This window comes from Pseudophryne corroboree, chromosome 8 (assembly GCF_028390025.1).
Source record: "Pseudophryne corroboree isolate aPseCor3 chromosome 8, aPseCor3.hap2, whole genome shotgun sequence".
NCBI classification, from domain to species: domain Eukaryota; kingdom Metazoa; phylum Chordata; class Amphibia; order Anura; family Myobatrachidae; genus Pseudophryne; species Pseudophryne corroboree.
Window position 1 is genome coordinate 264,005,232 of NC_086451.1, and position 279,254 is coordinate 264,284,485.

The 279,254-nt window shown below is 46.9% G+C and overlaps 1 protein-coding gene, 1 long non-coding RNA gene and 1 pseudogene across 3 annotated transcripts in view; 2 read left to right on the forward strand and 1 right to left on the reverse strand.

The window, feature by feature from the left end:
• Window positions 1-49,266: 49,266 nt before the first annotated feature.
• Window positions 49,267-230,018, forward strand: C8H8orf48 (chromosome 8 C8orf48 homolog). 2 transcript variants are annotated; one of them, XM_063937218.1, is made up of 7 exons: window positions 49,267-49,521; window positions 139,118-139,140; window positions 171,279-171,667; window positions 193,904-193,990; window positions 213,834-214,054; window positions 228,699-228,851; window positions 229,295-230,018. In XM_063937218.1, exons 3-7 carry the CDS (start codon window positions 171,286-171,288, stop codon window positions 229,397-229,399), a joined length of 948 nt encoding a protein of 315 aa, XP_063793288.1. In that variant the 5' UTR covers window positions 49,267-49,521; window positions 139,118-139,140; window positions 171,279-171,285; the 3' UTR covers window positions 229,400-230,018. The 2 variants fall into 2 exon arrangements, with proteins under 2 accessions (XP_063793288.1, XP_063793287.1); XM_063937217.1 differs by lacking the exon at window positions 139,118-139,140 and having other exon boundaries at window positions 49,268-49,521.
• On the forward strand, window positions 168,986-169,104 carry LOC134950156 (5S ribosomal RNA; annotated as a pseudogene).
• Window positions 230,019-257,014: 26,996 nt separating the features above from the next.
• LOC134948933 (uncharacterized) overlaps window positions 257,015-279,254 on the reverse strand; it is a 59,416-nt gene continuing 37,176 nt past the window's right edge. Inside the window, exon 2 of the long non-coding RNA XR_010183063.1 lies at window positions 257,015-259,180. This is a non-coding gene — a long non-coding RNA (uncharacterized LOC134948933). The remainder of the gene's footprint in view (window positions 259,181-279,254) is intronic.

A 279,254-nucleotide genomic window follows, 5' to 3' on the forward strand; every position in this document is an offset into this window, starting at 1 on the left:
TTGTCTGTCCCCGAGCGCCGGAGTCAGGATTGCTCACGGACGTGAGAATCCCTTTCATCACACTACGTGCGAGAGCGCGAGTGTGTGAAAGCTGGGTGGCTGAGGCTTTGTGCCAGTGATGACCTTTCACCCAACCGGTGAAGGTCGCGGTCACCCCTGGGGTATCCCCTGTTCCAGTGGAAGAAGGGTCGATACCCGCCTTAAGGTAAACCATTCTCTCCTCAGCTCGCTCGTCGGTCAGCTCCGAGAGGGAATCGCCGTGTCCGGATCCGACTGAAGATTTCCAGGTCCGTTGGAGGTTCCGGTACCTGAAGGAGAGAGAGAGCGGCGCCTGGTGAGTACCGAGTCTACACCTGCACGGCAGCAGGCACCACCACACAGCAGCCGCACCTCTCACACTTTGGCGTAGTCGGCAGGATCGAGAGACCGGATCACGGACACGATGTGGAACGCCACCAAGAAGACCTCCCTGCGGACGGCTCCGGAGAAGACTCACCCCCGGACGTGTGCGGACCAGAGCGACTGGGTGACGGTGTCTGGGGCAGACATCCTGCAGATGGTGCAGCGGTCGGTCCAGCGTAAAAAAGAAGAGCGCCGGGAGAAGGGGCGCAAGAAGGCCGCTGTGACGCCCTGCAAGAAATGTCGGCAAACAGGGCACTTTGCCAGCGAGTGTACTTGGCGAGAGACGTCCCTAAAGAAGGTGGTCCAGGAAGCGGACCGAAGACGTCAGCAGGGCCAAGCGAAGAAGGAGTCCTGGTGTTTGCTCTGCGGAAACTACGGGCATGAGCACAACAGCTGTCCTTGGGACGAAGAGTTGAGCGAAGACTAGGTTGATTCCCGGTGTGAAAGCTGTGGAGATCCCCGACATCGGCTCCTGGAATGTCCATGGACGGAAGACAGGACGGACTACGAGGCCACGGTGAAGCAGATGACGGAGTCTCGTCAGCAGCTTTGGGACCGGGTGGCTGCAGAGCCTGTGTGTGCGCTCTGCGAGGCGAGAGGACATGCACTTCCCGATTGTCCGTGGGATGAAGACTGGATGATTGCGGATGGTCGCGCCCAGAGATGGGAGGAGGAAACCAGGGAAATGGAGCGGAAGGCCTTGCTTGAAGTTAGTTCGCAGGTGCCCATTTCCTCTGAGCCGGAACCAACGGGTGAAGATTCCCCAGTGAAGGAGGTGGACCAGGAACCCGTCTTGGAGAAGGTGGCAGTGGCCCTCCCTTGTTGGAAGTGTCGGCGACCAGGACATGCGGCCAGTGAGTGCCCCTGGGAAGATGCCGCGGACCTACTCTGTCCCAAGGAAGTGACCCCGGTAAGGCAGAGTCCTTTCCCGCATAAGGCGGAGGTGGACGACTGGGAGGTGAAGAGACCATGCTGCGAAGAAAAGCGTGAAGACCCAGTGACTGAGATGTCCGGAATCTCCCCGCGATGGAACCGTCCACAACCAGGACGTGCGGAACAGGAGTGTCCTGGGTACCAAGAGATGCCAGCGGAAACGAAGGAGTACGCTGAGGAAGTAAAGAATCCAGCGGAAGCGAAGGAGTACGCTGAGGAAACAGAGGTGCCAGCGGAAAGGACTAAGTACGCTGAGGAGGAAAATAGTCCCCTAGTCCAGGTATCGGTGGAGGAGGACTCGGACTACGGTGAGCTGTCCGCCGACGAATCCCTCCCAGAACAGATGGAGGACGACTCTGGCATAGGAAGCGCCGACGAGAGTGACTGGCAGGATCGGGTGGAGTCATGCTCCCAGTTGAATGCCCTCCGTGAAGAGGAGGAGATAGTCCTGGAGCAAGAGTACCTGCCGGGAGTGCCGAAATGGACGTACGTACGGGGACAGGATCGTGATGCCGTGGGAGGACCCGTTCCAGAGGAAGACACAGGACCTTTGGAGATGCCCCACGAGGAAATTCGACATATGATGGCTGTTGCCCGGGAGGAAATGGATGCCCCGGAGGATTCCGCTGTTGGGTGGTGGTCGGTACCACGCCCTGAAGACAGGGACGATGTCCCAGACGATCTGGAAGGCCAAGAGTGGGGGACTGCTGTCCCCGTGGAGGAAGATTCCCCTTGGTGGCCCACGTTGAGCGACCGTGGGGAGATGCCACTTCCCCAGAGGATCCACCGATGGAGGTCAGGAGGAACGAAGAAGAGGAACCCGGAGCTGGAGGTGGAAGGATGTGGGGTCACAGCCTGTCCGGGCTGGACCCTTGAACACAACCTCGCCGGAGGGACCTCGGAATTCCCTGACCCGCGGACAATGGACGTCGTGGAGAACTTTGTAGGGTCTACAAAGGAAAATGGGGGGGGAAATGTGGAGATGTGTCCGGTCCCCCGAGACACATCCCTTCAGCAGCACGCAGGGGATCTGTGTCCCCTGCGGAAGTGTGTGCGGGGCAGCGCTGGGGCAGTTGGTCTGCCCCTAGCGTTTGTCCGTGGGCAGGAGCGGTGGGTGTCCGGTGCAGGGATTACCCTTTTCCCTCAACCAACAAACAAAATACAGGTACCCCCTCTCTTGCGCCCCTGTAATTAATGAGTAATGTAAATATGTCAACTCTACTTATCTTAAAGCAGGGGATTTCTTCGTATCCCGCTATCTCCTGGATTTAATTTGTACTTCAAATAATGGTCAAATATATCTCCAGTGGCGTTTACATGCAAAGAAAGAATCAAAACACCATCTAGTGTAATAAATTCATAACACTTTTTTTAAAAATTCTACAGTAAAAAAAGGATAATTTTTCACTTTAAATATAATGAATGTCAGTCCAATGAATGGATAAAAAGTCTTTTTTTTAATATTAAAAATTGCAATCCAGTTCCAACAATCTTCATCACAAGAAGAAAAGATATAAAATCATTTCACATCTCAGATTTATGAGGGTGGCCTCCTACCAGATTTTGGGATTTCAAAGTGCACGTATGGAAGCTGTGTAGATGTTATATATCCCCAAGGATGCTGGCTCCAATCATGGATACTTTGTCCTCTCCTCGTCTGGTCAGTCTGCCACCGATCTCCTCTGTTATCCAACGCGTTTCGATCAGATGATCTTTCTCAATGCCTTGAGAAAGATCATCTGATCGAAACGCGTTGGATAACAGAGGAGATCGGTGGCAGACTGACCAGACGAGGAGAGGACAAAGTATCCACGATTGGAGCCAGCATCCTTGGGGATATATAACATCTACACAGCTTCCATACGTGCACTTTGAAATCCCAAAATCAGGTAGGAGGCCACCCTCATAAATCTGAGATGTGAAATGATTTTATATCTTTTCTTCTTGTGATGAAGATTGTTGGAACTGGATTGCAATTTTTAATATTAAAAAAGAGACTTTTTATCCATTCATTGGACTGACATTCATTATATTTAAAGTGAAAAATTATCCTTTTTTTACTGTAGAATTTTTAAAAAAAGTGTTATGAATTTATTACACTAGATGGTGTTTTGATTCTTTCTTTGCATGTAAACGCCACTGGAGATATATTTGACCATTATTTGAAGTACAAATTAAATCCAGGAGATAGCGGGATACGAAGAAATCCCCTGCTTTAAGATAAGTAGAGTTGACATATTTACATTACTCATTAATTACAGGGGCGCAAGAGAGGGGGTACCTGTATTTTGTTTGTTGGTTGCGAGTGTTTATTGGGGTGAAGGTAACACCCTTTTCGGGTTCCCATTCTTCTGCTGCCCATATGCGCATTTTCATGCAGGTGTAGAAATTGTTGTTTTTTCTTATTACCCTTTTCCCTGCACCGGACCGGAGGCTGCGTGAGGATTCAAATGTTGGCGCCCTCCGGGAGCCAATCGCGGCTCCCGGAGCGGCAGCCAGTCAGAGAGGGACGCGGCGAGCCAATCGGCGCTCGCCGCATCATAGGCCCCGCCCCCGGCGTCTGACGTCAGACGCCGGGCGGGAGCCGAAGAGACCGCGCGCGCGGAAGAGCGCGGGGAAGAGAGAAGAAGACGGGCGGGAATAGCGAGGACGGTCGTCGGCGCGCCGGAGCGCAGAAGATCCCGGCGGCGCGAGGAAGAAGACGGAGCTCGGGTGGCCGCGGAAGAGGCCTGAAGACTCCAGCCCTGGGAAAGAAGATGTTCAGCGGCGGCTGGACGCGGCGATGCGACGGCGGCGCCGCTGGCCAGGACGGGCCAGCGGCCGAAGAGGGCACCGAAGATCCCTGGAGCAGGTGAGGCCTCAGTGAGGCAACTTCACCCCCTCCCTTTTCCTCCCTCGACCACCAGGGACGGGCATTAGGCCCGAGGGCACAAGCCAGGCACTAGGCCTGTGGCACAGGTAGGAGAGTGGGGGCCATTTTCTGATTAGGTGGTTTGGGCATTAGGCCCAAGCCACCCTCTCCCGTTGGCACCAGTTAGGCGGGCACTAGGCCCGGGGGCATATGAGGCACTAGGCCAGGGGGCATTAGAGGGCGCTAGGCCCTAGTGTATTTTGGCCAAGTAGGTACAGATAAGGTGACCCTGGGCACAAGGCCCAGGTCACCCAACGGGCAGCAAGTTAGGCGGGCGCTAGGCCCGTGGGCGAAGTCAGGCCTTCGGCCTGTGTGCAGTTAGGGGGGCGCTAGGCCCAGCGAATCAGTGTTTCCCCGAGGTGAGTACAGGTGGCCCTGGGCGCTAGGCCCAGGCCACCCTGAGGTATTTAGGTGGGTAGGCCGTGCGGCGCCCACCCCCTTCCAGCAGCAGGTAGGGATTTAAAGGGACAACACCGTGTGATCTTGTATTCCGATATTGTGATGTATGTTGTTACCGTGCAGGACAAAGTGTCTGTGTTTAAGTTTGTGCATAGTTTTGTTGCACCACACCCACAGAGCTAGTTTGAGGGCTCTGCCGTTGTAGTTAGTATAGGGTGTGACACTAGGTTAGAGTTAGGCCCTGCACGGCTGTTTCTCTTTGCCTCCTTACAGGGACCTGTAAGTGGAGAAGATCGGAGTGCAAGACTTGTGACGGTGAGTAGCATCCGTGTACGTTTGTCCCTTGTCTGTCCCCGAGCGCCGGAGTCAGGATTGCTCACGGACGTGAGAATCCCTTTCATCACACTACGTGCGAGAGCGCGAGTGTGTGAAAGCTGGGTGGCTGAGGCTTTGTGCCAGTGATGACCTTTCACCCAACCGGTGAAGGTCGCGGTCACCCCTGGGGTATCCCCTGTTCCAGTGGAAGAAGGGTCGATACCCCCCTTAAGGTAAACCATTCTCTCCTCAGCTCACTCGTCGGTCAGCTCCGAGAGGGAATCGCCGTGTCCGGATCCGACTGAAGATTTCCAGGTCCGTTGGAGGTTCCGGTACCTGAAGGAGAGAGAGAGCGGCGCCTGGTGAGTACCGAGTCTACACCTGCACGGCAGCAGGCACCACCACACAGCAGCCGCACCTCTCACATAAGCAACAACTATATACAAGTCTTGCAGAGTTTCCGCACTGGGACGGGCGCCCAGCATCCTCTACGGACTAAGAGAAATAGATTTACCGGCAGGTTTAAAATCTTATTTTCTCTTATGTCCTAGAGGATGCTGGGGACTCCGTAAGGACCATGGGGTTTATACCAAAGCATCCAATCGGGCGGGAGAGTGCGTATGACTCTGCAGCACCGACTGAGCAAACGCTAGGTCCTCATCAGCCAGGGTATCAAACTTGTAGAATTTAGCAAAAGTGTTTGACCCCGACCAAGTCGCCGCTCGGCAAAGTTGTAAAGCCGAGACGCCTCGGGCAGCCGCCCAAGAAGAGCCCACCTTCCTAGTGGAATGGGCCTTAACCGAATTTGGTACCGGCAATCCAGCCGTAGAGTGAGCCTGCTGAATCGTATTACAGATCCAGCGAGCAATAGTCTGCTTTGCAGCAGGAGCGCCAATCTTATTGGCCCCATACAGGACAAACAGAGCCTCTGTTTTCCTAATTCTAGCCGTCCTGGCTACATAAATTTTGAAGGCCCTGACTACGTCCAGGGATCTGGAATCCTCCAGGTCACTTGTAGCCACAGGCACCACAATAGGTTGATTCATATGGAACGAAGAAACCACTTTAGGTAAAAATTGCGGACGTGTCCTCAATTCAGCTCGATCCACATGAAAAATCAAGTAGGGGCTCTTGTGTGACAAAGCCGCCAATTCTGACACTCGCCTTGCTGATGCTAAGGCCAACAACATGACCACCGTCCAGGTAAGAAATTTCAACTCAACCTTGTTAAACGGTTCAAACCAGTGTGATTTTAGGAACTGCAACACCACGTTCAGGTCCCATGGTGCCACTGGAGGCACAAAAGGGGGCTGGATGTGCAGCACTCCCTTTACAAACGTCTGGACTTCTGGAAGAGAAGCCAATTCCTTCTGAAAGAAAATCGAGAGGGCCGAAATCTGTACCTTAACAGAGCCTAATTTCAGGCCCATATCCACTCCTGTCTGTAGGAAGTGGAGAAGACGACCCAGATGAAAATCTTCCGTAGGTGCATTCTTGGTCTCACACCAAGACACATACTTTCGCCAGATACGGTGATAATGTTTTATCGTCACCTCCTTCCTAGCCTTTATTAACGTAGGGATGACCTCTTCCGGAATCCCCTTTTTCGCTAGGATTCGGCGTTCAACCGCCATGCCGTCAAACGTAACCGCGGTAAGCCTTGAAATACACAGGGCCCCTGTTGCAACAGGTCTTCCCTCAGAGGAAGAGGCCAGGGATCTCCTGTGAGCATCTCTTGTAGATCCGAGTACCAGGCCCTTCGAGGCCAGTCTGGAACAACGAGTATCGTTGGTACTCTTCTTCGTCTTATGATCCTCAACACTTTTGTGATGAGAGGAAGAGGAGGAAACACATAGACCGATTTGAACACCCACGGTGTTACCAGAGCGTCCACTGCTATTGCCTGAGGGTCCCGAGACCTGGCGCAGTACCTCTGAAGTTTTTTTGTTGAGGCGTGACGCCATCATGTCTATTTGAGGAGTTCCCCAAAGACATGTTACGTCTGCAAAGACTTCTTGATGAAGTCCCCACTCTCCTGGATGGAGATCGTGTCTGCTGAGGAAGCCTGCTTCCCAGTTGTCCACTCCCAGAATGAAGACAGCTGACAGAGCGCTTACATGATTTTCCGCCCAGCGAAGGATCCTTGTGGCTTCCGCCATCGCGACTCTGCTTTTTGTCCCGCCTTGGCGGTTAACATGAGCCACTGCTGTGACATTGTCTGATTGAATCAGAACCTGTAGGTTTCGAAGAAAACTCTCCGCTTGTCGAAGGCCGTTGTAAATGGCCCTGAGTTCCAACACATTGATGTGTAGACAGGACTCCTGGTCTGACCAAAGACCCTGAAAATGTTTTCCCTGTGTGACCGCTCCCCATCCTCGGAGGCTCGCATCCATGGTAACCAGGATCCAATCCTGAATCCTGAACCTGCGACCCTCCAGGAGGTGAGCACTTTGCAACCACCACAGAAGGGACACTCTGGTCCCTGGGGACAGAGTTATTTTCCGATGTAAGTGCAGATGGGACCCGGACCACTTGTCCAGAAGGTCCCATTGAAAAGTCCTTGCATGGAACCTGCCGAAGGGAATGGCCTCGTAGGCCGCCACCATCTTCCCCAGAACTCGAGTGCATTGATGAACTGACACCCTTTTCAGTTTTAGCAGGTCTCTGACCATGTTCTGGATGTCCTGGGCTTTCTCTATTGGGAGGAAGACCTTCATTTGTTCCGTATCCAGTATCATACCTAGGAACGGTAGTCGAGTTGTCGGAATCAACTGTGACTTCGGTAGATTTAGAATCCAACCGCGTTGCTTGAGCACTCTCAACGAGAGCGCCACACTGTTCAGCTATTTCTCCCTTGATCTCGCTTTTATCAGGAGATCGTCCAAGTATGGGATAATTGTGACTCCATGCTTGCGCAGGACCACCATCATTTCCGCCATTATCTTGTTGAAAATCCTCGGGGCCGTGGAGAGTCCAAACGGCAACGTCTGAAATTGGTAATGACAATCCTGTACAGCGAATCTCAGGTATTCCTGATGGGGGGCATATATGGGGACATGAAGGTACGCATCCTTTATGTCCAGAGACACCATAAACTCCCCCTCCTCCATGTTGGCTATTATCGCTCTGAGAGATTCCATTTTGAATTTGAATCTTCTTATGTACAGGTTTAGGGATTTCAGATTCAAATAGGTCTGACCGAACCGTCCGGTTTCGGGACCACAAATAGGGTTGAATAGTAACCTCTTCCCTGCTGGTGCAGGGGAACCTTGATAATCACTTGCTGTATACACAGCGTTTGAATTGCAGCTAACACTACATCCCTTTCCGATGTGGAAGCTGGTAGGGCCGATTTGAAAAATCGGCGCGGGGGCACCTCCTCGAATTCCAATTTGTAACCCTGGGAAACTATTTCTAACACCCAGGGATTCAGGTCCGAACTGACCCAGGCCTGACTGAAACGCCGAAGACGTGCCCCCACCGGTGCGGACTCCCTCAGGGGAGCCCCAGCGTCATGCTGTGGGTTTTGGAGCAGCCGGGGAGGACTTTGGTTCCTGGGCACCTGCCGAAGCAGGTGCTCTCTTGCCTCTGCCCTTACCTCTGGCGAGGAAAGAGGATCCCCGACCTCTTTTGGACTTGTGCGACCGAAAGGACTGCATCTGATAGGGTGTTACTTTCTTTTGCTGTTGGGGAATATATGGTAAAAAAATTGATTTACCTGCTGTGGCTGTGGAAACCAGGTCTGTCAGCCCATCCCCAAACAATACATCATCCTTGTAGGGTAGTACTTCCATATGTTTCTTGGAATCCGCATCACCCGTCCATTGGCGAGTCCATAAGGATCTTCTCGCTGAGACAGACATGGCATTGGCCCTAGAAGCTAGCAATCCAATGTCCCTTTGAGCATCCCTCATAAATAAGACTGCGTTTTTAATATGGGCTAGAGTTAGGAATATAGTATCCTTATCCATATTATCAAATTGATCTGTCAGCTCATCTGTCCAAGCTGCAATTGCGCTACACACCCATGCCGACGCAATTGTCGGTCTTAGCACAGCACCCGTATGAGAATAAATACACTTTAAGGTAGTTTCTTGCCTGCGATCTGCAGGGTCCTTAAGGGCTGCTGTGTCAGGAGACGGTAGCGCCACTTTCTTGGACAAGCGCGTCAGGGCTTTGTCCACAGTGGGGGGTGATTCCCAAATCTCCCTGTCCTGCTTAGGGAAAGGGTATGCCATATAAATTCTTTTGGGGATCTGCGGTCTCTTATCCGGAGTCTCCCAAGCTTTTCCAAAGAATTCATTTAATTCATGAGATGTGGGAAAGTTAATAATCTGTTTCTTTTCCTTAAACATGTGTACCCTTGTGTCGGGGACATAGGGTTCATCCACAATATGCAACACATCCCTTATTGCCACAATCATACACTGAATGGTTTTAGTCACCCTAGGGTGCAATTTTACTTCGTCATAGTCGACACTGGAATCAGAATCCGTGTCGGTAGTAGTGTCTTGTGTTAAGGGACGCTTTTGAGACCCCGACGGGCCCTGTGAGTCGGTCCAATCTGAGGATTGACCCCCTGATGTCCCCCCTAAATCAGCCTTATCAAGCCTTTTATGTAAAGATGCCACACTTGCATTCAACATATGCCACATGTCCATCCAATCTGGAGTCGGCACAACCGACGGGGACACACCACTCATTTGCTCCACCCACTCCTTGGAGAAGCCTTCCGCCTCAGACAAGTCGACACACACGTACCGACACCCCACACACACAGGGATTAACCTATAAGGGGACAAAACCCCAACCAGGTCCTAAGGAGAGACAGAGAAAGAGTATGCCAGCACACACCAGCGCTTAAAAACACTGGAAAAAATATGTCCAGATAGCGCTTTTTTATATATAATATGCTAATTTCCACTCACTGCGTCGCTAATGTGCCCCCCTCCTCTTTTTTCCAGCCTGTGAGTTCAGCAGGGAAGAGACCAGGGAGCCAGCGTTTTCCTCATGCAGCTTCTGTGGAGAAAATTTGCGCTGGTTAGTGCTGAGGATCAAGCCCCGCCCACCCGACGGCGGGCTTCGGTCTCAGTGATTTTTTCATAAAATGGCGGGGGATCATAGATTTACTGCCTAAGCAGTCTAATCCAAGTGTATTTGTGCCAAAATGTGAGGTTTATTGCTGCCCAGGGCGCCCCCCTGCGCCCTGCACCCTACAGTGCTGCTCTGTGTGTGTGTGACTGGGAGCAATGGCGCGCAGCTTACCGCTGCGCGCCTTACCTCATGAAGATCTGATGTCTTCTGCCGCCTAAGATGTCTTCTGCCTTCTCTATCCGGCTTCTATCTTCGGCATCTGTGAGGAGGACGGCAGCGCGGCTGCGGGACGAACCCCAGGTGAGACCTGTGTTCCGACTCCCTCTGGAGCTAATGGTGTCCAGTAGCCTTAGAAGCAGTGCCCAACTTGACAAGCCAGCTCTGCTTCTCTCTCCTCGGTCCCACGATGCAGGGAGCCTGTTGCCAATAGGACTCCCTGAAAATAAAAAACCTAACAAAATTATTTTTCCACAGAAAACTCTGGAGAGCTCTCTGCAGTACACCCATTCTCCTCTGGGCACAAGATCTAACTGAGGTCTGGAGGAGGGGCATAGAGGGAGGAGCCAGTGCACACCCATAGTCAAAGTTCTTTTTAGGTGCCCTATCTCCTGCGGAGCCCGTCTATACCCCATGGTCCTTACGGAGTCCCCAGCATCCTCTAGGACGTAAGAGAAAAAGAGGTAAGTAGTTACAGAGGGGGAGAATGAGGGGTGCAGAGTAGACAGTGAGCTTATGGAGGTACTGCTGGGCAGCCGGGGAGCACAGCAGGTTCTCTGCAGCAGAGCCAGCCATAGGCATAGGCAAACTAGGCAATTGCCTAGGGCATTTGATATGCCTGGGGGCATCAGCAGCTTCTGCTGATTAAAATGATATGCGGCATGCCTATATTCTGTTTGTAGCATTTCATATGCAGATACAGCCACAGTCTCACACAGTATATAGGCATGTTGCATATCATTTTAATCAGCAGGAGCTGCTTGTGCATCCTAGCCACATAGCAATGCAAATAAGCTGCATTTTCATAAAAAAAGGTGCCAGACATTAGCATTGAGGCAAGATTTATGAGGACACATCTGTATCCAAGCAGAGGCAGAGGTCACAGTATTAGTGGCAGTGTGAGTGCTGTGTGCATGTGAGTGGGTTGGTTGTGCAGTAGTGTTCGGAATATGTGTAAGGAGCATTATGTGTGTCATGTAAAAATGATTTAATAATATGCAACATATGTGTAAAGGGCCACAATGTGTATCATTATGTGTATAAGGGCATTAATAATGTGCGGCATATGTGTAACAGGGTACTACTGTATGTGTGTCATTATGTGTATAGGGGCACTAATAATTTTCAGAAAATGTGTAGGGGGCACTATGTGTGTCTGTGTATAAGGGCATTAATAATGTGCGGCATATGTGTAAGGGGCACTATGTGTGTCATTATGTGTATAAGGGCATTAAGAATGTTAATACTACTGTGGGATGTAATGTGAATTATGGACACTATCGCATGATCAAATGTGAATAAAGTTGCAGTACTGTGTGGCGTAATTGGAATTGGGGTTACTATTGTGTGGCCATGCCCCTTGTCAGCAAAAACACACCCCTGTTTGGGCTGTGCGCCAAATAAGCGAACTGTTCCTATTTAAAATATAGGGGGTACAAACACCAAAATAAGGACTGTTATGGGTGAGGGGTGATGGTGCTGGGAAAGAGGTGCAGGGTCAGAGGTGGAACTAGCGGCGGTGCTAGGGGGCACCAGCCAAAATCTTGCCTAGGGCATCATATTGGTTAGGGCCGGCTCTGCTCTGCAGACCTACTGCAGGCATGTAAGGGGCTTTAACAACTGCAAAAGCTGCATCCTGGCGATGACCAAGCTGGGGAGGTGATTTGCCGGGACAAAGCTATCGCAAGCTCTGTCCCAGCAACAGTAGCAACTTAATTTTAGTACATTTATGCAATATTTCTAAATATTGCATAGAGATTATTGGCAAACCGCATTTCATATACAAATTGTGATAAATGAGCCCCTATTACCCCTTTTACATCGCCAAAATAACCCCGCTTTTTCCCCGGTTGCTGCTGAGTCGACCCGGGTAGAGGTGCGGTGTGAATGCGCCAGGTTGAATATCCTGGGTCGTCCAACCCTGTATTTGTTCCCAGATTAAAAGAAGGGTTGTACACGTGTCGAACCCGGGTTAGTTTGCTCTTAAAAGGTACAGTCCCGGGATATTCGACCCGGCTCTGAAGCAATAGCGCTGATTGGTTGTTTGTAGTCAGCTGTTTGTAGTCAGCTGAGGTTTGTTTACAGTACTGCACTGTGAGCACACGTGTCTGCACAGCTCTGCACTCCTTAGGACCAGTTCAGCTTAATTTGGACCAGTTCAGCACTTCTTTGGAGCTCATTAACCATGACAAACTGGGGTGATGATGAAGTCAGGGAGCTGCTGCAGATCAGGGGTGAGGAGGAAATACGTCGGCAGATAACGGGCACAGTCAGGGATGCGATAACATATTGCAACATCGCTAAAATGCTTGCGGCATCAGGCTTTATTAGGTCCAAACAGCAGGTGGTCAATAAATTGAAGGCACTCAAGAAGCATTTCCACAAGGTTAACGACCACAACAGGAACCGCAGTGGTGCTGCCCGCATGGATTGTCAGTATTTTGAGTTGTGTGCCCATGCATTTGGCCATACTGCCTTAAGCAACCCTGTGACATTGTCATCCAGTCTGGCTGCCGCAGAAACTAGCCATGCCTGTGCTGCAGAACCCCTCAGTCCTGTAGTGACCCCAGAAGCACAGTCATCTCCGCCACCGCCACCGTCACCTGCATTGCTTGTGGATGAGCCAACACCCATGGCGGAAGACTCACTACTGATGGGAGAAGCCGATGTGTTGCCTACAACACAGGTGGCTGATGAGAGCCAACCTGGACCTAGTGTGGCCGCAACAACCCCAACTTCAACAACCCCAATGCAGCCTTTACGAGGACCATGTAAGTTAATGATTATATATTTGCACCAAAATCTGAACATACACAGGTGGCTACTTGACACCCGTTTCTGATGTATAGGCCAGAGAAAACGTGTAGTAAGAGGCCAAAAAAAAAAAAAGTAATAGGAGATGAATTACAACTAAAATTTTGTTAAAAATGATAAATGTTGCAGTGTATGCAGTCTGTAGGTGGGAGGAGACCACAGACGCGCTTGCTATCATCACTGCAGTTTTCTATAGCCACACTGCAAGTCACATTTGTTAAGAAATTTTTGATCTCTTGCGCCGACAGTATTTACTGTATCGCCACGCAGGAGGAGGCCTAACAAGACAGAACAGGCAGCCAAAGCCATGACGACTGTTCTGGTGGATAAACTGGAGCAAGGCAGGCCAGGGAAAATGTTTGCATGGACCGTTTCCTGGCAGCGGAACAAACCATGCAGAACAATTTTATGGCTCATTTTACAAATCATACACGTGAGCTACTGAGGGAGAACCATGAGTTTCTCACATCCCTGGTAGCCCAAATCAACGCTTAGGGCACCCACATAATATGCTTCCCCAATACAGTCACTCATACCCCCATTTCAATCCTGCACCGTACCCAGCACCATATGAGTATAGTCAGCCACAACCGCCCCCCACACAGTGGCCGGTAGATCCTAATGCATCGGTGTACCAAGCACCGTATGAGTATACTCAACCCCAACAACCCCCCCCCCCCCCCCCCCCACAGAGGCCGGTGGACCCTAATGCTCCGGTGTATGAAAATGTACCATAATCTCCTTGCCTTTAAATTTAACCAGAGTATTTGTAGACTTGTTGTTGCTGTTGTATTTCTGTTTTTGTTTTTTTATTAACATAGTATTGTTATTTTGTTTGTACAGTTTGTACAGTTCTTGTTTTGGATAAAGTAAAAAGGTGTCACACCTGTTTTGAAAACTCTACTGAAATGTCATTTTTCAACCAAAACAAAGGGGTATATTCAATACCTGCCAGAAAGACGGCAGTTTCCGACAGGTTTAGGTTGGAAGGGGTTCTGACCTAATCAATGCGGCCTCGTTTTTTCCGACAAGTCGGGAAATCCAACTTGTCGGAAAGCTGTCGGAATGCACGTGGATAGGCAGAATAGCTGATCCGCGTTCTTCTGTCGGAAAGGGGACCAAATCTGACAGTCGGATTAGGCTCAAATCCGACAGTCGGATTTGGCCACTCTTTGAATAGGGGTTGTCGGATCCATTCCGACAAATGCATGTTGGAATGGATCCGACTCTATACCCCAAAGTGTAAATACACAATAAAGTTGAACATGGGCACAGAAGTTGATTGGTTACCAGTTTTCCCAATCAAGTCCTTTAAAAATGACATCACACTGGTTTTAACATGGGTGACCCAGGTTGAGCAAAAAGGCACAAACACTGCAATAACCTGGGAATAACCCAGGTCAGTATGGCGATGTGAACGTCTCTTACCCGGGTCGGAGCCGGGTTGGAGCGTGTTCAAATCCTAGATCAGAGCCGGGTTTGTGATGTGAAAGGGGTATATGGGTGATCAAATCAGGCACATACAACTACATGTATTGTTACATGTAGTCTCATGTCTGCTATTACAGATTAACAATGAAGCACACAGATCCCTTAGCCTAAAAATTAGCCTACATTAAGTGACCACTGAACATGGTCCAATCCAGTTTGGTTACATACTATATACAGCCATTGGGTATTGCACCTACCCAACATGGGCCAATATTTACTAAAAAATCGAGTTTGTCCGATTTGTGTTTTTTTTTCTAAGTCCCAACACGGGAATTCACTAAGCACAAATCTCGGCAGTGTTTGGACTATTCGTAATGGTTTGAATGACAAAGTTTAGAAATACGAATGAATAGACCATCAGTCAAACGCGGCTGTTATTTCATACAACACGGGTATTCACTATTCATTCGTATTTGGGTGTTAGTCTCTGAGTGCTCAACTGCGGGTGCATTTTTTTGCGATTCGTTAAAAAAAGCAGCAAAAAAATAGACCTGCTTTTTCCAGGCGAGTTTGGATAATCATGCACGGATCAGTGAGATCTGTGCATGGTTATCTATGGGAAAGGGTCTGTTTACTGTAAAAACTTGAAAAAAAAATTGCGTGGGGTCCCCCCTCCTAAGCCAAACCAGCCTCGGACTCTTTGAGCCGGTCCTGGTTGAAAAATTATGGGGGAAAAATTGACCAGGGTTCCCCCATATTTGATCAACCAGCACCGGGCTCTGCGCCTGGTCCTGGTGCAAAAAATACGGGGGACAAAAAGCGTAGGGGTCCCCCGTATTTTTTGAACCAGCACCGGGCTCCACTAGTCAGAGAGATAATGCCACAGCCGGGGGACACTTTCATATATGTCCCTGCGGCCCTGGCATTAAATCACTAACTAGTCACCCCTGGCCGGGGTACCCTGGAGGAGTGGGGACCCCTTAATTCAAGGGGTCCCCCCCTCCAGCCACCCAAGGGCCAGGGGTGAAGCCCGAGGCTGTCCCCCCCATCCAAGGGCGGCGGATGGGGGGCTGATAGCCAAGTGTAAAAATAAGAATATTGTTTTTTGTAGCAGTACTATAAGTCCCAGCAAGCCTCCCCCGAAAGCTGGTACTTGGAGAACCACAAGTACCAGCATGCGGTGGAAAAACAGGCCAGCTGGTACCTGTAGTACTACTGCAAAAAAAAAAAAATACCCAACAAAAAACAGTTAGGAAAATTACCAGGTCGGCGCTTAATACCAATTGGTGAACACAATGATAAAAATTAAACCAATTTATTGACAACAAATCACAAAAAACACATAAAAATAAATAAAATTATACATAAACAGGACCACAATATAATAATATAAAACTGAGGTTCCAGGAACCTCTAAATTAAGCAGTAAATTGAACCTTAATTGGGTATACTCAGAGGGCCGTCACAGTACCTATGTTAAAGGATAATTCTTTTTTAGCTGTTTAGCTACATGAAGTTTTCTTGCCAAGATGTAAAAAGGCACGACAGTACTTAGCACAATTGTGCATATAGGTGTCCTCACTTTATAATTTATTTTCCAATTGGGAAAAGTTCATCACTTGCCAATTTTAGTGTGGACTGTGCAGAGGTAAGCAGTAAAGGGATACTGTCCTGAATCACTATTCCCCCTCCCTTATCTGCTGGCTTAATTGTTATAGAGGTATCATTTGCTAGCTGTCTGAGGGCTTTTTGTTCTTCATTGGTTAAATTAAACAAGCAAGGATGTACCTTGCTATCACAAAGTGTCCGAAAATCGTTTAAAGATTTAGTATAGAAAGTTTCTATTGCACTAGTTCTGTGTTGTAGAGGATAAAATTGAGATTTATTTTTAAATAGAACTTGATTAGTATTATTAATGTCAAAAATTGGAGTTCCTACTAGATTTTGGGTGTCTTCTTTTGCACTTTCTAAAAGTAACTCGTTCAGTATATTTAGACCTGATTGATCATCTTGATCCAATACAGTAAGTGTGACAGGTCCTGGATCTTTTGTAGTACATGCAAAAAATCTTTTCCTGCATAAACTCCTAACATATCTATTGAGTTCGATAAAGAGTTCAAAAAAATTTGGTTTGGAGGTAGGGGCAAAGTTCATACCTTTAGCTAGTACCCTGCTTTCTAAATTGGTAAGGGGTTTGGAGGAGAGATTAAAAACAGCATCCGCGCCTAGTATAGGCGCTGGTTCTTTCTTTCTCCTCCTCTGTCCCCCTCGTCGCCCTCTTCTGGTTCTCTTGCTCTTTTTGGAGTCTCTGATATCAATTCGTACCTGTTTCGATGTTGGAAGTGGGGAGAGGGGGCATAGTTCCTTGATCTCTTGTTGTAATCTAAAAAAGGCCCCTTTGCTTCTTGGCTATGGCTAGTGTTGTTATGATTAGAGTAACGTTTATTATCCCACCTTTTATGGCGGACTTCCCTCCATCCAGGTGACGGTGATTGGTGTGAATAGAATTTTCTCGTGGGATTTCTCCCACGATTTGGATAATACTCAACTAGTCTTGGGGAATAGTACTTTTCTCTATCTCCATTCTCTGTCCTCACCCTATCCTGGGACTTCCCTTGTTTGGGTTTAGCAGAGGGATTATGGTTGCGAGTTTTGGAGAAACTTCTCACACAATCAGATTGATAGTCGAGTAGATCTCTGGAAAACTTTTTTTCTTTTCGATCAATTGTTTCTCTCTCAAATTCCTCTACTCTCCTATTAATCACTGATTCCCTTTCTTTATAATAGGATTCCTCTTTATGTTTCCCTATTTGTTCCTGTACACTCTTAATCTCCTTCTCGATTTCTATAAGTTTGGATTCCCTATAGTCAATCAAAAGCTGCATTAATGCAAAAGAACATTTATCTAAAACATTATCCCATTTTGTCCTTAGATCAGGATTATCCTGAAAAGAGAGATTCTTAAAGATTCGTAGACCACGAGGAATTTTATTATTCTCTATATATTTGGTGAGTGATGTCTTATCCCACCAATGTCTACATTCTGCTTTAAGTAGTTCCTCGAGTCTATTAGAATCCTGAAGAAACTCATCATATAAAGAGTTCTCTTTTTTCTTATAGACATTTTCATGTGTATATTTTTTCAATATTTCATGTCTACGTTGAATTCTGTCCGCATAGGCGCTACATTGTATCCAATGGTGGGAACTTTGCGGTCAGCGGTTGACTGCGAGTAACCTCAACCGCTGACCGCAAAGTTCCCACCATTGGATACAATGTAGCTCCTATGCGCTACATTGTATCTTCAGTGCGCAGCCTGACTGTCAGCTCAGGAGCGCACAGCCAATCAGGAGAGTGCCATGACGTGGCGCTCCCTGATTGGCTGAAGGGACCCTCTTTGACAGGAGTCACGGGGGGTCCCGCCAGTCGGGGAAAGGGGTCCCATGTGTAAACATGGGACCCCTTTCAGTGCGTGGATCGGGTTTTTCGGTTTGTTTTTTTGCCAAGTACGTGGATTACAAACAGGACACAAGCTACACTGGATTATGTGAGTATAATTTTATTCACAGGTACCCCGAGGATTCTACATGGAGAAGTGGAGCGAGCCTCGTGTGAACATAGGTAAATATGTGTGTATGTAGGTGTGCATGTATGTAATAAAGTTTTACTGTCACGGTGTGTGTTCTGTTTTTTGTTGGGTATTTTTTTTGCAGTAGTACTACAGGTACCAGCGGGCCTGTTTTTCCACCGCATGCTGGTACTTGTGGTTCTCCAAGTACCAGCTTGTGGTGGAGTCTTGCTGGGACTCTTAGTACTGCTACAAAAAACAATATTCTTATTTTTACACTTGGCTATCAACCCCCCATCCGCTGCCCTTGGATGGGGAGGACAGCCTCGGGCTTCACCCCTGGCCCTTGGGTGGCTGGAGGGGGGGGACCCCTTGATTTAAGGGGTCCCCACTCCTCCAGGGTACCCCGGCCAGGGGTGACGAGTTAGTGATTTAATGCCAGGGCCGCAGGGACATATATAAAAGTGTCCCCCGGCTGTGGCATTATCTCTCTAAGTAGTGGAGCCCGGTGCTGGTTCAAAAAATACGGGGGACCCCTACGCTTTTTGTCCCCCGTATTTTTTGCACCAGGACCAGGCGCAGAGCCCGGTGCTGGTTGATCAAATATGGGGGAACCCCGGTCAATTTTCCCCCCATATTGTTTCAACCAGGACCGGGTCAAAGAGCCCGAGGCTGGTTTGGCTTAGGAGGGGGGATCCCACGCAATTTTTTTCATAATTTGTAACACTTTAAACACCTTTTAAAGGTACACAATGAAGCCCTGCACGGATCTCACAGATCCGGCCGGGATTCCTTGTGTTTTGTCAGGCAGTGTTTTACTCATCACTCCCGTAAAACACTGCCTGACATTACGAATCACATCGACATCGGAAAAAACGAATGTGGAAAACTCGGCAGCTTAGTAAATGACCGTATCAGGATTCAAAAAGTTGCAGTAAAATGCACCCGATACCATTCGAGATCAAACACCCTTAAAAACGGCTAAAACATGAATATTAGTAAATATACCCCCTGATGTGACCACTGGACATGATGATGATGATAATAATAATAATAATAATAATAATCTATGGAGACACAGGACAGTAAATATGCTAAACATGATCTGACCACTGCATACTGTATGATCCTATAACAATTCAGTTATACTCTATGCAGACACAGGATACTACACCTATAGTATTGGCCATGAACTTTTACCTGGTCGTGATACTAAATATTTTAATTACACTGCATGCAGACACATGTCCAACATGACCGGACCACTGGACATGATCCTAATACAATTCCATTAGGGATGTAGTTATGTGACCGGCGGTCAGGAGACTGATGGTCACAGTACTGACCGCTACATCCCAAACCCTGAAAATCCCGACAGTCGGCATGCTGACTGACAGGGACTATTCACACTCATGGGTGTCCATGACACCCATAAAGTGGGAATAGAAACTGTGGAGAGTGCAGCTCGCCAACGAGGCCACAAGGATCTTCGCTGCACTCATGTTATGTACACCAGTGCCTGCAGGAAAGTACTGGTGTCAGAACTGTTATGCACAACAAATGGACTCACAGACAGACTGGGGAACATGACATAACGTACACAGAAGGTGATAGGGTAACAAAATACACACAAAGTGAACAGAGAAGCCCAGAGGCTAAGGAACTGGGTATCTCCCCTGTATTAGAAATGCTCAGATGGGAAAAGCAAGATGTCGTGTTTTAATACATAGAGAACCCGAAATGCCGTTGCCAAGGGCAACAGCAAAACCCCAAAGGGTTACCAACGGGTGTGGCAGTAAACTCCTTGGTCCGAGATGGAATGATAGACACAAGGAGAGTCTCCACAATCCTAATTCTCACTTGCAGTGCACAGGTTCAGTTTACTGCCACTAAACTGACCCCTGACACCTAGCACAGTGAGACAGGATTAGACAGGCAAGTCTTAGAATACAGCCGCAAACTTGCTAAGTTCACAGAGTAGCAACAGAACCCCAGCAAGCCAAACGACTGACTCCAGTCTTACTGCTAGGTCTGGACTGGCAGAGTGTAATACCAAATCCCCAGGCCTATTTGCAGCAAGCAACAAACAAATACAAAGCTACACAGTACTGGCTAACTTTCAGGAACTGACTAACCAACAAAGATTCAGCAGCATCTGCTTAACCTGGAAAGAGGCCTTATAAAGCAGGTGCTGTCCACGCCCCACTCAGACCTCACAGACTGTGAGCACAAAAACCAGCACCGGATCCCCTGCCGTGCACAGAGCCTATAACCACTGCACAGCAAAAGACCCGAACCGGAGTATCAGCTGCGCTCAGGTTACTCCGCTAGTACTTGTCTCCCGGTTGCCATGACGACGTGGCAGCACAGGGCAGGAGACCCTAACAGTACCCCCCCTCTGACGAGGGGTCAAAGAACCCCTACCACCAGGTTTATCGGGGAACTGCGAGAAGAAAGAGCGTATCAGTCTGGGGGCATGAAGATCACAACTGCGCACCCACGACCGCTCCTCCGGGCCATACCCCTTCCAGTGCACCAAAAATGACAGCCAACCCCGAACCACCTTGGAGTCAAGAATCCTTTCAACAACAAACTCCCTCTGGCCACGTATCAGAAGAGGGGAAGGTCTTCCACTGGAAGAAGGATTCCTAATCGCCCGTTTTAAAAGGGAACAATGAAATGTTTTATTGATACCCAAAGAACGGGGCAGATCTAACTGAAATGCCACCGGATTGATAACCCTGGTGATCTTATAAGGGCCGATGAACCGGGGGCCTAACTTATGAGATGGCTGTCTCAACTTCAAATTCTTGGTAGACAACCAGACGAAGTCTCCTAATTTGAAGCTGCAGGGTCTTTTCCGCTTATCAAAAACCCTTTTGGTCACCAATGACACAGACACAAGGGCTTTCTTCACTTTCCGCCAAATACCTCTAAGGACCGAAACCACAGAGGAACCACCAGGCGTGGAGTCCAGGGGGTCAAAAGAATTGGCCTTAGGATGATGCCCATACACACAAAGGAAGGGAGAGATCCCTGTAGCAGAGTGAGCCGCGTTGTTATAGGCAAACTCCGCCATGGACAGATGAGCAACCCAGTCAGTCTGACACTTGGAGACATAACACCTGAGGAACTGCTCCAAGGACTGGTTCACCCTTTCAGTCTGCCCATTAGACTGCGGATGGTAGCCTGACGACAAGCTGACAGAAATCTGGAGATCGGAACAAAATGCCCTCCAGAATTTGGCCACAAACTGGGATCCGCGGTCAGAGACCACATCAAGTGGCAACCCGTGGAGACGCACAACATGCAGCATAAATAATTCAGACAGGCGTCTGGCCGATGGCAGCCCAACCAGTGGAACGAAGTGCGCCATCTTCGAAAACCTGTCAACGACAACCCAGATGGCTGTCATCCCCGAGGATTTGGGCAAGTCCACCACAAAATCCATTGAAATGTGGGTCCATGGCTTAGATGGGATAGAGAGTGGATGTAATGGGCCAACAGGAACCCCTCTAGGAGTCTTATTTCGGGCACAGATGTCACATGCCCGAACCCACTGATCCACATCCTTAGCCACCGAGGGCCACCACACCACCCTAGATAGCAACTCCCGAGTTCTGGCAATACCCGGGTGACCTGCCGACTTCTTGGCATGGAATTCCAGGAACACTCGCTGTCTTAACCTAGGAGGCACAAACAAAAGACCTACCGGAAGGTCTGGAGGAGCCTGCTCCTGTGCTCTAAGGACTAATGATAAGAGGTCCTGGGTAATGCCCACTTTAATACATGATGGGGAAACAATGGGCAACGGCTCCTCGGTGGTCTCCTGGATTGGAGCAAAACTCCGCGAGAGCGCATCAGCCTTGATGTTTTTTGACCCAGGGCGATATGTTATCAAAAAATTAAAGCGAGCAAAAAACAAAGCCCATCGTGCCTGCCTGGCATTGAGACGCTTCGCTGACTCTAAATATGCCAGATTCTTATGGTCAGTGAGAATTGAGACCACAAACTTAGCCCCCTCGAGCCAGTGTCTCTACTCCTCGAGTGCATCCTTAATAGCCAACAATTCCCGGTTACCCACGTCATAATTCATCTCGGCAGGCGAAAATTTACGGGAAAAGTAAGCACAGGGATGAAGGCGATTATCAGACACTCCCATCTGAGAAAGCACTGCCCCAATACCCATCTCAGAGGCATCCACCTCCACCACAAAAGGACGCTCTGGATCTGGGTGTCGCAGCACCTTGGCCGAAACAAATGCCCTTTTGAGACGGGCAAAAGCCGCTTTAGCCTCACAAGACCAGTGAGCAACATCCGCCCCTTTCTTAGTGAGTGCCACCAAGGGCGCCACTATAGACGAAAATCCAGCGATAAATCGTCTATAAAAATTTGCAAAGCCCAGGAAACGCTGAAGCGCCTTCAAACTAGTGGGTTGCACCCAATCCAGGACTGCCTGTACCTTGGAACCCTCCATTTGGAAACCTTCTGGGGAGATAATATATCCTAGAAATGCGATTTGCTGAACTTCAAATTCGCACTTCTCCAGCTTCGCCCCAAGCCGGTGGTCTCTGAGTTTCTGGAGGACTAAGCGTACATGCTTCCGATGTTCCTCCAGGGAATGGGAGAAGATTAGGATGTCATCTAAGTATACAACTAAGAATCTATCCAAATATTCCCTGTGCACATCATTCATGAAATCCTGGAAGACTGCCGGGGCATTACAGAGCCCAAAAGGCATCACCAAATATTCATAATGCCCTGAGTGGGTATTAAAGGCAGTCTTCCATTCATCCCCCTCTCTTATTCGGATTAGATTGTACGCACCGCGTAGGTCAATCTTAGAAAAAATGGTGGCAGTACGAAGCTGGTCAAACAAGACCGAAATGAGAGGCAGTGGGTATGAGTTTTTAATCGTGATACGGTTCAATTCCCTGAAGTCGATGCAGGGTCGCAACGAACCGTCCTTTTTACCCACGAAGAAGAACCCCGACCCAACTGGAGACTGTGAAGGTCTGATAAATCCCTTAGCCAAGTTCTCCTGAATGTACTCTGCCATAGCCTGAGTCTCAGGACGTGACAGGGAGTACAACCTGCTCTTGGGAAGCTTAGCATTTGGCAACAAATCAATGGCACAGTCATAGGGGCGATGGGGAGGTAGTACCTCTGCAACTTTTTTGGAGAACACGTCCGCAAAATCTGCATAACACCCTGGCAATCCTGGCAAACTTAGCTGCGAGAGCCTGACTGGAAGGCTCAAGCAACTCCTGAAACAATCAGTACCCCAACTAAGAATCTCCCCAGAGACCCAGTCAAATTGAGGATTGTGGGCCCTTAACCAGGGTAACCCCAACACCAATGGGGCAAAAGTACAGACAGTCACATAAAAGGACAATTTTTCAGAGTGTGTGGCTCCAATAAACAAAGAAATCTGGCTAGTGCAAGAGGTAATTTTACCTTGGGATAATGGTTCCCCGTTTAACCCACAAATCTCAATTTCCGATGCCAAGGGTACTAAGGGAACAGAGTGTTTCAGGGCGAATTGGCGGTCCATAAAAACCCCGTCGGCCCCACTGTCCACAAAGGCCTCAGTCTTGACAGTTTGACCGAGGATCTTCAAGGTCACCGGAATGATAAAAGTCTTCTTGGGAAATTCTGACTCCTGGCCTGACAGGATATTTCCCATCACCCTCAGGCCCTGAAGTTTTCCGGCTTTTCTGGGCATGATACTACCACATGACCTTTATTCCCACAGTACAAACACAACCCCTGCTGTCTCCTCCGCGTCTTCTCACGCGAGGAGAGGCGGGTAGCCCCAATCTGCATAGGCTCCTCGGAAAATTCCTCAGAGTCTGAGGTTCCCTTGGGAAGGAAGGAAATCTCAGTCTCCCTTTCAAGCCTACGCTCTCTCAGCCGTCTATCCACCCGGATGGATAACTGCATGAGCTGATCCAAGCTATCAGGCAAGGGATATTGTACCAGTTGGTCCTTTATCTGGTTAGAAAGACCTCTTCGGTACTGGTGTCTCAGGGCTGGGTCATTCCACTGGGTATCATGGGCCAACCTCCGAAACTCCGTACAGTAAACCTCAACTGGCCTTCGCCCTTGCTTAAGGATCGAAATCTGAGCCTCGGCTGAGGCCGTCTTGTCAGGGTCATCATACAACATGCCCAGTGCCGTAAAAAAAGCATCAACACTTTTAAGCGACGGACAGTCAGGCTGCAACCCATATGCCCAGACCTGTGGGTCTCCTTGTAGCAAGGAAATCACTATGCCCACCCGCTGAATCTCCGACCCAGAAGACTGAGGCCTAAGCCGGAAGTATAGCTTGCAGCTCTCCTTGAAACAAAAGAACTGCGAGCAATCTCCAGAAAAACGATCCGGGAGATTTACTTTCGGCTCCTTAACCCCTGCAGGTGCTGCTGCTGCGGGAGCTCCGCCAGCAGCCTGGGAGGTGTGCATTTTAATGGACAGATCATTAAATTGTCGAGTCAGGACCTGCACCTGATCGACCACCTGTTGCAACGTATTTTGAGGGGTATGCTCCATATTCCCACAAAATTTCAACAGGAGTATTAGGCTGCTGAATATGTTATGTACACCAGTGCCTGCAGGAAAGTACTGGTGTCAGAACTGTTATGCACAACAAATGGACTCACAGACAGACTGGGGAACATGACATAACGTACACAGAAGGTGATAGGGTAACAAAATACACACAAAGTGAACAGAGAAGCCCAGAGGCTAAGGAACTGGGTATCTCCCCTGTATTAGAAATGCTCAGATGGGAAAAGCAAGATGTCGTGTTTTAATACATAGAGAACCCGAAATGCCGTTGCCAAGGGCAACAGCAAAACCCCAAAGGGTTACCAACGGATGTGGCAGTAAACTCCTTGGTCAGAGATGGAATGATAGACACAAGGAGAGTCTCCACAATCCTAATTCTCACTTGCAGTGCACAGGTTCAGTTTACTGCCACTAAACTGACCCCTGACACCTAGCACAGTGAGACAGGATTAGACAGGCAAGTCTTAGAATACAGCCGCAAACTTGCTAAGTTCACAGAGTAGCAACAGAACCCCAGCAAGCCAAACGACTGACTCCAGTCTTACTGCTAGGTCTGGACTGGCAGAGTGTAATACCAAATCCCCAGGCCTATTTGCAGCAAGCAACAAACAAATACAAAGCTACACAGTACTGGCTAACTTTCAGGAACTGACTAACCAACAAAGATTCAGCAGCATCTGCTTAACCTGGAAAGAGGCCTTATAAAGCAGGTGTGTCCACGCCCCACTCAGACCTCACAGACTGTGAGCACAAAAACCAGCACCGGATCCCCTGCCTTGCACAGAGCCTATAACCACTGCACAGCAAAAGACCCGAACCGGAGTATCAGCTGCGCTCAGGTTACTCCGCTAGTACTTGTCTCCCGGTTGCCATGACGACGTGGCAGCACAGGGCAGGAGACCCTAACAACTCACCCCCACAGCCGGCATTGTGCGGCCAGGATCCCGGCATTGGGATGCTGACCGCCTGGATCCCGGAAGCCCGTAACATGGCCCCAACCCTTCCGTTACACTCTATGCAGACACAGGACATTACACTTAAGCTAGCCATACATCAGACCAACTTTTCTCCAACACTCCAATCTTCCAACCATGCAACTTGTCTGTTCAACTAAAACAGTGCCCCACACATCTCACCAACTTTTTATCAGTGCTCCACACATCTAACCAACTTTTCATCAGACCAACCAACCTTCCAACTTCTGTCCAACTTGTGATGTCACCGAAGTAGGCGGACAGTGCCTGCCTACAGTTCTTCAGTTTTGTTTTGTTTTTTCATTTCAAAACATGCAGAAGTGACTTTTTTTCAGTGAAACTGGGCTTTTCTTTCACCACCATACATTTATTAGATTTACTTATTTTTATACTGAACTATGGATACCAGCATGGTTGGGCTGCCAAGGCAATATATATATATATATATATATATATATATATATATATACCAGATGTAGATATTCGGCACTCCCAATGTAGTAAAATGTAGAGCTTGCCTGGTGCCCTCCTGAGCTTCAAAAAGCAAACATATCACAATCGATAGGCGGCACTCTAGGACTTTTCAAAAATCAAGAACATACGTGACCCTGTTCTGACAGCTTAACGTTTCGGTTTAATGTAACCGTCGTTTTTTGGTAATAGCATATCTATTTATATTAGAAGGGATTAGGTACTTGGTTTGTCTTTTTTGGAGGCACAAGTATTATTTATATATTTTTAAAAAGATTATTATTATTATTATTTTTTTAAATGGAATGGGAAAAACCCGAAAAAAATTGCGTGGGGTCCCCCCTCCAAAGCATAACCAGCCTCGGGCTCTTCGAGCCGGTCCTGGTTCTAAAAATCCGGGGAAAAAACGGACAGGGGATCCCCCGTATTTTTAAAACCAGCACCGGGCTCTGCGCCTGGTGCTGGTACAAAAAATACGGGGGACAAAAAGAGTAGGGGTCCCCCGTATTTTTTACACCAGCATCGGGCTCCACTAGCTGGACAGATAATGCCACAGCCGGGGGTCACTTTTATACAGTGCCCTGCGGCCGTGGCATTAAATATCCAACTAGTCACCCCTGGCCGGGGTACCCTGGGGGAGTGGGGACCCCTTCAATCAAGGGGTCCCCCCCCCAGCCACCCAAGGGCCAGGGGTGAAGCCCGAGGCTGTCCCCCCCATCCAAAGGCTGCGGATGGGGGGCTGATAGCCTTGAGAAAATTTTAAGAATATTGTTTTTTCCAGTAGTACTACAAGTCCCAGCAAGCCTCCCCCGCAAGCTGGTACTTGGAGAACCACAAGTACCAGCATGCGGGAGAAAAAGGGCTCGCTGGTACCTGTAGTTCTAATGGAAAAAAAATACCCAAATAAAAACAGGAGACACACACCGTGACAGTAAAACTTTATTTCACACATGTCGACACAAACATACTTACCTATGTTGACACGAAGCAGTCGGTCCTCTTCTCCAAGTAGAATCCACGGGTACCTGAAAATAATAAGAATTTACTTACCGATAATTCTATTTCTCATAGTCCGTAGTGGATGCTGGGGACTCCGTAAGGACCATGGGGAATAGCGGCTCCGCAGGAGACTGGGCACATCTAAAGAAAGCTTTAGGACTATCTGGTGTGCACTGGCTCCTCCCCCTATGACCCTCCTCCAAGCCTCAGTTAGGATACTGTGCCCGGACGAGCGTACACAATAAGGAAGGATTTTGAATCCCGGGTAAGACTCATACCAGCCACACCAATCACACCGTATAACCTGTGATCTGAACCCAGTTAACAGCATGATAACAGAGGAGCCTCTGAAAGATGGCTCACAACAATAATAACCCGATTTTTGTAACAATAACTATGTACAAGTATTGCAGACAATCCGCACTTGGGATGGGCGCCCAGCATCCACTACGGACTATGAGAAATAGAATTATCGGTAAGTAAATTCTTATTTTCTCTAACGTCCTAAGTGGATGCTGGGGACTCTGTAAGGACCATGGGGATTATACCAAAGCTCCCAAACGGGCGGGAGAGTGCGGATGACTCTGCAGCACCAAATGAGAGAACTCCAGGTCCTCCTCAGCCAGGATATCAATTTTGTAGAATTTTACAAACGTATTTGCTCCTGACCAAGTAGCTGCTCGGCAAAGTTGTAAAGCCGAGACCCCTCGGGCAGCCGCCCAAGATGAGCCCACCTTCCTTGTGGAGTGGGCATTTACAGATTTTTGGCTGTGGCAGGCCTGCCACAGAATGTGCAAGCTGAATTGTACTACAAATCCAACGAGCAATAGTCTGCTTAGAAGCAGGAGCACCCAGCTTGTTGGGTGCATACAGGATAAACAGCGAGTCAGATTTCCTGACTCCAGCCCTCCTGGAAACATATATTTTCAGGGCCCTGACAACGTCTAGCAACTTGGAGTCCTCCAAGTCCCTAGTAGCCGCAGGCACCACAAATAGGTTGGTTCAGGTGAAACGCTGAAACCACCTTAGGGAGAAACTGAGGACGAGTCCTCAATTCCGCCCTGTCCGAATGGAACATCAGATAAGGGCTTTTTCAGGATAAAGCCGCCAATTTTGACACGCGCCTGGCCCAGGCCAGGGCCAACAGCATGACCACTTTCCATGTGAGATATTTTAACTCCACAGATTTAAGTGGTTCAAACCAATGTGACTTTTGGAACCCAAAACTACATTGAGATCCCAAAGTGCCACTGGAGGCACAAAAGGAGGCTGTATATGCAGTACCCCTTTTACAAACGTCTGAACTTCAGGGACTGAAGCTAGTTCTTTTTGGAAGAAAATTGACAGGGCCGAAATTTGAACCTTAATGGACCCCAATTTCAGGCCCATAGACACTCCTGTTTGCAGGAAATGTAGGAATCGACCCAGTTGAATTTCCACCGTCGGGCCTTACTGGCCTCGCACCACGCAACATATTTTCGCCAATTGCGGTGATAATGTTTTTGCGGTTACATCCTTCCTGGCTTTGATCAGGATAGGGATGACTTCATCCGGAATGCCTTTTTTCCTTCAGGATCCGGCGTTCAACCGCCATGCCGTCAAACGCAGCCGCGGTAAGTCTTGGAACAGACAGGGTCCTTGCTGGAGCAGGTCCCTTCTTAGAGGTAGAGGCCACGGATCCTCCGTGAGCATCTCTTGAAGTTCCGGTTACCAAGTCCTTCTTGGCCAATCCGGAGCCACGAATATAGTGCTTACTCCTCTCCATCTTATCAATCTCAGTACCTTGGGTATGAGAGGCAGAGGAGGGAACACATACCCTGACTGGTACACCCACGGTGTTACCAGAGCATCTACAGCTATTGCCTGAGGGTCCCTGGACCTGGCGCAATACCTGTCGAGTTTTTCCCAACGGTTTATAATCATGTGGAAGACTTCTGGGTGAAGTCCCCACTCTCCCGGGTGGAGTTCGTGCTGAGGAAGTCTGCTTCCCAGTTGTCCACTCCCGGAATGAATACTGCTGACAGTGCTATCACAGGATTTTCCGCCCAGCGAAGAATCCTTGCAGCTTCTGCCATTGCCCTCCTGCTTCTTGTGCCACCCTGTCTGTTTACGTGGGTGACTGCCGTGATGTTGTCCGACTGGATCAACACCAGCTGACCTTGAAGCAGAGGTCTTGCTAAGCTTAGAGCATTGTCAATGTCCCTTAGCTTCAGGATATTTATTTGAAGTGATGTCTCCAGGCTTGACCATAAGTCCTGGATAGTCCTTCCCTGTGTGACTGCTCCCCAGCCTCGCAGGCTGGCATCCGTGGTTACCAGGACCCAGTCCTGAATGCCGAATCTGCGGCCCTCTAGAAGATGAGCACTCTGCAACCACCACAGGAGGGACCCCTTGTCCTTGGTGACAGGGTTATCCGCTGATGCATCTGAAGATGCGACCCGGACCATTTGTCCAGCAGGTCCCACTGGAAAGTTCTTGCGTGGAATCTGCCGAATGGGATTGCTTCGTAGGAAGCCACCATTTTACCCAGAACCCTTGTGCATTGATGCACTGAGACTTGGCTCGGTTTTAGGAGGTTCCTGACTAGTTCGGATAACTCCCTGGCTTTCTCCTCCGGGAGAAACACCTTTTTCTGGACTGTGTCCAGGATCATCCCTAGGAACAGAAGACAAGTCGTCGGAACCAGCTGCGATTTTGGAATATTTAGAATCCAACCGTGCTGCAGCAACACTACCTGAGATAGTGCTACACCGACCTCCAACTGTTCCCTGGATCTTACCCTTATCAGGGAATTGTCCAAGTAAGGGATAACTAAAATTCCCTTCCTTTGAAGGAATATCATCATTTCGGCCATTACCTTGGTAAAGACCCGGGGTGCCGTGGACCATCCATACGGCAGCGTCTGAACTGATAGTGACAGTTCTGTACCATAAACCTGAGGTACCCTTGGTGAGAAGGGTAAATTTTGACATGAAGGTAAGCATCCTTGATGTCCCGAGACATCATGTAGTCCCCTTCTTCCAGGTTCGCAATCACTGCTCTGAGTGACTCAATCTTGAATTTGAACCTCTGTATGTAAGTGTTCAAAGATTTTAGATTTAGAATCGGTCTCACCGAGCCGTCCGGCTTCGGTACCACAACAGTGTGGAATAATACCCCGTTCCCTGTTGCAGGAGGGGTATCTTGATTATCACCTGCTGGGAATACAGCTTGTGAATGGCTTCCAAAACTGTCTCCCTGTCAGAAGGAGACATCGGTAAAGCCGATTTTAGGAAACGGCGAGGGGGAGACGTCTCGAATTCTAATTTGTACCCCTGAGATATCACCTGAAGGATCCAGGGGTCTACTTGCGAGTGAGCCCACTGCGCGCTGAAATTCATTGAGACGGGCCCCCCACCGTGCCTGATTCTGCTTGTAAAGCCCCAGCGTATACTGAGGGCTTGGCAGAGGCGGGAGAGGGTTTCTGTTCCTGGGAACTGGCTGATTTCTGCAGCCTTTTTCCTCTCCCTCTGTCACGGGGCAGAAATGAGGAACCTTTTGCCCGCTTATCCACGAAAAGACTGCGCCTGATAATACGGCGTCTTCTCATGTTGAGAGGCGACCTGGGGTACAAACGTGGATTTCCCAGCTGTTGCCGTGGCCACCAGGTCTGAAAGACCGACCCCAAATAACTCCTCCTCTAATAAGGCAATACTTCCAAATGCCGTTTGGAATACGCATCACCTGACCACTGACGTGTCCATAACCCTCTACTGGTAGAAATGGACAACGCACTTAGACTTGATGCCAGTCGGCAAATATTCCGCTGTGCATCACGCATATATAGAAATGCATCTTTCAAATGCTCTATAGGCAAAAATATACTGTCCCTATCTAGGGTATCAATATTTTCAGTCAGGGAATCCGACCACGCCAACCCAGCACTGCACATCCAGGCTGAGGCGATTGCTGGTCGCAGTATAACACCAGTATGTGTGTAAATACATTTTAGGATACCCTCCTGCTTTCTATCAGCAGGATCCTTAAGGGCGGCCATCTCAGGAGAGGATAGAGCCCTTACAAGCGTGTGAGCGCTTTATCCACCCTAGGGGGTGTTTCCCAACGCACCCTAACCTCTGGCGGGAAAGGATATAATGCCAATAACATTTTAGAAATTATCAGTTGTTATCGGGGGAAACCCACGCATCATCACACACCTCATTTAATTTCTCAGATTCAGGAAAACTACAGGTAGTTTTTCCTCACCGAACATAATACCCCTTTTTGGTGGTACTCGTATTATCAGAAATGTGTAAAACATTTTTCATTGCCTCAATCATGTAACGTGTGGCCCTACTGGAAGTCACATTTGTCTCTTCACCGTCGACACTGGAGTCAGTATCCGTGTCGGCGTCTATATCTGCCATCTGAGGTAACGGGCGCTTTAGAGCCCCTGACGGCCTATGAGACGTCTGGACAGGCACAAGCTGAGTAGCCGGCTGTCTCATGTCAACCACTGTCTTTTATACAGAGCTGACACTGTCACGTAATTTCTTCCAACAGTTCATCCACTCAGGTGTCGACCCCTTAGGGGGTGACATCACTATTACAGGCAATCTGCTCCGTCTCCACATCATTTTTCTCCTCATACATGTCGACACAAAAGTACCGACATACAGCACACACACAGGGAATGCTCTGATAGAGGACAGGACCCCACTAGCCCTTTGGGGAGACAGAGGGAGAGTTTGCCAGCACACACCAGAGCGCTATATATATATACAGGGATAACCTTATATAAGTGTTTTTCCCCTTATAGCTGCTGTATAGTTAATACTGCGCCTAATTTGTGCCCCCCTCTCTTTTTTAACCCTTTCTGTAGTGTAGTGACTGCAGGGGAGAGCCAGGGAGCTTCCCTCCAACGGAGCTGTGAGGGAAAATGGCGCCAGTGTGCTGAGGAGATAGGCTCCGCCCCCTTATCGGCGGCCTTATCTCCCGTTTTTTTATGTATTTTGGCAGGGGTTAAATGCATCCATATAGCCCAGGAGCTTTATGTGATGCATTTTTTGCCATCCAAGGTGTTTATTATTGCGTCTCAGGGCGCCCCCCCCAGCGCCCTGCACCCTCAGTGACCGGAGTGTGAAGTGTGCTGAGAGCAATGGCGCACAGCTGCAGTGCTGTGCGCTACCTTGTTGAAGACAGGACGTCTTCTGCCGCCGATTTTCCGGACCTCTTCTGCCTTCTGGCTCTGTAAGGGGGCCGGCGGCGCGGCTCTGGGACCCATCCAAGCTGGGCCTGTGATCGTCCCTCTGGAGCTAATGTCCAGTAGCCTAAGAAGCCCAATCCACTCTGCACGCAGGTGAGTTCGCTTCTTCTCCACTTAGTCCCTCGATGCAGTGAGCCTGTTGCCAGCAGGTCTCACTGAAAATAAAAAACCTAAACTAAAACTTTCACTAAGAAGCTCAGGAGAGCCCCTAGTGTGCACCCTTCTCGTTCGGGCACAGAGATCTAACTGAGGCTTGGAGGAGGGTCATAGGGGGAGGAGCCAGTGCACACCAGATAGTCCTAAAGCTTTCTTTAGATGTGCCCAGTCTCCAGCGGAGCCGCTATTCCCCATGGTCCTTACGGAGTCCCCAGCATCCACTTAGGACGTTAGAGAAAAAAGATAATTATACTCACCTGATCCAGTGTCCAGATTATAATCCACGTACTTGGCAAAACAACAAACCGAACACCCGGACCAAACGGACTGAAAGGGGTCCCATGTTTACACATGGGACCTCTTCCCACGAATGCAAAGACACCCCCGTGACAGCTGTCACAGAAGTGTCTCTTCAGCCAATCAGGAAGCGCCACTCCGTGGCACTCACCTGATTGGCTCTGTGCGCGTCTGAAGTGACAGAAGCGCATCGCACAGCTCCCTCCATTAGTTTCAATGGTGGGAACTTTCCGGTCAGCGGTGGGGTTACCCGCGGTCAGCCGCTGACCGTGGGTGACCTCACCGCTGACCGGACAGTTCCCACCATTGAATATGTGTGTGTGTGTGTGTGTGTCAGTGTATGTGGGTGTGACAGTATGTGTGTATACCAGTGTATATGAGTGTGTCACAGTGTACATACATGTGTATCAAAGTGTATATGTGTGTGTATCACAGTTTACATATGTGTGTATCAGTTATATATGTGTGTGACAGTATACGTGAGTGTGTCAGTGTATATAGGTGTGTCTCAGTGTGTGTGTGTGTGTGTGTGTGTGTGACAGTGTGTATATATGTATATGTCAGTATGTGTGTGTATCTCACAGTGTATGAGTGTGTCACAGTGTCTATACAGTACGTGTCTATATGTGTGTCTATCACACTGTATATATGTGTGTATCAGTGTACATATGTGTCAGTGTATATATATATATATATATATATATGTGTGTGTGTATATCAGTGTACATATATGTGTCAGTGTGTGTATATATATATGTGTGTGTCAGTGTATATATGTGTGTCAGTGTGTATGCGTGTCACAGTGTATACATGTGCGTGTCACAGTGTGTATTCATGTGCGTGTCACAGTATGTATACATGTGCGTGTCACAGTGTGTGTTTGCATCAGTGTGCATGTGTGTGTGCGTGCGAGTCACAGTGTGTATGTGTACGTGCGTGTCACAGTGTGTGTGTGTGTGTGCATGTCACAGTGTGTGTGCGTGTCACAGTGTGTGTGCGTGCGTGTCACAGTAGGGGTGTGCACGTGCGTGTCAGTGTGTGCGTGCGTGTCACAGTGTGTGTGTGCTTGTCACAGTGTGCGTGCATGTCACAGTGTGCGTGCGTGTCACAGTATGTGTGTGCACGTGCGTGTCAGTGTGTGCGTGCATGTCACAGTGTGTGTGCGTGCGTGTCACAGTGTGTGTGCGTGTCACAGTGTGTGTGCGTGCATGTCAGTGTGTCTGTGCGTGCATGCCAGTGTGTGTGCATGTCACAGTGTGTGTCTATCACCATGTGTATATATGTGTCTATCACAGTGTATGTTTGTATCACAGTGTACATGTGTGTCATATATGTGTGTGTCAGTATATGTGTGTATATCACAGTGTATATGTGTGTCATATATGTGTGTGTCAGTATGTGTGTATATCACAGTGTATATGTATGTGACAGTATATACGTGTGTGTCAGTGTATATATGTGTGTGTATCAGTGTATGTGTGTGTGTGTGCATATCACAGGAGGATGGAGGCTGTGCCCTCTCTGCAGCCGATGGAGGCTGGAGGCTGGCAGCGCTGTAGCTGGAGCCGGTCCCAGCAACTGAACGCAGCGGCGGGATGGATGATGCGGCGGAGAGGAGATCCCGAAGCAGGACAGAGGCTGGTGACCGGAGGGGGGAAAATGAACTGTGCGGGAGGCTGGAGGGATAGAGGCTGGCGGACGGTGCGTTGAGGGAGGCTGGAGGGATGGAGCTTGGCAGCGGAACGCGATGGACGAGGCGGCGGTGACGGCTGTGAGACAGAGGCGGCGGTGACACAGAGGCTGGCGGCCGGAGGAGGATTGAGTCTGGCGGCCAGTGCAGACACGGACGGACGGTGCGGTGGGGCTGGCGGCTGGGCAGTGGCGGGTCACTGTGGCTGAGGCGGGTAAGGTGGCCGGAGAGGTATGGAGCAGAGAGGGTCCTCTGCAGTCCAGAGACAGAAGTAGGCGGACACTAGCAGGCAGTGTCCGCCTACTTATCGTTCAGTTGTGGGGACAGTTCTCCCTACACCTGAACGATTAGTTGGGAAAATCAAACAGGTTTGATTTTCCCAACTAGTTGGACAGACCGTTTCTGGCCGTTTCTAAGCGTGTGAGAGCAAACGGCTGATAATCGTTTGCTCCCACACACTGCCAGATTATCTTTCCAACCAGCCAAAAAGTTGGCTGGTTGGAAAGATATCGTCCTGGTGTATGGCTACCATTACAGTATAGGCCATGATCTTTTTCCTGGTCATGATACTTTGGGGTCTATTTACTAAGCCTTGGATGGAGATAAAGTACCAGCCAATCGGCTCCTAACTGCTATGCCACAGGCTGTGTTTGAAAAATGATAGTTAGGTGCTGATTGGCTGGTACTTTATCTCCAGCGACCTTATCTCCATCCAAGGCTTAGTAAATAGACCCCTAAGGCACAGATTTATCAAGCCTTGGAGAGTGATAAATTGCACAGTGATAAAGTACCAACCAACCAGCTCCTAAATATAATATTTCAAACACAGCCTGTAACATGACAGTTAGGAGATGATTGGTTAGTACTTTACCACCGTGCAATTTATCACTCTCCAAGGCTTGATAAAGCTGGGCCTACAGTAAGTACATTAATTACACTCCATGCAAACATGTGCCCTAACCAATCTATTAACTTACTTCAACTCATCCTACATCCAGACTGATCTTCTGCTTTCCACCACTCTATCTGTCTACTTTTAGAACTGGTCACATTTTGATATAGCACAACAATGTTTCAGTAGAAAATTTCTATTTATCAGTAAATGTAATTGTTAATAAAAAAATATACTGGAAAGGTTGACAACTCTTCTCCACATACAAAGCTCTACACTTGCCCAGTATTATATGACCATGAGGTATGCTTATACAATAGTTCTGTAGCATTTTATATAATCAGATGGTTTGTGCACAATCTGGCACATAGCACCAATGTTTAAAATAGGGGCAATTACATTTGGAGAAATGTTGGGTCACTGTGTGTGACTGCACACATTACCAATATTTATGATAAGCCATCAATTTACTAATCACCCATATTCCGAGCATTCCTCCTACTCCATTCTGATGGCACATAGCTCAAAATGTATTGCCCACAAAGACTGTAAATAACACTGGGGGACAAAAATAATGTTTTCACGTGATGCCTTGAATTTTAGACCTGATTCTGTGTATTTGTGTACCGCTGATTCAGAAAATACCATCCATTTCGTTCTAGGAGCTCTAGTTTTTGAGATATTGCTGACGTCATTACCTACTGTTCTTATGATTACTTTATATATACTTATGATTTTGCTGATGTTCTGTTAATGCATACATGCCGACATCCTGGCTGCTCTCTCCGGGAGAGAGCAGCCAGGTCGGCTCAGCAAGGGAGCGGGGCAGGGCTATGACGTGCATAGGGGGCGGAGGTGGAACAGGGGTGGGGTTATCAAGGCACATAATTTAAGCCATGCCCCCTGCTCTGTAATGCCGTGATTGCCAGCATTATACAGCAGGGGGCGTGGCTATGATGTGCGATTAAGCAAGAATCGCGTCATTGACTGTCCGGACCGCCCACTTTACTCACTAAGTGGGCGGCCAGGCAGGGGGGACTTGAAAAATTGGGAGACTTGCCTGCTTTTCTGGGGGGCCGGGAGTGTCACTCGATTTTCGGGAGCCTCCTGCCCATTCCAGGAGAGTAGGTAAGTATGTGTTAATGTTTGCATGTGTACTTTACATGGTCAGACTTTTCTTGGGAACTATAAGGCCGCTGAACTTGTGGAGAATATGCTCTCTTCTTTCCATATAGTTGGTTGTAACATGAGCATCAAAGTGCATTACCTCCACAGTCATTTGGATTAAGTTCCACATTGTCTTGTTGATGTAAGCGACGAACAGGGTGACCGATTTCACCAGGAAATAAGGACTATGGAAGAACGGTAACGTGGATGATGGGATACGCATATGATAGCGGATTACTGTTGGAGCATCCACCACAAATATCCAGGAATATCTCTGCAGAAGATCACAGGTTTCAGCGACATGGCTTAATGAAGCAACTTTCGTTTTGTCGTTCATGTTCTAAGAATCTTGGGATTGCTCTTCATATCTTCATTTGATTAGCATTCATTACATGTATGTGTTATACATGTGTATGAATGTATAATTTTGTGCGGATATATGTCATTTCTTAATAAGCAGACCTGATGGACAAAAACTGTCATTTCCAGAATCTACGACACCAAAAAGCATCTAACATCTCCGTCACCAAAAGTTGTGTTCCCCAGTGTAATCATTCAGTAAACAAAGCAAGGACGTAGCCCTGAGAAATCCATAACATTGCTTGGCCCAAACATTTCCCGGAACATATCAGAGATATACGTTGAAAGTTACCACAGGCCAAAATCTGTGCTTTTTTGATGCATTATGAACTAATTTTTATGGCATTTATTAAATGTGAAAGTTTGAAATAATAATTTTATGATATTTTTCAGCCGGTGTTCTGTACAGTAGCATAGTGGCCCTTGAAATGGTACTTATATTGCATCTTTGCTAGTACTATTTCTCTAATTTTCTTATTATGCTTCGATAATAGGATTTTAATTACCTACCGGTAAATCCTTTTCTCATAGTCCGTAGAAGATACTGGGAATCCATTTAGTACCATGGGGTATAGACGGGTCCACTAGGAGCCTTGGGCACTTTAAGAATTTGATAGTGTGCGCTGGCTCCTCTCTCTATGCCCCTCCTACCAGTCTTAGTCTAGGAAATGGTGAGATTACGAACCAGAACACACAGAACAATAGGAAAGCCATGCTAACCAAACTTGAAACTTGAACAGCAACGGCTGAACAAACCAGAGTACTTAACCAAGTAACAGTGCAAAAACGAAGCATCGGGCGGGTGCCCAGTATCCCCTACGGACTACGAGAAAAGGATTTACCGGTAGGTAATTTAAATCCTATTTTCTCTTACGTTCTAGAGGATACTGGGAATCCATTTAGTACTATGAGGAAGAACCAAAGCTCCCAAACCGGGTGGGAGAGTGCTTAGGTTCCTGCAGAACTGATTGACCAAACTGAAGGTCCTCAGAGGCCAAAGTATCGAACTTGTAGAACTTTGCAAACGTGTTCCAACCTGACTATGTAGCTGCTCGGCAGAGCTGTAAAGCAGAGCTACCCCGGGCATCCGCCCAAGATGAACCCACCGACCTAGTCGAGTGGGCCTGTACAGATTTTGGAACTGGCAATCCTGCCGTGGAATAAGCATGCTGGATCTTGAGCTTGATCCAGCGTGCAATAGACTGCTTTGAAGCAGGACACCCAATTTTATTGGGATCATAGAGAACAAATAGCGAGTCGGATTTTCTGTGACGAGCTGTTCTCTTTACATACCCCATTCAAAGCACTCACAACATCCAAAGACTTTGAAGTAGCAGAGGTGTCCGTCACAGCCGGAACCACAATAGGTTGGTTGATGTGAATAGCGGACACCACCTTAGGAAGAAATTGCTGATGAGTTCTGAGTTCAGCTCAGTCCTCATGGAAAATTAAGTAGGGACTCTTGTGAGACAGCGCCCCTAGTTCCGACACACGTCTTGCCAAGGCCAATAGTGTGATGGTCTTCCACGTAAGGTACTTTACATCAACCTCCTGTAACGGTTCAAACCAGTCCAATTGGAGGAACTGCAGCACCAAATTGAGATCCCAAGGTGCCGCGGAAGGCACAAAGGGAGGTTGGATGTGCAGAACACCTTTCAAGAACGTTTGGACTTCAGGGAGAGAAGCCAATTGTTTCTGAAAGAATATAGACAAAGCCGAAATCTGGACTTTAATGGAACCTAGGCATAGGCTCACATCCACTCCAACTGCGGAAAAAGCAGGAGACGACCCAGATGAAATTCCACCGCAGAATATTGTCTGTTCTCACACCAAGAGACATACTTCTTCCATATACGGTGGTAATGTTTAGACATTACCCCTTTCCTGGCTTGGATCATAGTTGGGATAACTTTGTCAGGAATCCCTCTCCTGGCTAGGATCAGCCATTCAACCTCCATACCGTTAAACATAGCCACGGTAAGTCTTGATAGATGAACGGGCCCTGTTGCAGAAGATCCTCACGAAGAGGCAGTGGCCACGGATCTTCGAAGAGCATCTTCAAAAGATCCACATACCAGGCCCTTCTTGGCCAGTCCGGAGCAGTGAGTAATGCTTGAACCTTTTCCCTTCTTATTCTTTTTAGAATTCTTGTGATTAGAGGAATTGGAGGAAACACGTACACCATCTGGTAGACCCACGGAGTAGTCAGAGCATCTACCGTCACTGCTTTTGGGTCCCTCGACCTGGAACAATACCGCTTGGGATCTTGTTGAGTCAAGAGCCCGTCATGTCGATCTGTGGATATCCCCACCGATGTGTCAACCACTGGAACACCTCTGGGTGGAGGCCCCGCTCCCCCGGGTGCAGGTCGTGTCTGCTGAGGAAGTCTGCTTCCCAGTTGTCCACTCCCGGAATGAAGACCGCCGACAACGCCTCGGCGTATTTTTCCACCCAAAGGAGAATTCTTGACACCTCTGACATTGCTGCTCTGCTTTTCGTTCTGCCCTGTTGGTTTATGTATGTTACTGCCGTTACATTGTCCGACTGGACTTGAATGGCCTGATTCCGAAGTAGGGATGAGGCCTGCAGAAGGGCATTGTAGATAGCCCTGAGTTCCAGGATGCTTACTGGAAGGACGACTTCCTGACTTGACCATTTTCCTTGAAACTGCACCCCCTAGGTGACTGCTCCCCAACCTCCTGAGGCTTGCATCCGTGGTTAGCAGAATCCAATTCTGAATCCCGAACCTCCGATCCTCGACGAGGTGAGAAGTCTGTAGCCACCACAGAAGGGAGATCCTGGCTCTTGGCGACAGACGGATCCTCTGGTGCATGTAAAGATGTGATCTGGCCCATGTGTCCAATAAATCCAGCTGGAAGGGCCTTGCATAAAATCTTCCGTACTGAAGCGCCTCGTAAGAGGCCACAATTTCCCCCAAAAGGCAAATGACAGATGCACCGAGATCTGAGTTGGCTTCAGGACAGACTGAACCATCGACTGGATTTCCATAGCCTTCTCCACAGGAAGGAACACTCTTTGAGATTCCGTGTCCAGTATCATTCCCAGAAAGGAAAGTCTCTGCGTCGGTTCCAGGTGAGATTTTGGTAAGTTCAGAATCCACCCGTGATCCCGGAGTAGTGTGGTTGAGAGGCGAATACTGTCCATCAACCGCTCTCTGGATGGTGCCTTTATCAGAAGATCATCCAGGTATGGAATTATGTTCACTCCATCTTTGCAGAGTAGAAACGTCATCTCTGGTGAACACTCTCTGTGCCCTGGAGAGACCAAATGGCAGGGCCTGGAACTGGTAGTGGCAGTCCTGCAGTGCAAACCGTAGATAAGCCTGATGAGGCGGCCAGATCGGAATGTGAAGGTACGCATCCTTGATATCCAGAGACACAATGAATTCCCCCTACTCCAGACCTGAGATCACAGCTCTCAGAGACTCCATCTTAAATTTGAACACTCGTAAGTATGGGTTCAACGTCTTGAGTTTCAAAATCGGCCTTATCGAACTGTCTGGTTAGGTACTACAAACAAGTCGGAATAATATCCCCTGTTTTGCAGATGAGGCGGAACTGGAACAATGACCTGAGTCTGTACCAGTTTTTGAATGGTGTCCTGTAAGGTTATACTTGCTTCCTGTTAAACTGGTAAGCCTGATTTGAAGAATCTGTGAGGTGGGAGCTCCTGAAACTCCAGTCTGTAGCCCTGGGAAATAAGATCATAGACCCAAGGATCCTGGCATGATGTTGTCCAGATGTGACTGATAAATTTTAGTCGGGCTCCCACCTGTCTTCCAGGCATTGCGGTCCACAGTCATGCTGAAGGCTTTGAGGAAGCAGAACTTGAGCTCTGTTCCTGTGAACCTGCAGTTGCTGGTTTTCTGTGTCTTACCTCTAGTGTCTCTGGTGGCTGTAGAAGAACCTCTGATTTTGCCCTTGAACTTGGCAGTCTGAACGGACTGTAAATTAGGTCCTGAGTAAGCCTTCCTGGCTGGGGTAGCTGCAGAAGGAAGATACAAGGACTTACCCGCAGTAGCTTTGGAGATCCATTTGTCTAGTTCATCTCCAAATAAGGCATCTCCTGTGAAGGGTAGGCCTTCCATGCCCTTCCTGGAGTCCACGTCGGCAGTCCACTGGCATAGCCATAAGCCCCTGCGTGCTGACACTGCCATAGCAGTGGTGCATGCATTAAGCAAGCCTATTTCTTTTATGGTTTCCACCATAAAATCTGCAGAGTGCTGTTGTAGGAGTAAAATAATCTGCCCTTTAAGTAAGGTACCTAACCCCTCAATTAGGTTACTCGACCATTTTGCGATGGCCTTAGTAATCCACCAACATGCTATAGTGGATCTCTGTGCCACCCCAGCAGCTGTATACAAAGATTTGAGTGTATTCTCAATTCTATGATCAGCCGTGTCTTTTAGGGAGGCTGCACCAGGGACAGGCAATACAATTTTCCGTGACATCCTGGATACTGATGCATCCATCTGTGGATTTTACCATTTTTTTTTCTATCCTCAGAAGGAAAGGGAAAAGATGATATCAACTTTTTAGGGAGTTGAAATTTCCTATCAAGATTAACCCACGGTTCTTCAAACAGGGTATTTAGTTCCTTTGACACAGGAAAAGTGGCTAAGGATTTCTTTTTTACATTAAAATCAGATTCCTCAGTCTCCTCTGTTACCTTATCAGGGATATGCAGAACCTCTCTAATAGCTTCTATGAGAGCCTCTATTCCCTGTGACAGAGTAGCCTCCCCCACCTCTACATCCACCTCCTCCTCCTCCATGTCTGACCCCTCATCATCAGAGTCAGACTGCAGGATATGGGCCAAAGGACATTTTGCGAACAAATGGCAGGGGATTGAGATGCTGGTTTGGGTACTGAGTCTCTGTTCATAAATTCAGTCATCGATTGTCTTAAGTATTGCGTCTCTTTCTCATTGCGGGACAATTTAGTGGAAATATTGGAGATCATTCCCCTAATGCAATCCAGCCGAGCTGGTTCTGCTCCGCTAGCTTGGGAGGGTGCACTACATTGAGTACACTGTAGTGAGCTCCCTGGAGAAGAGGAACGCTGTGCCTTATAAGAAACACACTCTTTGTCTGACATACTATGACAGTGACAGCACACACACACAGGAACAGGTTAAAAACGAGTTTTATGGTAAGAACTTACCTTTGTTAAAACTCTTTCTGCGAGGTACACTGGGCTCCACAAGGAATGGACAATGGGGTGTAGAATAGGATCTTGAGCCGAGGCACCAACAGGCTCAAAGCTTTGACTGTTCCCAGAATGTATAGCGCCGCCTCCTATATCACCCCGCCTCCCAGCACAGGAGCTTAGTTTTTAGTTAACCAGCCCAATGCAGTAACAGGAAAAGAGACGACAACGGTTAGTAGCCACAACACCGCATTCTCACGACAGGAGAAGTGTCAGCGGCTAATGCCATACCAACCCAAAGAAGCTAAGTGCGTCAGGGTGGGCGCCTTGTGGAGCCCAGTGTACCTCGCAGAAAGAGTTTTAACAAAGGTAACTTCTTACCATAAAACTCGTTTTCTGCTGCGGGGTACACTGGGCTCCATAAGGAATGGACAATGGGGATGTCCTAAAGCAGTTCCTTATGGGAGGGGACGCACTGTAGCGGGCACAAGAACCCGGCGTCCAAAGGAAGCATCCTGGGAAGCGGCAGTATTGAAGGCATAGAACCTTATGAACGTGTTCCCTGAGGACCACGTAGCCGCGTTGCACAATTGGTCATGGGTCGCACCACGTTGGGCTGCCCAAGAAGGTCCAACAGACCGAGTAGAATGGGCCTTAATGTGATCAGGAGCAGAGAGACCAGCCTTCACATAAGCATGCACAATCACCATTCTAATCCATCTGGCCAGAGTTTGCTTGTGAGCAGGCCAGCCACGTTTGTGAAATCCAAACAAAACAAAGAGAGAATCAGATTTTCTAATAGAAGCAGTTCTCTTCACATAGATATGGAGAGCCCGTACCACATCCAAAGACCACTCTTTGGGAGACAAATCAGGAGAGACAAAGGCCGGAACCACAATATCCTGATTAAGGTGTAATGAAGAAACCACCTTAGGTAAATATCCGGGACGAGTCCTAACAACCACCCGGTCACAGTGAAAAATCTGATATGGGGAACTACAAGACAAGGCACCCAGATCCGACACTCTTCTAGCAGAGGCAATAGCCAGCAAGAACACCACCTTAAGGGAAAGCCACTTAAGGTCAGCTGAACCAAGAGGTTCAAATGGAGGCTCCTGCAACGCCTCCAAAACCACCGACAAGTCCCAAGGAGCCACAGGCGGGACAAAGGGAGGTTGGATACGCAACACACCCTGAGTGAAAGTATGAACATCAGGTAAAGTCGCAATTTTTCTCTGAAACCACACCGACAAGGCAGATATATGAACCTTAAGGGAGGCCAGACGCAGGCCTAAATCAAGGCCTTGCTGCAGAAAAGCCAAAAGTTTGGCTGTACTAAACTTGGAAGCGTCATAATTGTTAGATGTGCACCAAAGTAGGAATGCCAGACCCTATGATAAATCCGAGCAGAAGCCGTTTTCCGGGCCCGCAACATAGTTTTAATGACCCCTTCAGAAAACCCCTTAGCCCTCAAGACGGAAGCTTCAAGAGCCACGCCGTCAAAGATAGCCGGGCTAGGTCCTGGTAGACACAAGGGCCCTGAACAAGGAGGTCTGGGCGTTGTGGAAGTAGACTTGGACGCTCTGACGATAGGCCCTGCAGGTCTGAGAACCAGTGCCGTCTGGGCCACGCTGGAGCTATGAGAAGCAGATTTCCTTTTTCTTGCTTGAACTTCTGAATTACCCTGGGCAGGAGTGACACCGAAGGGAACACATACGGCAGCCGAAACCTCCACGGCACCGCCAGCGCATCCACGAATGCTGCTTGTGGATCCCTTGTCCCTGCTCCGAAGACCGGAACCTTGTGATTGTGTCGAGACGCCATCAAATCCACGTCTGGAAGGCCCCACTTTTCCACGAGGAGTTGAAACTTCTGGATGGAGGCTCCACTCGCCGGCATTCACGTCCTGACGACTGAGAAAGTCCGCTTCCCAATTCAGGACTCCCGGAATAAATATTGCCGATATGGCCGGTAGATGGCGTTCCGCCCAACGTAGAATCCGTGAGACTTCCTTCATTGCCAAACGGCTTCGAGTGCCGACTTGATGATTTATGTAAGCCACTGTGGTGGCATTGTCCGACTGTACTTGAACAGGACGGTTCTGAATTAAATGCTGGGCCAGGTTTAATGCATTGAAGACCGCCCGCAATTCCAAAATGTTGATCGAGAGGAGAGATTCCTCCTTGGTTCACCGACCCTGAAGGGAGTGTTGCTCCAGCACCGTGCCCCAACCTCTTAGACTGGCATCTGTCGTCAACAGGACCCAGTTGGTTATCCAGAAGGAACGACCCCTGCACAATTGTTGGTCCCAGAGCCACCAGTGTAGCGACAGACGGACCTCCGGAGTCAATGAGATCATGTGAGACCTGATCCAGTGAGGCAGGCCGTCCCACTTGGCTAGAATCAGCCTCTGGAGGGGGCGAGAATGGAATTGAGCATACTCCACCAAGTTGAATGCTGATACCATGAGGCCCAGCACCTGCATTGCCGAATGTATCGACACTTGCGGACGAGAAAGGAAGCAACGAATCCTGTCCTGAATCTTCAGGACTTTCTCCTGAGACAAGAACAACCTCTGGTTGCTCCCAGGTGCACCATGCTCTGAGCAGGGACCAGGGAGGATTTCTTCCAGTTGATGAGCCACCCGTGGGCTTGTAGGAAATGGACCGTCATATCCAGATGACACAGGAGAAGATCTGGGGAAATTGCCAGGATTAACAAGTCATCCAGATACGGCAGTATCCTGACCCCTTGACGGCGGAGTACCACCGTCATCACCGCCATAACTTTGGTGAAGACTCGCGGAGCCGTTGTTAAACCAAAGGGTAACGCCCAAAACTGGTAATGTAGGTTGCCAATAGCGAACCTCAGGTATTGTTGATGTGACACTGCTATAGGAATATGCAGGTAAGCATCCTGTAAGTCCAGGGAGACCATGTAGTCCCCAGGTTCCAAGGCCAGAACTATAGAGCGAAGGGTTTCCATACGGAACTTGGAGACCATCACAAACCTGTTCAATGCCTTGAGGTTGAGAATGGGCCGGGAGGACCCATTCGGTTTCGGGACTAGAAACAGCGGAGAATAGTACCCCCGGCCTCTCTGAGCAAGAGGCACCTGTACTACGACTCCTGTATCCAGGAGGGTCTGTACCACCGAGTGTAGAGTTTTTGCCTTTGTCTGGTCCAAAGGGACGTCTGTCCGGCAAAATTGATGAGGGGGTCGGTGTTTGAAGGCTATGGCGTAACCTCGAGTGACGACTTCCCATACCAAGGCATCTGAAGTGGTCTTCAACCATTCCTGGGTATACCCTAGAAGCCGGCCCCCCACCCTGGGATCCCCAAGGGGGAGGCCCGCCCTGTCATGTAGCAGGCTTATCGGTCTTGGCAGCTGGCTGACAGGCAGCCCAGGCTCTTTTGGGCTTCGGCTTACCAGATGTGGAAGTGCGGGCCTGCTTATGGTACGCCTGACCTTTTGCTTTACCTGAAGGACGAAAGGGGCGAAAGGACGTACCTTTAACCTTCGACTCAGAAGGAGCGGTATTAGGCAGACAGGCAGTTTTGGCAGTAGCCAAGTCAGCCACAATCTTATTTAAGTCCTCCCCAAACAGAATATCTCCCTTGAAAGGGAGTACCTCCAGGGTGTTTCTAGAGTCCAGATCCACAGACCAGGATCTCAGCCACAATATCCGGCGAGCCAGGACTGATGTAGTAGAGGCCTTGGCTGCTAGGATACCGGCATCAGAAGCCGCCTCTTTAATATATCGAGAAGCTGTGACAATATATGACAAGCATTGTCTAGCATGGTCAGAAGAGATTTCTAACTCCAAGGCCCATGCTTCAATAGCCTCTGCAGCCCATGTAGCTGCAATAGTGGACCTTTATGCAGCACCCGTGAGGGTGTAAATCGCTTTCAGACAACCCTCCACACGTTTATCGGTAAGCTCTTTTAGAGACGTGACGGTAGTGACAGGCAGAGCTGAGGAAACCACCATCCTAGCCCCATGTGAGTCTACGGGAGGAGGCGTTTCCCAATTTTTAGACCGCTCTGGCACAAGGGGACAGCGAGCCAGCATCTTCTTTTGAGGCACAAATTTCGTACCCGGGTTTTCCCAGGGTTCCTGACGTATATCCACTAGGTGGTCAGAGTGAGGTAAAACTTGCTTAACCACCTTCTGACGCTTGAACCTATCTGGTTTCTTAGGAGGGACGGATGGCTCGGGATCATCCGTAATCTGCAGAACTAACTTAATAGCCTCCAAAAGATCAGGAACATCCACATGTGAACTACCCTCCCCATCAGCCGTATCTGAGTCAGAACCTGAGGGGTCAGTAAATGTGCCGTCTTCATCAGACGAGGTGTCAGTGACAGCAGTGGATTGTGAGGAGATAAGCGCTCGGTTAGAGGACCTCTTGGACTTAGGCGAGCGTAGGTCAGACTTTTTAGTAGTCAAGGACTGGTTCAACTTCTTTAATTGAGCAGATAAATCGTCCGCCCACGGCGGGTTAGCTGCAGGGACCACATACGGTTGTACCGGCATTGGGGGTCCCATAGGGGGAGTTAGTTTATGAACTAGCGTATGCAGAAGCGTGGAAAAAGCGGCTCACGGTGGGTCAGTATGTGTCTCCGTTGCCACAGTCCCACTGGGTGGCAAGGAGCCCCCAGAACCAGAGCCCACAGCTGCTATATTCTCCTCATATGGCCCCGTGGCGTCAGCAACACCGGCAGTGTGTTCAGCCCCAGAACCGTTACCCTCAGAAGCAGACATAATAGAACTTGCAGTATGAGGTTAACACAGTACAATTATTAGCAGCACTATATCTCTGAACCCAAACCCCTGCGCAGTGTAGTCAGCACTAGCAGAGATAAAGGAGAGATATGGTGACTAAATCACAGAGAAAAATACGTAATACAGTATATCTTTGTGAAAATCCTATAGTAGATAACACCTGATGCACCAAGCCCCCTCAGGTTATGGAATATAGGGATAGCAGGTTGAGTGAAAGACACGAAATGGACACCACTCAGCTATCAAATGCACACACAGAAAGTCACAGTTTGTACAATGAAGAGGTTATTACTGACAATAGTACTGCACTGGACTAGCTTACACAGCTATATAACAATAGATATAACAGTACACAGTAAGAACTGGATGTATATCACAGGGTAATTGTATTATAAAACCCTGACTAAGTGCACTCTTTCTTAACTATAACTGTCTAAAAAGGCCGGTAGAATACTTAAGTGTCATGTAAAGGTACAGCGCTGACAACCAGGCGGCTTTACATAGGAGGATTTGCCCAAGCAGTCCCAGGAACAGTGAGCTGCCCCTCTGTTCAGTGCCTGCTTACTGCAGCACCAACTTACAAAACTGAGCTCCTGTGCTGGGAGGCGGGGTTATAGAGGAGGCGGGGTGCATTCTGGGAACAGTCAAAGCTTTGAGCCTGTTGGTGCCTCGGATCAAGATCCTATTCTACACCCCATTGTCCATTCCTTGTGGAGCCCCGTGTACCCCGCAGCAGAAAGCACAATTAACCCACAAAGAGCCCATCAAGAGAGACACAGAGATAGCGTGGAGCCAGCACACAGCGCCCTTACTGCTAATGCCAAGCTTAGCCGGGTCGCAGACTAAGTACCCAGATTGGGGACTTAGGTGGTCATTCCGAGTTGATCGCAGCCAGCAACATTTTGCTGCTGCTGCGATCAACTAGTCCACGCCTATCGGGGAGTGTATTTTAGCTTAGCAGGGCTGCGATCGCTTGTGCAGCCCTGCTAAGCTAAAAAAATTTAAAGCAAAACAAGACTAGCCCTGGACATACTTATCCTGTGCGACGATCTCTGCGATGCTGGAGCCGGCTTTGACGTCAGACATCTGCCCTCCGTTCTCCAGAACACGCCTGCGTTTTATTCTCCAACCCCAGAAAACGGCAGGCAACGGTCCGGAGACGCCCAGGAACGCCTTATTTCTGTCAATCTTCTTGCAGTCGGCTCTGCGACCGCTTTCTTTGTTCAGTGCGACGTAACCCAGGCAACGACGTGCGTGCGCAGTGCAGCCGCCGTGCATGCGCATTCAAGATTCGTTTGCACCGCTGCGTGCTAACGGGTCGGAATGCCCCCCTTAGTACAATAGTAAGCGCTCCCCCCCCTGCTATGACCCCCTGGTACCGCTGAGGTAATCTGGAGTCTCTCCGGAGGAGCTGTGCATCCCTGTCAGTCAGCGCCTGTGTCCACTGAAGAGGGAAAATGGCGCTGGTGAGCTGCTGGATCCGCTCATCGTGAAGCCCCTCCCCTTCAATGGCAAGCAGTCTTCCCGCTTTTTTATACTGGCTGAGGTCATTTTTAATGCTTAAAATGGAGTCAGTTGCCTTTTAAGTCTGTAATGCCAGTCTGGGTACTGTGTACACCCGTAGTGTACTTAGACTCAGTTCGCTCCCTCAGAAACGGTGCGTCTGCACTGTGTACTGAGTCCAGAGACTCTGCCGCCCTCTAAGTCCCACGAAGCAGGCAGGCTGGTGCCATCCAGTCCTGCCTGAAAATAACAAACAGAGAAAATAAATGCAGAAAACTCTTCAGGAAGTTCCAGCGACGTGACGGCTCCTTCGGGAATAATTTCTAAACTGAGTCTGGTAGGAGGGGCATAGAGGGAGGATCCAGCGCACACTATCAAATTCTTAAAGTGCCCAAGGCTCCTATTGGACCCGTCTATACCCCATGGTACTAAATGGATTCCCAGTACCCTCTAGGACAGGGATGGGGAACCTTCGGCCCTCCAGCTGTTGTTGAACTACACATACCAGCATGCCTTGCTACATTTTTGCTATTTGGCCATGCTAAAACTGTTGCAGGGCATGCTGGGATGCGTGGTTCAACAACAGCTGGAGGGCCGAAGGTTCCCCATCCCTGCTCTAGGACGTAAAATAAATTACTTTTCAACTCGTATGGACAGAACAATAATACAGTGAACAAACTTCACTCCTCTATCTGAGCTAAGACTGAGGTAAATGGGATATCTTGCAATCTCAATTAGAATGGGTCAGAAAAAACAATGGTCAGACTATACAAAGACAAATGGAAAGAATATATGACCAACAACAACAACAACGATTGTAAGATTTTAATTAGAACAGGTCAGAAATGCCAATGACCAGACCACCGACACTCATAAGCAGCTGCTGCCATGTTTCTGGGGAACTAACTTTCTCAGCAGGAACTAAAGTTTCGTTATCCTTTGTACTTCGGACCTTATTCTGTGCTGCACAATGTGACTAGTTACCAGGGATACGGTGTTAGGTCACGGTGTGTGTGGATGGCTAGTCGGTGCTTTGCATGTATAATGTTGGTCTGGGTCAGTGACTTCAGAGCTGCTCTCAGGGTGGTCGCTGCTTACCTGCCTCCGGTATACTCCTGCTGCACTGTACAGTCGCCAGAAGGTTCTCATTCCAGTTACATCACGTGAGTTGTATGCATAGTGTCGGGTTATCTGTGTGTGCAGCACTATAGCTGTTACACTGGTTGTCTCTAGGTATAAGTTATGTCAGCATCACCTCTGAGGGACTAATGTGAGATGTTTAGTCTGGCAAAATGTGCGTTAGAAATGCCTTTCTCTGACGTCCTAGTGGATGCTGGGACTCCGTCAGGACCATGGGGATTAGCGGCTCCGCAGGAGACAGGGCACAAAAATAAAGCTTTAGGATCAGGTGGTGTGCACTGGCTCCTCCCCCTATGACCCTCCTCCAAGCCTCAGTTAGGTTTTTGTGCCCGTCCGAGCAGGGTGCAATCTAGGTGGCTCTCCTAAAGAGCTGCTTAGAAAAAGTTTTTAGGTTTTTTATTTTCAGTGAGTCCTGCTGGCAACAGGCTCACTGCATCGAGGGACTTAGGGGAGAGAAGTGAACTCACCTGCGTGCAGGATGTATTGGCTTCTTAGGCTACTGGACACCATTAGCTCCAGAGGGAGTCGGAACACAGGTCTCACCCTGGGGTTCGTCCCGGAGCCGCGCCGCCGACCCCCCTTGCAGATGCCGAAGATGGAAGAAGGTCCAGAAGCAGGCGGCAGAAGACTTTTCAGTCTTCCTGAGGTAGCGCACAGCACTGCAGCTGTGCGCCATTGTTGTCAGCACACTTCACACAGCGGTCACGGAGGGTGCAGGGCGCTGGGGGGGCGCCCTGGGCAGCAATGTATAATACCTTTTTATGGCTAAAAATACATCACATATAGCCCTTGAGGCTATATGGATGTATTTAACCCCTGCCAGATCTCACAAACTCCGGAGAAGAGCCCGCCGAAATAGGGGGCGGGGCTTATTCTCCTCAGCACACAGCGCCATTTTCCTGCTCAGCTCCGCTGTGAGGAAGGCTCCTAGGACTCTCCCCTGCACTGCACTACAGAAACAGGGTAAAACAGAGAGGGGGGGCACTTTTTTTGGCGATATTACTATATTTAAGCTGCTATAAGGATACAACACTTATATAGGGTTGTTCCCATATATATTATAGCGCTTGGGTGTGTGCTGGCAAACTCTCCCTCTGTCTCCCCAAAGGGCTAGTGGGGTCCTGGCTTCAATAGAGCATTCCCTGTGTGTCTGCTGTGTGTCGGTACGTGTGTGTCGACATGTATGAGGACGATGTTGGTGTGGAGGCAGAGCAATTGCCGGTAATGGTGATGTCACCCCCCAGGGAGTCGACACCGGAATGGATGGCTTTGTTTATGGAATTACGTGATAATGTCAGCACATTACAAAAATCAGTTGACGACATGAGACGGCCGTCAAACCAGTTAGTACCTGCCCAGGCGTCTCAGACACCGTCAGGGGCTGTAAAACGCCCTTTACCTCAGTCGGTCGACACAGACCCAGACACGGACACTGAATCTAGTGTCGACGGTGAAGAAACAAACGTATTTTCCAGTAGGGCCACACGTTATATGATCACGGCAATGAAGGAGGCTTTGCATATCTCTGATACTACAAGTACCACAAAAAGGGGTATTATGTGGGGGGTAAAAAAACTACCTGTAGTTTTTCCTGAATCAGAGGAATTGAATGATGTATGTGATGAAGCGTGGGTTAACCCAGATAGAAAAGTGCTAATTTCAAAAAAGTTATTGGCATTATACCCTTTCCCGCCAGAGGTTAGGGCGCGCTGGGAAACACCCCCTAAGGTGGATAAGGCGCTCACACGCTTATCAAAACAAGTGGCGTTACCGTCTCCTGATACGGCCGCCCTCAAGGATCCAGCTGATAGGAGGCTGGAAACTACCCTAAAAAGTATATACACACATACTGGTGTTATACTGCGACCAGCCATCGCCTCAGCCTGGATGTGCAGTGCTGGGGTGGTCTGGTCGGATTCCCTGACTGAAAATATTGATACCCTGGATAGGGACAGTATTTTACAGACTTTAGAGCAATTAAAGGATGCTTTTCTTTATATGCGAGATGCTCAGAGGGATATTTGCACTCTGGCATCGAGAGTAAGTGCGATGTCCATATCTGCCAGAAGAAGTTTATGGACACGACAGTGGTCAGGTGATGCGGATTCCAAACGGCATATGGAAGTATTGCCGTATAAAGGGGAGGAATTATTTGGCGTCGGTCTATCGGATCTGGTGGCCACGGCAACTGCCGGGAAATCCACCTTTTTACCTCAGACCCCCTCCCAACAGAAAAAGACACCGTCTTTTCAGCCGCAGTCCTTTCGGTCCTATAAGAACAAGCGGGCAAAAGGACAGTCATATCTGCCCCGAGGCAGAGGAAAGGGTAAGAGAGGGCAGCAAGCAGCTCCTTCCCAGGAACAGAAGCCCTCCGCGGGTTCTGCAAAGCCCTCAGCATGACGCTGGGGCTTTACAAGCGGACTCAGGAACGGTGGGGGGTCGACTCAAGAATTTCAGCGCGCAGTGGGCTTGCTCACAGGTGGACCCCTGGATCCTGCAGGTAGTATCTCGGGGTTACAGGTTGGAATTCGAGAAGTCTCCCCCTCGCCGGTTCCTAAAGTCTGCTTTGCCAACGTCTTCCTCAGACAGGGCGACGGTATTGGAAGCCATTCACAAGCTGTTTTCTCAGCAGGTAATAGTCAAGGTACCCCTCCTACAACAGGGAAAGGGGTATTACTCCACGCTATTTGTGGTACCGAAGCCGGACGGCTCGGTAAGACCTATTCTAAATCTGAAATCTTTGAACCTGTACATACAAAAATTCAAGTTCAAGATGGAATAACTCAGAGCAGTGATAGCGAATCTGGAAGAAGGGGACTTTATGGTGTCCCTGGACATAAAAGATGCTTACCTGCATGTCCCAATTTGCCCTTCACATCAAGGATACCTCAGGTTCGTGGTGCAAAACTGTCATTATCAGTTTCAGACGCTGCCATTTGGATTGTCCACGGCACCTCGGGTCTTTACCAAGGTAATGGCCGAAATGATGATTCTTCTGCGAAGAAGAGGCGTATTAATTATCCCTTACTTGGACGATCTCCTGATAAGGGCAAGGTCCAGAGAACAGCTGGAGGACGGAGTAGCACTAACCCAAGTAGTGCTGCAACAACACGGGTGGATTCTGCATTTTCCAAAATCTCAGTTGACCCCGACAACACGTCTGCTGTTCCTGGGAATGATTCTGGACACGGTTCAGAAAAAGGTGTTTCTTCCGGAGGAGAAAGCCAAGGAGTTATCCGAACTTGTCAGGAACCTCCTAAAACCAGGAAAAGTGTCTGTGCATCAATGCACAAGAGTCCTGGGAAAGATGGTGGCTTCTTACGAAGCAATCCCATTCAGCAGATTCCACGCACGAACTTTTCAGTGGGATCTGCTGGACAAATGGTCCGGATCGCATCTGCAGATGCATCAGCGGATAACCTTATCGCCACGGACAAGGGTGTCTCTTCTGTGGTGGTTGCAGAGTGCTCATCTGTTAGAAGGCCGCAGATTCGGCATACAGGACTAGGTCCTGGTGACCACGGATGCCAGTCTGAGAGGCTGGGGAGCGGTCACACAGGGAAGAAACTTCCAGGGAGTATGGTCAAGCCTGGAGATGTCTCTTCACATAAATATACTGGAGCTAAGAGCGATTTACAATGCTCTAAGCCTGGCAAAACCCCTGCTTCAGGGTCAGCCGGTGTTGATCCAGTCGGACAACATCACGGCAGTCGCCCACGTAAACAGACAGGGCGGCACAAGAAGCAGGAGAGCAATGGCAGAAGCTGCAAGGATTCTTCGCTGGGCGGAAGATCATGTGATAGCACTGTCAGCAGTGTTCATTCCGGGAGTGGACAACTGGGAAGCAGACTTCCTCAGCAGACACGATCTACACCCGGGAGAGTGGGGACTTCATCCAGAAGTTTTCCACATGATTGTGAACCGTTGGGAAAAACCAAAGGTGGATATGATGGCGCCTCGCCTCAACAAAAAACTGGACAGGTATTGCGCCAGGTCAAGAGACCCTCAGGCAATAGCTGTGGACGCTCTGGTAACACCGTGGGTGTTCCAGTCAGTGTATGTGTTTCCTCCTCTGCCTCTCATACCCAAAGTACTGAGAATTATACGGCAAAGGGGAGTAAGAACGATACTCGTGGCTCCGGATTGGCCAAGAAGAACTTGGTACCCGGAACTTCAGGAGTTGCTCACGGAAAATCCGTGGCCTCTACCTCTAAGACGGGACCTGATTCAGCAGGGACCGTGTCTATTCCAAGACTTACCGCGGCTGCGTTTGACGGCGTGGCGGTTGAACGCCGAATTCTAAGGGAAAAAGGCATTCCGGAAGAGGTCATTCCTACACTGGTTAAAGCCAGGAAGGAGGTGACTGCACAACATTATCACCGCATTTGGAGAAAATATGTTGCGTGGTGTGAGGCCAGGAAGGCCCCCGCGGAGGAATTTCAACTGGGTCGATTCCTACATTTCCTGCAAACAGGATTGTCTATGGGCCTCAAATTGGGGTCCATTAAGGTTCAAATTTCGGCCCTGTCGATTTTCTTCCAGAAAGAATTGGCTTCAGTTCCTGAAGTCCAGACTTTTGTTAAAGGAGTACTACATATACAGCCCCCGGTTGTGCCCCCTGTGGCTCCGTGGGACCTTAATGTAGTTTTGGATTTTCTCAAATCCCATTGGTTTGAGCCACTCAAATCGGTGGATTTGAAATATCTTACGTGGAAAGTAACCATGCTACTGGCCCTGGCTTCAGCCAGGAGAGTATCAGAATTGGCGGCTTTATCGTATAAAAGCCCATATCTGATTTTCCATTCGGACAGGGCAGAACTGCGGACGCGTCCTCATTTTCTGCCTAAGGTAGTGTCAGCGTTTCACCTGAACCAGCCTATTGTGGTGCCTGCGGCTACTAGCGATTTGGAGGATTCCAAGTTGCTGGACGTTGTCCGGGCATTGAGAATATATATTTCAAGGACGGCGGGAGTCAGAAAATCTGACTCGCTGTTTATACTGTATGCACCCAACAAGCTGGGTGCTCCTGCTTCTAAGCAGACGATTGCTCGTTGGATTTGTAGCACAATTCAACTTGCACATTCTGTGGCAGGCCTGCCACAGCCTAAATCTGTCAAGGCCCATTCCACAAGGAAGGTGGGCTCATCCTGGGCGGCTGCCCGAGGGGTCTCGGCATTACAACTCTGCCGAGCAGCTACGTGGTCGGGGGAGAACACGTTTGTAAACTTCTACAAATTTGATACCCTGGCTAAAGAGGACCTGGAGTTCTCTCATTCGGTGCTGCAGAGTCATCCGCACTCTCCCGCCCGTTTGGGAGCTTTGGTATAATCCCCATGGTCCTGACGGAGTCCCAGCATCCACTAGGACGTCAGAGAAAATAAGATTTTACTTACCGATAAATCTATTTCTCGTAGTCCGTAGTGGATGCTGGGCGCCCATCCCAAGTGCGGATTGTCTGCAATACTTGTACATAGTTATTGTTACAAAAAATTCGGGTTGTTATTGTTGTGAGCCGTCTGTTCAGAGGCTCCTACGTTTATCATACTGTTAACTGGGTTCAGATCACAAGTTGTACGGTGTGATTCGTGTGGCTGGTATGAGTCTTACCCGGGATTCAAAATCCTTCCTTATTGTGTACGCTCGTCCGGGCACAGTATCCTAACTGAGGCTTGGAGGAGGGTCATAGGGGGAGGAGCCAGTGCACACCACCTGATCCTAAAGCTTTATTTTTGTGCCCTGTCTCCTGCGGAGCCGCTAATCCCCATGGTCCTGACGGAGGCCCAGCATCCACTACGGACTACGAGAAATAGATTTATCGGTAAGTAAAATCTTATTTTTCATGCCCTGGTATCATAAGTAGCCTAACCAGACCAGTTGTCCTATATCTTGTAATGCTTTAACTATCCTAGGAGCATTTGATTATTTTATACATAGGACATTCATGTTTTAGCATAATGGAAAAAATATTAATGACTGCTCTGTTTTGCCTGGAGAAACAGGCAATGAAATAAGTGGTCATGTTAGCAAATTCACAGGGCAGAACTTATGTAGTAATGTGAGCAGTTACATTTTGTGTGTTACCATGATCTTCCAGTATGCTAATGACACAGATACCTCATCATGTGTTCTGTGTACAGCACAGTTTAAATGTGAATAGCAGCGGTAAAGAGACTGGTTTGTTTTATTTATTTATTTATTTACGTTCTTCATACCACCAAAGCATAAGTATTCAGTCATTTTGTATATAGAGGTATGCAAAAGTTTATGCACAATATAATAATTTAAACTTTTAAATGTTTATGTGCTCTAAGGGCTGTAACACACGTGCTGGTTTTCCATGGATGGCAAAAAGCTGGACAAACTCTGTCCAGCTTTTTGCCATCCGGCAGAGGGGGTAATTCCAAGTTGATTGCAGCAGAAATTTTGTTAGCAGTTGGGCAAAACCATGTGCACTGCAGGGGGGACAGATATAACATGTGCAGAGAGAGTTAGATTTGGGTGTGGTGTGTTCAATCTGCAATCTAATTTGCAGTGTAAATTAAAGCAGCCAGTATTTACCCTGCACAGAAACAAAATAACCCACTCAAATCTAACTCTTTCTGCACATGTTATAACTGCCTCCCCTGCAGTGCACAGCACATGGTTTTGCCCAACTGCTAACAAAATTCCTGCTGCGATCAACTTGGAATTACCCCCAGAGTCTTTCACACACAACGGCTTTGAGCCGAGTGTAATGCTGTGCGTATGCGCAGCAGCAGACACGGATTGAAAAAAAAAAAACATGTGTGAAAGCTCCCCTTCACACACACGGTTCTCTGCCTTCAAAGACGGCATGGCCCCGGCCCGGCAGCCGGACCTTCCAGTGGATATTTCCGGCTGCAACCCGGCAGCCGAGCTGGGGCCGTGCAGTGTGAAAGGCCCCTACCCCTCACACTGTTAACTACAATGCCGGATGGCTGTTTCCCGGCCGGCAAAAGCCGGCGTGTCTGTTTCAGCCCTTAGGAAGCCTGCTCTTTCTTTTTACCAAGTCATTGGGCTTTGTTTATGAAGCTGCCACCACTTCCTGACTTGTATGAGGTGAAAATATAAAACTGCACTCAGTCAGTGTAAAGCTTTACACTGTACCGGTTTAAATTTTCCCCTCCAACTCACCAGTAAGCAAGCTACTGCTTCATAAATAAAGACCTATTTGTTCCTCCGGGTGAGGATTGGGGTGTCGATGGTCAGAATACTGACCGCAGCATCCCGATATTGAAAATCCCGACAATGGCTCCCTAGCCCTACCTTCCAGCCCACACACCTTACCCCTCCCCACAGCCTAACCCTACCCCTCCCCAGTGGTGCATAAACCTACCTCCGCGCGCAGCCTAACCCTAATCCTCCCTAGAGGTGTTTAAACCTAACCCCCGCTGCCTATCCACCCTAGCCTTCCGCCCTCGCAGCTTAAACCTAACCTCCCCCGTCCTGCCCATCCCACAACTTACCTTGCAGACACTTGTTTGGTATTCCCGCACCGGACTTTTGACCCTATTTGGGATGCCGGTGTCAGCATTCCAAGTAAGGTCGGGATTCTACCAAGTAATGGCACCCCTATCACAGCTAGACCTATTTTCACTGCATTAACAGATCACCAGACAAATGATAATGTCAACTTTATAGCATGTACTGTTAAAATGAGCAATCCTAATGCTGAACCACAGTGGTGTCCTAAATATCAAATATAGATTTGTGGTTTAGTCATTCTCAACCTTAAGCTGCTTTAGGCACACCCAGATGGGTGTAGTATGGTTTGCCGGCGGGCAGCACACCGGCGCCAGGATCCCGACCGCCGGCATGCCGACAGCGGGGAGAGCTCAAATGAGCCCCTTGCGGGTACGGTGGTGCGCTACGCGCGCCACACTATTTATTCTTTCTCCAGGGGGGTCGTGGACCCCAAGAGGGAGAAAAGGTGTCAGTATGCCCGGTGTCGGGATTCCGGCGCTGGTATACTGAGCGCCGGGATCCCAACAGCCGGCAAACTGAATACCACACCACTCAGATGTAGGACACACGTAAAAGAGTGGAGCTCTTGATGAATTTTGCTTAACTTGCAGAGCTATGCAGGTTTCATATCCAGCTCAGCAAGGGCAGCCTATAGTCCTGCTTTATTCCTGGAGATGTGGCGTCACAGCGATGACAGTAAATTCTAAAATTACTGTACATATACATAATATAGTAGTGTTCATTCTAGCACCCTGCACCTGTCACAAACTATGCAGTTCCTCTTTCCTGCCTGGTGTGTTGCTTGCTGCTCTGGTGCTTCTAGCACACTCTAGTCTGTATCTCAGCACTAAGATACAGACCGGAGTGTGCTAGAAGTACCAGAGCAGAGATGATACAGTACATGTCTGGACAGTAATATTAATAAATAATACAGTTTCTCATACGTCCTAGAGGATGCTGGGGACTCCAAAAGGACCATGGGGTATAGACGGGATCCGCAGGAGACATGGGCACACTATAAGACTTTGAATGGGTGTGAACTGGCTCCTCCCTCTATGCCCCTCCTCCAGACCTCTGTTATATTCTTTGCCCAGAGAGACTGGACACACACTAGGGGAGCTCTCCTGAGTTTCTTTGAAAAGACTTTATGTTAGGGTTATTATTTTCAGGGAGACCTGCTGGCTACAGGCTCCCTGCTTCGTGGGAGTGAGGGGAGAGAAGCAGACCTACTTCTTCTGAGTTCAAGGGCTTTGCTTTTTAGGTTACTGGACACCATTAGCTCCAGAGGGTTCGATCACTTAGTGCTCCTAGCTGCTTGTTCCCGGAGCCGCGCCGTCAACCCCCTCACAGAGCCAGAAGAAAGAAGCTGGGTGAGTAAAGGAAGAACAGAAGACTTCAGTGACGGCAGAAGACTTCAGAGTCTGAGGTACCGTGCAGCGGTCGCGCTGCACGCCATTGCTCCCTCACAAAAACGGCACTACAAGGGTGCAGGGCGCAGGGGGGGCGCCCTGTGCAGCAATATACCTTTATGTTATGGACTGGCAACGTGGTATACAATGCTTAGGCACTGTATACAGACCCCCGCCAGTATAATAATGTAAATAACTAGCGTGACTGAAGCGTGCTGATAAGGGGGCGTGGCTTAGCCCTCACCACTCTATCCAGCGCCATTTTCTCCTCAGAGATGCTGGCCCCGTCAAAACACGGTTGCACAGCTCCCTGTGTAAAACAGGGGTGGGGGGGCACAGTTGTTTAGTGCAAAAATAAAGCTATATATATATATATATATATATTATATATATATATATATATATATATATATATATATATATATATATATATAAATATATATATATATATATATATACACAAACAAATCTAGACAACCACAGCACTCGCTGGTGAGTGCAGATATTGCACCCCGCTTCTGGGGTGGCGAGTTCTGTGGTTTTCTAGATTTGTTTGTATATTGCGGGGTTAGTAAGCTGCTCCTTAGTAATTTATCAGCCAGTGTCAGGTGACTAGTGTACCTTTAAAAGCCATAAGATGCATGGCAGATACACATTAAACCTAGTGGGCATGTGTGCAGTTATATTATGTGTGATACAGTTGCCAGGTTTTAATTTTTGAGACTTTGTGATAGTGTAGGACCTGCATGAAGGTGGGGTACCTTGGCGAGCGGTATGCAGGCTTCCGTGCATTGGCCAATTCACTAACTAAACCCCCATCATTTATTTATTGATGTTGTGAGGATAAGTGAGCTTGCTATGGTAAGTGCTGAACTTTCTGTTTGTATATATACATACATACATACATACATACAATGAGCGTGTGGTAGATGAGTTGGTAAACGTTTTATGTGTTTTCCCTGTCAGATACTGTGATCTACCCATTATGGCCAGTGTAAGGTCGATGGTGTTTAGTACACGTGTGTCGGCATGTGTGAGTGCTCTGCCACAAACGGCTATGGGAATCCCTCTGTCGGCACCGCCGACTCCTGATGGTACTTGGTTCATGAGATTAAGTGTCGGCATGTCAGCAGTTGTATGCTTTTCCAAAAGAAAACACTATATGGGAGACACAGACGTATGTGGGTGACCCTGTCGGCACCAACTAATATGACTGGGTATAAATTAACATGATGATGTGATGCATTTCAAAAAAAGCTATACCTGATGTGTATGTGTGTGTGTGTGTGTGTGTGTGTATGTATATATATATATATATATAAAAAAAAAATGAAGTATAAAAAGCGCCTAATAGTGTTGGTGAATCACTCTTCGTGAAAAATTGTGATAATAAAACAGACAAAGTATAAAAACTTAGCTGCGGATATTTCTGGTAGATGACTCTTAGAAACCTCTCCTGTGTTCATATTAAAGATTGCGCCGTCTCTTCCGTCCTCTATGACTTGAACCGAACATTACCGCTAACGGAAATGACGCGATGCGTTCCACGGCGAGAACCGGAAGTGACGTTTTTGCGTTCCAACACATCGCTCAATACTGTCTTAACACTTGTTTTCTCCACTATAAATATATATATATGTTCCATTTATATAATCCTCGCTATCTATAGATTAAAAACGATATATATTTAAATTCTTATACTCCACTAAAATCCGGAAGGATACACAGGAAGTGAGGTCACTTCCTTACATGTGACCACATGTTTTAGTATAAAAATCCCAGGACTCCCACAGTATGTCATCCCCTTGAAGAAGTCCTCACACTAGGACGAAACGCGTTGGGACAGGGACTGGATGCTCATCCCTTTGACCTCCCATTCGTGGACAGATAAGCCATGTTTTTACCTTTTATCTTGTACGTTTGATACTTGCATTTACGGATGAAATTTAATCCAAAAACTATATATGTGGACAGATAAGCCTGCTATACTTCTGAATATTGTACGATTAATACCTGCATTTTAGAATTGAAATCAGCTGCTATATATGTCCTTAAAACTTTTGTGCTGTTTTATCTATGTTTGTTAACCTGCATGTATGGCAGGAGTGTGTTTATTAAACTATTGTTTTTAACTAACATAGTTTTATACTATAAATTTGGAACCTGCACAGTTCCTATAAACTGCTTTTTAAACACCTGTGGAAATTTAAAAACAGTACACACTATGTCAATTTTATCTCTCCTTTACATGTCCGGTTTCTAAGAGTCATCTACCAGAAATATCCGCAGCTAAGTTTTTATACTTTGTCTGTTTTATTATCACAATTTTTCACGAAGAGTGATTCACCAACACTATTAGGCGCTTTTTATACTTCATTTTTTTATATTTATCTTTATATTGTTTAAAAGCTGCCACTTACGTACCTGTGAGGAGTGTTAGGTCTGACTATATAGTCATTATATTCCTCTGCTTTAGGGGGTCTTACTGAATTTACCTAGGCGCTATCCTCTATTGTTCTATATATATATATATATATATATATATATATATATATCTCCTCCTGTGTAAAGCACACAGTTTAAAGCAGCCTGACCACATAGAGACCAGCACACCATTTTAAATGCAAAAATACTTTTAGTGAAAAAATTCAAGCAGTACATCAATAGGATTCCATATAGCAGCAGCTGGTGAAAAATATTGTCGATAAATACATGAGAACAGCTTCAAACCAAAGAACTTATCTGGTCAGCTAGTGGATGCATTGTCCTGTAGTGATAAGCCCGACAGCTGTTTCGGTGTATAACCACCTTCCTCAAGGGCTCCACAACAACTAGCCCCATGGTTGCTGCTTAAATAGCCAGGGTGCCCATCATCAGTGTACTGACACCTCACACATGTGACGACTCTCTCACCCGTCCACCAGTGCCTCACCAACATCTCTCTCCATAGCGCCGCCGTGAACCGCACGCCATCCGGCTTTGGAACGCACTTCCGGTTCCGGTCTGTGCGCTCACAACATTATCCGTGCAGGGATACCGCCGCCTGCATCGCATGGTCCGTGCCACTACTGTAACACGCCAGCAAATGCTGCATAGCAGATCTCATTGCACGGAAGCTTGTCAGTGACTGGACTCAAATGCATTTACATCATTCACACCGGGGGAATGGTTCCAAATTAAGGTTCCATTACATTTTCCCCTGAACAACTGCTGACATTAACTTATATATCCAGACAATATAATAGAAGAGGATTCAGGTTAGCAACCAGGGTTTTCGGATTCCTGAGCCATCACACAATTACGGATGTCAGCAAAGCCTGACAGGCACCACATGGCTATTATATAAATAGAAATCACTTTGATAAGCAACCATCGAAGAAAATATTGTAATATGACAGGGTAGTGTAATCACAAGGAAAAACTATCATTGTTACTTTATTAAAGTACTATGAATAAACGTTTGTAGACGTTAATATAATGTTAACAGCTAAAGTACACATAAGGACAATCTAGTAGACATACACATCTAATAAAATCTAAAGCAAAAAAGATTATCCAAAGGATAAATATATAAATAAATCAATCAATCACGGCCCCCTGTGCAAGCAGTCCTCTCCTAAACCTTACAGAAAAACATTCAGATTTAATTCTTCATTAAGGCCTCCCGGGTAAACTGTATCAAATTTGTATATCAGTTCACACTCCCGTTGGAGTAAAAGTTTATTGCGGTCTCCTCCCCTCTTTAGCGGTCTTATTTGATCCAAGGGCATGAATTTAAAGTCCTTTAGTGTATGGCCAGATTCCAAAAAATGTTTGGCCACTGGTGGTGTACTCTGGTCAATTTTGGACATGGTTTTTTTGATGGAAGAGCGATGCATTCCGATCCTTTCCTTTAACATCCGGATGGTTTTACCAATGCATATTAATTGGCAAGGACAAATTATTAAATAGATCACATATTTACTATCACAGGTCATGTGTTGCCGTAAGAGATGTCTAACTCCAGTCTTCGGATGAATAAAGAAATCTCCTGTTAGTAAGTGTCTACAATTGACACATCTCCCACATTGATATGAGCCAGTCTTGAGGGATAGCCAATTCTGTTTAGCTGCTGTCGGATTTATATCAGAGGATGTTAATTGATCTTTTAAATTCCTGCTGCGTTTGTATGCAAACAATGGTCTATTTTTGCAAAAGTCTCTCATGATGGGATCAGACTCTAATATGTGCCAATGCTTCAATATAGAGTCTCTCAGATGTCGAGAAGCTATTGAAAATGTACTAGGAAAAATCAATCTGTTGATTTGCTTATCCTTGTTCCCACCAGCCAACAGCGTTTCCCTATCCAGGGTCAAACACTTTTGTATCGCATCGTCCACATCACTTTTATTGTAGCCCCGTTGGATAAAGTCAGACCCCATTTTATGAAGAGCTTCATCCAAAAGAGTAGGATTAGATGTTATCCTGACTATTCGTGAAAGTTGTGCAAAGGGTAGGCCCATTTTTAATGGTTTGGGGTGAAAGCTTTCTGCTAATAGTACCGTGTTTTTATCAGTACTTTTCTTAAAAATAGGCGTCTCAAATGCTCCTTCCTTAATAAAAATCACTACATCAAGGAAATCTATATTAGAGGGACTGCTTGCACAGGTAAGCCTACCATTTCGCGGTAAGAGCACATTTGATCCTCCATGCACCAATCCGTCAATTAACACCTTTATGAGATTAGTCAAACAAGATACCATCCCGTTTATCAAAAAGCAAAAACGCTCTTATAATAATATCTCCAAGGAGGAACAACAAGCCATTTTGAGTCTCAGAGGTAATGACTCGATTATTATTCGAGCCGCGGATAAGGGTGGAGGGGTGGTGGTCCTTAATCGTGTTGATTATTTAGCAGAGGTGAATAGACAACTGGAGGATCCTGTCTGTTACTAAAAGTTAACATATGATCCTACTTTTGGATATAAAAAGGAGATAGATGCGGTTATTGCCTTAGGATTGGGTAATGGTTGGATTGATGAGAATACATCTAGTTTTTTGACACAAGATAACCCTATTACCCCTTTACTATATATCTTGCCCAAGATTCATAAATCTTTGAAAAAACCCCCAGGGAGGCCCATTATTTCTTCAAGAGGCTCCCTTTGTCAAAGTTTATCACAGTATGTTGACTTTTTTCTCCAAGCTCTAGTTCTTAACACCCCCACTGTCTTGAAAGATACAACAGACTTATTGATTAAATTGAGATCTTTTGGCAATCCTCCACCAGGATGTCTTCTTGTCACGTGTGACATTGTTAGCTTGTACACAAATATAGGACATACAGAGGGAATAGAGGCTATAAAGAAATCCATTGTTTCCAGTCCCTACTATAAAGGTCCCGCAATTGAATTTTTTTTTACTGTTAATTGACATAATTTTACATAAAAATAATTTTTTGTTTGAGAATACGTTCTACTTACAATTGCGTGGAACAGCGATGGGGTTTAATATGGCCCCAGCATACGCTAATTTATTCATGCATGAATATGAAAAGATTAATTTCTTTAATAACACCAAATTTTCTTCATACATAGCGTTTTTCGCTCGTTTTATCGATGATATCTTTATGGTATGGACTGGGGATTTAATAAGCCTCAATGAGTTAATTTCACATCTCAATAGTCTTACAGGCACCATTAGGCTTACCTGTGCAAGCAGTCCCTCTAATATAGATTTTCTTGATGTAGCGATTTCTATTAAGGAAGGAGCATTTGAGACGTCTATTTTTAAGAAAAGTACTGATAAAAACACGGTACTATTAGCAGAAAGCTTTCACCCCAAACCATTAAAAATGGGCCTACCCTTTGCACAACTTTCACGAATAGTCAGGATAACATCTAATCCTGCTCTTTTGGATGAAGCTCTTCATAAAATGGGGTCTGACTGGGAAACGCTGTTGGCTGGTGGGAACAAGGATAAGCAAATCAACAGATTGATTTTTCCTAGAACATTTTCAATAGCTTCTTGACATCTGAGAGACTCTATATTGAAGCATTGGCACATATTAGAGTCTGATCCCATCATGAGAGACTTTTGCAAAAATAGACCATTGTTTGCATACAAACGCAGCAGGAATTTAAAAGATCAATTAACATCCTCTGATATAAGTCCGACAGCAGCTAAACAGAATTGGCTATCCCTCAAGACTGGCTCATATCAATGTGGGAGATGTGTCAATTGTAGACACTTACTAACAGGAGATTTCTTTATTCATCCGAAGACTGGAGTTAGACATCTCTTACGGCAACACATGACCTGTGATAGTAAATATGTGATCTATTTAATAATTTGTCCTTGCCAATTAATATACATTGGTAAAACCATCCGGATGTTAAAGGAAAGGATCGGAATGCATCGCTCTTCCATCAAAAAAGCCATGTCCAAAATTGACCAGAGTACACCACCAGTGGCCAAACATTTTTTTGAATCTGGCCATACACTAAAGGACTTTAAATTCATGCCCTTGTATCAAATAAGACCGCTAAAGAGGGGAGGAGACCGCAATAAACTTTTACTCCAACGGGAGTGTGAACTGATATACAAATTTGATACAGTTTACCCGGGAGGCCTTAATGAAGAATTAAATCTGAATGTTTTTCTGTAAGGTTTAGGAGAGGACTGCTTGCACAAGGGGGCCGTGATTGATTGATTTATTTATATATTTATCCTTTGGATAATCTTTTTTGCTTTAGATTTTATTAGATGTGTATGTCTACTAGATTGTCCTTATGTGTACTTTAGGTGTTAACATTATATTAACGTCTACAAACGTTTATTCATAGTACTTTAATAATGTAACAATGATAGTTTTTCCTTGTGATTACACTACCCTGTCATATTACAATATTTTCTTCGATGGTTGCTTATCAAAGTGATTTCTATTTATATAATAGCCATGTGGTGCCTGTCAGGCTTTGCTGACATCCGTAATTGTGTGATGGCTCAGGAATCCGAAAACCCTGGTTGCTAACCTGAATCCTCTTCTATTATATTGTCTGGATATATAAGTTAATGTCAGCAGTTGTTCATGGGAAAATGTAATGGAACCTTAATTTGGAACCATTCCCCCGGTGTGAATGATGTAAATGCATTTGAGTCCAGTCACTGACAAGCTTCCGTGCAATGAGATCTGCTATGCAGCATTTGCTGGCGTGTTACAGTAGTGGCACGGACCATGCGATGCAGGCGGCGGTATCCCTGCACGGATAATGTTGTGAGCGCACAGACCGGAACCGGAAGTGCGTTCCAAAGCCGGATGGCGTGCGGTTCACGGCGGCGCTATGGAGAGAGATGTTGGTGAGGCACTGGTGGACGGGTGAGAGAGTCGTCACATGTGTGAGGTGTCCGTACACTGATGATGGGCACCCTGGCTATTTAAGCAGCAACCATGGGGCTAGTTGTTGTGGAGCCCTTGAGGAAGGTGGTTATACACCGAAACAGCTGTCGGGCTTATCACTACAGGACAATGCATCCACTAGCTGACCAGATAAGTTCTTTGGTTTGAAGCTGTTCTCATGTATTTATCGACAATATTTTTCACCAGCTGCTGCTATATGGAATCCTATTGATGTACTGCTTGAATTTTTTCACTAAAGTATTTTTGCATTTAAAATGGTGTGCTGGTCTCTATGTGGTCAGGCTGCTTTAAACGGTGTGGTTTACACAGGAGGACTTATGATTGTAATATGAGATTGCAGCACCCGACTTTGACAAGGAAATGAGTGCGGTTTCTTCCACTGACTTATATATATATATATATATATATATATATATATATATATATATATATATATATATATATATATATATAGTACGGTTGCATTGATCCGTAGCTCGAGCACAGACGTAGTAATATTTGTGGGGGCGTAATATTAAAAATATGTATATATTTCCCTCAGACCCCTCGGGGTCGCATACATGTTATTTTGCCCAGTTACTACTCCCGGCTGTCGACATGAATACTATATCTTATGTCGACCATAATGTTTCCTGATTAGATCCACAACATCGGCATTCAGTACATGTTCATACACATTAAGAACGCATTAATGTCACTAGGGACCCTGCTGTTCCGGACAAAAAATAAATAAATATATATATAATGAATGCTGAAGTAAACTTTTCCTTCTCATGTGTTGGTCGCTCTGTTGAATAACTCTAGGTCAGCCGTGACAAGATGGTTTCAAATCATCACGAGGAGTCCAAGTGTTTATTCTTTTCCCGCCATGGATAGAATAAAGTGAGAGTCAACCCCTGTTCTGCAGGGGGCCCTGTCACAAAGGATCGTTTACAGGAAGCTAAGTGATATTTTAATTATATGCTTTGATTATACTTGCATTGCATGCGCAGGGGGGAGTGCTTGTATTCAGAAATGGTCAGTTACTTTGTCATCCGATATAATTACCCTGAGGAGAGATGTGATACTCCTTAAGTTTGGTTATGTCTAGAACATTGCAACATACTGCCGTGCGACTGCAAGGGATGGGACTCTTGGGTGCGCGGGCCACTTCAATGGCGGTCTCGGCTAGGAGGGCGTTGTGGATTCACAAATGCTGACTCCGAAAAGAAGTGGAGTCTCTCCCCCATGAAGGTGATGCCTGGCTTGGTGATGGCCTTGTTAATATGCTTTCGGCAGGTGCCACGGGTAAGTCTACCGTCTTGCCCTATGTTTCCTCACAACGGTTGGTGACGCATTGTTGTAGGATGCAGTCATTTCGACCGAATGGATAAAGATTCCCCTTTCTTTGCAGGTAAGGGAAGGTAAAAAAAAAAAAAGTGAGAGGTCAGCTGCCTTTTCAGGTTCACAGGAGCAGAAATCATCCGTTCTTTCTCTAACGTCCTAGTGGATGCTGGGGACTCCATAAGGACCATGGGGAATAGACGGGCTCCGCAGGAGACATGGCACTTTAAGAAAGAATTAGGATACTGGTGTGCACTGGCTCCTCCCTCTATGTCCCTCCTCCAGACCTCAGTTTGAATCTGTGCCCGGACGAGCTGGGTGCACCTTAGTGAGCTCTCCTGAGCTTGCTAGGAAAGAAAGTATTTTGTTAGGATTTTTCATTTTCAGAGAGATCTGCTGGCAACAGACTCTCTGCTACGTGGGACTGAGGGGAGAGAAGCAGCCCTACTCACTAGCAGATAGGTCCTGCTTCTTAGGCTACTGGACACCATTAGCTCCAGAGGGATCGTACACAGGAACGCACCCTTGGTCGTCCGATCCCGGAGCCGCGCCGCCGTCCCCCTCGCAGAGCCAGAAGACAGAAGCCGGCGTCAGAAGCAAGAAGACTTCGAAATCGGCGGCAGAAGACTCCACTCTTCATATGAGGTAGCGCACAGCACTGCAGCTGTGCGCCATTGCTCCCACACTAAACCCACACACTCCGGTCACTGTATGGTGCAGGGGGGGGGGGGGGCGCCCTGGGCAGCAATTAGGTACCTCTTGGCAAAAGCAGCATATATACAGTTGGGCACTGTATATATGCATGAGCCCCCGCCATTATTTTTACACAAAACGCGGGACAGAAGCCCGCTGCTGAGGGGGCGGGGCTTCTTCCTCAGCACTCACCAGCGCCATTTTCTCTCCACAGCTCCGCTGAGAGGAAGCTCCCCAGGCTCTCCCCTGCAGAATCACGGTAGAAAGAGGGTAAAAAGAGATGGGGGGCACATAAATTTGGCCCAAAAACAGTATATACAGCAGCTACTGGGTTAACACTAAGTTACTGTGTGACTCCTGGGTTATATAGCGCTGGGGTGTGTGCTGGCATACTCTCTCTCTGTCTCTCCAAAAGGCCTTGTGGGGGAACTGTCTTCAAATAGAGCATCCCCTGTGTGTGTGGTGTGTCGGTACGCTTGTGTCGGCATGTTTGACGAGGAAGGCTATGTGGAAACAGAGCGGGTACAAATGAATGTGGGGTCGCCGCCGACACCCGATTGGATGGATATGTGGAAGGTTTTAAATGATAATGTTAATTCCTTGCATAAAAGGTTGGATAAAGCTGAAGCCTTGGGACGGACAGTCAGGGTCTCAACCCATGCCTGATCCTACAGCGCAGAGGCCGTCGGGGTCTCAGAAGCGCCCACTATCCCAAGTTGTTGACACAGATATCGACACGGATTCCGACTCCAGTGTCGATGGCGATGATGCAAAGTTGCAGCCTAAAATGGCTAAAGCCATCCGCTACATGATTATAGCAATGAAAGATGTGTTACACATCACAGAGGAAACCCCAGTCCCTGACAAGAGGGTTTATATGTATGGGGGAAAAAGGCAAGAGGTAACCTTTCCCCCTTCACATGAGTTAAATGAGTTATGTGAAAAGGCTTGGGAATCTCCAGATAGAAAACTGCAGATTTCCAAACGGATGCTTATGGCGTATCCTTTCCCGCCAACGGACAGGTTACGCTGGGAATCCTCCCCTAGGGCAGACAAAGCTTTAACACGCTTATCCAAGAGGGTAGCCCTGCCGTCACAGGATACGGCCACCCTAAAAGATGCTGCGGATAGAAAGCAGGAGGGTATCCTGAAGTCCATTTATACACATTCAGGTACCCTACTAAGGCCGGCAATTGCGTCGGCCTGGATGTGTAGTGCTGTAGCAGCATGGACAGATACCTTATCTGAGGAACTTGATACCTTGGACAAGGATACTATAGTACTGACCCTGGGGCATATAAAAGACGCTGTCCTATATATGAGAGATGCCCAAAGAGACATTAGCCTACTGGGCTCTAGAATAAATGCAATGTCGATTTCCGCCAGAAGGGTCCTGTGGACTCGGCAATGGACAGGCGATGCCGACTCAAAAAGGCACATGGAGGTTTTACCTTACAGGGGTGAGGAATTGTTTGGGGACGGTCTCTCGGACCTGGTCTCCACAGCTACGGCTGGAAAGTAAAATTTTTTGCCATATATTCCCTCACAACCTAAGAAAGCACCGTATTATCAAATGCAGTCCTTTCGATCACATAGAGGCAAGAAAGTCCGATGTGCGTCCTTTCTTGCGAGAGGCAGGGGTAGAGGAAAGAAGCTGCACAATACAGCTAGTTCCCAGGAACAGAAGTCCTCCCCGGCTTCCTCTAAATCCGCCGCATGACGCTGGGGCTCCACAGGCGGCGTCAGGCCCGGTGGGGGCGCGTCTCCGAAATTTCAGCCACAAGTGGGTTCACTCACAGGTGGATCCCTGGGCTATAGAGATTGTGTCTCAGGGATTCAAGCTGGAATTCGAAGTGATGCCCCCTCACCGTTACCTCAAATCGGCCCTGCCAGCTTCCCCCATAGAGAGGGAAATAGTGTTAGCAGCAATTCACAAATTGTATCTCCAGCAGGTGGTGGTAAAGGTTCAACAGGGAAGGGGTTACTATTCGACAGTGTTTGTGGTACCGAAACCGGACGGTTCGGTCAGACCCATATTAAATTTAAAATCCCTGAACATATACCTGAAAAGGTTCTAGTTCGGGATAGAATCGCTCAGAGCGGTTTATCGCAAGTCTGGAGGAAGGGGATTTTGTGGTGTCTCTGGACATAAAGGATGCTTACCTTCATGTCCCCATTTGTCCACCTCATCAGGAGTACCTCAGATTTGTGGTACAGGATTGTCATTACCAATTCCAGACGTTGCCGTTTGGTCTGTCCACGGCACCGAGAATATTTACCAAGGTAATGGCGGAAGTGATGGTGCTCCTGCGAAGGCAGGGAGTCGCAGTTGTCCCATACTTGGACGATCTCCTCATAAGGGCGAGGTCCAGAGAGCAGTTGCTGATCAGCGTAGCACGCTCTCGGGAAGTGTAGCGGCAGCACGGCTGGATTCTAAATGTTCCAAGGTTGCAGCTGATTCCTGCGACGCGACTGCCCTTCCTGGGCATGATTCTGGACACAGACCAGGGGAAGGTTTTTCTCCCGACGGAGAGGGCTCGGGAACTCATGACACTGGTCAGAGACCTCTTTAAACCAAAACAGGTGTCTGTGCATCACTGCACGCGAGTCCTGGGAAAGATGGTGGCGTCATACGAGGCCATTCCCTTCGGCAGGTTCCATGCGAGGACCTTTCAATGGGATCTGTTGGACAAGTGGTCCGGATCGCATCTACAGATGCATCGGCTGATCGCCCAGGGTGTCTCTTCTGTGGTGGCTGCAGAGTGCTCACCTTCTCGAGGGCCGCGGATTCGGCATTCAGGACTGGGTCCTGGTGACCACGGATGCAAGCCTCCGAGGGTGGGGGGCAGTCACACAGGGAGGAAATTTCCAGGGTCTGTGGTCAAGTCGGGAGACTTGCCTTCGCATCAATATCCTGGAACTAAGGGCCATATACAACGCCCTAAGTCAAGCGGAGACCCTGCTTCGCGACCAATCGGTGCTGATTCAGTCGGACAACATCACCGCAGTGGCTCATGTGGACCGCCAAGGCGGCACAGGGAGCAGGGTGGCGATGGCGGAAGCCACCAGAGTTCTTCGATGGGCGGAGAATCACGTACGAGCACCGTCAGCAGTATTCATTCCGGGAGTGGACAACTGGGAAGCAGACTTCCTCAGCGGACGCGACCTCCACCCGGGAGAGTGGGGACTTCATCAAGAAGTCTTCACGCAGATTGCAAGGCGATGGGAACTGCCACAGGTGGACATGATGGCATCCCGCCTCAACAAAAAGCTACAGAGGTATTGCGCCAGGTCAAGAGACCCTCAGGCGATAGCTGTAGACGCACTAGTGACACCGTGGGTGTTCCAGTCGGTTTATGTGTTTCCTCCTCTTCCTCTCATACCCAAGGTACTGAGAATCATAAGAAAAAGAGGAGTGAGAACAATACTCATTGTTCCGCATTGGCCAAGAAGGACTTGGTATCCAGAGCTGCGGGAGGTGCTCACAGAGGACCCATGGCCTCTGCCTCTAAGACAGGATCTGTTGCAACAGGGGCCCTGTCTGTTCCAAGACTTACCGCGGCTGCGTTTGACGGCATGGCGGTTGAACGCCGGATCCTAGCAGAAAAAGGCATTCCGGATGAGGTCATTACTACGCTGATAAAGGCTAGGAAGGACGTGACGGCTAAACATTATCACCGTATATGGCGAAAATATGTTGCTTGGTGTGAGGCCAGGAATGCCCCTACAGAGGAATTCCAGCTGGGCCGTTTCCTTCACTTCCTACAGTCGGGAGTGACTTTGGGCCTAAAATTGGGGTCCATTAAGGTCCAGATTTCGGCCCTATCCATTTTCTTTCAAAAAGAACTGGCTTCTCTTCCTGAAGTTCAGACGTTTGTAAAGGGAGTGCTGCATATTCAGCCCCCGTTTGTGCCTCCAGTGGCACCTTGGGATCTTAACGTGGTGTTGAGTTTCCTGAAATCACACTGGTTTGAGCCACTGAAAACCGTGGAGTTAAAATATCTCACGTGGAAGGTGGTCATGCTATTAGCCTTGGCTTCGGCTAGGCGTGTGTCAGAATTAGCGGCTTTGTCACATAAAAGCCCCTATCTGGTTTTCCATATGGACAGGGCAGAATTGCGGACTCGTCCGCAATTTCTGCCAAAAGTGGTGTCATCTTTTCATATGAACCAACCTATTGTGGTGCCTGTGGCTACTCGTGACTTGGAGGATTCCGAGTTACTAGATGTAGTCAGGGTTTTGAAGGTTTATGTAGCCAGAACGGCTAGAGTCAGGAAAATTGAGTCGCTGTTTATCCTGTATGCATCCAACAAGCTGGGTGCTCCTGCTTCAAAGCAAACTATTGCTCGCTGGATCTATAACACGATTCAGCAGGCTCATTCTGCGGCTGGATTGCCGCTTCCAAAATCAGTAAAAGCCCACTCCACAAGGAAGGTGGGCTCTTCTTGGGCGGCTGCCCGAGGGGTCTCGGCATTACAGCTTTGCCGAGCGGCTACTTGGTCAGGTTCAAACACTTTTGCAAAGTTCTACAAGTTTGTTACCCTGGCTGAGGAGGACCTTGTATTTGCTCATTCGGTGCTGCAGAGTCATCCGCACTCTCCCGCCCGTTTGGGAGCTTTGGTTTAATCCCCATGGTCCTTACGGAGTCCCCAGCATCCACTAGGACGTTAGAGAAAATAAGATTTTACTTACCGGTAAATCTATTTCTCGTAGTCCGTAGTGGATGCTGGGCGCCCGTCCCAAGTGCGGACTTCTTCTGCAATACTTGTATATAGTTATTGCTTAAATAAGGGTTATGTTATGGTTGCATCAGGGTTATCTGATGCTCTGTTGTTGTTCATACTGTTAACTGGGTAAGTTTATCACGAGTTATACGGTGTGATTGGTGTGGCTGGTATGAGTCTTACCCTGGATTCCAAAATCCTTTCCTCGTACTGTCAGCTCTTCCGGGCACAGTTTCCTTAACTGAGGTCTGGAGGAGGGACATAGAGGGAGGAGCCAGTGCACACCAGTATCCTAATTCTTTCTTAAAGTGCCCTGTCTCCTGCGGAGCCCGTCTATTCCCCATGGTCCTTACGGAGTCCCCAGCATCCACTACGGACTACGAGAAATAGATTTACCGGTAAGTAAAATCTTATTTTCTGCCACGTCCACCGTGGGACGCTGGTTCTATCTTGCGGGGGCCCACACAGGTGGGACCTCGTCTAAAACTCTTCAGTCAGTCCTGGAAAGGACATGGACCAGTGAGTTAGGGATAGAGTCCCTAGGGGGACATAAGGGAGTTACAGACGTCCCCCTCACTGATTTTTTCAAATCAACCTTACCGAGCCTCCTCATGATAGGGAGGTAGTATGTGACGCAATACAAGAGTTGTGTCAGGATCAGGTCATTGTCCTGATGTTCCGGTCATAAAAAAATAAATAAAAAAAAATGCTGTTGTTCAAGTTTTTTCGTGCTCCCGAGACTGGACGACTCTGTCAGACAAATCCCAATTTTCCTACTTAAACTCCATGAGGGAATCTCTCATGGCAGGGTTCTCCACTCTGAAAGTGGAGTTAGGAGGTGTAATTATGGTTTCTTCCGCATTAGGCTTGCCTGAGGTTTGCGATTCAGGATTATTGTTACCATTTCGCCAGGGTGATGGCAGTATGATGGGTTTCCTTCGATAGTAAGGAGTCCTATTTATTCTGTACTGGATCGCTGTCCGTATTACGGAGAGATCAATAAGCTACATGGTGCAAAACATTGTTTTCTCCTTGACAGTTCTTCAACAACAGGACTTGCCAGTATCCCTGGTCCCAACGATGCAGAGATCGGCTTGGGCAATATTTTTAGAGGCAGTACTGAGAAGAGTTGCTGAAAAAGTTGGTTGGAGCCTACGAGGCCATTCAGTGGACAGGTTGCTGGCCTGAGTGTTTAGCGGGACCTGTGGGACAAGTGGTCCGGTTCCCACCTGGGATAATCATGGTTTCAAGACCAGTATCTCGCTCCTGTGGTAGCGGTGCAATTCTTACTGAGGACAAGTGTCATGTTAGGATACTTGTCGCCCCATTAACGGTCTAGAGTTAAGGGCCGTTTATAACGATTTTCTACAGACAATAACCGGAGACGAAATGGCAGAAGCCAGAAAGATTTTCCGCTGGGCGACGAAAACATTTACGCGCTCTATCAGCAATGTTCGTTCCAGGAGTGGAAAACTGGGAAGCAGACTTCCTCGGCGGACACGTTCTCCGTTCAGGAGGGTTGAGTCTTCATCAATAAGTCTTTGGAGAATTCCGCAAATAGTCAAGATGGCGTCTCGCCTCGACAAGAAACTTCAGAAATTTTGTTACGGGTCGAGGGTCCCTCAAGCGATAGCGGCGGATGCCCTAGTGACACCGTGGGTGTTTCGGTCGGCCTATGTGTTCCCTTCACTTCCACTCTTTCCAAAAAACAAAAGTTCAGATGATCCTCCTTGCTCCAGATTGGTCAAGGAGGGCTGGTATCCGGATCTTCAGTGATTACTCATAGGAGATCCCTGACCTCTTCATCTGTGAGAGGATCTGTTATCGCGTGTATTCCTGACTTACCGCGGTTTTCATTGACGACTTGGAGATTGAACGTCGGATCCCAGCCCGGAAGGGTATTCCCAGTGAAGTCTTCCCTACTCTTCTTCAGTCAGAATAGGAGTAACGTCAAATCATTACCACCATATTTGGGGGAAATCTTGTGTCTTGGTATGAATCCAAGAAAGTTCCTACGGAAGAATTCCAGTTGGATCGTTGTCTCCCTTCTTTTCTTACAAGATCGTGTGGAGGCGATCTTAGGTTGGGCTCGATTAAGGTTCAGATTTCAGCCTTATTGGTGTTATTCCAAAAATAACAATGGGCCTCCTTTCCAGAGTTTTATACTTTCGTAAAAGGAGTCTTACACATCCATCCTCCCTCTGTACCTCTGAGACACCATGGGATCTTTACGTGGTGTTGCGGTTAATGCAATTTCTTAGATTGAACTTTTCAGTATGGTTAAGTTGAAATTCCTCACTTGGAAAGTGGTCATGTGGTTGACCTTTGCATCCACAAGGCGGGTGTCTGAGTTGCCGGTTTGGTCTCACAAGAGCCCTGTTTAATCTTCCATGACGATAGAGAGGAGTTGAGAACTCGGCAGCAGTTTCTGCCAAAAGTTGTGTCATCGGTTTCAATTGAATCACCCTATTGTGGTTCCGGTGGCTACTGACGCCTGGGCGACATCGGAGTATCTCGATGTGGTTGGAATTTTGAACATTTGTGTTGCCAATTTGGCTCAGTTCAGGAAAACGGAGGTACTGTTTATCCTATGTACTCCCAACAAGATTGGGGTTCCTGCTTCCAAGAAGGCTATTGCACGCTGGATCTGTAATACGATTGAGCTTGCTCGTTTTACGGCTAGATTGCCGTTACTGAAATCGGTGAAGGCCCATTCTACCAAGTAGGTGGGCTCATGATGGGCGGCTGCCCGAGGTGTCTCGGGTTTATAGCCTTGCAGAGCAGCTGCTTCGTTGGGTTCAAACGATTTTGCAAATATTTTACAAGTTTGATACCCTGGCTGTTGAGGCCCTCTTGTTTGGGCAAATTCGGTGCTGCAGAGTCATCCGCACTCTCCCGCCCGTTCTAGAGCTTTGGTATAGACCCCATGGTCCTTTTTGGAGTCCCCAGCATCTTCTAGGACGTATGAGAAAATAGGATTTTAATACCTAACGGGAAAATCCTTTTCTGACCGAAATTGTAACACAACCTGTGTGTAAACACGACCAATAATAACAAACCGCATGCCATGGCATGATAACGTCAGCAACAGACTGACTGAAAAGCAACCCAACATATGTACCATAACCAATAACTGCAGTTACAGTACGCACTGGGACGGGCGCCCAGCATCCTCTACGGACTAAGAGAAAAGGATTTACCGGTAGGTATTAAAATCCTATTTTCTGCTGCGGGGTACACTGGGCTCCACAAGGATTGCACAATGGGGTGTAGAGTAGGATCTTGATCCGAGGCACCAACAGGCTCAAAGCTTTGACCTTCTTCCCAAGATGCATAGCGCCGCCTCCTATATCACCCCGCCTCCCAGCACAGGAGCTCAGTTTTGTAGGTTGGTGCTGCAGTAAGCAGGCACTTAACAGAGGGGCTGCTCCAAGCAGCCCTAAGAAAAGTGGGTCCCGGCGCGGTCAGTGGGAGGCGGGCCGCGCGCGCTGGCGGTGGACACTGTGGCAGTACAGGCGATCCCACTAGATCACCAGGGCATGGGCGCAGGTCAGGTTTTCTCTCTAAACCAATTCTTATATCGCCCACAGTACCCGGTGGTTTTGCCAGCAGAGGAGATAAGGCTTAGACCTGAATCCCCTCCCCAGCCCCAGGGCGCCATTTCTAGCAATTCCATTCTCGCCCCCTCCACAGGCTGATTCTAGCCAAGTGGGACGGCCTGTCTCACCGGATCAGATCTCAAATGATCTTTTTGACTCAGGAGGTCCGTCTGTCGCTACACTGGTGGCTCCGGGACCAACAATTGTGCAGGGGTCGTCCCTTCTGGATATCCAACTGGGTCCCTTTGACGACAGATGCCAGTCTAAGAGGTTGGCGTGCGGTGCTGGAGCAACACTCCCTTCAGGGTCGGTGGACCGAGGAGGAATCTCTCCTCTCGATCAACATTCTGGAATTGCGGGCGGTCTTCAATGCGTTGAACCTGGCCCAGCATTTAATTCAGAACCGTCCTGTTCAAGTAAAGTCGGACAACGCCACCACAGTGGCTTGCATAAATCATCAAGGCGGCACTCGAAGCCGTTTGGCAATGAAGGAAGTCTCACGGATTCTTCGTTGGGCGGAACGCCATCTACCGGCCATATCGGCAATATTCATTCCGGGAGCCCTGAATTGGGAAGCGGACTTTCTCAGTTATCAGGACGTGCATGCCGGCGAGTGGGGCCTCCATCCAGAAGTGTTTCAACTCCTCGTGGAAAAGTGGGGTCTTCCAGACGTGGATCTGATGGCGTCTCGACACAATCACAAGGTTCCGGTCTTCGGAGCAAGGACAAGGGATCCTCAAGCAGCATTCGTGGATGCGCTGGCGGTGCCGTGGAGGTTTCGGCTGCCGTATGTGTTCCCTCCGGTGTCACTCCTGCCCAGGGTAATTCGGAAGTTCAAGCAAGAAAAAGGAAATCTGCTTCTTATAGCTCCAGCGTGGCCCAGACGGCACTGGTTCTCAGACCTGCAGGGCCTATCGTCAGAGCGTCCAATTCTACTTCCACAACGCCCAGACCTCCTCGTTCAGGGCCCCTGTGTCTACCAGGACCTAGCCCTGCTATCTTTGACTGCGTGGCTCTTGAAGCTTCCGTCTTGAGGGCTAAGGGGTTTTCTGAAGGGGTCATTAAAACTATGTTGCGGGCCCGGAAACCGGCTTCTGCTCGGATTTATCATAGGGTATGGCATTCCTACTTTGTTTGGTGCACATCTAACAATTATGACGCTTCCAAGTTTAGTACAGCCAAACTTTTGGCTTTTCTGCAGCAAGGCCTAGATTTAGGCCTGCGTCTGGCCTACCTCAAGGTTCATATTTCTGCCTTGTTGGTGTGGTTTCAGAGAAATTGCGACTTTACCTGATGTTCATACTTTCACTCAGGGAGTGTTGCGTATCCAACCTCCCTATGTCCCGCCTGTGGCTCCTTGGGACTTGTCGGTGGTTTTGGAGGCATTGCAGGAGCCTCCATTTGAACCTCTTGGTTCAGCTGACCTTAAGTGGCTTTCCCTTAAGGGGTGTTCTTGCTGGCTATTGCCTCTGCTAGAAGAGTGTCGGATCTGGGTGCCTTGTCTTGTAGTTCCCCATATCTGATTTTTCACCGTCACCGGGCGGTTCTTAGGACTCGTCCTGGATATTTACCTAAGGTGGTTTCTAATACCCCTTTCAGACATATGACCCGGGAATTACCCTGCTCAAGTCCCGGTATTTTCTCTCCAGCAAAAACCCGGGTTTTTCTTCAGACCCCCTTTCATACTACACCGCAGAGACGGGAAATTCCTGGGTTGGCCCCTTTCAGACATAAGCTAGATTTTTCAGTTTTTAAGGCAGTGTCATCATTTTAAGGGGACGGTTTGCAGGCATATAATAATGAGGTCATGCAAAGGGGAGGGCAGGCTATTAAATTACATGTTAGGAATACAGTAATCTCATATTTATATACCAATAAATAGAACACCAGTTTTTCTTTTCCAAAAATGTTTATTTTAGAAAGAATAAAAGTTTTTTTTCAACTTGTAAAACGTGTGTGCACATCTTTTGCATCTTTAATGAGATCCTCCCAATTATGAGGACATATATGGTATAGTACAAAAACTTTTTAGGAATGACAGGCGCATTACACCCACTTTAGCCATAACATAAAAGTGCTGCTGTATTGCAGTGCAAAAAAGTAGTTTTGCCGAAGGGCATGGTGTATCACAAGGGTCTTAAACCTTTGCCCTGCAGCTGTTATGGAACTTCAGTTCCCAGCATGCCCATCCACATTTTAGATTTTAGCCCATGCTAAACTGTGGCAGAAAATGCTGGGAAGTGTAGTTCCATAACTGCTGCAGGGCAATGGTTGAAGACCCCTGTTCTACATAAAAAAAAAAGTGCTGCGGTATTGCAGTGAAAAATACAATCGAGATAATCATAAGACCAAGGTGTATGATGTACTCATAATTATGAGCATATGCGCAATACCTGAATTTTTTAAGACAAACATACGCATTTTAAACATACGTATTTCACAAACAAAACATTAAACAAAAATAAAGTTATGGGCACAATACCCAACCAATAAACATAGAACAAACATTTACTGTATGTGCACAGTATACATTAGAGAATTTGGTACTGTGGTTTATTGCTGGGAGTAGATTCCTCTGGAGTTGTACTAGATAATGAATCTCCAAATTCTGGACCTCTCGGTCTATTCTTCAATGTATTCGAGGTCGAATTAAAGGATGTTGGAGACTGGGCTTGCTGCGCAAACTGGTGAGTATCCCCAAAAGTGGTGGGAGACTGGGCTTGCTGCGCAAACTGGTGAGTATCCCCAAAAGAGGTGGGAGACTGGGCTTGCTCCATATACTGGTATCTAGGCCCAAAATATGGTGGAGACTGGGCTTGTTGCATATACTGGGATATAGGCCCAAAAGATGGGGGAGACTGGCCTTGCTGGGCATACCGTGTTTTTGGACCAAATGTGGTGTGAGATTGCGATTGTAGGTCAGAATGAGTGTTTGTAAATTGTGGTGTAGAGGTAATTTTGGAAAAAAGCTGACCTAGGAATTCACGGTTCTCGCTGCTGATCTTATCCTGCATAGCTACCATTTGCGTTAGCAAATTCCTCTGCACTTCACGTTCATTGTCCATAAATTTTTGCAAACTTGCATCCTCTTAACTCTGCCAATCTGAATCCATCTCGCGTAGTTGGTCGCACAGGATATTTGTCATGGCTTTTGTAGCTACCTCTATTTTGGTCTTCTTTTTCCTACGAGGCGGGACTGTGTAAACTAAAAAACAAAACAGAATTTTTTTTGACCATCTCAAAGGTAACAATGGGATATGGCACAGAAGTGTAAGTTGGACAAATAGATTTATAAAATATATGAATACATCTGTGCTTGCGGTTACCATACGCTAGAACAATATGAACGCAGCAACAGGTACAGTTTAATAATAACACCCTATTACGTCACAATATCATAGTCATTACTGTTAGTATACTACATAAAAGTATTGTCATATACTATATGTTAAATATGTCTCTGACAATGATAATGCCAGAAACTTACTGTTTGAGCGTAGGGTAGGCTTGTCTCCCTGGGTCTGTGGTAGGGAATCGTCCCCCGTGCTCTGCGACAATGCTGTTACATCTGTGGCCTTGTTTGGATCGATGATGATGGTGACATCCGAATCAACATCTGGATCATCATCAAATAGGCTCTGCGATGATGCCGGGCTCTGCTGGCTGCACTCTGGAGACGATGTAGCCGCAGCTGATGGTATAGCAGACAGCGTGCCAGCATCACTAGATGAGGATAGAGCAACGGATTGCTAAGTGCTGTATGGCCAAACACGTTGCTGCACAGCTCATATAAGTGCCACTCCATCCTTCCCATACCACTGCGATTTCGATTGTGGTCATGGACCTTGGTATATTGTTTCTTAAGGGACTTTAGTTTGTTAAGAACTTGCTGTTGTGTCTTCACAATACCTCTGCTGGACAGGATCTTTGCAATGTTGCCATAGATCATGGCATCCTTAACAGTCCCTGTTATTTGTGATTTAATTTCCTCCTCACCCCTCACATGTAGTATCTCCTGGACCTCCTCCTCCTTCCAGTGAGCTATTATGAACAAAATGGCAGTCTCTTCACTGGCACCCTCTGGCACACTTCTCTGCACACTTCTGCAGACTTCTCTGCACAGCTCTGTGTTACTCTGGCACTCTCTGGCACTGGCACACATACATGCACAGCTCTGTGTACCTTCTGCACTCTGGCACTGCCACACTTCACAGCAAAGCTCTCTGCTTCCTCCCATGCTGCTGTGGCGTCTGTTCCCCTCCGTCTGCCGCTGATGAGGTCATCAGCAGGCATCAGGCGGCCCTTTCTGACCAATGGAAACCTTTTTCATGCAGCCAGATAGCAAATTCCCGGGTCGCGCCTTTCAGACTTAACCCGGGAAGCCAACCAGGGAAGAAAAACCCGGGAAAAACCCAGGTCAATTGCAGGGTTGGCGACCCGGATCACATTCCCGGGTCGGTGCCTTTCAGACATACCAAATTCCCGGGTTGATGCGCGTTCATGTGTAAAAACCCGGGAATTTAGAGCATGTCTGAAAGGGGTATTAGTTCCACCTTAATCAGGATATTGTGGTTCTGGCCTTTGTCTCTCCTGATTTGTCTCCCAAAGAGCGGTCTTTGGATGTGGTACGGGCTCTCCGTATCTATGTGAAGAGAACTGCTTCTATTCGAAAATCTGATTCTCTATTTGTTTTGTTTGGATTTTACAAACGTGGCTGGCCTGCTCACAAGCAAACTCTGGCCAGGTGGATTAGAATGGTGATTGCACATGCTTATGTGAAGGCTGGTCTCTCTGCTCCTGATCACATTAAGGCCCATTCTACTCGGTCTGTTGGACCTTCTTGGGCGGCCCAACGTGGTGCGACCCTTGATCAATTGTGCAAGGCGGCTACGTTGTCCTCAGGGAACACCTTCATTAGGTTCTATGCCTTTGATACTGCCGCTTCCCAGGATGCTTCCTTTGGACGCCGGGTTCTTGTGCCCGCTACAGTGCGTCCCCTCCCATAAGGAACTGCTTTAGGACATCCCCATTGTCCAATCCTTGTGGAGCCCAGTGTACCCCGCAGCAGAAAACGGGTTTTATGGTAAGAAGTTACCTTTGTTAAAACTCTTTCTGCGAGGTACACTGGGCTCCACAAGGCGCCCACCCTGACGCACTTAGCTTCTTTGGGTTGGTATGGCATTAGCCGCTGACACTTCTCCTGTCGTGAGAGTGTGGTGTATGTGGCTACTAACCGTTGTCGTCTCTTTCTCTGACGTCCTAAGTGGATGCTGGGACTCCGTAAGGACCATGGGGAATAGCGGCTCCGCAGGAGACTGGGCACAACTAAAAGAAAGCTTTAGACTACTGGTGTGCACTGGCTCCTCCCCACTATGACCCTCCTCCAGACTTCAGTTAGAATCTTGTGCCCGGCTGAGCTGGATGCACACTAGGGGTTCTCCTGAGCTCCTAGAAAGAAAGTATATTTAGGTTTTTTATTTTACAGTGAGATCTGCTGGCAACAGACTCACTGCAGCGAGGGACTAAGGGGAGAATAAGCGAACCTACCCGACTGGAGGTAACTTGGGCTTCTTAGGCTACTGGACACCATTAGCTCCAGAGGGATCGAACACAGGACCCGACCTCGATCGTTCGGTCCTTGAGCCGCGCCGCCGGCCCCCTTACAGAGCCAGAAGCAAGAAGTGTTCCGGAAAATCGGCGGCAGAAGACTTCTGTCTTCAACAAGGTAGCGCACAGCACTGCAGCTGTGTGCCATTGCTCCTCATGCACACCTCACACTCCGGTCACTGATGGGTGCAGGGCGCTGGGGGGGGGGCGCCCTGAGGGCAATATAATACACCTTGGCTGGCAAATCTACACCATATAGAGTCAGGAAGGCTATATAGGTGTAAAAATACCCCTGCCAGAATTCCAGAAAAAGCGGGAGAAGTCCGCCGGAAAAGGGGCGGGGCTATCTCCTTCAGCACACTGGCGCCATTTTTCCCTCACAGCTCCGCTGGAAGGACGCTCCCTGGCTCTCCCCTGCAGTGTCAAGCTACATAAGGGTAAAAAAGAGAGGGGGGGCACTAAATTTAGGCGCAGTATATATAATATAAGCAGCTATAATGGAAAAAACACTCATTTATAGTGGGATCTCTGTGTTATATAGCGCTCTGGTGTGTGCTGGCATACTCTCTCTCTGTCTCCCCAAAGGGCTTTGTGGGGTCCTGTCCTCTGTCAGAGCATTCCCTGTGTGTATGCGGTGTGTCGGTACGGCTGTGTCGACATGTTTGATGAGGAGGCTTATGTGGAGGCGGAGCAGATGCCTATAAATGTGATGTCACCCCCTGCGGGGCCGACACCTGAGTGGATGGTTATGTGGAAGGAACTACGTGACAGTGTCGACTCCTTACATAAAAGGTTTGACAACATACCAAATATGGGACAGCCGGCTTCTCAGCCTGTGCCTGCCCAAGCGTCTCAAAAGCCATCAGGGGCTCTAAAACGCCCACTACCTCAGATGGCAGACACATATGTCGACACGGATACTGACTCCAGTGTCGACGACGATGAGACTAATGTAACTTCCAATAGGGCCACACGTTACATGATTGAGGCAATGAAAAATGTGTTGCACATTTCTGATGTTACCCCCGGTACCACAAAAAAGGGTATTCTGTTTGGAGAGAAAAAACTACCAGTAGTTTTTCCTCCATCTGAGGAATTAAATGAAGTGTGTGAAGAAGCGTGGGCTTCCCCCGATAAGAAACTGGTAATTTTCTAAAAGGTTTCTAATGACGTACCCTTTCCCGCCAGAGGATAGGTCACGTTGGGAAACATCCCCTAGGGTGGATAAAGCGCTCACACGCTTGTCAAAGAAGGTGGCACTACCGTCTCCGGATACGGCCGCCCTAAAGGAACCTGCTGATAGAAAGCAGGAGGCTATCCTGAAGTCTGTATATACACACACAGGTATTATACTGAGACCAGCTATTGCTTCAGCATGGATGTGCAGTGCTGCAGCTGCGTGGTCAGATTCCCTGTCGGAAAATATTGATACCCTAGACAGGTACACTATATTGCTAACCATAGAGCATATTAAAGACGCAGTCTTATACATGAGAGATGCACAGAGGGATATTTGCCGGCTGGCATCTAAAATAAGTGCAATGTCCATTTCTGCCAGGAGAGGGTTATGGACTCGGCAGTGGACAGGTGATGTAGATTCAAAAAGGCACATGGAAGTTTTGCCTTATAAAGGTGAGGAGTTGTTCGGGGATGGTCTCTCGGACCTCGTTTCCACAGCAACTGCTGGGAAGTCTGCATTTTTACCCCATGTTCCCTCACAGCCAAAGAAAGCACCGTATTATCAGGTACAGTCCTTTCGGCTCCATAAGGGCAAGCGGGTTAAAGGCGCGTCCTTTCTGCCCAGAGGCAGAGGTAGAGGGAAAAAGCTGCAGCATACAGCCAGTTCCCAGGAGCAAAAGTCCTCCCCCGCTTCCTCTAAGTCCACCGCATGACGCTGGGGCTCCACAGGCGGAGCCAGGTACGGTGGGGGCCCGTCTCAAAAATTACAGCGATCAGTGGGCTCGCTCACGGGTGGATCCCTGGATCTTTCAAGTAGTATCTCAGGGGTACAAGCTGGAATTCGAGACGTCTCCCCCCCCCCCCCCCCCGCCGTTTCCTCAAATCTGCCTTGCCAACAACTCCCTCAGGCAGGGAGGCAGTGATAGAGGCAATTCACAAGCTGTATTCCCAGCAGATGATAGTAAAGGTGCCCCTACTTCAACAAGGACGGGGTTACTATTCCACAATGTTTGTGGTACCGAAACCAGACGGTTCGGTGAGACCCATTTTAAATTTGAAATCCTTGAACACATATATAAAAAAATTCAAGTTCAAGATGGAATCGCTCAGGGCGGTTATTGCAAGCCTGGACGAGGGGGATTACATGGTATCACTGGACATCAAGGATGCTTACCTGCATGTCCCCATTTACCATCCTCACCAGGAGTACCTCAGATTTGTGGTACAGGATTGTCATTACCAATTCCAGACGTTGCCGTTCGGTCTATCCACGGCTCCGAGGGTCTTTACCAAGGTAATGGCCGAAATGATGATACTCCTTCGAAAGAAGGGAGTTTTAATTATCCCGTACTTGGACGATCTCCTGATAAAGGCGAGGTCCAGGGAGCAGTTGTTGGTCGGGGTAGCACTATCTCGGGAAGTGCTACAACAGCACGGCTGGATTCTAAATATTCCAAAGTCACAGCTGGTCCCTACGACACGTCTACTGTTCCTGGGGATGGTTCTGGACACAGAACAGAAAAAAGTGTTTCTCCCGGAGAAGAAGGCCAAGGAGCTGTCATCTCTAGTCAGAGGCCTCCTAAAACCAAAACAGGTGTCGGTGCATCACTGCACGCGGATCCTGGGAAAGATGGTAGCTTCCTACGAAGCAATTCCATTCGGCAGGTTCCATGCAAGAACCTTTCAGTGGGACCTGTTGGACAAGTGGTCCGGATCGCATCTTCAGATGCATCGGCTGATAACCCTGTCTCCAATGACCAGGGTGTCTCTGCTGTGGTGGCTGCAGAGTGCTCATCTTCAAGAGGGCCGCAGGTTCGGCATACAGGACTGGGTCCTGGTGACCACGGATGCCAGCCTTCGAGGCTGGGGGGCAGTCACACAGGGAAGAAACTTCCAAGGACTATGGTCAAGTCAGGAGACTTCCCTACACATAAATATTCTGGAACTGAGGGCCATTTACAATGCCCTAAGTCAGGCAAAACCCCTGCTTCAAAACCAGCCGGTACTGATCCAGTCAGACAACATCACGGCGGTCGCCCATGTAAACCGACAGGGCGGCACGAGAAGCAGGACGGCGATGGCAGAAGCCACAAGGATTCTCCGATGGGCGGAAAATCACGTGTTAGCACTGTCAGCAGTGTTCATTCCGGGAGTGGACAACTGGGAAGCAGACTTCCTCAGCAGGCACGACCTCCACCCGGGAGAGTGGGGACTTCATCCAGAAGTCTTCCAACTGATTGTAAACCGTTGGGAAAGGCCACAGGTGGACATGATGGCGTCCCGCCTAAACAAAAAGCTAGACAGATATTGCGCCAGGTCATGGGACCCGCAGGCGATAGCTGTGGACGCTCTAGTGACACCGTGGGTGTACCGGTCGGTTTATGTGTTCCCTCCTCTTCCTCTCATACCAAAGGTACTGAGGATAATAAGGAGAAGAGGAGTAAGAACTATACTCATTGTTCCGGATTGGCCAAGAAGAGCTTGGTACCCGGAACTTCAAGAAATGATCTCAGAGGACCCATGGCCTCTGCCGCTCAGACAGGACCTGCTGCAGCAGGGGCCCTGTCTGTTCCAAGACTTACCGCGGCTGCGTTTGACGGCATGGCGGTTGAACACCGGATCCTGAAGGACAAGGGCATTCCGGAGGAAGTCATTCCTACGCTGATTAAAGGTAGGAAAGAAGTAACCGCAAACCATTATCACCGCATATGGCGAAAATATGTTGCGTGGTGTGAGGCCAGGAAGGCCCCAACGGAGGAATTTCAGCTGGGCCGTTTCCTGCACTTCCTACAGTCAGGGGTGACTATGGGCCTAAAATTGGGTTCCATTAAGGTCCAGATTTCGGCTCTATCGATTTTCTTCCAGAGAGAACTGGCTTCACTACCTGAAGTTCAAACTTTTGTTAAGGGAGTGCTGCATATTCAGCCCCCTTTTGTGCCTCCAGTGGCACCTTGGGATCTCAACGTGGTGTTGGATTTCCTAAAGTCACATTGGTTTGAGCCACTTAAAACCGTGGAATTGAAGTATCTCACGTGGAAAGTGGTCATGTTGTTGGCCTTGGCTTCGGCCAGGCGTGTATCAGAATTGGCGGCTTTGTCATGTAAAAGCCCTTATCTGATTTTCCATATGGATAGGGCAGAATTGAGGACTCGTCCCCAATTTCTCCCTAAGGTGGTATCAGCCTTTCATCTGAACCAACCTATCGTGGTGCCTGCGGCTACTAAAGACTTGGAGGCTTCCAAGTTGTTGGACGTAGTCAGGGCCCTGAAAATTTATGTTTCCAGGACAGCTGGAGTCAGAAAGACTGACTCGCTATTTATCCTGTATGCGCCAAACAAGTTGGGGGCACCTGCTTCAAAGCAGACTATTGCTCGCTGGATCTGTAGTACGATTCAGCTTGCACATTCTGCGGCTGGACTGCCGCATCCTAAATCAGTGAAAGCCCATTCCACGAGGAAGGTGGGCTCTTCTTGGGCGGCTGCCCGAGGGGTCTCGGCTCTACAACTTTGCCGAGCAGCTACTTGGTCGGGGTCAAACACATTTGCTAAATTCTACAAGTTTGACACCCTGGCTGAGGAGGACCTAGAGTTTGCCCATTCGGTGCTGCAGAGTCATCCGCACTCTCCCGCCCAGTTGGGAGCTTTGGTATAATCCCCATGGTCCTTACGGAGTTCCCAGCATCCACTTAGGACGTCAGAGAAAATAAGAATTTACTCACCGGTAATTCTATTTCTCGTAGTCCGTAGTGGATGCTGGGCGCCCATCCCAAGTGCGGATTGTCTGCAATGGGTGGTCTTCTGTATGCCGGCGGTCGGGCTCCCGGCGCTCAGTATACCGGCGCCAGGAGCCCGACAGCCGGCATACCGACACTTATTTTCCCTCGTGGGGGTCCACGACCCCCATAGAGGGAGACTAAAATAGTGTGGCGCGCGTAGCGAGCGCGCAAGGGGCTCATTTGCGCTCGCCACGCTGTCGGTAAGCCGGCGGTCGGGCTCCCGGCGCCGGGATGCTGGTCGCCGGGAGCCCGACCGCCGGCCAGCCGTAGTGAACCCGTCTGCAATACTTGTATATAGTTATTGTTTAACTAAAGGGTTATTGTTGAGCCATCTGTTTAGAGGCTCAGTTGTTATCATACTGTTAACTGGGTATTGTATCACGAGTTATACGGTGTGATTGGTGTGGCTGGTATGAGTCTTACCCGGGATTTAAAATCCTTCCTTATTGTGTCAGCTCTTCCGGGCACAGTATCCTAACTGAAGTCTGGAGGAGGGTCATAGTGGGAGGAGCCAGTGCACACCAGTAGTCTAAAGCTTTCTTTTAGTTGTGCCCAGTCTCCTGCGGAGCCGCTATTCCCCATGGTCCTTACGGAGTCCCAGCATCCACTACGGACTACGAGAAATAGAATTACCGGTGAGTAAATTCTTATTTTTCCTGCTACTGCATTGGGCTGGTTAACTGAAAACTGAGCTCCTGTGCTGGGAGGCGGGGTGATATAGGAGGCGGCGCTATGCATCTTGGGAAGAAGGTAAAAGCTTTGAGCCTGTTGGTGCCTCGGATCAAGATCCTACTCTACACCCCATTGTCCAATCCTTGTGGAGCCCAGTGTACCTCGCAGAAAGAGTTTTAACAAAGGTAAGTTCTTACCATAAAACTCGTTTTTACTTACCCACTAAACGGAAATAGAATATGAAGCATAGACTAAATGAAAGTAAAATCAACTTCATATCATTACACACATTATATTCAGCTTTACGAGGGGTGTGCAGTAAGTCTCCGGAAGCACAGAAAGTATTATATTTATAAACAAAGTTAAGTTTGAATTCTTTCAAAGTATTTGCCAGAAGAGTCTATGCAAAGCTGGAAGCGCTCAAAACACTTGGTGAAGCAGTTGGACCAGTCCAAAGCAGGTGTGACTTCTACATGCTGGATGAAGGTCTCCACTGCAGCTTCTGGTGATTAAAAATGAATCCCACTCATCTTGCACTTGATTTGTGGGAACACAAAGAGGTCTCAGGGGGCCTGGCCTGGATTGTACGAAGGATGAATAAGCTCCTGGATGCATTCATGGGCCAGAAACTCCACCACTTTCCTGGACTTGTGGGTAGGTGCATTGTCGTGATAGAGAATGGCACCTTGAGTGTAAGTTCTTGGATGGTGCATTGCAATGGCTTCCAGCAGGCATTGGTTGGCATGCCAGTCCCCAGTGACTGTGTGCTGCTGCACAAGTACATGACCAGTCTTGGCCACAAAAACATCATCATCTGCCACTGATAATCTCCCAGACAGAGTTTGACTTTGAGAGCTCGTACATACTCCTTTAACACAGGGAATTGTAACTGCAGAATGTGTCTCCATCATTATGGGACCTGATACGTATGCCTTTGCTGCACCTGCCCATTTGAAAAAGAGGAGCAAAGTAAGTCTACATGAGCCCCTATGCAGGCAGCACCTCACGCCACAATGTGAACAAAACTGTAGTTTTGGCTAGCTCTTTGGTAATAAAGTCATTGAACATTATCTGTTATAATGCAGGGCTTGACAATTTTTCTTGGCCTCACAACCAAGGAGATACCCCTTTCATACCAGGCCTCCGCTTCCACACTGCAGTGCAGCTACACCCCCAGGCAAGCAACACCCCCCCCCCTTCAAACGCGGTCACATTAATGAGCAACTAACCCCCACGGGCTACCAACCCCCATAGTAGATAAAGACAACCTTTCTGTCAAAGTGACATGTGACAACACCCCCTTTCTCCAGTGGCACGCCTCCTTTGATATTAAATGATAGTGTTTGATATCGCTTTTATATAAAATGTATAGAGTTCGATATTAAACTGTATTAAAAGATAATAGCTTTGAAAAGAATGTCACATATGACACTCATAAAAAAAAAAGATATATTTTGAAGTAACACAAAATGTTCTTACATTCCAGCAGCTGAAACTTCATGCCATGTCACATATGGTACTATTTAAAAATCATACTATGTCACACATGGCACTGGTTTAAAAAGCATACTGATTTTAATGACCGTGTCCATTTTCTTAGATGCACGGAAGCATCACACCTGGTACGGATTTAAAAAGCGTATTGATTTTAATGGCCATGCATGATTAATGATGACAGCACAAATTTCAAAATGACATTCTCACACGTTATTTTTTGCAAACATATGTAGAAACAGCGTATTTGGTTTTAAATTGAATAATATTTAAAAAGCTTAACTGTATATTACAACATATGTTGCATACATGACATATGTTACTGTGTGTTAAATAGCACTAAAAAGTTTATCTTTATTATGGCCGATCGCTGAACTTTGATTGCAAGCAGACATGACCAGACTTGTCGGTATTACAGCGTGACATGTCCAGACCTGTATATTAACGATAAAAGATTTACACCAAATACCACATATTACTGTGTATTAAACCGTTTATATTGATGCATACAGACCACATATTACAGTGTATTACAGAGTGTATAGCACCGTATACAGACCACATATTACAGTGTATTACAACGTGTATAACGCTGCAAGCATACCACATATTACTGTGTATTAAACCGTTTATATCGCTGCATACAAGCCATATGTTACAGTGTATTAAACAGTGTATATATCGCTGCATACATGCCATATATTACTGTGTATTACAGAGTGTATAGCACTGTATACAGACCACATATTACTGGGTATTACAACGTGTATAATGCTGCAAGCATACCACATATTACTGTGTATTAAACCGTTTATATCGCTGCATACAAGCCATATGTTACAGTGTATTAAACAGTGTTTCTCTAACGTCCTAAGTGGATGCTGGGGACTCCGTAAGGACCATGGGGAATAGCGGCTCCGCAGGAGACTGGGCACATCTAAAGAAAGCTTTAGGACTATCTGGTGTGCACTGGCTCCTCCCCCTATGACCCTCCTCCAAGCCTCAGTTAGTTCTTTGTGCCCGAACGAGAAGGGTGCACACTAGGGGCTCTCCTGAGCTTCTTAGTGAAAGTTTTAGTTTAGGTTTTTTATTTTCAGTGAGACCTGCTGGCAACAGGCTCTCTGCATCGAGGGACTAAGGGGAGAAGAAGCGAACTCACCTGCGTGCAGAGTGGATTGGGCTTCTTAGGCTACTGGACATTAGCTCCAGAGGGACGATCACAGGCCCAGCCATGGATGGGTCCCAGAGCCGCGCCGCCGGCCCCCTTACAGAGCCAGAAGGCAGAAGAGGTCCGGAAAATCGGCGGCAGAAGACGTCCTGTCTTCAACAAGGTAGCGCACAGCACTGCAGCTGTGCGCCATTGCTCCTCAGCACACTTCACACTTCGGTCACTGAGGGTGCAGGGCACTAGGGGGGGCGCCCTGAGCAGCAATAAAAACACCTTGGCTGGCGAAAATACATCACATATAGCCCCCAGGGCTATATGGATGAATTTTAACCCCTGCCAGAATCCATAAAAAAGCAAGAGAAAAGTCAGCGAAAAAGGGGCGGAGCCTATCTCCTCAGCACACTGGCGCCATTTTCCCTCACAGCTCCGTTGGAGGGAAGCTCCCCTGGCTCTCCCCTGCAGTCACTACACTACAGAAAGGGTTAAAAAAGAGAGGGGGGGCACTAATTACGCGCAGTATTAAAGATACAGCAGCTATAAGGGCAAAAACACTTATATAAGGTTATCCCTGTATATATATAGCGCCCTGGTGTGTGCTGGCAAACTCTCCCTCTGTCTCCCCAAAGGGCTAGTGGGGTCCTGTCCTCTATCAGAGCATTCCCTGTGTGTGTGCTGTATGTCGGTACGTTTGTGTCGACATGTATGAGGAGAAAAATGATGTGGAGACGGAGCAGATTGCCTGTAATAGTGATGTCACCCCCTAGGGGGTCGACACCTGAGTGGATGAACTGTTGGAAGGAATTACGTGACAGTGTCAGCTCTGTATAAAAGACAGTGGTTGACATGAGACAGCCGGCTACTCAGCTTGTGCCTGTCCAGACGTCTCATAGGCCGTCAGGGGCTCTAAAGCGCCCGTTACCTCAGATGGCAGATATAGACGCCGACACGGATACTGACTCCAGTGTCGACGGTGAAGAGACAAATGTGACTTCCAGTAGGGCCACACGTTACATGATTGAGGCAATGAAAAATGTTTTACACATTTCTGATAATACGAGTACCACCAAAAAGGGGTATTATGTTCGGTGAGGAAAAACTACCTGTAGTTTTCCTGAATCTGAGAAATTAAATGAGGTGTGTGATGATGCGTGGTTTTCCCCCGATAACAACTGATAATTTCTAAAATGTTATTGGCATTATATCCTTTCCCGCCAGAGGTTAGGGTGCGTTGGGAAACACCCCCTAGGGTGGATAAAGCGCTCACACGCTTGTAAGGGCTCTACCCTCTCCTGAGATGGCCGCCCTTAAGGATCCTGCTGATAGAAAGCAGGAGGGTATCCTAAAATGTATTTACACACATACTGGTGTTATACTGCGACCAGCAATCGCCTCAGCCTGGATGTGCAGTGCTGGGTTGGCGTGGTCGGATTCCCTGACTGAAAATATTGATACCCTAGATAGGGACAGTATATTTTTGCCTATAGAGCATTTAAAAGATGCATTTCTATATATGCGTGATGCACAGCGGAATATTTGCCGACTGGCATCAAGTCTAAGTGCGTTGTCCATTTCTACCAGTAGAGGGTTATGGACACGTCAGTGGTCAGGTGATGCGTATTCCAAGCGGCATTTGGAAGTATTGCCTTAGTAAGGGGAGGAGTTATTTGGGGTCGGTCTTTCAGACCTGGTGGCCACGGCAACAGCTGGGAAATCCACGTTTGTACCCCAGGTCGCCTCTCAACATGAGAAGACGCCGTATTATCAGGCGCAGTCTTTTCGTGGACAAGCGGGCAAAAGGTTCCTCATTTCTGCCCCGTGACAGAGGGAGAGGAAAAAGGCTGCAGAAATCAGCCAGTTCCCAGGAACAGAAACCCTCTCCCGCCTCTGCCAAGCCCTCAGTATGACGCTGGGGCTTTACAAGCAGAATCAGGCACGGTGGGGGGCCCGTCTCAATGAATTTCAGCGTGCAGTGGGCTCACTCGCAAGTAGACCCCTGGATCCTTCAGGTGATATCTCAGGGGTACAAATTAGAATTCGAGACGTCTCCCCCTCGGCGTTTCCTAAAGTCGGCTTTACCGATGTCTTCTTCTGACAGGGAGACAGTTTTGGAAGCCATTCACAAGCTGTATTCCCAGCAGGTGATAATCAAGGTACCCCTCCTGCAACAGGGAACGGGGTATTATTCCACACTGTTGTGGTACCGAAGCCGGACGGCTCGGTGAGACCGATTCTAAATCTAAAATCTCTGAACACTTACATACAGAGGTTCAAATTCAAGATTGAGTCACTCAGAGCAGTGATTGCGAACCTGGAAGAAGGGGACTACATGATGTCTCGGGACATCAAGGATGCTTACCTTCATGTCAAAATTTACCCTTCTCACCAAGGGTACCTCAGGTTTATGGTACAGAACTGTCACTATCAGTTCAGACGCTGCCGTATGGATGGTCCACGGCACCCCGGGTCTTTACCAAGGTAATGGCCGAAATGATGATATTCCTTCGAAGGAAGGGAATTTTAGTTATCCCTTACTTGGACGATTCCCTGTTAAGGGTAAGATCCAGGGAACAGTTGGAGGTCGGTGTAGCACTATCTCAGGTAGTGTTGCGGCAGCACGATTGGATTCTCAATATTCCAAAATCGCAGCTGGTTCCGACGACTTGTCTTCTGTTCCTAGGGATGATCCTGGACACAGTCCAGAAAAAGGTGTTTCTCCCGGAGGAGAAAGCCAGGGAGTTATCCGAGCTAGTCAGGAACCTCCTAAAACCGAGCCAAGTCTCAGTGCATCAATGCACAAGGGTTCTGGGTAAAATGGTGGCTTCCTACGAAGCAATCCCATTCGGCAGATTCCACGCAAGAACTTTCCAGTGGGACCTGCTGGACAAATGGTCCGGGTCGCATCTTCAGATGCATCAGCGGATAACCCTGTCACCAAGGACAAGGGTGTCCCTCCTGTGGTGGTTGCAGAGTGCTCATCTTCTAGAGGGCCGCAGATTCGGCATTCAGGACTGGGTCCTGGTGACCACGAATGCCAGCCTGCGAGGCTGGGGAGCAGTCACACAGGGAAGAAATATCCAGGGCTTATGGTCAAGCCTGGAGACATCACTTCACATAAATATCCTGAAGCTAAGGGCCATTTACAATGCTCTAAGCTAAGCAAGACCTCTGCTTCAAGGTCAGCTGGTGTTGATCCAGTCGGACAACATCACGGCAGTCACCCACGTAAACAGACAGGGTGGCACAAGAAGCAGGAGGGCAATGGCAGAAGCTGCAAGGATTCTTCGCTGGGCGGAAAATCATGTGATAGCACTGTCAGCAGTATTCATTCCGGGAGTGGACAACTGGGAAGCAGACTTCCTCAGCACGACCTCCACCCGGGAGAGTGGGGACTTCACCCAGAAGTCTTCCACATGATTATAAACCGTTGGGAAAAACTCGACAGGTATTGCGCCAGGTCAAGGGACCCTCAGGCAATAGCTGTAGACGCTCTGGTAACACCGTGGGTGTACCAGTCAGTGTATGTGTTCCCTCCTCTGCCTCTCATACCCAAGGTACTGAGATTGATAAGATGGAGAGGAGTAAGCACTATATTCGTGGCTCCGGATTGGCCAAGAAGGACTTGGTAACCGGAACTTCAAGAGATGCTCACGGAGGATCCGTGGCCTCTACCTCTAAGAAGGGACCTGCTCCAGCAAGGACCCTGTCTGTTCCAAGACTTACCGCGGCTGCGTTTGATGGCATGGCGGTTGAACGCCGGATCCTGAAGGAAAAAAGGCATTCCGGATGAAGTCATCCCTATCCTGATCAAAGCCAGGAAGGATGTAACCGCAAAACATTATCACCGCATTTGGCGAAAATATGTTGCGTGGTGCGAGGCCAGTAAGGCCCGACGGAGGAAATTCAACTGGGTCGATTCCTACATTTCCTGCAAACAGGAGTGTCTATGGGCCTGAAATTGGGGTCCATTAAGGTTCAAATTTCGGCCCTGTCAATTTTCTTCCAAAAAGAACTAGCTTCAGTCCCTGAAGTTCAGACGTTTGTAAAAGGGGTACTGCATATACAGCCTCCTTTTGTGCCTCCAGTGGCACTTTGGGATCTCAATGTAGTTTTTGGGTTCCAAAAGTCACATTGGTTTGAACCACTTAAATCTGTGGAGTTAAAATATCTCACATGGAAAGTGGTCATGCTGTTGGCCCTGGCCTGGGTCAGGCGCGTGTCAGAATTGGCGGCTTTATCCTGTAAAAGTAGAGATGAGCGCCGGAAATTTTTCGGGTTTTGTGTTTTGGTTTTGGGTTCGGTTCCGCGGCCGTGTTTTGGGTTCGACCGCGTTTTGGCAAAACCTCACCGAATTTTTTTTGTCGGATTCGGGTGTGTTTTGGATTCGGGTGTTTTTTTCAAAAAACCCTAAAAAACAGCTTAAATCATAGAATTTGGGGGTCATTTTGATCCCAAAGTATTATTAACCTCAAAAACCATAATTTACACTCATTTTCAGTCTATTCTGAATACCTCACACCTCACAATATTATTTTAAGTCCTAAAATTTGCACCGAGGTCGCTGTGTGAGTAAGATAAGCGACCCTAGTGGCCGACACAAACACCGGGCCCATCTAGGAGTGGCACTGCAGTGTCACGCAGGATGTCCCTTCCAAAAAACCCTCCCCAAACAGCACATGACGCAAAGAAAAAAAGAGGCGCAATGAGGTAGCTGACTGTGTGAGTAAGATAAGCGACCCTAGTGGCCGACACAAACACCGGGCCCATCTAGGAGTGGCACTGCAGTGTCACGCAGGATGTCCCTTCCAAAAAACCCTCCCCAAACAGCACATGACGCAAAGAAAAAAAGAGGCGCAATGAGGTAGCTGACTGTGTGAGTAAGATAAGCGACCCTAGTGGCCGACACAAACACCAGGCCCATCTAGGAGTGGCACTGCAGTGTCACGCAGGATGTCCCTTCCAAAAAACCCTCCCCAAACAGCACATGACGCAAAGAAAAAAAGAGGCGCAATGAGGTAGCTGACTGTGTGAGTAAGATAAGCGACCCTAGTGGCCGACACAAACACCGGGCCCATCTAGGAGTGGCACTGCAGTGTCACGCAGGATGTCCCTTCCAAAAAACCCTCCCCAAACAGCACATGACGCAAAGAAAAAAAGAGGCGCAATGAGGTAGCTGACTGTGTGAGTAAGATAAGCGACCCTAGTGGCCGACACAAACACCGGGCCCATCTAGGAGTGGCACTGCAGTGTCACGCAGGATGTCCCTTCCAAAAAACCCTCCCCAAACAGCACATGACGCAAAGAAAAAAAGAGGCGCAATGAGGTAGCTGACTGTGTGAGTAAGATAAGCGACCCTAGTGGCCGACACAAACACCGGGCCCATCTAGGAGTGGCACTGCAGTGTCACGCAGGATGTCCCTTCCAAAAAACCCTCCCCAAACAGCACATGACGCAAAGAAAAAAAGAGGCGCAATGAGGTAGCTGACTGTGTGAGTAAGGTAAGCGACCCTAGTGGCCGACACAAACACCGGGCCCATCTAGGAGTGTCACTGCAGTGTCACGCAGGATGGCCCTTCCAAAAAACCCTCCCCAAACAGCACATGACGCAAAGAAAAATAAAAGAAAAAAGAGGTGCAAGATGGAATTGTCCTTGGGCCCTCCCACCCACCCTTATGTTGTATAAACAGGACATGCACACTTTAACCAACCCATCATTTCAGTGACAGGGTCTGCCACACGACTGTGACTGATATGACGGGTTGGTTTGGACCCCCCCCAAAAAAGAAGCAATTAATCTCTCCTTGCACAAACTGGCTCTACAGAGGCAAGATGTCCACCTCATCATCACCCTCCGATATATCACCGTGTACATCCCCCTCCTCACAGATTATCAATTCGTCCCCACTGGAATCCACCATCTCAGCTCCCTGTGTACTTTGTGGAGGCAATTGCTGCTGGTCAATGTCTCCGCGGAGGAATTGATTATAATTCATTTTAATGAACATCATCTTCTCCACATTTTCTGGATGTAACCTCGTACGCCGATTGCTGACAAGGTGAGCGGCGGCACTAAACACTCTTTCGGAGTACACACTTGTGGGAGGGCAACTTAGGTAGAATAAAGCCAGTTTGTGCAAGGGCCTCCAAATTGCCTCTTTTTCCTGCCAGTATAAGTACGGACTGTGTGACGTGCCTACTTGGATGCGGTCACTCATATAATCCTCCACCATTCTTTCAATGTTGAGAGAATCATATGCAGTGACAGTAGACGACATGTCCGTAATCGTTGTCAGGTCCTTCAGTCCGGACCAGATGTCAGCATCAGCAGTCGCTCCAGACTGCCCTGCATCACCGCCAGCGGGTGGGCTCGGAATTCTGAGCCTTTTCCTCGCACCCCCAGTTGCGGGAGAATGTGAAGGAGGAGATGTTGACAGGTCGCGTTCCGCTTGACTTGACAATTTTCTCACCAGCAGGTCTTTCAACCCCAGCAGACTTGTGTCTGCCGGAAAGAGAGATCCAAGGTAGGTTTTAAATCTAGGATCGAGCACGGTGGCCAAAATGTAGTGCTCTGATTTCAACAGATTGACCACCCGTGAATCCTTGTTAAGCGAATTAAGGGCTCCATCCACAAGTCCCACATGCCTAGCGGAATCGCTCCGTGTTAGCTCCTCCTTCAATGTCTCCAGCTTCTTCTGCAAAAGCCTGATGAGGGGAATGACCTGACTCAGGCTGGCAGTGTCTGAACTGACTTCACGTGTGGCAAGTTCAAAGGGCATCAGAACCTTGCACAACGTTGAAATCATTCTCCACTGCACTTGAGACAGGTGCATTCCACCTCCTATATCGTGCTCAATTGTATAGGCTTGAATGGCCTTTTGCTGCTCCTCCAACCTCTGAAGCATATAGAGGGTTGAATTCCACCTCGTTACCACTTCTTGCTTCAGATGATGGTTCAGTAGTTTTTGGTGGTGCTCCAGTCTTCTGTACGTGGTGCCTGTACGCCGAAAGTGTCCCGCAATTCTTCTGGCCACCGACAGCATCTCTTGCATGCCCCTGTCGTTTTTTAAATAATTCTGCACCACCAAATTCAAGGTATGTGCAAAACATGGGACGTGCTGGAATTTGCCCATATTTAATGCACACACAATATTGCTGGCATTGTCCGATGCCACAAATCCACAGGAGAGTCCAATTGGGGTAAGCCATTCCGCGATGATCTTCCTCAGTTGCCGTAAGAGGTTTTCAGCTGTGTGCATATTCTGGAAAGCGGTGATACAAAGCGTAGCCTGCCTAGGAAAGAGTTGGCGTTTGCGAGATGCTGCTACTGGTGCCGCCGCTGCTGTTCTTGCGGCGGGAGTCCATACATCTACCCAGTGGGCTGTCACAGTCATATAGTCCTGACCCTGCCCTGCTCCACTTGTCCACATGTCCGTGGTTAAGTGGACATTGGGTACAACTGCATTTTTTAGGACAGTGGTGAGTCTTTTTCTGACGTCCGTGTACATTCTCGGTATCGCCTGCCTAGAGAAGTGGAACCTAGATGGTATTTGGTAACGGGGGCACACTGCCTCAATAAATTGTCTAGTTCCCTGTGAACTAACGGCGGATACCGGACGCACGTCTAACACCAACATAGTTGTCAAGGCCTCAGTTATCCGCTTTGCAGCAGGATGACTGCTGTGATATTTCATCTTCCTCGCAAAGGACTGTTGGACAGTCAATTGCTTACTGGAAGTAGTACAAGTGGGCTTACGACTTCCCCTCTGGGATGACCATCGACTCCCAGCAGCAACAACAGCAGCGCCAGCAGCAGTAGGCGTTACACGCAAGGATGCATCGGAGGAATCCCAGGCAGGAGAGGACTCGTCAGAATTGCCAGTGACATGGCCTGCAGGACTATTGGCATTCCTGGGGAAGGAGGAAATTGACTCTGAGGGAGTTGGTGGGGTGGTTTGCGTGAGCTTGGTTACAAGAGGAAGGGATTTACTGGTCAGTGGACTGCTTCCGCTGTCGGCCAAAGTTTTTGAACTTGTCACTGACTTATTATGAATGCGCTGCAGGTGACGTATAAGGGAGGATGTTCCGAGGTGGTTAACGTCCTTACCCCTACTTATTACAGCTTGACAAAGGGAACACACGGCTTGACAAATGTTGTCCGCATTTCTGGTGAAATACTTCCACACCGAAGAGCTGATTTTTTGGGTATTTTCACCAGGCATGTCAACGGCCATATTCCTCCCACGGACAACAGGTGTCTCCCCGGGTGCCTGACTTAAACAAACCACCTCACCATCAGAATCCTCCTGGTCAATTTCCTCCCCAGCGCCAGCAACACCCATATCCTCCTCATCCTGGTGTACTTCAACACTGACATCTTCAATCTGACTATCAGGAACTGGACTGCGGGTGCTCCTTCCAGCACTTGCAGGGGGCGTGCAAATGGTGGAAGGCGCATGCTCTTCACGTCCAGTGTTGGGTCAGGCATCGCAACCGACACAATTGGACTCTCCTTGTGGATTTGGGATTTCGAAGAACGCACAGTTCTTTGCGGTGCTTTTGCCAGCTTGAGTCTTTTCAGTTTTCTAGCGAGAGGCTGAGTGCTTCCGTCCTCATGTGAAGCTGAACCACTAGCCATGAACATAGGCCAGGGCCTCAGCCGTTCCTTGCCACTCCGTGTGGTAAATGGCATATTGGCAAGTTTACGCTTCTCCTCCGACAATTTTATTTTAGGTTTTGGAGTCCTTTTTTTACTGATATTTGGTGTTTTGGATTTGACATGCTCTGTACTATGCCATTGGGCATCGGCCTTGGCAGACGACGTTGCTGGCATTTCATCGTCTCGGCCATGACTAGTGGCAGCAGCTTCAGCACGAGGTGGAAGTGGATCTTGATCTTTCCCTAATTTTGGAACCTCAACATTTTTGTTCTCCATATTTTAATAGGCACAACTAAAAGGCACCTCAGGTAAACAATGGAGATGGATGGATACTAGTATACAATTATGGATGGACTGCCGAGTGCCGACACAGAGGTAGCTACAGCCGTGGACTATTGTACTGTACTGTGTCTGCTGCTAATATAGACTGGATGATAATGAGATGTAGTATGTATGTATAAAGAAGAAAGAAAAAAAAACCACGGGTAGGTGGTATACAATTATGGACGGACTGCCGAGTGCCGACACAGAGGTAGCTACAGCCGTGGACTACCGTACTGTGTCTGCTGCTAATATAGACTGGTTGATAAAGAGATGTAGTATGTTTGTATAAAGAAGAAAGAAAAAAAAACCACGGGTAGGTGGTATACAATTATGGACGGACTGCCGAGTGCCGACACAGAGGTAGCTACAGCCGTGGACTACCGTACTGTGTCTGCTGCTAATATAGACTGGTTGATAAAGAGATGTAGTATGTATGTATAAAGAAGAAAGAAAAAAAAACCACGGGTAGGTGGTATACAATTATGGATGGACTGCCGAGTGCCGACACAGAGGTAGCTACAGCCGTGGACTACCGTACTATACTGTGTCTGCTGCTAATATAGACTGGATGATAATGAGATGTAGTATGTATAAAGAAGAAAGAAAAAAAAAACCACGGGTAGGTGGTATACAATTATGGATGGACTGCCGAGTGCCGACACAGAGGTAGCTACAGCCGTGGACTACCGTACTGTGTCTGCTGCTAATATAGACTGGTTGATAAAGAGATGTAGTATGTATGTATAAAGAAGAAAGAAAAAAAAACCACGGGTAGGTGGTATACAATTATGGACGGACTGCCGAGTGCCGACACAGAGGTAGCTACAGCCGTGGACTACCGTACTGTGTCTGCTGCTAATATAGACTGGTTGATAAAGAGATGTAGTATGTATGTATAAAGAAGAAAGAAAAAAAAACCACGGGTAGGTGGTATACAATTATGGATGGACTGCCGAGTGCCGACACAGAGGTAGCTACAGCCGTGGACTACCGTACTGTGTCTGCTGCTAATATAGACTGGTTGATAATGAGATGTAGTATGTATAAAGAAGAAAGAAAAAAAAACCACGGGTAGGTGGTATACAATTATGGACGGACTGCCGAGTGCCGACACAGAGGTAGCTACAGCCGTGGACTACCGTACTGTACTGTGTCTGCTGCTAATATAGACTGGATGATAATGAGATGTAGTATGTATAAAGAAGAAAGAAAAAAAAAACCACGGGTAGGTGGTATACAATTATGGATGGACTGCCGAGTGCCGACACAGAGGTAGCTACAGCCGTGAACTACCGTACTGTGTCTGCTGCGACTGGATGATAAATAATGATATAAAAAATATATATATATCACTACTGCAGCCGGACAGGTATATATTATATAATGACGGACCTGCTGGACACTGTCTGTCAGCAGAATGAGTTTTTTATTTTATAGAATACAAAAACACCACACAAGTCACACGACGTGTGTTTAACTTTTACAGGCAGACATTCACAATACAATATAGTATACTATATACTGGTGGTCAGGTCACTGGTCAGTCACACTGGCAGTGGCACTCCTGCAGAAAAAAAGTGCACTGTTTAATTTTAATATGTACTCCTGGCTCCTGCTATAACCTAACTGCTCCCCAGTCTCCCCCACAATTAAGCTGTGTGAGCACAGTCAGATATTATACATAGATGATGCAGCAGCACACTGGGCTGAGCACAGATATGGTATGTGACTGAGTCACTGTGTATCGTTTTTTCAGGCAGAGAACGGATTATATTAAATAATATAAAACTGCACTGGTGGTCACTGGTCAGTCACTAGTATAACTAACTAATACTATCAGCAAAATTCTGCACTCTCTGTCTGAGTACTCCTCCTAAGCTCCAGTAAATGAAGTGTCACTGTCTCACTCTGTCACTAGTATAACTAACTAATACTATCAGCAAAATTCTGCACTCTCTGTCTGAGTACTCCTCCTAAGCTCCAGTAAATGAAGTGTCACTGTCTCACTCTCACTCTCCTATCTATTTCTTCTCTAAACGGAGAGGACGCCAGCCACGTCCTCTCACTATCAATCTCAATGCACGTGTAAAATGGCGGCGACGCGCGGCTTCTTATATAGAATCCGAGTCTCGCGAGAATCCGACAGCGTCATGATGACGTTCGGGCGCGCTCGGGTTAACCGAGCAAGGTGGGAAGATCCGAGTCGCTCGGATCCGTGTAAAAAAAGCTGAAGTTCGGGCGGGTTCGGATTCCGAGGAACCGAACCCGCTCATCTCTATGTAAAAGCCCTTATCTGATTTTCCATTCGAACAGGGCGGAATTGAGGACTCGTCCTCAGTTTCTCCCTAAGGTGGTTTCAGCGTTTCACCTGAACCAACCTATTGTGGTGCCTGCGGCTACTAGGGACTTGGAGGACTCCAAGTTGCTAGACGTTGTCAGGGCCCTGAAAATATATGTTTCCAGGACGGCTGGAGTCAGGAAATCTGACTCGCTGTTTATCCTGTATGCACCCAACAAGCTGGGTGCTCCTGCTTCTAAGCAGACTATTGCTCGTTGGATTTGTAGTACAATTCAGCTTGCACATTCTGTGGCAGGCCTGCCACAGCCAAAAATCTGTAAATGCCCACTCCACAAGGAAGGTGGGCTCATCTTGGGCGGCTGCCCGAGGGGTCTCGGCTTTACAACTTTGCCGAGCAGCTACTTGGTCAGGAGCAAATACGTTTGTAAAATTCTACAAAATTGATACCCTGGCTGAGGAGGACCTGGAGTTCTCTCATTTGGTGCTGCAGAGTCATCCGCACTCTCCCGCCCGTTTGGGAGCTTTGGTATAATCCCCATGGTCCTTACGGAGTCCCCAGCATCCACTTAGGACGTTAGAGAAAATAAGAATTTACTTACCGATAATTCTATTTCTCGTAGTCCGTAGTGGATGCTGGGCGCCCATCCCAAGTGCGGATTGTCTGCAATACTGGTACATAGTTATTGTTACCAAAAAAAAAAAAAAATAATCGGGTTATTGCTGTAGTGAGCCATCTTTTCTAGAGGCTCCTCTGTTATCATGCTGTTAACTGGGTTCAGATCACAAGTTGTACGGTGTGATTGGTGTGGCTGGTATGAGTCTTACCCGGGATTCAAAATCCTTCCTTATTGTGTACGCTCGTCCGGGCACAGTATCCTAACTGAGGCTTGGAGGAGGGTCATAGGGGGAGGAGCCAGTGCACACCAGATAGTCCTAAAGCTTTCTTTAGATGTGCCCAGTCTCCTGCGGAGCCGCTATTCCCCATGGTCCTTACGGAGTCCCCAGCATCCACTACGGACTACGAGAAATAGAATTATCGGTAAGTAAATTCTTATTTTATATCGCTGCATACATGCCATATATTACTGTGTATTACAGAGTGTATAGCACTGTATACAGACCACATATTACTGGGTATTACAACGTGTATAATGCTGCAAGCATACCACATATTACTGTGTATTAAACCGTTTATATCGCTGCATACAAGCCATATGTTACAGTGTATTAAACAGTGTTTATATCGCTGCATACATGCCATATATTACTGTGTATTACAGAGTGTATAGCACTGTATACAGGCCACATATTACTGGGTATTACAACGTGTATAACGCTGCAAGCATACCACATATTACTGTGTATTAAACCGTTTATATAGCTGAGCACCATATATTACTGTATATTACATGTGACATGTCCAGACCTCATACAGCTCGAGGACTGAGGGCTCACCTCCCCATGTTTTAACGATGATCTAAGAACTAATGACCACAATGAGCCATGAGGTACTACATGCCTCTGTGGCATAACTAGTTAAAAAATTGATGGGCAAAATCATTCATTTTTGGTCGATGCGGGCTGCGTTTGTTCGGGTTGATACAGCCGTGATGTATCCACATAGCCAACGGACTAGCATTCTTCTTTAGGCTGTTATGTCCGATAGAGGGCGTTGCAAATTGTTCGTTCGCCGCTTCAGCGACGGTTGTGCGAATTGTTGTTTTGCCCAATTATGCTAGGACAGTGCATTAGCGCATCTGTAGCATTGCAACTTGGTAAACTAATAGGATTGATATATATGAATGGTATTGAATGTGAATTAAAAAAACAAAACAAATCAACTCTAGGTAACAGACTATAATAGGTAGCATGTATCACCATCCCAAGTTTGTGATAAACCCCAGGGCAATTCCACTGGATATTTATCCTATAATTTTGGTATAATTTTTAAACAAATAATACTATGTGATCATGGGCAATCTTGCTATCTACACCAGTATTATGTGTTCCAGAATCATAATATATTTGATAAATGTATATCGTTTAAATAAGACACAGATGCATTAAATTGAATAGTAACAACACTCGTATGTTATGTTGGTAATAATGTAACGGGCTATTTTAACATAACAGATCCTATTTAGGAAAATGATGACATGATATGCCTAGTGACCCAAGTTATTAAAACTTTTTACTGTAAATATAATGTTTGTGCACGCATACACCATGAGATATGTACTTCTATTAAGCACAAACAAGCATATTGGCATTCTACTCTAACATGTAGGGTAAAAGATTAGAATGGATCAAGGTAACATAGCTTAAGGACAGATATAGGTTCAGCGGCCTCTTTGACAATCCATGTTATGGATATGAAGTAAACCCACCATTAATAAACATTAAAAAGGATACCATCCTATAACTTTGGTATAATTTTTAAACAAATACTACTATGTGATCATGTGCAATCTGACTATCTGCACCAGTATTATGTGTTCCAGAATCATAATATATATGATAAATATATAGCGTTTAAATAAGATACCGTATTCTCACACTGACATACATATGAAAACCGATAATAAGCAGTTCCGGCTACTGTAATCCTTTACATGATGATTTTGGTATATACACATATACTACAGGTCACTAAGAAGATATGAATCATGATATATAAGATCGCTAAACAAAACAAGAGATCTGTAATGATTTCTGACTAACTAGTTAACTCAGTATACAGTAATCATATAGGTCCCTGTGTCGTATAGATATGTGCTTGGCATAAATATTTCCAAACGGTCCTAAATCTAAGATGTTTCATGCATGTTGTAACACTAAATATTGTAAATAGAATATCAACATGACAGATGATATAACTGAATTTTTCATGATGAATCTTATATGTTCCTATATTTTGCTAATGTAATACCCTTATGGGGGTATGAATTTTAAACAAATAATACTATGTGATCATGGGCAATCTTCCTATCTACACCAGTATTACGTGTTCCAGAATCATAATATATTTGATAAATATATATTGTTTAAATAAGACACAGATGCATTAAATTGAATAGTAACAATACTCGTATGTTATGTTGGTAATAATGTAACGGGCTATTTTAACATAACAGATCCTATTTAGGAAAATGATGACATGATATGCCTAGTGACCCAAGTTATTAAAACTTTTTACTGTAAATATAATGTTTGTGCACGCATACACCATGAGATATGTACTTCTATTAAGCACAAACAAGCATATTGGCATTCTACTCTAACATTTAGGGTAAAAGATTAGAATGGATCAAGGTAACATAGCGTAAGGACAGATATAGGTTCAGCGGCCTCTTTGACAATCCATGTTATGGATATGAAGTAAACCCACCATTAATAAGCATTAAAAAGGATACCATCCTATAACTTTGGTATAATTTTTAAACAAATAATACTATGTGATCATGTGCAATCTGACTATCTGCACCAGTATTATGTGTTCCAGAATCATAATATATATGATAAATATATAGCGTTTAAATAAGATACCGTATCCTCACACTGACATACATATGAATACCGATAATAAATTGCCCAATTATGCTAGGACAGTGCATTAGCGCATCTGTAACATTGCAACTTGGTAAACTAATGGGATTGATATATATGAATGGTATTGAATGTGAATTAAAAACAAAACAAAACAAATCAACTCTAGGTAACAGACTATAATAGGTAGCATGTATCACCATCCCAAGTTTGTGATAAACCCCAGGGCAATTCCACTGGATATTTATCCTATAATTTTGGTATAATTTTTAAACAAATAATACTATGTGATCATGGGCAATCTTCCTATCTACACCAGTATTACGTGTTCCAGAATCATAATATATTTGATAAATGTATATCGTTTAAATAAGACACAGATGCATTAAATTGAATAGTAACAATACTCTTATGTTATGTTGGTAATAATGTAACGGGCTATTTTAACATAACATCCTATTTAGGAAAATGATGACATGATATGCCTAGTGACCCAAGTTATTAAAACTTTTTACTGTAAATATAATGTTTGTGCATGCATACACCATGAGATATGTACTTCTATTAAGCACAAACAAGCATATTGGCATTCTACTCTAACATTTAGGGTAAAAGATTAGAATGGATCAAGGTAGCATAGCGTAAGGACAGATATAGGTTCAGCGGCCTCTTTGACAATCCATGTTATGGATATGAAGTAAACCCACCATTAATAAGCATTAAAAAGGATACCAAGAATATGATTTTGACATATGGCCCCAGATTTTCAAATAAAGGATGTGCAGCGTATCTCCTTATTTAATCCTAATGAAGTCATAGTATTCAACAGGCATATGTATCTAGATTTTTCTTTAGTGACTACTTAGTAATGTTACAACCACTTATACCTAGCTCAAACTGTTCTAGATCATAAATTTTCACCTTTTTGTGATTACTAGTGTGGAATCGTAGAAAGTGTCATGCCAAAACTTGTAATTTTCTTCATGTTGCTTATATCTCTTTGTGTATTTTTAATGATATACACATGATCCAATATTCGTTTTTAAAAAGCATCTTAGTCGTGCCGATATATTTATAAATGAATGGGCCTATTAAGCAGTAAATTACACCAAATGTGTGGAGCAGTTAATGATTCTTTTTTATTTCTGTTTTATTGTTATTTCTGTCAGAGAACTTCTGAGTGATATGAATATATTGGCATGCTTGACATGGTCCACAGGGATAACAGACAGATAATGATGGATTTTTCCTCTGATGCTTGGAAAAGTGACTTCTAAACAAATTATCCCGTAAATTTGTTGATATCTTCCAGATGATCTGTATGGTCTTATCAAATTCTTTCTTCAGATCATAAACAGTGGTGAGTATATATCGATATTTGTGTAATGACGCATTGATGTGTATCCACTCTTTACAGTATGTAACGATGTATCTTATTTGGCACAAGGTGCGTTCTCTTGTCTTGGATATAAGTAAGGATATACTTGAAGTTTTATTGTTGGCATTATAAGATTTCTGCAGGTTCTGTTTTTCATAGACCATCATAGTGTATATCTTTAACTAATCTTGCTCTTTTTCTATCAATTTCAACATCCGATCAATTTCTTCTGGTTCGGATATACTCTCCTTTTGGAATTGATCTCGGAGTGACGGGATAATGGGAACTGATGTGGTGTAAAATGCTGTTAGCGGACGTGGTCTTACGGAAAACAGCGGCGATGATTTCTTCAACGGCTGTTTTGGAAATCTACAAGTCATGAATAGTATTATTATTGTGACTTATATCCGATGTAAGTTTAAATACTAAGTCGCTATTATTAAGAAGTTTAATCATTTTTCTAGACGGGTTGATATTAACACTCTACGGGGGCGGACAGAGGAAGGTGAGGAATCCACCTCAGATGTTATAGATTACGCGAGATCAATCCTACGGAAAAAAAAAAACTGAAGGAGACATACAGTCAACTAGCTGACACTACTACGTACCAGAGACTCTGATTTAATTCTACGTCCAATTTACTCATATTCTATGAAAAGCTCATTAAGTGAGGTTTTAATGGTGGAACTATAACCAAGTCTGATTTTAATTTCCTCAAAGTAATTGATCCTAATGTTTCTACGCTGTGCTTATTGCCGAAAGTACATTAGTACTGTACATGTACAATCCGGTAGCCCCTTTTGTCTCTGGTATTGAAAATATAACGGAAAAACCCAGCATTTTTGTGGGTAAACACTTATGAAGATTTGGATTAGATAATCCATCGTATGTGCACGATATCATGGACATACTGAATAAAATGTATGGGATTACACTATCAACCATAATTTGCTATGGTACCCTTTGTGTCTTTTTTGCACTCTGTGTAGATTAAATATCATATTAATTATTGCGCTGGTTGGAGAATAGTTCAGTGAATAGCTGTACTTGGGTACATATTTGAGTGCTAGGGACATTTTTTTTTTCCGTAGGATTGATCTCGTGTAATCTATAACATCTGAGGTGGATTCCTCACCTTCCTCTGTCCGCCCCCGTAGAGTGTTAATATCAACCCGTCTAGAAAAATGATTAAACTTCTTAATAATAGCGACTTAGTATTTAAACTTACATCGGATATAAGTCACAATAATAATACTATTCATGACTTGTAGATTTCCAAAACAGCCGTTGGAGAAATCATCGCCGCTGTTTTCCGTAAGATCACGTCCGCCAACAGCATTTTACACCACATCAGTTCCCATTATCCCGTCACTCTGAGATCAATTCCAAAAGGAGAGTATATCCGAACCAGAAGAAATTGATCGGATGTTGAAATTTATAGAAAAAGAGCAAGATTAGTTAAAGATATACACTATGATGGTCTATGAAAAACAGAACCTGCAGAAATCTTATAATGCCAACAATAAAACTTCAAGTATATCCTTACTTATATCCAAGACAAGAGAACGCACCTTGTACCAAATAAGATACATCGTTACATACTGTAAAGAGTGGATACACATCAATGTGTCATTACACAAATATCGATATATACTCACCACTGTTTATGATCTGAAGAAAGAATTTGATAAGACCATACAGATCATCTGGAAGATATCAACAAATTTACGGGATAATTTGTTTAGAAGTCACTTTTCCAAGCATCAGAGGAAAAATCCATCATTATCTGTCTGTTATCCCTGTGGACCATGTCAAGCATGCCAATATATTCATATCACTCAGAAGTTCTCTGACAGAAATAACAATAAAACAGAAATAAAAAAGAATCATTAACTGCTCCACACATTTGGTGTAATTTACTGCTTAATAGGCCCATTCATTTATAAATATATCGGCACGACTAAGATGCTTTTTAAAAACGAATATTGGATCATGTGTATATCATTAAAAATACACAAAGAGATATAAGCAACATGAAGAAAATTACAAGTTTTGGCATGACACTTTCTACGATTCCACACTAGTAATCACAAAAAGGTGAAAATTTATGATCTAGAACAGTTTGAGCTAGGTATAAGTGGTTGTAACATTACTAAGTAGTCACTAAAGAAAAATCTAGATACATATGCCTGTTGAATACTATGACTTCATTAGGATTAAATAAGGAGATACGCTGCACATCCTTTATTTGAAAATCTGGGGCCATATGTCAAAATCATATTCTTGGTATCCTTTTTAATGCTTATTAATGGTGGGTTTACTTCATATCCATAACATGGATTGTCAAAGAGGCCGCTGAACCTATATCTGTCCTTACGCTATGCTACCTTGATCCATTCTAATCTTTTACCCTAAATGTTAGAGTAGAATGCCAATATGCTTGTTTGTGCTTAATAGAAGTACATATCTCATGGTGTATGCATGCACAAACATATTTACAGTAAAAAGTTTTAATAACTTGGGTCACTAGGCATATCATGTCATCATTTTCCTAAATAGGATCTGTTATGTTAAAATAGCCCGTTACATTATTACCAACATAACATACGAGTATTGTTACTATTCAATTAATGCATCTGTGTCTTATTTAAACGATATACATTTATCAAATATATTATGATTCTGGAACACGTAATACTGGTGTAGATAGGAAGATTGCCCATGATCACATAGTATTATTTGTTTAAAAATTATACCAAAATTATAGGATAAATATCCAGTGGAATTGCCCTGGGGTTTATCACAAACTTGGGATGGTGATACATGCTACCTATTATAGTCTGTTACCTAGAGTTGATTTGTTTTGTTTTTTTTAATTCACATTCAATACCATTCATATATATCAATCCCATTAGTTTACCAAGTTGCAATGTTACAGATGCGCTAATGCACTGTCCTAGCATAATTGGGCAATTTATTATCGGTATTCATATGTATGTCAGTGTGAGAATACGGTATCTTATTTAAACGCTATATATTTATCATATATATTATGATTCTGGAACACATAATACTGGTGCAGATAGTCAGATTGCACATGATCACATAGTAGTATTTGTTTAAAAATTATACCAAAGTTATAGGATGGTATCCTTTTTAATGCTTATTAATGGTGGGTTTACTTCATATCCATAACATGGATTGTCAAAGAGGCCGCTGAACCTATATCTGTCCTTACGCTATGTTACCTTGATCCATTCTAATCTTTTACCCTACATGTTAGAGTAGAATGCCAATATGCTTGTTTGTGCTTAATAGAAGTACATATCTCATGGTGTATGCGTGCACAAACATTATATTTACAGTAAAAAGTTTTAATAACTTGGGTCACTAGGCATATCATGTCATCATTTTCCTAAATAGGATCTGTTATGGTAAAATAGCCCGTTACATTATTACCAACATAACATACGAGTGTTGTTACTATTCAATTTAATGCATCTGTGTCTTATTTAAACGATATACATTTATCAAATATATTATGATTCTGGAACACATAATACTGGTGTAGATAGCAAGATTGCCCATGATCACATAGTATTATTTGTTTAAAAATTATACCAAAATTATATGATAAATATCCAGTGGAATTGCCCTGGGGTTTATCACAAACTTGGGATGGTGATACATGCTACCTATTATAGTCTGTTACCTAGAGTTGATTTGTTTTGTTTTTTTAATTCACATTCAATACCATTCATATATATCAATCCTATTAGTTTACCAAGTTGCAATGTTACAGATGCGCTAATGCACTGTCCTAGCATAATTGGGCAAAACAACAATTCGCACAACCGTCGCTGAAACGGCGAACGAACAATTTGCAACGCCCTCGATCGGACATAACAGCCTAAAGAAGAATGCTAGTCCGTTGGCTATGTGGATACATCACGGCTGTATCAACCCGAACAAACGCAGCCCGCGTCAACCAAAAATGAATGATTTTGCCCATCAATTTTTTAACTAGTTATGCCACAGAGGCATGTAGTACCTCATGGCTCATTGTGGTCATTAGTTCTTAGATCATCTTTAAAACATGGGGAGGTGAGCCCTCAGTCCTCGAGCTGTATGAGGTCTGGACATGTCACATGTAATATACAGTAATATATGGTGCTCAGCTATATAAACGGTTTAATACACAGTAATATGTGGTATGCTTGCAGCGTTATACACGTTGTAATACCCAGTAATATGTGGTCTGTATACAGTGCTATACACTCTGTAATACACAGTAATATATGGCATGTATGCAGCGATATAAACACTGTTTAATACACTGTAACATATGGCTTGTATGCAGCGATATAAACGGTTTAATACACAGTAATATGTGGTATGCTTGCAGCATTATACACGTTGTAATACCCAGTAATATGTGGTCTGTATACAGTGCTATACACTCTGTAATACACAGTAATATATGGCATGTATGCAGCGATATAAACACTGTTTAATACACTGTAACATATGGCTTGTATGCAGCGATATAAACGGTTTAATACACAGTAATATGTGGTATGCTTGCAGCATTATACACGTTGTAATACCCAGTAATATGTGGTCTGTATACAGTGCTATACACTCTGTAATACACAGTAATATATGGCATGTATGCAGCGATATATACACTGTTTAATACACTGTAACATATGGCTTGTATGCAGCGATATAAACGGTTTAATACACAGTAATAATAAGAATTTACTTACCGATAATTCTATTTCTCGTAGTCCGTAGTGGATGCTGGGGACTCCGTCAGGACCATGGGGAATAGCGGCTCCGCAGGAGACAGGGCACAAAAATAAAGCTTTAGGATCAGGTGGTGTGTACTGGCTCCTCCCCCTATGACCCTCCTCCAAGCCTCAGTTAGGATACTGTTCCCGGACGAGCGTACACAATAAGGAAGGATATTGAATCCCGGGTAAGACTCATACCAGCCACACCAATCACACCGTATAACTTATGATCTGAACCCAGTTAACAGTATGACAAACGTAGGAGCCTCTGAACAGACGGCTCACAACAATAACAACCCGAATTTGTTTGTAACAATAACTATGTACAAGTATTGCAGACAATCCGCACTTGGGATGGGCGCCCAGCATCCACTACGGACTACGAGAAATAGAATTATCGGTAAGTAAATTCTTATTTTCTCTAACGTCCTAAGTGGATGCTGGGGACTCCGTCAGGACCATGGGGATTATACCAAAGCTCCCAAACGGGCGGGAGAGTGCGGATGACTCTGCAGCACCGAACGAGAGAACTCAAGGTCCTCCTCAGCCAGGGTATCAAATTTGTAGAATTTTGCAAACGTGTTTGCCCCTGACCAAGTAGCAGCTCGGCAGAGTTGTAATGCCGAGACCCCCCGGGCAGCCGCCCAGGATGAGCCCACTTTCCTTGTGGAATGGGCCTTGACAGATTTAGGTTGTGGCAAGCCTGCCACAGAATGTGCAAGTTGAATTGTGCTACAAATCCAACGAGCAATCGTCTGCTTAGAAGCAGGAGCACCCATCTTGTTGGGTGCATACAATATAAACAGTGAGTCAGACTTTCTGACTCCCGCCGTTCTTGAAATATATATTTTCAATGCCCGGACCACGTCCAACAACTTGGAATCCTCCAAATCGTTAGTAGCCGCAGGCACCACAATAGGCTGGTTCAGGTGAAACGCTGACACTACCTTAGGCAGAAAATGAGGACGCGTCCGCAGTTCTGCCCTGTCCGTATGGAAAATCAGATATGGGCTCTTATATGATAAAGCCGCCAATTCTGATACTCTCCTGGCTGAAGCCAGGGCCAGTAGCATGGTTACTTTCCATGTAAGATACTTCAACTCCACCGATTTGAGCGGCTCAAACCAATGGGATTTGAGAAAATCCAAGACTACATTAAGATCCCACGGTGCCACTGGGGGCACAACCGGGGGCTGTATATGTAGTACTCCTTTTACAAAAGTCTGGACTTCAGGAACTGAAGCCAATTCTTTCTGGAAGAAAATCGACAGGGCCGAAATTTGAACCTTAATGGACCCCAATTTGAGGCCCATAGACAATCCTGTTTGCAGGAAATGTAGGAATCGACCCAGTTGAAATTCCTCCGTGGGGGCCTTCCTGGCCTCACACCACGCAACATATTTTCTCCAAATGCGGTGATAATGTTGTGCAGTCACCTCCTTCCTGGCTTTTACCAGTGTAGGAATGACCTCTTCCGGAATGCCTTTTTCCCTTAGAATTCGGCGTTCAACCGCCATGCCGTCAAACGCAGCCGCGGTAAGTCTTGGAATAGACACGGTCCCTGCTGAAGCAGGTCCCGTCTTAGAGGTAGAGGCCACGGATCCTCCGTGAGCATCTCTTGAAGTTCCGGGTACCAAGTTCTTCTTGGCCAATCCGGAGCCACTAGTATCGTTCTTACTCCCTTTTGCCGTATAATTCTCAGTACTTTTGGTATGAGAGGCAGAGGAGGGAACACATACACTGACTGGAACACCCACGGTGTTACCAGAGCGTCCACAGCTATTGCCTGAGGGTCTCTTGACCTGGCGCAATACCTGTCCAGTTTTTTGTTGAGGCGGGACGCCATCATATCCACCATTGGTTTTTCCCAACGGTTCACAATCATGTGGAAGACTTCTGGATGAAGTCCCCACTCTCCCGGGTGTAAATCGTGTCTGCTGAGGAAGTCTGCTTCCCAGTTGTCCACTCCCGGAATGAATACTGCTGACAGTGCTATCACATGATCTTCCGCCCAGCGAAGAATCCTTGCAGCTTCTGCCATTGCTGTCCTGCTTCTTGTGCCGCCCTGTCTGTTTACGTGGGCGACTGCCGTGATGTTGTCCGACTGGATCAACACCGGCTGACCCTGAAGCAGGGGTTTTGCCAGACTTAGAGCATTGTAAATCGCTCTTAGCTCCAGTATATTTATGTGAAGAGACATCTCCAGGCTTGACCATACTCCCTGGAAGTTTCTTCCCTGTGTGACCGCTCCCCAGCCTCTCAGACTGGCATCCGTGGTCACCAGGACCCAGTCCTGTATGCCGAATCTGCGGCCCTCTAACAGATGAGCACTCTGCAACCACCACAGAAGAGACACCCTTGTCCGTGGCGATAAGGTTATCCGCTGATGCATCTGCAGGTGTGATCCGGACCATTTGTCCAGCAGATCCCACTGAAAAGTTCGTGCGTGGAATCTGCCGAATGGAATCGCTTCGTAAGAAGCCACCATCTTTCCCAGGACTCTTGTGCATTGATGTACAGACACTTTCCCTGGTTTTAGGAGGTTCCTGACAAGTTCGGATAACTCCCTGGCTTTCTCCTCCGGAAGAAACACCTTTTTCTGAACCGTGTCCAGAATCATTCCCAGGAACAGCAGACGTGTCGTCGGGGTCAACTGAGATTTTGGAAAATTCAGAATCCACCCGTGTTGTTGCAGCACTAGTTGGGTTAGTGCTACTCCGTCCTCCAGCTGTTCTCTGGACCTTGCCCTTATCAGGAGATCGTCCAAGTAAGGGATAATTAATACGCCTCTTCTTCGCAGAAGAATCATCATTTCGGCCATTACCTTGGTAAAGACCCGAGGTGCCGTGGACAATCCAAACGGCAGCGTCTGAAACAGATAATGACAGTTTTGCACCACGAACCTGAGGTACCCTTGATGTGAAGGGCAAATTGGGACATGCAGGTAAGCATCCTTTATGTCCAGGGACACCATAAAGTCCCCTTCTTCCAGATTCGCTATCACTGCTCTGAGTGACTCCATCTTGAACTTGAATTTTTGTATGTACAGGTTCAAAGATTTCAGATTTAGAATAGGTCTTACCGAGCCGTCCGGCTTCGGTACCACAAATAGCGTGGAGTAATACCCCTTTCCCTGTTGTAGGAGGGGTACCTTGACTATCACCTGCTGAGAAAACAGCTTGTGAATGGCTTCCAATACCGTCGCCCTGTCTGAGGGAGACGTTGGCAAAGCAGACTTTAGGAACCTGCGAGGGGGAGACTTCTCGAATTCCAACCTGTAACCCTGAGATACTACCTGCAGGATCCAGGGGTCCACCTGTGAGCAAGCCCACTGTGCGCTGAAATTCTTGAGTCGACCCCCCACCACTCCTGAGTCCGCTTGTAAGGCCCCAGCGTCATGCTGAGGGCTTTGCAGAACCCTGGGAGGGCTTCTGTTCCTGGGCAGGGGCTGCTTGCTGCCCTCTCTTACCCCTTCCTCTGCCCCGAGGCAGATATGACTGTCCTTTTGTCCGCTTGTTCTTATAGGACCGAAAGGACTGCGGCTGAAAAGACGGTGTCTTTTTCTGTTGGGAGGGGGTCTGAGGTAAAAAGGTGGTTTTTCCGGCAGTTGCCGTGGCCACCAGATCCGATAGACCGACGCCAAATAATTCCTCCCCTTTATACGGCAATACTTCCATATGTCGTTTGGAATCCGCATCACCTGACCACTGTCGCGTCCATAAACTCCTTCTGGCAGATATGGACATCGCATTTACTCTCGATGCCAGAGTGCAAATATCTCTCTGAGCATCTCGCATATAAAGGAAAGCATCCTTTAATTGCTCTATAGTCAATAAAATACTGTCCCTATCCAGGGTATCAATATTTTCAGTCAGGGAATCCAACCAGACGACCCCAGCACTGCACATCCAGGCTGAGGCGATGGCTGGTCGCAGTATAACACCAGTATGTGTGTATATACTTTTTAGGGTAGTTTCCAGTCTCCTATCAGCTGGATCCCTGAGGGCGGCCGTATCAGGAGACGGTAACGCCACTTGTTTTGATAAGCGTGTGAGCGCCTTATCCACCCTAGGGGGTGTTTCCCAGCGCGCCCTAACCTCTGGCGGGAAAGGGTATAATGCTAATAACTTTTTTGAAATTAGCACTTTTCTATCTGGGTTAACCCACGCTTCATCACATACATCATTTAATTCCTCTGATTCAGGAAAAACTACAGGTAGTTTTTTCACCCCCCACATAATACCCCTTTTTGTGGTACTTGCAGTATCAGAGATATGCAAAGCCTCCTTCATTGCCGTGATCATATAACGTGTGGCCCTACTTGAAAATACGTTTGTTTCATCACCGTCGACACTAGATTCAGTGTCTGTGTCTGGGTCTGTGTCGACCGACTGAGGTAAAGGGCGCTTTACAGCCCCTGACGGTGTCTGAGACGCCTGGGCAGGTACTAACTGGTTTGCCGGCCGTCTCATGTCGTCAACTGATTTTTGTAATGTGCTGACATTATCACGTAATTCCATAAACAAAGCCATCCATTCCGGTGTTGACTCCCTGGGGGGTGACATCACCATTATCGGCAATTGCTCTGCCTCCACACCAACATCGTCCTCATACATGTCGACACACACGTACCGACACACAGCAGACACACAGGGAATGCTCTTATCGAAGACAGGACCCCACTAGCCCTTTGGGGAGACAGAGGGAGAGTTTGCCAGCACACACCCAAGCGCTATAATATATATGGGAACAACCTTATATAAGTGTTGTTCCTTATAGCAGCTTAAATATATCAAAATATCGCCAAAAAATGCCCCCCTCTCTGTTTTACCCTGTTTCTGTAGTGCAGTGCAGGGGAGAGTCCTGGGAGCCTTCCTCACAGCGGAGCTGAGCAGGAAAATGGCGCTGTGTGCTGAGGAGAATAAGCCCCGCCCCCTATTTCGGCGGGCTTTTCTCCCGGAGTTTTAGATATCTGGCATGGGTTAAATACATACATATAGCCTCAATGGCTATATGTGATGTATTCTTTTGCCATAAAGGTATTAAATATTGCTGCCCAGGGCGCCCCCAGCAGCGCCCTGCACCCTCCGTGACCGCTTGGTGTGAAGTGTGTGACAACAATGGCGCACAGCTGCAGTGCTGTGCGCTACCTTCATGAAGACTGAAGAGCCTTCTGCCGCCTGTTTCCGGACCTTCAATCTTCAGCATCTGTAAGGGGGGTCGGCGGCGCGGCTCCGGGACGAACCCCAGGGTGAGACCTGTGTTCCGACTCCCTCTGGAGCTAATGGTGTCCAGTAGCCTAAGAATCCAATCCATCCTGCACGCAAGTGAGTTGAAATTCTCTCCCCTAAGTCCCTCGATGCAGTGAGCCTGTTGCCAGCAGGACTCACTGAAAATAAAAAACCTAAAAACTTTTTCTAAGCAGCTCTTTAGGAGAGCCACCTAGATTGCACCCTGCTCGGACGGGCACAAAAACCTAACTGAGGCTTGGAGGAGGGTCATAGGGGGAGGAGCCAGTACACACCACCTGATCCTAAAGCTTTATTTTTGTGCCCTGTCTCCTGCGGAGCCGCTATTCCCCATGGTCCTGACGGAGTCCCCAGCATCCACTTAGGACGTTAGAGAAATGTGGTATGCTTGCAGCGTTATACACGTTGTAATACACTGTAATATGTGGTCTGTATACGGTGCTATACACTCTGTAATACACTGTAATATGTGGTCTGTATGCATCAATATAAACGGTTTAATACACAGTAATATGTGGTATTTGGTGTAAATCTTTTATCGTTAATATACAGGTCTGGACATGTCACGCTGTAATACCGACAAGTCTGGTCATGTCTGCTTGCAATCAAAGTTCAGCGATCGGCCATAATAAAGATAAACTTTTTAGTGCTATTTAACACACAGTAACATATGTCATGTATGCAACATATGTTGTAATATACAGTTAAGCTTTTTAAATATTCTTCAATTTAAAACCAAATACGCTGTTTCTACATATGTTTGCAAAAAATAACGTGTGAGAATGTCATTTTGAAATTTGTGCTGTCATCATTAATCATGCATGGCCATTAAAATCAATACGCTTTTTAAATCCATACCAGGTGTGATGCTTCCGTGCATCTAAGAAAATGGACACGGTCATTAAAATCAGTATGCTTTTTAAACCAGTGCCATGTGTGACATAGTATGATTTTTAAATAGTACCATATGTGACATGGCATGAAGTTTCAGCTGCTGGAATGTAAGAACATTTTGTGTTACTTCAAAATACAGGTTGAGTATCCCATATCCAAATATTCCGAAATGCGGAATATTCCGAAATACGGACTTTTTTGAGTAAGAGTGAGACAGTGAAAACTTTGTTTTTTGATGGCTCAATGTACACAAACTTTGTTTAATACACAAAGTTTAAAAAATATTGTATTAAATGACCTTCAGGCTGTGTGTATAAGGTGTATATGAAACATAAATGAATTGTGTGAATGTAGATACACTTTGTTCAATGCACAAAGTTACAAAATTTTTTGGCTAAAATTACCTTCTGGCTGTGTGTATAAGGTGTATATGTAACATAAATGCATTCTGTGCTTAGACTTAGGTCCCATCACCATGATATCTCATTATTGTATGCAATTATTCCAAAATACGGAAAAATCCCATATCCAAAATACCTCTGGTCCCAAGCATTTTGGATAAGGGATACTCAACCTGTATATCTTTTTTTTTTGTGAGTGTCATATGTGACATTCTTTTCAAAGCTATTATCTTTTAATACAATTTAATATCGAACTCTATACATTTTATATAAAAGCGATATCAAACACTATCATTTAATATCAAAGGAGGCGTGCCACTGGAGAAAGGGGTTGTTGTCACCTGTCACTTTGACAGAAAGGTTGTCTTTATCTACTCCCCATGGCCACACAAATAAAGGGATACCTCCAGGCAAACAACCACTCCGCAACCTTCCCTGTCCCTGTGGCCACATCACTACACCTCCAAAGCAGCAATACCTGGCCACGCATAGACCCTCTTATTGGAGATCTCCATGCCCCTGGAGTTTGGAAGCAGTAGACACAGCAGGATGGGACAGACAGGCACAGCAGTCAGCGCAGGCCAGGATAGACACTCGGCACATGCACTCCTGTGCAGGAAATGGCCGCCACAATACAGGCACGCCTCCAAAAATCTCTACGTTGGGGCTGAAGAGGATTTGCTTACTCCCTCCAAAATCTGGTAACCAGGCAGCAAAATCTATGGGCCATGGCTACCTGGCCCCTGGAATTTGTCGAGCCCTGGTTTTAATTAAATAAAAATTAAGTCATCTCATCATTCTACAATGTAGAGTCAGTAATATCTTGCCATGTGTAAAATGCAGAGTCCCATATAACATGGCCAATATTCACAATGGAGCCCTTTAATGGAGACCAATGATAAATGCACAGTTGCCCATTGTTCCAGAATATGTTTTAAATACATTCCTAAAATTTCCTCAGACGAGGTGGCATTTCACTTGTTCCTAATAGGTATCACCAAGACAATTATCAGTCCTAAAAATCATTAGGCTTCAACATTTAATAGATCATTTTAAATCTTATTTTTCTTTCACTTTCATGGTACAGCATGGGCCATCAGATTGATTGATTAATGTTAATCCCTGATTTCTATGACCTTTATAAAGCTTATTAGTGAACGCAGTATGGAGCCATCATTGTGCCAGAATTTGGCTTTATACAGCCTATCAAACTCTCCTTAACAACCAGTGCCTTCAGAACAGTATGTCACAGGATTTTTTGTCAACAATGAATTTCAAAATATAGCACAATTTTTTTTCTTAATTGTTATAGACTTTGAATGAATGATTGCTTTGTTAGAGAAATGAATTTGCCAGCTAACATAAAGCTTACTTGCTGCAACAGGAAACATTCAGATGCTGATCTCAGGCTGCATTTAGAACTTTAGATTGACAGCCAACTTATTTTTTCATGCATTAATGCGCAAGTACTGTAGATTTTGTTAGTGAAAGCACAATGCTTTAAAAAAAAAAGCACATGGGAAATGTGACAAAACATATTACTAATACATTCATCTTAAGTGTGTCTTCGTTTTCATGTGTGATTTTTTTTTTTTTTAGTCAGCCCCAAAAATATAGAAGGAAACTAAAGCAAAAAAGCAGAGTATTTATCAAGAAATTGTAGCTGGCAATGTGCAAGCCAAAGTCATGTGAAGGTTCAAAACCACTTTCACATAATAATGGTACACTGCTCCACAGGGAATACATCGGGGTGTAGAGCAGGATCTTGGATCCAGAAGCACCATCAGGCAAAGCTTTGACTGTCCCAGGATGCATTGGGGCCTCCTCTATAACCCTGCCTTAGGCACTAAGAGCTCAGTTTCGAGTGGTACCTGCAGGCAGCAGGTCACCTAACATGCGGACTACTCTGGGCAGCCCTGAAAAAGCTGTAGACTTCAAGGGCGCAGCACTGTTATGTCAGGGTGACATTCAGCGCTGCGTCTGTCACCTCCCAAGCGATGTTGCATACTCCCGTGGCTCAGATCCCGGGTACTTGCGGCGGAGACGCTCCAGCTTAGGCACACGGTCGGAGACGCTCTCCTGGTTCGCGTGGCTGATATGAAGGGAGGAGGTTAGAGGGTCCCCCAGGCGGGACCCGCCACTAAATTGCATTCCTGTCGCAGTCTAGGGAGACGGACTGCGACGATGGCGTGGACACTGGTACCGAGTAGGGACCCCACTATATCCGTCAGGGCATAGGAGTACAGGTCGGGTTTACTAACGTCCCTATTGTTAAGGCTCCGCAGTACCAGCAGTGAGGCCCAGCATAGGGGAGTCGGCGCTTGACCTGGTTGCCCCTCCCCCGGCCCAGGGCGCCATCTCCTCGCAGATTTCCCACCCTGGAACTGCCTCGCAATTCCCTCAGTTCCTGACAGAGACACTGGACGCCATCTTCTTAGCATAGCTGCTGCTGGTCTCTGGGATTGCAGGGCAAGGTCACCCCTGTAAAGCCGACTATCAACAGCGCTGAGACTTTACAGACACTTGAGTATTCTACAGTGCCTTGCTAAAGTATTCACCCCCTTGGCTTTTTACCTATTTTGTTACATTACAACCTGTAATTTAATTATTTTTTCTCTGACGTCCTAGTGGATGCTGGGACTCCGTAAGGACCATGGGGAATAGCGGCTCCGCAGGAGACAGGGCACAAGAATAAAAGCTTTAGGATCAGGTGGTGTGCACTGGCTCCTCCCCCTATGACCCTCCTCCAAGCCTAAGTTAGATTTTTGTGCCCGAACGAGAAGGGTGCAGGCTAGGTGGCTCTCCTGAGCTGCTTAGAATAAAAGTATATTTTAGGTTTTTTATTTTCAGTGAGTCCTGCTGGCAACAGGCTCACTGCATCGTGGGACTAAGGGGAGAAGAAACGGACTCACCTGCGTGCAGAGTGGATCGGGTTTCTTAGGCTACTTGACATTAGCTCCAGAGGGACGATCACAGGTTCAGCCTGGATGGGTCCCGGAGCCGCGCCGCCGGCCCCCTTACAGAGCCAGAAGAGCGAAGAGGTCCGGTGAAATCGGCGGCAGAAGACGATCCTGTCTTCAGACTAAGGTAGCGCACAGCACCGCAGCTGTGCGCCATTGCTCTCAGCACACTTCACACTCCGGTCACTGAGGGTGCAGGGCGCTGGGGGGGGAGCGCCCTGAGACGCAATATAACATGATATATCTTAGATTGGCTAAAGAATACATCACATATAGCTCTGGGGCTATATGGATGTATTTTAAACCCTGCCATTTTTTACAGAAAAAGCGGGAGATAAGGACGTCGTGAAGGGGCGGAGCCTATCTCCTCAGCACACAAGCGCCATTTTCCCTCACAGCTCCGCTGGAAGGACGGCTCCCTGACTCTCCCCTGCAGACTTGCTACTGAATCAGGGTAAAAAAGAGAAGGGGGGGCACTATTGGCAGCTAAAAACTATATAAACAGCAGCTATAAGGGATTAACACTTATATAAGGTTATCCCTGTATATATATATATACAGCGCTTGGTGTGTGCTGGCAGACTCTCCCTCTGTCTCTCCAAAGGGCTTGTGGGGTCCTGTCCTCTATCAGAGCATTCCCGGTGTGTGTGCTGTGTGTCGGTACGTGTGTGTCGACATGTATGAGGAGGAAAATGATGTGGAGGCGGAGCAATTGCCTGGGTTAGTGATGTCACCCCCTAGGGAGTCGACACCTGACTGGATGATCGTATTTAAAGAATTAAGTGATAATGTCAGCACTTTGCAAAGAACGGTTGATGACATGAGACAGCCGGCAAATCAATTCGTGTCTGTCCAGGCGTCTCAGACACCGTCAGGGGCTCTAAAACGCCCGTTACCTCAGTGGGTCGACACAGATCCAGACACAGATACTGAGTCTAGTGTCGACGGTGAGGAGACAAACGTAATGTCCAGTAGGGCCACACGTTACATGATCACGGCAATGAAGGAAGCATTGAACATTTCTGACACTACAAGTACCACAAAGAAGGGTATTATGTGGGGTGTGAAAAAACTACCAATAGTTTTCCCTGAGTCAGATGAGTTAAATGAGGTGTGTGATAAAGCGTGGGTTTCCCCCGACAAAAAACTGCTAATTTCTAAAAAATTATTGGCACTATATCCTTTCCCGTTAGAGGTTAGGACACGTTGGGAAACACCCCCTAGGGTAGATAAGGCGCTCACACGTTTATCTAAACAAGTAGCGTTACCGTCTCCTGATACGGCCACCCTCAAAGAACCAGCAGATAGAAGGCTGGAAAATATTCTTAAAAGTATATACACACATACTGGTGTTATACTGCGACCAGCAATCGCTTCAGCCTGGATGTGCAGTGCTGGCGTCGCGTGGTCGGATTCCCTGACTGAAAATATTGATACCCTGGATAGGGACAATATACTGTTAACTATAGAGCATTTGAAGGATGCATTACTATATATGCGTGATGCACAGAGGGATATTTGCACCCTGGCATCAAGAGTAAGTGCTATGTCCATTTCTGCCAGAAGAGCGTTATGGACGCGACAGTGGTCAGGCGATGCGGATTCCAAACGACATATGGAAGTATTGCCGTATAAAGGGGAGGAGTTATTTGGGGCTGGTCTATCGGACCTGGTGGCCACGGCAACGGCTGGAAAATCCACCTTTTTACCCCAGGTCACTTCCCATCAGCAGAAAAAGACACCGTCTTTTCAAACTCAGTCCTTTCGTTCCCATAAGTACAAGCGAGCTAAAGGCCATTCCTTCCTTCCCCGGGGCAGAGGAAGGGGAAAAAGACTGCACCATGCAGCCGCTTTCCAGGAGCAGAAGCCCTCCCCTGCTTCTGCCAAGTCTTCAGCATGACGCTGGGACTTTACAAGCAGACTCAGACATGGTGGGGGCCCGTCTCAAGAATTTCAACGCGCAGTGGGCTCACTCGCAAGTGGACCCCTGGATTCTACAGGTGGTATCGCAGGGGTACAAACTGGAATTTGAGGCGTTTCCCCCTCGCCGGTTCCTGAAGTCTGCTCTACCAAAGTCTCCCTCCGACAGGGAGGCAGTTTTGGAAGCCATTCACAAGCTGTATTCCCAGCAGGTGATAATCAAGGTACCCCTCCTACAACAGGGAAAGGGGTATTATTCCACGCTGTTTGTGGTACCGAAGCCGGACGGCTCGGTGAGACCAATTTTAAATCTAAAATCCCTGAACACTTACATAAAGAGGTTCAAATTCAAGATGGAATCACTCAGAGCGGTGATAGCAAACCTGGAAGAAGGGGACTATATGGTGTCTCTGGACATCTAGGATGCTTATCTCCACGTCCCAATCTACCCGTCTCACCAAGGGTACCTCAGGTTTGTAGTACAAAACTGTCATTATCAGTTTCAGACGCTGCCGTTTGGGTTGTCCACGGCACCTCGGGTCTTTACCAAGGTAATGGCCGAAATGATGATTCTTCTTCGAAGAAAAGGCATCTTAATTATCCCTTACTTGGACGATCTCCTGATAAGGGCAAGGTCCAGGGAACAGTTAGAAGTCGGAGTAGCACTATCTCAGGTAGTGTTACGTCAGCACGGGTGGATCCTAAATATTCCAAAATCGCAGCTGATTCCAACGACACGTCTACTGTTCCTAGGAATGATTCTGGACACAGTCCAGAAAAAGGTGTTTCTCCCGGAGGAGAAGGCCAGGGAGTTATCCGAGCTAGTCAGGAACCTCCTAAAACCAGGCCAGGTGTCAGTGCATCAGTGCACGAGGGTCCTGGGAAAAATGGTGGCTTCTTACGAAGCGATTCCATTCGGAAGATTCCATGCAAGAACGTTTCAGTGGGATCTACTGGACAAATGGTCCGGATCGCATCTTCAGATGCATCAGCGGGTAACCCTGTCGACAAGGACAAGGGTGTCTCTTCTGTGGTGGCTGCAGAGTGCTCATCTACTAGAGGGCCGCAGATTTGGCATTCAGGATTGGGTCCTGGTGACCACGGACGCCAGCCTGAGAGGCTGGGGGGCAGTCACACAGGGAAAAAATGTCCAGGGCTTGTGGTCAAGCATGGAAACATCTCTTCATATAAACATTCTGGAACTAAGGGCCATTTACAATGCCCTAAGTCAAGCGAAACCCCTGCTTCAGGGTCAGGCGGTATTGATCCAATCGGACAACATCACGTCAGTCGCCCACGTAAACAGACAGGGCGGCACGAGAAGCAGGAGGGCAATGGCAGAAGCTGCAAGGATTCTTCGCTGGGCGGAAAATCATGTGATAGCTCTGTCAGCAGTGTTCATTCCGGGAGTGGACAACTGGGAAGCAGACTTCCTCAGCAGACACGACCTTCACCCGGGAGAGTGGGGACTTCACCCAGAAGTCTTCCACCTGATTGTAAACCGTTGGGAAAAACCAAAGGTGGACATGATGGCGTCACGTCTAAACAAAAAACTAGACAGATATTGCGCCAGGTCAAGGGACCCTCAGGCAATAGCGGTGGACGCTCTGGTGACACCGTGGGTGTACCAGTCAGTGTATGTGTTCCCTCCTCTGCCTCTCATACCAAAAGTACTGAGAATCATAAGAAGGAGAGGAGTAAGAACGATACTCGTGGTTCCGGATTGGCCAAGAAGGACTTGGTACCCGGAACTTCAAGAGATGCTCACGGAAGACCCGTGGCCTCTACCTCTAAGAAAGGACCTGCTCCAACAGGGGCCTTGTCTGTTCCAAGACTTACCGCGGCTGCGTTTGACGGCATGGCGGTTGAACGCCGGATCCTGAAGGAAAAAGGCATTCCAGATGAAGTCAAAGCCAGGAAGGATGTAACCGCAAAACATTATCACCGCATTTGGCGAAAATATGTTGCGTGGTGTGAGGCCAAGAAGGCCCCTACAGAGGAATTTCAACTGGGTCGTTTCCTCCATTTCCTGCAAACAGGACTGTCTATGGGCCTAAAATTAGGGTCCATTAAGGTTCAAATTTCGGCCCTGTCGATTTTCTTCCAGAAAGAACTGGCTTCAGTACCTGAAGTTCAGACATTTGTAAAAGGGGTACTGCATATACAACCTCCTTTTGTGCCTCCAGTGGCACCTTGGGATCTCAGTGTTGTTTTGAGGTTCCTTAAGTCACATTGGTTTGAACCACTCACCACTGTGGACTTAAAATATCTCACATGGAAGGTGACAATGCTGTTAGCCCTGGCTTCAGCCAGGCGTGTGTCAGAATTGGCGGCTTTATCATATAAAAGCCCTTACTTAATTTTTCATTCTGACAGGGCAGAATTGAGGACTCGTCCTCAATTTCTCCCTAAGGTGGTTTCTGCCTTTCACATGAACCAACCTATTGCGGTGCCTGCGGCTACTAGGGACTTGGAGGACTCCAAGTTACTTGACGTTGTCAGGGCCCTGAAAATATATGTTTCCAGGACGGCGGGAGTCAGAAAGTCTGACTCGCTGTTTATCCTGTATGCACCCAACAAGCTGGGTGCTCCTGCTTCTAAGCAGACTATTGCTCGTTGGATTTGTAGTACAATTCAGCTTGCACATTCTGTGGCAGGCCTGCCACAGCCAAAATCTGTGAAAGCCCATTCCACAAGGAAAGTGAGCTCATCTTGGGCGGCTGCCCGAGGGGTCTCGGCTTTACAACTTTGCCGAGCAGCTACTTGGTCAGGGGCAAACACGTTTGCTAAATTCTACAAATTTGATACCCTGGCTGAGGAGGACCTGGAGTTCTCTCATTCGGTGCTGCAGAGTCATCCGCACTCTCCCGCCCGTTTGGGAGCTTTGGTATAATCCTCATGGTCCTTACGGAGTCCCAGCATCCACTAGGACGTCAGAGAAAATAAGATTTTACTTACCGATAAATCTATTTCTCGTAGTCCGTAGTGGATGCTGGGCGCCCATCCCAAGTGCGGATTGTCTGCAATACTTGTACATAGTTATTGTTAACTAAATCGGGTTATTGTTGTTGTGAGCCATCTTTTCAGAGGCTCCTTCGTTGTTATCATACTGTTAACTAGGTTCAGATCACAAGTTGTACGGTGTGATTGGTGTGGCTGGTATGAGTCTTACCCGGGATTCAATATCCTTCCTTATTATGGATGCTCGTCCGGGCACAGTATCCTAACTGAGGCTTGGAGGAGGGTCATAGGGGGAGGAGCCAGTGCACACCACCTGATCCTAAAGCTTTTATTCTTGTGCCCTGTCTCCTGTGGAGCCGCTATTCCCCATGGTCCTTACGGAGTCCCAGCATCCACTACGGACTACGAGAAATAGATTTATCGGTAAGTAAAATCTTATTTTTTCTCTGACGTCCTAGTGGATGCTGGGAACTCCGTAAGGACCATGGGGAATAGACGGGCTCCGCAGGAGACTGGGCACACTAAAAGAAAGATTAGGTACTATCTGGTGTGCACTGGCTCCTCCCTCTATGCCCCTCCTCCAGACCTCAGTTAGAATCTGTGCCCGGCCAGAGCTGGATGCACCTAGTGGGCTCTCCTGAGCTCACTAGAAAAGAAAGTATTTGTTAGGTTTTTTATTTTCAGTGAGATCTGCTGGCAACAGACTCACTGCTACGAGGGACTGAGTGGAGAGAAGCAAACCTACCTGCTTGCAGCTAGCTTGTGCTTCTAAGGCTACTGGACACCATTAGCTCCAGAGGGATCGAACACAGGGCCCGACCTCGATCGTCCGTTCCCGGAGCCGCGCCGCCGTCCCCCTTGCAGAGCCAGAAGACGGAAGATTCCAGGAGAAAATCGGCGGCTGAAGACTCCGGTCTTCAATAAGGTAGCGCACAGCACTGCAGCTGTGCGCCATTGCTCCCACAGCACACCACACGCTCCGGTCACTGGTGGGTGCAGGGCGCTGGGGGGGGGGGGGGGGGGCGCCCTGGGCTGCAATTAGATTACCTTTTGGCAATAAAAACACACATAATACAGTCTAGTACTGTATATGTGTAAAAACCCCCGCCATTAAAGTACATAAAAGGACAGAAGCCCGCCGCTGAGGGGGCCGGGCCTTCTTCCTCAGCACACCGGCTCCATTTTCTCTTCACAGCTCAGCTGGAAGGAAGCTCCCCAGGCTCTCCCCTGCAGTATCCTGGTACACAAAGGGTGAAAAGAGAGGGGGGGAGGCACATAAATTTAGGCGCAAAATTTGTATATACAGCAGCTACTGGGTAAACACTGAGTGGTAGTGTAATCCCTGGGTTATATAGCGCTGGGGTGTGTGCTGGCATTCTCTCTCTCTGTCTCTCCAAAGGGCCTGGTGGGGGAACTGTCTTCGAATAGAGCATCCCCTGTGTGTGTGGTGTGTCGGTACGCGTGTGTCGACATGTCTGAGGTAAAAGGCTCCTCTAAGGAGGTGATAGAGCGGATATGTGTGTGGGAGGGTGTCTCCGTCGACAGCGCCTGTTTGGATATGTGTAAGTGCTGAGGTAAAATTATTGCACAAAAGGTTAGGGAACAGAAAGGAAATCTACCCTGGTCTGTCCCTATGTCACAGAGACCTTCAGAGTCTCTCTATGCTCACTATCCAAAATAACAAACACTGGTATCGACACGGAGTTTAACTCCACTGTCGACTATGATAATGCAAAGTTACAGCCATGAGGGCTAAAAGATATTCAATATATGATTATTGGAATAAAAGAGGATTTGCATATCACTGATGACTCATCTGTCCCTGACACGAGAGTACACATGTTAAGGGGAAGAATGCTGAGGTAAATTTCCCTCCTCTCATGAGGAAAAAGAGCGGGAATCTCCAGACAAGAGACGGCAGCTTCCCACAAGAGAATTCTCAGGCTGTATCCTTTTCCCACTAGGGCCAGGATGTGTTGAGAATCTTCCCCTTGGGTGTCCTGTTTGCACTAGCTATTCTCAGGGATCCTGCAGATAGTGTGCACATTCTAGTATACTGCCCAGACCGGCGATTGTGTCGGCATGGGTTTATAGCGCTGTGACAGCGTGGACAGGTACCTTATCTGCAGAGATTGATACCCTAGTATGCATATAAATATATTAAGATGCTGTCTTAAGTGATAGATATATAATTATTAAGCATGCCCAAAGGGACATGAGTATACTGGGTCCTAGAGTCAAAGCTATGTCGATTTCTGCTTGACGTGTCCTGTAGAATATACATTGGACAGATGATGCCGACTTAAGAGGCATATGGAAGGCTGAGGATTGTGTGGAGAAAGGTTCTCGGGCCTGGTCTCCACAGCTATAGTTGGTAATTCTGCTAGTTGCCCTATATTCCTGCACAGCCTAGGAAAGCACGACATTATTAAATGCAGCTTTTCGAATAAAGAAACAAGAAAGTCTGAGGTGCGTCCTTTCTTGTCAGAGCCGGGGGCAGAGGAAAGAAGCTGTACAACACAGCTAGTCCCCAGGAACAGACGTCCTCCCCGGCCTCTACAAAAATCCACCGCAGGTCGCTGGGGCTCCACAGGCGGAGCTAGGCCCGGTGGGGACACGCCTTCGTAAGTTCAGCCACAAGTGGGTTCACTCCCTGTTAGATCCCTGGGCAATAGAAATTGTGTCGCAGGGATACAGGCTGGACTGTGAGAAGATGCCCCCTCACCGATGACCCGGCGGGCTTCCCCCCCAAGAGAGGGAGCCAGTGTTAACTGCAATTCGCAAATTGTATCTTCAACAGGTGGTGGTCAAGGGTCCCCTCCTTCAACAAGAGGGTGTTATTATTCGACCATGTTGTAATCCCGAAACCAGACGGTTCGGTTAGACCCATATTGAATTAAAATCCCTGAACATATACCTGAAAAGGTTCAAGTTCAAGCTGGAATCGCTAAGAGCGGTCATTGCAAGCCTGAAAAGGGGGAGACTTTATCGTGAATCGGGACATAAGGGATGCATACCTTCAGGTCCCCATTTATCCACCTCATCAGGCGTACCTCAGAATTGAGGTACGGGATTGTCATTACCAATTTCACCAAGGTAATGGCGGATATGATGGTGCTCCTGCGGAAGCAAGGTGTCACTATTATCACATACTTGGATGATCTCCTCATAAAAGCGAGATCAAGAGAGCAGTTGCTGGACAGCGTATCACTTTCTCTGGAAGTGAAACGGCAACACGACTGGATTCTATATATTCCGAAGTTGCAGTTGGTTCCTACAGCTTATCTGCCTCGCCTAGGCATGATCCTAGACACAGACCAGAAAAGGGTTTATCTCCCGATAGAGAGAGCTCAGGAGCTCATGACACTGGTCAGGAATCTATTGAAAAACAAAACAGGTGTCAGTGCATCACTGCACTCGAGTCCTGGGAAGGATGGTGGCATCATACGAGGCCATCCCCTTCGGCTGGTTCCATGCAAGGACAATGGAACTTACTGGACAAGTGGTCCGGATCACATCTTCAGATGCATCGGTTAATCACCCTATCCCCCAGGGCCAGGGTGTCTCTCCTGTGGTGGCTGCGGAGTGCTCACCTTCTCGAGGGCCGCAGATTCGGCATTCAGGACTGGGTCCTGGTTACCACGGATGCAAGCCTCCGAGGGTGGGGGGCAGTTACAAAGGGAAGAAAATTCCAAGGTTTGTGGTCAAGCCAACAGACTTGCCTTCACATCAATATCCTGGAACTAAGGGCCATATACAACGCCCTAAGTCAAGCGGAGTTCCTGCTTCGCGACCAGCCGGTTCTGATCCAGTCAGACCGCAGGGGCTCATGTAAACCGCCAAGGCGGCACAAGGAGCAGGGTGGCGAAGAAGCCACCAGAATTCTTCGCTGGGCGGAGAATCAAGTAAGCGCACTGTCAGCAGTGTTCATTCCGGGAGTGGACAACTGGGAAGCAGACTTCCTCAGCAGGCACGACCTCCACCCGGGAAAGTGGTAACTTCATCAGGAAGTCTTCACGCAGTTTTGCAAATTGATGGGAACTGCCTCAGGTGGACTAGATGGCGTCCCACCTCAATAAAAAGATAAAAAAGGTTTTACGCTGGGTCAAGGGACTCTCAGGCGATAGCTGTGGTCGCAGTAGTAACACCGTGGGTGTTCCAGTCAGTCTATGTATTCCCTCCTCTTCCTCTCAGACCCAAGGGCTGAGAATTGTAATAAAAGGAGGAGTGTGAACAATATTCTTTGCTCCGGATTGGCCAAGAAGGACTCGGTACCCGGAACTGCAAGAAATGCTCTCAGAGGACCCATGGCCTCTGCCTCTCAGACAGGACATGTTGCAACAGGGGCCCTGTCTGTTCCAAGACTTACCGCGGCTGCGTTTGACGGCATGGCGGTTGAACGCCAGATCCTTGCGGAAAAGGGCATTCCGGATGCAGTTATTCCTACGCTGATAAAGGCTAGGAAAGACGTGACAGCAAGACTTTTTCACTGTATATGGCGAAAATAGGTTGCTTGGTGTGTGGCCGGGAAGGCCCTACAGAGGAATTCCAGCGGGGTCGATTCCTGCACTTCCTACAGTCAGGAGTGACTAGGGGCCTAAAATTAGGATCCATAAGGGTCAAGATTTCGGCCCTATCCCCTTTTTCTCTCAAAAAGAACTGGCTTCACTGCCTGAAGTTCAGACGTTGTTACAGAGGTGCTGCATATTCAGCCTCCTTTTGTGCCACCAGTGGCACCTTGGGATCTTAACGTTGTGTTGGATTCCTAAAATCCCACTGGTTTGAGCCACTTAAGACCGTGGAGCTAAAATATCTCACGTGGAAAGTGGTCATGTTTTTGGCCTTAGCTTGGACTAGGCGTGTGTCAGAATTGGCGGCTTTGTCATGTAAGAGCCCATATCTGATCTTCCATATGGAAAGGGCAGAATCGAGGACTCGTCCCCAATTTCTCCCTAAGGTGGTATCATCGTTTCATTTGAACCAACCTATGGTGGTGCCTGTGGCTACTAGGGACTTGGAGGACTCCAAGTTGCTGGACGTGGTCCGGGCCCTGAAAATTTATGTTTCCAGGACGGCTAGAGTCAGAAAAACTGACTCGCTATTTATCCTGCATGCACCCAACAAGCTGGGTGCTCCTGCTTAAAAGCAGACTATTGCTCGCTGGATCTGTGGCACGATTCAGCTGGCACATTCTGCGGCTGGACTGCCGCATCCTAAATCAGTAAAAGCCCATTCCACAAGGAAGGTGGGCTCTTTCTTGGGCGGCTGCCCGAGGGGTCTTGGCATTACAGCTTTGCCGAGCTGCTACTTGGTCGGGTTCAAACACATTTGCAAAATTCTACAAGTTTGATACCCTGGCTGAGGAGGACCTTGAGTTTGCTCATTCGGTGCTGCAGAGTCATCCGCACTCTCCCGCCCGTTTGGGAGCTTTGGTATAATCCCCATGGTCCTTACGGAGTTCCCAGCATCCACTAGGACGTCAGAGAAAATAAGAATTTACTCACCGGTAATTCTATTTCTCGTAGTCCGTAGTGGATGCTGGGCGCCCGTCCCAAGTGCGGACTCTCTGCAATACATGTATATAGTTATTGCTTAACTTAAGGGTTATTGTTATGAGCCATCTTTTAAATGAGGCTCAGTTTTTTGTTCATACTGTTAACTGGATATAGTTATCACGAGTTGTACGGTGTGGCTGGTATGAGTCTTACCCTGGATTCCAAATCCTTTCCTTGTAATGTCAGCTCTTCCGGGCACAGTTTCCTTAACTGAGGTCTGGAGGAGGGGCATAGAGGGAGGAGCCAGTGCACACCAGATAGTACCTAATCTTTCTTTTAGTGTGCCCAGTCTCCTGCGGAGCCCGTCTATTCCCCATGGTCCTTACGGAGTTCCCAGCATCCACTACGGACTACGAGAAATAGAATTACCGGTGAGTAAATTCTTATTTTTTTTAATCTGAATTTTATGTGATGGATCTGCACAAAATAGTCTAAGGGGTATATGCAATTGCCGGCGAATCGCGGCAATTTTTCGCCCGTTTTTTAATTCGACACAATTCGACCGTCGAATTCCGGCAGGTGGGTGCCGGAATTCAACATATTCAATAAAAAACGGATTCGACAGTCCCGCTGTCGAAAATCGGCCGATTTGACGGATTTTGATTAGACTTGTAAAAAAACCGGGAAAAACGGTAAAAACCCCGAAAAATTTTTTGCGTGGGGTCCCCCCTCCTAAGCATAACCAGCCTCGGGCTCTTCGAGCCGGTCCTGGTTCTAAAAATCCGGGGGGAAAACTGACAGGGGATCCCCCGTATTTTTAAAACCAGCACCGGGCTCTGCGCCTGGTGCTGGTGCAAAAAATACGGGGGACAAAAAGCGTAGGGGTCCCCCGTATTTTTTACACCAGCATCGGGCTCCACTAGCTGGACAGATAATGCCACAGCCGGGGGTCACTTTTATACAGCACCCTGCGGCCGTGGCATTAAATATCCAACTAGTCACCCCTGGCCGGGGTACCCTGGGGGAGTAGGGACCCCTTCAATCAAGGGGTCCCCCCCCAGCCACCCAAGGGCCAGGGGTGAAGCCCGACGCTGCCCCCCCCCCCCCCCATCCAAGGGCTGCGGATGGGGGGCTGATAGCCTTGAGTAAAATGTCAGAATGTTTTTTTTCCAGAAGAACTACAAGTCCCAGCAAGCCTCCCCCGCAAGCTGGTACTTGGAGAACCACAAGTACCAGCATGCGGGTGGAAAAACCTGTAGTTCTACTGGAAAAAAAATACCCAAATAAAAACAGGAGACACACACACCGTGAAAGTAAAACTTTATTTCATACATGCCGACACATACATACTTACCTATGTTGACCCGCCGACTGCCACGTCTCCTGATCCGACGATCCGGGGTACCTGTGAATAAAATTATACTCACCTGATCCAGTGTCCTGTGATTTGTAATCCACGTACTTGGCAAAACAAAAAAACGAATACCCGGACCACACGGACTTATATATATATATGTGTGTGTGTGTGTTTTATTGTGCATATAATAATCTCTGCATTGCCTGTGACTGTGTGTGCCTGTACCTGCTGTATGTATCCCATCTAAGGTAGCTGTCACTATATTCTATACCTGAAGGGACTAGGGGCCTAATTCAGAGTTGGTCGCAGCAGTATATTTGTTAGCAGTTGGGCAAAACCATGTGCACTACAGGTGGGGCAGATATAACATGTGCAGAGAGAGTTAGATTTGGGTGGGGTGTGTTCAAACTGAAATCTAAATTGCAGTGTAAAAATAAAGCAGCCAGTATTTACCCTGCACAGAAACAAAATAACCCACCCAAATCATGAGCCCAATTTACATCGAACTCTGATCAGGCCCTATGTGCTTTATCTAAAGGGCCCCATACACTACAACGATCTCATGTTGGAGGTGATCACAGGCGATCACCCCGGCAGCCTCCCGGGGGACAGGATCGGCCAAGATACAACGTATGCTGCCCATTTAAATACAATATATCTTGGCGATCCCAAGCCATGCCCCCAAATCGGACCAGATTGAATGTGCAGCACATTCAATCTGGAGCATCGGATCCGATGCTCACGGGAACGCACATCGGATTGGTTCGGGAACACCTTTAAAATGCCTGATTTCAGCCGATATAACTGGCCAAATGCCCGAATTGGGCTGAAATCGGGCATTATCGCTCTAGTGTATGAGGCCTTTAACTCTGCAAATGTTAAATCTGCCACACCTGCAGCGCACATGGGGGGTCATTCCGAGTTGATCGCTAGCTGCCGTTGTTCGCATCGCAGCGATCAGGCTAAAAACTGCATTTCTGCGCATGCATACGGTCCGCAGTGCGCACGCGCGCCGTACCTTCACAAAAAACTATGCAGTTTCACACAAGGACGAGCGACTCTTTCCCGTCGCTTTGTTGATCGGTGAGTGATTGTCAGGAAGTGGGTGTTTCTGGGTGGTAACTGACCGTTTTCCGGGAGTGTGCTAAAACACGCAGGCGTGCCTGGGGAAACGGGGGAGTGTCTGGCCGAACGCAGGGCGTGTTTGTGACGTCAAAGCAGGAACTAAACAGACTGAAGTGATCGCAAGGTAGGAGTAGGTCTGCAGCTACTCTGAAACTGCTTGAAACAATTTCAGCACTGTTCTGCTAACCTTTCGTTCGCACTTCTGCTAAGCTAAGATACACTCCCAGAGGGCGGCGGCTTAGCGTTTGCACTGCTGCTAAAAGCAGCTAGCGAGTGATCAACTCGGAATGAGGGCCATGGTTTTGACCAACTGCTAAAAAATTTGCTGCTGTGATCAACTTTGAATTACCCCCTAGTTGCGTCAAAGTCCCCTAATATAGTGTACACAGTACTTATCGCTATACGGATATTTTACTGTGTTGCAGTGACGTACACCAGGATTTGTTCACAAGTTTGTGTATTCTGACGCTGTTTATGTACTTTGTCTGCAAGTTGTGTACTCTGTCTGGCTTCATCGTACTAATAGCCTGATTGTTGCTTTATTGTAATGTCTAACAATAAGGGCAGTAAAACTGGATGCTCCTGTAATTTGCAAGGCATGCTTCAGAGGTTTACCTGAGGGGGAAGTATTGTGTGATGGGCTGTCATGCATCTCCCAGTCAACCTTCAGCTCCTGTAACTACAATGGAACCACTCTGGGCTATGTTCACCACTCTCCTGGGGACTCTGGTGAACCGTTTAGCCCCCTCTATGGGACCTCGGGTGTCACTGCCACCACAAGTTGGTCCTATAGTAAATCCGCCTTGGGCGGCAACTTTGTCTACCCAGCTGCAACAGTTGAATAAGTCTTTGGTTAGACAGAAATCTACTCTAGGTCACTCCCATGTCCCTGGGTCACCTAAGCGGGATGCTTCTTCCTCACAATCCACTAACCTTTCTGATGTTTCATCTGACGAGAAGGGGGAGTATACGGTCCTGTCAGACTCTGAATCATGTGTTACTGATGAGGATTCTACCTTACAGGTTGATGTCCCTGGCCTGGTGGATGCTATTAAGCAGATCCTTCAAATCACTGAGGATGAGGATTCCGCTACAGTGGCCAAGAAAACTGATATGTTTAAATGGCAGAAGGTGGTTAAAACTGTATTACCCCATTCTGATCATCTTGTGAACATCAGGAAGGAACACTGGTCTACCCCTAGGTAAGAAATTCCTGCTCCCCAAATGGGCTTTGGCTCGCTATCCTCTCCCTGCAGAGTTATGTAGTAAATGGGAAAACTGACCACCGGCGGATTCTCATGTTACCCGTCTCATGGTGTCATCTACTCTGCCTGTCACCACTATCACCTCCCTGAAGGAACCGACAGATAAGCATGTGGATGCCTGAAGTCTATATATTCCCTTGCAGGGGCCATCCATAGGCCCACCATAGCTGCCTCTTGGTCCGCAAAGGGTATTGAGGCGTGGGTTCAGGTGTTATAGGATGAGCTGCCCGAGGATATTTCTGACAAAGTCAGACAATACCTGGCTCACATATGCACCGCACTACATTCAGGAGGCGTCCTCTGAGGCGGGTGTACTGGCGGCCAAAGCTGTGGACGCTCTGGTAACACCGTGGGTGTACCAGTCAGTGTATGTGTTCCCTCCTCTGCCTCTCATACCCAAGGTACTGAGAATCATAAGGAGGAGAGGAGTAAGGACTATACTCGTGGCTCCGGATTGGCCAAGAAGGACTTGGTACCCGGAACTTCAAGAGATGCTCACAGAGGACCCGTGGCCTCTACCTCTAAGAAAGGACCTGCTCCAGCAGGGACCCTGTCTGTTCCAAGACTTACCGCGGCTGCGTTTGACGGCATGGCGGTTGAACGCCGGATCCTGAAGGAAAAAGGCATTCCGGATGAAGTCATCCCTACCCTGATCAAAGTCAGGAAGGATGTAACCGTACAACATTATCACCGTATTTGGCGTAAATATGTTGCGTGGTGCGAGGCCAGGAAAGCCCCTACAGAGGAATTTCAACTGGGTCGTTTCCTGCATTTCCTGCAAACAGGACTGTCTATGGGCCTAAAATTAGGGTCCATTAAGGTTCAAATTTCGGCCCTGTCGATTTTCTTCCAAAAAGAACTAGCTTCAGTTCCTGAAGTTCAGACGTTTGTCAAGGGGGTACTGCATATACAGCCTCCTTTTGTGCCTCCAGTGGCACCTTGGGATCTCAATGTAGTTTTGGGGTTCCTAAAATCACATTGGTTTGAACCACTCTCCACTGTGGACTTAAAATATCTCACATGGAAAGTGGTAATGCTGTTAGCCCTGGCTTCAGCCAGGCGTGTCTCAGAATTGGCGGCTTTATCCTATAAAAGCCCTTACCTAATTTTTCTTGCGGACAGGGCAGAATTGAGGACTCGTCCTCAATTTCTCCCTAAGGTGGTTTCAGCGTTTCACTTGAACCAGCCTATTGTGGTACCTGCGGCTACTAGGGACTTGGAGGACTCCAAGTTGCTGGACGTAGTCAGGGCCCTGAAAATATATGTTTCCAGGACGGCTGGAGTCAGAAAATCTGACTCGCTGTTTATCCTGTATGCACCCAACAAGCTGGGTGCTCCTGCTTCTAAGCAGACTATTGCTCGTTGGATTTGTAGTACAATTCAGCTTGCACATTCTGTGGCAGGCCTGCCACAGCCAAAATCTGTAAAAGCCCATTCCACAAGGAAGGTGGGCTCATCTTGGGCGGCTGCCCGAGGGGTCTCGGCTTTACAACTTTGCCGAGCAGCTACTTGGTCAGGGGCAAACACGTTTGCTAAATTCTACAAATTTGATACCCTGGCTGAGGAGGACCTGGAGTTCTCTCATTCGGTGCTGCAGAGTCATCCGCACTCTCCCGCCCGTTTGGGAGCTTTGGTATAATCCCCATGGTCCTTACGGAGTTCCCAGCATCCACTAGGACGTCAGAGAAAATAAGAATTTACTTACCGATAATTCTATTTCTCGTAGTCCGTAGTGGATGCTGGGCGCCCATCCCAAGTGCGGATTGTCTGCAATACTTGTACATAGTTATTGTTACAAAAATCGGGTTATTATTGTTGTGAGCCATCTTTTCAGAGGCTCCTCTGTTATCATGCTGTTAACTGGGTTCAGATCACAGGTTGTACAGTGTGATTGGTGTGGCTGGTATGAGTCTTACCCGGGATTCAAAATCCTTCCTTATTGTGTACGCTCGTCCGGGCACAGTATCCTAACTGAGGCTTGGAGGAGGGTCATAGGGGGAGGAGCCAGTGCACACCAGGTAGTCCTAAAGCTTTTACTTTTGTGCCCAGTCTCCTGCGGAGCCGCTATTCCCCATGGTCCTTACGGAGTTCCCAGCATCCACTACGGACTACGAGAAATAGAATTATCGGTAAGTAAATTCTTATTTATTTCTTAGTATTTCTTATCACTTCGCTAAAGCCGTGTATAAAGCTGTAGGTATATGTAAGTTCTTACAGAAACAAAAGTAAAAAAACATTTCATCAGTGAATACTGATATCAAAGCATTTTTTTCCCATCCATTGTCCTGTATTTAAACCTCAACTGGTAATTTATACCACTTTCAGACAGAAATGTCAAAGTCCCGGCTTTGAAAATGCCGGGTCGTTTTGCCGGTCCCTGCTTGACCCCCCCTTTCACATAGACAAGCAACTTACCAGGTCAAGAATTTCTACCTGTTAATTTGCGGATCAACACGGGTATTTTGTCTATGTGTAAGGTCAATCCGGGTTGAAATTCCCAGGTCTCCGACCCTGGTAAATTCCAGGGTCGAAGTCCCGGGAATTTCAACTCGGGTTGACCCTTTCACGCAGAAAAAGGACCCGTGTTAATCGTCAAATTACCAGGTGAAACTTCTTTACCCGGTAGTTTAACATTCTATATGAAAGGGGTATGAGTAGCACACACACACAGAGCACACACGGCATACTGCCGCATATATTCGCCCCCGTGAATACGATTCCCCCATAGTGTAGTTTATACTGCCTCTTAACCCTTAAATAATTAGTGTGTACATTTAATAAAGGAGAACAGGCCTACTAACATGTAAACCGTTAAGACATTCATTTTATGTAGTGCATTGCCCATACATAGCTTTCGCAGCCCCTTACACAGAACTCACTGTTCCCCCTCCTACATGATACACTCTCCACCACCTTCCAGTTTTCCAAATTTGGGTATCCAAAACTGCTGGTCAGTGGGAGTATAATCTATAATCCTATATAATAAAAGGCTAACGCTGCTCCTCACATCTATGGGGGGGAAGTGTTTTGCGCGCCGGCAGCCACTAGATGGCGCACAACGGAGCAATTAAAGTGTTGCTCTATTTGGGCACGCACAGCCACCGGCGCTGACATTACTGTTATGATGCTCTGTCATTTTGATGGGATGGCAATTAGTACACACATAAATTAACTAAAGTGCAATACCATAAATGGATAAAAAACAGTATAGACTTATCTGAATCCAGCTCCACATCTGGAAGGATCTCTAGAGCTACTCTCCTATATCGCCATACGAGTCACTGCATCATTGAATGGAGATAAAGTCCCAGAAAAGTCCATGAAATCCTGGTAAAAGTCTCCATATATGGAAAACACAGTGGGAGGACATCAGCATGTTTCGAATAAAGATTGGGTAAACTAAACATGTTGGAAAGATAAGCCATTGTTAATATATTACATATACTCGGTAATTGGGAACCTTGTTTACGGGTGAAAGGCTGTACATACTCCACTGTGGGCCTGAGTCATTGTTGGATGCAATATAGATTTTTGAACAGTTTTCAGATGATTTGTAAAACTGAGCATGTGCAAGACCTGTACTATCCATATGCAATTCGCTGTGTTACATAGAAAAATAGAATTTGACGGCAAATAAAAACTACTTGGCTCATCTAGTCTGCCCATGTACACTCACACACTAGGTTTCATTTTTGTCAGGAGCCAATTAACCTACCCAGTGATCGCAAAAATGCGCTATAGCGCGTTTTTCTCTTACATCCTAGAGGATGCTGGGATCCACATTAGTACTATGGGATATCGATGAGTCCTTGGGAGCCATGGGCACTTTAAGAGTTTAAAAGTGCGGGCTGGCTCCTCCCTCTATGCCCCTCCTACTAGACTCAGTTTAGAAAATGTGCCCGGTGGAGCCGGTCACAGCTAGGGGAGCTCCTAGGGGCTTTTCTAGTTTTATTATTTTTTAAGAGCTGTTAGGTACAGGGAGGCTGCTGGCAACAGCCTCCCTGCTTCGTGGGACTTAGGGGGGAGGAGTAGGATCCAACCCTTGAGGTTAATGGATCCTATCTCCGCTGACAGGACACTGAGCTCCTGAGGGTGTTGATCGCAAGCCCCCGAGGCAACCGCTCTCTCCCGCAGCACTGCCGCCACCGCCTAACAGAGCCAGAAGATGCTGTGGTGAGTATGACGCCGGTGCCCCGGTATGCGGGGCGCCGGCAGGAATGGCGGCACAAGGGTTGGAGCGCAGTGCTGCACTCTGGAGTGCTCAGTGGTACAGTTGTGCGGCGCTGTGGGGGCGCCCTGGGCCAGCGCAATACCCTACTACTGGTCACTGAGCTAACGGGCTAATCCCACTGTTAGCAACAAACACACCTCAGGCCAGTATAAAATAATAAATGAGGGAAGATGCGCCATTACAGGGGGCGGGGCTTCTCAGAGCGGATCCAGCACTCATCAGCGCCATTTTCTCTTTGCAGATCACACTACAGAGACGCTGACGGTGAGCGCTGCCCTCCACTTAACTCCAGTAATACTCTGCGGTACCAGGGTGTTATAGAAGGGGGGTGGGGTGGGGGGGGGGGGGGGGAGTGTTATTCACTGTTTAATCTTTTAAGGTTACTCAGTCAGCGCCAGGCATTTGTCTTAATAACTGCCTACTGGGGCGCTGTGTGTGCTGGCTCCATATACTCTTTGTATCTCTGAAGGTAATTGGGGGAAACTGTCTGACATTTTCCTATGTGTGTGTGTATGTTATATATCTCGCATTGCCATGTCTAGGGACTATGTATCTTGTGCTGCAGAGTGTGTGTCCTCTCCAGAGGAGTCTATTCCATGTACTCAGGAATGCAATGTACTGTCTCAGCCTTCTGAATACGAACACCCATCAGTGGCGCACCCAGGGGGGGGGGTTCCGAGCACCCAGAAACTCCCCTCCACTAAAAAGAAAAAAAAAAAAATATTTTTTTTTTTTTTTTTTTAGCTGCATGAGTATTATTAATGGCTGTCTAGCGTCCTCTGCAGCCTGCTGTCTTCCTGGTGGCACTTGTAAGAGCAATAAAAGTTTATTTTAATTATAGTACATATATATATTTCCCTCATGTGCTTATCCATTCTTACTTTAATAATCTTCATCTGCATCAACTCCAGCAGTCTTCGGCCACCTGATACTTATTCCAGTGTCATCTGCTAATGTAACTATGTGTATTTACCCTGTACTTGTCCTATACTGTCATCAACTGTAAGTTGCTGTTTTCCTGTTTGATTATTCATGTACTCTGTAATTGGGCGCTGCGGAACCCTTGTGGCGCCATATAAATAAAGGATAATAATAATAATAATATATCCATGTGCATACATATATACACACATGTATATACATACATATAAACACACACACACATGATATATATATATATATACACGTGTGTGTGTGTATATATATATATATATATATGTGTACTGTATGTGTGTACACACACACATATATATATATGTATGCATGTTTAATATGCTATGTATATGTGTATATGTATGTGTCTGTATGTATATATATATATATATATATATATATATGTGTGTAGATATGTGTGTGTGTGTGTATATATATGTATATGTATATATATATATATATATATATATATATATATATACACACATATACACACACACACACACACTAGTTTTACGGACCCAGCATATGCTGGGTCACCTCAGTCCCCACCCACGTGATTGGCTCCGCCCAGTTCTGGAAACCCCCCCATGCAAATCCTGCGTTTGCCACTGCCCATGGGTGACTTTTCTTAAGGGAATGATATCTCGGATTTCATCTAGGATAGCTCATATTGAGACTGAAATACAGGTTTTGAAAAGATCTGTAGAGGTTTTGTCGTATTCTGCTCCCGCTACCTCATCCAAGACCCCTGATATATATCCTAAAAAGCGTGCTCTTGCCCAAATAATGCAAGTCGACACGGATACCGACTCTGATACAGGAGACGGTGAAGGGGGTTATACTGGGGGGTGAGGCATCCCTTGCTAAGGCGGTGCAACTCATGATTAAGGCTATAAGGGACATTTTACACATTACTGATAAGGTACCTGAGCAAGTAGAGGAGGCTTACTTTACTGACCATAAGAAATCCTCCCTTACTTTCCCTGCATCTAAGGAATTAAATGCATTGTTTTAAAAATCCTGGGAAAACGCAGAGAAAAAGTTCCAGATCCCTAAAAGGGTTCTCATTGCTTTTCCTTTCCCTGAGGAGGATAGGAAAAAGTGGGAAAACCCGCTGGTAGTAGACGCTTCTGTCTCTAGGTTGTCTAAAAATAGGATTTTAATACCTACCGGTAAATCCTTTTCTTTTAGTCCGTAGAGGATGCTGGGGATGCTTAAAGAACCATGGGGTATAGACGGGATCCGCAGGAGACATGGGCACTTTAAGACTTTAAAAGGGGTGCGAACTGGCTCCTCCCTCTATGCTCCTCCTCCAGACTCCAGTTATAGGAACTGTGCCCAGGGAGACGGACATTTCGAGGAAAAGGATTTATTTAATTTTTAAAACTAAGATGAGATACATACCAGCTCACACCTCAAACACGCCGTACAACATGGCATTCAACAACAACGCATGCAACGGCATGACCAACATCAGCCACAGACTGACTGAACTTAACTCAACATGAGTGTAACCATAACCAAACTGCAGATACAGCCCGCACTGGGACGGGCGCCCAGCATCCTCTACGGATCCTGTACGGTTTTGCTTGTCCCTAGGTCCACCGCTTTGAAAGAGCTGGCCAACCGCAAGATTGAGACTACACTCAAATCTTTATACACGGCAAATGGCGTAGCTTTAAGACCCACTATTGCTTGTGCATGGATTTTTAAAGCCATAGTAAAGTGGTCAGGCACTTTACTAGAGGAGTTAGATTCTACGAATAGAAGTGACATTGAATTGTTTTTACGTGACATACAGGATTCTGCAGGTTTCATGGTGGAAGCCATGAAAGACCTTGGACATCTGAACGCGAGGGCTTCTTCCATGGCTGTCTCGGCACGCAGAGGACTCTGGCTGCGCCAATGGTCTACGGATGCGGAATCCAAGAAGAGTGTGGAGAACCTACCCTTCACAGGTCAGGCCCTGTTTGGGGAAGCGTTAGATGTGTGGATCTCCACGGCAACTGCGGGTAAGTCAACTTTTCTTCCCTCTGCTACACCACCGACTAGGAAATCATATCCTACGTCTGAAATGCAGTCCTTTCGGACCGCTAAAGTTAAAAAGTCAAAATCCCCCATCACTTTCTTTAGAAGTGGTCGGGGGAAATGAGAAAACCTGCACCCGCAGGTTCCCAGGATCAGAAGCCTGGTTCGGTTTCCTCAAAATCCTCGGCATGACGGTGGACCTCCCAGCCTGGAGATCGGGCAGGTGGGAGCAAGACTAAGAAATTTCAGTCATGTTTGGGCGTCCTCATGCCAAGATCCCTGGGTACAGGATATGGTTACCCAGGGGTACAGACTGGAGTTTCAAGAACTCCCACCTCACAGATTCTTCAAATCAGACTTGTCAGCTTTGCTGACAGAAAGTGCTATCCTACAGGAAGCCATTCAAAAATTACTAAGGTCAAATGTAATTGTCCCAGTTCCATCTCACCTGCAACACAAGGGTTATTACTCAAACCTGTTTGTGGTACAGAAACCACAGTCATTGAACCCCTACTTGAGGGAATTCAAATTCAAGATGAAATCTCTGAGAGCGGTGATCTCAGGTCTGGAGGAGGGGGAATTCCTGGTATCTCTGGATATCATGGATGCCTACCTTCACATCCCGATCTGGCAGCCTCACTGGCTTACCTCAGATTTGCACTGCTGGACTGTCACTATCAGTTCCAAGCGCTGCCGTTTGGCCTCTCCACGGCACGAAGAGTGTTCACAAAGGTAATGGCAGAGATGATGCTACTTCTCCGCAAGCTGGGTATAAACATAATTCCTTTTCTGGACGATCTGCTAATACAAGCATCTTCCAGGGAGAAGCTGTTACAGAGTATTGCTCTCTCAACTCAGCTGCTCCGGGATCATGGATGGATCCTGAACCTTCCAAAGTCGCACTTGGAGCCGACAAGGAGGCTGTCCTTCCTGGGGATGATCCTCGACATGGAAGTTCAGAAGGTGTTTCAACCGGAAGAGATGACGTTGGTGATACAAACAATGGTCGGGATGTCCTGAAGCGAGCCTGGGTATCGGTTCATCAGTGCATTCTCCTTCTGGGGAAGATGGTTGCCTCCTACGAGGCTCTACAGTACGGAAGATTTCATGCACGATTTTTCCAACTGGATCTCCTGGACAAATGGTTGGGATCTCATCTTCACATGCACCAGAGAATACGTCTGTCACCGAAAGCCAGAATATCGCTCCTCTGGTGGTTGCAAACTTCTCACCTACTAGAAGGCCGCAAGTTTGGGATTCAGAATTGGAACCTCCTAACCACGGATGCAAGTCTCAGAGGTTGGGGAGCAGTCACCCAAGGGGAAAACTTCCAGGGAAGGTGGTCAAGTCTGGAATCCATCCTTCCGATAAACATTCTGGAACTAAGGGCCGTGTACAACGGTCTTCTACAAGCGGCACACCTTCTAAAAGATCATGCCATTCAGGTTCAGTCGGACAGTGTAACGACAGTTGCCTACATAAACCGACAAGACGGATCGAAGAGCAGAGCTGCAATGTCAGAGGTAACAAGAATCATCCTCTGGGCGGAAAAGCATGCAGTGGCGCTGTCAGCAATCTTCATTCTGTGAGTGGACAACTGGGAAGCGGACTTCCTCAGCAGACACGATCTCCATCCAGGAGAGTGGGGCCTACACCCAGAGGTGTTCGCAGAGGTGTAAAGTCTTTGGGGCGTGCCTCAAATAGACATGATGGCCTCCCACCTCAACAACAAGCTTCGTAGGTACTGTTCCAGGTCGAGGGACCCACTGGCAGTGGCGGTGGATGCCCTGGTAACTCTGTGGGTGTTCAAGTCAGTGTATGTGTTCCGTCCACTTCCACTTATCTCAAGGATTCTCAAACTAATAAAGAGAACAAGAGTTCAGGCACAACATTACCATCGGATTTGGAAAAAGTACATGTCTTGGTGTGAATCCAAGAAGTTTTCTACAGGGGAGTTTCAACTTGGACGGTTTCTCCTCTTCCTGCAAGCAGGAGTGGATGTGGGCCTACGCCTGGGCTCCATAAAAGTCCAGATTTCGGCCTTATCCATTTTCTTCCAGAAACAATTGGCTGCCCTTCCTGAGGTTCAGACTTTCTTGAAAGGGGTTCTGCACATCCAACCTCCCTTTGTGCCTCCTACGGCACCTTGGGATCTTAACGTGGTGCTGCAGTGCCTGCAATCGGATTGGTTTGAGCCTTTACAGGAGGTTGAGGTCAAATTTCTTAGTTGAAAGGCTGTCACACTGTTGGCATTGGCATCTGCAAGACGTGTGTCCGAATTGGGGGCATTGTCCTGCAAGAGCCCCTACTTGATTTTCCATGAAGATAGAGTTGAGCTCAGGACGCGTCAGCAATTTCTTTCCGAAGGTTGTGTCGGCTTTTCATATCAACCAACCTATTGTGGTGCCAGTGGCTATCGACTCCTGAATTACCTCAAAGTCCTTTGATGTTGTGAGGGCTTTGAAGATTTATGTGAAGAGAACTTCTCGTCACAGAAAGTCGGACTCTCTGTTTGTCCTTTATGATCCCAACAAGATTGGGTATCCGGCTTCTAAGTTGGATCAGGTGTACTATCCAGCATGCATATTCTACGGCAGGCTTGCCGTGTCCACAATCTGTTAAGGCCCACTCTACTCGTAATGTGTGTTCTTCCTGGGCTGCTGCCTGGGGTGTCTGCAGAGCGGCTACTTGGTCAAGATCTAACACGTTTGCTAAGTTCTACAAGTTTGATACTTTGGCCTCTGAGGACCTAATGTTTGCTCAATCGGTTCTGCAGGAGCCTCCGCGCTCTCCCTCCCGTTCTGGGAGCTTTGGTACATCCCCATGGTACTACTGTGGACCCCAGCATCCTCTAGGACATAAGAGAAAATAGGATTTAATTACCTACCGGTAAATCTTTTTCTCGTAGTCCGTAGAGGATGCTGGGCGCCAGCCCAGCGCTTCGTTTTCCTGCAGTTGTTACTTGGTTCAGTACTGCATTGTTACTTGGTTAAGTGCTGTTGTTCAGCTGTTGCTGCCTTGTTTCAAGCTGGTTAGCTTGGATTTCTGTTATGTGTGAGCTGGTGTGATCCTCACCACTATCTGTGTATTTCCTTCTCTCAAAGTATGTCCGTCTCCTCGGGCACAGTTACTAGACTGAATCTGGTAGGAGGGGCATAGAGGGAGGAGCCAGCCCACAATATTAAACTCTTAAAGTGCCCATGGCTCCCAAGGGACCCGTCTATACCCCATGGTACTAATGTGGACCCCAGCATCCTCTACGGACTGCGAGAAAAGGATTTACCATTCGGTAATTAAAATCCTATTTTTATCCACTTTTGAGGTCCGGGGACTCACTTTTCTAAAATGGGTGGGTCCCTAGGGGTTGCGCTCTGCAGCAGCAAATCAAAGTGATTGATGTACAGTATCCTGGGCCTTTAAATAGAGGAGGTGGAGCCTTACCAATCTTCTCCTGTTCACGTGCTGCGGCTTCACAGGGTCCTGTAATGATGGTGCGGCTTCCTGGAACAATGTGCAAGAGTCTCAGGGAGGCTGCAGGAGATGGTGTGTCTCTGCCGTAGCTGAATTTAAGGGGGATCCAACGGCTGACAGGTGCGTGTATGTGCTGGTGTGGGTTAGCCGGTGACTGTGTCTGCTGCGGGGGATGGTGAGTGCCGGTGTCTGTATGTGCTGTTCCGGCAGGGGAAGTCAGGGGTGAGAGCTGATGACTGTGTATGTGCTGGGGAGATTGTGTGTGTGTGTGTGTGTGTGTGTGTGGGGGGGGGGGGGGTTTAGCCTCTGATTTACAAACCCCAGCCAGTATAAAAATCATTGTTGCTGAGGCAGAAGGGCGGGGCTTCTCCTCAGACTTGTCAGACACTCACTCAGTGCCATTTTCTCCTAAACACAGAGAGAAGCTGACAGACGCTGTTTCCTCCTCATAACAACGCTGAAACAAGTACCAGGGTGTTATAGAGAGGGGGGGGGGGGGGAGTGTTTATTACATTGGGTGAGCGTGCCTAATATTGAAATAAAGTGCTGAAGGTTTTGTATAATAAATATACATATACAATTCTCTTCATATAGGGCGCAGTGTGTGAGCTGGCAAATCTCTCTGCATTTCTCTGACAGATTTTAGTGTGGGTCTGTCACCGATAGCTCCCCTGTGTAATTGTGGTGTGAAAGTGCACGTTCGTGACATGTCAGACAATGGAGAGTGCTCTTCCCCTGAGGAAGACATTATAGATACGCAGGACTGTAATGTGGTGGCCCTTCCCTCACAGAAGGAGCCAGAGTGGGTGAGAAAATTACAAAGTAATATGTTAAAGCTTTCTAGAAAAATCTCTGAGTCTGAACAACAGACAAAATATTGGAGAAAGTCAGTGGAGGATGTACTATTTGCTGATCCCTCCACGTCATCCACACGGAACCCCTCAAGTTCCCAATAGAGGTCACTTGCGCAGATTATGCAAGGTGACACAGACACAGATTCCGACACAGGTGTCGACACTGGGGATTTCAGAGGGGTGGACCCCAAGTTAGCAAAAAGCATTCAATGTATGATAATTGCTATTAGGGAGGTGTTAGAGATTACAGAAACAACACCTGAACCTGAGGAAAAGGCTTATTTTAATTTCAATAAGAAACCGGTGATAACTTTTCCTCCTTCAAAGGAATTGAATACATTCTTTGAAAAATCTTGGTCTAACCCAGAAAAGAAATTTCATATTCCTAGAAGAATACGTTTAGCGTATCCCTTTCCTGAAGAAGACAGGAAAAGATGTGAGTCACCGCCCATGGTAGACACCTCAGTTTCTAGGTTGTCTTAAGAAAATTATTTTACCTGCCCCGGGGTCGGCTTCATTAAAGGAGCCTGCTGACCGTAAGTTAGAGACGACCTTAATATGGCTACCGTTCCGGTAGCCACCTTTATATGGCTACCGGAACGTTACTCCGGCCCACCATTGCTTGTGCATGGGTAGGTAACGCTATTGGAAAATGGTCAGACAACTTGCTAGCAAATATAGACACAGTTGATAAGGATGATATGGTCTTAACTCTCGGTCACATAAAAGATTCTGCAGGATACTTGGTGGAAGCTATGAAGGATATTGGGTTATTAGGATCAAAATCCTCAGCTATGGCGATTTCAGCTCGCAGAGCACTGTGGATTCACCAATGGAATGCAGATGCAGAATCAAAAAGGAATATTGAAGCGCTCCCCTACAAGGGTGAGGCGCTATTTGGGGACCAGCTGGATGCCATGATTTCAACGACTACCTCAGGTAAATCAGCATTTCTTCCTTATGCAGCGGCACCTGCAAAGAACGCATATCATTCGCATCCAATGCAGTCCTTTCGGACCAACAAACACAAAAAAGCCAAAAGTACCCCCTTCTTCGCAGGAAGAGGGCGGGGAAGAGGTAGGAAACCTACAACAGCATCAGGATCGCAGGAGCAAAAGTCAGCCGCTGCTTCTGCTAAAACCACAGCATGACGCTGGGACTCCCCTGCGCGAGTCCGCTCAGGAGGGGCGCGTCTAAAACTCTTCAGTCAGATCTGGGTACAATCAGCTCTGGATCCTTGGATACTACAAATAGTATCCCAAGGTTACAAGTTAGAGTTTCAAGATCTCCCCCCATGCCGATTTTTCAAATCAGCCTTACCAGTTTCTGTTCAAGACAGAAGAAATATAACGGAAGCAATACAGAAATTATGTCAGGACGAGGTAATTACCTTAGTCCCTTGGCTACAACAGGAAAAAGGATTTTATTCAAGCCTGTGTGTGGTACCGAAGCCGGACTGCTCGGTCAGACCGATTTTAAATCTAAAATTGTTGAATCTTTACCGAAAAAGATTCAAATTCAAGATGGAGTCCCTGAGAGCAGTAATCTCCAGCTTGGAGGAGAAGGAATTTATGGTGTCGGTGGACATCAAGGATGCTTACTTGCATGTTCCCATTTACCCTCCACATCAAGCATACCTGAGGTTTACGTTTCTGGACTGCCACTACCAGTTCCAGACATTGCCATTCGGGCTCTCTCCACAGCACCGAGAGTATTCACCAAGGTGATGGCAGAGATGATGGTTCTCCTTCCCAAGAAAGGAGTCAACATAATTCCTTACCTTGACGATCTCCTGATAAAAGCGAGATCCAGGGAGAAGTTAGTGCAGAACATTGCACTATTCCTGACGGTGCTTCAACAGCACGGTTGGATCATAAACTTTCCAAAATCACCGTTGGAACCGACGATGAGATTATCATTTCTGGGAATGATACTGGACACCGAGGTACAGAAAGTATTTCTACTGGTGGAAAAGGCTCTGGAAATCCCGAAGATGGTCAAACAAATTTTGAAACCAGCACGTGTGTCGATTCATCAGTGCATCCGCCTGCTGGGGAAGATGGTAGCAGCCAACGAGGCTCTACAGTACGGACGATTCCATGCCAGGGTGTTCCAGTGGGATCTACTGAACAAGTGGTCCGGATCGCATCTACACATGCACCAGAGGATACTCCTGTTGACAAAAGCCAGAATCTTGCTCCTGTGGTGGCCACGCAGTTCTCACCTCCTAGAGGGATGCAGGTTCGGGATTCAAGCCTTGAACCTAGTGACCACAGATCCAAGTCTCCAAGGTTGGGTAGCAGTCACGCAAGGGGAAAGCTTCCAAGGAAGATGGTCAAGTCAAGAAACACTTCTTCACATAAACATTCTGGAGTTGAGAGCCGTTTACAACAGCCTCTACAAGCGGCGCATCTTCTTCAAGATCGTCCCATACAGATCCAGTCAGACAATGTAACAGCAGTGGCTTACATAAACCGTCAGGGCGGAACGAATAGCAGAGCGGCAATGGCAGAGGTGACAAAATTACTCCTCTGGGCAGAAAGACATGCAAGAGCTCCGTCAGCAATCTTCATTCCGAGAGTGGACAACTGGGAAGCGGACTTCCTCAGCAGATACGATCTCCATCCAGGAGAATGGGGCCTCCACCAAGAAGTCTGCAGAGGTAGCAAGTCGTTGGGGCGTCTCAACAAGAAGCTTCAGAAATATTGTTCCAGGTCGAGGGACCCACAAGCAATAGCAGTGGATGCACTGGTGACCCAATGGGAGTTCCAGTCGGTGTATGTGTTCCCTCCACTTCCACTAATACCAAAAATTCTCAAGATCATAAGAAGAGAAATAGTTTGGGCGATCCTCATTGTCCCAGACTGGCCAAGGAGAGCTTGGTATCCAGATCTTCAGGAGTTACTGATAGAAGATCCTCGGCCTCTTCCTCTTCGCGAGGACCTGCTTCAGCAGGGGCCGTTTGTTTATCAAGACTTACCACGGCTACGTTTGACGGCATGGCTGTTGAGTGCCAGATCCTAGCCCAAAAGGGTATTCCCAACAAAGTCATTCCCACACTTATTCAGGCCAGGAAAAGAGTAATGTCTAGACATTACCATCGCATTTGGAGAAAATATGTATCTTGGTGTGAATCCAAGAATTCTCCATCGGTGGAGTTTCAATTAGGACGTCTTTTCCTATTTCTACAGGCTGGTGTGGATGCAGGTTTAAGATTGGGATCTATCAAGATCCAAAATTTCGGCCTTGTCCATTTTCTTTCAGAAACAGTTGGCTTCCCTTCCTGAGGTTCAAACGTTCGTGAAGGGGGTTCTGCGCATTCAACCACCATTTGTGCCTCCTACGGCACCATGGAATCTTAACGTGGTGTTGCAGTTCCTTCAATCTGTAAGAGGTTGAGTTAAAGTTTCTCACTTGGAAAGTGGTCATGCTGTTGGCCTTGGCATCCGCAAGGCGGGTGTCTGAGTTAGGGGCCTTGTCTCACAAGAGCCCTTATTTGATGTTAGGGCTGAACTAAGAACGTGTCAGCAATTACTTCCAAAGGTTGTGTCTCCTTTCCATATGAACCAACCTATTGTGGTGCCAGTGGCTAATGACACCTCAGCTGTTTCAAAGTCCTTGGATGTGGTCAAAGCTTTGAAGACTTATGTCACGAGAACAGCTCGTATAAGGAAAACAGAAGCATAGTTTATCCTGTATGATCCCAACAAGATTGGGTGTCCTGCTTTTAAGCAGACGATTACACACTGGATCAGATGTACTATTAAGCATGCTCATTCCACGGCAGGATTGCCGATACCGAGTTCGGTAAAGGCCCACTCTACGAGGAAAGTGGGTTCTTCCTGGGCGGCTGCCTGGGGTGTTTTGGCTTTACAGAGCAGCTACTTGGTCAGGGGCAAACACGTTTGCTAAGTTTTACAAGTTTGATACCTTGGCTGCTGACGACCTTAATTTTGGTCAATCAGTACTGCAGGAACATCCGCACTCTCCCGCCCGTACTGGGAGCTTTGGTACATCCCCATGGTACTAAATCGACCCCAGCATCTTCTAGGACGTTAGAGAAAATAGGATTTTAATATACCTACCAGTAAATCCTTTTCTCGTAGTCCGTAGAGGATGCTGGGCGCCCGCCCAGTGCTTTTTTTCCTGCATTATATTTTTTCTTCTTACACAAGTTATCACGTGTTAAGTTGTTGTTCAGCAGTTGCTGTAAAGTTATTCATGCTCGTTGGCATGTTTTGAGTTGTATGCCATGTTGTGCGGCATGGTTGAACGATGTGAGCTGTTGTGAATCTCGCCACTAGCTTAAAGTAAATCCTTCTCTCGAAGTTTGTCCGTCTCCTCGGGCACAGTTCCTATACTGAGGTCTGGAGGAGGGGCATAGAGGGAGGAGCCAATTCACACTGTAAAAAAGTCTTAATGTGTCGAAGGCTCCTGCGGACCCGTCTATACCCCATGGTACTAAATGGACCCCAGCATCTTCTACGGACTGCGAGAAAAGGATTTTCCGGTAGTTATATAAAATCCTATTTTTACCCTAAAATAAGAACCGTGGACTCACTTTTACAGAATGCGTGGGTCCCCACGGGGACACACTGTATTGCAGCCAATCCTATGGCTCCTGTGATGTCTCCTGGGTCCCATGGGCAATTGTGTGGCTCCTGTGATGTCTCTTGGGCTCGTCCAAAAGCCAGGCTGCCTAAAGGAGTTGCCAGCTCTTGGCGCCTTTCACTCCTGGATGCAGCAGCTGCGGCACCGTCTGACATATATAGGGAAGGTGGACCCAACGCCTTGTAACTCCAGCACCTTGCGTATACAGAAGATGACTCTGCATCACCACGAGAGGTGTCTTTGCGTAGGCTGGACTTCTGTAGTAGCCCCTCACCTGGAGGATTCATGTAAGTAAGTAGGTGCTTGGGGTGATGGCAGCTAAAGATGCAAACAGTGGGGGATGGGGCAGTACCCATCATATTCTCCCCACATACCCACACAGCGCCCAGCATATGCACACCCACACAGTGCACAGCATAAACACACGATATTCAGCATCCGCAAACACCCGATCGCACTTACGTGGGTATGGAGGAGCTGGCCTTAAAAGATTATGGGGGGTTTGAAGCACTGTATCCTGGGCACTGGTGGCGGGTCATCATGTGACAATATTAAAATACCTATGATCTGCCTCCTGGCCTGACAATATTGGGTTACCCCCTGCTCTTTGACTGACAATTTTGGGGTATCAATGACTTGCCCTTCCACCCCCATCTTGGTGTGATAATATTGGGCTACCCATCACCTCCCTGCCATTTTTGGGGTACTTATTCGTGGATCCCTGTTTTTTTAATATTGGAGTGTGGGGTTCAGTGACAGTGACTGCCCCAACTGCCCCCTCCCTGCCCCAGCTTCCACCTTTTCCTTGCTCTGCCTAAGCTACTACCTGACCCCAAGCTCCAGCACTGCCCCACCTGCTTATTGCCCTTACCCCCCTATCTGTCCATAGCAGTGCACCTGTTGTCTATGTGAGATCAAGGCAATGTATTTACAAGCGTTATCACTAATGAAAACATGAGTTTGACTTGGCATGGTGTATGTGTAGGGTATGTGGTGTGGTCTGATGCTTTGTTGGGAGGCATATGTGGTCATCAAATGCATAAATTGTGATGGAACCCAAAACAGTAAAGTAGTCAATTAAATTTTTAAATTGAGGGGTGTCTGGTGCATACATACTTTTTCGTTCAGCAAGATGACTGATCGCTGCTCCGCCGAAATATGCAGCACAGATGCTAATAGCAACCAACAGTGAATCAGGCCCTCAGATGAGAAGTGGCTGCTATTATACAGTATGATATTTTGGGCAATGTGGACTTATCATTTCAGTTAGTGCTAAAACCTAGACAGATATATAGTCAGAGAGTTATAAAAATAACTGACCAGGCACATTTAGCGTTGTATGTTGCAGCTGTTGTAGGAATCAGTCCTTCTCCAATCCTGTAAACCCAACAGCAAAATAATAGCGCTTATGAGACACTATTGTAAATTATTAGTAAGTTTGTTTTAAAACATAAACATATATTATGACAATGTTTAATCAATAAATAAAATGCATATAACATACCCAGTCACGTTGGTATCTTAATGTACTGCAAAGTTCTGTTTATCCTTGTAGATGCTGTGTATACACTGCATCCGGAAAGTATTCACAGCGCTTCACTTTTTCCACATTTTGTTATGTTACAGCCTTATTCCAAAATGGAATAAATTCATTTTTGCCCCCTCAAAATTCTACACACAATACCCCATAATGACAATGTCAAAAAAATTTTTCTCTGACGTCCTAGTGGATGCTGGGAACTCCGTAAGGACCATGGGGAATAGCGGCTCCGCAGGAGACAGGGCACATCTAAAGAAAGCTTTAGGATCACCTGGTGTGCACTGGCTCCTCCCCCTATGACCCTCCTCCAAGCCTCAGTTAGATTTTCTGTGCCCGACGAGAAGGGTGCACACTAGGGGCTCTCCTGAGCTCTTTGTGAAAGTTTTAGTTTAGGTTTATTATTTTCAGTGAGACCTGCTGGCAACAGGCTCACTGCATCGAGGGACTAAGGGGAGAAGAAGCGAACTCACCTGCGTGCAGAGTGGATTGGGCTTCTTAGGCTACTGGACATTAGCTCCAGAGGGACGATCACAGGTTCAGCCTGGATGGGTCACCGGAGCCGCGCCGCCGGCCCCCTTACAGAGCCAGAAGAGCGAAGAGGTCCGGAAAAATCGGCGGCAGAAGACTTTCCTGTCTTCAGATAAAGGTAGGCGCACAGCACCGCAGCTGTGCGCCATTGCTCTCAGCACACTTCACACTCCGGTCACTGAGGGTGCAGGGCGCTGGGGGGGCAGCGCCCTGAGACGCAATAAATCGATAGAAAACCTTTTATGGCTAAAATAAATGCATCACATATAACTCCTGGGCTATATGGATGCATTTAACCCCTGCCAAAACATACAAGAAAACGGATGATAAGGACGCCGAGAAAGGGGCGGAGCCTATCTCCTCAGCACACTGGCGCCATTTTCCCTCACAGCTCAGTTGGAGGGAAGCTCCCTGGCTCTCCCCTGCAGTCACTACACTACAGAAAGGGGTTAAAAAAGAGAGGGGGGCACAAATTAGGCGCAGTATAAACAATACAGCAGCTATAAAGGGAAAAACACTTATATAAGGTTATCCCTGTATATATATATAGCGCTCTGGTGTGTGCTGGCAAACTCTCCCTCTGTCTCCCCAAAGGGCTAGTGGGGTCCTGTCCTCTATCAGAGCATTCCCTGTGTGTGTGCTGTGTGTCGGTACGTTTGTGTCGACATGTATGAGGAGAAAAATGATGAGGAGACGGAGTAGAGTGTCTGTAATAGTGTTGTCACCCCCTGGGGGGGGGGGGTCGACACCTGAGTGGATGTACTGTTGAAATTGCGTGACAGTGTCAGCCTTGTATAAAAGACAGTGGTTGACATGAGACAGCCGGCTACTCAGCTTGTGCATGTCCAGACGTCTCATACAGGGGCTCTAAAGCGCCCGTTACCTCAGATACAGACGCCGACACGGATACTGACTCCTGTGTCGACGGTGAAAAGACAACCGTGATTTCCAATAGGGCCACACATTACATGATTGAGGCAATGGAAAAAGTTTACACTCTTCTGAGAATATAAATACCACCAAAAAAAGGGGTATTATGTTTGGTGAGGAAAAACTTCCTGTAGTTTTCCTGAATCTGAGAAATAAAATGAGGTGTGTGATGATGCGTGGGTTTCCCCCCGATAACAATTGATAATTTCTAAAAAGTTATTGGCAGTATACCTTTTCCCGCCAGAGGTTAGGGTGCGTTGGGAAACACCCCCTAGGGGGGATAAGGCGCTCACACACTTGTACAAGGGCTCTACCCTCTCTGGAGATGGCCGCCCTTAAGGATCCTGCTGATAGAAAGCAGGAGGGTATCCTAAAATGTATTTACACACATACTGGTGTTATACTGCGACCAGCAATCGCCTCAGCCTGGATGTGCAGTGCTGGGTTGGCGTGGTCGGATTCCCTGACTGGAAATATGATATCCTAGATAAGGACAGTATATTATTGCCTATAGAGCAAGTAAAATATGCATTTCTATATATGCATGATGCACAGCGGAATATTCGCCGACTGGCATCAAGTATAAGTGCGTTGTCCAATTATACCAGTAAAGTGGTCAGGTGATGCGGATTCCAAACGGCATTTGGAAGTATTGCCTTAAAAGAGGGGATGTACCCCAGGTCGCCTCTCAAAATAAGACGCCGTATTATCAGGCGCAGGCCTGGTTGGCAAGCGGACAAAAGGGTTCCTCTGTTCTGCTCGTGACAGAGGGAGAGGAAAATGGCTGCAGAGATCAGCCAGTTCCAAGGAACAGAAACTCTTTTCCGCCTCTGCCAAGCCCTCAGTATGACGCTAGGGCTTTACAAGTTCAGGCACGGTGGGGTCCCGTTCTCAATGAATTTCAGTGCGCAGTGGGCTCACTCGCAAGTAGACCCCTGGATCCTTCTGGTAATATTTCAGGGGTACAAATTGGAATTCGAGACGTATCCCCCTCGCCGTTTCCAAAGGTCTGTTTTACCGACGTCTCCCGCTGACAGGGAGGCAAGTTTGGAAACCATTCACAAGCTGTATTCCCAGCAGGTGATAATCAAGGTACCCCTCCTGCAACAGGGAACGGGGTATTATTCCACACTATTGTGGTACCGAAGCCAGACGGCTCGGGGAGACCGATTTTAAAATCTAAAATCTTTGAACACTTGCATACAGAGGTTCAAATTCAAAATTGAGTCACTCAGAGCAGTGATTGCAAACCTGGAAGAAGGGGACTACATGATGTCTCGGGACATCAAGGATGCTTACCTTCAGGTCAAAATTTACCCTTCTCACCAAGGGTATTTCAGGTTATGGTACAGAACTGTCACTATCAGTTCGGACGCTGCCGTAGGGATGGTCCACGGCACCCCGGGTCTTTACTGAAGTAATGACCGTAATGATGATATTCCTTCGAAGGAAGGGAATTTTAGTTATCCGTTACTTGGACGATTCCCTGATAAGGGTAAGATCCAGGGAACAGTTGGAGATCGGTGTAACACTATATCAGGTAGTGTTGCGGCAGCACGGTTGGATTCTCAATATTCCAAAATCGCAGCTGGTTCCGACGTCTTGTCTTCTGTTCCTAGGGATGATCCTGGACACAGTCCAGAAAGAAGGTGTTTCTCCCGGAGGAGAAAGCCAGGGAGTTATCCGAGCTAGTCAGGAACCTCCTAAAACCGAACCAAGTCTCAGTGCATCAATGCACAAGGGTTCTGGGTAAAATGGTGGCTTCCTACGAAGCAATCCCATTCGGCAGATTCCACGCAAGACTTTCCAGTGGAACCTACTGGACAAATGGTCCGGGTCGCATCTTCAGATGCTTCAGCGGATAACCCTGTCACCGGGGACAAGGGTATCCCTCCTGTGGTGGTTGCAGAGTGCTCATCTTCTAGAGGGCCGCAGATTCGGCATTCGGGACTGGGTCCTGGTGGCCACGGATGCCAGCCTGCGAGGCTGGGGAACAGTCACACAGGGAAGGAAGTTCCAGGGCTTATGGTCAAGCCTGGAGACATCTCTTCATATAAACATTCTGGAACTAAGGGCCATTTACAATGCCCTAAGTCAAGCGAAACCCCTGCTTCAGGGTCAGGCGGTATTGATCCAATCGGACAACATCACGTCAGTCGCCCACGTAAACAGACAGGGCGGCACGGGAAGCAGGGGGGCAATGGCAGAAGCTGCAAGGATTCTTCGCTGGGCGGAAAATCATGTGTTAGCACTGTCAGCAGTGTTCATTCCGGGAGTGGACAACTGGGAAGCAGACTTCCTCAGCAGACACGACCTTCACCCGGGAGAGTGGGGACTTCACCCAGAAGTCTTCCACCTGATTGGGAAAAACCAAAGGTGGACATAATGGCGTCCCGTCTAAACAAGAAACTAGACAGATATTGCGCCAGGTCAGGGGACCCTCAGGCAATAGCGGTGGACGCTCTGGTAACACCGTGGGTGTACCAGTCAGTGTATGTGTTCCCTCCTCTGCCTCTCATACCAAAAGTACTGAGAATCATAAGAAGGAGAGGAGTAAGAACTATACTCGTGGTTCCGGATTGGCCAAGAAGGACTTGGTATCCGGAACTTCAAGAGATGCTCACGGACGAACCGTGGCCTCTACCTCTAAGAAAGGACCTGCTCCAGCAGGGGCCTTGTCTGTTCCAAGACTTACCGCGGCTGCGTTTGACGGCTTGGCGGTTGAACGCCGGATCCTGAAGGAAAAAGGCATTCCAGATGAAGTCATCCCTACCCTGGTCAAGGCCAGGAAGGACGTAACCGCAAAACATTATCACCGCATTTGGCGAAAATATGTTGCGTGGTGGGAGGCCAAGAAGGCCCCTACAGAGGAATTTCAACTGGGTCGTTTCCTCCATTTCCTGCAAACAGGACTGTCTATGGGCCTAAGATTAGGGCCCATTAAGGTTCAAATTTCGGCCCTGTCGATTTTCTTCCAAAAGGAACTGGCTTCAGTGCCTGAAGTTCAGACATTTGTAAAAGGGGTACTGCATATACAGCCTCCTTTTGTGCCTCCAGTGGCACCTTGGGATCTCAATGTTGTGTTGAGTTTTCCTAAAGTCACATTGGTTTGAACTACTCACCACTGTGGACTTAAAATATCTCACATGGAAGGTGACGATGCTGTTAGCCCTGGCTTCAGCCAGGCGTGTGTCAGAACTGGCGGCTTTATCATATAAAAGCCCTTATTTAATATTTCATTCTGACAGGGCAGAATTGAGGACTTGTCCTCAATTTCTACCTAAGGTGGTTTCTGCATTCCACATGAAGCAACCTATTGTGGTACCTGCGGCTACTAAGGACTTGGAGGATTCCAAGTTGCTTGACGTGGTCAGGGCCCTGAAAATATATGTTTCCAGGACGGCTGGAGTCAGAAAATCTGACTCGCTGTTTATCCTGTATGCACCCAACAAACTGGGTGCTCCTGCTTCTAAGCAGACGATTGCTCGTTGGATTTGTAGTACAATTCAGCTTGCACGTTCTGTGGCAGGCCTGCCACAGCCAAAAATCTTAAAATGCCCACTCCACAAGGAAGGTGGGCTCATCTTGGGCAGCTGCCCGAGGGGTCTCGGCTTTACAACTTTGCCGAGCAGTTACTTCGTCAGGAGAAAATACGTTTGTAAACTTCTACAAATTTGATACCCTGGCTGAGGAGGACCTGGAGTTCTCTCATTCGGTGCTGCAGAGTCATCCGCACTCTCCCGCCCGTTTGGGAGCTTTGGTATAATCCCCATGGTCCTTACGGAGTTCCCAGCATCCACTAGGACGTCAGAGAAAATAAGAATTTACTTACCGATAATTCTATTTCTCGTAGTCCGTAGTGGATGCTGGGCGCCCATCCCAAGTGCGGATTGTCTGCAATACTGGTACATAATTATTGTTACCAAAAAAATTCGGGTTATTGTTGTAGTGAGCCATCTTTTATAGAGGTTTCTCTATTATCATGCTGTTAACTTGGTTCAGATCACAAGTTGTACAGTGTGATTGGTGTGGCTGGTATGAGTCTTACCCGGGATTCAAAATCCTTCCTTATTGTGTACGCTCGTCCGGGCACAGTATCCTAACTGAGGCTTGGAGGAGGGTCATAGGGGGAGGAGCCAGTGCACACCAGGTGATCCTAAAGCTTTCTTTAGATGTGCCCTGTCTCCTGCGGAGCCGCTATTCCCCATGGTCCTTACGGAGTTCCCAGCATCCACTACGGACTACGAGAAATAGAATTATCGGTAAGTAAATTCTTATTTTTTGAGATTTTTGCAAATTTATAAAAAAAAAAAAATGAAGAAATCACATGTACAGTACATAAGTATTCACAGCCTTTGCCATGAAGCCCAAAATTGAGCTCAGGTGTATCCTGTTTCCACTGATCATCCTTGAGATGTTCCTACATCTTAATCGGAGTTCACCTGTGGTAAATTCAGTTGATTGGAAATGATTTGGAAAGGCACACACCTGTCTATATAAGGCCCCACACTTGACAGTGCATGTCTGAGCACAAACCAAGCATGAAGTCAAAGGAATTGTCTGTAGACCTCCGAGACAGGATTGTCTTGAAGCACAAATTTGGGGAAGGGTACAGAAAAATATCTGCTGCTTTGAACGTCCCAATGAGCACAGTAGCCTCCATCATCCTTAAATGGCAGCAGTTCGGAGCCACAAGGACTCCTCCTAGAGCTGGCCGGCTGTCTAAACTGAGCGATCGGGGGAGAAGGGCCCTAGTCAGGAAGGTGACCAAGAACCTGATGGTCACTCTGTCAGAGCTACAGCATTCCTCTGTGGAGAGAGGAGAACCTTCCACAAGGACAACCATCTCCAGAAGTCCAGATCCATGCTTAGCTTAAGTGTGACTCTAGACTTTAAACTTGGATGAACTACTTGGATGCTGTTGGGCTTTTCTCACGATCCGGAAGTGAGTTCTGGCAATTCCTTGTGACATCTAGGAGTACCAGGAGTGACCCTTGCTGTTTGTCACTGTGGGACTTTTCATGCTGTGTTTTTAACACCTTTTGTAAGTGTACATCTGTATTAAAACCTTGTGTGTTCTAATATTTGCACTATTGGTTTTTGTTTTTTTGTTTTTATGGCACTTGATATACCTTTGTGGAGTTCGTATGAAAAACAGTATCCTGCTATCTGGATATAGACAATTTGGTCCATGCTGCTTTGCCACGGTGGATTTTTGCTTGTGCTGATATTTACCATTCGTTTGTAAGTGCACATCGATATTAAAAGCATCTTAATTGTATGACTCTCTGCACTAGTGTATTTTTGTTTTGTTTTTTTCTACATGTGACTGTGGAGCCCATATGAACAAACTTGGGAATTTAAGCTTTTAAAAGTTTACCTGCACCTACAACCTCTGAAACTTAAGTCATTTACTTATTTTTTTCTTGTGTGTATCATTTATTTAGGTGAATGTGGTTTTCCTCCTAGCGCTTAAGTTTGTGTATTCACTTTTCTCTAGACTTTAAGCATAAAGCCAAGATATTAAAGGAGTGACTTCAGGACAACTCTGTGAATGTCCTTGAGTGACCCAGCCAGAGCCCATTGGACATCTCTGGAGAGATCTGAAAATGGCTGTGCACTGACGCTTCCCATCCAACCTGATGGAGCTTGAGAGGTGTTGCAAAGAGGAATGGGCAAAACTGCCCAAAGATAGGTGTGCCAAGCTTGTGGCATCATATTCAAAAAGACTTGAGGCTGTAATTGCTGCCAGAGGTGCAGCAACAAAGTATTGAGCAAAGGCTGTGAATACTTATGTACATGTGATTTCGTAGTTTTTTATTTTTAATAAATTAGCAAAAATCTCAAAAACTCTTTTTTTCACATTGTCATTATGGGGTATTGTGTGTAGAATTTTGAGGGGAAAAGGGATTTTAGTCCATTTTGGAATAAGGCTGTAACATAACAAAATGTGGAAAAAGTTTATCACTGTGAATACTTTCCGGATAAACTGTAGGCCAAATTGTCTGGATTATGGATTTATTTACAGTTAGTCCATTCATAAATGTTCCATATCATTGGATTAGGCAACTTCCATTTATATCAGGGAGAAATTCCAGATAAATAGGTATATTACCAGTCAATGCCGGTGAATCCAGGGTCTTTTAGCAGGATAGCATCCATGCAGAATTATGTAGTCCGCTCCGTTTGCATGGTTCCAAGGCACTGGTGCTCCCAAAGATGTTTACAGATAGCAAAATCTGCGACCAACTCTGAATAACCTCCAATGACCACAACATACAGAGTCACACACACAATGTGAAAATATGACAAATAACAGGTCCAGTAGACTATAAGCTTATGAGTAATCTGATTTTAGGGACAGAAGATGGTGAGTAAAGCTTCCTCACATACAATGGCGTGGAAAACCATTATGAAACAGAAAAAGAGACAGAAAAAGTGAAAAGAAGGAAAAGAGACATAGGGGTTTATTCAGAGTTGGTCACAGATTTTGTTATCGCAGCATGGCGGCCGCCCAGCATGTGGAAGCCTCTGCGATCGCATCGAATGGAGGTAGAACCCTGCCTACACAGCATAGCTGCATATGCAGCGCCCCGGTGTCATTTTTCCTTTAGCAGGAAACTTAGGCGACTTCATTGGGCCGTCCCGAAAACGCCCATTATTATTATTATTACATTTTATTTATAAGGAGCCACATGTGTTTCGCAGCGCCATACAAAGGACAGTACAGGGAGACAAACATAGCATTACAGTAAATAAATAACAGGAATAGAGTACAGGTAAAATAGAGCACCACACGTTCTCAAGACATAATACAGCTAAGATGTAAGTATTGATGGAGTGCTCATCGTACTACTAGAGGCTGATGGCCATAGATAGAGATGAGCCTTTACTAGCAGGATAAAGATGGTCGTTGATTAGGGGATAGCTGTGAGTGAAATGTGTCGAGACGAGGGCTTAGATAACCAGAGGAAAGAGGGCCCTGCTCTGAAGAGCTAACAATCTAGTGGGGAGGGGCGACAGACAGATGACAAGAGGTGCAGGCAAGTGGGAGGTAGCCTGATGGCAGTATGCAAGCAAAGCGGAGATGTTCACGGCATGAGGCAGGGGGGTGGAGGCGCGGCTTCAGCACTGGGTTATGCATCGGGAGGGTATGCTTTGATGAATAGGTGGGTTTTTAGTGCACGTTTGAAGCTTTGCAAGGTCGGGGAGAGTCTAATGGAGCGGGGGAGTGCGTTCCACTGAAGGGGTGCAGCACGGGCAAAATCCTGAACTCGTGCATGGGAAGCAGTGACCAGGGCGGTGGAGAGACGACGGTCATTGGTCGACCGTAGGGGGCGGGAGGGAGTATGAAGGGAAAGGAGGTTGGAGATGTAGGGAGCAGTGGAATTAGAGATGGCCTTGTATGTGAGGGTGAGGAGTTTGAAGAGGATTCTGTAGGGGAATGGGAGCCAGTGTAGATTTTGTCGAAGGGGAGTGGCAGATGTGGTGCGGTGGGAGAGGAAGATAAGCCTAGCTGCGGAGTTCAGGACAGATTGGAGGGGAGCAAGATGGGAGCAAGCGAGGCCAATGAGGAGAACATTGCAGTAATCAAGTCGTGAGATGACCAGTGAGTGGATGATGAGTTTAGTTGCACTCTCGGAGAGGTACTGTATGGCCTGATACGAGCAATGTTGCGTAGCTGGAAACGACAGGATTGTGCCAGAGCTTGGATGTGGGGTGCAAAGGAGAGGGAGGAGTCAAGAGTGACGCCCAAGCAGCGGAGTTGGGGAACGGGGAAGATGGTGGTGTTGTCAACAATGATGGAGATATTGGTCGGGGGTGTTGCTCTGGATGGGGGGAAGATGATGAGTTCAGTTTTGTCCATGTTGAGCTTTAGAGAGCGTTCAGACATCCAGGAGGAGATTGCGGAGAGGCAGCTGAAAACCTGAGAGAGGACAGAGGGGGACAGATCAGGAGAGGAGAGATAGAGTTGTGTGTCATCAGCATAGAGGTGGTATTGAAGGCCAAATGAGTTAATGAGCGCACCCAGGGAAGAGGTGTACAGGGAGAACAGAAGGGGTCCAAGGACAGAACCCTGAGGGACACCAACAGGAAGGATGGAAGGGTGTGAGGTGGTGCTGGAGGCAGACACAGAGGAGCGGTTAGTGAGGTAAGAAGAAAACCAGTCAAGGACAGTGCTAGAGAGGCCAGCATTTTGGAGTGTGCGGAGGAGGAGAGGATGATCTACGGTGTCAAAGGCAGCAGAGAGGTCCAGAAGGATAAGCAGAGAGAAGTGGCCCCTGGATTTGGCTGAAAGCAGGTCATTGGTGACTTTCACCAGGGCAGTCTCAGTTGAGTGGAGTGGGCGAAAGCCAGATTGTAGTGGATCGAGGATTGAGTTGTCAGAGAGGTAGCTTGTGAGACGGCTGTAGACTAGTCGTTCAAGTAATTTGGAGGCGAAGGGTAGAAGAGAGATGGGGCGGTAGTTAGTGGGTGATGAGGGGTCGAGGTTGGGTTTTTTGAGAATAGGTGAGACCAGAGCATGTTTGAATGGTGAGGGGAAGATGCCGATGGAGAGGGACAGGTTAAAGAGGTGAGCAAGGTGGGAGCAGGCAGTGGGGGAGAGGGAGCGGAGAGGACGGGAGGGAAAGGGGTCCAGGGGGCAGGTGGAGGGGGGGGGAGGATAAGATGAGGGAGTGGACTTCCTTTTCTGGAGTGGGACGGAAGGAGGACAGGGTGGGATAGATGGAGGGAAGGGATAAAGGGGGCAGGAAGGTAGCAGAGGGGTGACGGCGGGAGATGTCGTGTTGGATGTCCTCAATTTTGGAGATGAAGAAGGAGGCAAAGTCAGTGGCAGTGAGGGAGGATGGGAGGGGAGGAGGAGGGGGGCAAAGGAGAGTGTTGAAAGTTTCAAAGAGACGGCGTGGACAGGAGCACTGAGAAGAGATGAGTGCTTGGAAAAAGGATTGCTTGGCGAGGGAAAGAGCAGAGCTGTAGGAGGAGAGAATAAACTTGAAATGGAGGAAGTCTGGCGCAGAGTGAGATTTCTTCCAGGAGCGTTCAGCGGAGCGTGAGCATTTTTGTAAGTAACGTGTTAGTTTGGTGTGCCAGGGTTGGGGTTTGGAGCGGCGGAGGGGGACAGAGGAGAGGGGGGCCACAGAGTCGAGAGCAGCGGTAAGGGAAGAGTTATAGAAGGAGGCTGCCTGGTTGGGACAAGTTATAGTGGAAAGAGGAGATAGGGAAGTCTCGAGGGAGGACATGAAAGTGGGTTTGAGAGACCCGAGATTGCGTCTGGTGGTGATAGGTCTGGGCGTGGAGAGGAGGAAGGAGGATGAGAGGGTGAAAGAAAGCAGATGGTGGTCAGAGAGAGGGAGAAATCAGAGAGATCACATCGGTGGGTGAAGACAAGGTCAAGGGAGTGGCCGAGATTGTGAGTAGGGGTGGAGGTCCATTGAGAAAGTCCAAAGGAGGTGGAAAGGGCGAGAAGATTAGTTAAAGCAGCATTAGTGATGTCAATAGGGATGTTAAAGTCACCGAGGATGACAGAGGGGAGGTCAGAGGAGAGAAAGTGGGGAAGCCAGGCAGCAAAGTTGTCAAGGAAAGGTGAACAGTGGCCAGGGGGGCGGTAGATCACTGCCACAAGGAGGTGAATGGGGTAGAAGAGGCGGATAGTGTGGACCTCGAAGGTGGAAAAGGTGAGGGAGGGCTCAGGTGGGATGACACGAAAGGTGCAGGTAGGGGAGAGAAGGATGCCCACGCCTCCACCCTGGCGACCATCAGGTCTGACCGTGTGGGTGAAGGAGAGGCCTCCGTAGGAGAGGGCAGCAGGGGAGGTGGTGTCAGAGGAGGAGAGCCAGGTTTCAGTGATGGCGAGAAGGTTAAAAGTGTGGGAGATGAAGAGGTCGTGGATAGTTGGCAGCTTGTTGCAGATTGATCTAGCATTCCAGAGTGTACAGGAGAAAGGAAGGGAGAGGACAGGGGAGATGGGAATAATGTTGGCTCGGTTCTGAGTGCGTGTGGGTGATTTGGAATTTGGGTGGTGAGACCTGGCAGTGATGATTGGTATGTGACAGGATCGAGGAGCCATAATTTGGTACAGTAGTGTTCAAAGGAATAGAATGGTGTGGGTGTAATATAGAATGAACAAGGGGAATGTGGGGTGTAATGTAAGCAAAAGACCGTGCAAACAGAATTTTAAGAAATAATGGAAGGAACGGAAAGGCTGAGATGGATACACAGTGGTTGTAGATTGTGTAAATGAGAGTGGGAGCAATGTGTGAGAGCAGTAGGGCTGTTACTTAATCAGACAGGTAGTTCAGTGTCCAGGCTGTGCAGGCTGCAGTCGTTGCTGGTAGTGGTATAGGTAACTCACTGTAGTATGTTGTTTGCAGTTCTTTTCTGGAGGTGGGGGTGATAGTCTGCGACACGACTGCATTTCCTGCTCTCCGCCCAACGCTGCGTTGCTACCCACAGATGCCCGTTGCCTGTTAATCACCATGCGGTTGCATCCTTCCGGGATGCAGTCGCATCGTGAAGGGTCGTGCATTTTAGCAGCTGAATGCAGCCACTGCATGCAAGTCTGGACAAGGCCCATAGTGGGTTATTCAGATACGACCACAGATCGCTGCATATGCGCCCAGATCTGCGTTCATTTCTGCACATGCTGAGGGACGCACAGCACAGGGCAAGGCCGCCCAGCATATGTGGGTCTGCCTCCCAATGCGTCCGCAGTCTAATTGCGAATGCACTGGATCTAAGGTTGACCCCTTGTAGCGCATCCTGGCTGCGCTGCCTGACGGTCAGTGGCCATTTTTTTTTTCTCTTGAAGTGGCTGCGTGTGACGTCACACAGCCACCCCAAAAATTATCCCAACACGCCCCTTTCGGTATGCCCCACTCCTCCAATGCCGCAACGACACTTCTCCGATGGCTGCCGCTATCAATCACACTGCGCCCGTATCCTTCCTGGAAGTGGCCGCATCCTTCCTGGATGCAGCCGCAGTGTGTATGCACGCGCACTGCGGTCAGTGCGCATGCGCAAACCAGATGGACTGCTGCGTCTATTTCTGAATTAGGTCCATAGTGCGAGGAAGAACCCAACAGGTGAGACCTCAGGCTGGAAGCTAATTAAGGAGGTGATTGAAGTGAACTGTTACCTTATAAACGGGGTCAGGGCATTTTGCAAGACTAATCAACGAGTCCAGACTTTATCAAATGATTTGGCAGAATTGTTAATTAATCTAGTCATATATTCCATGTTATGAGTATACCAAATTCGTGCAATAACAGATTGCAAAGAGGGAGTAATGGGCATTTTCCAGTCTGCTTCTGTTTGGCATGTTGTGGCGGAGGTAATATGGCACATTAACTTATTTTGGTGTCAGGACAAGTCAGAGCACCCCAAAGGAAGAAGAAAATGTTTAAGGTTGTAGGGGAAAGAAAAATTAAGTACTTGCGAAATTAGGTTTATGACTTCTCGCCAGAGAACAGCTACAGTATCTCCTGGCAAGACCACCATATGTGGATTATGGTACCCTCATCAGAACATCCCCTCCAGTATCTGTCCAAAGTATCAGGGTCCCGAGAGGGTACATAGTACCATCTATTCAATAATTAGTATACATTCTCCTTAATTTTGACAAAAATTTAATTGGAGAAAGTGTTATCCCAATCTCTGACCACTCCTCAGTGTCTAGGCGGGATGCAGTCAGTTTACCTCCAATCAAAATCCCGACGTTCAAAATCCCGACATGGATAAAATACCGACAAGGTCAAAATACCAACATGTAAAATGCCGACAGGTCAAAATACCGACATGAGTTTTTCATGATTTTTTTTAATTGAAACCGACTTGTTCATACTTTACCATCCCAGTGGACCTGGAGGGGGAATATAATAGTGTGCCGAGCGCAGCGAGGCACCGTGCCCGAAGCATGGCGAGCGCAGCGGTACACTTTTTATATGGTGTCCATGTTGACTTATGTCGACATTCACACACACAAAAAAACAAAAAATTGCATGTCGGTATTTTGACCTGTCGGCATTTTACATGTCGGTATTTTGACCTTGTCGGTATTTTGTCCATGTCGGGATTTTGACCTTGTCAGGATTTTGACCATCGGTCAATTGGTGTTGGGATTTTGATTGGAGCTAGTTCCTAAATATGTCTCCCAGGCTGATTCAGGAGATTCCTATGCAAAATGCGTCTCCTCAACAAGCAATGCATATAGATCAGAGATCAAGCCTTTAGTTAAGGAGCCGCTCCCAACAGAGAGCCAAAAAGTCCTCCCACCTTAAAATGAAAATGTCTGTGCTTCAAATATTGGAAGAAATCGTTAGATAGGAGCACTACATGCACCTGGATATGAGAGAACTGGGTCTCTGGTAATATCGGCAAGGTACAGAATGTTCCCCTCTTTCCATAGACAGAAAGACAACCTGCTCATGCCCGAATGGAAATCAGGATTGTGGAATAACAAAATAAGGGGGGATGGGCAAGTGGCCAACTTTATACTTTCTGTTAATGTAATCCACAATAAATAACAAACAGGAAACTATCTGGTGGGCTACCACGTCTGGGGGCGACAAATCCTCTGGAGCTAGCGGAGGAATGAGACTGTAGAGAGGCACAACTTTTCAGTATCGACCAGACCTTCATGGCACCAGAGTTACACTATTGGACACAGTGGGCAAGTTGTGCCGCAAGATAGTACCTCTTAAATTTGGGTATACCCAGATCTCCACCCGAGAGGGACGCTGCAATTGTTTCAGTTTAGCCCAATGGTGTTTGTTAGCCCAAATAAAACAAGTGGTTTGAAATTGTAAAGATTTGAATACATAAGGGCGAACTCAATTGGGGATCACAGGGATGATATTCAATTTATTCTGTTTATCTTGCTGATCCAGCCTAATCTAATGGGCACGATTGTGAAAAGTGCTGTCTGGTTGCCCAAACGGGTCACTTTTCAGACATTTCAGCTTGCTGAAATGTGTTTCCTTGTGGCTCAGCGTGCCCGAATAGAGCAACAATTGATTTGCTCCGTTGGGCACCATCTAGTGGCGGCTGCGGGGAGAAACAATTTAATTCCTCCCATATGGAGGTATAGAAATCGGAACTGTTTGAAACAGGTATAGGAGCCAAGAGAGTTCGTTCATCTTCATTGAATTCACCCAAACGATCCAGGAGATAAATGGAGGTCAAATTTAATTTGGTCCAAACTGTGGGGGAAAATGGCCTGGAAGAGCTGATGATGGCTACGTGTCACAAAGCTTTTTATCTATGGGGCTAAGCCAGTGGTTCCCAAACTGTGTGCCGTGGCACCCTGGGGTGCCTCAGGACACTTGCAGGGGTGCCTCGGGTTGGTGGTCCAGGACCAATTAAAATGATTTATGGTTAATGTAATAGGCAAAGCCAGTGCTGGGGGCTGCCAATCATAACATGTGTGGACAAATAGAGGCAAATCCTGTCCCTCACCACACAATTGACTCTAAGGGTGACATATAAGCACAATTTACTTAATTTAATATTTCTTTCTTAATTTATCAATAAGAAACCTCTGGCCTAGGGGTGCCGTGAAAACAATTCTGATGCTCTAGGGCGCCGTGCTTGTAAAATGTTTGGGAACCACTGGGCTAAGCAATGGTTTTCGGGCAACAGCACATCTCTTCCAGCCACCGCCTACAACGCAGTGTTTGTCTGTAGTGATTGAGACGACTTTCTTCCTCATTTTCATCAGAGGAACACGGATCTGATAAGCTGTTTGGAATCTGTCCCGTATGTAACACCTGATGATAAATGTGTCCTCTGTTTGTGGTCACTTGAGGTTGTCCATGTCGTGGGTGATCATGTACACTGTTGTTTACTGTGTATATCTTGAGGGTACACTGCACGCCACCAAGAGTAACCTTCTCCAGGCAAATAATTTCACAAACTATGCCCTGCATATCTCAAAGCCAGCAAAGGTTTGGGGTTTGGAATCTGCACTGGTTAGGATTGTTATAGGAAAATAATCAAAAACAATTTCGAGGGTAGAAAATGTTTACAATAACCAACATATGGCTACTGACTTTGCCTGAAGTGTTTTATGCAGTAGCACCTGTTGGTGGTGCTCCCAGAAGTTAGTTCAGAATAAACTATTTCGTGGGGTTTTGCAGAGATGCAAGAAGACTGTTTAGTCTCTCTGGGGCACACTTTTTTTACACAGTAATACGGTAAGTATATAGGTTTAGTTATATGGTAAGTATAATTGAAGGTAAGTAAAGATTTTTTCGTTAAAACTTAACTTTTATTAAGGGTATACAGATGATAAAGATACAATACACCAATGAAAAAGATTAATTAAAAAGCGTATTAAATAAATTGCTCACTTCTATTCAATTTAATTGTCTAGTGTCAAAGTGGGCTCTGTCTTTGTCAGACGTGAGTAAAAATAAAGAGACGTTTATCAGAACAAAAGTATCTGTTTTTCTGTTCAGTTTCTGTTCTTATTCAGAGTAATGAAACTATTGTATACGTATTGGGGAGGAACAGAAATCAGGCTTTATGACTTTATGACCGTGCTACATTAAGACACTGGGTTGTTACAAATGTTATTATATAACAAGTGATACATTACATGGTAACCTTTTTGGATACAATCCTTTGTCAGTGAGTTCTATCCAGGTTGACAATTTGGATAGTATTCATGATTCTCTTTCCTCTTTTGAGTAGGATGTTTGACCAGCTAACAGTCCAGTTTTTTTTATAATATCTGAAAAATGTTCTTTAGACTTTAAAAAATAATACATTATTGCATGTGTACTGGTGAAACAGACAACTGGTCTAGATGTTATTATATTATATTTTTTTCCTATCAGCTAATAATGCAGTATGTTGAAATCACAGCAACGGAATTTATTTTTATGAGGTTTTGAGATTGGGAGGAAATAAATCTTGTGAGTTTTCTGACCATCATATGATAATTAGATGATCATCATAATCTACAAACACCAATAACACAATAACCTCATGTTACTTCTTTTTCTTACACTCTCTCATCCATAATCCAGGGTTGCCCTCTGCAATGCTCACGATAGCTACAGAGGTTCCCATTTGGATAGCAGACTTTTCTTACCAATATTTGACCACCTGTCTCTTTACTTACCTTACCCCTCAGTTATTCTTTATTCCAATATACTCTCTCATCCAATTTGAGTAATCTTGCATGAACATTAACCCTCCCCACAAAATTTTCTACAGTCATACCACACTGTACTTGCCCAATCTCATCTGATCTTGGAAGCCAGGCAGTGTAGGGCCGGGTCAGTACCAGAAGGGGAGACCCTCTGGGAATACCAGGTACTGTAGTATTGGTGACAAGTAACCTATATACTTACCCAGGAAAGCAGAAGTGTACTGTACTTCCTTCAAAACCAGACTAATTTGGCGCATACACTCTCTCATTGCCCATTCGATGGCAACAGATGTGCAAAAGCAGAAGTGACTGGTTCTTAATACTTCCTACTATTTTTCAGAATACGGGTGCGGTACCACTGAATTGATACTCGCTTGGTTACCCTATGGGTTCTTGAAGTCACAAAGCCTGATTTCTGTTCCTCCCCAATACGTATACAATAGTTTCATTACTCTGAATCAGAGAACAGAAAAACAAACTTTTGTTCTGACTAACGTCTCTTCTTTATTTTTACTCACGTCTGACACAGACTGTGCCCACTTTGACACTAGACAATTAAATTGAATAGAAGTGAACACTTTATTTAATCCACTTTTTAATTAATCTTTTTCATTGGTGTATCGTATCTTTTTTGTCTGTATATTCTTAATAAAAGTTAAGTTTTAACGGAAAAAATCTTTACTTACCTTCAATTATACTTACCATATAACTAAACCTATTTACTTACTGTATTACCATGTAAAAAGTGTGCCCCAGAGAGACTAAACAGTCTTCTTGCGTCTCTGCAAAACCCCACAAAATTTCTCAAAGCCACTATGGCAGATTGTTTTTCGATTGATAAAGCCTACTTGAGAGCCATGTAGGAGACCACTTTTAATGTTTTCACAAGTGTCCACAGTAGCACAATACAGGGCGAACTCTGAAATTCTTCCACTGTGAATGTGCTGATGAATCTTTTTTAAAACAGCATTGGGCATGTGTCATATCACGAGCACCTAGTGACCTTGCAGGCGTAATTTGTTCATTTTCAGGAATCCGACATTATCTGGCTATTAGCATATCTCCCAACTTCTTTACCTCAGGCAGACCTTTGTGCACGGTACAATTGCATGCTTGATATTAGGAGGCGTGGCCTCCCAGGGTCATGGTATCACAGTTAGGGGGTATGGCTTTGCTGGGAATGCAGTACACGTGAGTCACAGCAGGTGGCCACATTTCTATGCAAAACTCGCGTATCAAGTTCATCCTTTACAATGAAATCAATGAATCTGGGGGTGGTTTTAAAATTAATGAGCTGTAGTGTCATTTTATTTATAAGCATATTACATTAATTATTATTATTTGCTAGTATTTGATAAATGTTAACATGCCTTACAACGTGCCTGTGTTATAAATATTGGCTGACAGTCGTGGACCGTGGACACCCATAGAGGGAAAATCACCCACCTCGATGGTATATCTGCGGCGGTATGGTAACCCTGTCGGGATCCCGGAGTCTGTATTGTGACTGCCGGGATCCCGACGATCGGTATGCTAACCGCATACTCAATAACCAGTGTACTTTTGTTCTAATTTTAATCTAAAAATATAGTACAAACTGCCTCATACATCTTTGCTGCAGTTACACCAAACAGCCTCTCTTGGCACGCCAGGTCATGTGAGACTCTGCTAGTGTCAAGTGGCTTTTTTTTTTGCATCTTTTTTTGCCGAAAATTGATTTTAGTTGCAATGCAAGTAGGACGCACAAGGTAACTGTGCTGATTAATGTGATATGTGACACTTGTATATTTGTGTGCGACTGAGTCTCTGAACCTGCATATGAAGTGCTATGATGCAGTGACCACAGCTTTTTTCTGTGTCAAGTACCTCTGTGCTTCATATACAGACTCAGTCGCACACAGATATACAAGTGTTGCATATCAAATGAATCAGCAGTGTCTCCTTGTGCATCCTAGTCACATCTTGTTGAATGCGTCTATGACACATTATCGGCAGGGGCATCTCCCGTTGTGTGGCATATTAAGGCTAGATGTGTGAGAACACATCTGTAGTCTACTCACAGAGAAATATTTTTGGGGGTGTAATAATAAACCATACTGGTTAAGCCATCAGTTACATCGTCATTTTGACCTTGGCTATAAGAAGATTTGATTTTACATTACATAAGACAATTCGATGTTGTTCAAGGCCGTGGTACTGGGGACCCAATTTCAAGCACCACGCCCAGGTTAATTTTTTTTATTTTAGTTTTTGAAAAAAACAAACCCAAAAATAAATAATACAGTGCTATGTTCTTGTCCTTTGTGTTTCTGGTAAAATGCATAATAACCCAGCATATATTATTTTACAGAGCTTAGATGAAGCCGCCCAATAGCAGTCGAAAGACACCCGTTTCTGAGGAATCACTGACATGGAGCAGTGCATCAAGCTATTCCTCTAATTCATTTGAACCCATTACAGATGATGCTACTGGAAAATATGAAAAGGATTTATTTCAGACCATTTCAGATGAATCTAGTAGGAACTATGAAAGTGATTCATTTGAATCGAATACAAATGAACCTCGTCACAAATATGAAAGTGATTCATTTGAATCCACTACAGATGAACCTAGCAGGAACTATGAAAGTGATTCATTTGATTCATTCTCCTCCAAACTTAACCTTCATCGGGACTCATTATCTGAGACAATTTGTAGCATGTCTGAAGCAGCAGAGGGTTTTGAGACGAATGACCAAGGTACTTATAAAGCTACTGCTTATAAAGAGGAATTTGTCCTAAAATAAAGCACTGTATAACTTGTTCTCTGTGTACACACTCTAGTAATAGATTAGCTGGTGGGGAAATACATTTTCTCTAACGTCCTAAGTGGATGCTGGGGACTCCGTCAGGACCATGGGGAATAGCGGCTCCGCAGGAGACAGGGCACAAAAGTAAAAGCTTTAGGATCAGGTGGTGTGTACTGGCTCCTCCCCCTATGACCCTCCTCCAAGCCTCAGTTAGGTTTTTGTGCCCGTCCGAGCAGGGTGCAATCTAGGTGGCTCTCCTAAAGAGCTGCTTAGAAAAAGTTTTTTAGGTTTTTTATTTTCAGTGAGTCCTGCTGGCAACAGGCTCACTGCATCGAGGGACTTAGGGGAGAGAATTTCAACTCACCTGCGTGCAGGATGGATTGGATTCTTAGGCTACTGGACACCATTAGCTCCAGAGGGAGTCGGAACACAGGTCTCACCCTGGGGTTCGTCCCGGAGCCGCGCCGCCGACCCCCCTTACAGATGCTGAAGATTGAAGGTCCGGAAACAGGCGGCAGAAGGCTCTTCAGTCTTCATGAAGGTAGCGCACAGCACTGCAGCTGTGCGCCATTGTTGTCACACACTTCACACCAGACGGTCACGGAGGGTGCAGGGCGCTGCTGGGGGCGCCCTGGGCAGCAATATATAATACCTTTTATGGCAAAAGAATACATCACATATAGCCATTGAGGCTATATGTATGTATTTAACCCATGCCAAATGTCTAAAACTCCGGGAGGAAAGCCCGCCGGAATAGGGGGCGGGGCTTATTCTCCTCAGCACACGGCGCCATTTTCCTGCTCAGCTCTGCTGTGAGGAAGGCTCCCAGGCTCTCCCCTGCACTACAGAAACAGGGTTAAAACAGAGAGGGGGGGCACTTATTTGGCGATATGATTACATATGTGAAAATGCTATAAGGGAAAACACTTGTATAAGGGGTTGTCCCTGTATAATTATAGCGTTTTTGGTGTGTGCTGGCAAACTCTCCCTCTGTCTCCCCAAAGGGCTAGTGGGGTCCTGTCCTCTATCAGAGCATTCCCTGTGTGTGTGCTGTGTGTCGGTACGTGTGTGTCGACATGTAGGAGGACGATGTTGGTGAGGAGGCGGAGCAAATTGCCTGTATTGGTGATGTCACTCTCTAGGGAGTCGACACCGGAATGGATGGCTTATTTAGGAATTACGTGATAATGTCAACACGATGCAAGGTCGGTTGACGACATGAGACGGCCGGCAAACAAATTAGTACCTGTCCAGGCGTCTCAGACACCGTCAGGGGCTTGTAAAAACGCCCATTTACCTCAGTTGGTCGACACAGACACGGACACTGACTTCAGTGTCGACGGTGAAGAAACAAACGTATTTTCCTTTAGGGCCACACGTTACATGTTAAGGGCAATGAAGGAGGTGTTACATATTTCTGATACTACAAGTACCACAAATAAGGGTATTATGTAGGGTGGGAATAATCTACTTGTAGTTTTTCCTGAATCAGATAAATTAAAGTGTGTGATGATACGTGGGTTTCCTCCGATAGAAAATTATTGGAGGTATACCCTTTCCCGCCAGAAGTGAGGGCGAGTTGGGAAACACACCTTAGGGTGGATAAGGCGCTCACACGCTTATAAAAACAAGTGGCGTTACCGTCTCCAGATACGGCCGCCATCAAGGAGCCAGCTGATAGGAAGCTGAAAAATATCCTAAAAAGTATATACACACATACTGGTGTTATACTACGACCAGCAATCGCCTCAGCCTGGATGTGCAGCGCTGGGGGGGCTTGGTCGGATTTCCTGACTGAAAATATTGATACCCTTGACAGGGACAATATTTTATTGAATATAGAGCATTTTAAGGATGCATTTCTATATATGCGAGATGCGCAGAGGGATATTTGCATTCTGGCATCAAGAGTAGATGTGATGTCCATATCTGCCAGACGATGTTTATAGACACGACAGTGGTCAGGTGATGCAGATTCCAGACGGCACATGGAAGTATTGCCGTTTAAAGGGGCGGTCCATCGGACCTGGTGGCCATGGCAACAGCTGGAAAATCCACTTTTGTTACCCCAAGTCACATCTCAGCAGAAAAGGACACAGTCTTTTCAGTCTCAGTCCTTTCGTACCCATAAAGGCAGGCGGGCAAAAGGCCAGTCATATCTGCCCAGGGTTAGAGGAAAGGGAAGAAGACTGCAGCAGGCAGCCCATTCCCAGGAACAGAAGTCCTCCACAGCTTCTGCCAAGTCCGCAGCATGACGCTGGGGCCATACAAGCGGACTCAGGTGCGGTGGGGGGTCATCTCAAGAGTTTCAGCACGCAGTGGGCTCACTCGCAAGTGGACTCCTGGATCCTACACGTAGTATCCCAGGTGTACATTGGAAATTCGAGACGTCTTCCCCTCACAAGTTCCTAAAGTCTGCTTTACCAACGTCTCCCTCCGACAGGGAGGCAGTATTGGAAAAAAATTCACAGGCTGTATTCCCAGCACGTGATAATCAAAGTACCCCTCCTACAACAAGGGAAGGGGTATTATTCCACACTATATTGTGGTACTGAAGCCAAACGGCTCGGTGAGATCTAAAAGATTTGAACAATTACATACAAGGGTTCAAATCAAGATGGAGTCACTCAGAGCAGTGATAGCGAACCAGGACGATATGGTGTCACTGGATATCAGGGACGCTTACCTACAAGTCCAAATTTTGCCCTTCTCACCAAGGGTATCTCAGGTTCGTGGTACAGAACTGTCACTATCAGTTCAGACGCTGCCGTTTGGATTGTCCACGGCACCCCGGGTCTTTACCAAGGTAATGGCCGAAATTATGATTCTTCCTAAAAGAAATATGGACGCTTTCCTGATAAGGGCAAGGTCCAGAGAACAGTTGGCGGTCGGAGTAGCACTATCTCAAGTAGTTCTACGACAGCACGAGTGGATTCTAAATATTCCAAAATCGCAGCTTTTTCCGACGACACGTCTAATGTTCCTAGGGATGATTCTGGACACAGTCCAGAAAAGGATGTTTTCTCCCGGAGAAGAAAGCCAGGGAGTTATCCGAGCTAGTCAGGAACCTCCTAAAACCAGGAAAAGTATCAGTGCATCATTGCACAAAGGGTCCTGTGAAAAATGGTGGTTTCTTACAAAGCGATCCCATTCGGTAGATTTCACGCAAGAACCTTTCAGTGGGATCTGCTGGGAAAATGGTCCGGATCGCATCTTCAGATGCATCAGCGGATAACCCTGTCTCCAAGGACAAGGGTGTTTCTTCTGCGGTGGCTGCAGAGTGCTCATCTATGAAAGGGCCGCAGATTCGGCATTCAGGACTGGGTCCTGGTGACCACGGATGCCAGCCTGAGTGGCTGGGGAGCAGTCACACAAGGAAAAAATTTCCAGGGAGTGTGATCAAGTCTGGAGACTTCTCTCCACATAAATATACTGGAGCTAAGGGCAATTTACAAGGCTCTAAGCTTAGCAAGACCTCTGCTTCAAGGTCAGCCGGTATTGATCCAGTGGGACAACATCACGGCAGTCGCCCACGAAAACAGACAGGGCGGCACAAGAAGCAGGAGGGAAATGGCAGAAACTGCAAGGATTCTTCGCTGGGCGAAAAATCATGTGATAACACTCTCAGCAGTGTTAATTCCGGGAGTGGAAAACTGGGAAGCAGACTTCCTCAGCATAACCTCCACCAGGGAGAGTGGGGACTTCAGCGGGAAGTCTTCCACATGATTGTAAACCGTTGGGAAAAACCAAAGGTGGACATGATGGCGTCCCGCCTGAACAAAAAACTAGACAGATATTGCGCCAGGTCAAGGGACCCTCAGGCAATAGCGGTGGACGCTCTGGTAACACTGTGGGTGTACCAGTCATGGTATGTGTTCCCTCCTATGCATCTCATACCAAAAGTACTGAGAATCATAAGAAGGAGATGAGTAAGAACGATACTCGTGGTTCCGGATGGGTCAAGAAGGACTTGGTACCCGGAATTTCAAGAGATTCTCACGGAAGAACCGTGGCCTCTACCTTTAAGAAAGGACCTGCTCCAGCAGGGGCCTTGTCTGTTCCAAGACTTACCGCGGCTGCGTTTGACGGCATGGCAGTTGAACGCCGGATCCTGAAAGGGCATTCCAGATGAAGTCATCCCTACCCTGGTCGAAGCCAGGAAGGATGTAACCGCAAAACATTTTCACCGCAATTGGCGAAAATATGTTGCGTGGTGTGAGGCCAAGAAGGTCCCTACAGAGGAATTCCAACTGGGTCGTTTCCTACATTTCCTGAAAACAGGACTGTCTATGGGCCTAAAATTAGGGTCCATTAAGGTTCAAATTTCGACCCTGTCGAATTTCTTCCAGAAAGAACTGGCTTCAGTGCCTGAAGTTCAGACGTTTGTAAAAGGGGTACTGCATATACAGCCTCCTTTTGTGCCCCCAGTGGCACCTTGGGATCTCAATGTTGTTTTGAGTTTCCTAAAGTCACATTGGTTTGATCCACTCACCACTGTGGACTTAAAATATTTCACATGGAAGGTGAAGATTCTATTAGCCCTGGCTTCAGCCAGGCGTGTGTCAGAATGGGCGGCTTTATCATATAAAAGCCCTTACTTAATTTTTCATTCTGACAGGGCAGAATTGAGGACTCGTCCTCAATTTCTCCTTAAGGTGTTTTCTGTTTTTCACATGAACCAACCTATTGTGGTACCTGCGGCTACTAGGGACTTGGAGGACTCCAAGTTACTTGACGTTGTCAGGGCCCTGAAAATATATGTTTCCAGGACGACTGGAGTCAGAAAATCTGACTCGCTGTTTAGCCTGTATGCACCCAACAAGATGGGTGCTCCTGCTTCTAAACAGACGATTGCTCGCTGGATTTGTAGTACAATTCAGCTTGCACATTCTGTGGCAGGCTTGCCACAGACAAAATCAGAAAAAGCCCATTCCACAAGGAAGTGGGCTCATCTTGGGCGACTGCCTGAGGGGTCTCGGCTTTACAACTTTGCTGAGCATTTACTTGGTCAGGGGCAAACACGTTTGCTAAATTCTACAAATTTGATACCCTGGCTGAGGAGGACATGGAGTCTCTTATTCGGTGCTGCAGGGTCATCCGCACTCTCCCGCCCGTTTGGGAGCTTTGGTATAATCCCCATGGTCCTGACGGAGTCCCCAGCATCCACTTAGGACGTTAGAGAAAATAAGAATTTACTTACCGATAATTCTATTTCTCGTAGTCCGTAGTGGATGCTGGGCGCCCATCCCAAGTGCGGATTGTCTGCAATACTTGTACATAGTTATTGTTACAAAAAAATCGGGTTGTTATTGTTGTGAGCCGTCTGTTCAGAGGCTCCTACGTTTTTGTCATACTGTTAACTGGGTTCAGATCACAAGTTGTACGGTGTGATTGGTGTGGCTGGTATGAGTCTTACCCGGGATTCAAGATCCTTCCTTATTGTGTACGCTCGTCCGGGCACAGTATCCTAACTGAGGCTTGGAGGAGGGTCATAGGGGGAGGAGCCAGTGCACACCACCTGATCCTAAAGCTTTATTTTTGTGCCCTGTCTCCTGCGGAGCCGCTAATCCCCATGGTCCTGACGGAGTCCCCAGCATCCACTACGGACTACGAGAAATAGAATTATCGGTAAGTAAATTCTTATTTTCCAGGACGACTGGAGTCAGAAAATCTGACTCGCTGTTTAGCCTGTATGCACCCAACAGGATGGGTGCTCCTGCTTCTAAGCAGACGATTGCTCGCTGGATTTGTAGTACAATTCAGTTTGCACATTCTGTGGCAGGCCTGCCATAGCCAAAAATCTGTAAATGCCCACTCCACAAGGAAGGTGGGCTCATCTTGGGCGGCTGCCCGAGGGGTCTCGGCTTTACAACTTTGCCGAGCAGCTACTTGGTCAGGAGCAAATACGTTTGTAAAATTCTACAAAATTGATATCCTGGCTGAGGAGGACCTGGAGTTCTCTCATTTGGTGCTGCAGAGTCATCCGCACTCTCCCGCCCGTTTGGGAGCTTTGGTATAATCCCCATGGTCCTGACGGAGTCCCCAGCATCCACTTAGGACGTTAGAGAAAATAAGAATTTACTTACCGATAATTCTATTTCTCGTAGTCCGTAGTGGATGCTGGGCGCCCATCCCAAGTGCGGATTGTCTGCAATACTTGTACATAGTTATTGTTACAAAAAAATCGGGTTGTTATTGTTGTGAGCCGTCTGTTCAGAGGCTTCTACGTTTTATCATACTGTTAACTGGGTTCCGATCACAGGTTGTACAGTGTGATTGGTGTGGCTGGTATGAGTCTTACCCGGGATTCAAGATCCTTCCTTATTGTGTACGCTCGTCCGGGCACAGTATCCTAACTGAGGCTTGGAGGAGGGTCATAGGGGGAGGAGCCAGTACACACCACCTGATCCTAAAGCTTTTACTTTTGTGCCCTGTCTCCTGCGGAGCCGCTATTCCCCATGGTCCTGACGGAGTCCCCAGCATCCACTACGGACTACGAGAAATAGAATTATCGGTAAGTAAATTCTTATTTTTTTATATCTATACGAGCTGTTCTACCCATTCTTCGCACAAGAGTTTCTGATTTTCATGGTTGTAAATATAAATAAGTATAAAAAAATTGGTAAATCTATAGAGCTGTAAATTTGAGATGTCTTAATGTAAGTAAATATTTATCCATGGTTCTTGGCATTACCCGAGGAGCACCGGTAGCAGATACTGTAAAAATTGACAGGACAATTTTTGTAGTTTATTAAATACTACACACAGGAGGTGCAATCCAAATTTTTATCCGATTTGTCCTTTTGGGCGTTATCGTTCATGCAACACAATCCACGCATCTGTAATGATGTCATTATGTCAACCCCCTTTTCTTCACATTCGGGGAGGTTTATTAAAATTCTAATTATGTAATTTTCCCATTTCTCTATCGTCCTAAGTGGATGCTGGGGTTCCTGAAAGGACCATGGGAATAGCGGCTCCGCAGGAGACAGGGCACAAAAAAGTAAAGCTTTACTAGGTCAGGTGGTGTGCACTGGCTCCTCCCCCTATGACCCTCCTCCAGACTCCAGTTAGATTTTGTGCCCGAACGAGAAGGGTGCAATCTAGGTGGCTCTCCTAAAGAGCTGCTTAGAGAAAGTTTAGTTTAGGTTTTTTTTCTTTACAGTGAGTCCTGCTGGCAACAGGATCACTGCAACGTGGGACTTAGGGGGAAAGTAGTAAACTCACCTGCATGCAGAGTGGATTTGCTGCTTGGCTACTGGACACCATTAGCTCCAGAGGGATCGAACACAGGCCCAGCCGTGGAGTCCGGTCCCGGAGCCGCGCCGCCGACCCCCTTGCAGATGCTGAAGCGTGAAGAGGTCCGGAAACCGGCGGCTGAAGACTCCTCAGTCTTCATAAGGTAGCGCACAGCACTGCAGCTGTGCGCCATTTTCCTCTCAGCACACTTCACTGGGCAGTCACTGAGGGTGCAGAGCGCTGGGGGGGGGCGCTCTGAGAGGCAAATATAAACCTTATACAAGGCTAAAAATACCTCACATATAGCCCATAGGGGCTATATGGAGATATTTAACCCCTGCCTGACTGGAAAAATAGCGGGAGAAGAACCCGCCGAAAAAGGGGCGGGGCCTATCTCCTCAGCACACGGCGCCATTTTCTGTCACAGCTCCGCTGGTCAGAACGGCTCCCAGGTCTCTCCCCTGCACTGCACTACAGAAACAGGGTAAAACAGAGAGGGGGGGCACATTAATGGCTATATATATATATATTAAAGCAGCTATAAGGGAGCACTTAATATAAGGATATCCCTTGTATATATAGCGCTTTGTGGTGTGTGCTGGCAGACTCTCCCTCTGTCTCCCCAAAAGGGCTAGTGGGTCCTGTCTTCATTAGAGCATTCCCTGTGAGTTTGCGGTGTGTGTCGGTACGTGGTGTCGACATGTATGAGGACGATATTGGTGTGGAGGCGGAGCAATTGCCAAATATGCAGATGTCACCCCCCAGGGGGTCGACACCAGAATGGATGCCTTTATTTGTGGAATTACGTGATGGTTTATCTTCCCTTAAACAGTCAGTTGAGGACATGAGGCGGCCGGACAATCAATTAATGCCTGTCCAGGCGCCTCAAACACCGTCAGGGGCTGTAAAACGCCCTTTGCCTCAGTCGGTCGACACAGACCCAGACACGGGCACTGATTCCAGTGACGACGGTAGAAATTCAAACGTATTTTCCAGTAGGGCCACACGTTATATGATTTTGGCAATGAAGGAGACGTTACATTTAGCTGATACTACAGATACCGTAAAACAGGGTATTATGTATGGTGTGAAAAAACTACAAACAGTTTTTCCTGAATCAGAAGAATTAAATGACGTGTGTGATGAAGCGTGGGTTGCTCCTGATAAAAAGTTGATAATTTCAAAAAAGTTATTGGCATTATACCCTTTCCCGCCAGAGGTTAGGGCGCGCTGGGAAACACCCCCTAAGGTGGACAAGGCGCTCACACGCTTATCCAAACAAGTGGCGTTACCCTCTCCTGAGACGGCCGCACTTAAGGATCCATCAGATAGAAAGATGGAAGTTATTCAAAAGAATATATACACACATGCAGGTGTTATACTACGACCAGCTATAGCAACTGCCTGGATGTGCAGTGCTGGAGTAGTTTGGTCAGAATCCCTGATTGAAAATATTGATACCCTAGATAGGGACAATGTTTTACTGTCGTTAGAACAAATAAAGGATGCATTTATCTATATGCGTGATGCACAGAGGGATATTTGCACACTGGCATCTCGGGTGAGTGCTATGTCCATTTCAGCCAGAAGAGCCTTATGGACACGACAGTGGACAGGCGATGCGGATTCAAAACGTCACATGGAGGTTTTGCCGTATAAAGGGGAGGAGTTATTTGGAGTTGGTCTATCAGACTTGGTGGCCACGGCTACTGCCGGGAAATCCACTTTTTTACCTCAAGTCACTCCCCAACAGAGAAAGGCACCGACCTTTCAACCGCAGCCTTTTCGCTCCTACAAAAATAAGAGAGCAAAGGGCTTGTCGTACCTGCCACGAGGCAGAGGAAGAGGGAAGAGACACCAACAGGCAGCTCCTTCCCAGGAACAGAAGCCCTCCCCGGCTCCTGCAAAAACCTCAGCATGACGCTGGGGCCTCTCAAGCGGACTCGGGGACAGTGGGGGGCCGTCTCAAAAATTACAGCGCGCAGTGGGCTCACTCGCAGGTAGACCCCTGGATCCTGCAGATAATATCTCAGGGGTACAGGTTGGAATTAGAGACGGATCCTCCTCATCGTTTCCTGAAGTCTGCCTTACCAACCGTCTCTTCCGAAAGGGAGAGGGTGTTGGAAGCCATTCACAAGCTGTACGCTCAGCAGGTGATAGTCAAAGTACCCCTATTACAACAAGGAAAGGGGTATTATTCCACTCTATTTGTGGTACCGAAGCCGGATGGCTCGGTAAGGCCTATTCTAAATCTGAAGTCCTTGAACCTCTACATAAAAAAGTTCAAGTTCAAGATGGAGTCACTCAGAGCAGTGATAGCGAACCTGGAAGAAGGGGACTTTATGGTATCCTTGGACATCAAGGATGCGTATCTACACGTTCCGATTTACCCCGCACACCAGGGGTACCTCAGTTTCATTGTTCAAAACTGTCACTATCAGTTTCAGACGCTGCCGTTCGGATTGTCCACGGCGCCTCGGGTCTTTACCAAGGTAATGGCCGAGATGATGATTCTTCTTCGAAGAAAAGGCGTATTAGTTATCCCATACTTGGACGATCTCCTAATAAGGGCAAGGTCCAGAGAACAGCTGGAGACAGCTTTAGCACTATCTCAAGAGGTGCTAAGACAACACGGGTGGATTCTGAATATTCCAAAATCCCATTTAATCCCGACAACTCGTCTGCTGTTCCTAGGAATGATTCTGGACACGGTTCAGAAAAAGGTTTTCCTTCCAGAGGAAAAAGCCAAGGAGTTATCCGATCTGGTCAGGAACCTCCTAAAACCAGGAAAAGTGTCAGTACATCAATGCACAAGAGTCCTGGGAAAAATGGTGGCTTCTTACGAAGCAATTCCATTCGGCAGATTCCATGCAAGAATATTCCAAAGGGATCTGTTGGACAAATGGTCAGGGTCGCATCTGCAGATGCACCTGCGAATAACCCTGTCACCAAAGACAAGGGTGTCACTTCTGTGGTGGTTGCAGAAGGCTCACCTATTAGAAGGCCGCAGATTCGGCATTCAGGATTGGATCCTGGTGACCACGGACGCCAGCCTGAGAGGCTGGGGAGCAGTCACACAAGGAAGAAACTTCCAGGGAGTATGGACGAGTCTGGAAAAGTCTCTTCACATAAACATTCTGGAACTAAGAGCAATCTACAATGCTCTAAGCCAGGCGGAACTTCTCCTGCAAGGAAAGCCGGTGTTGATTCAGTCGGACAACATCACGGCGGTCGCCCATGTAAACAGGCAGGGCGGCACAAGAAGCAGGAGTGCAATGGCAGAAGCTGCCAAGATTCTTCGCTGGGCGGAGAATCACGTGATAGCACTGTCAGCAGTGTTCATCCCGGGCGTGGACAACTGGGAAGCAGACTTCCTCAGCAGACACGATCTTCATCCGGGAGAGTGGGGTCTACATCCAGAAGTCTTCAACATGTTAATAGACCGTTGGGAAAGACCAATTGTAGACATGATGGCGTCTCGCCTCAACAAGAAACTGGACAAATATTGCGCCAGGTCAAGAGATCCACAGGCAATAGCTGTGGACGCACTGGTAACTCCTTGGGTGTACCAGTCAGTGTATGTGTTTCCTCCTCTGCCGCTCATACCAAAGGTATTGAAGATCATACGGCAAAGAAGAGTAAGAACAATACTAGTGGTTCCGGATTGGCCGAGAAGGACTTGGTATCCGGAACTTCAAGAGATGCTCACGGACGAACCGTGGCCTCTACCTCTGAGAAGGGACCTGCTACAGCAGGGTCCCTGTCTTTTTCAAGACTTACCGCGGCTGCGTTTGACGGCATGGCGGTTGAACGCCAGATCCTAAAAGGGAAAGGCATTCCAGAAGAAGTCATTCCTACCTTGATTAAGGCACGGAAGGAAGTCACCGTGAAACTTTATCACCGCATTTGGCGAAAATATGTAGCGTGGTGCGAGGATCGGAGGGTTCCGACGGAGGAATTCCAACTGGGTCGTTTCCTACATTTCCTGCAATCAGGATTATCTATGGGTCTCAAATTGGGATCCATTAAGGTTCAAATTTCGGCCCTGTCAATATTCTTCCAAAAAGAATTGGCCTCTGTCCCTGAGGTCCAGACTTTTGTCAAGGGAGTACTGCATATACAGCCTCCTGTGGTGCCTCCGGTGGCACCGTGGGATCTAAATGTAGTTTTAGATTTCCTCAAATCCCATTGGTTTGAACCATTGAAAAAGGTGGATTTGAAATATCTCACATTGAAAGTGACTATGTTACTAGCCCTGGCCTCTGCCAGGAGAGTATCTGAATTGGCGGCTTTATCTTATAAAAGTCCTTATCTAATCTTCCATTCGGATAGGGCAGAACTGCGGACTCGTCCGCATTTTCTCCCTAAAGTGGTATCAGCATTTCATCTGAACCAACCTATTGTGGTGCCTGCGGCCACTAGCGACTTGGAGGACTCCAAGTTGTTGGACGTTGTCAGAGCCTTAAAAATATACATTGCAAGGACGGCTGGAGTCAGAAAATCTGACTCGCTGTTTATATTGTATGCACCCAACAAGTTGGGCGCACCTGCTTCTAAGCAGTCGATTGCTCGTTGGATTTGTAACACAATTCAACTTGCACATTCTGTGGCAGGCCTGCCACAGCCTAAAACTGTAAAAGCCCACTCCACAAGGAAGGTGGGCTCATCTTGGGCGGCTGCCCGAGGGGTCTCGGCATTACAACTCTGCCGAGCAGCTACGTGGTCGGGGAAGAACACGTTTGTAAAATTTTACAAATTTGATACCCTGGCAAAGGAGGACCTGGAGTTCTCTCATTCGGTGCTGCAGAGTCATCCGCACTCTCCCGCCCGTTTGGGAGCTTTGGTATAATCCCCATGGTCCTTTCAGGAACCCCAGCATCCACTTAGGACGATAGAGAAAATAAGAATTTACTTACCGATAATTCTATTTCTCGGAGTCCGTAGTGGATGCTGGGCGCCCATCCCAAGTGCGGATTATCTGCAATACTTGTACATAGTTATTGTTAACTAATTCGGGTTATTGTTAAGGAGCCATCTTTAAGAGGCCCTTTCTGTTGTCATACTGTTAACTGGGTTTAGATCACAAGTTGTACGGTGTGATTGGTGTGGCTGGTATGAGTCTTACCCGGGATTCAAAATGCCTCCCTTATTGTGTATGCTCGTCCGGGCACAGTACCTAACTGGAGTCTGGAGGAGGGTCATAGGGGGAGGAGCCAGTGCACACCACCTGACCTAGTAAAGCTTTACTTTTTTGTGCCCTGTCTCCTGCGGAGCCGCTATTCCCATGGTCCTTTCAGGAACCCCAGCATCCACTACGGACTCCGAGAAATAGAATTATCGGTAAGTAAATTCTTATTTTCCCACCTGCAGAATACCTAAGTTAAATTTCATCTTCTTAACATATCGGGAAGTAAGAGAATTATGAATTAGTCATGAGTCAGTGAGTGAGGGCTTTCGCATTTACATATACAGTACCAGTCAAAAGTTTAGACACACCTTCTCATTCAATGATTTTTATTTATTTTAAGTATTTTCTACATTGTAGATTAATACTGAAGACTTCAAAACTATGAAAGAACACATATGGAATTATGTTTTAAACAAAAAAGTGTTAAACGAATCAAAAGATGTTTTATATTTTAGATTCCTCAAAGTAGCCTCCTTTTGCTTTGATGACAGCTTTGCACACTCTTGGCATTCTCTCAGTCAGCTTCCTGAGGTAGTCTCCTGGAATGGTTTTCCAACAGTCTTGAAGGAGTTCCCAGAGGTGCTGAGCACTTGTTGGCTGCTTTTCCATCACTCTGCAGTCCAACTCATACCAAACCATCTCAATTGGGTTTAGGACGGGTGATTGCGGAGGCCAGGTCATCCGATGCAGCACTCCATCACTTTCCTTCTTGGTCAAGTAGCCCTTACATAGCCTGGAGGTGTGTTTGGGGTCATTGTCTTGTTGAAAAACAAATGATGGTCCCACTAAAGGGGTCATTCCGAGTTGATCGTAGCTGTGCTAAATTTAGCACACCTATGACCAGGCACTCAGACATGCGGGGGGGATGCCCAGCACAGGGCTAGTCCGCCCCGCATGTCAGTGCCGACCCCCCCCCCCCCTGCAGAAATGCAAAAGCGCGATGCTTTTGCATTTGAGGAGTAACTCCCGGCCAGCGCAGCTCCTGTGGCTGGCCGGGAGAACCTCTTCGATGCCCGGGTCGCAGCGGCTGCATGTGACGTCACGCAGCCGCTGCGGGCCCCCCCCCCCAACGGTCCAGCCACGCCTGCATTGGCCAGGCCAAGCCCCCTAAACGGCGCCTTAACGCCGCTGTCCAGCCCCCTCCCGCCCAGCGACTGCCTCTGCCTGTCAATAAGACAGAGGTGATCGCTAGGCAACGACAGCCTTCGTCCGTTTGGCATGCGCCGGTGCACTGCGGTGCATGCACAGTTCCGACCCGATCGCTGCACTGCGATAAACTGCAGCGAGCGATCGGGTCGGAATGACCCCCTAAGTGCAAACTAGATGGGATGGCAGGGCGCTGCAGAATGCTGTGGTAGCCATGCTGGTTAAGTGTGCCTTGAATTTTGAATAAATCACCAACAGTGTCACCAGCAAAGCACCCCCACACCATAACACCTCCTCCTCCATGCTTCACAGTGGGAACGACGCATGCAGAAACCATCCGCTCACCTTCTCTGCGTCTCACAAAAACACGATGGTTGGAACCAAAAATCTCAAATTTGGACTCATTAGAACAAAGTACAGATTTCCACTGGTCTAATGTCCATTCCTTGTGTTTCTTGGCCCAAACAGTTCTCTTCTTGTTGTTCATCTTCAGTAGTGGCTTCTTCGCAGCAATTTGACCATGAAGGCCTGATTCACGCAGTCTCCTCTAAACAGTTGATGTTGACATTTGTTTGCTACTTGAACTCTGTGAAGAATTTATGTGGGCTCTAATCTGATGCGCTGTCAAGTAGCAGTTTCTGAGGCTGGTAACTAATGAACTTATCCTCTGCAGCAGAGGTTACTCTTGGTCTTCCTTTCCTGGGGTGGTCCTCATGAGAGCCAGTTTCATCATAGCGTTTGATGGTTTTTGCAACTGTACTTGAGGATACATTCAAAGTTCTTGAAATTTTCCGTATCGACTGACCTTCATGTCTTAAAGTAATGATGGACTGTTGTTTCTCTTTGCTGAGTTGAGTGGTTCGTGCCATAATATGGATTACAACAGTACTCAAATAGGGGTGTCCACTGTGTACTAACCCTGCCTCTGCACAACACAACTGATGGTCTCAAATACATTAAGAAGGCAAGTAAATCCATAGATTGACTCTTGACAAGGCACACCTGTTAATTCCAAACCATACCAGGAGACTACCTCATGAAGCTGATTGAGAGAATGGCAAGAGTGTGCAAAGCTGTTATCAAAGCAAAAGGGAGCTACTTTGAGGAATCTAAAATATAAAACATATTTTGATTTGTTTAACACTTTTTTGTTTACAACATAATTCCATATGTGTTCTTTCATAGTTTTGATGTGTTCAGTATTAATCTACAATGTAGAAAATACTTAAAATGAATATAAACCATTCAATGAGAAGGTGTGTCCAAACTTTCAACTGGTACGATAGATAGATCGATAGATAGATAGATAGATAGATAGATAGATAGATAGATAGATAGATAGATAGATAGATAGATAGATATGACAATAGCATATTGGATACAAACAGACAATTCATAAAACAGCATTCCAAGCAAAACTGTACAGACAATTCAAACATAGCAATATACAAAAAAAAGAAGAGAAAATGTATATTATAATAAGCTTAAATATCCATCTAACATTTGGAGTGGAGGTCCTATCCTTCTCGCAGCACGTAGTAGCTGCTAGTGATGAGACAGAGTCTCTGCCTTCCATCAAAACTCTCAATGACTGAGGTCCGGTCATAGCCTCTCTTTTCCTGCCAGTGCTTGGATGGTGAATGGGGTGGTGCACAGATGAGAGCGGGAGAGACGGGAGGGAAGAAGAGATGAGTGCAAGTCGGGAGAGATGAGAGGACCTGGTGGGGAGGGGGAGAGATGAAAGAGATAGGTGGGACAGACAGGAAACAAAGGAGTGGGAGAGACCTGAGAGAGAGAAATTGGGGGGAACAGGGGGACAGAAATAAAATGTGGGGATGTGGACAGAAATAAAAGAGAGACTGGGTGACAAAGTTGAGAGACTGATGGGGGACAGAGATGAAAGATGTGGGGTGATGGGGAACAGAAATGAGAGAGACAGACTAGGCAAGGTGGGACTGAGATGAGGAAGACAGATATGGGGTATCAGATATGAAAGAGAAGGGGTAGGTGGAAAAAAAACTTCAATTCCGGGCCTGATAGCTAGCGACCTGGCTAGTTACATGCCATTGTTAATTTCTCTGACGTCCTAAGTGGATGCTGGGACTCCGTAAGGACCATGGGGAATAGCGGCTCCGCAGGAGACTGGGCACAACTAAAGAAAGCTTTAGGACTACCTGGTGTGCACTGGCTCCTCCCTCTATGACCCTCCTCCAGACCTCAGTTAGAATCTTGTGCCCGGTTGAGCTGGATGCACACTAGGGGCTCTCCTGAGCTCCTAGAAAAAGAAAGTTTATTTTAGGTTTTCTATCTTCAGTGAGATCTGCTGGCAACAGACTCACTGCTACGAGGGACTAAGGGGAGAGAAGCGAACCTACCTGCTTGCAGCTAGTTTGGGCTTCTAGGCTACTGGACACCATTAGCTCCAGAGGGATCGAACACAGGGCCCGACCTCGATCGTCCGGTCCCGGAGCCGCGCCGCCGTCCCCCTTACAGAGCCAGAAGCAAGAAGACAGTCCTGGAAATCGGCGGCAGAAGACTTCGGTCTTCATCAAGGTAGCGCACAGCACTGCAGATGTGCGCCATTGCTTCCCATGCACACCTCACACTCCGGTCACTGATGGGTGCAGGGCGCTGGGGGGGGGGGGGGGGCGCCCTGGGCTGCAATATTAAGTACCTTGGCTGGCAAAACTACACATAATATAGTCATAGAGACTATATATGTGTAAAATCCCCTGCCAGGTATACCTACAAAAAAGCGGGAGAAGTCCGCCGAAAAGGCGGGGCTATCCCCCTCAGCACACTGGCGCCATTTTCCCTCACAGCTCTGCTGGAAGGATCGCTCCCAGGCTCTCCCCTGCAGTTTCCAGACTACATAGGGTAAAAAAGAGAGGGGGGGGCACTAAATTTAGGCGCAATATTGTGTATACAAGCAGCTATTGGGAAAATCACTCAGTTACAGTGTTAATCCCTGTGTTATATAGCGCTGTGGTGTGTGCTGGCATACTCTCTCTCTGTCTCCCCAAAGGGCTTTCTGGGGTCCTGTCCTCAGTCAGAGCATTCCCTGTGTGTGTGCGGTGTGTCGGTACGGCTGTGTCGACATGTTTGATGAGGAGGCTTATGTGGAGGCGGAGCAGATGCCGATAAATGTGATGTCACCCCCTGCGGGGCCGACACCTGAGTGGATGGACTTGTGGAAGGAATTACGTGAAAGTGTCAACTCCTTACATAAAAGGTTTGACGACATAGCAGATGTGGGACAGCCGGCTTCTCAGCTCGTGCCTGCCCAACTGTCTCAAAAGCCATCAGGGGCTCTAAAACGCCCGCTACCTCAGATGGCAGACACAGATGTCGACACGGATACTGAATCCAGTGTCGACGACGATGAGACTAATGTAACTTCCAATAGGGCCACATGTTACATGATTGAGGCAATGAAAAATGTGTTGCACATTTCTGATGTTACCCCAGGTACCAAAAAAAATGGTATTATGTTTGGGGAGAAAAAACTACCAGTGGTTTATCCCCCATCTGAGGAATTAAATGAAGTGTGTGAAGAAGCGTGGGCTTCCCCCGATAAGAAACTGGTAATTTCTAAAAGGTTACTTATGACGTACCCTTTCCCGCCAGAGGATAGGTTACGTTGGGAAACATCCCCTAGGGTGGATAAAGCGCTCACACGCCTGTCAAAGAAGGTGGCACTACCGTCTCCGGATACGGCCGCCCTAAAGGAGCCTGCTGATAGGAAGCAGGAGGCTATCCTGAAGTCTGTATATACACACACAGGTATTATACTGAGACCAGCTATTGCTTCAGCATGGATGTGCAGTGCTGCAGCTGCGTGGTCAGATTCCCTGTCGGAAAATATTGATACCCTAGACAGGGACACTATATTGCTATCCATAGAGCATATAAAAGAAGCAGTCTTATACATGAGAGATGCACAGAGGGATATTTGCCGGCTGGCATCTAAAATAAGTGCAATGTCCATTTCTGCCAGGAGAGGATTATGGACTCTGCAGTGGACGGGTGATGCAGATTCTAAAAGGCACATGGAAGTTTTGCCTTATAAGGGTGAGGAGTTGTTCGGGGATGGTCTCTCGGACCTCGTTTCCACAGCAACACCTGGGAAGTCAGCATTTTTACCCCATGTTCCCTCACAGCCAAAGAAAGCACCGTATTATCAGGTACAGTCCTTTCGGCCCCATAAGGGCAAGCGGGTTAAAGGCGCGTCCTTTCTGCCCAGAGGCAGAGGTAGAGGAAAAAAGCTGCAGCATACAGCCAGTTCCCAGGAGCAAAAGTCCTCCCCCGCTTCCTCCAAGTCCACCGCATGACGCTGGGGCTCCACAGGCGGAGCCAGGTACGGTGGGGGCCCGTCTCAAAAACTTCAGCAATCAGTGGGCTCGCTCACGGGTGGATCCCTGGATCCTTCAAGTAGTATCTCAGGGGTACAAGCTGGAATTCGAGACGTCTCCCCCCCGCCGTTTCCTCAAATCTGCCTTGCCAACAACTCCCTCAGGCAGGGAGGCAGTGCTAGAGGCAATACACAAGCTGTATTCCCAGCAGGTGATAGTCAAGGTGCCCCTCCTTCAACAAGGACGGGGTTACTATTCCACAATGTTTGTGATACCGAAACCGGACGGTTCGGTGAGACCCATTTTAAATTTGAAATCCTTGAACACATATATAAAAAAATTCAAGTTCAAGATGGAATCGCTTAGGGCGGTTATTTCAAGCCTGGACGAGGGGGATTACATGGTATCACTGGACATCAAGGATGCTTACCTGCATGTCCCCATTTACCATCATCACCAGGAGTACCTCAGATTTGTGGTACAGGATTGTCATTACCAATTCCAGACGTTGCCGTTTGGTCTGTCCACGGCACAGAGGGTATTTACCAAGTTAATGGCCGAAATGATGATACTCCTTCGAAAAAAGGGAGTTTTAATTATCCCGTACTTGGACGATCTCCTGATAAAGGCGAGGTCCAGGGAGCAGTTGTTGGTCGGGGTAGCACTATCTCGGGAGGTGCTACAACAGCATGGTTGGATTCTAAATATTCCAAAGTCACAGCTGGTCCCTACGACACGTCTACTGTTCCTGGGGATGGTTCTGGACACAGAACAGAAAAAAGTGTTTCTCCCGGAGGAGAAAGCCAAGGAGCTGTCATCTCTAGTCAGAGGCCTCCTGAAACCAAAACAGGTGTCGGTGCATCACTGCACGCGAGTCCTGGGAAAAATGGTAGCTTCTTACGAGGCAATTCCATTCGGCAGGTTCCATGCAAGAACTTTTCAGTGGGACCTGTTGGACAAGTGGTCCGGATCGCATCTTCAGATGCATCGGTTGATAACCCTGTCTCCAAGGACCAGGGTATCTCTGCTGTGGTGGCTGCAAAGTGCTCATCTTCAAGAGGGCCGCAGATTCGGCATACAGGACTGGGTCCTGGTGACCACGGATGCCAGCCTTCGAGGCTGGGGGGCAGTCACACAGGGAAGAAACTTCCAAGGACTATGGTCAAGTCAGGAGACTTCCCTACACATAAATATTCTGGAACTGAGAGCCATTTACAATGCCCTAAGTCAGGCAAAACCCCTGCTTCAAAACCAGCCGGTACTGATCCAGTCAGACAACATCACGGCAGTCGCCCATGTAAACCGACAGGGCGGCACAAGAAGCAGGACGGCGATGGCAGAAGCCACAAGGATTCTCCGATGGGCGGAGAATCACATGTTAGCACTGTCAGCAGTGTTCATTCCGGGAGTGGACAACTGGGAAGCAGACTTCCTCAGCAGGCACGACCTCCACCCGGGAGAGTGGGGACTTCATCCAGAAGTCTTCCAACTGATTGTAAACCGTCGGGAAAGGCCACAGGTGGACATGATGGCGTCCCGCCTAAACAAAAAGCTAGAAAGATATTGCGCCAGGTCAAGAGACCCTCAGGCGATTGCTGTGGACGCTTTAGTGACACCGTGGGTGTACCGGTCGGTTTATGTGTTCCCTCCTCTTCCTCTCATACCCAAGGTACTGAGGATAATAAGGAGAAGAGGAGTAAAAACTATACTCATTGTTCCGGATTGGCCAAGAAGAGCTTGGTACCCGGAACTTCAAGAAATGATCTCAGAGGACCCATGGCCTCTGCCGCTCAGACAGGACCTGCTGCAGCAGGGGCCCTGTCTGTTCCAAGACTTACCGCGGCTGCGTTTGACGGCATGGCGGTTGAACACCGGATCCTGAAGGAAAAGGGCATTCCGGAGGAAGTCATTCCTACGCTGATTAAAGCTAGGAAAGAAGTGACCGCAAACCATTATCACCGCATTTGGCGAAAATATGTTGCGTGGTGTGAGGTCAGGAAGGCCCCAACGGAGGAATTTCAGCTGGGCCGTTTTCTGCACTTCCTACAGTCAGGGGTGACTATGGGCCTAAAATTGGGTTCCATTAAGGTCCAGATTTCGGCTCTATCGATTTTCTTCCAGAGAGAACTGGCTTCACTACCTGAAGTTCAGACTTTTGTTAAGGGAGTGCTGCATATTCAGCCCCCTTTTGTGCCTCCAGTGGCACCTTGGGATCTCAACGTTGTGTTGGATTTCCTAAAGTCACATTGGTTTGAGCCACTTAAAACCGTGGAATTAAAATATCTCACGTGGAAAGTGGTCATGCTGTTAGCCTTGGCTTCGGCCAGGCGTGTGTCAGAATTGGCGGCTTTGTCATGTAAAAGCCCTTATCTATTTTTTCATATGGATAGGGCAGAATTGAGGACTCGTCCCCAGTTTCTCCCTAAGGTGGTATCAGCCTGCGGCTACTAAAGACTTGGAGGCTTCCAAGTTGTTGGACGTAGTCAGGGCCCTGAAAATGTATGTTTCCAGGACAGCTAGTGTCAGGAAAACTGACTCGTTATTTATCCTGTATGCACCCAACAAGCTGGGTGCTCCTGCTTCAAAGCAGACTATTGCTCGCTGGATCTGTAGTACGATTCAGCTTGCACATTCTGCGGCTGGACTGCCGCATCCTAAATCAGTGAAAGCCCATTCCACGAGGAAGGTGGGCTCTTCTTGGGCGGCTGCCCGAGGGGTCTCGGCTCTACAACTTTGCCGAGCAGCTACTTGGTCGGGGTCAAACACATTTGCTAAATTCTACAAGTTTGACACCCTGGCTGAGGAGGATCTAGAGTTTGCCCATTCGGTGCTGCAGAGTCATCCGCACTCTCCCGCCCGTTTGGGAGCTTTGGTATAATCCCCATGGTCCTTACGGAGTCCCAGCATCCACTTAGGACGTCAGAGAAAATAAGATTTTACTCACCGGTAAATCTATTTCTCGTAGTCCGTAGTGGATGCTGGGCGCCCATCCCAAGTGCGGATTGTCTGCAATACTTGTATATAGTTATTGTTTAACTAAAGGGTTATTGTTGAGCCATCTGTTGAGAGGCTCAGTTATTGTTCATACTGTTAACTGGGTATAGTATCACGAGTTATACGGTGTGATTGGTGTGGCTGGTATGAGTCTTACCCGGGATTCAAAATCCTTCCTTATTGTGTCAGCTCTTCCGGGCACAGTATCCTAACTGAGGTCTGGAGGAGGGTCATAGTGGGAGGAGCCAGTGCACACCAGGTAGTCCTAAAGCTTTCTTTAGTTGTGCCCAGTCTCCTGCGGAGCCGCTATTCCCCATGGTCCTTACGGAGTCCCAGCATCCACTACGGACTACGAGAAATAGATTTACCGGTGAGTAAAATCTTATTTTCCATTGTTAGGCAGCATACGAAGTGTCAACAATTGCAGAAAGGCACATTGCAAAAACCCCTGTAGTGCAGGTTCACAACCATAGAGGTGCACAGGAAAACTGGTGATGTAATAACTGCTGCATATGGCAAAATGTGTTTAGTGGCACATCAAGGCTAATTGAATTAACCCTTTAGGTCCATGTTTCCGTACTCCATTCATCAGGGGCCCCTAACAGTGAGTGTTTTACATATCTCCTCAGTATTATAATTTAAATAATTAGCTGAAATAGTGGCTCTTTCAAAATGTGTCAGCCGGTAATTGCACCTGTGCACCAACTAGGAGGTATGTAAAACATGGATTGTTCAAGGTTCCTGAGGACTGGAGTTAGGAAACACTTACTTAAGGTGCATACACACTGTGAGATTTTAGCTATCTTCAATTTTGACTATGCAATATGGAGTATGTATGCTTGCGATATTGGATATGTGCGATTTTGACTAAGTGCCAATTTTGACTATACTTTTGTACTAGATAGTCAAGATTGACTTGCTTGCACAGTCTGTGTAGCCTTGCAATACCAACCTCGCAGGACCACGCATCGGTATCGCAAGGTGTTTGCACTAACTTTCCTTGCGATTTTAACTATATAGTCAAAATGACAAGGCTAAATCTCACTGTGTGTACACACCTTTAGATTATAACAAAATGGGGTGATTGACTCATTGTCAAGTAACAAGGTGAAAGTAAATTTACATTTTTAATTTAGTGATTAACTTGTACACTTTGGGTTAATCAGGAGAGAATTACCTTCTAGTGAACAGATGATCCTGTCAGTTTGATAGCTTTTCAGACTAATACATGTCCAAATGTCTTACTATATGACCTTGCTCATTTTAGGAAAGGGCTTGCTTGAGAAATGGATTAAGATTCTTGTTAATGGGAAGCGTCAGTCAGCTACTTCATCTAGACATCAATTTCAAACCGGTGAGTAGAACCGTTATTGTGGCTGCTCTGTGACTGCATATCATTGTATATAGAAAAACACTGCAGAGGGAAAGCATGATTAAAACTGACCTTCTAGCCAGATGTTTCAAGACTGTCCGTAGTATACACAAGGACATGGAAGCTATACTCACACTGTGTACTGAATTATCCGCAGATTTGTTATGTTACTTGCATTTCTTATTGAAAAAGGTCAAATGTGAACAGAAAATGTTACTGCAAATGATGTAACTCTTCAATAACTTGTTTAGGTCCTGAGGTTACTTTATACCCTTTTAAATATCTAGTACTGATCTGCTCTAATGGGTTGTGCTTTTGTCTCAGCATTATAATGTAAGACATACTATAGGTGGGGACACCTGCTGTGCCCCCAGCTACATGCTGGATCAGTGGGATGACATGGGCAGTAAGGTTGGTGCGATGTATGACAAGCGATCAGTTGCTCCATATGTAGAAAATATGTACCATCTGTGTTTTATGTATAACTGAGTGTGATGCCAGCGACAACTTCCTACATATACCAGCTGCAGCAAGTAATGTGTACATATCGGCTTTCATTATGTTACATGACTTGAAGTGCCTTTACACATGGACATTGAAATCAGATCCCAATGCTTATTTTTAAAGCTTTTGAAATGTGTTTTACTAATAGTACAAATAATAATATACGCAAATGGACCTGCTCACACACATTTACTGACAAGCACACACATTTACTGACCAGCATACCCTTTGCTGTATTTCCGTTTCAGTGATTTCTGGACAGTAACTATGCTGCAAAGAGATGCTCAGAACAAAGTACAAGGTTCTGTATTCTCTCTGAGCAGGCGTTGTTTCTCAGGCGTACATACTCTTGATGGTATAGCAGTCATATTTCGTTTGTTAATTTGATAATGCCAATAATTGACATAATTTCGTAACCAATATCCCAGCATAAATAGTCTGTATGCATGGCATGTCACTGACATTCATAGTAGTGACCGTGAAACTTTTCCAGGAAAATTAGAGATAGGGTTAGTGTTAGGGATAGGGTCAGAATCCGTCTAAAAACAGTGCGTATGTCGACATTTTAACAATATCAACATAACATCAGTGTCGACATTATGGCCATGGTGACATTGTGAATGTTGGACATATAGGCGGTCATTCCGAGTTGTTCGCTCGTTGCCAATTTTCGCTATGCTGCGATTTGTTGCTAAATGCGCATGGTACGCAGAGCGCAAGCGCTAAGTTATTTAACACAAAACTTAGTAGATTTGCTAGTGTTCATGCAGCGCTTTTCAGTCGCACTTCTGATCGGTGAATGATTGACAGAAAAGGGGCGTTTCTGGGTGGTAACTGAGCGTTTTCTGGGAGTGTGCTAAAAAACGCAGGAGTGTCAGGGAAAAACGGGGGAGTGGCTGGCCGAACGCAGGGCGTGTTTGTGACGTCAAACCAGGAACTAAACGGACTGAGGTGATCGCAATCTAGGAGTAGGTCTGGAGCTACTCAGAAACTGCAAGAAAATATTTAGGAGCAGTTCTGCTAATCTTTCGTTCGCAATTCTGCTAAGCTAAGATACACTCCCAGAGGGCGGCGGCCTAGCGTTTGCAATGCTGCTAAAAGCAGCTAGCGAGCAAACAACTCGGAATGACCACTATAGACTGAACCCATATGCATTCTTTAGTAATTAATGCAGCTAGGACTGGTTAAATGTGACTCAATATGAACTTTGGCACAATTACTGCTTTGCACATTTCTCCATAACTTTTCCCAGGCAGCACACGCACTTCAGTGTGATAGTATATATGTATGCTTGGGGAACAATTGTGTGTGTATATACAGGAGATGCTAATTCTATCTAGTTAATAATATCCCTAAAACAATGACCTCATTTATAAATGCAACTATACGGGCAGTACGGAATACATATGAAATCCCGGTAGATCGGATGCCACTGTACCGACAGTGGCATCCTGACTACCGGAATCTCGCCAGCGTTTCCCCTCGCAGGCTTGCTTTGCTCACCACAGGTTCTATTCCCACTCGGTTGGTGGCATGGACCCACCAACCGATTGGGAATACCGAGCGTGCATTGAGGTAATGGGTTCAATTCCCACCATGGGCCTAACTATGTGGAGTTTGTATATTCTTCCCTTGTTTGCGTGGGTTTCCACCGGGTTCTCGGATTTCCTCCCACAATCCAAATATATACTGATAGGTTAATTGTCTCCCAACAAAACAAATGATCCCGTGTGTGTGTGTGTGTGTGTGTGTGTGTGTGTGTGTGTGTGTGTGTGTGTGTGTGTGTGTGTGTGTGTGTGTGTGTGTGTGTAGTGTACATGTATTTAGTGCAGATTAGATGGGCCAAATGGTTCTTATCTGCCGTCTAATTCTATGTAACTTGACCCATTTTTACATTTTCCCACTTAAGTACTGTCAAACATGATCAAATTACATTTCCAGCCCAGTTTATTTCATATGTACCCAATAGGAAAATTGTAAAATACAAATAAAAACCCCAGTTAACAAAAGTACATATCTCTTGCTGAGATTTATATATGCTGCTGAAATCCAATCATCCAACACTCGCACGTTCTAGTAACAGTTACTCATTATTTAAGAAACACAGAGATCACGGATATGGGTCATTGGGTCGACTCAACTTAGGTCGACAGTCATTAGGTCGACCACTGAAGGTCAACATGAACATTGGGTCGACATGTAGTGGGTCGACGTGGGCATTAGGTCGACAGGTGAAAAGGTCGACATGAGTTTTTTTGGTGTAGTTTTCTTCCTAAAAAAGTGACGGGGAATCCCAATTAGTGCACCGTGTCTCCTCGCAAGGCTCGCTTCGCTCGCCATGCTTCGGCAAGGTTGTCGTTCCAGTCGTAGTCCACATGGATCGTCAAGTATTGAAAATTCCAAAAAATGGGGGGAAAAAATGGGAAAAACTCATGTAGCTGTTTTGACCTGTCGACCCAGTACATGTCGACCTAATGCTCATGCCGACCTTCAGTGGTCGATCTAAGTTGAGTCGACCTAACGACCGTATCCCGGGATCACAGGGTGTGCTTCGCACAGTCAGTTATGTGGGCATGGATTTTAGCCCTTCACTTAAATGGTTTTGTTGCACTGTTTTTTTTCTTCAAAATTAGAGCTAAATCAATTACCCGGTTAATCTTCAATTTCCAAGTGCAATAAGCATCTGTTTATTTCAGGGTCTCCTGATACTTTCACTGCCATCCCTGGGGGCTTTGTCTTATTGTTTCATACACTTAGATGCAGACTTTATTACCTCTTAATTGTTTTTCTATAAAACTGAAGATGATCTTGCTTAATACATTCAGCTGCATAATTAAAGCAGCTTTCTTAAAGTAGAATAAAGCTAAGCGCATTAAGGCATTCATTGTTCGTATAATGATTTAACAATTTCACTATATCTTGTAAAAGGTTTTATAGATACAATTATTATTGAATGATTTGAAATAGGGGCATTTGTGTTGACCTGCATGTTTGAGGACAAGTTAAGGTAAATGTTTTATTATTATTTATGGTATTTCTCTTACTTCCTAGTGGATACTGGGGAATACTAGATTACCAAGGGGTATAGATCGGGTCCACTGGAGCCTGGCACTTTAAGAAACTAATAGTGTGTGCTGGCTCCTCCCCTCTATGCCCCTCCTAGCAGACTCAGTTTAGAAAATGTGCCCAAGGAGCCTGGTGCATTCTGTTGCTCTCCAGAGAATTTTCGTCAGAAATGTATTTTAGTTTATTATTTTCAGGCACACTGGTTGGCAACCAGTCTTCCTGCGTCGTGGGACTTAAGGGGGGGACCGAACCAACTTCCTTAGAGTTAATGGTTCGTCATCCCAGCTGACAGAACACTGAGCTCCTGAGGTGATGTTCTCACACTCCCAGAGGGTGAGCCTACGCCAACATCATGCCGCCACCTCTTAACAGATGCCGAAGACAGAAGCGGTGCGGTGAGTGTTACACCAGGGACCCAGTTAGTGGGTCCCTGGTGCATGATGTCGGCATGAGGGACAGTGTTCACCCAGCTCCAGGCTGCGGTGCACACTGAGTACCCAGACTGGCAGCAGTAGACGGGGGCTCTATACTCTTGTTTTCACAGTTCATATGGAGAAAGCCAGTATGAAAGTAATACAGGGATCGCGTGCCATTATGGGGGCGGGGCTTACCGGAGAGCGGGACCAGAAGCAAAACTGTGCCATTTCCTGCTGCTGCACAGGCTGCATGCAGAGACTGCTCTTCCAGGACCCACTGAATCACCATTGTAACTGGTACCAGGGGGTTATAGTGAGGGGGGAGCTCATACTCGGCGGTTCTACCACTGTGTGGGAAATTACACTCAAAGGTCACCCAGCGGGGCGCTGCTAAGCTTGTGGTGTAGTGTTCTCGTTACAACTTCTCTCTGTGTCACTCCATTCAGGGTGGTCTGGGTTAGTGTGCATCTCTTACTAATACTGCACTGTGTTTTCATACTAACCTGTGTGTTTCAACTCGAGCATGTCTGCAAATAAGTCTGTGTGTACTTTATGCAAGGCTAGGTTTACACCTTCCTCACAGGGGTCCCTTATGTGTACCCAATGCTCAATTCCTTCACAAGGTAGTGATGTGCAAGCTCCAGAGTGGATGGAATCATTTTAAACTATGATTTCTCTTATGTCCTAGAGGATGCTGGGGTCCATATGAGTACCATGGGGTATAGACTGGTCCACCAGGAGCCATTGGCACTTTAAGAGTTTAACAGTGTGGGCTGGCTCCTCCCTCTATGCCCCTCCTACCAGACTCAGTTTAGAAAATGTGCCCGGAGGAGCCGGTCACAGCTAGGGTAGCTCTACAGAGCTTTCTTAGTAAAAGTTTATTTTAGAGTTTTTATTTTACAGGGAGGCTGCTGGCAACAGCCTCCCTGCATCGAGGGACTGAGGGGGGAGCAGTGTCCGCGCTGCGTGGTCTGAGCCACTGTCTTCGCTGACTGAACACTGAGCTCCAGGGGGGATAGATCGCTCCCTGCCGCAGGGGAACGCTCACCCCAGCAGCATGCTGCCTACCCGTGCAGAGCTGAAGTTTGTGGCGAGTGAGTCACCAACCGCCCTAGCAAGCAGGGGGCCGGTGTGAAGATGGCGGCTACAGGATATTGTGTCCAGGGGGTATAGGCTGGAGTTTCAAACTCTCCCACCTCACCGTTTCTTCAAATCAGGCTTGCCAGCTTTGCCGGCAGACAGAGTTATTCTACTGGATGCTATCCGAAAATTGGTAGTGTCCGAGGTCATTGTTCCAGTTCCACCTCATCAGTTGAACAAAGGTTACTATTCGAACCTTTTTGTGGTACCGAAGCCGGATGGTTCGGTAAGGCCAAATCTGTACTTGAAATCTTTGAACCCTTATATCCGGGACTTCAAATTTAAGATGGCGTCTCTGAGAGCAGTTATCTCAGGACTGACGGAGGGGGAGTTCCTGGTGTACCTCCACATTCCCATTTGGTCGCCGCATCAGGCCTATCTCAGGTTTGCACTGTTAGACGATCACTATCAGTTTCAGGCACTGCCGTTCGGTCTCTCTACGGCACAGAGGGTCTTCACCAAGGTGATGGCAGAGATGTTGGTTCTACTCCGTAAGCAGGGGGTGAACATATTTCCATATCTGGACGATCTGTTGATCAAGGCATCATCCAGGGAGAAGTTGTTAAGATCCATTGCTCTCACGACTCGTCTGCTCAAGGAGCACGGTTGGATCCTGAACCTTCCAAAGTCTCATCTGGAGCCGACAAGGAGGCTGTCTTTTCTGGGGATGATCATCGACACGGAGGTGCATAGGGTGTTTCTACCGGTGGAGAAAGCGTTGGTGATTCAGACAATGGTCCGGGATGTCTTGAAGCCTGCCCGGGTATCGGTTCATCAGTGCATCCGCCTTTTGGGGAAGATGGTTGACTCCTACGAGGCTCTGCAGTACGGAAGGTTTCATGCTCGATCCTTTCAACTGGATCTCTTGGACCAGTGGTCGGGATCTCACGTACACATGCACCAGAGGATACGTCTGTCACCGAAAGCCAGGATTTCGCTCCTCTGGTGGCTACAACTACCACACCTTCTGGAAGGCCGAAGGTTCAGAGTTCAGGACTGGATCCTTCTAACCACGGATGCAAGTCTAAGAGGTTGGGGAGCAGTCGCTCAAAGGGAGATCTTCCAAGGAAGGTGGTCAAGTCAGGAGTCTTTTCTTCCAATAAACATCCTGGAACTAAGAGCAGTATACAACGGCCTTCTTCAAGCAGCACACCTTCTACAGGACCGGGCTGTTCAGGTTCAGTCGGACAACGTGACCACAGTGGCCTACATAAACCGACAAGGCGGAACAAAGAGCAGGGCTGCAATGTCAGAGGTGTCAAGAATTCTCCTCTGGGCAGAAAGGCACGCTGTAGCGATGTCGGCAATCTTCATTCCGGGTGTAGACAACTGGGAAGCAGACTTCCTCAGCAGACACGATCTCCATCCAGGAGAGTGGGGCCTCCACCCAGAGGTGTTCAAGGAGGTAACCGGTTGGTGGGTGGTTCCTCACATAGACATGATGGCCTCCCGCCTCAACAAGAAGCTGCGGAGGTACTGTTCCAGGTCGAGGGACCCATAGGCAGTGGCGGTGGACGCACTAGTAACACCATGGGTGTTCACTTCAGTGTATGTTTTCCCTCCACTTCCTCTAATTCCGAAAGTTCTTCAACTTGTAAAAAGAACAAAAGTTCTAGCAATCCTCATTGCTCCAGGCTGGCCAAGGAGGGCTTGGTACTCGGATCTGATGGATCTACTGCTGGAAGATCCACAGCCCCTACCTCTTTGAGAGGATCTTCTACTGCAGGGGCCATTCGCTTATCAAGACTTACCACGGCTACGTTTGACGGCATGGCGGTTGAGCGCCAGATCTTAGCTCGGAAGGGTATTCCGAACTAGGTTATTCCTACCCTGATACAGGCTAGGAAGGGGGTAACGTGTAAACACTACCATCGAATTTGGAAAAAATATGTATCTTGGTGTGGATCCAAGAAATTTCCTGTAGTGGAGCTTCAACTTGGTCGTTTTCTCCTTTTCCTGCAAACAGGTGTGGATATGGGCCTGAGATTGGTCTCCATCAAGGTCCAGATCTCAGCTTTATCCTTTTTCTTCCAGAAACAATTGGTTGTCCTCCCTGAGGTTCAGACCTTTTTGAAAGGGGTTCTGCACATCCAGTCTCCCTTTGTGGCGCCAACGGCACCCTTGGATCTTGATGTGGTGTTACAGTTCCTGCTACTGGATTGGTTTGAGCCTCTGCAGGAGGCTGAAATCAAGATTCTCACGTGAAAGGCGGTCACTTTGTTGGCCTTAGCTTCTGCTCGACGTGTCGGAATTGGGGGCTTTGTCCTGTAAATGTCCCTATCTGGTCTTCCATGAGGATAGGGCGGAACTCAGGACTCGTCAACAGTTCCTTACTAAGGTTGTTTCAGCTTTTCATATCAACCAACCTATTGTGGTGCCAGTGACTACTGACTCCTCAATTGCTTCAAAGGCCTTAGATGTTGTGAGGGCTTTGAAGATTTATGTGAAGAGTACGGCTCATCATAGTAAATCTGACTCTCTGTCCTCTATGATCCCAAGAAAATTGGGTGTCCTGCTTCAAAGCAGTCGATTTCACGCTGGATCAGGTTCACCATCCAGCATGCATATTCTACGGCAGGATTGCCGTGTCCAAAATCTGTTAAGGCCCACTCTACTCGTAAGGTGGGTTCTTCCTGGGTGGCTGGCCGGGGTGTCTCGACTGTACAGCTTTGCCGAGCAGCTACTTGGTCTGGATCGAACACGTTTGCTAAGTTTTACAAGTTCGTTACATTGGCCTCTGATGACCTCAAGTTTGGTCAAGCAGTTGTGCAGGAGCCTACGCGCTCTCCCTCCCGTTCTGGGAGCTTTGGTACATCCCCATGGTACTAAAATGGACCCCAGCATCCTCTAGGACGTAAGAGAAAATAGGATTTTGGTTACCTACTGGTAAATCCTTTTTCTCGTAGTCCGTAGAGGATGCTGGGCGCCCGTCCAGCGCTTCGTTTTCCTGCAGTGGTTATTTACTTCAGTACTGCCTGGTTCCTAGGTAAGTTCTGCGTTATTTACCGTTTCAGTACTGTTTCAGCTGTTGCTGAGTTTATCCAGCATGTTGGCCAGATTTGCCTTGTTGTGTGAGCTGGTATGAATCTCGCCACTATCTGTATATTTCCTTCTCTCGAAGTATGTGGTCTCCTCAGGCACAGTTTCTAGACTGAGTCTGGTAGGAGGGGCATAGAGGGAGGAGCCAGCCTACATTGTTAAACTCTTAAAGTGCCAATGGCTCCTGGTGGACCCATCTATACCCCATGGTACTAATATGGACCCCAGCATCCTATACGGACTACAAGAAAATAATTTAACGGTAGGTAACCAAAATCCTATTTTCCAATATTAATTCAGAGTTAGCTACTGTTAAGGAAGAACTGCAAACTCTTTAACGAACTATTGACACGTTTATGGTAACTGCTGCCGACCGCAGGCAGGCTCCCCAGCCCCCCCTGTTGATCTCTCACAAACGCACTCTCCCTCAGTTGTTACAATCTGACTCTGATTCTAAACTACCAGAGCTTGATGAGGGAGAGGCTGAGGTGGACAAGGATGATTACCTGTCCCCGGGGGTTGAAGCCCTCATTTATGCCATTAGGGAGGTGTTTAATATCCCTTATAAGGAGGAAGAGCAGGCAGATGAATTGTATTTTAATGTGAAACCAAAGTCCTTTGCAACCTTCACGGTTTCTAAAGTATTAGATACCCTGGCTATGGCAGCATGGTTAAGTCCTGACAAGAAATGTATTACCCCTAAACGTGTGTTAAATTCATTCCCTTTCCCTACAGAGGATAGGAAAGTCTGGGAGACCCCGCCGACAGTGAATACCTCTATGTCTAGGCTGTCGCGTAAGATAGTTTTACCTGTACCTGGGGCTGTTTACCTTAAAGATTTTGCTGATCGCAATATTGAAACCACTCTTAAATCAATTTTTACTGCAGCAGGTGTAGTCCAACGCCCTACCATAGTATGCGGCTGGATTTCTAGAGCCATGGTAAAATGGTCTGATGAAATTTTTAAAGGGTTGCTCACACTACCTCAAAAAGAGATAGTTACATTACTCCAACATATCCAAGATGCTGCAAACTTTATGAGTGAGACCGTTAAGGAAATTAGTATCATTAATGGCTGTATCACTGCTATGGTAGTATCGGCTCGTAGAGCCCTGTGGCTGCGTCAATGGTCAGCAGATGCTGATTCCAAAAATGGGTTGAACACCTTCCTTTTACAGGTGATGCTTTGTTTGGGGAAGAACTGAACAAGTGGATATCTCTGGCAACTACAGGTAAATCTACATATCTGCCGTCTGCTCTGCCACCTGCCAGGCGTCCCTATGCTGGGCCCTCCATGCAGTCCTTTCAGGTGGACAGATTCAGAGGCAGGGCCAGAGAGGTGCCTCCAATGCTGCTAGAGGACCTTGCGGTAGGTCCCGTAAATCAGCTGCTGCTGGACCTGCAGACCAGACCTCAGGATCCTCTTCCACGAAGCCCTCCGCGTGGCGTTTGGCCCCAGCAGCAAGGAACTTTCAGGTAGGTGCTCGCCTTCAACACTTCGCCCACATATGGGCAGAGTCCTGCTGGGATCCTTGGGTGAGGGACCACATTTCTTAGGGATACTGGCTGGAATTCCAGGAACTCCCTCCTCTCAGATTCTTCAGATCAGGCTTACCAGCTTCACCGGAAGCAAGGGTTTCCTTACAGCAGGCGGTGAAAAAACTGCTTTCTATAGAACTTACTGTTCCAGTGCCTCCTCAACTGCACACAAAGGGGTTTTACTCGTGTCTCTTTGTGGTTCCGAAGCCAGGCGGCTTGGTACGGCCGATCTTGAACCTCAAATCCCTGAACCGTATCTTCGTGTGTTCAATTCAAGATGGAATCCCTAAGAGCAGTGATAGCAAATCTGGAGGAGGGGGAGTTTCTGGTGTCCCTGGATATAAAGGATGCTTACCTACATATCCCAATTTGGCCCCCATCACCAAGCGTTCCTCCGGTTCGCGATTCTGGACCAACATTTCCAGTTTCAGACCCTACCCTTCGGTCTCTCCACAGCCCCAGGGGGTATTCACAAAGGTTTTGGTGGAGATGATGCTACAACTGCGCATGAAGGGTGTTCAAATAATTCCGTACTTGAATGATCTCCTGATAACAGAGGTGTCCAGGGAACAGCTATTGCACAGCATCGACTTGACTACTCGTTTGCTTATGGCTCACGGATGGATACTCACTTTCCAAAAATCTCACTTGGAACCATCTGAGAGAATTCAGTTCCTGGGTATGATCCTGGATACAGTGTCTCAGAAGGTTTACCTTCCCAGGGACAAGGCCTTGACTATTCAGTCTATGGTCCGGATGGTGCTGAAACCTCGTGTGGTCTCGATTCATCTTTGTATCCACTTGCTGGGCAAGATGGTGGCCTCCTACGAGGCGATACAATACGGTAGGTTTCATGCATGATGGTTTCAGCTTGATTTGTTGGACAAATGGTCGGGATCTCACCTGCACATGCATCAGCATATCACCCTATCACCAAAAGCACAGATATCCCTACTATGGTGGCTACAAGTTTCCCATCTGCTGGCGGGTTGGAGTTTCAACACCCTATCCTGGACGCTGTTGACAACAGATGCCAGCCTCCGGGGTTGGGGGGCTGTGACTCAAAGGGCGTAGTTCCAAGGGACATGGTCCTTTCAGGAATCTGCTCTTCCTATCAACTTCCTGGAAGTCAGGGCAATTTGCAATGCTCTTGTACAGGCCTCATCCCTCCTTCGGAATCAGGCCATCCAGTTGCAGTCGGACAATGCCACAACGGTGGCGTACATCAACCGGCAGGGAGGAACCAGTACCAGAGCCGCAATGCGAGAGGTGTCAAGAATACATCTCTGAGCGGAAGCCAACGCAAGAGCCATCTCAGCCGTTTACATTCCAGGAGTGGACAACTGGGAAGCAGACTTCCTAAGCAGGCACGACCTCCATCTGGGGGAATGGGGCCTCCACCCCCAGGTGTTTCAACAAATCGTTCAAAGGGGGGTTGTCCACAGATAGACCTGATGGCTTCTCGCCTCAACAAGAAGCTCAGTCGTTACTGCTCCAGAACGAGGGACCCGCAGGCGGTTGCGGTAGATGCTCTGATGACGCCATGGATTTACCACTTCGTTTACCTGTTTCCTCCGATTCCTCTAATCCCGAGAGTTCTAAACGGACTCAAAAAGAAAAGGGTTCAGGCAGTTCTCATTGCCCCGGATTGGCCACAACGGGCCTGGTATGCGGACCTCCTGCCCTGTCGTTGGAGGAACCCTGGCCTCTGCCGCCTCTCAGGTACCTTCTTCAACATGGATCCTTCATCTATCCAGACTTACAGCGACTATGTGTGATGGCCTGGAGGTTGAGAGGTTAATTTTAACCAGGAAGGGTCTTCCTTCCAAGGAGGTATCCACTATGGTTCAGGCCCGTAAGGTGGTTACCTCCAGACATTACCACCGTATTTGGAAGAAGTATGTTTCTTGGTGTGAGGGTCGAAAATTTTCTCCTGTGGCATTTCGTCTGAGCCGGTTTCTACTGTTCCTGAAAGCAGGAGTGGATAAAGGCCTCCGATTAGGCTCCATCAAGGTTCAGATCTCGGCTCTCTCTATCTTCTTTCAGAAACAACTGGCGGTACTTCCTGAAGTGCAGACCTTTCTTAAGGGGGTGTTCCACATTCAGCCACCCTCTGTTCCTCCCACTGCTCCGTGGGACCTCAATGTGGTGTAGACCTTTCTCCAGTCAGATTGGTTTGAACCCTTGTATAAGGTTGACTTAAAATACCTGACGTGAAAGACAGTCATGTTACTGGCCTTGGCTTTGGCCAGATATGTCGGAATTGGGGGCTTTGTCCTGCAAGAGCCCATACTTGGTGTTTCACGAGGATAGGGCGGAGCTCAGAACTCGCCCCCAGTTCTTGCTGAAGGTGGTATCGGCAGTCCATTGCTCGTTGGCTCAAATTGACTATTCAACAAACCTATACTTCGGCAGCTCTGCCGTGTTCTATTCAGGCCCACTCCACGAGGTCGGTGGGTTCTTCCTGGGAGGCTGCCTGTGGTGTCTCGGCCTTACAGTTGTGCCGGGCAGCTACTTGGTCTGGTGTGAACACCTTTGTTAAATTCTACAGGTTTGACACCTTGGCCAAGGATGACTTTCAGTTTGGTCAGGCGGTTTTGCAGGGGTCTCGGCACTCTCCCACCCATTCTGGGAGCTTTGGGACGTCCCCGTGGTAATCTAGTATTCCCCACTATCCACTAGGACGTAAGGGAAAATAGGAATTTAATAACCTACCGGTAATTCCTTTTCTCATAGTCTGTAGTGGATACTGGGCGCCCGCCTCAGTGCTTCGTTTCTGCTTACCTGGTTGTAGGTATTATTGGTTTGGGTTGCTGTTGCTTCCCGGTTCCATGTTAGGTTGGCGTTGCTACCCTTATGTTGTTAGCATTGCTTTCCTCTGTTCTGGTTAGCTCTGCTTCTTATTGTTGTGTGTTAGTTTGTTAGCTCACTGCTTAAAGGGGGAGATTCAAATGTTTGAAAAGTTGGTTGGATGTCTGTTTTTTCCTGTCTATTAGATAGGAAAAAACAGACTCCCAACTGACTTTTCAAACATTTGAATCTCCCCCTAAGTGTTATATCCTTCTATTAAAGTATGTCCGTCTCCTCAAGCAAAGTTTCCTAGACTGAGTCTGCTAGGAGGGGCATAGAGGGGGAGGAGCCAGCACACACTATTAGTTTCTTAAAGTGCCAGGATCCAGTGGACCCTATCTATACCCCATGGTAATCTAGTATTCCCCAATATCTACTACGGACTACGAGAAAAGGAATTACTGGTAGGTATTAAATTCCTATTTTTATTAAATTACTTTAAAAGAAACAAGCCCCATTAATCCATATAACAGCAGATAGTTCTGATTGTTGTTTCCTTAGCTGCTAGTGGAAATAAAGCATAGTTTTCTTTAGCTGCTGTTTATAAAGCATAAAGACAGCTCGTGGTCAGTTTTGCTCCCTGTAGTTTTGCCCCCTGTAGAGTTGTGCACAGTAGCTGTTGTTCCCACCAGTAGCTGTGCACCTAGTAAGAATAATAAAAAAATACTTAGCTTCCCGCCCACTGCACTCCGTCTACGCCGCCGGCGCCGATCCTCTGATCTATGGGAGAGACGTCATGACGTCTCTCCCATAGCGCTGCACAGAAAGGTCCTCTCCGCGAAGAGCAACTAGACGCTACCTCACTGCGCGTCTAGATTCCCTTCGCGGAGAGGACCTTTTCATAACCACCACCGCCATCCTAGTTAGTAGCGGCTCTTGCCACGGCGGCGGCACCCCGGGCAAAAGTCCTGCTTGCCCGTGGCAAGAGCCGCTACTGAGTAGAGTTGCCCCTTGACATACTGCCTGCTCCAGCAAAAGGTTGTTTACTTATAAACAATATCTTGTTCAAACTACAGTACATAACCCCTAATCAGAGAATTGGAGACTTCACCTGACTGCAGCAGAATCTAGGCTGTAGCTTTTTTACATGTTTATGCATCGAAACGGCAGACCATTGCCAGCCCCCAGCAGTTTTAGTGGATGAATAAAATAAAAGTTGTGTATTTTTTTTTTTTTCTTTCAAACCTCTGTATGGCATAAACCTGTTTCCCTATGTATTGTCAAGTGTCTGGGAACTCGATGCGGGATATTAAATTGCTAGCAAAAATCCCCACGGTGCGGGGTAAGACTAATTTCTCTGACGTCCTAGTGGATGCTGGGAACTCCGTAAGGACCATGGGAAATAGACGGGCTCCGCAGGAGACTGGGCACTCTATAAGAAAGATTTGGTACTATCTGGTGTGCACTGGCTCCTCCCTCTATGCTGCTTGCAGCTAGCTTGGGCTTCTTAGGCTACTGGACACCATTAGCTCCAGAGGGATCGACCGCAGGACCCGTCCTTGGTGTTCGTTCCCGGAGCCGCGCCGCCGTCCCCCTTACAGAGCCAGAAGCATGTAGATGGTCAGGAAAATCGGCGGCAGCAGACTTCAGTCTTCACCAAGGTAGCGCACAGCACTGCAGCTGTGCGCCATTGCTCCTCATACACACTTCACACTGCGGTCACTGAGGGTGCAGGGCGCTGGGGGGGGGGGGGGCGCCCTGAGCAGCAATAAAAACACCTTGGCTGGCAAAATAGCCACAATATATAGCCCCAGAGGCTATATATGTGGTAATTACCCCTGCCAGAATACAGAAAAAAGCGGGAGAAAAGTCAGCCGAAAAAGGGGCGGAGCCATCTCCCTCAGCACACCGGCGCCATTTTCTCTTCACAGTGTAGCTGGAAGACAGCTCCCCAGGCTCTCCCCTGTAGTTTTCAGGCTCAAAGGGTTAAAAAGAGAGGGGGGGCACTAAATTTAGGCGCAATATTGTTTATACAAGCAGCTATTGGGGAAAATTCACTCAGTGATAGTGTTTATCCCTACATTATATAGCGCTCCGGTGTGTGCTGGCATACTCTCTCTCTGTCTCCCCAAAGGGCTGTGTGGGGTCCTGTCCTCAGTCAGAGCATTCCCTGTGTGTGTGCGGTGTGTCGGTACGGCTGTGTCGACATGTTTGATGAGGAGGCTTATGTGGAGGCGGAGCAGATGCCGATAAATGAGATGTCGCCACCTGTGGGCCGACACCAGAGTGGATGGATAGGTGGAAGGTATTAACCGACAGTGTCAACTCCTTACATAAAAGGCTGGATGACGTAACAGCTATGGGACAGCCGGCTTCTCAGCCCGCGCCTGCCCAGGCGTCTCAAAGGCCAGCAGGGGCTTAAAAACGCCCGCTCCCTCAGATGGCAGACACAGATGTCGACACGGAGTCTGACTCCAGTGTCGACGAGGTTGAGACATATACACAATCCACTAGGAACATCCGTTACATGATCCCGGCAATAAAAAATGTGTTACACATTTCTGACATTAACCCAAGTACCACTAAAAACAAAAAAGGGTTTTATGTGTGGGGAGAAAAAGCAGGCAGTGTTTTGTTCCCCCATCAAATGAGTGAATGAAGTGTGAAAAAGCGTGGGTTCCCCCGATAAGAAACTGGTAATTTCTAAAAAGTTACTGATGGCGTACCCTTTCCCGCCAGAGGATAAGTTACGCTGGGAGATATCCCCTAGGGTGGATAAGGCGCTCACACGTTTGTCAAAAAAGGTGGCACTGCCGTCTTAGGATACGGCCACTTTGAAGGTACCTGCTGATAAATAGCAGGAGGCTATCCTGAAGTCTGTATTTACACACTCAGGTACTAGACTGAGACCTGCAGATAGTGCTGCTGCAGCGTGGTCTGTAACCCTTTCAAACAGGGATACTATTTTGCGAACATAAGACGTCGTCTTATATATGAGGGATGCACAGAGGGATATTTTGCCGGCTGGCATCCAGTATTATTGCAATGTCCATTCTGTCAGGAGGGTATTAGAGACCCGACACTGGACAGGTGATGCTGACTTTAAAAGGCACATAGAGCCTTATAAGCGTGAGGAATTGTTTGGGGATGGTCTCTGGGACCTCGTATCCACAGCAACAGCTGGGATGAAAATTTTTTACCTCAGGTTTCCTCACAGCCTAAGAAAAGCACTGTATTATCAGGTACAGTCCTTTCGGCTTCAGTAAAGCAAGCGGGTTAAAGGCGCTTCCTTTCTGCACAGAGACGAGGGAAGAGGGAAAAAGCTGCACCAGTCAGCCAGTTCCCAGAATCAAGATTCTTCCCCCGCTTCCTCTGAGTCCACCGCATGACGCAGGGGCTCCACAGGCGTAGCCAGGTACGGTGGGGGGCCGCCTCAAAAATTTCAGCGATCAGTGGGCTCGCTCACAGGTGGATCCCTGGATCCTTCAAGTAGTATCTCAGGGGTACAAGCTGGAATTCGAGGCGTCTCCCCCCCGCCGTTTCCTCAAATCTGCCTTGCCGACAACTCCCTCAGGCAGGGAGGCTGTGCTAGAGGCAATTCACAAGCTGTATTCCCAGCAGGTGATAGTCAAGGTGCCCCTACTTCAACAAGGACGGGGTTACTATTCCACACTGGTTGTGGTACCGAAACCGGACGGTTCGGTGAGACCCATTTTAAATTTGAAATCCTTGAACACATACATTAAAAAATTCAAGTTCAAGATGGAATCGCTCAGGGCGGTTATTGCAAGCCTGGAGGAGGGGGATTACATGGTATCCCTGGACATCAAGGATGCTTACCTACATGTCCCCATTTACCATCCTCATCAGGAGTACCTCAGATTTGTGGTACAGGATTGCCATTACCAATTCCAAACACTGCCGTTTGGACTGTCCACGGCACCGAGGGTCTTTACCAAGATAATGGCAGAAATGATGATACTCCTTCGAAAAAAGGGAGTTTTAATTATCCCGTACTTGGACGATCTCCTTATAAAGGCGAGGTCCAAGGAGCAGTTGTTGGTCGGAGTAGCACTATCTCGGGAAGTGCTACAACAGCACAGATGGATTCTATACATTCCAAAGTCACAGCTGGTTCCTACCACACGCCTACTGTTCCTGGGGATGGTTCTGGACACAGAACAGAAAAAAGTGTTTCTCCTGCAGGAGAAAGCCAAGGAGCTGTCATCTCTAGTCAGAGACCTCCTGAAACCAAAACAGGTATCGGTGCATCACTGCACACGAGTCCTGGGAAAAATGGTAGCTTCTTACGAAGAAAAATTCCATTCGGCAGGTTCCATACAAGAACCTTTTACTGGGACCTCTTGAACAAGTGGTCGGGATCGCATCTTCAGATGCATCGGCTGATAACCCTGTCTCCAAGGACCAGGGTATCTCTACTGTGGTGGCTGCAGAGTGCTCATCTTCAAGAGGGCCGCAGATTCGGCATACAGGACTGGGTCCTGGTAACCACGGATGCCAGCCTTCGAGGCTGGGGGGCAGTCACACAGGGAAGAAACTTCCAAGGACTTTGGTAAAGTCAGGAGTCGTCCCTACACATAAATATTCTGGAACTGAGGGCCATTTACAATGCCCTAAGTCTGGCAAGGCCTCTGCTTCAAAACCTGCCGGTACTGATCCAATCAGACAACATCACGGCAGTCGCCCATGTAAACAGACAGGGCGGCACAAGAAGCAGGATGGCGATGGCAGAAGCCACAAGGATTCTCCGATGGGCGGAAAATCACGTCTTAGCACTGTCAGCAGTGTTCATTCCGGGAGTGGACAACTGGGAAGCAGACTTCCTCAGCAGACACGACCGACACCCGGGAGAGTGGGGACTTCATCCAGAAGTCTTCCAACTGTTGGTAAACAGTTGGGAAAGGCCACAGGTGGACATGATGGCGTCTCGCCTAAACAAAAAACTAGATATTGCGCCAGGTCAAGGGACCCTCAGGCAATAGCTGTGGACGCTCTAGTGACACCGTGGGTGTACCAGTCGGTTTATGTATTCCCTCCTCTGCCTCTCATACCAAGGGTACTGAGAATAATAAGAAAACGAGGAGGAAGAACGATACTCGTGGTTCCGGATGGGCCAAGAAGAGCTTGGTACCCAGAACTTACAGAAATAATATCAGAGGACCCATGGCCTCTACCGCTCAGACAGGATCTGCTACAGCAGGGGCCCTGTCTGTTCCAAGACTTACCGCGGCTGCGTTGGACGGCATGGCGGTTGAATTCCGGATCCTAAAGCAAAAGGGCATTCCGGAGGAAGTCATTCCTACGCTGATAAAAGCCAGGAAAGAAGTAACCGCAAACCATTATCACCGTATTTGGCGAAAATATGTTGCGTGGTGTGAGGCCAGGAAGGCCCCAACAGAGGAATTTCAGCTGGGTCGTTTTCTGCACTTCCTACAGTCGGGAGTGACTATGGGCCTAAAATTGGGTTCCATTAAGGTCCAGATTTCGGCTCTGTCGATTTTCTTCCAGAAAGAACTGGCTTCACTGCCTGAAGTTCAGACTTTTGTAAAGGGAGTGCTACATATTCAGCCCCCTTTTGTGCCTCCTGTGGCACCGTGGGATCTCAACGTGGTGTTGAGTTTCCTGAAATCACATTGGTTTGAGCCACTTAAAACTGTGGATCTGAAATATCTCACGTGGAAAGTGGTCATGTTATTGGCCTTGGCTTCGGCCAGGCGTGTGTCAGAATTGGCGGCTTTGTCATGTAAAAGTCCTTATCTGATTTTCCATATGGATAGGGCAGAATTGAGGACTCGTCCCCAGTTTCTCCCTAAGGTGGTATCAGCTTTTCACTTGAACCAACCTATTGTAGTGCCTGCGGCTACTAGGGACTTGGAAGATTCCAAGTTACTGGACGTAGTCGGGGCCTTAAAAAATTATATTTCCAGGATGGCTGGAGTCAGGAAAACTGACTCGCTTCTTATCCTGTAGGCACCCAACAAAATAGGTGCTCCTGCTTCTAAGCAGACTATTGCTCGCTGAATTTGTAGCATAATTCAGCTGGAGCATTCTGCGGCTGGATTGCCGCATCCTAAATCAGTGAAAGCCCATTCCACGAGGAAGGTGGGCTCATCTTGGGCAGCTGCCCGAGGGGTCTCGGCTTTACAACTTTGCCGAGCTGCAACTTGGTCAGGGGCAAACACGTTTGCTAAATTCTACAAATTTGATACCCTGGCTGAGGAGGACCTTGAGTTCTCTCATTCGGTGCTGCAGAGTCATCCGCACTCTCCCGCCCGTTTGGGAGCTTTGGTATAATCCCCATGGTCCTTACGGAGTTCCCAGCATCCACTAGGACGTCAGAGAAAATAAGATTTTACTCACCGGTAAATCTATTTCTCGTAGTCCGTAGTGGATGCTGGGTGCCCATCCCAAGTGCGGATTGGCTGCAATACTTGTATATAGTTATTGCCTAACTAAAGGGTTATTGTTGAGCCATCTGTTGAGAGGCTCTGTTATATTTCATACTGTTAACTGGGTATAGTATCACGAGTTATACGGTGTGATTGGTGTGGCTGGTATGAGTCTTACCCGGAATTCAAAATCCTTCCTTATTGTGTCAGCTCTTCCGGGCACAGTATCCTAACTGAGGTCTGGAGGAGGGGCATAGAGGGAGGAGCTAGTGCACACCAGATAGTACCAAATCTTTCTTATAGAGTGCCCAGTCTCCTGCGGAGCCCGTCTATTCCCCATGGTCCTTACGGAGTTCCCAGCATCCACTACGGACTACGAGAAATAGATTTACCGGTGAGTAAAATCTTATTTAAATTGCCTTTTTCCCATGCCTAAAATCAGGGTTTCAGACACTGAAACCCACTAATTCCGCATAAACTGCGGAATCAATGGGTTTTCCTCATGCACAAATGCCTGATTTTTGCTATGTTATCGTGGACTGAGCTGCGAGGTTCAGTCCACCATCAGGCATTCACACATTGGGAAATTTTGGATTGCTCCGGCACGGAATTAGACGCAGGCAAACCCCGTGGCTAATTGAATATCCCCCCTTTTGAATGTGATATTCTTAATTTAATTTATTTTATTTTATTCAATTTATATTTTTAAATGTATCTTCTTGGACAAATCTGTTTTATACCTCTGAAATAGAAACAGATTAAACATATAAAGGTTATATGTTATGTATTATTTTTCCCAAATTAAAGCAGAATGGTAGGAGTATATAGCGAGACCAGGTCCCTGGGATGGATCTGTGACCATTTTTCTGCCACTGTTCTGATGTTCTGATAAGATAATGAGACTCATGTTTACTGTTGCAGTTGCTCATGAAAAGGCTGCAGATAGTGAGAGTAATGCAGTTCAGTCTTACTGCTCCTTAAAGATACAGCAACTGTGTCAGCCAACAAAAACACGCGAGAATATCAAACAATACCCAGGAACACATCCCGTAGAGCCAACGGGCATACCTCCACTGTGTCCTGTACCCCAGGAGCTGATGAATAGATTACGGCTACAAAGTATCAAGGAAGCCATGAAGCAGGTACAGTGACCGACACCGAGCTACTGCATGTATTCTGTGGTTACTAGTTAATATCATCTTTGTGCTGTCATTATATTAATCAAATGAGGGGTGGGGGGGGGGGTGGGGGGGCAGTTGAAATCTTTTATACAGTTAAACCCTGCAGTATAGAGAGCATTAGAATATTACTGGCCAATAATATTCTACTGTACATTTATAAAAAAAAAACCCAAAACCCAGTAATAGTCAAAAACATGCATTGACAGTTTTCATAAATATGTAGCAGTTGCCGTTGTTCTATGACAAGCCCCTGAACAGCAGAAGTTTTCCTGTTGCAAGTTCTATTTCTGTTCTGCTCAGTCCATGGGGCAGGGGAATGTAATATCCTGGGCCAGATTCTGAGTGAGATGCCTGCAAGGACAAAATCAGATGCTTCTAGCAATTTTTAAAAACCTCAGTGGACGCTATGTGTGTGGCCAATTCTCTTGGTTCATGAAATGATCATTTCTGAATGTCCACCGGGTGGTTACCTTGCGAAAGCATGCCAGACATCCGTATCATGGGCAAGTAGCCAGAGTTCCGTGCTAATGAGGTTAATGTATAATGAAGGGATGATTGTGTTAGACCCAGCATTGGGTAGTTGTAGGTGCCAATACTAATGATGACAGCTGCTGTCGGGGAAAGTAGTGGGCAGTGCGATTATATGCATGAGGCTGTGCTGATACTCACAGGGCAGTAGAGAGCCTGGCCGGGCCCAGGTACTTTTTGGGGGGTGTGGTCTAATCAAACGAGACGTGGCCATGCACACTTAGAAAAAATTACAGAAAAAAAATTGTACTTTAAGTGCCGCCCTGGCCACACTGCAGCCCAGCACAGAGCAGCGTGTGCTGGGCTGAGGAGAAGAGCTGCAGCTGCTGCTACCAAGTAAGGGTAGTGGTGGGGGGAGACCTGGGCCCCTATTTGGCTGCTCCATCAGGCCTGGGCCCAGATAAATAGTACCTGCGCTTACCCCCCCCCAACCCCCACCCCCTCAGCACCAGTGGACACATAAGGTGTTAAATATGACTGCTTTGGCCATTCGTACTTCTGCCCATATGCAGGAAACTTAGAATGAGGCTTTTATGTGCATCCTGTATTGCTGGTATTGTGCTCTACTAAGTGCAGTTATTGAGAGCAGCTTCATTTGCATATTGCTTTCATAAAATCCCCCATTGTATTTTAGTGTAGGGAAAATAAACAGGTTATTTTAAAGTAGTTGTCCTCTTTGAACATCCCCTTTACAAATTATTCTGCCCCCTGTGTAGCATATAGTGGGATCACCAGCTCTGTGGCGGGGACAGCTTGCAGTGCTCAGAGCAGAAACCTAGCACACTCGTCCTCTGATACAGGTAACTGGAGATGTCCCTGGAAGCCTGTCTGATGTGCTAGAAGTGAAGGGTAGAATTGTCTGATGTGCTAGAAGTGAAAGGTAGAATTAAGTAAAAGCTGTTTTCCAAAAGACACTGTTGTATGAGTCATGACCATTTTAATTATTACAATTTTTTTTTTATTAGAAATTTTGTTTAGGTTGCTCTGTTCTGTTCTGTTTTCTCTTTAGTCTGCAGAACGGGATGCATTTCATTTGTCGGCTGTCGGGATCCCTGCGGTCAGGATACCAGCGCCGGAATCCCGACAGCCGACAATGCCGCCAGCCGGAAACCCGGCACAACAAGACTTTTCTCACTGGTGGGTGTACACGACACCCATATAGTGTGAATAGATCCTGTGGCAAGTGCAGCAAGCGACCAAGCCCGCAGCATGGCGAGCGCAGCGAGTCCGCAAGGGGACTCTTTGCGCTCACCCCACTGCCGGCATTCTGGCGGGTGAGATGCCGCTGTCAGGATATTGAAAGCCAGCATCCCGTCCTCCTGTAAATCATACTGAAACTAGAGATGAGCGGGTTCGGTTCCTCGGAATCCGAACCCGCCCGAACTTCAGCTTTTTTTACACGGATCCGAGCGACTCGGATCTTCCCGCCTTGCTCGGTTAACCCGAGCGCGCCCGAACGTCATCATGACGCTGTCGGATTCTCGCGAGGCTCGGATTCTATCGCGAGACTCGGATTCTATATAAGGAGCCGCGCGTCGCCACCATTTTCACACGTGCATTGAGATTGATAGGGAGAGGACGTGGCTGGCGTCCTCTCCATTTAGATTAGAAGAGAGAGAGTGAGATTGAGACAGAGACACTTGATTTACTGGAGCTTAGGAGTACTAGAGAGTGCAGAGTTTACTAGTGACTGACCACTGACCAGTGACCACCAGTGCAGTTTTATTTAATATAATCCGTTCTCTGCCTGAAAAAAACGATACACAGTGACTCAGTCACATACCATATCTGTGCTCAGCCCAGTGTGCTGCATCATCTATGTATAATATCTGACTGTGCTCACACAGCTTAATTGTGGGGGAGACTGGGGAGCAGTTATAGGTTATAGCAGGAGCCAGGAGTACATATTATTAAAATTAAACAGTGCACACTTTTGCTGCAGGAGTGCCACTGCCAGTGTGACTGACCAGTGACCTGACCACACTGACCACCAGTATAGTATACTATATTGTGATTGCCTGAAAAAGTTAAACACTCGTCGTGTGACTTGTGTGGTGTTTTTTTATTCTATAAAAAACTCATTCTGCTGACAGACAGTGTCCAGCAGGTCCGTCATTATATTATATATACCTGTCCGGCTGCAGTAGTGATATATATATATTTTTTATATCATTATTTATCATCCAGTCGCAGCAGACACAGTACGGTAGTTCACGGCTGTAGCTACCTCTGTGTCGGCACTCGGCAGTCCATCCATAATTGTATACCACCTACCCGTGGTTTTTTTTTCTTTCTTCTTTATACATACTACATCTCATTATCATCCAGTCTATATTAGCAGCAGACACAGTACAGTACGGTAGTCCACGGCTGTAGCTACCTCTGTGTCGGCACTCGGCAGTCCATCCATAATTGTATACCACCTACCCGTGGTTTTTTTTTTCTTCTTTATACATACTACATCTCATTATCATCCAGTCTATATTAGCAGCAGACACAGTACAGTACGGTAGTCCACGGCTGTAGCTACCTCTGTGTCGGCACTCGGCAGTCCATCCATAATTGTATACCACCTACCCGTGGTTTTTTTTTCTTTCTTCTTTATACATACTACATCTCATTATCATCCAGTCTATATTAGCAGCAGACACAGTACAGTACGGTAGTCCACGGCTGTAGCTACCTCTGTGTCGGCACTCGGCAGTCCGTCCATAATTGTATACCACCTACCCGTGGTTTTTTTTTTCTTTCTTCTTTATACATACTACATCTCATTATCATCCAGTCTATATTAGCAGCAGACACAGTACAGTACGGTAGTCCACGGCTGTAGCTACCTCTGTGTCGGCACTCGGCAGTCCATCCATAATTGTATACCACCTACCCGTGGTTTTTTTTTTCTTCTTTATACATACTACATCTCATTATCATCCAGTCTATATTAGCAGCAGACACAGTACAGTACGGTAGTCCACGGCTGTAGCTACCTCTGTGTCGGCACTCGGCAGTCCATCCATAATTGTATACCACCTACCCGTGGTTTTTTTTTCTTTCTTCTTTATACATACTACATCTCATTATCATCCAGTCTATATTAGCAGCAGACACAGTACAGTACGGTAGTCCACGGCTGTAGCTACCTCTGTGTCGGCACTCGGCAGTCCGTCCATAATTGTATACCACCTACCCGTGGTTTTTTTTTCTTTCTTCTTTATACATACATACTACATCTCATTATCAACCAGTCTATATTAGCAGCAGACACAGTACAGTACGGTAGTCCACGGCTGTAGCTACCTCCTGTGTCGGCACTCGGCAGTCCATCCATAATTGTATACCACCTACCCGTGTTTTTTTTTTCTTCTTTATACATACTACATATCATTATCATCCAGTCTATATTAGCAGCAGACACAGTACAGTACGGTAGTCCACGGCTGTAGCTACCTCTGTGTCGGCACTCGGCAGTCCGTCCATAATTGTATACCACCTACCCGTGGTTTTTTTTTCTTTCTTCTTTATACATACATACTACATCTCTTTATCAACCAGTCTATATTAGCAGCAGACACAGTACGGTAGTCCACGGCTGTAGCTACCTCTGTGTCGGCACTCGGCAGTCCGTCCATAATTGTATACCACCTACCCGTGTTTTTTTTTTCTTTCTTCTTTATACATACATACTACATCTCTTTATCAACCAGTCTATATTAGCAGCAGACAGTACGGTAGTCCACGGCTGTAGCTACCTCTGTGTCGGCACTCGGCAGTCCGTCCATAATTGTATACCACCTACCCGTGGTTTTTTTTTCTTTCTTCTTTATACATACATACTACATCTCTTTATCAACCAGTCTATATTAGCAGCAGACACAGTACAGTACGGTAGTCCACGGCTGTAGCTACCTCTGTGTCGGCACTCGGCAGTCCATCCATAATTGTATACTAGTATCCATCCATCTCCATTGTTTACCTGAGGTGCCTTTTAGTTGTGCCTATTAAAATATGGAGAGCAAAAATGTTGAGGTTCCAAAATTAGGGAAAGATCAAGATCCACTTCCACCTCGTGCTGAAGCTGCTGCCACTAGTCATGGCCGAGACGATGAAATGCCAGCAACGTCGTCTGCCAAGGCCGATGCCCAATGTCATAGTACAGAGCATGTCAAATCCAAAACACCAAATATCAGTAAAAAAAAAGGACTCCAAAACCTAAAATAAAATTGTTGGAGGAGAAGCGTAAACTTGCCAATATGCCATTTACCACACAGAGTGGCAAGGAACGGCTGAGGCCCTGGCCTATGTTCATGGCTAGTGGTTCAGCTTCACATGAGGATGGAAGCACTCAGCCTCTCGCTAGAAAAATGAAAAGACTCAAGCTGGAAAAAGCACAGCAAAGAACTGTGCGTTCTTCGAAATCCCAAATCCACAAGGAGAGTCCAATTGTGTCGGTTGCGATGCCTGACCTTCCCAACACTGGACGTGAAGAGCATGCGCCTTCCACCATTTGCACGCCCCCTGCAAGTGCTGGAAGGAGCACCCGCAGTCCAGTTCCTGATAGTCAGATTGAAGATGTCAGTGTTGAAGTACACCAGGATGAGGAGGATATGGGTGTTGCTGGCGCTGGGGAGGAAATTGACCAGGAGGATTCTGATGGTGAGGTGGTTTGTTTAAGTCAGTCACCCGGGGAGACACCTGTTGTCCGTGGGAGGAATATGGCCGTTGACATGCCTGGTGAAAATACCAAAAAAATCAGCTCTTCGGTGTGGAAGTATTTCACCAGAAATGCGGACAACATTTGTCAAGCCGTGTGTTCCCTTTGTCAAGCTGTAATAAGTAGGGGTAAGGACGTTAACCACCTCGGAACATCCTCCCTTATACGTCACCTGCAGCGCATTCATAATAAGTCAGTGACAAGTTCAAAAACTTTGGCCGACAGCGGAAGCAGTCCACTGACCAGTAAATCCCTTCCTCTTGTAACCAAGCTCACGCAAACCACCCCACCAACTCCCTCAGTGTCAATTTCCTCCTTCCCCAGGAATGCCAATAGTCCTGCAGGCCATGTCACTGGCAATTCTGATGATTCCTCTCCTGCCTGGGATTCCTCCGATGCATCCTTGCGTGTAACGCCTACTGCTGCTGGCGCTGCTGTTGTTGCTGCTGGGAGTCGATGGTCATCCCAGAGGGGGGAAGTCGTAAGCCCACTTGTACTACTTCCAGTAAGCAATTGACTGTTCAACAGTCCTTTGCGAGGAAGATGAAATATCACAGCAGTCATCCTGCTGCAAAGCGGATAACTGAGGCCTTGACAACTATGTTGGTGTTAGACGTGCGTCCGGTATCCGCCGTTAGTTCACAGGGAACTAGACAATTTATTGAGGCTGTGTGCCCCCGTTACCAAATACCATCTAGGTTCCACTTCTCTAGGCAGGCGATACCGAGAATGTACACGGACGTCAGAAAAAGACTCACCAGTGTCCTAAAAAATGCAGTTGTACCCAATGTCCACTTAACCACGGACATGTGGACAAGTGGAGCAGGGCAGGGTCAGGACTATATGACTGAGACAGCCCACTGGGTAGATGTATGGACTCCCGCCGCAAGAACAGCAGCGGCGGCACCAGTAGCAGCATCTCGCAAACGCCAACTCTTTCCTAGGCAGGCTACGCTTTGTATCACAGGTTTCCAGAATACGCACACAGCTGAAAACCTCTTACGGCAACTGATGAAGATCATCGCGGAATGGCTTACCCCAATTGGACTCTCCTGTGGATTTGTGGCATCGGACAACGCCAGCAATATTGTGTGTGCATTAAATATGGGCAAATTCCAGCACGTCCCATGTTTTGCACATACCTTGAATTTGGTGGTGCAGAATTTTTTAAAAAACGACAGGGGCGTGCAAGAGATGCTGTCGGTGGCCAGAAGAATTGTGGGACACTTTCGGCGTACAGGCACCACGTACAGAAGACTGGAGCACCACCAAAAACTACTGAACCTGCCCTGCCATCATCTGAAGCAAGAAGTGGTAACGAGGTGGAATTCAACCCTCTATATGCTTCAGAGGTTGGAGGAGCAGCAAAAGGCCATTCAAGCCTATACAATTGAGCACGATATAGGAGGTGGAATGCACCTGTCTCAAGCGCAGTGGAGAATGATTTCAACGTTGTGCAAGGTTCTGATGCCCTTTGAACTTGCCACACGTGAAGTCAGTTCAGACACTGCCAGCCTGAGTCAGGTCATTCCCCTCATCAGGCTTTTGCAGAAGAAGCTGGAGACATTGAAGGAGGAGCTAACACGGAGCGATTCCGCTAGGCATGTGGGACTTGTGGATGGAGCCCTTAATTCGCTTAACAAGGATTCACGGGTGGTCAATCTGTTGAAATCAGAGCACTACATTTTGGCCACCATGCTCGATCCTAGATTTAAAGCCTACCTTGGATCTCTCTTTCCGGCAGACACAAGTCTGCTGGGGTTGAAAGACCTGCTGGTGAGAAAATTGTCAAGTCAAGCGGAACGCGACCTGTCAACATCTCCTCCTTCACATTCTCCCGCAACTGGGGGTGCGAGGAAAAGGCTCAGAATTCCGAGCCCACCCGCTGGCGGTGATGCAGGGCAGTCTGGAGCGACTGCTGATGCTGACATCTGGTCCGGACTGAAGGACCTGACAACGATTACGGACATGTCGTCTACTGTCACTGCATATGATTCTCTCAACATTGAAAGAATGGTGGAGGATTATATGAGTGACCGCATCCAAGTAGGCACGTCACACAGTCCGTACTTATACTGGCAGGAAAAAGAGGCAATTTGGAGGCCCTTGCACAAACTGGCTTTATTCTACCTAAGTTGCCCTCCCACAAGTGTGTACTCCGAAAGAGTGTTTAGTGCCGCCGCTCACCTTGTCAGCAATCGGCGTACGAGGTTACATCCAGAAAATGTGGAGAAGATGATGTTCATTAAAATGAATTATAATCAATTCCTCCGCGGAGACATTGACCAGCAGCAATTGCCTCCACAAAGTACACAGGGAGCTGAGATGGTGGATTCCAGTGGGGACGAATTGATAATCTGTGAGGAGGGGGATGTACACGGTGATATATCGGAGGATGATGATGAGGTGGACATCTTGCCTCTGTAGAGCCAGTTTGTGCAAGGAGAGATTAATTGCTTCTTTTTTGGGGGGGGTCCAAACCAACCCGTCATATCAGTCACAGTCGTGTGGCAGACCCTGTCACTGAAATGATGGGTTGGTTAAAGTGTGCATGTCCTGTTTTGTTTATACAACATAAGGGTGGGTGGGAGGGCCCAAGGACAATTCCATCTTGCACCTCTTTTTTCTTTTATTTTTCTTTGCGTCGTGTGCTGTTTGGGGAGGGTTTTTTGGAAGGGCCATCCTGCGTGACACTGCAGTGCCACTCCTAGATGGGCCCGGTGTTTGTGTCGGCCACTAGGGTCGCTTATCTTACTCACACAGTCAGCTACCTCATTGCGCCTCTTTTTTTCTTTGCGTCATGTGCTGTTTGGGGAGGGTTTTTTGGAAGGGACATCCTGCGTGACACTGCAGTGCCACTCCTAGATGGGCCCGGTGTTTGTGTCGGCCACTAGGGTCGCTTATCTTACTCACACAGTCAGCTACCTCATTGCGCCTCTTTTTTTCTTTGCGTCATGTGCTGTTTGGGGAGGGTTTTTTGGAAGGGACATCCTGCGTGACACTGCAGTGCCACTCCTAGATGGGCCCGGTGTTTGTGTCGGCCACTAGGGTCGCTTATCTTACTCACACAGTCAGCTACCTCATTGCGCCTCTTTTTTTCTTTGCGTCATGTGCTGTTTGGGGAGGGTTTTTTGGAAGGGACATCCTGCGTGACACTGCAGTGCCACTCCTAGATGGACCCGGTGTTTGTGTCGGCCACTAGGGTCGCTTATCTTACTCGCACAGCTACCTCATTGCGCCTCTTTTTTTCTTTGCGTCATGTGCTGTTTGGGGAGGGTTTTTTGGAAGGGACATCCTGCGTGACACTGCAGTGCCACTCCTAGATGGGCCCGGTGTTTGTGTCGGCCACTAGGGTCGCTTATCTTACTCACACAGCGACCTCGGTGCAAATTTTAGGACTAAAAATAATATTGTGAGGTGTGAGGTATTCAGAATAGACTGAAAATGAGTGGAAATTATGGTTTTTGAGGTTAATAATACTTTGGGATCAAAATGACCCCCAAATTCTATGATTTAAGCTGTTTTTTAGGGTTTTTTCAAAAAAACACCCGAATCCAAAACACACCCGAATCCGACAAAAAAAATTCGGTGAGGTTTTGCCAAAACGCGGTCGAACCCAAAACACGGCCGCGGAACCGAACCCAAAACCAAAACACAAAACCCGAAAAATTTCCGGCGCTCATCTCTAACTGAAACATGTAGAAAAACCAATCTATTTTATACATAATTTCTCATACGTCCTAGAGGATGCTGGGGATGCTTCAAGAACCATGGGGTATAGACGGGATCCGCAGGAGACATGGGCACACTATAAGACTTTGAATGGGTGTGAACTGGCTCCTCCCTCTATGCCCCTCCTCCAGACTCCAGTTAGATTCTGTGCCCAGTGAGACTTGATGCACACTGAGGAGCTCTCCAGAGTTTCTCAGAAAAAGACTTTTGTTACTTTTATTATTTTCAGGGAGACCTGCTGGCAACAGGCTCCCTGCATCATGGGACTGAGGGGAGAGAAGCAGACCTACTTTTCTGAGTTCAAGGGCTCTGCTTCTTAGGCTACTGGACACCATTAGCTCCAGAGGGTTCGATCACTTGGTACGCCTAGATGCTTGTTCCCGGAGCCGCGCCGTCACCCCCCTCACAGAGCCAGAAGACAGAAGCCGGGTGAGTATGAGAAGATCGGAAGACTTCAGTGACGGCAGAAGACGGCGTTTGAGGTACCGCGCTGCGCGCCATGCTCCCACACATAACACGGCACTGCAGGGTGCAGGGGGGGCGCCCTGGGCAGCATGAAAACCTCAACAGCACTGGCATAAGAATATAAGGGACCCCCGCCAGTATAAATATAAATTTAAGTGGGACTGAAGCGCGCAATGTAGTGGGCGGGGCTTAGCCCACACAACTCTGACAGCGCCATTTTCTCTTCACAGAAGCTGGGGAGACGCTGGCCCTGACCTCCACACTGCTGTACAAGTAACAGGGTGCAAAACTGTGGGGGGGGGGAGGGGGGGGCACAAGTGAATTGGTGCAAATTGATAAACATATCTAAAAAGCTCTAACAGGTCTGGGCAGTCTTTTTACTCGCTTCAGTACCGGGGTAGGCGCTGGGTTGTGAGCTGGCAGAACTCCCTCTGTGTCTCTCTTACAGGCTTTGTTGTGGGTCTGTCTCCTATAGCCCCAGTGTGGTTGTGGGTGTCGGTACGTGTGTGTCGACATGTCTGAGGCTGAGTGCTCTTCCCAGGAGGAGGCTGGAGTGAGGACAGAAAATACTGGGAGAGTGACTGTGACGGCACCGCCGACGGATGATTGGGTAAATATGTTGAGTGTTTTAAATGCAAATGTATCTCGGTTGACTAAGAGATTTGGTAAATCTGAGTCTAAAAACCAGACATGGAGAAAATCCATGGAGGATGCTTTGTCACAAGCCCAAACCCCTTCGGGGTCACAGAAACGTGCATTTACCCAGATAGCTGATACAGATACCGACACGGACTCTGATTCCAGTGTCGACTATAGTGATGCCAGATTAAATCCAAAACTGGCTAAGAGTATTCAGTACATGACTGTGGCGATAAAAGAAGTGTTGCATATAACAGAGGACCCTGCTGTTCCTGATACAAGGGTCTGTATGTTTAAAGGAAACGTTTCCTCCCTCTCATGAACTGAACGCGCTTTTTGAAAAGGCTTGGGAAAATCCTGACAAGAAGATACAGGTTCCCAAAAGAATTCCAGTGGCATATCCGTTCCCCACGGGGGACAGGGAAAGGTGGGAGTCAACCCCCACGGTAGACAAAGCTTTATCACGTCTATCCAAAAAGGTGGCGCTTCCGTCTCCTGACACGGCAACCCTAAAGGATCCTGCGGATCGTAAGCAGGAAAATACACTAAAATCCATTTATGTCACTACAGGGTCGCTACTCAGGTCTGCCGTGGCTTCGGCATGGGTGAGTAGCGCTATTGAAAAGTGGGCAGATAACTTGTCATCTGAGGTAGATACCCTAGACAGGGATAGCGTGCTTTTGACTCTGGGTCATATCATGGACGCTGCAGCATATTTAAAAGAAGCTATAAGGGATATTGGCCTTTTGGGATCAAGGGCCAATGCCATGGCAGTCTCAGCAAGGAGAGCATTGTGGATTCATCAATGGAATGCTGACTCTAAGAAGGCGATGGAGTCTCTACCGTTTAACGGTAGAGTCTTGTTTGGTGACGGCCTCACTGACCTGGTGTCTACAGCTACCGTGGGTAAGTCTTCATTTTTACCTTATGTTCCTGCACAGCAGAAGAAATCGCCTCACTATCAGATGCAGTCCTTTTGGCCCAATAAATTCAAAAAAGGACGAGGGTCCTCCTTCCTTGCTGCGTGGGGAAGAGGAAGGGGAAAAAGGTCACAGGCTGTGGCAAGTTCCCAAGAGCAGAAGTCCTCTCCGGCTTCTGCCAAATCCACCGCATGACGCTGGGGCTCCTCTGCGGGAGTCCACACCGGTGGGGGCACGTCTCCAACTCTTCAGTCAGATCTGGGTGCACTCGGACCTGGATCCTTGGATAGTAGAAATAGTAACCCAAGGATACAGGTTGGAGTTTCAAGACGTACCCCCTCACCGATTTTTCAAATCGGCCTTGCCAGCTTCTCTTCTAAAAAGGGAGGTAGTAAGCGCTGCGATACTAAAGTTGTGTCAAAATCAAGTAATTGTCACAGTGCCCCCGTCACAACAGGGAGAAGGCTTTTATTCGAGCCTGTTCGTGGTACCGAAGCCGGATGGCTCAGTCAGACCGATTCTGAACCTAAAATCCCTCAATTTCTTTCTAAAAAAATTCAAATTCAAGATGCAATCTCTCCGAGCGGTGATCTCCAGTCTGGAGGAGAGGGATTTTATGGTGTCGGTCGACATAAAGGATGCCTACTTGCATGTCCCCATATATCCTCCACATCAGGCTTACCTAAGATTTGCTGTTCAGGATTGTCATTACCAATTTCAGACGTTGCCGTTTGGTCTGTCCACGGCTCCGAGGATTTTCACCAAGGTTATGGCTGAAATGATGGTTCTCCTGCGCAAGCAGGGAATCACAATTATCCCGTACTTGGACGATCTCCTCATAAAGGCAAGATCGAAGGAGCAATTGCTGAAAAATGTTGCCCTTTCATTGGCAATTCTGCAACAACATGGTTGGCTCCTAAATTTGCCAAAATCACAGTTGGATCCGACGACACGGTTGTCGTTCCTGGGTATGATTCTGGATACAGAATTGCAGAGAGTTTTTCTTCCAATGGAAAAAGCTCTGGAAATACAGAACATGGTAAAACAGATTCTGAAACCAGCACAGGTGTCAGTTCTTCAATGCACTCGGTTGCTGGGGAAGATGGTGGCGGCCTACAAGGCCATTCCGTATGGCAGGTTCCATGCCAGGGTTTTTCAGTGGGACCTGTTGGACCAGTGGTCCGGGTCTCACCTGGACATGCACCGGAAAATAATTCTATCTCCCAGGACCAGAATCTCCCTCCTGTTGTGGCTGCACAGTTCTCACCTTCTGGAGGGACGCAGGTTCGGGATTCAGGATTGGATCCTGGTGACCACAGATGCAAGCCTCCGAGGCTGGGGAGCAGTCACCCAGGGAGGAAACTTTCAGGGAAAGTGGTCAAGCCAGGAAGCTTGTCTACACATAAACATTCTGGAATTAAGGGCCATTTACAACGGCATCCTGCAAGCAGGAGAGTGGGGTCTTCATCGAGAGGTCTTTGCAGAAGTGACAAGTCGTTGGGGAGTTCCTCAAGTAGACATGATGGCGTCCCGCCTCAACAAGAAACTTCAGAGATATTGTTCCAGGTCAAGGGACCCTCAAGCGATAGCGGTGGACGCTCTAGTGACACTGTGGGTGTTTCCGTCGGTATATGTGTTCCCTCCACTTCCACTCATTCCAAAGGTGATATAAATTATAAGAAGAACAAGGGTTCAGGCGATACTCATTGTTCCGGATTGGCCAAGAAGGGCCTGGTATCCAGATCTTCAGGAGTTGCTCATAGAAGATCCCTGGCCTCTTCCTCTTCGGGAGGACCTGTTGCAGCAGGGGTCGTGCGTGTATCAGGACTTACCGTGGCTGCGTTTGACGGCGTGGCGGTTGAACGCCAAATCCTAGCCCTGAAGGGTATTCCCAGTGAAGTAATTTCCACACTTCTTCAGGCTAGAAAAGAAGTAACGGCAAAGCATTACCACCGTATTTGGAGAAAATATGTGTCTTGGTGTAAATCCAAGAAGGCTCCTACGGAAGAATTTCACCTGGGGCGTTTGCTCCATTTTCTACAAGCAGGTGTGGATGCGGGCCTAAAGTTATGCTCTATTAAAGTACAGAATTCGGCCTTGTCGATCTTTTTTCAGAAAGAATTGGCCTCCCTTCCAGAAGTTCAGACCTTCGTGAAAGGCGTGGTACACATCCAACCTCCATTTGTGCCTCCTGTGGCACCGTGGGATCTTAATGTGGTGTTGCAGTTCCTGCAGTCGCATTGGTTTGAACCTTTGCGCAAGGTTGAGTTAAAATTCCTTACTTGGAAAGTAGTCATGTTGCTGGCCTTGGCGTCCGCGAGGCGAGTGTCTGAGTTGGTGGCTTTGTCTCACAAAAGCCCCTATTTAATTTTCCATGCTGATAGAGCGGAGTTGAGAACTCGTCAGCAATTTCTATTGTGGTGCCAGTGGCTACTGATGCCTTTGCGGATTCAAAGTCTCTCAATGTGGTCAGAGCTTTGAAGATCTATGTCGCCAGAACGGCTCAGATTAGGGAAACAGAGGCTCTGTTTGTCCTGTGGGCTGCCAACAAGATTCAGGCTCCTGCTTCTAAGCAGACTATTGCGCGCTGGATTTGTAATACGATTCAGCAGGCTCACTCTACGGCAGGATTGCAGTAAACCGAAATCGGTAAAAGCCCATTCTACCAGGAAGGTGGGCTCATCCTGGGCGGCTGCCCGGGGAGTCTTGGCGTTACAACTTTGCCGAGCTGCTACTTGGTCGGGATCAAACACCTTTGCGAGGTTTTACAAGTTTGATACCCTGGCTGAGGAGGACCTCTTGTTTGGTCAATCGGTGCTGCAGAGTCATCTGCACTCCCCCGCCCGCTCTAGAGCTTTGGTATAAACCCCATGGTTCTTGAAGCATCCCCAGCATCCTCTAGGGCGTATGAGAAAATAGGATTTTAATACCTACCGGTAAATCCTTTTCTCTTAGTCCGTAGAGGATGCTGGGCGCCCGTCCCAGTGCGGGCTGTATCTGCAGTTTGGTTATAGTTACACTCATGTTGCGTTGAGTTCAGCCAATCTGTGACTGTTATTGGTCATGCCGTTGCATGCGTTATTTGTTGAATGCCATGTTGTACGGCGTGTTGGAGGTGTGAGCTGGTATGTATCTCACCTTAGTTTAAAATAATTAAATAAATCCTTTTCCTCGAAATGTCCGTCTCCCTGGGCACAGTTCCTATAACTGGAGTCTGGAGGAGGAGCCAGTTCACACCCATCCAAAGTCTTATAGTGTGCCCATGTCTCCTGCGGATCCCGTCAATACCCCATGGTTCTTGAAGCATCCCCAGCATCCTCTACGGACTAAGAGAAAAGCATTTACCGGTAGGTATTAAAATCCTATTTACAGATACTTAAATGCACATGTGTGATAGTACAAACCGTATATTTCTCCTCAGTAGACCTGACCATACACATCAATACAGACACTTGCACAATTCTTCCTATCCTGCATAACACCATAGAACACGGAGAATCATTCTATCCCAATTAGAGATGTCACATCTTGACCTCAGTTTTATTTTCAGGGAGAGCCTTAAAGATGTATCCCTTGTAATGTAGTCGGTCACTTTGTCTCCTATTTCCAGGCGATGCAGATTGAGATGCATGACCCTGTCTCCTGTCCGGACTGCCGCATTAAACAGGCGGAGCTGGCTGAGTGTCACTTTGTTAGAATGAAGAAGACAAAACTGGAAACCGATTTGCTGCACAAGAAAATGGAGGAGTACACTTACAGCACAGTAAGGTCACACTTGTGTGTATAAATGAAGTAACAATACTACAAATGCAATACTTTTACCTAGATTAACATCCTTATAAATTGTGTAGCATGACAGCTGGAAGAGTGAGGTCATCGGCCGAGCAAGCGCAAATCTAATTTACAGAGTAAAAGTTATTGAATTACTACTGTAAGCCATACGTTAGCACAATGTGTTTCAGAGCAGGTTATGTTTGAGGGTGAAAAAGGTTAAGAGTGCTCTTACTCGATATTACATTTTGCAGTAGTCTGTTATTCTCACAGATTCCTCTTTTGCTTTGAAATAAAACCCTGATTAGTGGACCTGTTCTGCTATATATTAAATTATCACTATGGTTTGCTGTATTATATATTGCCCCCTTTATCTCTTGTTAAGTGATTTGTACTTTGAGATATACTAACACAGCACTTGTATATCCTTTACAGAACCTGGTATCTTGTATTGGAGAAATCCACCAGTCTCTGCCGAAACCCTCTGATGAATGCATTACCATCTGGCAGAGGCCATATGCAAGTGTTAACAAGACCTAACCAGCATTGTCCTGGCTAAGTGGTTTGTGAATGACATATGGCAATATGCAGTGAGCAATTTCTAAATGTTTTAAAATGTAAACATTGACATTAATGCAAAGACAGAACCAGACACAAATTCCGTCCAAGTTTTAGTTTAAAGTGAATTTATAATCATTTTCAAAAGTGCATAGAACTCAGAGAATCAATAAACCGCAAAACATTTTCATTTTCTTATACGATGCATAATGGAGGTAAAATACATTGTTACCCAAACAATTGTGTTCTTTGTTCAATCATGATTGTTGTAAACACACAGTGATTTGTGGTCAGTATTGTATAAACCATCCAAATCTATTTGTGTATGGACAGGCATTATTCATTGCTATACAGCCAGTGCACATTAAGTGGTGGCACTTCCACAGCGTGAACTGGTGCTCAGTGGCAGATTTTACCTATGGGCTGCAGGACTGCAGTCCCCCAAGGTAAAATCCACCACCCAATGCAGTGTCAGTGAAGTCGGATGCAGTCCATGACTGCACTGGCTTCACTGTGACTGGCAGTTACTTCCTATTGAAAGTTCTACCTGTCAGTCACAGACACACAAGGCAGTCCTGGGAGGGGTTTACTACGGCTGGCCGGCGGTCGGGCTCCCGGCGACCAGCATACCGGTGCCGGGAGCCCGACCGCCGGCTTACCGACAGTGTGGCGAGGGCAAATGAGCCCCTTGCGGGCTCGCTGCGCTCGCCACGCTACGGGCACGGTGGCGCGCTACGCGCGCCACACTATTTTATTCTCCCTCTATGGGGGTCGTGGACCCCCACAAGGGAAAATAAGTGTCGGTATGCCGGCTGTCGGGCTCCCGGCGCCGGTATACTGAGCGCCGGGAGCCCGACCGCCGGTAACCAGAAGACCACCCCCTGGGAGAAGGTGGTGTTTCCTACCCCCGGGACTGCCAGACCGGGCTGCGATAAGCAAAGGGCTGGCTTCCTGTAGGAAGTCACGCCCTCCCTTTCGTGTAACCTAATAATACGGCTTCTATGGGCTGCAGTCGATGCAGTCCATAGAAGCCGAGGGTCTGCGCAAACGTGCTGGATCCATTGTGGAGGTGCAGGGACCCGGGAACTGGCTGCCTTGTCTTCTCTGTGGGCGCGGAGGTAGCAGGAGCCCCCCTACCAAACGTAAGTAAGAGACGCCGCTGCTGGTGCTACTTCCACAGCATAAAAACACCATGAAGTTGCTTACTAATTAAATATAAATGTGCCATCCCAATCAGCTATTTACGGTCACTGTCTAACTAGTACTGAACTGATTGTTCCACAACACTAGTAAATAGCAGCATGGTCACTTCCTGCTGTCTGGTATTTATATGTTCTAGTGATGCTCCGCACAAATGTGAGAAAAGCCTCAGTGGCTGTCTTGTCATATACAGCATAGCCCAGCTTGTCTGGCATGACACCACGCAATGTATTGTAGCGGGATGGGTAAAACATAATGAGGTGTACTGTCCAAGATTGATAATCACTTTATGAAACTCAGAGCTTTGTTCATTCCCTCTCTCACTCTGTGTTCCTAAATAGAAGAAAGACACGTGCAATCCACTATGCAACAAGGGGGTGTTCCCTTTTGAAATGCTAAAACAGTTGCCATGGACATTACAAAGCAAGTGGTAATCAAGTGTTACTGGCTAACAGCAATGAAACTATATTTATGTATTTTTGTAGCAATTCCAATACACATGGGTTACACTGCAAATATTCTGTATCACTGTCTAAGCAACCTCCATACTTTTATGGCAAAATTCAAGAGAGATACATGGTCATATATTCCACTCACCTTTTTACATGTCTGGGAAGCAATCTGCTTTCCAAACTGCAAATAATTAAATAAAAGTTGTCTTCTCTAATATGAAAATGTGATATTGTTAATTAATGTGTGAAAATCAGGTTTGTATAGTTTAGAAGAAATATTTGAATAGCCTAGCGTTACTTTTCTCACAAACATTATTGTACGTAACAACTGCTTTATTCATTAACATTATTTACATACTTTGTAAACATGTTTGTATGAAATAAATTAATGTCATTTTGTATTAAAAAAAATAAAGAAAAATAACTGAAAACAAATCTGACGATGCATTTTTACATGCAAACTGTAATTGGATGTTACTGCAAGGAAGGAACAGTCTTCTATGCTACAAATGAGCCGAAACCCAGCTCCTGCTTATCTCTGCAGTGGCAATCATAAATATTCTGATCAAGCTCCTACTACCTCCAATTTACCGATAGATAAGATCTTGAATGAAGTATCTCTCTGTAAAGAAATACTTACTGTTGCCTCCTGGGTACATGCTGGACCTTCATTGATTCTTTTCATCAACGTGATTTTATCTCTTTATAGTGACCTTCGCTGGATGCATATCAGAATGTCGCTCCCACAGAGCACGTCAATCTCACATGCCATAGATGATTATTACATAGATATTAAAGGACCAATATTATTAATGTGTTAACAGGGGTAATGTTTTTTGGTTATTTAGGTCCATATTAAGTAATTAATGATGGAAGCACCAATTATAGTGTACACTTCTGGCATTACAAGTGTTGGTCTGCACGTGTCCAGCTTTAATTAATATTATAGCTCCTATTAATTATTTTACTAATCATTATTGCTCTTTAATATGTATTCATAATTATTTTGTTTAATAAAAAAAATATTTTTAATTTAGTCAGTATTAAATTGCCTTAATAGTAAATTTATGTTATAATTCTACCCCCACATATACAGTCAGGTCCGTAAATATTGGGACATCGACACAATTCTCATATTTTGGGCTCTATACACCACCACAATGGATTTGAAATGAAACAAACAAGATGTGCTTTAACTGCAGACTTTCCGCTTTAATTTGTGGGTATTTACATCCAAATCAGGTGAACGGTGTAGGAATTAAAACGGTTTCTATATGTGCCCCTCACTTTTTAAGGGACCAAAAGTAATGGGACAAACTAAACAATCCTAAATCAAACTTTCACTTTTTAATACTTTGTTGCAAATTCTTTGCAGTCAATTACAGCCTGAAGTCTGGAACTCATAGACATCACCAGACGCTGGGTTTCATCCCTGGTGATGCTCTGCCAGGCCTCTACTGCAAATGTCTTTAGTTCCTGCTTTGTTCTTGGGGCATTTTCCCTTCAGTTTTGTCCTCATCAAGTGAAATGCATGCTCAATCGGATTCAGGTCAGGTGATTGACTTGGCCATTGCATAACATTCCACTTATTTGCCTTAAAAAACTCTTTGGTTGCTTTCGCAGTATGCTTCAGGTCATTGTCCATCTGCACTGTGAAGCGCCGTCCAATGAGTTCTGAAGCATTTGACTGAATATGAGCAGATAATATTGCCCGAAACACTTCAGAATTCATCCTGCTGCTTTTGTCAGCAGTTACATTATTAATAAATACAAGGGAACCAGTTCCATTGGCAGCCATACATGCCCACGCTATAACACTACCACCACCATGCTTCACTGATGATGTGGTATGTTTTGGATCATGATCCTTTCCTTCTCCATACACTTCTCTTCCCATCACTCTGGTACAAGTTAATCTTTGTCTCATCTGTCCATAGGATGTTGTTCCAGAACTGTAAAGGCTTTTTTTGATTTTGTTTGGCAAACTCTAATCTGGACTTCCTGTTTTTGTGGCTCACCAATGGTTTCCATCTTGTAGTAAACCCTCTATATTCACTCTTGTGAAGTCTTCTCTTGATTGTTGATTTTGACATATATACACTTACCTCCTGGAGATTGTTCTTGATCTGGGCAACTGTTGTGAAGGGGTTTTTCTTCACCAGGGAAATAATTCTTCTGTCATCCACCACAGTTGTTTTCCGTGGTCTTCCGGGTCTTTTGGTGTTGCTGAGCTCTCCGGTGCATTCTTTCTTTTTAAGAATGTTCCAAACAGTTGATTTGGCCACACCGAATGTATTTGCTATCTCTCTGATGGGTTTGTTTTGATTTTTCAGCCTAATGATGGCTTGCTTCACTGATAGTGGCAGCTCTTTGGATCTCATATTGAGAGTCGACAGCAACAGATTCCAAATGCAAATGTCACACCTGGACTCTACTCCAGACCTTTTGCCTGCTTAATTGATGATGAAATAACGAGGGAATAGCCCATTCCTGTCCATGAAATAGCTTTTAAGTCGATTGTCCCATTACTTTTGGTCTCTTAAAAAGTGGGATTCACATAGAGCCCAAAAACGAGTTTTATGGTAAGAACTTACCGTTGTTAAAACTCTCTCTGCGAGGTACACTGGGCTCCACAAGGAATGGACAATGGGAGTGTAGAGTAGGATCTTGATCCGAGGCACCAACAGGCTAAAAGCTTTGACCTTCTTCCCAGAATGCATAGCGCCGCCTCCTATATCACCCCGCCTCCCTGCACAGGATCTCAGTTTTTAGTTAACCAGTCGAATGCAGTAGCAGGAAAAGAGACGACAACGGTTAGTAGCCACAACACCGCATTCTCACGACAGGAGACGTGTCAGCGGCTAATGCCATACCAACCCAAAGAAGCTAAGTGCGTCAGGGTAGGAGCCCAGTGTACCTCGCAGAAAGAGTTTTAACAAAGATAAGTTCTTACCATAAAACTCATTTTCTGCTGCGGGTACACTGGGCTCCACAAGGAATGGACAATGGAGATGTCCTAACGCAGTTCCTTATGGGAGGGGATGCACTGTAGCGGGCAAAGGAAGCATCCTGGGAAGCGTCAGTATCGAAGGCATAGAACCTTATGAACGTGTTCACAGAGGACCACGTAGCCGCCTTGCACAATTGTTCAAGGGTAGCACCACGTTGGGCCGCCCAAGAAGGTCCAACAGACCGAGTAGAATGGGCCTTAATGTGATCAGGAGCAGAGAGACCAGCCTTCACATAAGCATGTGCAATCACCATTTTAAGCCATCTGGCCAGAGTTTGCATGTGAGCAGGCCAGCCCCGTTTGTGAAACCCAAACACAACAAAAAGAGAATCCGATTTCCTAATAGGAGCAGTTCTCTTCACATAGATACTAGAGATGAGCGGATTCGGTTTTACTCGGTTTTACTCGGTTCTCAAAACCGAATCTTATTGGCTCACGGATGTCACGTGTTTTGGATAGCCAATAAGATTCGGTTTTGAGAACCGAGTAAAACCGAGTAAAACCGAATCCGCTCATCTCTAATAGATACGGAGAGCCCGTACCACATCCAAAGACCGCTCTTTGAGAGACAGATCAGGAGAAACAAGTGCCGGAGCTACAATCTCCTGATTAAGGTGGAACGAAGAAACCACCTTAGGTAGATAGCCGGGACGAGTCCTAAGAACCGCCCGGTCACGGTGAAATATCAGATATGGGGAACTACAGGACAAGGCACCCAAATCCGACACTCTTCTAGCTGAAGCAATAGCCAGCAGAAACACCACCTTAAGGTCAGCTGAACAAAGAGGTTCAAACGGAGACTCTTGTAACGCCTCCAAAACCACCGACAAGTCCCAAGGAGCCACAGGCGAGACATAGGGAGGTTGGATACGCAACACACCCTAAATAAAGGTATGCACATCAGGTAAGGTCGCAATTTTTCTGAAAACACACCGACAAGGCAGATATTTGAACCTTGAGGGAAGCCAGACGCAGGCCTAAGTCCAGGCCCTGCTGAAGAAAAGCCAACAACTTGGCTATACTAAACTTGGAAGTGTCATAATCGTTAGATGCGCACCAAACAAAGTAAGAATGCCAGACCCTATAGTATATCCGAGCCGAAGCCGGTTTCCAGGCCCGCAACATTGTTTGAATGACCGCCTCAGAAAACCCTTTAGATTGAAGCTTCAACAGCCACGCCGTCAAAGACAGCTGGGCTAGGTCCTGGTAGACACAGGGGCCCTGAACGAGGAGGTCTGGGCGTTGTGGAAGTAGAATTGGACGCTCTGACGATAGGCCTTGCAGGTCTGAGAACCAGTGCCGTCTGGGCCACGCTGGAGCTATGAGAAGCAGAATTCCTTTTTCTTGCTTGAACTTCCGAATTACCCTGGGCAGGATTGACACTGGAGGGAACACGTATGGCAGCTGAAACCTCCACGGTACCGCCAGCGCATCCATGAATGCTGCTTGAGGATCCCTTGTCCTTGCTCCGAAGACCGGAACCTTGTGATTGTGTCGAGACGCCATCAGATCTACGTCTGGAAGGCCCCACCTTTCCACTAGGAGTTGAAACATTTCTGGATGGAGGCCCCACTCGCCGGCATGCACGTCCTGATGACTGAGAAAGTCCGCTTCCCAATTCAGGACTCCCAGAATGAATATTGCCGATATGGCCGGTAGATGGCGTTCTGCCCACTGTAGAATCCGTGAGACTTCCTTCATTGCTAGGCGGCGGTTTCGAGTGCCGCCTTGATGATGATTTATGTAAGCCACTGTGGTTGAACAGGATGGTTCTGAATTAAATGCTGGGCTAGGTTCAAGGCATTGAAGACCGCCCGCAACTCCAGAATATTGATCGAGAGGAGGGACTCCTCCTTAGTCCACTGCCCCTGAAGGGAGTGTTGCTCCAGCACCGCGCCCCAACCTCTTAGACTGGCATCTGTCGTCAACAGGACCCAGTCGGATATCCAGAACGGACGGCCCCTGCACAGTTGTTGGTCCCGGAGCCACCAGAGCAGTGACAGACGGACCTCCGGAGTCAATGAGAACATTTGAGACCTGATCCGGTGAGGCAGGCCATCCCATTTGGCTAGAATCAGCCTCTGGAGAGGGCGAGAGTGAAATTGAGCGTACTCCACCATGTCGAATGCTGACACCATGAGGCCCAGCACCTGCATCGCCAAATGTATCGACACTTGCGGACGAGATAGGAAGCAACGGATCCTGTCCTGAAGTTTCAGGACTTTCTCCGGCGACAGGAACAACCTCTGGTTGTGAGTGTCCAATAGTGCTCCCAGATGCACCATGCACTGAGCAGGGATCAGGGATGACTTCTTCCAGTTGATGAGCCACCCGTGTGCTTGCAGAAACCGGACCGTCATATCTAGATGACGCACGAGAAGTTCTGGGGAATTTGCCAGGATTAACAAGTCGTCCAAATACGGCAGTATCCTGACCCCTTGACGGCGGAGTACCACCGTCATCACCGCCATGACTTTTGTAAAGACTCGCGGAGCCGTTGTGAAACCAAACGGTAACGCCCGAAACTGGTAATGGCAGTTGCCAATTGGAAATCTCAGGTATTGCTGATGAGACACTGCTATAGGAATATGCAGGTAAGCATCCTATATATCCAGGGAGACCATGAAGTCCCCAGGTTCCAAGGCCAGAACTATAGAGCGAAGGGTTTCCATCCGGAACTTGGAAACCTTCACAAACCTGTTCAATGCCTTGAGGTTGAGAATGGGCCGGGAGGACCCATTCGGTTACGGGACTAGAAACAGCGGAGAATAGTACCCCCGGCCCCTCTGCACAAGAGGCACCTGTACTACGACTCCTGTATCCAGGAGGGTCGGTACCACCGAATGTAGAGTGTTTGCCTTTGTCTTGTACAACGGGACATCAATCTGGCAAAATCGATGAGGGGGTCGGTTTTTGAAGGCTATGGCGTAACCTCGAGTGACGACTTCCCGTACCCAGGCATCTGAAGTGGTATTCAACCATTCCTGGGTATACCCTAGAAGCCGGCCCCCCACCTTGGGATCCCCCAGAGGGAGGCCCGCCCCGTCATGCGGCAGGCTTATCTGTCTTGGAAGCTGGCTGACGGGCCGCCCAGGCTCTATTGGGCTTAGGCTTACCAGGTTTGGAAGTGCGGGCCTGCTTGTTGTACGCCTGACCTTTTGCTTTACCTGAAGGACGAAAGGGGCGAAAGGAAGTACCTTTAGCCTTCGACACAGAAGGAGCAGTACTTGGCAGACAGGCAGTTTTGGCAGTAGCCAAGTCAGCCACAATCTTATTTAAACCTCCCCAAACAGAATATCTCCCTTTTAAAAGGGAGTACCTCCAGGGTTTTCTCGAGTCTAGATCCACAGACCAGGATCTCAGCCACAATATCTGGCGAGCCAGGACTGACGTACTAGAGGCCTTGGCTGCCAGGATACCGGCATCAGAAGCCGCCTCTTTAATATAACGAGAAGCTGTGACAATATAAGACAAGCATTGTCTAGCATGGTCAGAGGAGATTTCAGCATCTAACTCCAAGGCCCATGCTTCAATGGCCTCTGCAGCCCAAGTAGCTGCAATAGTGGGCTTTGTGCAGCACCCGTGAGGGTGTAAATCGCTTTCAGACAACCCTCCACACGTTTATCCGTAGGCTCTTTTAGAGACGTGACGGTGGTGACCGTTAGAGCTGAGGAAACCACCATCCTAGCCACATGTGAGTCCACTGGAGGAGGCGTTTCCCAATTCTTAGACAGCTCCGACGCGAGGGGATAGCGAGCCAGCAACTTCTTTTGAGGCACAAACTTTGTACCCGGGTTTTCCCAGGGTTTCTGACGTATATCAATTAGGTGGTCAGAGTGAGGTAAAACTTGTTTAATCACCTTCTGACGCTTGAGCCTATCTGGTTTATTAGGAGGAACGGATGGCTCGGGATCATCCGTAATCTGTAAAATTAACTTAATATCCTCCAAAAGATCAGGAACATCCACATGTGAACCACCCTCCCCATCAGCCGTATCTGAGTCAGAACCTGTGGGGTCAATGTAAGTGCCGTCTTCATCCGACGAGGTGTCAGTGACAGCAGTGGATTGTGAGGAGACAAGAGCTCGCTTAGAGAACCCCTTGGACGTAGGCAAGCGATGGTCAGACTTTTTTGTAGTCGGGGACTGGTTCACCTTCTTTATTTGAGCAGATAAATCGTCCGCCCACGGCGGGGTAGCTGCAGGGACCACAAACGGTTGCACCGGCATTGGGGGTCCCATAGGGTGTGTTAGTTTATGAACTAGCGTATGCAGAAGCGTGGAAAAAGCAGCCCACGGTGGGTCATTAATTGCCCCCGTTGCCACCGTCCCACTGGGGGGCAAGGAGCCCCCAGAACCAGAGCCCAAAGCTGCTATATTCTCCTCATAGGTATCTGCGGCTTCAGCAACACCGGCAGTGTTTTCAGCCCCAGAACCGTTACGCTCAGAAGCAGACATGATATAACTTGCAGTATCAGGTAACACAGTACTATTTGTCAGCAGCACAATACATCTAGCCCAAACCCCTGCGCAGTGTAGTCAGCACCAGCAGAGATAAAGGAAAGATATGGTGACTAAATCACAGAGAAAAATACGTAATACAGTATATCTTTGTGAAAATACTATATTAGATAAAACCTGACGCACCAAGCCCCCTCAGGTTATAGAATATAGGTGTCAGGAATCGACTTACCACAGCTGCATCTGTCCGTCGGTGCGGACTTCGTCCGGGGTCCCTACGTTTTGCTGTCGCCGGTCTCCCTGTCGCTGGATGTCATCCTGGGCCTAGGAGCGCTCCTGTTGTCAGCGGGCGTGTAAGCACGCCGCGTCCCCGCCGGGCCGCGGCATGGGCGCCGCCATGACAGTTTCCCTCAGACTAGTGCGGCAGCCAATCCGGAGCTTGGCCGCACCTCCTCGTTCTACTCCAGCCAATGCCTGCAGACCCAGGGGTATATCAGGAGCAGCAGGGTGAGTCAGTGGTTGTCCTGGACTTTGTGTCACTCCTGCGACTCGTGTGTCTGGATCCGCTCTCCTGTTTCCCTGTGTTCCTGTTTGCCTTCCAGTCTGTTCCGGTATCACCGTGGAACAACAAGCACAAGCAATCCCTGCGTCTCTTACCTGGCTCCACACCTTCTACAGCTACAGTGTGCTCCAGCCTTCTGCAGTAGAGACTCTCTCTCCAGGTGCATCTCATCATCTCACCTGTGTATCAGCCTGCAAGCTGCCTGTGCATTTCCAACAGCACTGTGAACTTTACACCAGTCTCCTGCATTTGCTACCAATATCACCATCTCTGCTGGCTCCACGTTTTAATATCTCTGGTTCCCATACCAGCATATCAATCCCTTGATCAACTATACAGTCATACTGCTATTGCCATAGACTCTCACTATTATTGCCATAGACTCTCAGCTTCTACGCTGCACCATACCCATTGCATTTATTATTGCTTATTTCTGCAAGTAGTCCTGCTGCCATACTGTTTAACTTTTTATTTAATAAAACAACATTGCGCACATGCGCAGAAATCCAATCCAGCCTCCTCACTTCTTCCATCCTACCTCCACTGACCCACTAGCGCCCCCTCCGGGGACACAAACCAAACCGAACCTGACAGTAAGTCCAGGACCAATGGACTCGGATGGTGGTCAGAATGTGGGGTCAGGGGCCTTACAAAACCTGGTCTCTCGTTTGGATGGTCAAGAGGCTGCGCAGCAGCAGATGTTCCAGTTCCTGCAAGGAATGTCATCTCGTCTTGATACACTACAACAATCTCTGCCTAGTGTACTTGTTTCTCCAGTTCCAGTTACCCCAGCACCTGCAAGTGCTGTGGGTTCTTCTTCACTGGCTGCATCAACTCCAGTGTCACGTTTGCACCTGCCCGTGCCCAGCAAATATGATGGCAGTCCGAAGCTATGTCGGGGGTTTCTTAATCAATGTGAAATCCAGTTTGAATTGTTATCACACAATTTCCCCACGCCAAGATCCAAGGTTGCCTACATTATTTCACTGCTCTCTGGATCAGCCTTAAGTTGGGTGTCTCCTCTGTGGGAACGTGCTGACCCTCTGATGAACAACTATACTGAATTTGTGTCAACCTTCAGACGCATCTTTGACGAACCGGGTCGTGCAACATCAGCCTCTGCAGATCTTATCCAACTTCGTCAAGGTACCCGTAGTATGGGCCAATACGTCATCCAGTTCCAGACATTAGCCGCAGAGATTCAGTGGAATAATCAAGCCCTGGTAGCAGTCTTCTGGCATGGACTCTCGGATCGGATCAAAGATGAACTGGCAACCCGTGATATTCCTGAGCAATTGTCTGAATTAATTTCTTTGTGTATCAAGTTGGACTCCCGCATTCGCGAACGCAACAGTGAGCGTGCTCGTAGTGAGCCTCGCAAGCCAAGAATGGTACCTCCAGTACAATTTCAGCCTCCACCTTCTGATGAGCCTATGCAAATTAATAGGTCCCGCTTAACTCCTGAGGAGCGGTCAAGAAAACTTTGTGAGAGACTGTGTCTTTATTGTGCGGCTGCAGGTCACCAAATTAATTCTTGTACAGCGCGTTCGGGAAACGCCAGATCCTGACTTGTAAAGGAGGAGTCAAGTTGGGATCTTCTAGACAAGCTCCTTCAAACCAAGACCTTATTCTTCCTGTGACTTTAGAGACCACGGCTGGACTCCAATCTGCAACCGCGCTAGTGGACTGTGGAGCAGCTGGAAACTTTATTACTCAAGCTGCAGTTGATAAGTTTTGTTTGCCAGTCTGCGAACTCTCATATCCAGTCTATATCACCGCAGTGGATGGTAGCCGAATTTCCAAGGGTTATATCTCTCACCAAACCAAGCCAGTGGTACTGGGAGTCGGGTTCCTGCATTCTGAATTAATTAAGTTTCTAGTCATTCCTCAGGCATCCCAGGAGATCGTGTTGGGTATGCCCTGGCTCCAGCTACATAATCCGCAGATTGATTGGTCCACGTTACAACTCACTTCCTGGGGTTCACATTGCCGTCAGTCCTGCTTAGCCCAAGTTTGTCCTGTAAGGTCTTCTGAAGTTAAAACCCAGTCAAGTCTTCCTGTGGCCTACCAAGATTTCTCTGACGTCTTCAGTGAAAAGGCCGCTGATATTCTGCCGCCCCATAGAGAGTGGGATTGCCCTATTGACCTCATTCCCGGCAAGAAACCACCTAGAGGGCGTACTTATCCGTTATCCATTCCTAAAACCGAGGCAATGAGTGAATACATCAGAGAGAATTTACAGAAAGGATTCATCCGCCCTTCGTCTTCACCCGCTGGTGCGGGCTTTTTCTTTGTTAAAAAGAAGGATGGAGGATTACGTCCATGCATCGACTACCGGGGTCTCAACGATATTACCATCAAAAACAGCTATCCATTACCTCTCATCACTGAATTATTTGATAGAGTCAAGGGAGCCCGCATCTTCACCAAGTTAGATCTCCGCGGTGCCTACAATCTAATCAGAATCCGTAGTGGTGACGAATGGAAGACAGCCTTTAATACTCGGGATGGTCATTACGAGTACCTAGTAATGCCATTCGGGTTGAGTAATGCCCCAGCAGTGTTCCAGCACTTTGTTAACGAAATCTTCCGTGATGTTCTGTATAAGTATCTCGTAGTTTACCTGGATGATATCCTCATCTTCTCCCAAGATCTCTCTTCACATCGCCTACAAGTCCGTGAGGTCCTCCGACGTCTTCGTGAGAACCGTCTCTGCGGCAAGTTGTCTAAATATACCTTCGAAGTTCCTTCCATACCCTTCCTAGGGTATATAATTTCTGGATCGGATCTCCAGATGGACCCGACAAAATTGGAAGCTATTGCCAATTGGTCTATTCCGAGTACTCTCAAGTCCATTCAGCGCTTCCTGGGATTCGCTAATTATTATAGGAAATTCATCAGAGGATTCTCAACTCTCATTGCTCCTATTACCAGCTTAACTCGAAAGGGGGCAGATCATTCCAACTGGTCAGAAGATGCCTTGGCTGCGTTTCAAAAAATCAAGCAGGCTTTCATGTCCGCCCCAGTTCTGTCGCAACCAGATGTTAACAAGCCATTCGAGTTGGAGGTAGATGCTTCCACAGTGGGAGTTGGAGCTGTTCTCTCCCAAATAGGAGCTGATGGGAAGATTCATCCTTGTGGATTCTTCTCTCGCAAATTCCTTCCTGCAGAAGCTAACTATTCCATTGGTGATCAAGAATTACTGGCGATCAAGCTGGCCCTTGAGGAATGGAGGTATCTCCTGGAAGGGGCAAAGTTTCCATTCAACATCTACACAGATCACAAGAACCTGCTCTACTTAAAGGCAGCCCAGTGTCTTAATCCTCGCCAGTCCCGGTGGGCTATGTTCTTCTCCCGTTTTAACTTCAAGCTTCATTTCCGCCCAGGTTCTCAGAATACCAAAGCAGATGCTTTGTCCCGATCTATGGAATCTGAAGAAGAGACGTCCGATTCAGTTCCGCATTCCATTCTGAATCCAGTTGTATTTGCCTCGTCTCAAGTTTCTCCTGTTCCGCCTCCCGGCAAGACTTTTGTTTCTCCTGAACTTCGTCCCAAGTTGCTGTCTTGGGCTCATCAGTCTAAATTCACTGGGCATCCTGGTGTCCTAAAGACTTTCAAGTTTCTCTCCGAAACATACTGGTGGCCGAAGATGAAGGTCGACATCAAGGACTTCGTGGCGTCCTGCCCTAAGTGTGCGCAGCACAAGACTCCCCGTCAGACTCCAGCAGGTCAGTTACAGCCATTATCTGTTCCCAGCCGTCCCTGGTCACACTTGTCCATGGATTTCATCTCTGACCTTCCTTCTTCTCAAGGATTTAATACCATCTTGGTAGTTGTCGACAGGTTTACCAAAATGGCCCATTTTGTTCCACTCCAGGGTCTTCCTTCTGCCCCAAAACTTGCTCAAATCTTCCTACGGGAGATTTTTTGTTTACATGGACTACCCACTGAAATTATATCTGACCGTGGAGTTCAGTTCGTGGGAAGGTTTTGGAGAGCCCTTTGTTCTGCCATGCAAGTCAACCTCAAGTTTTCGTCAGCCTACCACCCTCAGACGAATGGGCAGACGGAGAGGGTAAATCAAGAGTTGGAAACCTTTTTAAGACTTTGTTTCATCTTCTCAAGACGACTGGATGGACCTGCTCCCGTTGGCTGAATTTGCTCACAACTTCCGCTACCATACTGCCACAGAAACAACTCCGTTTTTTGCTGTATATGGACAACATCCTCGTGTTCCAGATTTCCAAGACCTTCCTAGCATCGATGTTCCTGCAGCCACTTCTGTTTTAAGTCAGATCTCATCAATCTGGAGGAAGATTCATGCTTCTCTCAAAAAGGCTTCCACTCGATATAAGTTCTTTGCTGACCGCAAAAGACGTGCAGTTCCTAGCCTGAAACCCGGTGACAAGGTTTGGCTTTCAACTCGGAACCTTCGTCTTAGAGTGCCGTTGATGAAGTTTGCACCACGCTTCATTAGTCTTTTCTCCATTGAAAAGGTTATCAGTCCTGTGGCCTACAAACTCAAATTGCCTCCTTCTTTACGAATTCCTAATGCCTTTTATGTCTTTCTCCTCAGACCGTTAGTCCTGAATCGCTTCCAAAGAGCTCTTCCAGTTGGTCCCAAAATACGAACCCAGCGGGGCGTTGAGTTCGAAATAGAGAAGATTCTGGATTCTCGTTGCCGGTACGGTCGTCTGCAATATCTCATCGACTGGTCCGGTTATGGTCCTGAGGAGAGAAGTTGGGTAAACGCTACAGATGTCCATGCTCCAAGGTTGGTCCGTGTCTTCCACAGAACTCATCCTTCCAAGCCACGTGGGTGTTCGGTGCCACCCATAAAGGAGGGGGTACTGTCAGGAATCGACTTACCACAGCTGCATCTGTCCGTCGGTGCGGACTTCGTCCGGGGTCCCTACGTTTTGCTGTCGCCGGTCTCCCTGTCGCTGGATGTCATCCTGGGCCTAGGAGCGCTCCTGTTGTCAGCGGGCGTGTAAGCACGCCGCATTCCCGCCGGGCCGCGGCATGGGCGCCGCCATGACAGTTTCCCTCAGACTAGTGCGGCAGCCAATCCGGAGCTTGGCCGCACCTCCTCGTTCTACTCCAGCCAATGCCTGCAGACCCAGGGGTATATCAGGAGCAGCAGGGTGAGTCAGTGGTTGTCCTGGACTTTGTGTCACTCCTGCGACTCATGTGTCTGGATCCGCTCTCCTGTTTCCCTGTGTTCCTGTTTGCCTTCCAGTCTGTTCCGGTATCAACGTGGAACAACAAGCACCAGCAATCCCTGCGTCTCTTACCTGGCTCCACACCTTCTACAGCTACAGTGTGTTCCAGCCTTCTGCAGTAGAGACTCTCTCTCCAGGTGCATCTCATCATCTCACCTGTGTATCAGCATGCAAGCTGCCTGTGCATTTCCAACAGCACTGTGAACTTTACACCAGTCTCCTGCATTTGCTACCAGGTTTGCTACCAATATCACCATCTCTGCTGGCTCCATGTTTTAATATCTCTGGTTCCCATACCAGCATATCGATCCCTTGATCAACTATACAGTCATACTGCTATTGCCATAGACTCTCACTATTATTGCCATAGACTCTCAGCTTCTACGCTGCACCATACCCATTGCATTTATTATTGTTTATTTCTGCAAGTATTCCTGCTGCCATACTGTTTAACTTTTTATTTAATAAAACAACATTGCGCACATGCGCAGAAATCCAATCCAGCCTCCTCACTTCTTCCATCCTACCTCCACTGACCCACTAGCGCCACCTCCGGGGACACAAACCAAACCGAACCTGACAATAGGGATAGCAGGTTGAGTGAAAGACACGAAATGGACACCACTAAGCTATCAAATGCGCACACAAATAGTCACAGTCTGTTCAATGCAGAGGTTATTACTAACAATAATTCTGCACTGGACTAGCTAACACAGCTATATAACAATAGATATAACAGTACACAGTAAGAACTGGATGTATATCACAGGGTAATTGTACTAGGAAACCCTGACTAAGTGCACTCTTTCTTAACTAACACTGACTAAAAAAGGCAGGTAGAATACTTAAGTGTCTTGTAAAGTCACAGCACTGACAACCAGGCGGCTTTACATAGGAGGATTTGCCCAAGCATTCCCAGGAACAGTGAGCTGAGGGATAATGGCGCCACAGACACTGCCAGGGAGTGAGGGAGAGACAGATATGCAGCTCCAGGTCGGGAACATTGCCGAAAATGGCACTCTGGCGTGGGGGAAGGTGCTTCAGGTCTAAGCTCTATCCCCCTGCTGGCAAAACCACTGGGTACTGCGGGCTCTAATAAAACGGTTTATAGAGAAAACCTGACCTGCCCCATGCCCTGGTGATCTAGTGGGATCGCCAGTACTGCCACAGTGTCCACCGCCAGCGTGCACGGCCCGCCTCCCACTGACCGCGCCGGATCGCGATAAAGACCGGGTCCCGCAAGTGGGACCCACTTATCACCTCCCGAAGCGCGGCCACGCGATCCCGGAGAGCCCCCGTCGTGTGTGCCTGACAAGAAGAAAACCGGAGCCTCCTGCTGTAGTTACCCGGCAACCAGGGCTCGGGAGTGTACAGCGCCGCTGGGGAGCGCTGGAGCTGCAGTCGTGAATGTCCACTGACATGTAACACTGCTGCTGCCCTTGAAGTCTTCACTTTTTTCCTCAGAAAAAAAGCTCTTCTTAGGGCTGCCTGGAGCAGCCCCTCTGTTAAGTGCCCGCTACTGCAGCACCAGCTACAAAACTGAGATCCTGTGCAGGGAGGCGGGGTGATATAGGAGGCGGCGCTATGCATTCTGGAAAGTCAAAGCTTTTAGCCTGTTGGTGCCTCGGATCAAGATCCTACTCTACACCCCCATTGTCCATTCCTTGTGGAGCCCAGTGTACCCCGCAGCAGAAATATGAGAATTGTGTCGATGTCCCAATATTTATGGACCTGACTGTATATTGTTTTGGACCCATAATTAAGTATGAGAGTAATACAGAACCTAATGGTGTGTACACACTGTGAGATAAATCTGTAAGATTTTGACTATATAGTCAAAATCTTAAGGAAAGGAAGTGCACATTTCAACGCGTTAGGCAGCTTGCGATACAGATTCGATCCTGATGCGCGCTCCCGTGGGGTCGGTATCGTTAGGCTAGATCGACTGTGCAGGCAAGTCAGTCTTGACTATCTAGTGTACTATCTAGTACAAAGTATAGTCAAAATTGTACATAGACAAAATCTCAAGCACAGATAGTCAAAATCTGTGCTATCTGGGCTCTGGGGGAGTTCAAGGGAAATCGCATAGTCAAAATCGGGCATAACAAGCATCTGACCGCGTGTACACACCTTAAAGACCATCTGGTTGTTAGTTTTTTTGAACACAGAGCATCTTTGTCTATTTCTCTACATATTCAACAACTTTATTTTAACCTTTATGATATCTGCCCAGTAGCTTTAGAATCCATTTGTTGTACTCCGCTGCCTCCAGTCCACTGAACCAATTGACTGCAAGCTTCAACTCCACATCGCTTCCAACATGTTATCCCCCAAAGAACTCTTTTCTCTTAGTGTAAAGGTGAAAATCGCTTGGAGTAACGGACAATAGTGTGGATGATCGAAAACCTCCCACCCAAAACTGTGACAAGGGATGGGCATCTTATTCAGTCTTTGTCATGCATGTTTGTACATTACTGAATATTTTACACCACTGTCTCCTATCCCCATACACCTGCTTTAAATGAAGATCATTTTTATCAGATCTCACCACCTGCGCATTTATGAACTGAAAAACACTGTTCACTTTACAGTCAGAGGGATTTGTAGCAAAGGGTTCATTTTAACAATGCACATCACCAAAAACAGCCATAACTGTATACCACTCACAGAGCAGAGCCATTTCCCGGCATTTTCTGCATGTACAGTAGGGAAATCACTGGGAAAATGGCCACCGTGCCATTTTCCTGGAGACCTGCACATGGACAGTAGACTCTTGCACAGCACCAGAGTCTAGTAGCGCACCGTAATATGTTGCTGACTAGAGAGGAGATGGCATGGACAGAGACTGCACACGGTCCTCTCTTAACACGCCCCTGCTCCTACCTTGTATTGTGGTACTCTCTAGTAACAGGTATTTAACACAAGTGTAAACTACTACAGGAAGACCACTTGTATAAGCTTGATCTACAGCATTTGATGTCAGGTATCTGTTGTGTTATTATATCACTGGGCTCCAATTGTATCACAGATAGGGTGGCACGTACTGCATTGTTAGACGCTTTCATTAATACCATTTTATTGCTTTTCCCCATAGACCAAACCAACATGGACAAATGTCATTTTTTTTTTTAGTCATTTTATTCTCTTTATTTTCAAATAAATAATAAGATAAATTGAAGGTTAGGCTCACAACGTGGCTTTCAGCGAACCTTACTGTGAAGAACAAAAGCAGTAACATAATTACTAAGTGCTGTATTTATTCAAACACAATGTAATATTCTGACACTACAACGTGTAAAATGAATAGCTTATTATTTTCTAGCTGACTTGTTAAAACATTCATGTTTAATAGCCCTCTTTGTGTTTGACTTAGTGTTTTGTTCACAGAAGCAAAATGTACAGTAAATCACGGCTTTTTAGAGGAAAGCTGGAGAATACACTATTTCATAGACAAGCAAATTCTTTTTAAATCCGTTTTTTTTTTCTGAAATACATTGTAAAACACCTACACTTAGAATGCATTCAGTAATGTTATAAAATATTACTATTTATACAACCCACACAGAGTAGTTATCTCCAGCATGGTACATGAGAAAGGTGGCATTGTCATAAAAATATATATTTTCCAATAATAATTGTCACCATATGAAACCTACATATACTGTTATAGCTATATGGGAAAATTCTCTATACAGTGTAGGATATTTTATGAAATTTAGATACAAAAGAGGAATATACATTGTCCATAGGTTTTTCCTAATTGGTATTAATAATAAACATTACAGTGATTTAGTTATGGGTTTTTTTTTTCCCCGAAAGCATCCTCTCTTTCTCCAACCTCTGCATTCCTCATAGCTGAGGCATTGGGTATACAGGGAAAGTGGGTCACAGATTTAGAAAGCCTCTATAGATATCCCGTGTTCCTGAAGCAGTTGTAGGTTTTGCAAAGAAATTGTGTTTTGGGTAACAACTCCTGTTAGGATTTGGAAGAAACTGTAAGGCCTTTCTTCCCAACACCAAGACAGAGCTTTTACACTTACAATTTTGTTACAGTAAATGCAGTCTTTCCCATTTTAAGTATACAGCCACAGGCAGAGCACACTAATAATGTGAAGGTTCCTCAATAAAAGACAATGTAGAGGCCAAATTGTTCTGATTAAACATTTGTGAATACTTTAGAGCGGAGGCTACAAGCTGTTTAAATCTTAAGAATATTACTTTTCTTAAAATATTCCATTGCACAGAGACAGCGGTACATTTTGTACTCTGCAGAAGATAAAAGTGAATTCTTACTTCAATTAACTAATATCTTTAATAAAAGTCTATTTTATAAAATTTGCAACAGAAATTTAACAACTAATACTTTTACATGGCCATGTATTTAGGAGACAAACTGGGATATTCAATTACCCCGAAAGCAAGGCGGGTGTAATGTATCGCCGCCGGGGGCTAATTAGCCCCGATAAGCCGGCGCGTGCTGTAGCTTATCAGGGATTTCGTTTCACCTGCCTCTGGCAGGCGAAGCAAAATCCCAGAGAACAGCCCCGTTTTCATCCGAACCTGTGTGTTTACGGGTGTAAAAGCACTTGTTACCAGCCGAGCTAATCAAATAGCCCGACCTCAGCATCCGAAGAAACATCGAGGGTTTTTACTCCCGATGTCTCTTCGGGGCAAATTGAATATCCTATAAAGACTGTTATCCAAAACCGCTCCAGGATACTATTTCAACCTATAATACAACCTGCACACTAAATGATGCCTTTGTATTAACATAATTTCTGATTAGTGCAACTCTGTAAACACTAGTAATTTGACCTTTTTGTGTTTCCTATGTTGTCCTCTTTCTCCTTCCTCCTTGGTTTGATACACTACCAGATACTCTATTCCTTCACAATTAAACAGGTACTTTTACAGGTCATGCAATGCATAACAAACTGGGCTCTGAGCATTATACTCTCTGCAGCTCAATACCAGCCCAGATATGGCTACTCAACACTACAGTATATTGCTAGGCCCCATCATATAGATCAGACAATACAGCTCCAGCCTTCCTGGCTTCTGCTCTTTCCTAAACACATAGATAGCAAACTAAGCAGTAGTACCTAAAGTAGGACTGCAGCAAAGAAGGCTAATAAGATATTAGCATGCATAAAACGGGGAATTGATGCTAGGGACGAGAGTATTATACTCCCGTTATATAAATCACTTGTGAGGCCACACCTTGAATACTGTGTACAATTCTGGGCACCTTACTACAAAAAGGATATCCTGGAGCTAGAAAAGGTTCAAAGGCGGGCAACCAAACTAATTAAGGGTATGGAGACGCTGGAATACGAGGAAAGGCTTGCAAGACTAGGCATGTTTACACTGGAAAAGAGGAGATTAAGAGGGGACATGATCAACATTTACAAATATATAAGGGGACAATATACAGATCTTGCGCAGGACCTGTTTTTGTTTAGATCAACACAGAGAACTCGTGGACACTCGCTCAGGTTAGAGGACAGGAGATGCCACACAATACGGCGTAAAGGCTTTTTTACGGTAAGGACTATACGTGTTTGGAATTCCCTGCCAGAGGGAGTTGTAATGGCCAACTCAGTCAACACCTTTAAGAATGGGTTAGATAAATTCCTAATGGATAAGGATATCCAGGGGTACGGGGCATAGTCACGCACTATGGTGGTTATAAAAAAGAGGGGTTAATCGGAAAGGCAGTCAGCAACTTCAGTCAAAATTTTATACAAAATAATTGTGCATAGGAGACCACAAATAGGTTGAACCCGATGGACAATTGTCTTTTTTTCAACCTTAGATACTATGTTACATGTAGGTCCACAACTAAGGCTTCACTGCTTATATTCACAGAAGCACTTTGCTCTGCTCTTGTGGAGTCTGGTACAGTGAAACCCCATTGTGGGGAATTCCTGGCATCACTCTTCAGACCAATAGTGTCTAAGCACATTTCTGCCCCTGAGGAGGTTTAGTCATGTTCTGTTAGTTGCCGCCTAAGAGCATGAACTCATCTCACACAGGATAATTTTCAAAGTTGAACCTTCAAATGTCATTATGACTTTATAAATCAGCATTTATGGGCCACGTGCAGATATAATTGGAAGTGAACATGGATTTGCACAGCAGGATGGCAGCGTCTGGGCTGCAGTGCACACACGCAGTGATTGAATTGCTATAGTGGTCGCACTGAGGAATTAGTCACAAAGTGAGCGACAGAACGGCTGCGTTTGGGAGTGATAATGGGGAGTGGCCAGCTAAAGGCAGGTGTGTCAAGGCCGTTCAGACGGCATTTTCTGGGCATATATAAACTAGCAGTTGTGATCTTACTTGCTACTGACAAAGTATGGCGCCCAAGATGGCTGCCTCACCTTTTGTATGCTCCTGATCATCTCCATAAAACAGCTTAAATTCACCACAACTGACCTATGAATCATCATAAATATACAAGGACTTACCTTGAATTTGTACTACTCTACGCGGACATTTCATCAAAACCAACGGATTGCATTCCTGCGCTGAGATACACACTGGATTGAATCCTGGACTGAATCCTCTGCATATATCCACTGAGAAATCCTTCAGTTTAGCAGCTGCTGTACTCTGCATTGGACATTACCCAGATAAGGTACTGTGGATTACAACCTATCTTTGGCTACATCCAGCCCCTCACTTAGACATCATCCACCTCTGTTCTCTGAGCAACAAATAACTGACTTATTGCATTAATCTACTAATATCAGTATATTCAGGCTCTGAATTGCTGAAGGCTCACTGTTTAAAATCAGGATCCATTTCCAGGACACGTTATCACTACCCCCACAAAAAAATCTACTTCAAAGGCCTCTCACACTGAGACTTTTCACACCTACACAGTAGGAATTGGCTTCTAACACCTTTCCAAAAGGCTGCCTATCCTAGGATAATTGACTAAATCAGCAGTTATTTTATTTATTACTTGCTTCAAATATACATAATAGGTTATAGCAATAACTTTGTTCATAATCCCATTATAATTTTGAATCACATACCGAATTGGGGGAAAACAAAACACAAAAAGGAAAAACGATTAAAAAAACAAGAACAAAAAAAAAACACTGCTTTCTCTCCCTCTCTCATCATCATATGCAGCTGAAATTTATAGTAATCTGTCATTGATGACCAAATGAAAACGTATTGCTCCAGCTTCATTCTTTTACTCCGCCCACCACGTTCTGCAGTTCCTATCACACCATCACAGGCTTCTATTCTCCAGTCCCTTGGCATTTTAAAAAGAAAACACATGCGCATTCGTGGGAAGCGAGCAGGCCGGAAATGTATTTCCCCCGGTAACCATCTAAGTCCTTTGCCCACCTGCTCACCCCCATACTCAAAGAACAATCAAATAGAAGTGATACCCAAAAGACGGCCCTGTGTTTGGAAGGACAGAACTGTCAACTCGCACTTAGTGACCCCCATACCCAGAGCTCCTGCACTTAACATAAAGAAAACTGAAGGCCCTCTGGTATGCCCAATCAGGTCAGTCCTTTGTAATGCCAGATCTATAAGAAACAAGACTGCAACAATTGCTGACCTTATTGAATCTGCAGATCTATCCTCTATTACAGAGACCTGGCTAGATGAAAATGCAGCACCTATATTGGAGGCTGCAGTACCAACAAACTACTCTGTCATCCACAACCCAAGACTGGACCGCAGGGGTGGCGGGGTGGCTATCTGCTTCAAAAAAAGAACTTAAACTTAGGGTCCACCCTATTGAAACTACTCGCTCATTTGAGTGCATTGCTGCCCGGAGTTCGACAGGATTAGATTTCAGAGTACTTCTCATTTACCGGCCACCTGGAGATGGAAAGATATTTCTACAAGAAATTGCAGACACTGTTGCTGGCCTGGTTCTGGAACATCAAAGATGGCTCATCCTTGGGGATTTCAATGCATGGGTGGATGATGAGCTCTCACGCCTTGGCCAAGACCTCCTGTGCACAATGAATGGTCTGGGCTTCACACAGGTCATTCCCTCTGCCACACATAAAAGTGGTCACACTCTCGACCTTGTCTTTCAGATTGGATTAGAAGTCACTGACCTAAAAATAAACCCAGTCATCTGGTCAGACCACTACTCCCTCTGGTTCTCAGTTGCAACCCCTCAAATAAGATCTCTGCCCGTGGAGTTGACTAGGTATCGTCCAAGGAGGGGTATGACTCCCCAGGCTCTTGCAGCAAATCTGGATCTCTCTGCTATACTGGGTGCTTTTGAAGATCCCTGTTCCCTAGTCCGTTATTATAATAGGGATGTTATGGCTGCAATTGATATTAACGCCCCTGTGCGTTTAAGACCTCGTAAACCACAACGTCAAGCTCCATGGTTCGACAACAGTGTTAGTGAGCTCAAAAAAAGGGGGCATAGACTGGAAAGACGATGGAGGAAGACTAACCTAGTGGATGACAAAATAAAACTAATAAAGCATAACGTAGAATATCAATCGACAATCACTCGTAAGAAAGCACAGTTCCTGTCAAATGAGATCACAGCAGCAAACAATAGGCCAGCTCAACTTTTCCGCACATTGGAGATGCTTTGCAAGCCAGCATGCCTGCAGACTGATGAGACCCTCTCCCAGGCAAGATGCAACGAGTTTGCAAACTTCTTTGCAGATAAAATATCCACCATCCGGGCTGGAATCTCCACAGTGCCATCAAAGGAGTGCCAAACTACAAAGCCTGCCAATATAAGCTACCTGCCTTCATGGACCAGCTTTGATCCAGTGGATGTAAAAGACACTGCTGAAATTGCTCGGATTTTGCGTCCCACCACCTGTGATCTGGACCCAGCCTCAACCAAGCTTCTAATAGGTTGTATGGATATAATTGGTCCTGTCTTTACAAAAATTGTTCAATGCTCTTTGCAGACAGGCATTTTTCCTGAACCCCTAAAGGAAGCAATTGTTAGACCGCTTCTTAAAAAACCTAATTTAGATCCCGACTGCATGACCAACTACAGACCGGTATCAAACCTTCCTTTCCTAGGAAAGGTTATTGGGAAAGTCGTTGCAAATCAACTGGAAACCTGCCTGACAACCCATGATATTTATGATCCATTTCAATCAGGATTCAGGAGAAGACATAGCACTGAAACAGCCCTGGTGTGTGTGTTAAATGATCTTCTGATGGCAAAAGACAGAGGTGACTGTTCATTATTAATACTTCTGGATCTCTCGGCAGCATTTGATACCGTGGACCATGGGCTTCTGATTGAGCGACTGATACATTTCTGTGGTCTGGATGGCACAGTCCTAAACTGGTTCAAATCATTTCTCACAGGCAGGTCACAGAGAGTATCATCTGGATTATACTCCTCACCACCAGTGCCATTGCCATGTGGTGTCCCACAAGGTTCTATACTATCCCCCATGCTTTTTGCAGTATACATGCTCCCATTGGGCGAAATAATCAGGCGCCATGGCCTGGTCTACCACTGCTATGCAGATGATACACAACTGTACTTGTCCTTTGCTCCGGGCACTGATAACCCAATAGCAACCCGAAATGGCTGTCTAGCTGAACTACAGGAGTGGATGAGCGCCAGTTGGCTGCGACTGAACCCGGATAAAACAGAGGTCCTTATGATACGACCGCAACATCAAAGGACAAGACTGCAGCATAGCCAACCAACTGGACTTACACTCGGGGATTCAGAATTACAGACCAGTGATTGTGTGCGGAATCTTGGTGTTGTCCTGGATGGTGGCTTGACACTTAAACATCAGATATCAGCCACAATCAAATCCTCATTCTTTCACCTGAGGAACATAGCCAGAATCAAGCACTTAATTCCCTCAGATGATATGCCAAAAGTCATACATGCATTTGTATCATCTCGTTTAGACTACTGTAATGCCCTCTACCTTGGTCTACCAGCAAAAGAATTGCAGCGCTTACAGCTGGTGCAAAACACAGCTGCCAGGCTATTAACCAACCAGCCCCGTTCTAGCCACATAACACCCATCCTCTACTCCCTTCACTGGCTGCCTTTACGATGGCGAATCATCTTCAAGATTGGCTTACTGAGTTTCAAAGCATTACATGACCAAGGCCCAACGTACCTGAAACAGCTTCTGACCCCATACTGCCCCACTCGATTACTGCGATCTGTAGATGAAGGACTTTTAGCAGTACCTAGAATCTACCGTAATTCATCTGGGGGTCGAGCTTTTAGTCATGCGGCTCCGACTCTATGGAACTCACTTCCCCGCACAGTGCGAGAGGCCCCAACTATAGAATCCTTCAAAAGTAGACTCAAGACTTTTCTGTTTACTCAAGCATTTCCATAATGTCCCTTTTAGTATCTTCATGCTTCTGTATTTTATGAAAATGTACTTCATTATTTTCTGTACTATATTATGCTATGTATCTGTTAAGCGCCTTGAGTCCTATTGGAGAAAGAGCGCTATATAAATAAAATTATTATTATTATTATTATTACTAGAGACCCAGAAGAGCAGCTCAGCCTGTGTGTTTTCAGAGGCACTCAGACTCTACGACATGTTCCGATTTGCGACGACAGTACCGATGTATCAGCAATATATGACGCTGTTGTACGGAAATGATGCGACTGCAGTGGGCTCCGCTTCCCTGTGCTCAGGTTAGCTTCTACACATATAAGCATATAATCGCAATTGCTTAAGGCAGAAGCTAGCAGCAGCAAGAACAACCACATCTGAATCAGGCCCAATATGAAGGATAAGCGCCACACAAAATGCTGTTTACATGAGCTGGGTGGGCTGAAGAACACAATCTCTTACAATGGAATTAATGTTAAATGCCTTAATGGCTGATGCTGCACTTGTTCTGCGAGATCGCACTCAGTGCCTTCAAGTCTCAGCACTGTTTGGGGGCGGAGCTGGGGCAGCGACGGTGAGTTTTGCAGAAAACGGGTGCACGTTTTCTGGGTGTGCTGAAGCTAGTGACTGCGTCTACACTGGCTTCAACTGTGTGAAATCCTCTGAAGGTTACTCAGATGACCGATGGTCATGCAAGGTGATGCAATATCACATCCTTGTACGCAGCAGCGGATCACAGAAGCCAGTAGTATATGTCTACAGAATGCGCTTACTGTGGTATTAACATATTTCAGCACAGCTGCTGCATACAAAGACACACCAGTTGTGCAATACTGAAAAATGTTTAATCAGGCTCTTGGAACGCTACAACAACTTATCTTTTAACAAAATATTTACAGGATTTTGTTCTGGTGATTAATTTGAAAGCAGATCTGGGAAGCATACTGTCATGGATTTATGCAGTAATGTTTTGTCTTATTAGAAAGTGTGTTAAAAACAGAAATGAATGGTCTCATTTCTCAGACGAACTGCTGTGTCGCCACCTCTTCAGTAGTTAAACATAGAATGTGATGGCAGATAAGAACCACTTGGCCCATCTACATACACATCCTTACACACTGGGGCTAAATTTTTTGGGGTAGCCAGTTAACCTACTACAGGTTGAGTATCCCTTATCCAAAATGCTTGGGACCAGAGGTATTTTGGATATCGGATTTTTCCGTGTTTTGAAATAATTAGATACCATAATGAGCTATCATGGTGATGGGACCAAAATCTAAGCACAGAATGCATTTATGTTACATATACACCTTATACACACAGCCTGAAGGTCATTTTAGCCAATATTTTTTATAACTTTGTGCATTAAACAAAGTGTGTCTACATTCACACAATTAATTTATGTTTCATATACACCTTATATACACAGTCTGAAGGTCATTTAATACAATATTATTAATTGTGTATTAAACAACGTTTGTGTACATTTAGCCATCAAAAAACAAAGGCCCTCATTCCGAGTTGATCGGTCGCAAGGCGAATTTAGCAGAGTTACACACGCTAAGCCTACGCCTACTGGGAGTGTATCTTAGCATCTTAAAATTGCGACCGATGTATTCGCAATATTGCGATTACAAACTACTTTGCAGTTTCTGAGTAACTTCAACCTTACTCTGCCTGTGCGATCAGTTCAGTGCTTGTCGTTCCTGGTTTGACGTCACAAACACACCCAGCGTTCGCTCAGACACTCCCCCGTTTCTCCAGCCACTCCTGCGTTTTTTCCGGAAACGGTAGCGTTTTCATCCACACGCCCATAAAACGCAGTGTTTCCGCCCAGTAACACCCATTTCCTGTCAATCACATTACGATCGCCGGAGCGATGAAAAAGCCGTGAGTAAAAATACTATCTTCATTGTTAAATTACTTGGCGCAGTCGCAGTGCGAATATTGCGCATGCGTACTAAGCGGATTTTCATTGCGATGCGATGAAAAATACCGACCGATCAACTCGGAATGAGGGCCAAAGATTTCACTATCTCACTCTTACTCAAAAAAGTCCGTATTTCGGAATATTCCGTATTTCGGAATATTTGGATATGGGATACTCAACCTTTAGTATATTTTTGGAGTGTGGGAGGAAACAGAGTACCCCCACGCACTTACGGGGAGAATATACAAACTCCACACAGCTAGGGCTGTGGTGGGAAGTGATCCCATGACCTTAGTGCTGCGAGGCAGTAATGCTGACCATTACACCATACGTGCTGCCCTAATGTCATTGTTAATGACATTACAAATGGACGATGAGGATACACTGGTATGGAGAGAGAGCTGGAATATTTTAATAATAAAAATAGTGTTTATTGACTGAATCAGATAAAGCTGGTTGAGGATAATGAGATTTGTTATGAAATTAGATTGTATAAAAAGCCACCATGTGTGAATTACATCTACCTGGCAAAGTGATTGGAGCCATCTGGCTGCAGATAAATGAGTGCATGAGAAATTTACATACATATATGTATTTATGCTGCCTCACCCTGATCCCTAATGTCTGCTAAATCTGATTAGGAGGAATTACATTGGTATTGGAGATTCATTTTTCCCATTACTTACCATGTTTGACAGCCAGGTATAGAGGATAAAGCATAAACTGTTCATTGTTTACGATTACATGAAATAGATTAAATGTGACATAAAATTGGATTTCAGTATACATAAATAATGTACTTAATACTAAATACAGATAGTAGTACTACATATAGGATTCTGAAAAAAGAGTATGTTCCTGTATACTGTATTTATTTCACACAAAAGCACTATAATACCATGTCTAAGGCCAACAAAGACTAATTGGCTAGTGTCAGCAAAAATAAATAAAAGCGCTACATTCTATTTAAAATTATTAATTAAACTGCAGTTATTGTATGAAATGTATCTTTCCATAAAAGGAGTCGCACTGGCAGTCAACACGGGCTGACCGCAATTAGAAGGACTAGGTCTGCCTGTTTAATTGGCACAGACAATAATTTGGCACTGCTTACAAACAGCAATGTATGTTATATTCTTATCTTAATAGGCTAATTCTAGTAAACGATTAAAACAAGATAAATTAACATGATATACAAAAACAATATAATGCACATTTAAATTATTTACAAAATCTTGGCAATTTTGTATGAAAGAATAAATATTATTTAGCCTTATTCAGTATTTGTATAAGAAATATACTCATTTCTAAACAGGCTTTTCTCATATTCAGCCACCAACTTTCAGGTGACAAGTTTCAGATTGCCCCACTGCAACCTACCTCATGCCATGTGTTTTTCATTTTTGAACTATGCTAATCTGCTACACTCACACCTGTGATAATCCAGTAGCACATTTGTGGGTCTGACTTAGTGGTGTTCTATTTTACACATAAAAAGTGCATTGCAACAAGACACTGACATCTTGTAGTTCATAGTATAAATACTCTACAGAGCATCGTATGAAGGCAGAATGCTATTCCATATCATGATCTTATGCATGTATTACATATACGTGTTTCTAAAAATGTGGTACAGCTGCTGGAGAATGATCCATTAATACATAGGTATTGGTCTGAGTGCTCAAACTAAGCTTTTTAGGTTGAAGCAATGTTTTTACTTGAGTGCACTCTGCTAAATCTCAGTTATTGCAGGACTGTAGCTGCATTGGAAGTCAAGAGTTGCATGATGACATGACTTTCTCTTGGTCTCTTTGATACTCCTCCTGTACCCTCTGGAATTTTTTGGCTTTGAGTTTCCATTTGTGGAAGCAGTAAGTCAGCAGAGATGTCACCACCAAGGTGAAGATGATAATTAGCACCACCACCAAAACAAGTGTGGAGGACAAGGCATTATCCAGAAGCTCCAGCTCCATGTCTTCTGTTACGTTCTGTCTTGTTAGTTCCTTAAGGTCATTGTCATATAACAGAGAAGAAGGAGTGTCCGCTGTGGCCCTCATTGGAACAAAAGTGAAAAAAACTGCAGATATCTGCAAGTGCAATCTTAGATTAAAATTCCACTGTTGGTAATTTTGCTGTCACGTTTTTAAAATCCATATTCACACATCTACTGTTTATTGCAGGCTCCAAAAGGGGATGATGAATACTGTTATTTAAATGCAACAGGAAAGTGGAATAGTGCAATAGTGTAACACGTGAGTACACAGTTGGCTGTGGTATACTACGACCAGTTCACCAGATGATTTATGTGTGATCTGCAGAAAGAATAATAAGCTTATCTTTCATGGCTGTGCAGGTCACAATAATTGTCATATATACTCAGTGTTTAAAATAGTGTATTCGTCTGTAAGAAAAGGATGCTAGAAGGTGACATTGTATATTTCCCCATACATTGTGTCACATTTATGCCTGTAGATGTGTTCTTTCTTTTTTTCTTTTATGCACATACATCCATGCAGCGGTGCCCAAGGAGGTGTGAATGTACGATGTTCATTTGAAAATCCATTTTTAGTTAGACCTATAAGAAAATTATACTATTAAATGTAATCCAGCAACACATAAGCATACAATTATAAATTATATACTTTAACTGGTGTTAAAAAGTACTGAACAAACTTATCCTCAACTTCTAGCTCTATTAAGTTGTCAATTAAAAAAAAAAATATATAGGTTGAAAAATAATCAGTAATAACAGTATGAGATGCAATGAAAAAAGGAATATGATTTGCTTAGAGTGTTCTTACAAAGCTAAGTGCCATCCTTGCCATGCCGTAACAATGGCGCTACTCTGCATGGATACTTATTTTAAATGTATATATCAGCTGTACAGATGTAAAGGCTTTTTTTATTATAGAATAGTTAAAATGTTGATCATTGCAAGTATTTAACACGTTAATCAATTTGTACATTTGGTTTGTGGTCTGAATTGGGAAATAGGCTACAATAAATGAGCTACAGAAAAACAGTTCCTTGCTTATACAAGCAAAACATGTAGAATTCACAATAGGAAAAAAATTAAATTTTCGCAATTATGGCATTCCCCAGTTATGACAGTTATACTCGCAACATTGTTGGAAAGTCCACACACCGTTCCTCACCACTTTCATAAAACATTTCCCCCTCATCCAGGCATAGATGTGCAGAAGATGTGGCCAAAATGGGAGCCTAATAATGCCAGATATTCCCTTCTGAGGTCCCAGCTCTGCTGTTCTGTGGCCTCCACTGAGAATGTGCCTGTATGGCAGCATAGGTGCTTTGAGCCAGATTGCTTTAAACAATTTTGAATGTCATGTCTTCATCTAATTCAGTTCCTCTCCTCCAATTGCTTTTTAGACCATTTACAGACTGGCTCCACCCTCTTTTGCGCTTGTCCATCCCCCCCTGCCGGCCATCTAAAAGCCAGGATCCCGCCATCTGTATAGTGACCGGCGGTCTCCCAACCACCGGTCAAACTAACCCAACCACCCAATGTCAGGTACCCTTATTAAGACTGTGTCAATAGAGTTATAGATGTCCTCAGATACAAATCAGAATATTCAAACATAAACCTGGAGTTATTAGATCTTCTTAACTAGTTTCACAGTGCTTCACATAGTTTCACATTGCTTGTTCAGGATAAAAGTTATAGGATATTACACTTAACATCTAATGCTGGGTAGAATTCGATAAGTAAGGTAAAGTAAGACAAAAACATTTACCTCCACTTCCTCATTCCTTCATTCCAGTGTCCACTAAAGTGTGGTCCAAGCAGACAATCCATACCCTGAGAAACTAACTTAACACTTCTAGGAATTGCAGTAACATCTTCCCAGAGCAGAGGAATCTCGTGCTCAGGCTGTAACTGCCTTAGGAGTACTTGCTAACATCAGGGATCTGGGCAGTGGAAGCAGTTACAGCTCATCCAAACTAACTACATTTTTGGTTTTGCATGGAGATAACCTTTAATGGTGGTGATTTGCATAGGCTGCAGCGGTGACCAGTATGGATCACCAGTATGGATCCAGTCAATCACTTATTGATAGTATTTGTGTCATGTGGAAAAGGGTTTTTCAAGTTGACATGATAATGTAATGCAAAGATGAATGTTGTGCTTTTGACATGGTTTCCTTAGAAACCCCATTGTCTATGCTCCAGTGTCCCCTAATGGATGAAGGAAAAATATTAGTTTCAACAGATTTACTTTGTGCTGTGATGTCCTTTATACAGTGTTAAGGCGCAGTTCAACTAGAAGCTATGGCCATAAAATGTTGGAGAAATAGTGCGAACACCAGCGCCAACAACATTGTCTATTTCTCCAAGTGCCCCAGTGAGGTCTGTAGGAGAATTGAAAAGAATTGAAATGCCCCTTTAGAATGCAAGAAAAGCATAAATAGGCTGCTAAGTGTCATTGTATGTTATTTGTTTGTGTCATGACCTCACTGTAAAGTGCAGGGTAATATGCCAATGCTTTATAAAGTATAATAATGTGTGCTGACCCTCTTTCTTTCTTTCTTTCTTTCTTTCTTTCTTTCTTTCTTTCTTTCTTTCTTTCTTTCTTTCTTTCTTTCTTTCTTTCTTTCTTTCTTTCTTTCTATAAGGCCCACCACATCTTTACTTCTGTACTGCAACACCAAGCACTAGCAATTCCCTGCTCTAGCGCAGATGTAATGTATGCAATCTAAGGTTCTTCATGTATGTATTATGTATTGTGGAACTAGAAGTCACATCATGCCAAGCCAACCAATCCTATAAGTCTCTAGTTCCATAATGGCTGGGTGAGACAGTGTGACAGCGATTGGTTGGTATACTGGTTAAAGTGTAAATGGATGTTTTCAGTGCTACATTAAATCATCCAGCTGTCACTTTTTCTATAGCCTCTATTTCAGCCAATAAATATATATTGCCTTATAACAATACAAATTGCAAAGTATATTTATTTGCGCATGATATAGTAAATATTTATATCACATTGACGTGGGTTGATCAGCTTTTCCCACACTTTCTGAAACAAGTAAAAATCACCTTCTAATATTAGTGAATTTTCTTTTATTGTTTATTTCCCTAGCAAAATTTAGTATAAACTTCACTAGATGATTTATTCTTAATAGCTTTATTTTTACAGTGCTGTAAAAGGGTTATTGCTTATGAATACTCGCTAGTAAGTGCTGGGTACTTTTATGTTCAAGTTTTGTCAAGCATAATATATTTATAATATACACAAACACATAAATGTCAGACAAATAACTGTATTTGGATTTTATGTACATGTAAAATATGCACAGTCATTAAAATGCATCAAATACGTCGAAGCCCTTCACAGATAAACATTGTGTACACAGATTACAGAACATAAATCATCATTACAAAAACTAAGATATTCACACTGGTAATTATTACCTACAACACTCCACTAACATACAAACATTGTATCTATAATTATTTCAGGGTGTATGAGTCCAGGGGACCCACCCTGCACCCATATAATGATACTCACCTCTTTGGGTGAGTCCTGCATTGGCGCTTCAGCGTCATGTTCCCGGAGACCTGCACGTCTGCCGTAGACTCTGACACAATGCCTGAGTCTACTACACCACAGAGTGGAGGAGGCCAGCACAATGCCTACACATGGGCCCTCTCCTCTCTTAAACCAACCCTGCAGACAGCTGCTATCATTCACTTTTTTGTGCTAGATGTGTTATGCCATGCAATATATTTTTCAATCAACAGAATATTTTTATGAATTTGTCCACAATTCTATGGTAAGGCAATATTATTATTTGGGTCTCCACTCTTTTTTCACTACTAGGGTAAATCTTGTCAGAATTATCCCTATTAAAAAAACAATTTTTGTCAATTTTTTACAACTGTACGTGTAAGAACCCTAGAAGTGGATTCATACAGGCATATGCTTTTGTGGAAGCTGCCAATCCCTTCAAAAGGGGTACAATATATTTTTATAAAGTTCACAGAAGTGCGCTTACCAACATTCATCTAGGGCAGTGGTTTCCAAGTGTGGTCCTCAAGGCACCCAACAGTCCAGGTTTTAGGGATATCCATTGCTTAGGTACAGGTGACTTAATCAGTATCTCAGTCACTTTGATTATATCATCTGTGCACAAGCAGGGATATCCCTAAAAACTAGAATGTTGGGGTGCCTTGAGGACAAAAGTAGGTCAGTCACAGAAAACACTCTTCTTTATGACAAACTTTCCATATTAATTAATAATAAACCCAATGCACTGGAATGAGAACGGATTATTTATTCACCGAACTGAAATTTATATTATTAAATATTTTTGTAATCATTTCAATTAACTTTAGCACTATCTTATATGTGGTAGTAATTGTTGTGAAATTGGAAAATGTTATAAGCAATGATTACATTTAAATACATTTAAAATTAAAGGTGACTATTCCATTTTATATTGAATATGACCAGCTCTGTGACTGTTACTATAACAGTGACCAAGAATAAAATTAGCGTTCATTGCTTTGCCATAACCTCACTTTTACTCTGACACCATTCCCATTATTTATTATCATTAATTAATATAGCGCCACATTTTTACCCAGCACTATACAGAGAATATTTGTCATTCACATTAGTTCCTGCCCCATTGGAGTTTATAGTGTAATTTCCCTAACACACAAGCAAGCACACTAGGGTTAATTACCCTTATATATGAACTGGGATCCCTGGGCCACAGATTAAGTAACTTCAAAATGTTTTCTACCTTTTTAATCAAATATATAATTATTAAGTTTAACAACCTTTTCAATAACAGTTTTTAGTAATACCAATTATCACATGAAGCCCTTGGGCAAACTTCCTGCAACTTACGTACTGTAGTCTACAAATGAATTTAACACCCCCTAAACTAACAAAATTTTTGAATTCCAAAATAATTGATGCTCTCAAAAGACTTTGTCTGGGGCTTTATCCAAACCTGATACGTCTCCACTAGCTGAGCAAAATAGCTGCAGCTACAGTACTGCATGTGCGCTGTTTTTCTTGATCTTGTGTGAGTTCTATTATCTTTGTGTCTTTAAAGAGCAACCTCCTGCTGTGTTTTCTAAAGCCTCATGTTGTAAGATACAAAAGGTCATTTTCAGTGTTACAGTATATTCAAATAAAGTTGTACAGTATTTCCAGCTAACGATATATGTTCTCCTAAGTATAATACATGAAAAGTGACAAATGGAGGATTTCAAATGTAAAAGATATAGCGCTTGATCCAGATATAGACGCTGTGCAAAAATATGCTAATGCTGCAGGAAGCGTCTGAAGGAAAAAGACGCCTCCTGCCAGCATCTCAGACCCGAGTGCGGCGTCCGAAGACTCAGCATCAGATCAGCATAGCAATCGTTTTTCGCGATGTTTGCAGTCTTGTAGTAAATCTTGCTGTTTGGGGCTGAACAAAGCATGTGGGCTGTGGTGTCTTTTAAACCACACATACACCACACAATAAATCCCCTCACCTTGAACAGAACTTTACCACACAGCTATCTTACATGATTTATCGTGGACTAATATTGCTATGATATTCTTTATCATTAATAGTGTTAAATCTTTCTAAGAGTTTCAGCCTTGGTAAATCCGTTGGAGATAAGAATTGAGTTCAGAAAAATGTATTAAAAAAATAAACAATTTTTGGGCGGGATTCAATTCTTTTTACCCCTTTCCACACCCGTTCTGTTTCTGCCCTCAGGGACATTGTATCATTATTTCAGCTCGCTACCCCCGGAGTGGCGAGGCATCCAACCCTTTACACAGCTAAACCAGATTACTATGGGTGCAATATGCACGATAACGGAGATAATTTTAGAAAGGAAATTGGGCGTGATATATCATTTGAATCTCACCCTTTGAATCTTGTAAAATTATATTTTTGAGCAACAATTTCTATAAAGTTTCAGAAATACCAAGCTTACTATAAAAATTACTTTTATATTAAGGTGGAGATTCAATTAGCCCCAAAAATGGGATTTGAACATGATTTTTGCTCTGTTATTTTCAGGTAATCGAAATAGAGCCTCCCTCCCAAACAATCTCTCGTTTTTGGGCAAACACACATAGGATCCAGGACAAGTTCCCAGACATATGTGTTTTTGCGGCCACAATCGCATAAACAGGGCACTTATACTGAGGAGCGAAGTTCATGGATGGCAAAGTAATATGGTGGGGCAATGCTTTCATCAGGGGAGACATTATACTGAGGAGCAGAGTTTCATGGATTAGGAAGTAATACTAAGGGGCAATGCTCTCATTGGGGGAGAAAGTATACTGAGGAGCGGAGTTTGATAGATGGTAAAGTAATACAATGGGGCAATGCTCTCATCAGGGGAGACATTATACTGAGGAGCAGAGTTTCATGGATGGTGAAGTAATACTAAAGGGGAATGCTATCATCAGGGAAGACATTATATTGAGAAGCAGCATACAATGGATGAGGGGTGTAATTGAGAAGCAATGCTCTCATCAGAGGAGTGCAGTCACTATGGGCACCTCAAAAGATGGCAATAGTTTTGACACTGCCTGCACCCAATAACATCTCAGAGCCAGCATAATAAGGTTTCATTGCACATACACAGTCTTCCTTGCATTATCAATAGAGCGTAAAGTGGTCTGTAAAAGGACAGAATGCATCACAATACAAACTCCCCCCTACATTTTGCTATGTTGCCTAGCAATGTAATGTTCTGCTACTGGGAGAAATTGCATTGCGGGGCAGTGCTTTAATTAGTGGAAAAGCTATTTGGTGGGTAGTGCGCTCAAGAATGGAAACATCATTTAGATGAGACTACTTTAACAAGTCAGCATAGCAATCGTTTTTCGCGATGTTTGCAGCCTTGGCCATGTGACTAAGCCTAAGCTTACTTAGAATGACTGCCTCCTGCCCACTTGCAAGGCCAGTAAATCTACATCGGAAGATGCACTGGGCTTGCCACTCCCAGAAAATGGGGCAGACACCCCCCCATGTGTTCTGGAATGAAAGCCGTGACCATGCGTTCGCCATCTAAACAGTAGAGTGGCTGGGGGCAGCTTGGGAAGTGCCCGGCACACTGCCAGCGTAATGAGCAATGATTGTGTGATGTGCAGCTTGCCTCCAATGTGGTGCCCAACACGGGTATGACAGTTGGACAGTCCCCTTTTTTTGTGCGTGTTCTGGGGTATCATGCACAAAGTCCCCCTCCCAAATGTTGGTAAGTATGTAACTGACATCAGCCTATGCTGGCTATTTGTGTAACTTATTTGAGTAACAAAATCAGCTAAGTCAAAGAACATGTAAACAGTCAGAACAACATAACCCAGGGAACCGTTACAATGATGGAAACATACAGTTAAAGAGCCGCATGTCAAGGCAAAACAAAATAACGGTACAAAACCAATATTCCCAGACGTGGTCATCTGTAGCAACAAAGTATGGACTATCATGTTAAACAGCATACTGTATCCGAAACTGACATTCTTCCCACCACTCCCAAGTAGAGACTGACCTAGACAGCAACCTTGACAGGAAGGACACAGAGAAGCTGTATGTCTTAAACACACATGGATCTGGGTTTTGGGAGTTTTCCTATGTGGTTGCACTGTGTCAAATCTGCTATACTTGACCACAAACTGGAACTATTCTCTGACTCCACCTGCAATCTCTAATCTCAGGGCTCAACTGAAGACTAATATCCTATCCTCCACCCTGGGAGTCTGGAGTCTCTGTTAAGACCCTTGGTTAATTGTCTAGGCCAGTGGTTCCCAAACTTTTTTAAGTCACGGTGCCCTAGAGTGTCAGAATTTTATTCACGACACCCCTAGACCAATAGATTCTTATTGACAAATTCAGAAAAAAATAATAATTAAGTGAATTGTGTTTATATGTCATCCTTAGGTTCAGATAAGTGGTAAGAGACAGGATTAATTTCTGTTTGTCCACATAATTTATGATGCATGCATTTTGCCTAATCCGCATGTGTTTTACGGATTTTTAAACCGCAACACATGGTAATAACTTTGTGGCTTCAGCATCCAAGCCATCAGATAGTAAATCTTGCTGTTTGGAGCTGAACAAAGCATGTGGGCTGTGGTGTCTAATAAACCATACATACACCACACAATAAATCCCTTCACCTTGAACAGAACGTTACCACACAGCTATCTTACATGATTTATCATGGACTAAAATTGCTATGATATTCTTTATCATTAATAGTGTTAAATGTTTCTAAGAGTTTCAGCCTTAAAACAATGGGAAACCCATTGGAGATAAAATTTGAGTTCAGAAAAAATTTATTAAAAAAATAAACACTTTTTTTAAATTATATATATATATATTTTTTTTTTAAATTCTTTATTTTTGTATGGTTAAACAGAGTGGCTAAACAATACAATAAGAAAAAGGACAAGCGGTCAGGAAAACCAACGTCTAGCAAAAACCATATTTTTAGAATAAAGAACAAGAACAATCAAAAATGAAACATTGGCTACAAAGTATCAAAGGTGGGGGAGGAGGGGGAGAAGGAGGGGGGGAGGGGAGAACCACGGTGTAATCAAAGCACAGTACGTATTTCGAAAACAGATTAAGAAAGAAGGGCAAAGGAGAGAAGAAAAAAAAGAAAAGATGGAGAAGTGGTAGCCGATGCCCATGGGCCTGCAGGTGGAGCTAAGAATAAGAGGGGGGAGGCGGCGATCTACGTTCAGCAACGAGCCAAGGGGCCCAGACCTGCTCAAAAACGTGACCCCGATCATGGAGATATGTAATCCTCTCCATTGATGCAATATGCCAGATGTTGGCTTTAAGGGACAGGAGAGAGGGGGGAGAGGGATTTTTCTAATTGAGAGCAATCAGCGATTTCGCCGCAGTTAGAATGTGTGTAGTCAGTTTTTGGGAGAATTTATCAAGCATCGGGGAGGGTAACACCGTAAAAAGATCCAGGGATCTTTCAGCACGGGAGATTCCAGAAGGGAATTCAGGAGGGAATGGACTAGATTCCAGAAGGAAACAATGATTGGGCAGATCCACCATATATGAAGCATAGTGCCTCTACATCCGCAGTTCCTCCAGCAGTTAGGGGAGGAAGATGGAAAGAGTTTATTGAGTTTATCAGGGGTATAGTACCAACGGTAGTAAATCTTGTAAGCCGTCTCTTTGAAAGCAGTAGCAATAGAGCACTTAGATATCCCCAGTCTCATGTCATCCCTGTCCTAGCTCTCCGGGGGAGACCCAAGATCACGCTCCCAAGCGAGTTCTTGGGACCAGGAAGAGGGAAGGGAAGAATCTAATAGGAGGGAGTAAAGTTGGGAAATTAAGCCTTTGGAGAGGTGGGAGTTTTTAAATAAACTTTCAAAGTGGCTAAGGTCACGGAGCAAAGCAGAGGAGGGCAAGGAACCTAAAAAGTGACGAATTTGTAGGAATTGAAAGGGATTAAGTGTGTGCGAAGGGGTCCTCTGTTGGAGATCAGATAGGGACAACCATTGACCCCTTTAAATTATATTTTTGAGCAACAATTTCTATAAAGTTTCAGAAATACCAAATTGACCAAACTTAATATAAAAAATACTTTTTATATTAAGGGGGAATTTCAATTAGACCCAAAAACGGGCTTTGAACTTGATTTTTGCTCTATGTTATTTTCAGGCAATCGAAATGGAGCCTTTGTTTTCCCCCAATCAATCTCCCATTTTCGGGCAAACACATATAGGATCCAGGACAAGTTCCCAGACCTATGTGTTTTTGCAGCCACAATCGCGTAAACAGGGCACTTATACTGAGGAGTGGAGTTCATGGATGGCAAAGTAATACAATGGGGCAATGCTTTCATCAGGGGAGACATTATAACGAGGAGAGTTTCATGGATTAGGAAGTAATACTAAGGGACAATGCTCTCACCATGGGAGACATTATACTGAGGAGCGGAGTTTGATTGATGGTGAAGTAATACAGTGGGGCAATGCTCTCATCAGGGGAGACATTATACTGAGGAGCAGAGTTTCATGGATGGGGAAGTAATATTACGGGGCATGCTTTAATCCGGAGAGACATAATACCGAGGAGCAGAATTTCATGGATTGAGGAGTAATACTAAAGGGGAATGCTCTCATCAGGGGAGACATTATACTGAGGAGCAGAGTTTCATGGATGGGGAAGTAATACTAAAGGGGAATGCTCTCATCAGGGAAGACATATTGAGAAGCAGCATATAATGGATGAGGGGTGTAATTGAGGAGCAATGCTCTCATCAGAGGAGTGCAGTCACTATGGGCACCCCAAAAGATGGCAATGGCAATAGTTTTGACACTGCCTGCACCCAATAACATCTCAGAGCCAGCAAAATAAGGTTTCATTGCACATACACAGTCTTCCTTGCATTATCAGTAGAGCATAAAGAGGTCTGTAAAGGACAGAATGCATCACAATCCAAACTCCCCCCTACATTTTGCTATGTTGCCTAGCAATGTAATGTTCTGCTACTGGGAGAAATTGCATTGCGGGGCAGTGCTTTAATTAGTGGAAAAGCTATTTGGTGGGTACTGCGCTCAAGAATGAAAACATCATTTACATGAGACTACTGTAACAAGTGGCTAAGACTTAAGCACCACACTATTCTTATGTTTGTACATAAGAATATGAAAGGCAGGATACAGTACCTTTTTGTGATTAAGTAGCTAAACCACACCAGAAATTAAATTAATAATTATCTATGGGTTCTACTTACTGCTTTTCGATAAGTGTAAATCTGCACTACCACCATTTGGTAGGGCACGGTTTGCCTTTCCTCAAGCACAGCCCCAGGGACTACTACATGCTGTAGTATTTACAGTGGCTTGGATGGTTCTATAATACCAGAAATGGCAAATTAATTTTGTGAACAACCTTTCAATGGTAGTGAAGGGGGAAGGGAGGGGTTAAGATGAGAACCAATTACAATCAGCTGATTGTGACTTATAATTGGGTGTGTACTACACAGGTTTTCAGCCAGGTATGTACTGTACAAGGAACAGAGAAGTCTTTGGACAAACATCTGCATAGAGCCCCTGTGACCCCGGCTAGAAAGACGCCACCTTAGTTTTTATAGGTGGATGTGCAATCTTTAAGATCTGGATGTTATCAGTCTCATGACTCCCTTGGAGAGGAGTAGCACAAGGAGGACACTAAGGCTATTAAAGAAGACACACAGGAAATTGGCACACACATTGCTGATGTGAAGATCATTTAGATTCATTACTGAAAGACTATTATGAGAGGGATAAAGAAATCATGTTTTTACAAGACAGATTGGAAGAATTTAGAATTATAATTAAACCTGTTTAATGAGGATGAGGAATAAACCTTAATGAGGATGAGGAAAACCACTCCAGATCCTTATGTCCATCCATGAGACATATCAATTAAGGGAGAGATGTGATTACAAGGTTCCATCACTTTCTCACAAAGGGCATGGCAAAGACTAAAGTGCTTTTAACTTTAAATATTGCAATTTAGTTTTGTTTTGCTAATGCTACTGCTAGTTCCTATTATGTCTATCCATATCTCCTATATATTTGCCTTAGTCTGTGACTCTGTGCCCGTAACGCTGGGCGGAGTCACAGGCACAGATCTGGGCGGCTGGACAGTCCCCTCCCTCTGGGACCGCTGCCCGTCTCCCCCCAGCCACCCCCGCACTATGCCCGCCCCGCTCCTCCTGCTCCGCTCCGTGCTGCTCCGGCCTCTGGGCAGTAGAGCGGCCGCGTCCGGCGCTCGTCAGCTCAGGAAGGGGGCTCGCTGGGCCGGGTCCCGCCTCTCCATCCTGCTTCAGCGGCTCTGGGACTGGCTGACATCCGAGGAGTTCCGGCAATCTGTGCTGAGCTGCGTGCTGTGCGTGATGCGCCTGGCCCGAAAGGTGGGTGCTCTGATCCGGGACACTGCTGGGGATTTGGGAGACAGGAATCCACCCCACCCAACAACGGCACACGGCCCGCGGCATCCCGCACCCTCCCACCCGCGGCATCCACCCAACCCGCGGCACTCCCGCCCCCTTCCCCACCCGCGGCACGCACCTCTCCCCCACCCGCAACACGCACCCCTCCCCACCCGCGGCATGCACCCCTCCCCCACCCGCGGAACGCACCCCTCCCCCCACCCGCGACACGCACCCCTCCCCCACCCGCGGCACGCACCCCTCCCCCACCCAAAACACGCACCCCTCCCCCACCCGCGTCACGCACCCCACCCAACCATGGCACACGGCCCGCGGCATCCCGCACCCTCCCACCCGCGGCATCCACCCAACCCGCGGCACCCCCGCCCCCTCCCCCACCCGCGGCACGCACCCCACCCCCACCCGCGACACGCACCCCTCCCCCACCCGCGGCACCCCTCCCCACCCGCGGCACACACCCCTCCCCCACCCGCTGCACACACCCCTCCCCCACCCGCGGAACGCACCCCTCCCCCACCCGCGACACGCACCCCTCCCATACCCGCGGCACGCACTCCTCCCCCACCCGCGGCACGCACTCCTCCCCCACCCGCGACACGCACCCCTCCCCCACCCGCGGCACGCACCCATCCCCAACCCGCAACACGCACCCCTCCCCCACCCACGTCACGCACCCCTCCCCCACCCGTGGCACCCCTCCCCCCACCCGCGCCATTCCCGCCCCCTCCCCCACCCCCCGCACACACTCCTCCCCCACCCGTGGCACTCCCACCCCCTCCCCCACCCGCGGCATTCCCGCCCCCTCCCCCACCCGCAGCACCCCTCCCCCACCCGCAGCACACACCCCTCCCCCACCCGCTGCACTCCCGCCCCCTCCCCCACCCGTAACACCCACACCCTGCAAAACCCCATGCCCCTCCCCCACCCGCACCACCCCCACCCCTATACCAACCTCTCCCCCCGCTACACCCTCCACCCCACCCACCCCTCCCCCACCCGCAGCACTCCCCCACCCCACACCTACCTCTACCTACCCCCCCCCTGCACCCTCCACCCCACCCACAGCATCCACCACATCCGCACCCCCCGCCCCTCCCCCACCCACAGCACCCACCTCATTCGCCCCCCACCCGCGGCACACACCCCTCCCCCACCCACGGCATGCACCCCTCCCCCACCCGCGGAACGCACCCCTCCCCCACCCGCGACACGCACCCCTCCCCCACCCGCGGCACGCACCCCTCCCCCACCCAAAACACGCACCCCTCCCCCACCCGCGGCACGCACCCCTCCCCCACCCAAAACACGCACCCCTCCCCCACCCGCGTCACGCACCCCACCCAACCATGGCACACGGCCCGCGGCATCCCGCACCCTCCCACCCGCGGCATCCACCCAACCCGCGGCACCCCCGCCCCCTCCCCCACCCGCGGCACGCACCCCACCCCCACCCGCGACACGCACCCCTCCCCCACCCGCGGCACCCCTCCCCACCCGCGGCACACACCCCTCCCCCACCCGCTGCACACACCCCTCCCCCACCCGCGGAACGCACCCCTCCCCCACCCGCGACACGCACCCCTCCCATACCCGCGGCACGCACTCCTCCCCCACCCGCGGCACGCACTCCTCCCCCACCCGCGACACGCACCCCTCCCCCACCCGCGGCACGCACCCATCCGCAACACGCACCCCTCCCCCACCCACGTCACGCACCCCTCCCCCACCCGTGGCACCCCTCCCCCCACCCGCGCCATTCCCGCCCCCTCCCCCACCCCCCGCACACACTCCTCCCCCACCCGTGGCACTCCCACCCCCTCCCCCACCCGCGGCATTCCCGCCCCCTCCCCCACCCGCAGCACCCCTCCCCCACCCGCAGCACACACCCCTCCCCCACCCGCTGCACTCCCGCCCCCTCCCCCACCCGTAACACCCACACCCTGCAAAACCCCATGCCCCTCCCCCACCCGCACCACCCCCACCCCTATACCAACCTCTCCCCCCGCTACACCCTCCACCCCACCCACCCCTCCCCCACCCGCAGCACTCCCCCACCCCACACCTACCTCTACCTACCCCCCCCCTGCACCCTCCACCCCACCCACAGCATCCACCACATCCGCACCCCCCGCCCCTCCCCCACCCACAGCACCCACCTCATTCGCCCCCCACCCGCGGCACACACCCCTCCCCCACCCACGGCACTCCCGCCGCCTCCCGTAACACCCACAACCAGCAAAAGCCACCGGCCCAACCCCAAAAACCCCGCACCACCCCCATACCCACCTCTCCCCCCTGCAACCCACCACCCTCCCCGCGGCATCCACCACATACGCCCCCCACCCGTGCCACACGCCCCTCCCTCACCTAAACACCCACAGCATCCTTCACATCCGCCCCCCTCCCGCGGCACACGTCCCTCCCCCACCCCCGGCACTCCTGCCCCTTCCCCCACCCATAGCACCCACACCCTCACCTCCACCACCCGCAGCACTCCCTTCCCCAACCGCAACACCCCTTCCCCACCCGTGGCACCCACAGCACCCACCGGTATTTTGTTTTGTAACACCTTGCCTCTCTTTATCCTCTCCCTACCACCCTGCCTCTCCCTATCCTTTACCCATCGCACAGCGTTTCTGTACATTCCCCCCCCCCCCTTCCCCCCTACGCCTCTCTCTTTTCTGTATGCCCTCTATATTGCCCGGCATTTCTGCATCTGTTCTCTACCGGCCTGCGTATGTTCAAAGGAGTGCAGGGGTTAACGGGCGTAGCCACAAACGACGGTGTGAAGAGCGCCCGTAGGGCGCGATGAATCGCCTAGTAATACAATATATACTGTATATGGGTTGAATAGCTCATGCAAAAGGTAAATTACATTTCAGTGAATTCAGTCTGCTTTAAAGGTGGAATGGAGGTGTCATTCTTAAACATAAATCACTCTGGTGACTTGTAAGATGGCATGTGGAGCTGTCTATTTATTCCTATAGTATTTTGATTGAAGCTATGGATATTGATTTACCACTAATGTGAATACCACAGACATATGACACGTGAGGCAATGAGCAGAGAAATTTTCAATATTCAGCATAAATCCCCCACACCTCCCACCCCTCCTCCTTGTCAGACTAAGTGATCAAGATGCACCAAGAGTTTGCAATAGGCAGCATTGATTTATAGGAGAAACATCAGGAAAAATGACTGTTTCAGATTCATGTTAAAATGGTACGATGTTATAAGAAAGGCATTGGAAACCCCTGCAGCACAGAGGGCAAAGATTCTCCATGTGCCTGACACACATTACATTCCTGGCACTGTGGGGGTAATTCAGACTGCATCGCTGCAGCGGCAGCAATCACAGTCTGAATTACCTTGTGGAGTGCGCACGCCCAGCGGCCGCACTGCGCACGTGCACCCCGGGAGCCCAGTGAGATGCTAACAGGGGCGGGAGGGGGTGTGCCAATGGCATTAGAATGCTGTTGGCGGGGCACGGGTGGACAACAAAGGTGTGTCTGGACCGATGGGGCGGGCCACGTGGGTGCGTGATGTCACACGCAGCCGCTCCGACCCGGAGCGCGGCGGGTAGCTACCTGCCAGGGCGTCGGAGCTGCGTAGGTAGGAGGCTACTCGCCAAGTACAAAAGCATTACCTTACCTAACAGCGGCTGAGTCAGAGGTGGTAGCAGTGTGGATCGGTGCTGCGTCTTAGATCGCAACTGATCTGAGTGTGTATGCTAATGCCTCAGGTTGTGTCATTTGTAAAAAGACGCCCGCTTCTGGCTTCTCAGATCCACTGCCTGCGTCCGAAGACGCAGCATCAGATCTACAGTGTAAACATTGGCTGGCCAATCAGACATTAGGCTGCTCAGGATGTCCGGCAAAACTAAACTGCCAGGGCCAGGGGAAGTACATCCGAGGACACAGCCATTGGCTTTGGCATGGACAGAAAATGGGGTCGGCATGCCCCATTTTTATTTACAAAGCTCCCCTGTCACTACCCATAAAAAGCCAGCAACATGTCAATTGTGCTACGGCTTACGGGCAGGGCCGGATTAAGGGCCACATGGGCCTGGAGCTGAAAATTTTGAAGGGCCTTTACTGAGATGGAGAGGTGTTGTGACCAGTGCTGAATGGGTGTGGCCCGAGTCACATGTGGGTGTACACCCTGTACAATATGTGCCCCAATGTCTCATAAATACATATATAAAAATTGGATCATTTTGTGAGAAAACTACAAAACCTATTTTAACACTTATGATTTATGATTGTTTGGGTAGGTACCATCATCCTACATCCTGCATGATGGACCTATTTTTATGTGTAGGCCTGGAGCTGGAGCTCCATCCGCCCCATTGTTAATCTGGCCCTGCTTACGAGGCGCTGTGACTGACGTTGTTGCTGTATGGAGACATGCGCACTGCATCTACGACACATGCTCCATCCTCCAACCATCGGGAAACTGGTGAAAATCTAAACAGCGTCCACCTCTGAAAGTGCTTCAAGATGTCCCGTGTTCTACCTCAGCTTTAGGCATAACACTCCAAATCAATGTATAGTATAATATAACACATATAACTGTAGACACCATTAATTCTGTAGATATAACTAAAGCAAACATCTACACAGCATGTTATTCAAATATGCTTATTTATCGCACTTGTCGCACCCAGAGAGGTAAGGTCTGGGGGTAATATTCAGAGTTGATCGCAGCAGCAAATCTGTTAGCAGTTGAGCAAAACCATGTGCAGTGCGGGGGGGGGGGGGGGGGGGGGGGGGGGCAAGATATAACATTTGCAGAGAGAGTTAGATGTGGGTGGGTAATATTGTTTCTGTGCAGGGTAAATACTGTCTGCTTTATTTTTACACTGCAATTTAGATTTCAGTTTGAACGCACCCCACCCAAATCTAACTCTCCTCTCTGCACATGTTATATCTGCCCCCCCCCCCCCGCCCCTCCCCGCAGTGCACATGGTTTTGCCCAACTGCTAACAAATTTTCTGCTGCGATCAGGTACGAATTGGGCCCTAAGGGGTCTATTTACTAAGCCTTGGATGGAGATAAAGTCGCTGGAGATAAAGGCCCTCATTCCGAGTCTTTCGCTCGGTAATTTTCATCGCATCGCAGTGAAATTCCGCTTAGTACGCATGCGCAATAATCGCACTGCGACTTGCGCCAAGTAATTTTACCATGAAGATAGTATTTTTACTCACGGCTTTTTCTTCGCTCCGGCGATCGTAGTGTGATTGACAGGAAATGGGTGTTACTGGGCGGAAACACGGCGTTTTAGGGGCGTGTGGATAAAAACGCTACCGTTTCCGGAAAAAACGCAGGAGTGGCCGGAGAAACGGGGGAGTGTCTGGGCGAACGCTGGGTGTGTTTATGACGTCAAACCAGGAACGACAAGCACTGAACTGATCGCACAGGCAGAGTAAGTCTGAAGCTACTCTGAAACTGCTAAGTAGTTTGTAATCGCAATTTCTCTATCGTCCTAGTGGATGCTGGGGTTCCTGAAAGGACCATGGGGAATAGCGGCTCCGCAGGAGACAGGGCACAAAAGTAAAGCTTTCCGATCAGGTGGTGTGCACTGGCTCCTCCCCCTATGACCCTCCTCCAAGCCAGTTAGATTTTGTGCCCGGCCGAGAAGGGTGCAATCTAGGTGGCTCTCCTAAAGAGCTGCTTAGAAAAGTTTAGCTTAGGTTTTTTATTTTACAGTGAGTCCTGCTGGCAACAGGATCACTGCAACGAGGGACTTAGGGGAGAAGAAGTGAACTCACCTGCGTGCAGGATGGATTGGCTTCTTGGCTACTGGACATCAGCTCCAGAGGGACGATCACAGGTACAGCCTGGATGGTCACCGGAGCCTTGCCGCCGGCCCCCTTGCAGATGCTGAAGTAAGAAGAGGTCCAGAATCGGCGGCAGAAGACTCCTCAGTCTTCTAAAGGTAGCGCACAGCACTGCAGCTGTGCGCCATTTTCCTCTCAGCACACTTTACACGGCAGTCACTGAGGGTGCAGGGCGCTGGGAGGGGGGCGCCCTGGGAGGCAAATGAATACCTATTTTGGCTAAAAATACCTCACATATAGCCTCCGGAGGCTATATGGAGATATTTAACCCCTGCCAGAATCCGTTAAGAGCGGGAGACGAGGCCGCCGAAAAAGGGGCGGGGCCTATCTCCTCAGCACACAGCGCCATTTTCCCTCACAGAAAGGCTGGAGGGAAGGCTCCCAGGCTCTCCCCTGCACTGCACTACAGAAACAGGGTTAAAACAGAGAGGGGGGGCACTAAATTGGCGTTAGAAATATATAAAAAAGATGCTATAAGGGAAAACACTTATATAAGGTTGTCCCTATATAATTATAGCGTTTTTGGTGTGTGCTGGTAAACTCTCCCTCTGTCTCTCCAAAGGGCTAGTGGGTCCTGTCCTCTATCAGAGCATTCCCTGTGTGTGTGCTGTGTGTCGGTACGTGTGTGTCGACATGTATGAGGACGATGTTGGTGAGGAGGCGGAGCAATTGCCTGTAATGGTGATGTCACTCTCTAGGGAGTCGACACCGGAATGGATGGCTTATTTAGGAAATTACGTGATAATGTCAACACGCTGCAAGGTCGGTTGACGACATGAGACGGCCGACAAACAATTAACAATTAGTACCGGTCCAGACGTCTCAAAAACACCGTCAGGGGTTTTAAAACGCCCGTTTACTTTAGTCGGTCGACACAGACACAGACAGGGACACTGAATCCAGTGTCGACGGTGAATAAACAAACGTATTCCTTATTAGGGCCACACGTTAAAGGCAATGAAGGAGGTGTTACATATTTCTGATACTACAAGTACCACAAAAGAGGGTATTATGTGGGATGTGAAAAAACTACCGTAGTTTTTCCTGAATCAGATAAATTAAATAAAGTGTGTGATGATGCGTGGGTTCCCCCCGATAGAAAATTATGGGCGGTATACCCTTTCCCGCCAGAAGTTAGGGCGCGTTGGGAAACACCCCTTAGGGTGGATAAGGCGCTCACACGCTTATCAAAACAAGTGGCGGTACCGTCTATAGATAGGGCCGTCCTCAAGGACCAGCTGACAGGAGGCTGGAAAATATCATAAAAAGTATATACACACATACTGGTGTTATACTGCGACCAGCGATCGCCTCAGCCTGGATGTGCAGAGCTGGGGTGGCTTGGTCGGATTCCCTGACTAAAAATATTGATACCCTTGACAGGGACAGTATTTTATTGACTATAGAGCATTTAAAGGATGCATTTCTATATATGCGAGATGCACAGAGGGATATTTGCACTCTGGCATCAAGAGTAAATGCGATGTCCATATCTGCCAGAAGATGTTATGGACACGACAGTGGTCAGGTGATGCAGATTCCAAACGGCACAAAGGTGTATTGCCGTATAAAGGAAGAGGAGTTATTTGGGGTCGGTCCATCGGACCTGGTGGCCACGGCAACTGCTGGAAAATCCGCCGTTTTTACCCTAAGTCACATCTCTGCAGAAAAAGACACCGTCTTTTCAGCCTCAGTCCTTTCGTCCCTATAAGATCATATCTGCCCAGGGATAGAGGAAAGGGAAGAAGACTGCAGCAGGCAGCCCATTCCCAGGAACAGAAGCGTTCCACCGCTTCTGACAAGTTCTCAGCATGGCGCTGAGACCGTACAGGACCCCTGGATCCTACAAGTAGTATCCCAGGGGTACAGATTGGAATGTCGAGACGTTTCCCCTTCGCAGGCTCCTGAAGTCTGCTTTACCAAGGTCTCCCTCCGACAAGGAGGCAGTATGGGAAAAAATTCACAAGCTGTATTCCCAGCAGGTGATAATTAAATTACCCCTCCTACTACAAGAAAAGGGGTATTATTCCACACTATATTGTGGTACTGAAGCCAGAAGGCTAGGTGAGACTTATTCTAAAAAATTTTTTGAACACTTACAAAGGTTCAAATCAAGATGGAGTCACTCAGAGCAGTGATAACGAACCAGGAAGAAGGGGACTATATAGTGTCCCGGGACATCAGGGATGCTTACCTCTATGTCCCAAATTTGCCCTTCTCACTAAGGGTACCTCAGGTTCGTGGTGCAGAACTGTCACTATCAGTTTCAGACGCTGCCGTTTGGATTGTCCACGGCACCCCGGGTCTTTACCAAGGTAATGGCCGAAATGATGATTCTTCTTCGAAGAAAAGGCGTCTTAATTATCCCTTACTTGGACGATCTCCTGATAAGGGCATAGTCCAGGGAACAGTTGGAGGTCGGAGTAGCACTATCTCGGATACTGCTACAACAGCACGGGTGGATTCTAAATATTCCAAAATCGCAGCTGATCCCGACGACACGTCTGCTGTGCCTAGGGATGATTCTGGACACAGTCCAGAAAAAGGTGTTTCTCCCGGAAGAGAAAGCCAGGGAGTTATCCGAGCTAGTCAGGAACCTCCTAAAAACAGTGCATCATTGCACAAGGGTCCTGGTAAAAATGGTGGCTTCCTACGAAGCAATTCCATTCGGCAGATTTCACGCAAGAACTTTTCAGTGGGATCTGCTGGACAAATGGTCCGGATCGCATCTTCAGATGCATCAGCGGATAACCCTATATCCAAGGACAAGGGTGTCTCTCCTGTGGTGGTTATAGAGTGCTCATCTTCTAGAGGGCCGCAGATTCGGCATTCAGGATTGGATGCTGGTGACCACGGAGCC

What these genes read in the sequence shown, in the direction of transcription:
- C8H8orf48 (XM_063937218.1), top strand. Translation starts at nt 171,286, where the DNA reads ATGAAGCCGCCCAATAGCAGTCGAAAGACACCCGTTTCTGAGGAATCA. An exon ending in TAGACATCAATTTCAAACCG is followed by an intron (nt 193,991 to 213,833) that starts GTGAGTAGAACC and finishes TTACTGTTGCAG; the next exon opens with TTGCTCATGAAAAGGCTGCA. An exon ending in TCAAGGAAGCCATGAAGCAG is followed by an intron (nt 214,055 to 228,698) that starts GTACAGTGACCG and finishes TCCTATTTCCAG; the next exon opens with GCGATGCAGATTGAGATGCA.